Below are 253,469 nucleotides of genomic sequence, written 5' to 3' on the forward strand. Positions count from 1 at the left end.
AGGCAGTACACATGCTGGTCACTTGGAATCCCTCCCTAGTTCTTTCCTGCCATGGGTAATATGGATTTGTCTAACCACTCCAACATGAGTTGTTGCAAGCAACGCTGAGAGGAATATTCCTGTATGTAGCCTGCCTTTTGTGTAACTGGGAACAGTGTTTAAGGAAGTGGCCAAATTGCCCCCAAAGAGGCGATTTGTCCACCAACAGGATTTGCACACCTGGCCTTGTTTCCTGATTTTTTTTTTTTTTTTTTTTTTTTTTGGAGACAAGAGTTTTGCTGTCACCCAGGCTGGAGTGCAGTGGGAGATCTCAGCTCACTGCAACTTCTGCCTCCCAGGTTCAAGCGATTCTCCTGCCTCAACCTACTGAATAGCTGGGAGTATATGTGTGTGCCACCACACCTGGCTAATTTTTGTATTTTTAGTAGGGACAGGGTTTCACCATGTTGGCCAGGCTGGTCTTGAACTCCTGGCCTCAGGTGATCTGCCTGCCTCGGCCTCCGAAAGTGCTGGGATTATAGGCGTGAGCTATCGCGCCTGGCCTACTTTTTGTATTTTTAGTAGAGAAAGGGTTTCACAATGTCAGCCAGGCTGGTCTTGAACTCCTGACCTCAGGCGATCCACCCGCCTCGGCCTCCCCAAGTGCTGGGATTACAGGCGTAAGCCACTGCACCCAGGTATTTTTCTTTTTTAACAGTATCTTTTGTAGTTGTAAATATATCAGAAAAGGCTGAGCTGTCTGTGGTCGGCGTGCTGTAAAGGGGTAGAAAGTTCAGCATTGCCCCTGAGAGTGAGGCTCCCAGCCTTCCTCTCTAGGGAGGAGTTCTTTTTCTTCTGTCAGGCCTTTTGGCTCTGTAAAACTAAAGCACAAATTTTCATCCAGAAAGGGGGTGTTGCATTCTGCATAACAAGGTGAAAAAACTGTCTTTGTGTTGATGAAATGGAATCCCAAAGATACAACTCTCCTGGAGGAGGGAAGGTTGGGCAGCTGCAGCAGGAGGCAGACCCCAGGACTTTGGATCCCTGTCTCCACTGTATAACTCCAACTGGTATTGGGACTGGAGACCCTAGGATCCCTCAGCAAAAAGACTGCTGACTCAGGAGAAGACTGCTGGGAGCTCCTCCCCAGTTCCCTCCTGTGATAGGTACTATAGGTTCTGGGTCTATGAGAGGCTTTGTGTTTCTGTTATTTTTATTCATTTTTTTTATTTTTATTTTTTGAGATGGGGTCTCACTCTGTCGCCCAGGCTGGAGTGCAGTGGCACAATCTCAGTTTGCTGTGACCTCAGCTCTCTGCGACCTCTGCTTGCTGGACTCAAGCGATCCTCCCACCACCTCAGCCTCCTGAGTAGCTGGAACCACCATATGCACCAGCACGCCTGGCTAAGTATTTTGTGTTTTCTTTTTTTTTAATTTCTAGAGACAGGATCTTGTTATGTTGCCCAGGCTGGTCTCAAACTCTAGGACTCAAGTGATCTGCCCCCCTTGGCCTCCCAAAGTGCTGGGATTACAGGCATGAGCCACCGTGCCTGGCCTTTTTTTTTCCCCAGCCTCAGCAACATAGTGAGACCCGTTGTGGTGCATGCCTGTAGTACCACCTACTTGGGAGGAGTATTGCTTGAGTGTGGAAGGTTGAGGCTGCTATGAGCAGTGATCGTGCCACCACACTCCAACCTAGGCAACACAGAGAGCCCCTGTCTCAAAAAAAAAATTGTTTTAGGGACAGTGTCACACTCTTGCCCAGACTGGTCTCAAACTCCTGGGGTCCAGTGATCCTCCTGCCTCAGCCTCCCTTGTAGGTGGGACTACACAGCACCTGGCCCTTGTGTTGTTCTTGTAACAGTTGCTCAATGCAGAAAACTTGGAAACCACAGAACAGCACCAGGGGGTGGAGAATGAACATGGAATGATGGGGACCTCTGTCCCATTTAAGTCAAACAACATCCATACTTTGGTTCCATGGACTAATCATTTATTTGCACTCATAAAAACTGGCTTGCTTTGAAAAGCTTCCTCCAAAAGCTGTATTGTGGTACTTTTGACTCTGGGACAAGAGGAAGAAGTTGGGGGATTCGGGCAGTTGGTGGCTGGGCCCTCAGAGACTGTATGTGGTGACCACTGTTTAAGACACCATTCATCACTTGGGGACGGAGGGAGCACATAGATGGACCCCAGGCTCATGGATGTTCCTCCTTCCGCAGTCATTTACTAAAATACCTGTTCAAGGAATATAGTTCCAGTCTCAGCCTAGTTGAGACAACCACAGGCACTTAAATAAGTACCAAGGAAGCCTCTGCAGAGATAGTGCTATTGGAACTGAGTCCTGAGGGCCAGATCAGCCTTGACCAGGCCAAAAAATGTGGAAGAGTATTCCAAGCGGTAGGAATAACGCATGCAAACACCTGAAAGCAAAGAGGAGCTGGTCACATCCAGCAACTGGTGACTTGTTTACTAAGGCTGGAGATGAACCTTGGAAGGAAGAAGGGAAGTCAGGAGGCCAGATAATTTGGCAGAGGCTAGAGGCTCTGTTCTACTGAGTTGTTTTTTCATTTGTTTTGTTTTGTTTTTTGAGACAGAGTTTTGCTCTTGTCACCCAGGCTGGAATGCAATAGTGTGGTCTTGGCTCACTGCAACCTCCGCCTCCCGGGTTCAAGCAATTCTCCTGCCTCAGCCTCCTAAGTAGCTGGGACTACAGGTATGCGCCACCATGCCTGCTTGGCCTTTTTTTTTTTTTTTAAGACGGAGTCCCGCTCTGTTGCCCAGGCTGGAGTACAGCGGCGCGATCTTGGCTCATTGCAACCTCCACCTCCCGGGTTCAAGTGATTCTCCTGCCTCACCCTCCTGAGTAGCTGAGATTACAGGCATCCGCCACTATGCCCGGCTAATTTTTGTATTTTTAGTAGAGACAGGGTTTCACCATGTTGGCCAGGCTGGTCTAGAACTCCTGACCTCGTGATCCGCCCACCTCGGCCTCCCAAAGTGCTGGGATTACAGGCATGAACCACTGCGCCTGGCCTAATTTTTTGTATTTTTAGTAGAGACAGGGTTTTACCATGTTGGTCAGGTTGGTCTCGAACTCCTGACCTCAGGTGATCCTCCCGCCTCAGTCTCCCAAAGTGCTGGGATTACAGGTGTAAGCCACTGCACCCAGCTTGTTCTAAAGAGTTTTGATTTTAGTGTGAGAGGAGCCACTGGAGGGCATGATCAGAGTTGGACTCCCAAAGACCATTCCAGCACCAATTCAGGGCATGGGTCTCAAGACCTCCCTTGGAGTGACAAAGGCAGGGCAGGCAAGCCAGTGCACGCAGAGACAGAGTTTGTCCCTCTTTAGAAGGCTGAACAGGTATAAGGGTGGCAGGAGAGGGAGGTGGTGGGCCACTAGAATCACTGGTTCTTGGCATGGGACCTGGATGGATAGAGGGGCCATCCACTTAAACACAGGAGGAGAAGGGAGGTGAAGGCCGAGTCTGGGAACAGGCCGAGTCTGCAGCCCTTCCTGCTGGAGAGAGGGTCTGAAGCTCAGGTCCGGCTAGAGGTCAGCAGGTGTCTCAAGAAGCCCATGGAGGAGTGAGGTGGACCAGGACAGCACGTGGAGTACAGAAAAGAGGGGCAGGCAACCAGGCGCAGTGGCTCATGCCTGTAATCCCAACACTTTGGGAGGCCAAGGCGGGTGGATCACCTGAGGTCAGTGCGAGACCAGCCTGGCCAACATGGTGAGACCCTGTCTCTACTAAAAATACAAAATCAGCCAGGTGTGGTGACTCATGCCTGTAGTCCCAGCTACTCGGAAGTTTGGGGCACAAGAATCGCTTGAACCTAGGTGGTAGAAGTTGCAGTGAGCCGAGATAGCGCCACTGCACTCCAGCCTGGGCAACAGAGTGAGACTAGGTCTCAAAAAGAAAAGAAAAGAGGGCCAGGAACTGGTCCTCTGCAGTTGGAGGCGGGGACAGGTGGGAGGGGCAGAACACACCATGGGACAGCCTGACATGGGGTTCACTGGATGCACCCCTCCACACGCAGCAGCAGGTAGTCCCTGAGGAGCGGGGGCAGTGGCAGCCGGGTGGCACCCTGCCGGCAGCGGCTTCCCAACCGAGCGCGCACAGCTAGTCGGGCCAGGTGCTGCAGCTGCCTTGGCTGGTTCACCATGCACAGGGCCGAGCTGTAGAAGGCTTCGTGCTCCTAGGCCAGGAGTGAAAGAAGGTCAGATGACCCTTGCCCTACCATCTGGGGGCAACCCAGCGGTGGGGGTCCTGGGATTTTGCAGCATGCACCCACCTGGGTGTTTCATGTGTCTCAAAGGACTCAGATTCAGAACCATAGAGGCCCTGCAGTGATAATGCGGGCTGGGACTCCACTTCAGGGAAGGGTCTCCACTATGTCTGTACCACTCCCACCCCAGAGAGCCTAGCACAGTGCCCACCAAGTTAAGAGATGCCAGATAAATGTCTGTGCTGATGCAAGTGAGGGAGGCAGGAGAGGTGTGTGGAGTTAGGGGTCAGCCTGGGGTACCGGGGGAGGGGGTACCCTGAAACCCAGGGGTGCCACTCTACCCATCCTCTCTACCCAGGGGCCCTCCTGCTGCTCCCTCCATGAGGCTGGTCCTGAAGGAATAGGCCTGTGGCTCGTCCCTCCTCCCCATCTCGGCCCTGAGGCAGACATACCTTCCACAGCTCTGGGAGCACCGCCTCCACCCAGGTCTCACAGGATGGGACACAAGGATAGGCATTAAGCAGGACTTCCAGGGCCCGAGGGAAGTTGGCGCAGTGTTTCAGCATCTAGGGGTCAAAAGAGGGTCTTGGGCACATGCCTCCCCCACCCGAGGGCAGACCCAAGTCTTGCCTCACCCACATGGCCAATCCTAGCCTAATCTGGGGGGCTAAGGTCTGAGTCTCTCTTCCCTTTTTTGTGCCTCTGTCTACCCCACCCTCAAGTATGCTCCAACCTTTTGGCCCCAGTTTTCCTCTGGGGCTCTTCCCTCCCTTGGACTCTCTCTCCCAGAATCCTCTCTCCCCCTCCCAAGCTGGGGACAGCCCCCTGGCCGCTGAGGGCAGGCTTTCAGTCTCTTGGACCCTCTGTCTTCCCCAGAAGCGGAGCAGTTCCAGCCGCGGGCTCCCCCACACAGGAGCCTCCTATGTCAGGGCCTCCCAGCGCACCTCAGGGCGCACTGGCTGCGCCCCGTAGTCCAGCAGTGCGGCGAAAAGGACTTCAGGCTCCCAGTTGGGGGCGTCCTGGACGGCCTGCAGCGCACAATCCATGGGCGTGTGGCCAGCCCCATTGGGGACCTCAGCGCGGGCCCCGTAACGCAGCAGCAGCTCGGCCAGGCCCCCGCAGCCGTTGGCACAAGCGTTGTGCAGCGGCGTGTGGCGCTTGCGCCCGGCCGCCCGGGCATCAGCTCCAGCCTCCAGGAGCCGGCGCGCCGCAGCCTGGTGTCGCCTGCAGCTACCTGGGCCCTCGGCCCCAGCGCACGCCGCGTTCAGCGCAGTCTCGCCCTGGCTGGTGCGCAGGCCCACGTCGGCGCCATGCTCCAGGTACAGAGCCACATGTTGCTCCAGGCCGCGCGCCGCCGCCACGTGCAGGGGCGTCTCCTGGCTCTCGCCTGCTGCCAGGTTCACTGTCGCTCCTGCTTCCAGCAGCAACTTGGCGCACCTGGGGACAAGAGAGCAAGGTCCCGAGGAAAATCCTGAAGGCTTGGGACCCCTTCAGCTTGCTGTGACACTCCCTTGCCTTTCCACCCCTCTCACCTTGAGGTCCTACCTGGTGTCCTCCATGAGAATCACACAAGCCCCGCTACAGACAACAGAATTGGAAGGTCCTGAGAGCTACCAGAAGCATCTTCAGTTTTCATATGAAAAACTTAAGCCCAGGAGTGATTTGTGCAGCCAAGGACACACAGCAAGTTAGTGGCTGCACCAGAAATAGCACTCACTGCCTCAGACAGTCCCTCCCACAGTCTACTCTGTCTCCACCCCAAGGTCTGGTTCTGAATCATTCAGTTGTCAGTTGTCTCCTTTTTTTTTTTTTTTTTTGGAGACAGGGTCTCTCTCTGTGGCCCAGGCTGAAGTGCAGTGGTGTGATTACAGCTCATGTAGCCTGGACCTCCCAAGCTCAAGCAATCCTCCTGCCTCTGCCTCCCAAGTAGCTGGGACCACAGGTGGGCAGCACCACACCTGGCTAATTAAAAAAAATTTTTTTTTATAGAGACAGGGTCTTACCATTTGCCCCAGCTGGTCTCAAACCCCTGGGCTCAAGCAAGCCTCCTGCCTTGGCCTCCCAAAGTGCTGGGATTACAGGTGTGAGCCACCACACCCGGCCTTATCTCCTAACATTTTGATAGCACAAAATTTTGAAAACCCACTTCTGTGTACGTTATGAAGCATAGAAAATTAAACAGTATGCACCAAAAAAATAAATAAATACAAGTTATAATATTTTCTTTCTGCCCCCACACTTAAAAGACCACTCTTCTAAACCAGGCCACAATCATTCAAGCAAAGGCAGGCACTTGGGGCCATTCTCCTCCACTTTCCCCTAGGGAAAACAAACAAAACCAAAGGAAAAACAACAACAAAAACAAAAACAGGTTTTAAAGAGTGCATGTTTCCCAGTTCCAGGGAAAATTATAGGCCAGAACACTGTTGTGGCAAACATGCATCCTTACATACTGCAGGGTAAACCAAACATGCAACAAACTAAATTAATAATGATGAAACCAAACTAACAGTAACTTATAATTAAAAAGCCAGAACGGCAGCTGCTGGAAACAGGAGCAGATCCACCATCCTCGATGAAACTCTGATAACCAAATACCCTTTCCCAAAATGGCCAAAATTCTTGCTCACATATTCCAGGTAGGTTCTTTGCTCTGTAGCCAAGATGTGAGTAGCAGCCAGTCTTCCATAAGCTACTGAATTATCTCCTTGGTAAATTCTAATTATGGGGCTAATTTTTGTTTCCAAATACTAATTTTTTTTTTTTTTTTTTAGATGGAGTCTCATTCTGTTGCCCAGGCTGGAGTGCAGTGGTGCGATCTCTGCTCACTGCAAGTTCCGCCTCCCGGGTTCCTGCCATTCTCCTGCCTCAGCCTCCCAAGTAGCTGGGACTACAGGCGCCCATCACCATGCCCGGCTAATTTTTTTGTATTTTTTTAGTAGAGATGGGGTTTCACTGTGTTAGCCAGGATGGTCTCGATCTCCTGACCTCGTGATCCACCCACCTCGGCCTCCCAAAGTGCTGGGATTACAGGTGTGAGCCACCATGCCCAATCTTTTTTTTTTTTTTTTTTTTTTTTGAGGCAGAGTCTTGCTCTGTCGCCCAGGCTGGAGTGCAGTGGCTCCATCTTGGCTCACTGCAGTCTCTGCCTCCTGGGTTCAAGCAATTCTTCTGCCTCAGCCTCCTGAGTAGCTGGGACTGCAGGCGTGCGCTGCCATGCCTGGCTAATTTTTGTATTTTTAGTAGAGACAGGGTTTCACCATGTTGGCCAGGATGATCTTGATCTCCTGACCTCGTGATCTGCCTGCCTCAGCCTCCCAAAGTGCTGGGATTACAGGTGTTAGTCACCACGCCCGGCTTCCAAATACTAAATTTAACTAACACTCCAAAGCTCGCTCAGTAGGGTTCCAGTAAGTGGGGATTCTCATCTTACTTAGAAAGATGAAGTCTGTTGGAAGGCACACCACAGGCCTGTAAGAACCCAAGAAAGGGCTGGCAAATGTGGACCACTTCTTGGACTTCATCTAGATCTAGTGGGGAGAGGTCCTCAGCTTGTGGGCAGTGGAGAGTCTTCCAGGAGCCCTTGAATCCTTACCTGTCACCCTGTCTGTTGACCTGATTGTGAAAGTGCAAATACCCTCATGCAGGGACTCCAAGAAACTGCCAACCTTAAAAAAAGTGGGAGGGTTGGTGTATTGGTTCATGCCTATAATCCCAACACTTTGGGAGGCTGGGGCGGGAGGACTGCCTGAGCTCAGGAGTCGGAGACCAGCCTGGGCCACATAGAGAGTCTATGTCTCTACTAAAAATAATACTTTTTAAAAAATAGCCAGTTGGGCCGGGCGCGGTGGCTCACGCCTGTAATCCCAGCACTTTGGGAGGCCGAGGCAGGTGGATCACGAGGTCAGGAGATCAAGACCATCCTGGCTAACACGGTGAAACCCCATCTCTACTAAAAATACAGAAAAAAAAAAATTAGCCGGGCGTGTTGGCGGGAGCCTGTAGTCCCAGTTACTCGGGAGGCTCAGGCAGGAGAATGGCGGGAACCCGGGAGGCGGAGCTTGCAGTGAGCCGAGATCGGGCCACTACACTCCAGCCTGGGAGACAGAGCGAGACTCCGTCTCAAAAAAAAAAAAAATAGCCAGGTGTGGTAGCACTGGCCTGTGATTCCGGCTACCCTGGAAGCTGAGGCAGGAGGATCACTTGAGCCCAGGAGATCAAGGCTGCAAGTAAGTCATGATTGTGCCACTGCACTCCAGCCTGGGCAACAGAGTGAGACCCTGTCTCCAAAAAAAAAATCTAGCCCTGTGTTTCCTAACATCGGTGTGAGGCACCCCCATACCTCTCTTCCCACTTTTTTTTAAGACAGGGTCCCGCCCTGTTGTCCAGGTTGGAGTACAGTGGCAGCATGATCATAGCTCACTGAAGCCTAGACCTCTTGGGCTCAAGTGCTTTTCCTGAGTAGCTGGGACTACAATGCACACCACCATGACCGGCTAATTTTATTTTTTGTAGAGACAGGGTCTCACTATGTTTCCCAGTCTGGTCTTGAACTTCAGAGCTCAAAAGATCATCCTGCCTCAGCCTCCCGAGTAGCTAGGACTAGAGGCTCATGCCACCATACCCGGCTAGTTTTTATTTTTAGTAGAGACAAAAACCTCACTTACGTTGCCCAAACTATTCTCAAACTCCTGGACTCAAGCAATCCTGCCTCCGCCTCCAAAAGTGTTGGGATTACAGGTGTGAGCCACTGCATCTGGCCCATAGATCTTTTTTTTTTTTTTTGAGATGGAGTCTCAACTGTTGCAGGGGCTAGTGTGTAGTGGCACAATCTCGGCTCACTGCAACCTCTGCATCCCGGGTTCAAGCGATTCTCCTGCCTCAGCCTCCCGAGTAGCTAGGATTACAGGCGCCAGCCACCATGCCCAGCCTGGCTAATTTTTTGTATTTTTAATAGAGACGGGGTTTCACTATGTTGGCCAGGCTGGTCTTGAACTCCTGAACTCGTGATCCACCCGCCTCGGCCTCCCAAAGTGCTGGGATTACAAGTGTGAGCCATGGCGCCCGGCTGCTTTTTTTTTTTTTTTTTTTTAAGACAGTCTCGCTGGAGTGCAGTGGCAGAATCTCGGCTCACTGCAACCTCTGCCTCCCGGGTTCAAGCGATTCTTGTGCCTCGACCTACTAGTAGCTGGAATTACAGGTGTGAGCCACCACACCTGGCCAGATCTTTCTTAATACCTCAAAACAACTAGGAATTTGGGCTGGGCATGGTGGCTCACGCCTGTAATCCCAGCACTTTGGGAGGCCAAGGTGGGTGGATCACTTGAGGACAGGAGTTCAAGACCAGCCTGGCCAACATGGCAAAACCCCATCTCCACTAGAAATGCAAAACCTAGCCAGGTGTGGTGGCACACACCTGTAATTCCAGCTACTTGGGAGGCTGAGGCAGGAGAATCATTTGAACCCAGGAGGCGGAGGTTGCAGTGAGCTGAGACCACGCCACTGCACTACAGCCTGGGCAACAGAGCAAGACTTCGTCTCAAAAAACAAAAAAAAAAAACAGCTAGGTTTGGCTACAAAGGATTCACAGGGAATTGGAGACTGCAGTTGGAACAGAGTTTTCCCAAAAAGCAACAGGGCTTCTGCCTCCTGGGCTTAGCAGATGTGACCTTGGACAAGTTACTAAGCCTTTCTGAGCTTCATTTTTCTCATCTGTAGGATGAGGTGTCTCCAGGTTATTGTGAAGATGTGTATATGTGGTGCTTTATGAACCACAAAGCTGCATGTGGTTGTCAGGTTCCCTCTTCTGGCCTTGTGAGCTGGAGACACACACACACATTTCTCCCCAAACTGTCTCAGCCCCCAGGCACCTACTGCAAGGACTCGGGGATCGTGCAGAGGTGCAAAGGAGTCGTGCCCTCCTCAGTCAGCACATTAGCCTTGGCTCCGAAGGTCAGCAGCAGCCGCACACAGTCAAACTGGGCCCGGGCACAGGCCTCATGCAAGGCAGCGCGACCCCCGACACGGGCATCCAGCTCAGCTCCCTGCCGGATCAGGTGTCGAGCACAGTCTGTGTAGCCTCGGGCTGTAGCGATGGCGAGGGGTGCCGTCTGCTTGGTCTTGGGGGTCAGCACCCAGAACCCTAGGGAGAGCAAATAGTTTTGGGAGGTGGTGTATAAGACAGGGCAGGGCAAGGAGTGGGGATGCTGGTTCCAGCTGACAGCTGACACTGGCCTTCCCTCTGCATGGTTTGCTGAGCACAAACACTGCCAGGCTGTACCTGTGGAAAGGGGCTTATTCAAGTCCTGAAGTGGAAGAATAAATTGGAACAGCCTTTTAATACAGCTTATCAATCTGTAACAAAACATAGTATGTGTCATAAAAAAATTAATTGCTGTATAAAACCACAGGGGCCAACTAAGTAGAGTGACTCCCATTAAGGAAATCTCAGCGTCTTTGAATGGCCAGTAGTGTCAAAGGCTTGTTCACCTTGGGGCCTGGGGTGGTGGCTCACACCTGTAATCCTAGCACTTTGGGAGGCCAAGGCGGGATGATCACTTGACCTCAGGAGTTCGAGATGAGCCTGGGCAACATAGTGAGACCTTGTCTCTTTTTTTTTTTTTTTTTTTTTTTAGGCAGGGTCTCGCTCTGTCCCCCAGGCTGGAATGCAGTGGCGCTATCTTGGCTCACTGCAAGCTCCGCCTCCCGGGTTTAAGTGATTCTTCTGCCTCAGCTGCTGAGTAGCTGGGATTACAGGTGCGCACCACCATGCCCGGCTAATTTTTCTATTTTTAGTAGAGATGGGGTTTTACCATGTTGGTCAGGCTGGTCTCAAACTTATGACTTCGTGATCCGCCTGCCTTGGCCTCCCAAAGTGCTGGGATTACAGGCGTGAGCCACTGTGCCCGGTCAACTTTTAATTCTTAAAAGACATACAGACTGCTAACCCTGCCTCATCTCTGTTAGGAGGGAGCTAGGATAGGTGGTGGAAAGGGCTGCTATAGTCTGTGGTCTGCAGGGAAGGAGGGGCCTAGACTCTCCCCCTTCCCCACCCACTCCCCTTCTTTCTCCCTCCTCTTCTGCCCTCTTCTGGTGCCCCCTACCCTGTTCAGCCGACCAGGCCAGCTGGTTGCTCACAGTCTCCACAATCATGTTGGCGGCCTCTTCATCTTGGAACAGGGCTTGGACCTGCTGCAGGTTGCCGGAGAAGAGGGCATGGTGGACAGCTGGGTCTCGGCAGGAACGGTGAGGCCTAGTGAGTCGGGCCCGGGGACTTGACGGGCACCTGCGGCTCCGGCACTGCTGGGCAGCCGCCCGCCGCCGGTCCTCCCATTCCAGCCACTCCTGCTGCAGGCGGAGAGAGCGCAGCGTGGAGGAGGTGAAGGGGAAGGTCTCTCTTGCCATGGATGGGGCCCAGGGGTTTGGGCAGTGGCACCTGGGCAGAGCCAGGTTCCCTCGACCCGACTACCTCCCTTGCTCTGAGGAGCCACCCTGCCCCCGCCACCGTGAGCCAGAGAAAGCAGCAGCTGAGGCTATAAATAGGTCCTTTGCTGCTCTGGTAAACATGGTTTGCTCAGAGTCATGATCCTGGTGCTGAGAAGCTGCTGGCCCAACCCCCAGCCCAGGGTGAGGGCCAGCCCCTGCCCCTGCCGATACCCTTTGGTTGGTCAGCAGGCCCTCAGCTGAGGCCACCCCCGAACCCCAGCATCTGCATCCACCTTCATCTCTAGAGCGAGCATCTTGGGTTAGCAAGGTCCAGGGTGCGCGAAAAGGTCAGTCATGGAGATGGGCGGGGCTGGGAGGAAGACAGGGTGCCTCCAGCCTCTCTGATGTTGGCTGGAGGGCAGGAGCCACCACTGGCCCACGTGGAGGAGAGAGGGCTGACCTCAGCACAGGAGGTAAGGGGAGGTCAAGGCAGAGTTACTGAGAAGGTGAGCAGCTCTTCCCAGCATCTGCAGTAACAGCAATAACTCTGTACATATGCACAGAGTTTCACGGTGTTTAAATCACATTCATATCCACCTTCACCCAGGGGACCATACTTCCCAGCCCACCCAATAATTAGTAAACTTGGTTTGGACAATAAATGAAATTATCACAGTTGAATGCCCCTGAGATGGGTGGTCTTATCTCTGTTTTACAGATGAGGAATTTAAGGCTTAACAAAGTAATCTACTGGCTCAAGGTCACATTTTGTGAGAGGCAGAGCCAGGACCCCACATAGATGGTGTGCTTTGGGCCAAGAATGGTGGCTCATGCCTGTAATCCTAGCACTTTGGGAGGCCAAGACAGGAGGATTGCTTGAGCCTAGGAGTTTGAGACAATCCTGGGCAACACAGTGAGACCTATATCTTTTTTTTTTTTTTTTTTTTTGAGACAGAGTCTCACCCTGTCTCCCATGCTGGAGTGCAATGGCACGATCTTGGCTCACTGCAACCTCCGCCTCCCGGGCTCAAACGATTCTCTTGCCTCAGCCTCCTGAGTAGCTGGGATTATAGGCACCCGCCACCATGCCCAGCTAAATTTTGTATTTTTAGTAGAGATTTAATTTAGGGTTTCACCATGTTGGCCAGGCTGGTCTCGAACTCCTGACCTCGTGGTCTGCCCGCCTCGGCCTCCCAAAGTGCTAGGATTATAGGCGTAAGCCACCACCCCCTGCCTCTCCATCTCTTAAAAAAAGAAGAAAAAAAAAAAAGATGGTGCACTTTTTGGCTTCAGCTGCTGCAGCCACCTGGCAGCCTCCCCCATTCTCCAAGCAGGACAGACTAGTCTGTAGAAACTGCCTTCAATCATCCTTTTTTTTTTTTTTTTCTCATGGTGTCACCCAGTCTGGAGTGCAGTAGGGTGATCTTGGCTCACTGAAACCTCCGTTTCCTGGGGTTCAAGCGATTCTCCTGCCTTAGCCGCCTGAGTAGCTGGGATTATAGGTGCATGCCACCATGCCCAGCTGATTTTTGTATTTTTATTTTTATTTATTTATTTTTTTTTGAGATGGAGTCTCGCTCTGTCACCCAGGCTGGAGTGCAGTGGCGCGACCTCGGCTCACTGCAAGCTCCGCTTCCTGGGTTCACGCCATTCTCCTGCCTCAGCCTCCCGAGTAGCTGGGACCACAGGCGCCTGCCACCACGCCTGGCTAATCTTTTGTATTTTTAGTGAGACAAGGTTTCGCCGTATTAGCCAAGAATAGGATGGTTTCGATCTCCTGACCTCATGATCCGCCCGCCTCGGCCTCCCAAAGTGCTGGGATCACAGGAGTGAGCCACCGCGCCCGGCCGATTTTTGTATTTTTAGTAGTCGGTTTCGCCATGTTGGCCAGGCTGGTCTGAAACTCCTGACTTCAGGAGATCTGCCCGCCTCGGCCTCCCAAAGTGTTGGTATTACAGGCGTGAGCCACAGCTCCCGGCCCCTTCAATCATCCTTGATTTATTTTTTTAACCCAGCTGCTAAGGAGGCTCACATGGCCGGCCTGAGGAGAGCCTACGGGTTGAGCTGGAAACTCTGGGAATGGACCTAAGATGTTTAAGCCACAGACCTGTTCACTCTTAGGAGAAAGCAGCTGTGCTTCCAGGAGCCTCTAGGGGGAGGAATGAAGCCATGAAACCACACAAGCTGGTGTGCCTGCCAAGCTGGGGAAGGGGAGGGCTCAAAAGCTCTGCTCACCCTGAGCTCACTCAGTGCACAGCGGCCTGCAGGCAGGGCTGGTCTGTCCCCTCTGCATCTGGGGCTCCTCCTGGCCCTTCTCCCGCTGCCTGTCCTGCCTCCTGGCCCTGCAGCAGCACCTTGCCCAGTGATCTTTTATTTCTTCCTCTCCCTAGGCCCTTCCCACAAGCAAGTTCTAGCTCCTGTTCTTACATTTTCAGGGACTGTCTCAAGTTCAGCCCCTCGATGTAATGCCTTAAACCTGGATCAACTCAGCCTTTCACCTGGTGTTTCTTCCTCTGGCCATATCCCTTCTGCTCCGCTGCCGCAATGATCTGTCTAAAATGGTTAATTCCCTTGCTTAAAAACTTCTGCTGCCTTCCAATACCTGTCCTTTCATTTTTTTAAAATAGGGCTCCAAATCCTGGCCTCAAGCAGTCCTCCCAAGTCAGCCTCCTGAATTGCTGGGATTACAGGTGTGAGCCACTGCACCTGGCCTGCCCTTTTCAACTAAGCCCCCAATTCCTTGGTTTGGCCCCATGCCACTCACGTAGGGTAGGCATCCTCATCACGCACGGCTCCCCACAACCATTCCCTGTCAGGCCATTCCCTTAGCTCAGAATTCCCTCAACACCTTCCTGAGGATCTACCCCTAAGGTCACCTGCTCTGAGAGGTCTCTTCGGCAACCCATTGCCTGACTCTTATAGTTCCAGCCACTGCCCAATCTGCACTCCTGAAGGACTCAGGGGCACGCTGTAAAGCACCTATCTGTGCTGTTGATGTGGGTCTGCCATGCTGGATGTGGGCTCCAGAGCAGGCCCTGGCAGTCAGAGCACTTGGCTCATGGCAGGCGGGCCTCTTATGTGTAGTGCATTGAACGAAGGTCCCTATTCTCTGCCAGAGCAAACACTCATCCATCCACCCGCCCGCCCAAGTGGGTGGCAGCAGCCTGGGCTTTTTCCGGCATTGCCCCTACTCCACTGTTCACCTACTCTCTGCCTGGCTCCAGCCTCTTGGTGGCAGTCCAGGGTGGGGGATCCCAGAGGAGGAATTAGATCATACAAAGCAAAGCCTGGAGGTCCTCAGAGAAAGATGCCTCTATAAATGCAGCCGTGATGAACCCTGTTGGCACCCATTTGGTGTGTTAATTGCCACACCAACGGCCTGGCTGGGCACCCACAGCTGGGTTCCCAGGGTTGAGAATCTGGCAAGGCTGGGTGAGACCAAGAGGGGCCAAGGCAGGTGGGTGTCCCCTTCCTCCCTGAGGCACACAAGAGTCATAGCCTAGCCCCTCCCCTGCCTTCTTGCCGCACAGACCTGAAGGAGCTAGGTACCCTAACAGCTTAGTCCCAAGATACCACTGTATTCAGTCCCCTTGTCTGTAGAGTTAGCTTCCTGAGAGCAGAGAAAGGAGGCCTTGACTTCAACCTGGAGGGAACAGGGCCAGGTGATCAGATGCCCAGCCTGCCTTCTGGGAGCTCAGAGCCTGTGGGGTAGTGAAGCACACAAGAAGCCAGGATGTGAGCGTGGGATTGATCAGGACTGAGCAGGGGGACCGGGGCTCATGGGTGTCAAGAATGGAGAATAGGCCCAGGGCAGAGGGGGGCTTTTATTTTTTTAGAGACGAGATCTCCCTATGTTGCCCAGGCTGGTCTCAATCTTCTAGGCTCAAGTGATTCTCTCACCTCAGCCTCCCAAGTGGCTGGGACTACAGGTGCATGCTGCCACTCCCAGCTGTGGGGGTTTAGGTGCAGGAAGATCCCAGTGTAGATGGGGAGTTAGCAGGGAGTGGAAGGTGGGAGAGAAGGAAATGTATGGTAGGTTCAGGTAGAAAAACCCAATGGGAATGTGAAGGGACCAGGGTGCAGGGGAATTAGCCCCTTCTTGCCCTGGCCTTGTGGCACAAAAGCCTCTAGAACAGGGCCCTGCTGTAATCAGCAGGTAAGTGAACATGGAGTTCTCAAGGCACTTACTCACTTCAGCCTTAAGACTGGGATCCAGTGGGGCACTGTGGCTCACACCTGTAATCCCAGCGCTTTGGGAGGCTGAGGTGGGAAGGATCACTTGAGCCCGGGAGTTCAAGACTAGTCTGGAGAACACAGCAAGACTCCATCTCTACAGAAAAATGTTGTTAATTAGCTAGGCGTGGTGACACGCACCAGTAGTCTGTTACTTGGGAGGCTGAGATGGGAGGACTGCTTGAGCCTAGGAGATCGAGGCTGCAGTGAGCCATGATCACACCACTGCACTGCACTCGTTTGGTGACAGAGTGAGACCATGTCTCTAAAACGACGACAACAACAACAACAAAACTGGAATCCATGGGATCAGCCTCTTTGGGAAAAGGAAATTAACGCTTCCCCCCAGAGGAGTGCCAAGCCCATGCCCATGGAAGGCCTCTGTCTCCTAGCTGCTTAGTGCAGGCTGAGGCTAAGGCAGGAGGGGCTGGCAGTCAAACAGGGCTATTTATTATTTTATTTACTTATTCAAGAGACAGCATCTCACCACCTTGCTCAGGCTGGGCTTGAACTCCTGGGCCCAAGGGATCCTCCCACCTCAGCCTCCCAAAGTGCTGGGATTACAGGCATGAGCCTCCACACCTGGCCCAAACCGGGCTCTTTAACCTGCCTCCTCTTGCCCATGAGTTGGGAGAGTTTTCCCAACTCCTCCTTCCAGAAAGGAAAACAAGGTTGGCAACTTGGTATAATTAGACCTTTTACACCCCACCCATGCCTCTTGTCCACCTCTAGTCCGAAAATTGGTACAGAGAAGTCACAGCAATGAAGAGTTGCTTGGCAACAAAATTTTATTTTACTTTTTGAGATGGAGTCTCGCTCTGTCACCCAGGCTGGAGGCAGTGGCGCGATCTCGGCTCACTGCAAGCTCCGCCTCCGGGGTTCACACCATTCTCCTGCCTCAGCCTCCCAAGTAGCTGGGACTACAGGCGCCCACCACCATGCCTGGCTAATTTTTTGTATTTTTAATAGAGACAAGGTTTCACTGTGTTAGCCAGGATGGTCTTGATCTCCTGACCTCGTGATCTGCCTGCCTCGGCCTCCCAAAGTGCTGGGACTACAGGTGTGAGCCACCACGCCTGGCCACACTTGGCAACAAAATTAAGTAGTTTGAGATCATATCCCAAAGTATAAAATAAATACCTGTAAGTCCATGCTGATATAAATGGATGAATGAATAAATAAAGGAGAATAGGCATATCTCCCATGCAGAAGAATTCCAAATAAACTGCCGGGCGCGGTGGCTCACGCCTGTAATCCCAGCACTTTGAGAGGCCTAGGCGGGCGGATCACAAGGTCAGGAGTCTGAGACCATCCTGGCTAACAAGGTGAAACCCCGTCTCTACTAAAAATACAAAAATTAGCTGGACATGGTGGCGGGCGCCTGTAGTCCCAGCTACTCGGGAGGCTGAGGCAGGAGAATTGTGTGAACCTGGGAGGCAGAGCTTTCAGTGAGCCAAGATTGTGCCACTGCACTCCAGCCTGGGCAACAGAGCGAGACTCCATCTCAAAAAGAAAAAAAAAAAACAAAAACCTGTGTAGATATTCTGCCCTTAAGGAGGTAGAACATAATTCCCCAATTCTTAAATGTGGGCTGCACACAGTGACTTCCTTCCAAAGGGTCCAGTACAGAAAGAAGAAAAAAGAGTAACTTTACAATGGAGAAGTCTGGCAAAATTTACCTCAGTCAGGTGATCAAAGTCAGCATGAACCCTTCATAAGATGTGGCAAGAATGGCACCTGACCTCTGGTCTTCCTCTCCAAAACCCAGAACCTCAGTCTAATCATGAGGAAACATCAGACAAATCCTGATAGAGGGGGATCCTACCATATGCCTACCCGGTACTCCCCAAAACTGTAAGGTCATCAAAAACAGGGAAGGTCTGAGAAACTATCACATCCAAGAGTCAGGATGATTGTGAAATGGGATTCTGAGGGGAAAAGGACATTAGGGGGAAACTGAGTAAATCTGAATAAAGTATGGAGTTTAGTTAATAATGATTCATTGTGACAAATGTACCATACTAACAAGGTGTTAATAATAGGGGAGACCACACCTGTAATCCCAGCCCTTTGGGAGGCTAAAGTAGGAGGATCACGTAAGTTTGAGACCAGCCTGGGCAACAATAGTGAGACCTTGTCTCTGTGAAAAATTAAAAAATTAGGCCGGGCATAGTGGCTCACTCCTGTAATCCCAGCACTTTGGGAGGCCGAGGCGGGCGGATCACGAGGTCAGGAGATCGAGACCATCCTGGCTAACATGGTGAAACCCCGTCTCTACTAAAAATACAAAAAGTTAGCTAGGCGTGATGGTGGGCGCCTGTAGTCCCAGCTACTCGGGAGGCTGAGGCAGGAGAATGGCGTGAACCCGGGAGGTGGAGTTGGCAGTGAGCCAAGATCGCACCACTGTACTTCAGCCTGGGTGACAGAGTGAGACTCCGTCTCAAAAAAAAAAAAAAGAAAAGAAAAGAAAAATGTAAAAATTAGCCAGCCATAGTGGTGCTGCCTGTAGTCCCAGCTACTTGGGAGGTTGAGGCAGGAGGATTGCTTGAGCCCTGAAGGTCGAGGCTGCAGTGAGCTATGACTGGGCCACTGCACTCCAGCCTGAGTGACAGAGACCCTGTCTCAAAAAAATTGCTGGGCATGGTGGCTCATGCCTGTAATCCCAGCACTTTGGGAGGCTGAGGTGGGGGGATCACCTGAAGTCAGGAGTTTCAGACCAGCCTGGCCAACATGGTAAAACCTCGTCTCTACTAAAAATAAAAAAATTAGGCTGGGCACGGTAGCTCATGTCTGTAATCCCGGCATTTTGGGAGGCCGAGGCGGGTGGATCACCTGAGGTCAGGAGTTCAAGCCCCGCCTGGCCAACATGGTGAAACCCTGTCTCTACAAAAAATACAAAAATGAGCCGGGCGTGGTGGCAGGCGCCTGTAATTCCAACTACTTGGGAGGCTGAGGCAGGAGAATCACTTGAACCCAGGAAGCAGAGGTTGCAGTGAGCCGAGATCACACCATTGCACTCCAGCCTGGGCGACAAGAGTGAAACTCCATGTCAAAAAAAAAAAAAAAAAAAAAATGAGCTGGCGTGGTGGCGTGTGCCTGTAATCCCCAGCTTCCGGAGGCTGAGGCAGGAGAATCTTTTTTTTTTTGAGACGGAGTCTTGCTCTGTCGCCCAGCGCCCAGGCTGGAGTACAGTGGCGTGATCTCGGCTCACTGCAACCTCTGCCTCCTGGGTTCAAGCAATTATCCTGCCTCAGCCTCCTGAGTACCTGGGATTACAGGTGCGTGCCACTACGCCCCGCTAATTTTTGTATTTTTAATAGAGACGGGGTTTCACCATGTTGGCCAGGCTGGTCTCGAACTCCTGACCTCATGATCCGCCCACCTCGGCCTCCCAAAGTGCTGGGATTACAGGTGTGAGCCACCGCGCCCAGCCGGCAGGAAAATCTCTTGAACCTGGGAGGTGGAGGTTGCAGTGAGCGGAGATTGCGCCAGCCTGGGCGACAGCGAGACTCCAGCTCAAAAATAAATAAATAAAATAATATTAACTGGGAAACTGGGTGTGGGGTATGTGGGAACTCTCTGTACTATCTTTGCAATAAATAAATCTATAAATTTAGAAGTCTAAGGCCGGGCATGGTGGCTCACGCCTGTAATCCCAGCACTTTGGGAGGCCAAGGGGGGTGGATCATGAGGTCAGGAGATTGAGACTATCCTGGCTAACACGGTGAAACCCCATCTCTACTAAAAAAAAAAAAAAAAAAAAAAATTAGCCGGGCGTGGTGGCAGGAGCCTGTAGTCCCAGCTACTTGGGAGGCTGAGGCAGAAGAATGGCATGAACCCGGGAGACGGAGCTTGCAGTGAGCCGAGATAGCGCCACTGTACTCCAGCCTGGGTGACAGAGCGAGACTCCGTCTCAAAAAAAAAATTTTAGAAGTCTAAAAGTATATAAAAAAGAAAAAAAAAGCGAAAAAGAGTTGCCTGAGCCCTTTTGTGGCCACCCAGCACTGGCAGAGCAGTTAGGCAGGAGCAGCAGGGGGTGGAAAAGAAAGGGAGGCAGAAGAAGCAGGAGCTGCTTTATTTCAGAACAAGGTACAATAGGCCACACCTCTGTCCTGCACCTGGGAACCTTGGGCATGGATGAGCAGAGCAACCACAGGTCTGAAGAGACAAAGCAGAGGAAGCCTGAGCGTGCTTCTCCCCTGTGTGGAGGGGCAGGCCGCCATTGTTGTGGTGTGGCTCCTTTCATCTCCTCAGCTGTCCAGGGACTAGGGTATGAAGGGACAAGAAAACCAGGCCCAATATCCTCTAAAATTAAGCTGAGGCAGGAGAGGGACACCCAAGGCGAGGGTGACAGGCCTTTCTTGTTGGCTGGAGAGCCAGTCTCCGGCCGGATCCTGGTGCCAACGGCAAAGAAAGGCCCAAAGTGAGGGCAGCGCAGAGATGAGGGGGCTCTCAGGGAAAACACCCAGGGTGGGAGCAACCACAGAAGCCCCCCCGCTGTGTCCACTCTCCAATCATGCTGGCCTTCTTCTCCCCCTTGGATATGACCAGACACATGCCCAGAGCTGCCTGCTCATGGTGGGTTGTCCTGCGTTGGGGCAGTCTCAGCTACTGGTCCCACAGAAGAAGTCTTCAGGAAGCTCACTCAGGAGTCCATCCAGGTCATCTACAGAGAGGGGAATGATGGGTAGCCTTAGTGACAACATCAGCGTTCCATGTGACTCAGGTCCAAAGTTTCTGCCCTTCAGGAGGGCCTGGACCTGGCTGTATAGCTGGGCAGGCGGCTCCTCCAGGCAGTGGTACCCATGCCAATGGGCCTGAGGCTGGCCTGACTTCCATCTTCCCTCTGCTCCCCTTGTACCCGTACATGACAAAAGGCAGGGGCGTAATCCCTGGGCCATTCTGACGAGGAAGAGGATTCCCCTGAGCCTCACTGATTCCTCTCCTTCCATCCAGTCATAGTGCCAAACAAGAAGGCTTCAGAGGTCACCTAGTGCAACTCTCATTGGCTGAAGGAGAAAGAAGGCTGGGAAAAGCCATCAGATGTGTTCAGAGTTACACAGTTCCTTAATTGGCTTCTCATCTGACAGTGGAAAATATCACCCCCTTCCTCAAAGTGCCTGTGTAAGACTACAGTTCTCAGATGTGGTACTTATGTCCGAGAACTTGGACACAGCTGACCTCGATAATCCCTAGCAATATTATTTACTAGCAGCAGCTAATACTGACTGAGTGCTTGCTCTGTGCCTCAATAAACATTCATAGGTAGGGCATCTCCAGTTAGCTCCTGTTATCAACCCCACTTTACCTGAAACAAACTTTCTTTTTTTTTTTTTTTTTTTTTGAGACAGAGTCTCACTCTGTCGCCCAGGCTGGAGTGCAGTGGCGTGATCTCAGCTCACTGCAAGCTCCGCCTCCTGGGTTCACACCATTCTCCTGCCTCAGCCTCCTGAGTAGCTGGGACTACAGGCGCCCACCACCACGCCCGGCTAATTTTTTATATTTTTAGTAGAGATGGGGTTTCACCGTGTTAGCCAAGACGGTCTTGATCTCTTGACCTTGTGATCCACCCGCCTTGGCCTCCCAAAGTGCTGGGATTAGAGGCATGAGCCACCATGCCCGGCCCACCAGCCCTAACATTCTATAATCAACTCTCTGTCACTACCAGCAACCTTCTGGTGATGCCTTGGCTTGTCTCACAAAGAAAGAGTGCAGGCTTCCAGGCAATGCAAGATTCCAGGATAAGAGACATATGCTTTTTCACAAGATATAATGGCCTTTGTGGTTTATCCATTGGTATACTGTGAATTAGGTAGTGTGAGAACACCTATCCATAATTGTGGGTGGAAACCTACCCAGGTGCCGGGGCAAGAGACTGAAGGCACAAACTGTTCCAGTATAATAAAGAAAACAGAATAAGAAAAGTTATACTAGAAATAGGATATAGAGATGATTATATATGGATTTTTTTTTATTTTTGAGACGGAGTCTTACTCTGTCGCCCAGGCTGGAGTGCAGTGGCACGATCTCGGCTCACTGGAAGCTCCGCCTCCTGGGTTCATGCCATTCTTCTGCCTCAGCCTCCCAAGTAGCTGGACTACAGGCACCCGCCACCATGCCTGGCTAATTTTTTGTGTATTTTTAGTAGAGACGGGGTTTCACCATGTTAGTCAGGATGGTCTCGATCTCCTGACCTCGTGATCCGCCCACCTTGGCCTCCCAAAGTGCTGGGATTACAGGCGTGAGCCACCGCGCCCAGCTATATATGAATATTACCAATCATTAGTTTTTAGTACTAATCTCTGTATTATCATTATAACCGAGAAAAAAAACAGCCAGTACAGAGTCAGGAGCTGAAGGCACATTGTGAGAAGTGAGCAGAAGACAAGAGTGAAAGTCCTCTGTCATGCCCTGATAAGGGCTGCCTGAGGACACCTTGGTCTAGCAGTAGCGCCAGTACCTGGGAAGGCACCCGTTACTTAGCAGACCTCAGTCTTGTGGTAGCGCCAGTGCCTGGGAAGGCAACTGTTACTTAGCAGACTGGGAAAGGGAGTCTCCCTCTCCTTGGGGGAGTTCGAGAACACTGCTCCACCAGCTCTTGTGGGAGGCCTGACATTAGCCAGCCCTGCCCACAATCATCTGGAGGCTTCAACGTCTCCCTGTGATGCTGTGCTTCAGTGGTCACGCTCCTTGTCCACTTTCATGTTCCGCCTGTATACCTGGTTCTTCTTTTAAGTTCTTGGAAGATAGCAGTAGTGAATTAGTGAAAGTATTAAAGTCTTTGATTTCTCTGATAAGTGCATAGACAAAACGCTGACATATGCTGTCCTCCCTCTCTGCTTCAGCTACCACAAAGGGAAAGGCCCCCATCACGTGGACACGTGACTTGCTTGACTTACTCAATCTTTTGAGATGACTCACACTCCTTACCCTGCCCCCTTGCCTTGTATACAATAAATAGCAGTGCATCCAGGCATTTGGGGCCACTACCGGACTCCACGCATTGGTGGTAGTGGCCCCTTGGGCCCAGCTGTCTTTCCTACTTTCTCTTAGTCTTGTGTCTTATTTTTCTATAATCTCTCGTCTCTGCATACGAAGAGAAAACCCACAAGGTCCAGTAGGGCTGGACCCTACATCTGGCACCCAACTCTTGTCTTCTGGTCACTTCTCACAATGTCCCTTCAGCTCTTGACTCTATATTGGCTGGTTTTTTTCTCAGTTATAATAATAATACAGAAATTAGTACTAAAAACTAATGATTGGTAATATCCATATATAATCATCTCTATATCCTATTTCTAGTATAACTTTTCTTATTCTAACTATTTTCTGTATTATACTGGAACAGTTTGTGCCTTCAGTCTCTTGCCTCGGCACCTGGGTAGGTTTCCGCCCACATATAATCCTGTGAACTTTGGGGCCAGACAGGATTGAATTTTTGGAATTGAAAAGCTAAAGACCAGGCTGGGCACGGTAGGTCATGCCTCTAATCCCAGTACTTTGGGAGGCAGAGACAGAAGGATCACTTGAGCCCCAAGAGTTCAAGACCAGCCTGGGCAACATGGCAAAACTGTCTCTACAAAAAATTTAAAAATTGCTGGGCATGGCCGGGCGCGGTGGCTCACACCTGGTAATCCCAGCACTTTGGGAGGCTGAGGCGGGCAGATCGCGAGGTCAGGAGATCGAGACCATCCTGGCTAACACAGTGAAACCCTGTCTCTACTAAAAATACACAAAAAATTAGCCGGGCATGGTGGCAGGCGCCTGTAGTCCCAGCTAATCAGGAGGCTGAGGCAGGAGAATGGCATGAACCCAGGAGGCGGAGCTTGCAGTGAGCTGAGATCGCGCCACTGCACTTCAGCCTGGGTGACAGAGCGAGACTCCGTCTCAAAAAAAAAAAAATTGCTGGGCATAGTGGCACATACCTATAGTCCCAGCTACTCGGGAGGCTGAGGTGGGAGGACTGCTTGAGCCTGGAGGCCGAGGCTGCAGTGAGGCGTGTTCATAACACTGCACTCCAGCCTGGGCAACAGAATGAGACCCTGTCACAAAAATAAAAATTAAAGTAAAAAAAGCTAAAACTAGATCCTGAATGGTGTTAGTTTCACCTGGGTGATGCTGCCTTCTGAGGAAGCAGCTGGCCCAACCACAAGGGGTCTGCATTTGGGCCTCTCTGGTTTGTAGCCTGGTTTTCCCAAAAACCAGTGGACGTCTTGACTCCTCAGCACTCCTCTAAGCTTACTCAGGATGGGAAATCTGCCTCTGTGGTCTGGTCATCAGCCCACAGAGGACTCAGAGTGTGGCACAAAGATAGCGCCTGTCCATCTGGACAGGGGATGGTGATGTTTCCTCCTTGTGGCTGATGGCACATAACCTGAAAATGGGGGAAACCTGTGGATGACACTTTGTTTTACATGGCCCCATCACACTGTTAACGAGTTTGTGGCCTGCAGCCTTGCCAAACAAGACACTGTATCTGATTTCTGTAAGATTATATAAGAGCCAAAGATTCATGGAAAGAGGAACAAGATATAGCCAGGAAGATTCTGGTTCAGCTATTCAACAGGAAATAGAACCTCTCTTGCTCCCAGATGGGCTGACTGCCTTACCTGCTTCTGGGAGTTCTTCCTCAGGGGACGCCTCTGCCTCTAGGTTCTGTGCTGTTCTGAAGCCTTCCTCGGGCTTTGCAGCCACATCATGCTGGAAGCTCCCTGAATCCTGGCGACAGAGGATCTGGTTACCAATGCCTGTGTCCCTGAAATCCCTTCAGATGGCACCACCTCTACCCAGACAACCTCAAAGGAACAGTGTGGGGCTCAGGAAAGAAACATGATGGGGCCAGGTGTGGTGGCTCACACCTGTAATCCCAGCCCTTTGGGAGGCCGAGGCGGGTGAATCATTTGAGGTCAGGAGTTCGAGACCAGCCTGGCCAACACGGTGAAACCACATCTCTACTAAAAATACAAAAACAGAGCCGGGCATGGTGGCACGCGCCTGTAATCCTAGCTACTCGGGAGGCTGAGGCATGAGAATCGCTTGAACCCAGGAGGCAGAGGTTGCAGTGAGCCAATATCGTGCCACTGCACTCCAGCCTGGGTGACAGAGTGAGACCCTTGCTCCAAAAAAAAAAAAAAAAAAAAGAAACATGATGGAAGAGTATGGCAGGGGCCAGCCACCCAGGCCCATGCTGAAGGGAGGCAGCTGAAACACCAAACACCCAAAGCAGCGGATAATAAACAAAACAAAAAACAAACCTCTTTTGGCTGATTTGCTTTCCTAGTTCTGTTGGTATCTAATGTTTTAGAGATTCTCTATAACTAGAGCAGAGAGTGAAGAGGCCATTCAGAAATACATTGAAGAGTTAGCCTGAGGTTTAAAATTAGCTGTTAACAATCCCCAAAGGAATATATAGCTAATATAGGGGCAGGTAATTAAAACTGGTAATTAAGGCCAGGCACGGTGGCTGATACCTGTAATCCCAGCACTTTGGGAGGCCAAGGCAGGAGGATCACTTGAGGTCGGGAGTTTGAGACTAGCCTGGCCAATATGGTGAAACCCCATCTCTACTAAAAACACAAAAACTAGGCCGGGCACGCCTAGTTCATGCCTATAATCCCAATACTTTGGGAGGCTGAGGCAGGTGGATCACAAGGTCAGGAGTTCGAGACCAGCCTGACCAACATGGTGAAATCCCGTCTCTACTAAAAATACAAAAAGTAGCCGGGTGTGGTGGCACACACCTGTAATCCCAGCTACTCAGGAGGCTGAGGCAGGAGAATCACTTGAACCCGGGAGGTGAAGTTGCAGTGAGCTGAGAACATGCCACTGCACTACAGCCTGGGTGACAGAGTGAGACTCCATTTCAAAAAAAAATTAAAAATAAATACTGGTAATTAAATGGTTAACCATGGTTAGTCCTAGGAAATAGGAGTGGGGAAGGGTAGGACCCATTTTTTGCTTATTCTGTGCTATTTTGATTTATTTCAATAAGTATAGATAATTTGAAATTTAAAAGAAAAATAGGCCGAGCACGGTGGCTCATGCCTATAATCCCAGCACTTTGGGAGGCCAAGGCAGGCCGATCACCTGAGGTCAGGAGTTCGGGACCAGCCTGGCCAAAATGGCAAAACTCTGTCTCTACTAAAAAATACAAAAAGATTTAGTTGGGCATGGTCCCAGCTGTTCGGGAGGCTGAGGTGGGAGAATCGCTTGAATCTGGAAGGCAGAGGTTGCATTGAGCCAAGGTCACGCCACTGCACTCTGGCCTGGGTGACAGAGCAAAACTGTCTCAAAAAAAAAAGAAAAGAAAAGAAAGAAAAAGAAAGGGTTTACAAGTGGGGTGATTTTGAGAGAATGTGGAGGGGCTAAGGGGAAAGATGAGGAAAATGGAAGTGGAAAGTTGGAGCTTAGATGAAAACCTCTGTCTAAGATGACTAGAGGTCATCAAGTCAAACGTACTATAGATGAAGCTGTTGCAAGGGAGGCAACAGGACTTGCCCAAGGTCACAGTACACGTTTTCAGTACACAAGATCCCAGGAAGGTGGTGGGGGCAGGGCATGTCAAGCCCAGGCTCTACACTCTCAACCTGGAGTGGATCTGCCTGGAAGCCCATGCTTACCTCCCATAAATGCCAAATGCTCGTCTCGGTTCCTAAAGAGGATGTCCCCACCAGTGCTCTGTGCAGCTTCCCCCTAATTTAGCAGAGGCAGATGCCAAGAGGGAAGACACAGAGCAGGTGCTGGCTCACCTGACAGGCCATTTGTAGCTCACTGTTCTCCACACTGCCACCTGTAGCAGATCTGACCCTCGGTCATTTACTGCCACCACCCCCTGGTGGGCCCTCCACTTGTTTAGTTCTCAAGTGACTCCTATCCTCTCAGATGTTCAAGCCTGCCATCAGATGCTCAGGGATCACCAAGAAGCCAGCTGCTCCTCTAGGTACTGTTACTGAGCCATCTGCCAGGCGGCTGGATGAGGGATAGGAGATGGTCCTGTCCCCAAAGATACCTTTTCACCTCAGAGCACCTGCCCCCTTCAGACCTCTGCTCCCCAGGGTGGAAGAGAGGAAGAATTCAGAAGATCCAGGCAGAAGGAGGGCCTTACCAGTCCCCCGTTTCTTCCTGCTCCTCTTACCTTGGGGAAGGGCTGAGATGGCTTGAGGAAGCTCCCATCCCCAGAATCCGGGCTGTAAATATGGACCAGGTTGTTGGGTGTCACGTTGAGGTAGTGATTTCGAAGTGAAGGAGAAAACACTCCAATCTGGAGTCAAGGAAAGGGAAGGTCAGTGTCCTGATGGAGCACTGGGAGCTGCCAGATGGACACCTGGCTCCCACCTGCCTTTCACTTGGTGTCCTCTGCCTAGCCTTGGTGCCAGAAGAGAACCATTTGCCACAATCTCCCCTTAACACAACCCTCCATCCCTATCCACCCTGAAGAATGGGGGCCAGCTCAAGGGCCACAGGCCTTCCCTCAGCTCAAGCCAGGGCCTAGCAATGGTTCAGCCACTCCGTGCCTGGTGTTGTAGAGGAAGGCAGCCAAACAGGTAAGGAGACAGACACTGAGGGCTCTATCCGGGGGGCAGTGGTGTGGAGAGCTGCTCCCCATACCTGCTTCAGCAGCAGCACTGAGCCAGGCTTCAGCTCATTCTGGCGCGTCTCCAGCAGCAACCTGTGCACCGTCCCCTGCATCTCTCCTGCAAATACCACATGGCCCATCAGTCTCGGGGTCAAGGGCAGCACAGCGACTGGTATGGGCCCTGGCTGGGAAGTGGGCTGCTCACTGCCTCAGTTTTCCTGTCTGCAAAGGGAGAGGGTGATTCCACCTCATTTCCTGGCCTCAATGGAGCCCACTCACCAGACAACCTAGGACCTAATTCCTTACCCGTGGGGTCCTTGAAAACCACACTGGCGTCCATTGTGCTCCGAGTCAGGGACTTGATCATCACCGCCATGTTGGGGACCTTGTTCCTAGGAAGCTGCTTCAGGGCTGCCTGCTTACAAGGAGAGGCATATGCTGAGCCTTCCACGGCCCACTTGTGACTTCCCAGGTCTCCAAGTGTGCCAGGGCAACCGGGGTTAGGAGGGGTCAGAGTATAGTTATAGTGATGATCTTCTTTGTGGAGGACAAGGAGGTACCCCATCTCTCTCTGGCAGACCTAGAGCTGGGAGGTCCTTCATTTCTCTCCCCTGCCTCCGTTCTTTTTTATTTTTTGAGACGGAGTTTCGCTCCCAGGCTGGGTGCAATGGCACAATCTTGGCTCACTGCAACCTCCACCTTCTGGTTTCCAGCGATTCTCCTGCCTCAGGCTCCCGAGTAGCTGGGATTACAGGCGCCCACCACCACGCCTGGCTAATTTTTGTATTTTTAGTAGAGACAGGGTTTCACCATGTTGGCCAGGCTTGTCTTGAACTCCTGACCTCGTGATCCACCCACCTCGGCCTCCCAAAGTGCTGGGATTACAGGCATGAGCCACCGCACCCGGCCTATTTTTTCATTTTTGAGATGGAGTCTCGCTCTGTCGCCCAGGCTGGAGTACCATGGCACGACCTTGGCTCATTGCAACCTCTGCCTCTGGGTTCAAGCGATGCTCCAGCCTCAGCTTCCTGAGTAGCTGGACTTACAGGCGTGTGCCACCAAGCCTGGCTAATTTTTGTATTTTCAATAGAGGGGGTTTCACCATGTTGGCCAGGCTGGTCTCGAACTCCTGACCTCAAGTGATCTGCCCGCCTCAGCCTCCCAAAGTGCTGGGATTACAGGCGTGACCCACCCCGCCTGACCTGTTTGGTTTTTGTTTTTTTCTTGAGTCGGAGTGAAACTCTTATTGCCCAGGCTAGAGTGCAATGGCACATCTTGGCTCACCGCAACCTCTGCCTTCCAGGTTCAAGCAATTCTCCTGCCTCAGCCTCCTGAGTAGCTAGAATTACAGGCATGTGCCAACACGTCCGGCTAATTTTGTATTTTTAGTAGAGACAGGGTTTCTCCAGGTTGGTCAGGCTGGTCTTGAACTTGCGACCTCAGGTGATCCGCCCGCCTTGACCTCTCAAGATTATAGGTGTGAGCCACCATGCCCGGCCTTGGGTTTTTTTTAAAGGAGACAAGCTCTCGCTGTATTGCCCCGGCTGGAGGGCAGTGGCACAATCATAGTTCACTGTAGCCTCAACCTCCTAAGATCAAGTGATCCTCTGGCCTCAGCCTCCCTAGTAGCTGGGACTATAAGACATGTGCCACCACATCCAGCTAATTTTTTTGTGTGTGTATTTTTTTGTAGAGACAGGGTCTCGCTTTGTTGCCCAGGCTGGTCTCGAACTCCTGACCTTTGTGATCCTTCCACCTCAGCCTCCTAAAATGCTGGGAATACAGGTGTGAGCCACTGTGTCCAGCACTTTCTTTTGTTTATATGTGTTTACACAATGTTCCATCATAACAGTCACAGGCAGGGATATGTTGGCACATGTACTGGCATGTCTCTGCACACAACCCTTAACCACTAGGGAGATTTGAGGGTGGCAATGTGCTCACCCCACCCCATCCAGCGCCTGGAAGTGCAGAGGCATACCATAACCCACTCTCTCCTTCCACCTGGGCCCAATCCTATGGATGACAGTGAAAAGGTAGGTAAGTGGAAGATACAACCAAGGGGCTTCGTGCTGCTGCTTGTATAGGGTACGAGGGAGCAAACAGCCCCTTCCTAAGGTGGAGTAGGGCAGTAGGTCAAAGAGAGGGAGAAAAATGGTCTTTCCTTTGGGTCTCAGCACCCAGAATCCTTACCTTGCGCAGCACCATGACAATGCTGTAGGTACAGAGGAAGCAGCTAGGGTCTCTCTCATCCAGGCCTAGCGCGGATTTCATGGTCAGCCAGGGCCCTCGCCCAAAATCCTCCTCCACAGATGCCTGGGAACTAGCAACAATCTGGTACCACAGAGCAGAGGGGGAGCCTGTATGAATAGGTCTACCTTGCTACAGACTCTTGATTGAAACAGGGTGGAAGGGTGAGAGAGGAAAGGCAAATCCCCTCGGAAAAACTGTAGTACAATGGCCACAGTCTCTCCTCTCATTTATCTCCAAGGCCAGAAAATGGTATGTGACATCTTTTTTTTCTCTTTTTCTTTTTTTTTTTTCTGATTGCTTTGGCATTTGAAGCACGTGAAAATCTTGTCGCGTATCACAGGTTTCATTCAGCAGATACTCTTTTTTTTTTCTTTTTAAAATCAGGTCCTGTCTGCAGGACTAGGTATGAAAAACAAATTTTTAATAAAATCAGCTCCTGGGCCAGATGCGGTGGCTCACACCTGTTATCCCAGCACTTTGGAAGGCCGAGGCGGGTGGATCACCTGAAGACAAGAGTTCGAGACCAGCCTGGCCAACATGGTGAAACCTCGTCTCTACTAAAAATACAAAAATTGACCGGGCGCAGTGGCTCACACCTGTTACCCCAGCACTTTGGGAGGCCAAGGCGGGCAGATCATGAGGTCAGAAGATGGAGACCATCCTGGCTAACATGGTGAAACCCCGTCTCTACTAAAAATACAAAAATTAGCCAGGCATGGTGGCACACGCCTGCAGTCCCAGCTACTCAGGAGGCTGAGGCAGGAGAATAGCCTGAACCCAGGAGGCGGAGGTTGCAGTGAGCCGAGATCACGACACTGCACTCCAGCCTGGGCAACAGAGCGAGAATCCGTCTCAAAAATAAAATAAAATAAAATAACATAACATAAAATAACATAACATAAAATAACATAACATAAAATAACATAATAAAATAAAATAAAATAAAATAAAATCAGCTCCTGACTTTAACTGCATTGAAGCAGAAGGCTATCTACGCTTCTTTTTTGTAAGACTCAAAAAGTCTTAGGGGTAGGGACCCACCACTTATATTTATAGGCTTCCAGAGTGGCTTAGCCATTTTGAAACCAGTCATATTCTATTTGGCATGCTTCTAGCTTTAACAATTAACCTTCTTACATTAATACATGCTTTGAATCCAGAGAGTATCTGCTGCTTTGGATCTGAAATGGACTGGCAGATCTGCGGAGCTACAGCAGAGAAAAAATACTGGGGAGAATTAAAAGCAAAACTGGGTTTGAGGGCAGAGCAGGTCAACCAGAACCCCAAGGAGAAGGGAAGCAGGGTCTCACCCACCAAAGGGAACCCAGCAAAAGCAAGAGAAGGCAGATCCTTCCCAGCTCAGTTCTCAGAAACCTGAGAGGAAGGGCTCCTGAGACACAATCTCATAATACTTATCACAGTCTCCTCCCCCGGGGGAAGCTGGAGCTAGCTGGGCCTTTATTTCTTAGATGGGAAAGAAGGCTGGACCCATGGCATCAGATAATACCTACCTGGCACCAGGACAGGCCTCACTTAATGCCAGTAAAATTGCTGCCTCCCCCAACTACCTGCCTCAAATGCCTTTTAGTGTGTGACACCAGCAAACAGGCCTAGCAGCATCAGCTCTTGATTCTTAACTCCTGAAACACACAGGGATGCCCCTCACTCTCAAATCACACCCAGAAAGTTAACATTTGCATAAGTTACCTCTGTCTGGAATTTAGCCAGAGCACCATGGGTCGGAGTTTGGGGCGCGGAAACCATGATATCCTCCAGACTTCTCCCACTCTGCTAAGAGGGGAGGGAAGGAGAAGGTGAGAGCAAGCTTAGCAGCTGTTATTTACAAGTACAGCTTATTGTCTGGTTTACATAATGAGTTCAGGAAATGATCAGGGACTATTAACACATATTACATCTCTCCTAACAAAGTCTCAGGAGCCTCTTTGGCAGCTCAAAAAAGATACTTTGGGGATTGGTTTGAAAACGTGAGGAAGCCGGAGCTCGCCCAGGTGCAAAAACCAGGGCTGCCTGAAGGGGGCAGTGACCCAAATAGAGAGGCCCGGCTGGGTGTGGCGGCTCACACCTGTAATCCCAGCACTTTGGGAGGCTGAGGCGGGTGGATCACCTGAGGTCAGGAGTTCGAGACCAGCCTGGCCAACATGGAGAAACCCCCATCTCTACCAAAAATACAAAAATTAGCCAGGCGTGGTGGCCCATGCCTGTAATGCCAGCTACTTGGAAGGCTGAGGCAGGAGAATCACTTGAAGCTGGGAGGTGGAGGTTGCAGTGAGCCGAGATTGTGCCACTGCACTCCTGCCTGGACGAGAGAGCAAGACTCTGTCTTAAAAAAAAAAAAAAAAAGAAAGAAAGAAAGAAAGAAAGAAAGAAAGAAAGAAAAATTGAGAGGCCTGTGATGAGCAAAGGGGCAGCTTTCCCCAAGTCCTAACCCTTTCCTCCAGGGAGATCCAGCCCAGGAGGAACATAGACGGCCTCTTTGGATATCTGCTAACATGCTAGGGAAGAGCAAGTAACAGGCAGAAATTGTTTCAAACACCCTTAAAATGGGAGGAAGAGGGCACACCTATCACAACCAGTCCAGATCCTCAGAGTCCAATTATCTGGGATCTGATCCAAGACTAGTTTAATCCAAGTCTCACCAGGGCTGTCTCCTTTTCAGCCCCAGCTTCCCCACACCTGCCACAATGAACTGTTCTGTGGATCTGAGAGCACCTTGCTCTTCTGCCTCTGTGCCCTTACACATGCTCTTCCCTGCTTTCCCACTGCCAGAACATCCACAGAGCACAGCGCCCGCTCCGCCACACACCTGTTAACCTCCTACTCATCCATCCAAAGCCCACTCAGCAAGCCTAAGGCAGAGCCAGTGTCTTCCCAGCACCCAGGGAATGACCCCTGTTCACACTGTGTGCTTTGTGCATGTTTGTTTGTTTACATCTGTTTCTTCCATTTCACTGTAAGTTCTTTAGGACAGGAACTATTTCTTTTAATCTCTGTATTCTCAGTTCCAAGCAAATTGTCCAACACATAAGACCTTAACAAATGCACAAGAATGACTTCCTGCCCTAGTGCACACCTGTAGTCCCAGCTATATGGGAGGCTAAGGCGGGAGAATGGCTTGAGCCTAGTTCATGACCAGCCTGAGCAACATAGCCAATCTCTAATTCTTAAAAAAAGGAAAAGAGGGTCTTCTTAAAAAAAGGAAAAGAGGGTCAGGCGTGGTGGCTCAGGCCTGTAATCCCAGCACTTTGGGAGGCCGAGGCGGGCAGATCACTTGAGGTCAGGAGTTCGAGACCAGCCTGGCCAATATGGTGAAACTCTGTCTCTACCAAAAATACAAAAATTAGCCAGGCATGGTGGCGGGGGCCTGTAGTCCCAGCTACTCAAGAGGCTGAGGCAGGAGAATCGCTTAAACCCAGGAGGCAGAGGTTTCAGTGAGCTGAGATTGCACCACTGCACTCCAGCCTGGATGTTGCAGCAAGACTCCATCTCAAAAAAAAAAAAAAAGGAGAAGAAAAAAGAAAATTATGATGTCCTCAGAGCCTTAAGCACTCCTTCACAGTGGATTTTCTAGCATTCAGTTCTTCCATTTCTCCTGCAGCTTTGAAAAGCCTCTCTGCACTTCCTTCCTTCCTTCTCTGCAAGAGGGAAGATACGCTAGGGCTGGACAGTGCTGGAACCCTGCTTCTCTCCCTTGCCCACCAAATCCTAGAAAGCCAGCTCACTCACCTGGTGAGGCAGGATCCCAGCTGGGCCGGGGAAACGGCGAGTTTTGGCTCGGGTGGAGAGATGGGTGGGCTGCTGGGGTGTCCGGCTGGCAGCAGTGACTAGCTGCACCAGGTGGTTGGTGACTATGGGTGTCTGCAGAGCTCCCTGGGGACCCAGGGAGGAATGGGGACCTTTTGGGGTACCAACAGGAGACCCAATGGAAGACACTGGAGCTTGGGGTTGTAAGGGTATCCGAGGAAATAATCCAGAGCTAGTCCTTGAGGGAGTAGAACAGCTTGAGTTGGGAGTTCGAGGTCTGGGTAAATGAGCTTTGCCACTTAACCAGGAACTTGGAGACTGGAATGGCTGACAAGGGAAACGATTTTGAGGGCTGCTCTGAATGGTCCCTCTAGCAGCTTGGAGAGGCTGAAGTGCTTGAACAGGGGAGCGTTGTGGACAGACTTCCCAGTGGGGTTGCTGAGTGGGAACCGTTAAGGCAGTTGGAACAGGAAGGTGACCCACAGCACCAGGTCTCAAGGGGGGTCGTGGAGTCCTACATTGGATGACAGGATCTAGAGACTCATCCTGGGCGGACATGATACCCGCTTTGTGGGTGGCAGGCACAGGCCCCTTCTGGCAAGATCCACTCAGATCAACTACCCGGGCTTTTTTAGCCAATACTGAACCCTCCTGCTGCTGGGCAGGCAGGATTGGTATGGCCTCACTGCTGACTCCACATTCCAGCTCCATGCCAGGCTCCTCCAACTCCATGCTTGCCAGGACTTTATCAAATTCGTCTTGTTCAGGCCCCTCAAAGCCACCAACTTGCTGCTGTTGGCTCTCAAAGGTGAGTAGGGGGTGTAAGGCTGAGGACTGAGGTCTTGCTGGCTCTCTGAGCACTTCTGTCACTGTCACTCTTCTCTGATTGCCAATCCAGCTGCTGGAAGTAGAGACAGGCCTTAGGGGAGCTGCTCCTATGCATGATGGACGGCTGTCGGCACTGGGCGTGCTGGAGGCAGGGAGGCAGAGGTCCAAGTCTGGCAGGCCCAAAGCCTCTGAGGGAGCAGTGGGGTGTAACAGCAGCAGCCTGGAGGACTGTGCCTGCACAGTCTCCTGTGGCCTAGAAGAGACAGGTCTCAGGCGCCCAGCATTCACAGGCAGTGAGCCAGTAAACCGGTTCTCTGCATCCTCCACAGCAGACAAGAAATCCTACAAGGAAGCAGAGATGGTAGGTCTTGGCATCTGGAAATCAAGAACCCCTCTGCTTTTACTGTTCAGGCACATGGCGTGTATGTTTGTGTGTAGATACTTGAAAGAAACCAAAGCACGAGGGTCGGGCATGGTGGCTCATGCCTATAATCCCAGCACTTTGGGAGGCCAAGGTAGGAGGATCACTTGAGGTCAGGAGTTCGAGACCAGCCTGGCCAACGTGGCGAAACCGTCTCTACTAAAAATAAAAAAATTAGCTGGGCATGGGGGTGCACACCTGTAGTTCCAGCTACTCGGGAGGCTGAGGCAGGAGAATCACTTCAACCTGAGAGGCAGAGGTTGGCAGTGAGCTGAGATGGTGCCACTGTACTCCAGCCTGGGTGACAAAGTGAGACTCTGTCTCAAAAAAAAAAAAAAGAAAAGAAAAAGAAAAAGAAACCAAAGCATGAAAGCCAATAGTGGTGTCTCTTACCACCTCTGACCTCACCCATGGGCCTACACAAGGCTCTATCAAAAACACTCCAATCTAAGGCTAAGTCTTCAGGTAACCTCTTTCTTCAGTCTTCATGGGTGGGGAGAGGGGCAGTTAGAGGAGAACAGCAGGAGAAGCAAACGTTCCAGGGAACCAAGAAGTCAGACAAATCACCCTAGGTCACACAACAACCATCTCAAGGAGACCACTTTCTGGTGTCTGGCTTGTTATCTAAACAGGGATCTATCCAGCTGGTCATGCTGCCTGTCCTTAGCTCACTCCTCATCCCCAATACACACTCGTGTGCTCTCTTTCTCTCTCTCTTTCTCACACACACACACACACACACACACTACACAGAGATAGCTACCCTTCAGTAAGCCAGAGAGGACTTGGAGCCAGCAAAAAAGGCAGAAGTTAAATATAGCTTTTCAGGCAAGTTAAATAAAGTATGGATTCCAGTTGGGAAGCAAGGTGAGATTGACACCTTCAAGAGCAACAGACCTGTTCTGAGGGTGGTTTTGAGTCAGAACTGCTGATTTAACTGACAGGAGGGTCCCCACCACCCCCACCCTCTGCTACTGCACTGGATTGTCTGGGCTACAGAAAGGCTTTTTCCTGCTTTGTGTATTATTAACTGAGTCCCATACTCAGGCAGGACCACCACAGGACTCAACAATAATAATAATAACCAGAACTATAGCAGTAATAAAATCCTGATGACTCTGGAGGTTGATGATCTTTTTTCTCCCAAAGAGCTCACTCTCAGACTGACATCATCTGCTTTAGGAAGGGGGAAGGGACTGATCTGCCATTTTCAAGGAACAGAAACTTCAGCTGTCAGATTCCTTTACTCTAATTCCATTACTCACTTAGCAGTCCCATCATCACCTTGTAAGACCCAAGAGGGTCATTTTAACAGTCACTTTTTCAGCCTGTAATCACATATCTCCAAAGCTGAAAGACAAAGACAAGGACACATCTCCTTGACAAAACTGGCAGTTGTGAATTATTTGTAAAAGCAAAAATCAGGACGGGCCCCCTGGCTCACACCTGTAATCCCAGCACTTTGGGAGGCCGAGGCAGAAGGATCATTTGAGCCCAGGAATTTGAGACCAGCCTGGGCAACTTAGTAAGACCCTGTCTCTACAAAAAAACGAAAAATTAGCTGGGCATGGTGGCACACACCTGTAGGCCCAGCTACTGAGGAGGCTGAGGTGGGAGGATCACTTATGCCTGGGAGGTTGAGGTTGCAGTGAGCCGTGATTGTGCCATTGCACTCCAGCCTGGGTGACAGAAAGAGATCCTGTCTCCAAAAAAAGAAAGAAGTTCACACAGTGGGGGCTGCCGGGGGCAGGGAGGTGGAGAGCATCAGGAAGAATAGCTAATGCATGCTGGGCTTATTACCTAGGTGATGGGGTGATCTGTGCAGCAAACCACCATGGCACATGTTTACCTATGTAACAAACCTGCACGTGTACCCCTGAACTTAAAATAAATGTTGAAGAAAAGAAAAAAAAGAAATATCCCTGGCTGGGCCATTCCCAGAAATTCTGATTTAATTGGTGTGTGGTAGAGCCTAGACAAGGGTAATTCTAACGTGCGAGCTTTGGATCTAGTCTCACCCCTCATCTTGTGATTAGACAGAGGGAAGGGAAGAACATCTGAGGCAGAAGAGCGTCCCTCATATTGTAGAAGAGAAAACAGAAGACCAGAGAATAAAGTAACTTGCCCTGATTCACATAGCCAATTGCTGACCCCTGGCCTCCTGCCATCCAGTAACTATGCTATCTCTTACATGGTTCTGGCTCTACATACACAGCCCTTCCCACCGCAAGTATGTTATCACAGAGGTGAATTAAATCAGCTAGATGACACAGCTTCCAGGAAAGAGCCCTTATAATTTAAAGGTATGACAATTAGGCAATTCATTGCTCTGGTTTTTTGTTTCTAAGACAGTTAAGTAGGTTGTTTACACTTCTCATCACTTCTCAGCACCTCACAGGCAAAAACATACACATGTCAACTAAAAGGAGGCTGGTACAGGCTAATCCAAAATGTTCTGAACCTGAGTGTTTACATTTTAAGACCTCGTCTGCCACCTCTGATCATCAACACTTCCCTACCTCATCTTCAAACTCCTCTTCCACAGCAAACAACTTCTGCAAACTGCACGCCTGAAAAGAAAAAAAACCAACTGGGGTTGAGAAATACCATTTGCAAGCACATTCTGTCCTCACTCTGCTTCTTCCCAGCACTAACAATACCATCAGGTATATTGTTTTTTGTTTGTTTTTGCTACGGCTGGGAAAGGACTAAGGAATGAGAAGAAATGGGATTTCGTTAAAGACTTAAACAATCTAGGGCCGGGCATGGTGACTCATGCCTGTAATCCCAGCACTTTGGGAGGCCGAGGCAGGTGGATCTCCTGAGGTCAGGAGTTCGAGACCAACCTGGCCAACATGGAGAAACCTTGTCTCTACTAAAAATACAAAAGTTAGCTGGGCATGGTGGCTCATGCCTGTAATCCCAGCTACTCGGGAGGCTGAGGCAGGAGAATCGCTTGAACCCAGGAAGCAGAGAGGTTGCACTCCAGCCTGGGCGACAGAGTGAGAGTCTGTATCAAAAAAAAAAAAAAAAAAAAAAAGACCCAAGTATTCTAAAAAACTTACTTAGCTGTGTGCAGTGGCTCATTCCTGCAGTCCCAGCTACTTGGGAGGCTGAGGTGGGTGGATCCCTAGAGCCCAGGAGTTTGAGGCTAGGCTGGGCAACATAGTGAGACCTGCCTCTTAGAAAAAGATTAAAACACTTTCTGCCAGGCACGGTGGCTCATGCCTATAATCCCAACACTTTGGGAGGCCAAGGCTGGTGAATCAACTGAGGTCAGGAGTTCAAGACCAGCCTGACCAACACGGTGAAACCCCATCTCTACTTAAAATACAAAATTTGGTTGGACATGGTGGCTCACACCTATAATCTCAGAACTTTGGGAGGTTGAGGTGGGGGCGGATCACAAGGTCAGAAGTTCGAGACCAGCCTGGCCAACATATTGAAACCCTGTCTCTACTAAAAATACAAAAAATTAGCTGGGCGTGGTGGTGGGCACCTGTAATCCCAGCTACTCAGGAGGCTGAGGCAGGAGAATCACTTGAACTGGGAGGCAGAGGTTGCAGTGAGCCGAGATCGCACCACTGCACACCAGCCTGGGCGACAGGGCAAGACTCTGTCTTTAAAAAAAAAAAAATTAGCCGGGCCTAGTGGAGCATGCCTGTGATCTCAGCTACTTGGAAGGCTAAGGCAGGAGAATTGCTTGAACCCGGGAGGTAGAGGTTGCAGTGAGCCAAGATTGCGCCACTGAACTCCAGCCTGGGCGACAGAGCAAGACTCTGTCTTAAAAAAAAAAAAGGAAAGAAAGATTAAAAAACTTTCTTGTAACATAATCCACTCAGAACCATCTGCACTAATCCTGGAAGGGAAGAAAGGGGGCAAAGGGAAGGCTGCCTAGGGGAGCAAGGGCAGTTCTCCAGGACTGTGCACATGGGCATAAACATTTTGTTTTTGTCTTTTGTTTTGAGACAGGGTCTTGCCCTATTGCCCAGACTGGAGTGCAGTGGCAAGATCATAGCTCACTGCAGCCTCAATCTCCTAGGCTCAAGTGACCCTCCCACCTCAACCTCCTGAGTAACTGGGACTACAGGTGTGCACCACCGTGCTCAGCTAATTTTCTTTTTTTTTTTTTCTTCCTGAGACGGAGTCTTGCTCTGTTGCCCAGGCTGAAGTCCAGCGGCACGATTTTGGCTCACTGCAACCTCCACTTTCCGGGTTCAAGCAATTCTCCTGCCTTAGCCTCCCAAGTAGCTGGGATTACAGGCCAAGCCACAATGCCTGGCTATTTTTTTTGTATTTTTAGTTGAGACAGGGTTTCACCATGTTAGCCAGGCTGGTCTTGAACTCCTGACCTTGTGATCTGCCCGCCTCAGCCTCCCAAAGTGCTGGGATTACAGGCGTGAGCCACTGCGCCCAGGCTAATTTTTAAATTTTTGTAGATATGGGGCCTCACTACATTGCCCAGGCTAGTCTTGAACTCCTGGGCTCAAGTGATCCTCCCACTGTGGCCTCCAAAGTGCTGGGATTATAGGTGTCAGCCACAGGCTGGGCATGGTGGCTCACTCCTGTAATCCCAGCACTTTGCGACGCCAAGGCGGGTGGACCACCTGAGGCCAGGAGTTCAAGAACAACCTGGCCAACAAAGTGAAACTTCGTCTCTACTAAAAATAGAAATAAGTTAGCTGGGGTGGTGGTGCCCGCCTGTAATCCCAGCTTGTTGGGAATCTAAGGCAGGAGAATTGCTTGAACCTGGGAAGTGGAGGTTGCAGTGAGCGGAGATCGCACCACTGCACTTCAGCCTGGGCCACAGAGTGAGACTCTGTCTCAAGAAAACAAACAAACAAACAAAAACAGGTGTCAGCCACGGCCCCTGGCTTGGGCCTAAGGATTTTGCGATATCCCAAAGGTTTCGCCTGACCAATCTTATGTCAAACATAAGAGAAACTACCATAAATCCAAACGTCCGCACAGTGGCATTGTTTCTGCAAATGAAGCCAGTAGTTTCCCTACCTAATCCAAGGCCCAAAAACTAGGGTCCCAGGAGAGTAGGATGCCCCAGTCCACGGTTCCTTCTTTCTAGCCAGCAGGGCTGCTGTAGCCAGTTCCTGATGAGTGTCAAACCCAGATCAGAGGTGGTGCCTAACCCCAGATGCCAGAGCCGCAGGAGCTACAGCTGGCGATACAGTTCCCAAGACTCTAAGGGTCAGAGTGAAACGGGTGGGCGGGAGACGACGGTTGCAGTGAGCAGAGATCACGCCACTGCACTCCAGCCTGGGCGACAGAACGAGACTTCGTCCAAAAAAAAAAAAAAAAAAAGTGGAAAGTGTGGGGCGTGGAGGGGAAAGGGATGGACCCAAGCGGTAGTGACGTCTGAGCGCACTGGAAAGGGGGGGTTTCCCAGGAGGGTAGGAAGGCAACAGGAGGGAAACTGAGGCCCGGGGGAGGAGAATGCTCTCAGGGTCTCCGGCGCGTCCATGACAAGCCCTGACGACAGCCCAGGTCTCTCGACTCCGCCGAACCCCCACCCAGACCCCGGTCCTGCAACTTGGGCGGGCGAGGGGCTGGAACCCCACGAGCAGTTCCGGAGGCCAGGGGGCCCTGCGGCCCGCCAGCCCCCAAGCTGGGCGCGGCATTACCATAGCGACGGCGGGTGGGCCTCGGCGGGGAGGTTGGCCCGGCACCCCGAGTCCGGGGAGTCGCCGGGGCCTTGGACACGACCCAGGTGGAAGTCTCGGACTCCGAGGGACAGTGCTTCCGGGCTGGGGTCAGAGGGATGAGTCTCCGCGATATAGGGAAAGTCGCCGGGAGACTGGCGGCAGGCGCCTTAGGCCGCATTCGAAGACGCCGCCACTGGGGCGTCTCCGCCTTCTTAAAGGGGCAGGCATATTTCTTTCCCGCCGACACAAAGGGCCTTCTCACTGTAGTCTTCCGCCCTGGTCTTAAAGGGGAAACGGATGGGCTCTCGGTCGCCCCCAAGCGGCTCCTCTTCCCAGTTGGCTGGTTCAGCACTGGTTCAGGTGAGATCAAGCATCTTGGCCCCACGATGCCTAATCCTGCCCCCGCCCCTTTCTTTTCCGTTCTTTTTTTTTTTTTTTTTCTTTTTTAAACCGAATCTCGCTCTGTCGCCCAGGCTGGAGTGCAGTGGCGCGATCTCGGCTCACTGCAACCTCCGCCTCCCGGGTTCAAGCGATTCTCCTGCCTCAGCCTTCGAAGTAGCTGGGATTACAGGCGTAAGCCATGGCGCCCGGCCTCCCTGCTTGACTTAATACTGCTTCAGAGCAAGACTGTGGCTTTTCACCTTTGTGAACCAGCATGTGGCACATTGAAGACACTCAGAAAATGAGTTTGTTTTTGTTTTGAGACTTACTTTACTCCCTTACCCAGCCCGGAGTGCAGCGGCACAGTCATGGCTCACTGCATCCTCCACCTCTTGGGCCCAAGCAGTCCTCCCACCTCAGCCTCCTGAGTAGCTGGGATCACAGGCACACACCACCAAACCCAGTTAACTTTTTTTTTTTTTTTTGACACGGAGTCTCACACTGTTGCCCAGGCTGGAGTGCAGTGGCACGATCTTGGCTCACTGCAACCTCTGCCTCTCAGGTTCAAGTGATTCTCCTGCTTCAGCCTACCAAGTAGCTGGGATTACAGGTGCCCGCCACCACGCCCGGCTAATTTTTTTTTTTTTTTCTTTTTTTTGAGACAGTCTCGCTCTGCAGGACAGGCTGCAGTGCAGTGGCATGATCTCGGCTCACTGCAACCTCTGCCTCCTAGGCTCAAGCAATTCTCCTGCCTCAGCCTCCCGAGTAGCTGGGATAACAGGCGTGTGCCATCATGCCTGGCTAATTTTTGTATTTTTAGTAGAGACAGGGTTTCACCATGTTGGCCAGGATGGTCTCGAACTCCTGACCTCAGGTAATCTGCCCGCCTCTGCCTCCCAAAGTGCTGGGATTACAGACGTGAGCCACTGCGCCCAGCCACGCCCAGCTAATTTTTTGTATTTTTAGTAGAGACAGGGTTTCACTATGTTGCCCAGGCTGGTCTTGAACACCTGACCTCGTGATCCACCCGCCTTGGCCTCCCGAAGTGCTGGGATTATAAGCGTGAGCCACTGTGCCTGGCCTAAACCCAGCTAATTTTTTTATGTTTATTTGTTGTAGAGATGAAGGCTCCCTATGTTGCCCAGGCTGAACAAGTATTTGTTGAATGACTTGATGCCATTTGTCAGGAGGGAGTGAGAATGGCTGGGCAACTCAATGCTCACTTCCGCAGTGGCTCTTGCCTGTAATCCCAGCACTTTGGGAGGCAGAGGCGGGCGGATCACAAGGGCAGGAGATGGAGACCATCCTGGCTAACATGGTGAAACCCCGTCTCTACTAAAAATACAAAAAAATTAGCCGGGTGTGGTGGCGGGCGCCTGTTGTCCCAGCTACTTGGGAAGCTGAGGCAGGAGAATGGCATGAACCCGGAAGGCGGAGCTTGCAGTGAGCCGAGATCACGCCACTGCACTCCAGCCTGGGCAACAAAGCAAGACTCCGTCTAAAAAAAAAAAAAAAGAAATTAGCCAGGCATGGTGGCGGGCGCCTGTAATCCCAGCTACTCAGGGGACTGAGGCAGGAGAATGGCTTAAACCTGGGAGGCGGAGGTTGCAGTGAGCTGGGATCATGCCACTGCATTCCAGCCTGGGCAACAAAGTGAGATTCTGTCTCAAAAAAAAAATTAAAAAATAAAGAATAATACATCTTCCAGCCGGGCGCGGTGGCTCACGCCTGTAATCCCAGCACTTTGGGGGACCAACGCAGGCGGACCACGAGGTCAGGAGATCGAGACCATCCTGGCTAACACAGTGAAACCCTGTCTCTACTAAAAATACAAAAAATTAGCCAGGCGTGGTGGCAGGCGCCTGTAGTCCCAGCTACTTGGGAGGCTGAGGCAGGAGAATCGCTTGAACCCGGGAGACGGAGCTTGCAGTAAGCCGAGATCGCGCCACCGCACTCCAGCCTGGGAGACAGAGCAAGACTCCGTCTCAAAAAAAAAAAAAAAAAAAAAAAAAAAAGAATAATACATCTTCCTCACAAGGTTGTTGTGAGATTAAATGAATTAATGCATTGAAATGGCTAACGCCATGCCTGGCCTATTAACAGGACCTCAACAAATGTGGATTCCCTTCCCCCTTACTTGAATTTGCAAACACGTGCTGGGAATTGTTATGGGAACCACATGGCTTGGGTTGGTATCTATTTCAGTATACTTGCAAATGCATTTCACCCTAATTTGTTTTTTTTGTTGTTTTTTTTTGGAGACGGAGTCTCACTCTGTCGCCCAGGCTGGAGTGCAGTGGTGCGATCCCAGCTCACTGCAACCTCCACCTCCCGGATTCAAGTGATTCTCCTGCCTCAGCCTCCCAAGTAGCTGGGATTACAGGTGTGGGCCACCACACCCACCTAATTTTGTATATTTAGTAGAAACGGGGTTTCACCATTGTTGGCAAGGCTGATCTCAACCTCTCAACCTCAGGTGATCTGCCTGCCTTGGTCTCCTAAAATGCTGGGATTACAGGCATGAGCCACCGCGGCTGGCCCCTAATTTGTATTTTTATCGAACAAACAGTTGTATTCGAGTCAGTGTGATGACATACTTTTTTTTATGTGTTTATCTTTACATTTGCCTTGGTATGGACGGTGGCATATTTGGATAGGAAGTGTGTGTACACGCTGAGAATCTTGTGTAGGTGATTGGGTATTGCCCGTTGAATACGTGTATGGAATTAAATGTGTGTTGTTTGCTGCCTATGGGGGCGGGGAGGACTGATCTGTTTGTGTAGCTTTGTGTGCGAAGGTTGTGGATTCTGAGTTGGTGTGTAGGCAGCTATGTAAACCAGAGCTGTCCGATAGAACTTTCTGTGTTGATGGAAATGTTTTCTATTCACACTGCCCAACAGAGTAGCCACTAACCATGTGTGTCTATTAAGCACTTGAAATGTGGCTACTGCAGCTAAGAAACTGAAGTTTTAATTGTGTTTAATTTTAATTAATTTAAATGTGAATAAACACTGGTACACCACAGACTGAAACTTCAAGGTTATTCACACACTAGATGGTGTGCATGCCCCTGCCTCTTACCACAGAAATCCCATCCCTCGTGTCCGACCCCAGTGGAGCCCCACCTGGGCGTGTGCGTGCATGTGTATGTGCGCATGTGTGTGGGTGTGAGCCGTACCTAGGGGGCCGCCCCCCTACCCAAGTCCCCAGCCGAGCAGTGAATCAGCCTGACAATGAGGTGAGTCATTCATGAACTGCTCCAGGCTGGCCCAGCGGGCGGGAAGCAAACGTCAGCCAGCCTGGAAGCCCTACCCACCCCAGCCCCCCCAGTGGGATCGCTCAACCCCACGCACTGCAGATGTTGTTGAAGCAACTGACGCGGGCGAATCAAGGCACGGAAGCTCGGCCCCTCCCTCTGGTTTGCAATCCATTCATCCCTCAGCTTCTCTCTCCCCTCCAGTGGCATGTGAGTCATCTCAAGATCTCCCTGAGGACAGAGACATTCAGCTCCTCTATCCTCTACACCCTGATCCGACACCCACCTCCCCAAGCCTATCCCTATTGCTTCTCCCTCAAGGCTGGGGACTGGGGGAAGGGAAGCTGGACCCCCTGGGGAGGTGCCAGGGTCCTGCTTCATAAGCAAAGCTGACCCACTCAGGGCTGTGGGAGTTGGCTCAGGGTCAGTTGCAGCTGGCTGGATCCTGCGGAACTGGCACCTTGCTTGCTTGGGCAGCAGGAAAGGAGTTGCCCAGGGATGCTATGTGGAGCACTTTTGGCTTCCGGGGAGGACCAGGTAGGCAGGGGGCAAAAGTATTCCTCTGGTTTCCAGGAAAGACCCTCATAGTATCTCCCCAGTGGCTGACAATCTTCAGAGCCTGGTAACTTCTCTCCTCTGCATACCCCCTGGTGGAGAATGGGTTGTGTGGCCCATTCTTTCATTAATTAGCCTTATTCTCTTGGACTTAACATTACCTGATGCTTCTGACTTGGACAACTGGGTAGTGGTGTCCTTCACTGGATCAGAAAATACCCTCAAAAGCCTTGAAGTTATGTAGACCCTTTGACAAAGCAGCTCCACTTCTGAGAACTCATCCTGAGAAAATAATACAGTCATTGACGCGTGCCAAGATTTACCTATAAGAATGTGCATCACATGGGCCGGGCGCGGTGGCTCACGCCTGTAATCTCAGCACTTTGGGAGTTTAAGACCAGCCTGGCCAACATGGTGAAACCCCATCTCTACTAAAAATACAAAAATTAGCCAGGCGTGGTGGTGCACACCTGTAATCCCAGCTACTTGGGAGGCTGAGGCAGGAGAATTGCTTGAACCCAGGAGGCAGAGGTTGCAGTGAGCCAAGATGGAGTCACTGCACTCCAGCCTGGGCAACAGAGCAAGACACCATCCAAAAAAAAAAAAAAAGAGAATGTGCATCACAATTTGCTTGCCCGCCCGCCCTTCCTTCCTTCCTTCCTTCCTCCCTTCCTTCCTTCCTTCCTTCCTTTTCTTTCTTTCTTTCCAGAGTTTCGCTCTTGTTGCCCAGGCTGGAGTGCAATGGCATGATATCAGCTCACCACAACCTCTGCCTCCTGGATTCAAGCAATTCTCCTGCCTCAGCCTCCCGAGTAACTGGGATTACAGGTGTGTGCCACCATGCCTGGCTAATTTTTTTTTTTTTTGGAGAGACGGGGTTTCTCTCCATGTTGGTCAGGCTGGTCTCAAACTCCTGACCTCAGGAGATCTGCCTGCCTCGGCCTCCCGAAGTGCTGGGATTACAGGTGTGAGCCACTGCACCTAGCCCACAGCATTATTTAAGATGGAAAAATTGGGCCGGGCGCGGTGGCTCACACCTGTAATCCTAGCCCTTTGGGAGGCCGAGGCAGGCAGATCACAAGGTCAGGAGATCGAGACCATCCTGGCTAACACGGTGAAACCCCGTCTCTACTAAAAATATAAAAAATTAGCCGGGCGTGGTAGTGGGCGCCTGTAGTCCCAGCTACTCCAGAGGCTGAGGCAGGAGAATGGCGTGAACCCGGGAGTCGGAGCTTGCGGTGAGCCGAGATCACGCCACTGCACTCCAGCCTGGGAGACAGAGCAAGACTCCATCTCAAAAAAAAAAAAAAAAATTGGAAACAACTGACACATCCGTCAAAAGAGCATCAAGTAAAGAAACTACGGCTGGGCATGGTGGCGCACGCCTGTAATCACAGCACTTTGGGAGGCCAAGGCGGGTGGATCATGAGGTCAGGAGATTGAGACCATCCTGGCTAACACAGTGAAACCCGTCTCTACTAAAAATACAAAAAATTACCCGGGCGTGGTGGCGGGTGCCTGTAGTCCCAGCTACTTGGGAGGCTGGGGCGGGAGAATGGCGTGAACCCGGAAGGCAGAGCTTGCAGTGAGCCGAGATCACGCCACTGCACTCCAGCCTGGGTGACAGAGCGAGACTCTGTCTCAAAAAAAAAAAAAAAAAAGTAAAGAAACTACAATAAAACAATACAATGGAATACCATGCAGCCACATAAAATGATGTTGTGGAAGATTTAATGCCATGGGAGTATTTTCATGATATATTACATCAAAAATCAGACTGTGTGCTTGTATACTAAAATAGGACCCATATACAGAAGAATGCCATAGACCCTACACAAGAATGACACGAAAATTTGTGACGTGTTCTGTATTTTTCCATTTTAAAAAGTTTGTAAAAACAGCCGGGTATGGTGGCTCATGCTTGTAATCCCAGCACTCTGGGAGGCCAAGGCAGGTGGATCCCTTGAAGTTAGGAGTTCGAGACCAGCCTGGCCAACATGGTGAAACCCCATCTCCACTAAATATATAAAAATTAGCCGGGCATGGTGGTGTACACCTGTAATCCCAGCTATTCAGGAGGCTGAGGCAGGAGAATCACTTAAAAACGGGAGGCAGAGGTTGCAGTGAGCCGAGATTGTGCCATTGCACTCCAGCCTGGGCTGATAGAGCAAGACTCCAGCTCAAAAAAAAAAAAAGTGTGTAAAACAAAAAATAAGGAAATTGTAAAAATCAGGTATAACATCAGGCACAATGGCTCACGCCTGTAAACCCAGGACTTTGGGAGGCTAAGGTGGGCAGATCACATGAGGTCAGAGGTTTGAGACCAGCCTGGCCACCATGGTGAAACCTGGTCTCTATTGAAAATATAAAAATTAGCTGTGCGTGGTGGCGCACGCCTGTAATTCCAGCTTCTTGGGAGGCTGAGGCAGGAGAGTTGCTTGAACCCTTGAGGCGGAGGTTGCAGTGAGCCAAGATCGTGCCATTGCACTCTAGCCTGGGCAGCAGAGTAAGACTCCGTCGCAAAAAAAAAAAAAAAAAGTATAAAATGTAGCCAGGCAGGGAAGCATGTGCCTGTAGTTCCAGCTATTCAGGAGGCTGAGGCAGGGAGATCACTTGAGCCCAGAAGGTCAAGGCTACAGTGAGCTGTGATCACACCTCTGCACTCCAGCCTGGGCAATAGGAAACCCTGTCTTAACAACAACAAAACCAATAATAATAATAATAATAATAATGTCCACCCTGAGGAGGTTTGGGGAGGATTATATCTGCTTCTGTGTCTGCTGGGCAGAAGTGTGTCATCATGGATGGGCCAGAAATCCTGCTGTTGGAGGATGATGAAATGTGCCTTCCATACGCCATCAATGCAGGACTTCCTGCCAGGGTGTTCTGGGTCCTCAGGCTGTCTCTGCCTGTTTGGGGGAGACCCCATGTGGCTATGCACCCAGAGAGTCTGGGTCCTGTCACTTATTGACTGTAAGCTCCCTGAGCCTCCGTCTCCTTATCCATACAATGGAGTACATAATATCTACCTTGCAGAGTTGTCATGACAATGACAATATATGTGACAGTCTTTTGAAAGGAAGTCGTTCAATAAATGATTACAATAAAAGATGTGCAAAATGTACGTTAACCCAAAACTGCAGGCTGGAGGGAAGGCATTTGGGTGAGTTTTGGGGTGCCAGTAGTCCATACCTTTCCACATAGCCTGTAAGTTCACTGTGTATTGTTCACTGTCGTTTCATGACCTTATGGCTCAGAAGGTCTTCCAGAATCACAGGGTCCACCTGTCTAATCACAGAAGGGAAACTGAGGCTCAGAGAGGGCAAGTGATTTGCCTAAATTTCCAGGCCCCCTCTCTCCTACTCTGCTCCACCCTGCTTCATGTGGCCATGTTGCTTCCACAGGTTGGAAAGCTCCCCGAGGGCAGGTACATGGGCTCCCACTATCCCCTCCCAACATTCTCTGGGCACGCCCTGCCCAGAGAGGACACTCTGGAATGACCTGCAGACATGTGGGACATGATCGACCACCACTGCCACTTGCACTATTGTGGCCATGTGGCCTTGACTCTTGAGCAGGCAGGCAGGAACTCTGTAGAGTCCAGGAAATCCTGGGCCTCAGCTCCACATCCCAGCAAGGAGGTAGGGGAGAGGATAGGCTTCCTTCTCAGCCATCTCCTTGGACTTCTGCTATTTTTGCTGCTGGGAGGGGTAAGAAGGCTTGTGGGACACTCTAGGAACCTGGAGGGAGCTGGGCTGAGAAGCCTGTCCTGGAGTCCCAACTGTGTGCCAGGCCTCCTGGTCATCTGCTGTCCTCTAGCAGGTGGCTGGCTACTGATGGCAGCTCTTGGTGGATATGGGATCTACAGACCAGCAGACTGACAGCTTTGCTCTGCTCTCTCTACATATATAAAAAATCATTTATTTTTTTAGGCGCCATGACAAACGGTGGCAGCTGCACCCAGAATAGTCTTTATTTTTAAACAAATTCACAGCTTGTTCTAGGAGCCATGTTTCTGCTGGCTTTCCTCAGGGTTGGCCATTGCTGAGTGCAGAGACAGTGGCCTGCTCCTGATCTCTAGGCCAGGAAGGCAGGAGGTGGGAGGCCTGAAAAGGGACAGAAGGTGTCAAGGGTTAGGTAGGGCTCTCAGGTGAGGAATGACTGAGGCTCTCGCCTCTAGCCAGGTCCTCGTTTGTTTGTTTGTTTGTTTGTTTGTTTGTTTGTTTTGAGATCCAATTCTAGAGTTAGCTGCCAGAGCTGGAAAAATCCTCAGATGTCATCTATCCAACCATGCCCTTTTACAGACAGGGAAACTGAGGCTCAGATAGGTGGTGACTTAGCCAAGGTCCCTGCCTGTTGCTCTCCCCCTAAACATATCAAACAGTCAGGCAAGACTGCACAGTGGATGCTGGCCTGAAACTGGTTTCTTCTCCCTCAAGCCCAGAGGAGTCAGGGGAAGGAGGGAAAGAAGAAGTTGTTGTTCCACCCTTCCTTCTCAACTTCACCTTGTTGCACCACCCAGAAAAGTCTCCAGCTGGAAGGAAGGAAATTCAGTCCAACCCTCTAATCATAAAGAAACAGGGGCCCAGAAGCCGGGCGTGGTGGCTCATGCCTATAATCCCAGCACTTTGGGAGGCTGAGGTGGGTGGATCACCTGATGTCAGGAGTTCAAGATCAACCTGGCTGACATGGTGAAACCCCATCTCTACTAAAAATACAAAAACTTAGCCAGGTGTGGTGGCAGGTGCCTGTAATCCCAGCTACTCGGGAGGCTGAGGCAGGAGAATTGCTTAAACCCAGGAGGCAGAGGTTGCAGTGAGCTGAGGTCGCACCATTGCACTCCAGCCTGGACAACAAGAGCGAGACTCCATCTCAAAAAAAAAAAAAAAAAAGAAAGAAAAGAAAAGAAAAAGAAAAAGAAACATGGGCCCAGAGAGAAGGGACTTGCCCAGGGTCACACAGGGAGACCTGGGCCAAACCCAGGCATCCTAGAGGCAGTTTTCAGTTTTCATTGCACTCTGCATAAGTCATCCTCAATGACATTGCCTTTACTTTGTGCCTAGGGCACATGGATTATTTGTCAGGAAATTAACTCTCTTCTGTCTTCAGAGCTCATTGTAAACAGCCCAAGGGCAGGACTGGACCTTGACTATCTTGGAGGAATGAAGGTCCAGCTTAAACTTTGCCACCCAGTTCCATGCTGGACATTGTCATATCTGCCATCATATCTAATTTAGGACTCATGAAGTGTCAGAACTGAAAGGGACCTCAGAGAACAGAAGTTCAAGTCCTATTTTCCAGATAAGACCAAGGCCCTATGGGCAAATGACTCATCCAACAGCACTCCAGCCCAGAGTTGTCTCTATCCCTAAGACCCAGATTTTCTTACCTCCTGTCCTGTTGTTTTTGTTTGTTTTTATTTTTTGCCTTCCCCACAGTACCTAGCATTGTGCTGGCCTCATAACTTTTCTTTCTTTCTTTTTTTATTGAGACAAGGTCTCACTCTTTTGCCAAAGTTGGAGTGCAGTGTCCTGATCTTGGCCCACTGCAACCTCCACCTCTTGGGCTCAAGCAATCCTCCCACCTCAGATTCCCGAGTAGCTGAGACCACAGGCCTGAACCATCACTCCCAGCTAATTTTTGTATTTTATTTATTCATTTATCTATTTTTTTGAGACTGAGTCTTGCTCTGTTGCCCAGGCCGGAGTGCAGTGGTATGATCTTGGCTCACTGCAACCTCTGCCTCCCGGGTTCAAGCGATTCTCCTGCCTCAGCCTCCCAAGTAGCTGGGGTTACAGGTGCCCATCACCACACCCAGCTAATTATTATTATTTTTTTTTTTAGAGACGATGTTTCACCGTATTAGCCAGGATGGTCTCGATCTCCTGACCTCGTGATCAGCCTACCTTGGCCTCCCAAAGTGCTGGGACCACAGGCGTGAGCCACCGCGCCCGGCCCCACATCCAGCTAATTTTTATATTTTTAGTAGAGATGGGGTTTCACCCTGTTGGCCAGGCTCGTCTTGAACTCCTGACCTCAAGTAATCCACCCACCTCGGCCTCCCAAAGTGCTGGGATTACAGGCGTGAGCCACTGCGCCCGGCATAATTTTTGGGTTTTGTGTGTGTGTGTGTGTGTGTGTGTGTGTTTTGTTGTTGTTGTTGTTTTGGTTTTTTTTTTTTTTGACAGAGTTTCGCTCTTGTCACCCAGGCTGGAATGGAATGGCGCGATCTCGACTCACAGCAACCTCTGCCTCCTGGGTTCAAGCGATTCTCCTGCCTCAGCCTCCCGAGTGGCTGGGATTACAGGTGTGCACTGCCATACTCAGCCAATTTTTGTAATTTTATTAGAGATGGGGTTTCACCACATTGGACAGGCTGGTCTCGAACTCCTGACCTCAGGTGATCCGCCTGCCTCGGCCTCCCAAAGTGCTGGGATTACAGGTGTGAGCCACCGTGCTCAGCCAATTTTTGTATTTTTTAGTAGAGACGAGGTTTCACCATGTTGGCCAGGCTGGTCTCAAACTCCTGGCCTCTAGTGATCACCTCCCTTGGACTCCCAAAGTGCTGGGATTACAGGTGTGAGCCACTGCACTTGGCCTATGACTTTTTTCATGATTTCAGATAGGACTGGCAACTCCCGGATGGCCTAGCAGCATTGCTGAACACATTCATTCCTCTCCTTGCTGCCTTCCAAAGTGCAATCATGCTGCCATCTCTCAGGCTATCGGTTAAATATCTGGCTTTTCTCTGAGATTTATTTCCTTCTACCAAGAGGCCAAATTCACCACTGGTTCCCAGGGTCAGAAGCTCTCCAGCCAGCTTCTAGATCCCATCTGCAGGCTCACTCTACATTGAGAAACTGAGGTGGTGGTGAAGGAGACAGTCCCGTGACCCCTGTTTCCATGGTGAATGGTCCTGGCAAGGATATCTGTCTACCCTAGGAACTCACAACAAAAGACAATTATGTTTTCTGTAAGGAACTTGAGACTCCCTAAAGGCAGAATCATCTCTATATCCTCAGCATCTCTCACAGGTACTCAAGAAACATGACAAATGCATGCTGAATTATTTATCCCCCACTTACCTGAGAAGACGAAATCTGAAGACTTATCAGGGCCCCATATGGTACATTTTTGTAACTTCTGGGACATTCGGCCACTGGGATATGGACACGATAATCTCAGAGACCTCCAGAGAAGAAGGCTAAAGCTCTGGGGTTGGGAGTCTAGCTTCATCAGCCCCTGTTCCTTGTGTTAGGGAACACAGAAACCTGGGCTTTTTTTTTTTTTTTTTTTTTTTTTTGTGAGATGAGTCTCGCTCTGTCGCCCAAGCTGGAGAGCAGTGGCATGATCTCGGCTCACTGAAAGCTCTGCCTCCCGGGTTCACGCCATTCTCCTACCTCAGCCTCCCGAGTAGCTGGGACTACAGGCGCCTGCCACCACGCCCGGCTATTTTTTTTGTATTTTTAGTAGAGACGGGGTTTCACCATGTTAGCCAGGATGGTCTCCATCTCCTGACCTCGTGATCTGCCTGCCTCGGCCTCCCAAAGTGCTGGGATTACAGGTGTGAGCCACCGCGCCCTGCCACTGAAACCTGGGTTTGAACCCCAGTTCTTGCTTAAAGAAACTCTGTAACTTTGGACAATTATTTATTTATTTATTTATTTATTTATTTATTTATTTATTTATTATTTTTAGACAGAGTCTCCGTCTGTTGCCCAGGCTGGATGCAGTGGTGTGATCTCAGCTCACTGCAACCTCTGCCTTCCAGGTTCAAGCAATTCTCCTGCCTCAGCCTCCTCAAATAGCTGGGACTACAGGTGTGTGCCACCATGCCCGGCTAATTTTTTTTTTTTTTTTTTTTTTTTAGTAGAGATGGGGTTTTGCCATGTTGGCCAGGCTGGTCTCTAACTCCTGACCTCAGGTGATCCAGACTTTGGGCAAGCAATTATTAAGCTTCCCTGAGCCTCTGCTTCCTCATCTGTAAAATGGGAAGTGCCAAGCCAATGTGCTCCACGAGGCAGTTATTGACCATCATTTGTCATATTACAGGGGGAGATTCTTTTCCCATGTTCTGAGATCCCAAGAGAGAAGATTCTGGAATCTTCCAGTGTCCCCAAACTTTTACTGAGCACCTACTATGTGCAAGGTGATATGCTAGGTGCTAGAAAGGCAAAAAGACATATGATTTTATCTCTTTTCTCAAGTGGCTCATAATCCGTTTGGGGAGACAAAGCACAAGCCTTGTGAAAGCAAACTCCCAACCCAACTCATCCTAACTGCCAGAAGATGGCGAAAGACTGTGCAAGTGCAATAACAAATAGGTGATGCCGGCCAGGCGCGGTGGCTCACGCCTGTAATCCCAGCACTTTGGGAGGCTGAAGCGGGCAGATCATGAGGTCAGAAGTTCAAGACCAGCCTGGCCAAGATGGTGAAAACCTGTCTTTACTAAAAAAATACAAAAAAATTAGCCGGGCATGGTGGTGCACACCTGTAATCCCAGCTACTCAGGAGGCTGAGGCCAGAGAATTGCTTGAACTTGGGAGGTGGAGTTTGCAGTGATCCAAGATTGCACCACAGCACTCCAGCCTGGGCGACAGAGCAAGACTCCGTCTCAAACAAAACAAAACAAAACAAACAAATAGGTAATGCCATCATTACAGGAAGAAGGCAGGAGGACCCCTATCTTGGAGTGATGTGGGGTGACTCCATGGGGTGCCGTTTCTGCACAGAGTCCATTGTCCAGGTGGAAGGTGCACAGCTTGATTTAATCTTTTAATCTTTTAACACTCATTCATTTCATTCCACACATGCTCATTAATTCTTTTTTTTTGTTCCAGGCACTGTGCTGGGCGAAGATGTATAGTTTCTGTGTTCAGGAAGCTTATAGTTGGCTGGGTGCGGTGGCTCATGCCTGTAATCCCAGCACTTTGAGAGGCCGAGGCAGGTGGATCACCTGAGGTCAGGAGTTCGAGACCAGCCTGGCCAACATGGTGAAATCCCGTCTCTATTAAAAATACAAAAATTATCCAGGCATGGTGGTGGGTGCCTGTAATCCCAGCTACTCAGGAGGCTGAGGCAGGAGAATCACTTGAACCCGGGAGGCAGAGGTTGCAGTGAGCTGAGATTGCGTCATTGCACTCCAGCCTGGGTGACAAGTGCAAAGCTTCATTATGTTTTTTTTTTTTTTTTTTTTTTGAGACTGAGTTTCACTCTATTGCTCAGACTGGAGTGCAATGGCATGTTCTCGGCTCACTGCAACCTCCGCCTCCCAGGTTCAAGCAATTCTCCTTCCTCAGCCTCCTGAGTAGCTGGGATTACAGATGCGCACCACCATGCCCAGCTAATTTTTGTATTTTAGTACAGACGGGGTTTCACCATGTTGGCCAGGCTGGTCTCGAACTCCTGACCTCAGGTAATCCACCTGCCTTGGCCTCCCAAAATGCTGGGATTACAGGCATGAGCCACCTCACCCAGCCAATTTCATTATAGTTTAAAGCAGGGCGTGGTGGCTCACCCCTGTAATCCCAGCACTTTGGGAAGCTGAGGTGGGTGGATCACCTGAAGTCAGGAGTTCGAGACCAGCCTGGCCAACATGGTGAAACCCAGTCTTTACTAAAAATACAAAAATTAGCTGGGCGTGGTGGTACATGCCTGTAATCCCAGCTATTCTGGTGGTGGAGGCACAAGGATCACTTAAACCTGGTATGTAGAGGTTGCAGTGAGCCGAGATTGCACCACTGCACTCCAGCCTGGGTGACAGAGCAAGACTGTCTCAAAAAAAAAATAATAATAATAATAAAGAAGTTTGTAATTTAGAGGACAAGATGGACAATGAACCATAATGCCATAAATAGATATATATTTACACATTATTAGCAGGGTTGATGAAAGCATATATAACAAGGGGATCTATTCTAATTAAAGGACCAAGAAAGACCTCTTTCAGTGATATTTAAATGAGCTCTAATGGCCGGGCGCGGTGGCTCATGCCTGTAATACCAGCACTTTGGGAGGCTGAGGCAGGCGGATAACCTGAGGTTGGGAGTTTGAGACCAGCCTGAACAACATGGAAAAACCTCATCTCTACTAAAAACACAAAATTAGCTGGGCATGGTGGCAGATGCCTGTAATCCCAGCTACTTGGGAGGCTGAGGCAGGAGAATTGCTAAACCCGGGAGACGGAGGTTGCGGTGAGCCGAGATCACGGCATTGTACTCCATCCTGGGCAACAAGAGCAAAACCCTGGCTCAAAAAAAAAAAAAAAAAAAAAAAAAAGAGCTCTGATGAATGAGCAGGAGTTAGCCAGGCAAAGAGAAGAAGGGAGGGAGGCATTCTAGAAAGATAAAAACGGCCTGTGCAAAGGCCCTGAAGAGCAGAGAGCACATTGTTTGAGAGAAAGTCACATGGCGGGAGTACAGAAAGCTAAGCAAAGAGAGATGACATGGGCAGGGATCAGATCACGTAGAAACTTTGGGTGTTTCTTTTTTTTTTTTCCCCCAAATATGAGGAAAGGACCAGCTGCAGTAAAATCCCCTGAAGTGGCCAGGGGTGGTGGCTCACTCCTGTAATCCCAGCATTTTGAGAGGCTGAGATGGGCGGATCACTTGAGCCCAGGAGTATAAGACTAGCCTAGGTCGGGCACAGTGGCTCATGCCTGTAATCCCAGCACTTTGGGAGGCCGAGGCGGGTGGATCATGAGGTCAAGAGATCGAGACCATCCTGGCCAACATGGTGAAACCCCGTCTCTACCAAAGAAATACAAAAATTAGCTGGGTGTGGTGGCACGCTCCTGTAGTCCCAGCTACTCGGGAGGCTGAGGCAGGAGAATTGCTTGAACCTGGGAGGCAGAGGTTGCAATGAGCCGAGATCGCACCACTGCACTCCAGCCTGGGGAACAGAGCGAGACAAAAAAAAAAAAAAAAGGCTGGGTGCGGTGGCTCACGCCTGTAATCCCAGCACTTTGGGAGGCTGAGGTGGGCAGATCACGGGGTCAGGAGATCAAGACCATCCTGGCTAAGATGGTGAAACCCCGTCTCTACTAAAAATACAAAAAAAAATTAGCCGGGTGTGGGGGCGGGCGCCTGTAGTCCCAGCTACTCGGGAGACTGAGGCAGGAGAATGGCATGAACCCGGGAGGTGGAGCTTGCAGTGAGCTGCGATTACACCACTGCACTCCAGCCTAAGCGACAGAGCGACTCTGTCTCAAAAAAAAAAAAAAAAAAAAAGACTAGCCTTAGCGCCCGAGCACAGTGGCTCATGCCTGTAATCCCAGCACTTTGGGAGGCTGAGGCAGGCGGATCACGAGGTCAGGAGTTTGAGACCAGACTGACCAACATGGTGAAACCCTGTCTCTACTAAAAATACAGAAATTAGCCGGGCGTGTTGGCCTGCACCTGTAATCCCAGCTACTCTGGAGGCTGAGGCAGGAGAATCGCTTGAACCCTCGAGGCAGAAGTTGCAGTGAGCCGCAGTCGTGCCACTGCACTCCAGCCTGTGTGACAGAATGAGACTGCGTCTCAAAAAAACAAAAAAAAAAAGACTAGCCTGGGCAACACAGGGAAACCCCATCTCTACAAAAAATACAAAAATTAGCTGAGTGTGGTGACGTGCACCTATGGTCCCAGCTACTTGGAGGCTGAGGTAGGATGATCGCTGGAGCCTGGGAAATCGAGGCTGCAGTGAGCTGTGATGGCGCCACTGCACTCCAGCCTTGGTGACATGGCGAGACCCTGCCAAAAAAAAAAAAAAAAAAAAAAATTTAGCTGGATGTAGTGGCACACACCTGTAGTGCTAGCTACTTGGTAGGCTGAGTTGGGAGGATCACTTGAGCCCAGGAGTTCAAGGTTATAGTGAGCTATGACTGTGCCACTGCACTGTAGCCTGGGAGATACAATGACTCTGTCTCAAAAGAAATAAATAAGTAAGACAAAGTAAAGACAAACATTCTGGTATTTATTCTTCTAGGCTTTTTTTGTTTCAGTTTTCTTTTTTTTTTTTTAGACTGAGTCTCTCTCTGTCACCAGGCTGGAGTGCAGTGGTGTGATCTCAGCTCACTGCAACCTCCACCTCCTGGGTTCAAGCGATTCTCCTGCCTCAGCCTCCCGAGTAGCTGGGACTACAAGGCATGTGCCACCACGACCGGCTAATTTTTTGTATTTTTAGTACAGATGGGGTTTCACCCTATTAGCCAGGGTGGTCTCGATCTCCTGACCTTGTGATCTGCCCGCCTCGGCCTCCCAAAGTGTTGGGATTACAGGCGTGAGCCACCGCGCCCAGCCCTCCTTTTTTTTTTTTTTTTTTTTTTAGAGATGGGGTCTCTATATGTAGCCCAGGCTGGGCTTGAACTCCTGAGGTCAATGAATCCTCCCTTTTCAGCCTCCCAAGTAGGTAGGACTACAGGTGTGTGCCACCATTCCACCATGCCTGGTTAGGCTTTTTTTTTTTTGAGACAGGATCTCACTTTGTCACCCAGGCTGGGTGCAGTGGTGTGTTCTTAGTTAGCTCACCTCTCCAGCTCAAGCTATCCTCTCACCTCAGTCCCCCAGCGTGAGCACAGGTCTGGCCCTTGGTCAGGCTTTTTGATATACACATATACTCAGGCATATGAATCTAGTTTGTTGTTTTTATAATAATGGAACAATGCAGTAATACTTGTTTGAGTCCTGATTTTCAAGAAAATAATATATCACGGGCATCTTTTCAGGTCGGTATAGACCTATAAAATTTTTTTCTTCTTTTTTCTTTTTTATTTATTTATTTATTTTTTGAGACGGAGTCTGGCTCTGTCGCCCAGGCTGGAGTGCAGTGGTGCTATCGCAGCTCACTGCAACCTCTGCCTCCCAGGTTCACGCCATTCTCCTGCCTCAGCCTCCCGAGTAGCTGGGACTACAGGCGTCCGCCACCACGCCCGGCTAATTTTTTTGTATTTTTAGTAGAGACGGGGTTTCACCATGTTAGCCAGGATGGTCTCGATCTCCTGACCTTGTGATCCGCCCACCTCGACCTCCCAAAGTGCTGGGATTACAGGCGTGAGCCACCGCGCCCAGCCTATTTTTATTTTTTTTTTTGAGACGGAATCTCGCTCTGTCACCCGCCCAGGCTGGAGTGCAGTAGCCCGATCTCGGCTCGCTGCAACCTCCGCCTCTCGGTTTCAAGTGATTCTTTCGTCTCAGCCTCCTGAGAAGCTGGGATTACAGGAGTGCACCACCACGCCCGCCTAATTTTTGAATTTTTAGTAAAGACGGGGTTTCACCATTTTGGTCAGGCTCGTCTCGAACTCCAGACCTCGTGATCTGCCCGCCTCGGCCTCCCAAAATGCTGGGATTACAGGCATGAGCCACTGCGCCCGGCTATTTTTTTATTTTTTATTTGAGACGGAGTCTCATACTGTTGCCCAGGCTGGAGTGCAGTGGCGTGATCTCGGCTCACTGCAACCTCTGCCTCCCGGGTTCACGCCATTCTCCTGCCTCAGCCTCCCGAGTAGCTGGGACTACAGGCGCCCACTACCACGCCCGGCTAATTTTTTGTATTTTTAGTAGAGACGGGTTTCACTGTGTTAGCCAGGGTGGTCTCGACATCCTGACCTCGTGATCCACCCGCCTCGACCTCCCAAAGTGCTGGGATTACGGGCGTGAGCCACCATGCCTGGCCCACGCCCGGCCTCTTTTTTAAAATACAGACAGTGTCTCGCCATGTTACCCAGGCTGGTCTTGAACTGGGCTCAAGCAATCCTCCCGCCTCGGCCTCCAAAGTGCTAGGATTGATGACAGGCAAGAGCCAATGCACCTGGCCCCTTTAAAACTTTTTTTTTTGAGGCAGAGTTTCACTCTTGTTGCCCAGGCTGGAGTGCAATGGCACGATCTTGGCTCACTGCAACCTCCGCCTCTCAGGTTCAAGGGATTCTACTGCCTCAGCCTCCTGAGTAGGTGGGATTACAGGCGCCTGCCACCACGCCCGGCTAATGTTTTTGTATTTTTAGTAGAGACGGGGATTTACCATAATGGCCAGGCTGGTCTCAAACTCTTGACATCAGGTTATCCGCCTGCCTCCGCCTCCCAAAGTGCGGGGATTACAGGCGTGAGCCACCATGCCCGGTCCCCTATAAAACTTTTAATGTCTGGATAATATTTTACTGAATGAATGTCTCCTGCTTTGCTTGCCAATTCCCTATGGATGGATATTTAGGTTGTTTTCAACTTTTCACATCATTACAAACAATCTCATGTTCATTTTTTAACATAACAACGTTTATTTATTTGGAATACATTTTTGTTAGTGGAATTGCTGGGTCATTGACAAATTGTCTAGGTCTAATTAAACATGTTCATACTGTGTACCAAGAGGAGATGTAGCGTGGATGGCACCAAAGTCAGGGAAGTCTTTCCGGCTCCTGGTCTGCTGGTCTGCCCTTTTGAAGGCCTTGGAGTGTTACAGCCATACCCTGGCCTTTCCCAGGCTTTTCTTTCCCTGGCACGGATGCAGTGTGTGCGGTCAGAGCTGGCGAGTTCGAGACTTGTCCGAACCATCCACCCCCAGCCAGGCCCCGCTGCAGAGGCTGCGGTGGCCCTCCCAGCCCCTGGGAATCTATCCCCAGGTCCCCTCCCCGACCGCGGGAGGGCGTGTTAGGGGAGCAGCTTAGGCAAGCGACGATTGCACCATCCACGGTTTGAAAAGAAAGTCCGGGGAGCGCAAGGAGGAAACTTTTACAATCCAAAGGTTGAGCCCCAGCATCCATACTCGGCCCCTGCAGCGATCCTTCCACTCCTGCTCGCTGGGTTCCGATCCGTTCCCTTCCACCCCGTCTCGGCCGAACCCTATGCTGGGCACTGGCCCTTTAAGGAGCTGTCACGATGGCGTCGCTGGCCCCGCCCGGCGGGGAGGGCGGAGAGGCAGGGGAGGGGTTGGTGGTGGCTGCGGGCATGGGGAAGGCGGGGGGGGCTGGGGGGGGGGTCTGGGTCTATTTTTAGCTCCGGGTCGGGTCACGTGACGGGAGTGACGTCTCCGAATGTTGTTGTTGGTGGCGGCGGCGAGCGGAGCCGGAGGAGCCGCCGCAAAGATGGAGGAGCCGTCGAGGAGGTGCTGCCGCCGCCGCCGCCGCCGCTGCTGCCGCCGCCGCCCGCGAAGCCGGAGCTCGAGCCGCAGCGGGTGAGCGCGCCGCCCCGGCCCAGATCCCATCTTCCCCGGACCCCGGGACGCGAGGCGGCGCCCCCTCCTCCTGCTGTGTCTGTCCGCGGGCTCCCAGCGCGCGCGCCGCGCTCCGCGCCCCGCGCCCCCCTTCCTTCCTCCCGGCCCTGGGAGCCAGCCGGCGCCCCCCGGGAGCATCGGCAGCCCGTGAGCGGGACATCGGGGTTGCTGCGCGCGCCCCTCCCTGCCCCTCCCAGACAGGGGCGCCTTCCCTACAGGTAAGGGAGGGGCCCGCCTTCTCGCGCCCTGCGCCCCCAAATGGCTCGGAGACCGGCCGGGGTTGTCTGATTTGCCCCTTCCCTGGCGGCGCATGTTGCGTTGCAGAGCCATTTGAGCCCTGCACCCGGATTCTGTGCAGACCCCTCTTCGCTGGACACTCCTTTCTTGGTACTCTGAGGTGAGGGGTGCTGCCCACCCAGAGCGCTTCTCCCCGTAGCTACGAACGCATCCTTGATTTTATGTCCTTGACTTCCGTGAATGAGGAGGGGGACTGCGGAGTCCACCTTACTTCTCTCTCCCATTATTCTCACCCCGTCTCCTGTGAGGCGTTACTGCGTTTGTTGCCACCCTCTTCTCCTGTCTGACACCTTGGAGCCAGGATGCGAGAGCTAGGAGATGAAATGGAGCTCCCCCCCAACCCCTTCTTGTCTTGGGTGGATGCCCCCCATTTTTCATCCTGGATCTGTATCTCATGGAAGCGGGGGCACTACCAGTGCCTTATTAACTTGGGGGGAGTCAGCTTCTCCACCCCACCCTTCCCTGGGGCCCTGGGGAAGATGAGAACTGGCTGGGTGTAAGTAATTAATCTGGGAGCTCGGTGGGGGCTGTTAAAGTGGGGAGGTTGGGTGCTTCCTTTGGGAGAGGAGATGACCACTTGATACCCCTGGCTGATACCCCTTCTGAAATGAGGTGTGTCCCTAAAGAGGAAAGGTAACAGCTGCAGTTGCTTTTTGGAGGGTGCAAAAGGGACCCATCACTCAGTCAGTGACCACCATGCTTTTGGGATCTGGGATTAGATTTGGAGCTTGGGGAGGTGGTGGTGATTGGTTTCAGTGTCCAACTGGGAGGGGAGGATGGAGCCAGATTATGGGAACAAAAGGAGGTGGGGGGGAGGGTGAGATCCAGGAGTCTTGGTCAGAGGGACCCCTAGCCAGATTGCCTTGCAGGATTGCAGTCTGGGTCTGGGTCCTGCCTTTGGCTTCCTCTTAGTTTCAGAGGATGTAGGCAGGCAGGCATGGTATTCAGTCTCCCCAGTCCTAGGCACCCTGAGCCTATGCTGGCTGTTGAGATGCTGGGCTGGGCTGGGCTGGGCTAGGCTGGCTGGGCTGGATGGTGGATGAGCCATGTTGGGGGCTGCCTGCTTCTTCATTCCAGTCTTCCCTCCTTCCTCTCCCTCCCTAAACACAAAGCTTGGGGAGATCTTGGTTTGTCTCCTTCCTCTTTTCTTGACTCCTCTCTTTGCCCTCTCTTCACTTGAACTTGGATCTGGGCTTTCTTGACAAAGCAGTAGGGGTCTCTCTGAGTTAGAGAAATGGGCCCCCAGTATCTCCACTCTGTCCTGGGAATGTGGGCATGCCAGAGACCAGAGAGACAGATCTCAAGTGTGGGTTACTTGGGGGCAAGGATGGAGGAAATGTTAGTTCTGTGCCAGCCTCCCCTTCTTATCCAATATATTCTCCTACTTTGGCTGGATCGTGTAATTTGGAGGGGGGCAGCAGTTTCACATGCCCCACCCACCCCAAGTAGCTGCAGAGACAAAGGTTTGCTTTGCCTTCCGTAGGGGTGGCATCTTAATTGTGTGTTTAGAAATGGGGCCTGGGAATGTTGGGCGGGGGTCATTTGTGTTCCCGCATAGTGGGGGAGGGGGCATCAGCTATAGGAGCTGGGGGTAGTGCAGTCGGTGCTGAAGTACCAGCTGCTCTTTAATAATTAATTCTTCCTACTCACATCCCTTTGAGGAGGGATGTCTGGAACACAGCATTAGGCTCAGCCAGCCTGCTAGAGGACACACTCCTGTTGGTGGCAGTAGGGGGGGAAGGGGGAGACAGCAAGGGGGGGTGGTTCTTGGCATTTTTGGAGCACTGTAGCTTGCTCATGAATGAAAACCTGATGTAGCCCGTGAGGGGGCCTATTGTAGCCGACTTTAGCTAATTAAACTTTCTCTGCCTTTCTTCTTCCCCATCCCACCTCACCCCAGGCCCAGCCGCAGCCCTTTCTTGAATGGGGACCCTGTCTGGTAGTGCTGGGAAGAGGGTATCATTCTGCCTGAGGTTTTAGGGCAAACAGACCCCGTCTTCTGCCCTCTGCCTCCGCCTCCTCCCTTCCTCCCCTCTCACCACCCCCCCTCTTTTTTTTTTTTTTTTTTTTTTCTAGAAATAGCAGCCTCCTCCATCTGGCTTGTGCAGATGCCTGGAGCTGCGTCTGAGCAGACAAACAGAAATGGGCCGATTGCAAAAATGAATTTGTCAGCCTGGTGCCTTTTTTCCTTCCCTGTCACCCTCCCCCTTTCCCTGGTTTGGGGCCTGGACATCCAAGTCAGCCACCCTTCATGGCTCTGATCCTTCTGGGCTTCTGTTGGCCTAGCTTGGGGGAGGCACTAGGCAACAGAAGCTCTCAGAGGCTGAGGAAAGTGGTAGGCTGTGGCCATGGTCAGGAGGGGTCAAGATAAGTTCCTAGTGCCTTTGACCTTTGGGTGGGATGTCTTGGCTTGTAACTTTTTTTTTTTTTTTTGAGATGGAGATTCACTCTTATTGCCCAGGCGGGAGTGCGATGACACAATCTTGGCTCACCGCAACCTCTGTCTCCAGGGTTCGAGTGATTCTCCTGCCTCAGCCTCCCGAGTAGCTGTGATTACAGGCATGCGCCACCACACCTGGCCAATTTTGTATTTTTTTAGTAGAAAAAAGGGTTTCTCCATGTGGATCAGGCTGGTCTGGAACTCCTGACCTCAGGTGATCCGCCCGCCTTGGCCTCGCAAAGTCCTGGGATTACAGGCGTGAGCCGCCGCGCCTGGCCGGTTTGTAATTTTTGATGAAACTGTCGGGGTAGAGTGAAACAATCTCAGACTCCCAAGACTTGATTCACACTGCTTGACCCTGTCACCTATGACCTAGGGGGTACCCTGGCCTGGGGCCAGAGCAGGTGTGTTGGGAGGGGGTTGCATGGTGGTACTGGACTCCAGGATACAGAGAGGGTCTTCAAGGGACACCTGACTCCCCAGGAATTTTGAGGGAGTTGTTTGAGGAACAAGATCTCTACAGGGTAACATTGTGAACCTATGGCCTTTGGAGCATTGCTTTGTACCATGTGCCCCTCACTTGTCTGCCCTCCTCCACCCACCCTTTGCCAGAGTTTGGGGTTTCCACCCTACTTCCACAGGCTCAGCCCTGAGCTTGTAGGGTGAGATGCAGCCCGTTTCCTTCATCCTTGTCCGGCTGTCTTGGCTGGATGTGGGAGGTGGTTTTGGATCCCGGAGTGGGGTAGGGGTCTGTCTGGAAGAAAGAGTTGGTGTGAGGTAGTGGGGTGGGCAGGGGTCTGTCTGCTTATGATGTCCTGGAAGTTGGGCCACTCCCTGGTTTGGCATCCAAGTGTTAGGTCATCTGGGACACAGCTCCTGGTGTCCCTGACTGCCCACTGAGACCCAACAGATTTCTCTGGCAGATGTGGGAACAAACAGCTCAGGTTTTAAACATCAGGCTCCCCTTCTCCCCTTCATGCCCCACCCCAGACGGGAATCTGTGCTTGTCCCGATCAGACCATGAACACTGCTTTGTTTCTCAGGGAGGCTCAGCCTGTGGCTCTGGTTCACTTGGGAGACTTGATGGGGGTGTTGGCAGACACTCTTTACAGGTGGACAGGGCCCAGGGGCCCAGGGATCCTGCTGAATTTTATAGGACGGGGAGGAGCAGACGTAGATGAGTCCCGAGCCCACCATGAGTTCAAGGAGCTGCTCCCTTCCTCTTCTGCCTCAGGGGTGAGGATCAGCACCTTTAAGACCCACAGAGAGAGTAGGTGGGTTAGGATGATGGGGGCTAGGGGCTAACCTTAACCTGGTTTCTGTGCCACTGGGGCTGTGCCCCGTCTGAGCACCTTGCTGTGGAGGTGCCTCTCACTGTGGAGATGGACTGGGCTACTCAGGCTGCTGGGAATCGTGGGAATTTCTGAACCTGTGTTCCCCAGCCCACGGGAAAGGGTGTGAGCAGGACTGGGTGCCAGCCTTGGTGTGGGCACAGGCTGAACTGCCTGCCCACGTGGGCCCTGCCAGAGCACCAGCAGCCCTACCTGCCACATTCCTGAGCTTGGCCTCAGCCCTGCCTGCGCAGCCTTTTTTGTCTTAATCCCATACCTGTGCCTGTCAGGAGCAATTTAGCCCCTTCAACTCTGCCCCCCAATCTGAGTGCACCTTTCTCCAGCCATAGAGTCCAAGCCCTGTGGTCCCAGCAGCAAGCCTGGGACCTCAAGGTCTCGTGTGTGCATGTGTGCGTGCATGCGCATGTGTGTTCATGTTCTTGTGTTTCTGCCATAGCTGGCTTCTGGGCTTCTGGGCTCCAAATGGACCCCACCCTTGGGAATCTGATGAGAATGTAAGGCTTACTGAGAATTAATCCTGCCAGGAGGTGGGGCTGCCTAGGGGGGCAGAGCTGATTGCTGGTTCGAGGCTTGGGGAGCAGAGTTAGGGCTTAAACTCGCAGCAGCTCACAGCCTCCTCTGATGACTTCCTGCTACCTTGCTTTCATTGGGTATTGGAGGGCCTGCCTTCATTTGGAAGCAAATGAATGAGATCATGTCTGGGGTGGATCGTGGGCTGTTTAGGGATGGGCCAGGTGGCTGTATGCATAGTGTCTGAGGCTTGAGGACTAACTGTGGGGGAGAACTGGAGGAGTGGGCATGGGTTGGCAAAGCCGTGGTCCTGTAATACCTCCTCCTTTACTATACTGGCCTCAGCAGGGCTACTGCTGGGCCTTTTGTTGCTTTCGTACAAACTGGGAAAAAATCGTCCCTTGTTTTGGGTGGGCTCAGCATGTCAGGCCATGGCTTGGCAGGCAGGGCACAGGCTGGATTTCGTATCTCCCTGGGCCAGACCTCCTTACACAGAGCACAACCTGTACAATATACACAAAGTGCTGGGCTTGGGCCCTGCACCTGCCAGGCCAAGGGTACTAGATTTGGGATGGAGAGGTCTCTGACTTTCTCAATTCCTGGAAAGAGAAGCTCTTGTCCTGGTCTGTTGTTGAACTGTGGGAGACCAAAACAGAAGCACATCCATATTTCCAGAGCTGGGTGGCACAAGGATCAGAAAGTCGGGAGAAGACCCCTAGAAGTCCCAGCTTAGGCTGTGGAGGCTGGGATACCAGTTTCTCCCTTCACTTCTGCCAGGGACTCTAGATCAGCCCTGCATCTCCCCACTGCTATGGATACAGATCAGAAGCCCCCCTGCACTTTCTCCTTTGGTGCACACCTAGTCCCATGGCAGGCACTGTTGGGAGTCTATAGGGTCTCCCCAGCTGGCAGTAGACACTCACCTGAAAAGGGGTCTGTTGGGTTTGGCCACCATAGCCATTTCCTATCCCTTGGGCTCTGGGAGCCTCATCAGTTAGTAAGATAAGAAACCAGGGTCTATCCAGTTCTGCAGATTTCTACTGTGGCTGTGGGCAGGTATCCCTCCCTCTCATCCCTCATCCCCAGGTACAAACTGATGAGCTCCAAGGTCTCCTTCGACTCTCAGATTCCTGAGTTAGGGGCCTCTAACCCTGCTCCATCTCTCCCCAGGGATGCCGTTCTGAGTGCCTGACTGCCTCGCCCCGAAGGATGGCCTCGGATGGGCATTAGAGGCACGGCGGCCCCGGGCTCCCGTCCCGTCCGTCTGTCTGTTATCGTCTGTCTCTCTTGACATCACCGCAGCTCCACCCCCTCCCGTCCCAGCCCCCAACGCCAGCTTCCTGCAGGCCCAGAGCCGGCATGAACTCTCCCAACGAGTCGGGTAAGAGCTGGGAGGTTGGAGAAGAGCACCCTGGGGTAGCTTCGGATGCAATGGGCTGTGTGGGTTTCCCTTCCAGGCCAGCTGACCTTTACTGTCTGAGCTATAAGGGAATGAGGGGGTAAGGAGTGGAGAAGTGTTGCAAGAAAGGGCCCATGAGGTAGACCTGGGAATCGAGGGATTGATGGTCCGGTCTAGTCCTGGGAAGGCAATGGGTCCTACTCTGCCCCCCATGCTTGCCCTCTCAACTTAGGGGTGTTCAGCTCCAGCTTCGCCTTCCCCTGCTAGCCAAGACAGGTGGGCCTGAGGGGGCAGTGTGTATCCCTTAATCTCTCTGGGCAGTCTGGGATGATGTTGGAGGAATTTCTTTACTATAGCAGAATGCTCAGCTTCCTTTTCATGATGGTGGCTTCTTTACTTAGTGGAATGTTTGTGTTCCATACTTTTTTCTTAGTGGAGGTTTACAAGGGCACTGGGCCTTAGCCTCCGTGTGCAGGTGCGTGGCGTTGGGTGGGAGTGAGGTGACGTGTGTAGAGGAGTCTCGGCTCTCCTCTGAGTCCAGGTAGACTGCCTCTCTTCCTCTTGGGCCCTTCATATGGTAGATTGCTAATCTGGGGTCTTTTACTCTGAGATTTCCTGTTCCTCTTTGTTCCTAGGACCCTGTCCAGTGCTGCCGGAAATAGTCTATTTGGGGGACTCTAGGCAGCTTGATGTGCAGCTGGGTCTGGATGTATGCCTGTGAGGCTGTGTTCTAGTGGCCTGAGCTGGACCCTCAGCAGTTTCCCAGGAGGGTCCTGGGGCAGTGTGGTCAGAGTTAGTGGCTGTCGTCTCCTCCTCCTCGGGTGTCTCCTTCCACACAGTGTTAAAGGTCCATCTTGCTCAACTTTAGCTCTCCACGGCCCATCGTACTCCTCATCTTTTTTATGTAGGGGTAGGTGGATATTTCTCCTTTTAGAGATAGGGCAATTAGGGCCTAGGATGAATACCCATTTGCAGGATTGTACAGAAGCAGCATGAGGGAGGAATCCAGACCACCCCACATTTTCTTCCCCATCATCCTTTCTGTAGGGTTTGCTGTTCTCCTTCAGATATTCCTCCCTCTGCCTTTGCCCTCATTCAGCCCCTAGGGGCTGGGACAGGTGGGCTGCCCAGCTCTGCCCTCTTGCTTGCCCCTCTGAGGCTGGATGGCGAAGGGAAAGGAGAGGCCTGGGTCCTCATCTGTCCCTCGTGCATCTTGGCTGGACACTACCCCAGCAAGCTCAGCCATGTCGGGCAGTAGTGCCAGCTACTTCTTTCCTCTGAGTTGTGACGCTGACCTGTCCAGGAGCCATCTGCAGTCCCTGCTTCCCATGGGACTGGGGTCTAACTCTTGGCCAAGGGAATTGAAGCTGCCTAGCGGCATCTGTTGGTGGCTTGGAAAGGATTTTTCCCAGCTTTGGGGTTTCTTTCCCTTGCAGGGAAATGTGATAATCAACCCAGGATAGATGAAGTTATTGGGTTACCTTTCCAGATGCTGGCGGTCCAAGTTTCCCTTGCAGCTACCTCTGCGGGAGCTGACAAGAGTGTTGGAGGAGCTGGATGTGTCCACCAACGCAGGAGGCTGGCAGCTTGAGAGCCACTGCTGAGCCCTGGCCAGGAGGGGCATCCTGAGTGGGCCTGTGGAATGGGCCCCGCGTCCTGGCTGGCTTTCCAGCTCCCCCCAGCAGGGGGAGATGCTGTCTTCTCTGTGTTGGGGAAAGAAGGAAAAAAGGAGGGGGCCAGGGATTGGGAACCTCATTTTAGGATTGTTGAGAGGCTTTGGAACTGGGGCCACTGCTTGGGGATGTTTGCTTGAGGCCCTTCCTGCAGAGTGTTCCTGGGGTTCTGGACTGGCTTTCCCAGTTGTGGGGTTCCAGCTGCCCTGGGCCAGGGAGATAGTCAGCCTCCCCCCAGCTCTTCCTTTCTGAGGGGCCTAGCGTCTGCTATTCCCAGAGCTTGGGCTGGCATCTGGGCTAGGGCTGGGGTGCCCAGCGCCTGGCAGAAGCCTGGAAACCACATGCCTTGGAACTCGGCGGAAGTAAAATGAGACCACCGATTGGAGCCAGAGCACGCGGGTGTCCACTTCCCTGTAGAGAGCCCCAAGAAGGAAAGGTATGGGCCATGGGGCAGGAGCTAAGAGGTGGGAAGGAAGGAAATGGTTAGTCCCCAGGGTCTGCTGCAGCCCCTGAGCACCTCCCACCTTTTCCTCACTTCCCTGAACACTTGCTCCTCTTTCCCCAGAGTAAAGGACAGTAGGCTTTGTAAGGGGCAGAGCTTCTGGTTCCCCTCAAGTCCTCTCAGCGTAGGAGCTTTTCAGTTTGGCAAGTCCTCACTGAGTATCACCAACATGCTCAGCCTGTGGAATACAGAAGAAAATATGAGATGGGCCATCCCTGGTCCTCACGGTGAACATGTTAGCAAGAGAGACTGTTTTGGTGAGGGGCAGCAGGTGGAGACCGTGAGTGATTTCCTTCTGGGGCCCACTGCCCAGGGAGGTGGGAGCTGATGACTTCCCTCTGGCTTGGGCTGCCTACCAGCCTTTGACTTTATTTACCTCTTTTGCAGTCTTGGAATCACAGGCGGAGGCTATTGATGGGGTTGCCTGCTTCCCTGAGACCATTCCCTGATCTCTGCCTTTTCTTCCGGCAAAAGGGGGTTTGAGGATTAAGGCTTTCTTTATTTTTCTGGAACTGTTTGCTTCTGCATGTTCTCCTCAGTGGGGCTGAAAGGCTGACAGAACTTTCCCTCAGCTCAGACTCGGCCCAACCAGGTTGGAGGAGCTGCCCAGGGGCCTGGGACCCAAGCCAGCTCTGGTTGTACCCTCTTTGTGCCATTGCCCAGAAGAGCAGGCAAGAGTGAGGCCCACTGTGCAAGCCAGTCTGGGTGGCAGCGGGGCCATGGAGGAGGCGGCCAGGATCCTTCTCCCCAGTGTGGGAGGGAGACAAGCTTCATGACAACACCTGCCTGCCCAGCGCCTCCTAGAACCCTCACACTTTCTCTCTTTCCCTTTTCCAGGATGGAGGGCAGCAGCTCCCCCCCACCCCTACTCTCTGGGTGACCAGAGAAACTGGGGCATAGGCGTGGGGTGGAGCCAGGAACCTCGGTGTCCTGCCTTCCAGCCTTGGGCTCTGCCTCCTTCAGAGCCCCCAGGGAAGGCAGGCAATGAGAAAGTGGGTCAATCCTGGCATGGGGCTGGGGTCTGAGAAGTAGACTCCTGGCCTCCCTTCTCTACTGAGATGCCCCCTGGCACACCTCTGTGCTCACTGCAGAGCGGGACCTGCTTCTCCCCTCCTCTTCCCTGCTCTATCATTCCAAAGAGATTGAAGGCTTAGAATGGAATGGCCAGAGAAGGCAGGGTCAACCCTGAGGGGAAGTAGAAGATGCCAAAGTAGGTGTTCACATTTTTCCTGGACTTGGCTTCAAATGAGAGGGTTCAGCCAACACCTAGCATGGGGCCTGGCACATGGCAGCTCCCAGGCCATGCTGATGGGCTCCAGCATGACTGGGCTCGAAGGGCAGGAAAGAACAGGAGGGCGGGCAGGCCTGATGTCTGGGTCTCAGGGAAGCTGGCATCTCACACTTCATCCAGGGTGCTCCTGGGCCAGCCATTGGCTTTTTCACTGCACACTAAGCAGACCTTGCTTTCTTCCCTTTGGTCAAGGTCCCCCCATCCCCACAGCCTTTGGGCTCAGGAAATGGAACCTGGAGCCAGGGTTAGGCTCTTTTCCTCCTTCAGATTCAGAGGGCTAGGAGGTCAGAGTGCAGCCTTTGAGGGAGGGGCAAAGTGAGTCTGGGGAAGACAGTCCTGGCTCTGGGTGAAGCTCATGTACCCCATGCTTGGTGGGTGCTCCATAAGGTTTGTGGGATGATACATGGGTGTGCTGGATGGGAGAGAATGGAAAAGAGAAGTGAATTGCAAGGAGGGGGGCTAAAGCATGAGGGATTGAAGTTAGACATTAGGAGGACCTTGTATCACCTGAATCTCAGAAGAAAAAAAGACATTTGTCCCCATCCCAGATCTCCTCTCTTATTGCCTTGGAGGGTTCTGGGAATTGCACTGAGGATTTTCTGACTGTGTCTGATACTTTGCTTCCTACTTCTTGGAGGCTGTAATGGTGCTGGGAGCTGGCTCCCCAGCTCCCGGCTCCAGCCACCTCTGGGTGTCCCTGTCCTGGGTGCTACTATCTTCCCTAAGCAGGAAGTCCTCTTTCCTTCAATGTCTGGGTGCTCCAGGTTCTGGGGGCCCTGCTTTTGAGTCCTGGTAACTGACGACTTCCTCTTCTTTAGAATAAGGTTCTCCTGCCACACTCTCCTATGCCTGGGGCAGGCAGAGAGAGCTGGGACAGGGCTAGCCAGCCCTTCTGGTTACTCCTAGCGTGGGTGGGAGGAGTCCTGGGCTGGGAGGGGTTGCTGCTCTCGGCTTTCTGGGCTCCCTTGAATCTGCTGCCCATCACCCCACTGATGGAGACCTTCCCTTCCCTTCCTCTTGAGAGGGCCTGGTTGGCCAGGATGAGGTTGGGGCAAGGGGTGGTGAACAAGATCCCCAGCCGTACCCTGAATGTCCACCAGCACTAGGCCTCTGAGGGAGTACTGTTCCACTGCCCTTTTTCTAGAATCTGCCCTGGTTTAGAAGCTGCAGCTCCAGACCCCTGTTTCTTTGCTGGTCCACCACTGGGTACCCCCTGGCAACATATACATCTTGCTAGTCAAGGGCCTGGGAAAGCCTGCCTCTGCCTATAGGTGTGGTCCCCCTAATCCTCCCACTCCCAGCCTGAGGGCAGGAGACCCCTTTGCCATCCCTGACTGGCAGAAGCTGGCTGGGAAATTGGGCTCCAGGAGCCACAGCCACTGTGTCCTTGGTTGGCCAGCTTCTCCTGGGCTCCCAACAAGAGGGTGAGGTCATCCAGTCCAGAGAGAGGACAGGTGTCCCTGGCTCCATGCCTGGAGTGGGGGTCAAGGAGGGGGCTCCAAAATAGCAACTGTGACATCAGGAAGGGGGAGGGGGATATAGACACAGGAATAACCAGGCTATTAAAAGGCTCTAGTGAGGTCAGGGGGCCAAGTGGGATCTTTGTACCAGTGGGAGGCACAACCTGAGGAGCAGGGGCAGGCCAGCGGTGGGGAGGGCGGGGGAGTGCCACTGGTCCTCATGGTGCACCAGCTCCAGGACCCAGGGAGCAGGGGCTGTGCTGCCAGGCCTGAGGCTGGCTGGTGGGTAATGGCTGGATGCTGAAAAACTCTTGACTCTCCTTAGCGAGGTTCCAACCTCAAGTCTCTTCCTACTTGAGCACAGGGGTCATTGTACCTGTTAATAGAAACCCTGGGAAATGGGAGGCAGTGGAGTGTGGTGGTTAGAGCTCAGACTTGAGCCTCAGACATCCCAGCCCTGCCGTGTAAGCAGCTTTATGACCTAGGGTGAGTGACTTCATCTCCCTGTGCCTCAGTTTTCCCATCTGTGCCTCTCTCCCAAGGTCACCACGCAGAATAAATGAGATGATGTATATGATGTTCTTAGCACTGCACCTGGCACATTGCCATGGAGGAGCTACCTGTGCTCTGAGAATTAGCAGATGTTCCCTGGTCCCTTTTCCTGGATTGGGGTGAGGAAAGGGGACCAGGGGACACCTGTCTGCCCAGGAGGAGTATCCCTACACCCTAGAAAGAAGCTGAGGCTGAGCAGCCTTTGGAGGCGACACTCCAGAATGAGCGGGAGGGAGCTGCCATTTAGCAGGTGTTTAGGGGTCTCTCTGCTGGTTGAAGGGGTGGGGAGGCACCTCTCAACTCTGTGGGAGGGCAGAAGTTAAGCAAACCTCCATGGGGCTATTAGAACTCCAGGGAAGGTGCCTGTGTGCCAGCCTCTCCTAGACCCTTCCAATTCCTTTACCTGTTCCGGAAGGCAAGAAGAAAGACGGAGGCTTGAGTCTGGCTTCTTGGTCTCCATCCCCTGGCTTGCTTGCCAAGAGTAGCAGCCAGAGCCGCTCCCAGATGCATGGGTACCCTGGCCGGCGCCCTTCCCCAGCCCAGCCTCTGGCCACCCAGCGCTGTGGCCTTGGCCCTGAGTGCAGGCCCTCCCCTGTTCCCATCCCCCTCGCCTGGCGCTTCCTCCTGGGGTAGAACCGCCTCCCCCCCCATGGGGCCTCCTGGCAGCCCGCCCGCAGCTCCCTGAGCATGCTCCACCTATTTATAGACAGGGCCCTCCCCCAACTGCTATTTCAGTCTCCTGCCAGCTGCCGGCGGCGGCTCATTCGGGAAGGAGGAGCAGGGAGCCGGGCCCAGAGCTGTCACCCAGGGTTGGGAGGGAACTCAGAGCCCGCCTGCCTGCTGAGCTCCCCTTCCTGTCCCAAGTGCTCAGCCATACCCCAGCTCCCAGGAACCAGGGAGAGGCTGGTGGTCGGATGCCCCTCTAGAGCAGAGCTGGGCCTGCAGCTCTAGGGCCTCCCTGCCCCTCCTGCCGCCAGGAGTGCCCAGGCCGGATGAGGCACTTCCCTACAGTGTGGGTCCCATCGGCAGTGGCCTGAGGGAACCCGTGCTGTGCGGGCTGCCCGACCACCTTCCCTTCGGCCTGCTCCCCGCCTCTGGCGGCCCCCTCCCTGGCATGCTGTTGGTGCCCAAGGCTCAGGGGCTCGTGGAGATGCTGCAGACCATCTATGAGACAGAATCCTGTTTCTCAGCAGATGGGATGTCAGGCCGGGAACCATCCTTGGAAATCCTGCCGCGGACTTCTCTGCACAGCATCCCTGTGACAGGTAAGTGCCTTGATGTCCCTGCCTGCCCTCTGTCATCCGGCATCCTTGTCCCTGGGCTGAGCATCTGGCCCTGAGCCTTGCACAGATAGGGTCCTGCATAGATCTGTCTTGAGAGTTTTGTTGAGAATACACAGGGCTGGGGGATCCCTGCTCAGAGAGGCCCCTGCCCTCCCTGCCCAGAGCCTGCTGCTCCCCTGTGCCCCTCCGCTGTACTCTGCTGCATCTCTTCCAGTCCCTTCAGTCTCTGGCAGGGTCGGCATCCGCTGCTGGGGGCTGGGGGTTACTGGAGGATCCTGGCCTAGTTGGCACTGTGGTCAGAGGGGAGGAAGTGGGTCAGTGACCCGCCTCCATGCTGCCCGCTCCCCAAGTTTGGGCAAGGGAAGAAGGTGTAGCTGGGTGTCCACAAGAATAAAGGTTACTCCAGCTCCTCTGGCTTGGTTCTTGGGGCTACAGGATCGAGTACAGTGACTTCCGCAAGTCCCCAGCCAGGAGTCTCTTGAGAATCAGACACTTGGGGAGGCTTGGTGCAGTCATGATGGAGTTAGGCAGAGGCTGGCAGCTTGGATATTGAGGGGCTTGGCTGCCTTAGCCCCTAGCTGTCTCCCGATGGCGCTCCTCTCCCCAGGTCTGGGTTGATTCCCATCTCATGAGGATGAAGAGGTGTTACTCTGGCTCAGATGGGCTTCGGGACCCCCTAATCCTGCCACCTTCTCAGCAGGAACTTTTTTGGCTCTTGGCTAGGGGTGGGGTCCCCCAGAGCTGGGCCGCTCCTTCCCTCACTCCCAGGAACCTGTTGGCAGCATCAAGCCTTCCTGGCACAGCCTCCCCACCAGGCCGGCACCACAAGATGCTTCCTCCAGGGAGGGGCCTGTTGGACCCATGCCTGCTCAGCCCCTCCTGGCAGTGGCTTGGCACTCAAGTGTGGGTGTCTGTGTGTGTGCGTGTGAATGGGGAGTCCTTGCCTCTGGATATGTGAGTGTGCATCCCAAGCTTCAGATTGGAAAGTGGGAACTGTGTGCCTCTGCAGGTGCCTGTGATTTGGCTCTGAGCTGCCCAGGGATAAGGTTGCAGTGGGACTTGGATGTGTCAGAGCATGAATGTTTTGGGAAGATTCAAAAAATCTTTGGAACATGGCCTATCATCTGCCCAGGCAGGGATGCCCATGCAGTTTTCTCATGTAGGAGCATGACCCTGAAGACTAGCCCTGCAGGGTATCCATGCAGGCCCCGAGGATAGGGGCATTACCCTGGGGCCAGCCCTGTAGGCTGGGGTGGGGATGGGGGCCTAACCTTGGGGACCGGCTTTACAAGATACCCACGTAGTTCCCTGAGGTAGGGGCGTATGCCTGGGGGCCACCTACACAGGTCCCTGGGATGAGGAATAAACCCAGAGGGCTGGTTCTTATCCTGGTCTGGAGTCCACAGGTCCAGCTAAAGACCCTGCCTGCTGGCCCCTAGCCCACAGCCTCTGGGACTCAAGGTGGTCTCTTGGAAGGCAGAATAATCCCAGAGCATCTGCTTGGGACAGCTCCACGCTATCTGGCTTATCAGGTCCACCCATCCTGCCCTGTCGCCTCTGTTCCTTGCTACCAGCAGCAGCCAGCAGTTGGCCGGAAGTTTCCTCCTCAGCTTGTTCATTCACCTGCTTCCAGATTGTACCCCAGAAACCTTGCAGGCTGGGACCCTGCTCTCTCATCTCCTCCCTAAGCCTGGCTGCCCCTGCATGGACTCCCAGGCAGCCCCTCTGTCCAGATCCCTGTCTCCCCACTCCACCCCCAACGCTGGCTGGCCTTCAGAGTGGTGGCTTGGTCCATGCTGGCAGGAGGGAGGCGTGAGTCACCTCAGCGGCTCGGGGAGAGGGCTAAGAATGTTCCCCCTGCGCAGCTCTGATGCTGTGTCTGTGACGCGGCTGGGGACAGATATAGGCCTGGAGCTCGGCAGCCTTGTTTTTTTTTTTTTTTTTTTTTTTGGACTCTGGAATGTAAATAGATGTTTCAAATAGAAACACTTTAACCTTTGGGTTAAAAAAAATCCACCCCGGATAAACACGGCCATGAGGGCCCAGGCAGCCTGGTGTTTCCCTCCCCACCCCCTCTCCCCATCTCTTGATCGGTCTCCAGACAGGATGCAAGATCCTATGGCTGAAAAAGCAGGTGTCCAGGGAAGCTTCTTTGGACAGTGTGAGTTGCGCAGGTCTCCCAAGCCCAAGGGGTTGGGGCAAGGGTCTTTCGAGGGTGGTGCCTGCCTGCCACCTCCAGCAGCATCTTTAGAACCCTATTTTAGGGATAGCCTTTGCTCTCTGGGCTGTCTTGGTTGTTGCCATTGCCCAGCACCTAGCACAGTGCCTGGCACATGGATGAATGAATGTCGCATGGGGAGGGCTGGAGTCCAGAATTGCTGGCAGGATTCCTGGGCTCTATTCTGGGGCCTGGACCTCTGGGTGAATAGAGACAGCTTTAGTGAGTCACCCCAGCGGGTAAGACAGAGCCTTAGCCTACCGAAGGACAGGGGCAGTCTGCTGTTCTTGCTTAAAGAGTGGGGCGGATCTCAGCATCTGCTCTTAGCGATCAGAGGTCTTCCTTGATGGATGGGGTCTCTGCCTGGCCACCCTACCACAGCCCCCCAGTGCACAGTGGGCACCACCATCATCCCAGCTTGGTTCTGGCTTGGGGAGCCTTGAGAGTTTGAACTCTAGTATGGGATTCTCAAGGACACAGAGGTGGGGAATTCTCTGCCTCCCTTATGTGGGCCCTGGATTCCCCTGTGTCTTGTACTGGGTGGAGCTGATGCCCAGACAATACGCAGGACTTTATGAGATGGCATGGAGGAGGAGTCTGCTTTTCCCATGGAGGGAGGGTGTGAATCCTGCTTGTGCCAGGAAGGAATGCTATGGACACTGGGAAGTGCCATGGGGTCCAGGTTTGGTCTTAGGGCTTTCCCTGGATATTCGTGTTCGTGCTCTTCAGTCTTTCTGGGTTTGGCTGTGTGTATAGGTATGTAGTGCCGGGAGGGTAAGAAGTGCAAGACTCAGGGGTGAGAGTGGAACTATTATAATGCACTGAGTGACAAGGCTATCAGGTACTTTCCCTGCCCTTTTTTTTTTTTTTTTTTTTTTTTTTTTTTGATACGGAGTCTCCCTCTTTTGCCCAGGCTGGAGTACAGTGGCACGATCTCGGGTCACCACAGCCTCCACCTCCTGGGTTCAAGCGATTCTCCTGCCTCAGCCTCCCGAGTAGCTGGGACTACAGGCACACGCCACCGTGCCTGGCTAATTTTTGTATTTTTAGTAGAGATGGGTTTTCACTATGTTGGCCAGGCTGGTCTCGAACTCCTGTCCTCGTGATCCGCCTGCCTCAGCCTCCCCACAGTGTTGGGATTGCAGGCGTGAGCCACCACGCCCGGCCCTTGCCATATCTGTTTTAGGAAAGTGTTGATAGCTGTGGTGTACAATTGAGAAGGCTCAGAGAGGTTAAGGAACTTACTGGACATGGTAGCTCATACCTGTAATCCCAGCGCTTTGGAAGCCTGAGGGAGGAAGATCACTTCAGGCCAGGAGTTTGAGACCAGCCTGCGCAGCATAGCCAGACCCTGTCTCTACAAAAAAATGTAAAAAAAAAAATTAATCAGGCACAGTAGCATGCACCTGTAGTTCTAGCTACTCAGGAGGCTGAGGCAGGAGGATTGCTTGAGCCCAGGAGTTTGAGGCTGCAATGAGCCATGATCACTGCATTCCAGCCTGGGCGCTATAACAAGACCCTATCTCTTAAAAAAAGGGAACCTGCCCAAGGTCACAGAGTAAGTGAGAGCTGGAATTTGAACTCAGGTGTCTGGGTAGGACCATTGCTAATCCACATAAAAGCTACTTTTGGCCGGGCTCGGTGGCTCACACCTGGAATCCCAGCACTTTGGGAGGCCCAGGTGGGCGGATCACATGAGGTTGGGAGTTTGAGACCAGCCTGACCAACATGGAGAAACCCCGTCTCTACTAAAAATACAAAAAATTAAACGACGTGGTGGTGCATGCCTGTAATCCTAGCTACTTGGGAGGCTGAGGCAGGATAATCGCTTGAACCTGGGAGGCAGAGGTTGCGGTGAGCCGAGATTGCGCCATTGCACTCCAGCCTGGGCAACAAGAGCAAGACTTTGCCTCAAAAAAAAAAAAAAGCTTCTTTTGTGCAGATTTTTAAAAGGTGGCCCTCTTCTGGGTAGATACGTCCTCATGCCACTGTGCATGGCCTGGCGATTGGAGCTTGGGCTAGATGTCAGCCCCAACTCACCCCTTTAGACGAGAGCCCATGTGCAATATGCCACCTACACAGCCTTAAGTGCTGGGCCTGTCAGTGCGCGTCCACAGTTTGTGCTCCTAGAGCACAGGAACCATTCTAGCCTCGGGGGCCTCCTGGGGTTGTGAGAGGAGGCTTTGTTTTCTGTAAATACTGAGGACCACTTGGTCTGTGATCTTTCTCCCTGAGGGGATTTTAGCCCAAGGAGAGAAGGGGCTCAGGAATAAAGTTGAACACCAGCCCCCATACAACCTCCTGTGTCCCCCTCCCCCTGCCTCATCCCCTCTTCTTGTTTTTGAGACCCTCAGCTGTCCCTTCCCTGCCACACAGCTGCCAGACAGGAAATCAGATTAACTGTGTCCATGCACACAGCTGTAACAGCTGTCAGGTTGGCAGGAGGCAGCCTGGGGACGCTGTGAGGCAGTGGTTCTCAAACTTTTGGTCGCATCAGAATTAACCAAGGGAGCGTATTAAAATGCAGATTCTCAGGCCTTGACACCCTGCCCCCCAACAAAGGTTTGGATTCTGTAGGGCAGCCCAGGAACCAGTGATTTAAACTCATGTCTCAGGTGATTCTGATGTGAGTAGACTGAGCCCATCCTTGGAGTAAGAGCTGTGTGGACATGGGTCACAGGGCCCAGCAGTCAGCCAGTAGATGTCATCAGCATCCCTGGAAGGCCTTAGTGGGTCTTGGGACTCCTGGGAGAAGGGCCTATACAGGAGGAGGGAGGCTGTCGCCCTAGAAAGAGGTGAATCCAACTCCCAGCCGCCTGTCAGTCAGGAGAGAGGATGTTTCCAGCCGCCAGGGAGCAGGTGTCTAAACCCCAGTGGAATGGGGGATTATGGCAAGCAGCCAGGTGGGCAGGGTGTCCTGCTGGACACCCAGGGCTGTGCTGTGCTTAGGGAGTGGAGGCAGATCTGCTCTGGAGCCCCTGCCATTCCACCCCAGGTGTGGAGCAAACAGTCCTAGCAATAGCTGCAGACTTTGAATGGTTAGTGTGCCTTTTACTTTCCTGTAGCTTTGTACCCAGGTATATGCCAGAAATGGCTGGACTGGGAAATGTGAGTCTACTTCTCCTCCAGAGAGCATCCCAGGATCGACTACTAACTCTATTTGCACCAGTGAGAAATGTTTTATGCCTTCCATCAGGGCTCTGCATCCCGAGCTTAAGGTCCTTCAGAGTCACAGTCTGCCTCAAGGTTTCTGGGGGTTCCCTGCACTTGATCCCATTCTCCCCTGCACCCCTGGGCTCAGATGTTCTGGGGACCAACCAGGTGCCCTTGTCTAGACCTCTGGATCCTTAATACAGAGTTCGGCCCCTTGTTGCATCTCTCATTCAGTTTGAGACCGGGCCTTAATGTTTCCCCTTCTGTTTTTTAGTGGGGAGAAGACAGAGAGCCAGAAGAGCTGGGATTAAGCCCTGGGTCCTCCATCTCCTTTCCAGGTGACCTTGGACAAGTCTCTTCCTTCTCTGGCCTCACTTTCCTCCCTCTGAAAACAGGGGGAATTGAGTTGCTGGTCTTCAGGCCTTTCCTTCCCTGACACTCTAAGGGTCTCTGAGGTCAGTTTCACATTGCGTCTGCTTTGTGGGAAGAGGGGCTTAGGGCCTCCCATGTCCTCAGCCCAGGAGGATGTGGAATAGAACTGGGGAGAGAGGTGTCACCTGCAGTGGGGCTCAGTGAGGTTGGAGCCCAGGGAAGAATTTTGGACTGCTTGCAGCTGGGGGCCCCGAGAGCAAGGCCCAAAACTTGTGCTTATCTGTGCTAAGTAATGTTTTTGAGGGACAAAAGGGATCCCACAACTGTGGCCTGAGCCAAGAGCACAGAGTGGCCCTTCCTGGAGGTAGCGAGGCAGGTGAGATGGCCTGGAAGTGCGGGAGTGGGAAGGAAGCTGCTCTCAGAGATTCCTCCTCTGGCATCGACACCCAGCCGCTGGCTGCACGGGTTTGTGTTGTGTGGGACCCACAAGAAGGGCTTTGTTTGTGCCAGGACTGCAGAATGACATTCAGACAGTCTGAAATGAGTGCTAAGACTTCCCTCTGGTGGGAGTCTGAGGCTGGCACCCTTAGAATCCAGGTGGTCTGTGAAGTTGGCCCCACTTAAAAGATTTGGGAATTCTTAAGTATTTCATTTTATGCACTTTATTTTTTATTTATTTTTTAAATTTTTTTTTGAGACAGAGTCTCGCTCTGTTGCCCAGGCTGGAGTGCAGTAGTGCAATCTCAGCTCACTGCAACCTCCGCCTCTGGGCCAGGCTGGTCTTGAAATGCTGACCTCAAGTGATCTGCCCACCTCGGGGTCCCAAAGTGCTGGGATTACAGGTGTGAGCCACTGCACCCAGCCGATTTTATGCACTTCAGAAACATCCTGAGAAGGCCAGGCATAGTGGCTCACGCGTATAATTCCAGCACTTTGGGAGGCCGAGGCAGGCGGATCACCTGAGGTCAGGGCTTCGAAACCAGCCTGGCCAACGTGGTGAAACCCCGTCTCTACTAAAAATACAAAATTAGCCGGGCATGGTGGCGTATGCCTGTAATCCCAGCTACTTGGGAGGCTGAGGCAGGAGAATCGCTTGAACTTGGGAGGCAGGGATTGCAGTGAGCCGAGATCGTGCCATTGCACTCCAGCCTGGGCAACGAGCGAAACTACGTCTCAAAAAAAAAAAAAAGAAAAAACCATTCTGAGAAGTGGTCCACAGGCTTCACTAGATTGCCAAAAGAGTTCAGGACACAAAAAATATGAGGAGCCATTAAAAATAGCCCTGCCTCGCACCTCTTGATCTTCCCAGGCCCTGTGCCAAGCTCCTCCGCGTACATTCTCCCGAGCCTAACTACCCTGGGTGTTGGGTGCTGTTCTGCCTGCCAGTTTACAGATGCCTGCATGGAGCGCAGGGTGGTGCCCCGTGTCTTGCCCTAGGAAGGGGAGTGCCTGAATTGAACCCCAGCGTCCTCTCACTCCAGAGCCCTTGCTCTCAACCACTACGTGATGCGTGTTCACTTGTGTTACTTAAGGAATTGTGAAAATTGCTAGGTGAGAGTCAGACCCAGCTTGCCTATGTGGAAATAGTATCTGAATTGTGGTAGAACCTGTTGAGCCTAAATTGGCCTCACTAGTCACACAAGAGCACAGAAATAGATCATGGGAAACTGTCCTTGGTGGGGAGGGGTCATCGGTGTCGCAGCGTCATGGGCTCAGGGTGTGAAATGTTGTTCTCCGCCTCCTTCCAAACTCCCTCAGGCCAGGACAGGAACAAGAGCTTTTCCCCAATCTCCAAGAGACAGAACAAGGTAATTAGAAGCTGCTGACTCCCCCACCTGGTGAGGGAGGTCCTGAGGGCCTGGGTGCTGGTGGGAGATTCTGCCCTCTAGGGTAGGCCAGTTACCTAGGGCTGTCTCTTAAATAAAGGGAACCTGGGCCGGGGGGCGGTAGCTCAAGCCTGTAATCCCAGCACTTTGGGAGGCTGAGGCGGGTGGATCAGCTGAGGTCAGGGGATAGAGACCATCCTGGCTAACACGGTGAAACCCTGTCTCTACTAAGAATACAAATGATTAGCCAGGTGTGGTGGCATGTGCCTCTAGTCCCAGCTACTTGGGAGGCTGAGGCAGGAGAATCGCTTGAACCCAGGAGGCGGAGGTTGCAGTGACCCGAGATCACCCCACCCCACCGCACTCCAGCTGGGCAACAGAGAGACTGTCTCCAAAAAAAAAAAAAAAAAAAAAAGAACCTGGCCGGGCATATGGCTCATGCCTGTAATCCCAACACTTTGGGAGGCCGAGGCAGGCGGATCATGAGGTCAAGAGATGGAGACCAGCCTGGCCAACATGGTGAAACTCCGTCTCTACTAAAAATACAAAAATTAGCTGGGTGTGGTGGCACATGCCTGTAGTCCCAGCTACTCAGGAGGCTGAGGCAGGAGAATCACTTGAATCCGGGAGGTGGAGGTTGCAGTGAGCCAAGATTGCACCACTGCACTACGCCAGCCTAGCAACAGAGCGAGACTCTGTCAGAAAAAAAGAAAAAGGGAACCTGCCCAAGGTCACAGAGTAAGTGAGAGCTGGAATTTGAACTCAGGTCTCTGGGTAGGAACGTTGCTAATCCACATAAAAGCTTCTTTTGTGCAGATTTTAAAAAGGTGGCCCTTCTTCTGGGTAGATACGTCCTCATGCCAGTGTGCATGGCCTGGCGATTGGAGCTTGGGCTAGATGTCAGCCCCAACTCACCCCTTTAGACGAGAGCCCATGTGCCATATGCACCTACACAGCCTTATGTGCTGGGCCTGTCAGTGCGCGTCCACAGTTTGTGCTCCTAGAGCACAGGAACCATTCTAGCCTCGGGGGCCTCCTGGGGTTGTGAGAGGAGGCTTTGTTTTCTGTAAATACTGAGGACCACTTGGTCTGTGATCTTCCTCCCTGAGGGGATTTTAGCCCAAGGAGAGAAGGGGGCTCAGGAACAAAGTTGAACACCGGCCCCTGTACATCCTTCCCTGCCCCCCTCCCCCTACCTCATCTCCTCTTTATTGTTTTTGAGACCCTCACCTGTCCCAGGGCTGGCTTACACTGAGCACATAGGACACCCCACATGGGAGCCAGACTGCACACGTGTGTGTTCAGAGGGAACCTGCCTGTGCCAGGAGTCAGGACACCTGGGTTCAGATCCCTGTTTTGCTGCTACTTAGCTGGTAGGATCATCTGCAGAGCAGCCTCTCTAAGAGGCTTGGTTTCCTCACCTGTGTCTTGAGGGTATTGAAACAGATGACCTCCAAGGTCCCTTTCACTTTCTCCTCTGGTGAAGGCAGCTCCTCAGATCCAGGGAGTATCTGCACGGACCTCATTTATGTTATGTATAGACATTCCAAACAGCGTAATAATGCCCCATGCCTTGTACTCTACGCCCCTTGGGTCCCCTCCCCTCCTCCTAGCTTTCTGGGGCTGGTGGCTCCTGGAGCAGGGTCTTTTTTTTTTTTTTTTTTTTTGAGACGGAGTCTTGCTCTGTCGCCAAGGCTGGAGTGCAGTGGTGTGATCTTGGCTCACTGTAAGCTCCACCTCCCGGGTTCATGCCATTCTCCTGCCTCAGCCCCTCAGCCTCCCAAGTAGCTGAGAATACAGGCCTGCCACCACACCCAGCTAATTTTTTGTGTTTTTAGTAGAGACGGTGTTTCACCGTGTTAGCCAGGGTGGTCTTGATCTCCTGACCTCATGATCTGCCTGTCTCAGCCTCCCAAAGTGCTGGGATTACAGGCATGAGCCACTGTGCCCGGCTGGAGCAGGGTCTTTTTAAAAATTAATTTTATTTTAGGCCGGGCGCAGTGGCTCACGCCTGTAATCCCAGCACTTTGGGAGGCTGAGGCGGGCGGATCATGAGGTCAAGAGATTGAGATCATCCTGACCAACATGGTGAAACCCCGACTCTACCTAAAAATACAAAAAATTAGGTGGGTGTGGTGGCACATGCCTGTAGTCCCAGCTACTCAGGAGGCTGAGGCAGGAGAATCGCTTGAACCCAGAAGGCGGAGGTTGCAGTGAGCCGAGATCACGCCACTGCACTCCAGCCTGGCGACAGAGCGAGACTCCGTCTCCAAAAAAAAGAAAAAAAAATTATGTATGTATGTATGTATTTATTTATTTTGAGACGGAGTCTCTCCCTGTTGTTGCCTGTTGTTTTTTTGTATCTTTAGTAGAGACGGGGTTTCACCATGTTGGCCAGGCTGGTGTCAAACTCCTGACCTCGTGATCTGCCCACCTTGGCCTCTCAAAGTGCTGGGATTACAGGCAGGAACCACTGTGCCTGGCCTTATTTTTATATTTATTTTATGGAGCAGGGTCTTTTAGAGCTAGATGCTAAGCCTCTTGGGTCTGCCAGGCAGGTCCACACTGTGCCAGCTCCCTCCCCCCAGGGCTTCTCTAGGGGGAACTATAGTTCCCATTTCCTTGCTGGCCAGGGTTCTTGTCACAGGGATTCTTGAGTTGGAGATGTTGTCTCTGAGAGGGGGCTTGGACCTGGGGTGCAGCTCATGGTGTGTTCAGAGCAGGGGGAAGGCTTGGCCTTGCTCTTGGGAAGCTAGATCTGTTTTTTATTGTGAATTCTTGTTCCCAAGGCACTGCTAAAACCTGTGCCTCATGGCCCAGAGCCACTCGTCTATTTGGAGGCAGTGTCTCTTTGCCTGGACACCGTTTTTTTAGACTAAGGCTGTGCTGGCAGTAGTCTCAGGGGTTGCCCCACGAGCACCTACATCATCTCCCCCAGAGGACCAGGCTCTCCCTCATGCTGCCTGAAGAATCTACCACAGAAGTCCCCATTGGGCTGATGGGGTTCCTGAAGAGGAGGCAGACCCAGCGGGATGGGAAAGAAGTGTCACTCAGGTAGTGCACTGCCCATGGCCACTTGTGCTCGTGAGCTGGGCAGGGCAGCTCCTGAGCCAGAGCTTGCTATTTTTCCAGCCCCTCGCATGGCTAGAAACACACAGCCCCAAGGCCAGGCACGGTGGCTCACGCTGGTAATCCTGGCACTTTGGGAGGCTGAGGTGGGCAGATCACGAGGTCAGGAGATTGAGACCACCCTGGCTAACACGGTGAAACCCCGTCTCTACTAAAAATACAAAAAATTAGTTGGGCGTGGTGGCAGGTGCCTGTAGTCCCAGCTACTCAGGAGGCTGAGGCAGGAGAATGGCGTGAACCTGGAAGGCGGAGCTTGCAGTGAGCCGAGATCGCGCCACTGCACTCCAGCCTGGGCAACAGAGCGAGACTCCGTCTCAAAAAAAAAAAAAGAAAAAAAGAAACACACACAGCCCCACCCACTCAGCAACCCAGGCTGGGACTTCCCATGGAGGCAGGGTGGTCAGCCCTGCAGAAAACCAGAGGTCAGGATGGTGCTGCTGCTTGTTACTGAGGCCACCACTCCCAGGAGAAGGAAGGTTCTCAGTGCTGGGAAAGAGGAAAGTATAGAGCTGGGTGCGGGGGGCCCAAGGCTTTCCCCCAGAGCCTTGCCTCTGACCTCTGCAGGAGGTGGCTCTACTGGCCTCTCGATTCCCATCAGAGTGAAGTCCTGGCAGGTGAGGGAAGGACCCAGGTCCTTGTCCTCCCCTGTGACCCTTTCCCTGGCTTTCTTTTCTTTTCATTTTTTTCTTTTTGAGACAGAGTTTCACTCTTGTTGCCCAGGCTGGAGTGCAATGTCGCGATCTTGGCTCACTGCAACCTCTGCCTCCCGGGTTCAAGTGATTTTCCTGCCTCAGCCTCCCGAGTAGCTGGGATTACAGGCATGCATCACCACACCCGGCTAATTTTGTAATTTTAGTAAAGATGGGGTTTTTCCATGTTGGCCAGGCTGGTCTTGAACTCCTGACCTCAAGTGATCCACCCGCCTCGGACTCCCAAAGTGCTGGGATTATAGCCACCAACGCTTGGCTCTCCCTGGCCTTTCAGTGGGGCTCTTTGCTAGCCAGAGCTCTTGGCCTGTCCTCTTAGGGAACAGTGCCCCTTCGTCTACCCTCTTTTTTTTTTTTTAGATAGAGTCTTGCTCTATCACCCAGGCTAGAGTGCAGTGGCATGATCTGGGCTCATTGCAGCCTCTGCCTCCTGGGTTCAAACAACTCTCCCTGCCTCAGCCTCCTGAGTAGCTGGGATTACAAGTGCCCGCTACCGCACCCAACTAATCTTTGTATTTTTTAGTAGAGATGGGGTTTTGCCATGTTGGCCAGGCTGGTCTTGAACTCCTGACCTCAGGTGATCTGCCCGCCTCAGCCTCCCAAACTGCTGGGATTACAGGCATGAGCCACTGCGCCTGGCCCAGGTTCCTTTTTTTTAAGAGACAGCCCTGGGTAACTGGCCACCACGCCCCGGGCCTGTCTATCCTCTTCTTTTCCCAGAGGTTCCCCAGCCTTCCTAGTCCACCAGGAGGCGGCCAAGAGCCTCTTCCTATCATGACACAACCACTTCCCCTTCCAGGTGCTTGGTGCTGATGGCAGCTGCTGCCACCTGCTCTGCTCATGCCAGGCTGGCAGAGGGCACAGATCCTTGAGAGAGTGCAAGGCCCGCCAGGCTCCAGGGTCTGTGCCTGGGCAGACTCTATTCATGGGGCTCCATGCCCCTCCTTTCCCTGACTCAGGCAGAGTAGCCATGGCCCCTTCCACTTTGGGTGGAGCAGGTTGCTACCTGGCAAACCGCTGGGGTGCTGCATGTCACCCAGTCCCTGCAGGTCCTGCAAATTAATATTCTGGAGTCGCCTGTGCTTCCTGTTTGCATGGGAACGAGGCTGCATGGCAGAGCCCTCTGCCTGCCCTGCCACCTGCATACCAATAGGGCTGTGGTTCCCGCTGCAGCTCTGGGCCTAACATCTCTGCTGCTGCAGTGGCAGTGACAGGCTGGTGGGAGATTCCCCTTGCCTGAGCCCATGTGCTCTCTGCAGGGCTCCTGCAAGGGAAGCCAGTACTGCTGGCGACAGTTCCAGCCCTAGGCAGGGTTATCTGCTGGGAGCCAGGAGTGCTTGGACCCCTGCCCTTCCCTGGGCAGGCAGGCTGGAATCCGGCTCCTACAACCCCGGCATTGCCGGGAGCAGCAGGTTGACGGCTGTCCATTGCTTGGCTGAGTGATCAGAGTGCCACGGGCCAAGCCAGGCTTGACTAAGAACAGATAACCCTCTGGCCAGCTCAGGGCCTTGCTGAGCACTTCACGGGCTGGGGAGACCTGAGCTGGCTGCCATTTCCTTGCTACCATCTTGGGCTGTGGCTAGTTACCTCCAGGAAGGCCTTCTGCAGTTTCCAAGGACCCTTTCTCCTGGTGCTGGGGCAGGACATGGGTTGGGAATGAAGATGAGTATGTGTAACCCCACCCTCTGGCCACATCTGGCCACTTCTGCACATGTGGCTCTGGCCTTGTGGCCACAGAGTCGTCAGTACGGCTGGCGGGAAAACCACAGAGGAATGTTCCCAACCATGCCTGGGGGAGAAGAGGCTGGTGGGGACTGCTACATCATGCTCAGCTTTTACCTTCTCCCACCCCACCCTGCCTGCAGGGGGTTCCAGAGGCCATACTCCAGGCATGCGGGTGGCATGGCCTTGGCCTCGGCCTCCAGCAGGCCTTGCTCCTGCCTTGGTGACACCCATTCAGTGCTAGGTTCTCTGGAGAGATCCAGACCCATCTAAACAGGTGTGGGGGCCTCTCTTAGCCCACCCTTTGCCACCTCCTACCTCCCACCTCCCTGTCTTCTCTTTAAAAATTGTTCTGCTGGGTGTGGTCACTCATGCCTGTAATCCCAGCACTTTGGGAGGCCGAGGTGGGTGGATCACCTGAGGTCAGGAGTTCGAGACCAGCCTGACCTACATGGTGAAACCCCGTTTCTACTAAAAATACAAAAATTAGCTAGGCCTGGTGGTGGGCGCCTGTAATCCCAGCTGCTTGGGAGGCTGAGGCAGGAGAATTGCTTGAACCCAGGAGGCGGAGGTTGCAGTGAGACTCCATCTAAAAAAAAGGCCAGGGGCAGTGGCTCATGCCTGTAATCCCAGCCCTTTGAGAGGCCGAGGCGAGCGGATCACCTGAGATCAAGAGTTTGAGACCAGCCTGGCCAACATGGTGAAACCTCGTGTCTACTAAAAATACAAAAAAATTAGCTGAGCGTGGTGGCGGGTGCCTGTAATCCCAGCTACTTGCGGGGCTGAGGCAGGAAAACTGCTTGAACCCAGGAGGCAGAGGTTGCAGTGAGCCGAGATTGTGCCACTGCACTCCCGCCTGGATGACAAGAGCGAAACTCCATCTCCAAAAAAAAAAACCAAAAAAAAAACCAAAACTTGTTTTTTGTTTTTTTTTTCCCTCTCTCGCCTCTTAATGCTGGGGGGTGGTCTGGAGAGAGGCCAGCTCATGAGGGCAGAAGATACTGGTAGCCAGAAGGATTTCGGGGTCCTTTTTTCTCAGGCCTGGGCTGGAGTGGGCCACTTTGCCACAGGAGTCTTCCCAGCCCCTCGTGACCTCCCTGGGCTGTAGCGAGGAGAGTGAGGGCTTTCTTTGGAGAAAGAAGTAGAAGAGAAACAGGAATGGGTTGGCCCTGCCTCTCTCACTTCCGCCTTCCCAGGCAGTGGTATCCTGCCTTCCCCTTCCTGGCTGGAGACTTTGTGGGGCTTGGGCTGGGCTTGGGGCTCCCTGCTGGTGTGGTGTTTGCCCAGTTGTCCTGGCAACCACAGGGCAGTGGTGAGGAGTGACATGCAGTGACCTGAGAACCGTGTGTAGGTACAAAGAAGTGGAGACCTAGCCTTCCCATAAGCCCATTGGAACTTCGTGCACTCCCTGAGCCACTCGGCCCATTGTCCATGTGGGGACTGGACCCAAGGTCTTGGAACCCAGCAGGCCCTCCACTGCCTTCCCCTCCCCAGCAGCCTTCCTCTCCCCAGCCGGTTCTCCCTAAGACCAGAGTTCTGAGATCTCTGCCGAAGCTCCTGCCCTCCCCCTGCTGTTACCCTTCTTCCTGTCTGATTCCCTTTCCTTTCCTGTCTCCTCCTCCCACCTCCTCCCTGCTGCCTGCCCGCCCATCCTCTTATTCCCCCTCCCCCCAGGCACAGCTGCTGTTTGGCTCACTCTATATATAGCGGCATTTTCAGGGTAATTACAATAAAACTGTTGAAAGGAGATAATCCAGCAAAGGAAGCGAGTCTGACTCCCAGCCCCCTCCTGTCCCTGGCTTGGTGCAGCCCTGCACCCCCTTTCCCCGAGGCCTCCTGTTCCCACCCCACCCCCATTCCCACAGCCTCTCCCTCCTGCCCAGTCTGCCCCAGATAGGGATGAGGCCCCAGAAGGGGATAGAGGGTAGAGATATCCAGAAGGTCTCCACCAGCCTCTCCTGGGGTTACCAAGGGCACTGTCAGTCCTAGAACCAACCTCTGTGCCTCAGTTTCTCTTCTAGTATGAGGCTTTGCATGGGGCACGGTGTTGAGAAATGGGAGCGGGCACAGTGGTTAAAAGCTTAGGATTTGGACTCATATTCTAGTTATTGGATCACCTAGCTGTGTCTGGTTGCTACTTAAACTTCTCTAAACCTCAGTTTCCTCATCAGTAAAATGGGGTAATAATAGCATCTAAGTCATAGGGTAACCGTGACATTTAAATGAGTCATTGTAAAATGCCCAGAGATGTTGACTATCAATGATAATATTATGTGTTGAAGGCTGGGCAGTGGCTCACGCCTATAATCCCAGCACTTTGGGAGGCTGAGGTGGGAGGATCGCTTGAGCCTAGGAGTTTAATTCAGCCTGGGCAACATAGTGAGACCCTGTCTCTACTAAAAAATTAAAAATTAGCCTGGTGCATTGGCATGCTCCTGTAGTCCCTGCTACTTGGGAAGCTGAGGTGGGAGGGTTGCTTGAGGTCGAGGCTGTCATGAGCCATGATCATGCCATTGCATTCCAGCCTGGGCGACAGAGCAAGACCTTGTCTCTGATATATATATAGGTAGAGAGATAAATACACACACATATGTATGTGTGTGTGTATATATATACACATGTACACACATATATATACACACACACACAGATAGATAAAATGCGTCGAGTAGTCACAATCTGTTAGGTACAGCTTCATGCTTATGCACATTTTCTTTATTTTTTTGAGATGGAGGCTCACTCTGTCGCCCAGGCTGGAGTGCAGTGGTGCGATCTTGGCTCACTGCAACCTCCACCTCCAGGGTTCAAGCGATTCTCCTGCCTCAGCCTCCTGAGTAGCTGGGACTACAGGCATGTGCCACCACGCCCAGCTAATTTTTTTTGTTTTTAGTAGAGACAGGGTTTCACCATGTTAGTCAGGATGGTCTTGATCTCCTGACCTCGTGATCTGCCCGCCTCAGCCTCCCAAAGTGCTGGGATTACAGGCAAGAGCCACCGTGCCCGGCCTCCCCCTTTTTGTTTTTTTTTTTTTCTGGAGACAGTCTTGCTCTGTCACCCAGGCTAGAGTGCAGTTGCATGATCTTGGCTCACTGCAACCCCCGCCTCCCGGGGTTCAAGAGATTCCCATGCCTCAGCCATCTGAGTGGCTGGGATTACAGGTGTGCACCATCACGCCCAAATAATTTTTGTATTTTTAGTAGTGAGGGGGTTTCATCATGTTGACCAGGCTGGTCTCAAACTCCTGGCCTCAGGTGATCTGCCTGCCTCAGCTTCCCAAACTAACCTGAGATTACAGGTGTGAGCCACCGTGCTCAGCCTATATTTTCCTATTGAAGTTCATGGCTTCAGCCTCATTTAATTAAGGTAAAATGTTGCATCCATGGAGCAGAGGGATTTGACTTCCTCTCTGTCTCTGTTCTCTTTGGGTCTCCTAGAATCCTGCGTGGTAGCCTTTGGGCCTCAGGCATGACTGGAGTCTGGGGCTGGGCCCACTAACTCCTTCCTGTCTCTTCTGCCCGCAGTGGAGGTGAAGCCGGTGCTGCCAAGAGCCATGCCCAGTTCCATGGGGGGTGGGGGTGGAGGCAGCCCCAGCCCTGTGGAGCTACGGGGGGCTCTGGTGGGCTCTGTGGACCCCACACTGCGGGAGCAGCAACTGCAGCAGGAGCTCCTGGCGCTCAAGCAGCAGCAGCAGCTGCAGAAGCAGCTCCTGTTCGCTGAGTTCCAGAAACAGCATGACCACCTGACAAGGCAGCATGAAGTCCAGCTGCAGAAGCACCTCAAGGTGAGCGAGGGGGGTGCGGGGGGCCGCCCAGACCTCCGATCCCCGCCCGGGCCTGGCTCACTTGTGCCTCCGTTCCCATGCCCCTGCAGCAGCAGCAGGAGATGCTGGCAGCCAAGCAGCAGCAGGAGATGCTGGCAGCCAAGCGGCAGCAGGAGCTGGAGCAGCAGCGGCAGCGGGAGCAGCAGCGGCAGGAAGAGCTGGAGAAGCAGCGGCTGGAGCAGCAGCTGCTCATCCTGCGGAACAAGGAGAAGAGCAAAGAGAGTAAGGCAGGGCCTCCTGGGACCTCGTAGGGCCCCGCCCGTGATGCCTGCCCCTGCCATGGGGGGTCTGGCCCCAAGCAGCCAGGTCAGTTGTGCCCTGTCCTGCAGGTGCCATTGCCAGCACCGAGGTAAAGCTGAGGCTCCAGGAATTCCTCTTGTCGAAGTCAAAGGAGCCCACACCAGGCGGCCTCAACCATTCCCTCCCACAGCACCCCAAATGCTGGTAATGGCCCTGGGCAGGCATGGGTGGGCATAGGTGAGCCGCTCAGGGGCTGCCTGGCTATAGGATGGCAAGGGGCTTCTTCCCTGTGCCCATATACGGGCCCTGCAATCTCTCCTTAGAGACAGGACCCCCATCCCTGGTTTATTTCCTCATTCCTTCCCCAAGATCCATGTCCTCTTCCTATATACAAACGATTTTTCATAAATGTAGATTGCCAGGTGGCAGGTCCAGCAGACTGGGTGATAACCTAGATCTGCTTCCATCCCCACCCCCCCCCACCCCAGGGGAGCCCACCATGCTTCTTTGGACCAGAGTTCCCCTCCCCAGAGCGGCCCCCCTGGGACGCCTCCCTCCTACAAACTGCCTTTGCCTGGGCCCTACGACAGTCGAGACGACTTCCCCCTCCGCAAAACAGGTGAGTGAGTCCCCCACCTGGCCTCCCAGAATATGGCTCCTGGGAGGCAGAGGTGGGCTTGTGGCAGTGTCAGCCCTGACCCCAGTGGGCTCAGCTGCAGATGTGTGCTGCTGTGCGCGTATCTGAACCTCGGTTACCTTCTCTCCAGCCTCTGAACCCAACTTGAAAGTGCGTTCAAGGCTAAAACAGAAGGTGGCCGAGCGGAGAAGCAGTCCCCTCCTGCGTCGCAAGGATGGGACTGTTATTAGCACCTTTAAGAAGAGAGCTGTTGAGATCACAGGTGCCGGGCCTGGGGGTAAGGGCTGCTCTCATGTACCTGTTCTGAGGGTCTGGGAATCGGGGGTTGGGGGTAGTTCAGAGCAGGCCCAGGTGACAGCCACTTCTCCTATAGCGTCGTCCGTGTGTAACAGCGCACCCGGCTCCGGCCCCAGCTCTCCCAACAGCTCCCACAGCACCATCGCTGAGAATGGCTTTACTGGCTCAGTCCCCAACATCCCCACTGAGGTACAGGCCTGGCTGGGGGCTGGTGGGGCGGGGACAGAGTTGCTCCTTCCCATGGAAGAAAGAGTGCAGCTCCTTCCAGTCTGTCTGCCTGAGTGCCCAGCAGAGACCTCTCTGCCCACATGAATAGGCTGGAGGATCCTTGTTTGGACTTAATTGCATTGAAGGGGAATTTGTCCCACAGGACTATGAAGAGCCCTGATGGCTCAGTCTCCCTCAGTGGGAGCTCAGGGTAGAGGGAACTGGGCACCATTCAGAGACCTTGGCCTTGGCCCCAGGTTGCCCTCCCTTGTTGCCTCCCCTTTGTGCACTCTCATGCCTGTCTCTTCTGACTGCTCCCCAGATGCTCCCTCAGCACCGAGCCCTCCCTCTGGACAGCTCCCCCAACCAGTTCAGCCTCTACACGTCTCCTTCTCTGCCCAACATCTCCCTAGGGCTGCAGGCCACGGTCACTGTCACCAACTCACACCTCACTGTAAGTACAGGGCATATACCCCATCTTCCCTCTGGTGTTGAGGTCACAGGTCCTGCATGCCCCCAGCTGGTGTTTTCCCCTTCCAAGGCCCTAAGGGAGATCTGTTGGCCCTACCCAGAGCTTGGGGGGTAGATAGTGGGTAGATCGGGATGCTAGTCCAAAGTTGGCAGGACTGAGGCTGTATAAGCCCCTCCCTTCACCCCCCAGGCCTCCCCGAAGCTGTCGACACAGCAGGAGGCCGAGAGGCAGGCCCTCCAGTCCCTGCGGCAGGGTGGCACGCTGACAGGCAAGTTCATGAGCACATCCTCTATTCCTGGCTGCCTGCTGGGCGTGGCACTGGAGGGCGACGGGAGCCCCCACGGGCATGCCTCCCTGCTGCAGCATGTGCTGTTGCTGGAGCAGGCCCGGCAGCAGAGTACCCTCATTGCTGGTGAGTGGACAGGTAGCTGTGCAAGGGAGGGGGCTAAGGTCAGGACCAACTGTTAGGGATACTCTCCAACCCTGTCACAGTTCCCCTTAGCAGAATCAACAGCATCAGTGATTTCTTCCACATTCTGGAAACATGGGATACCTACAGGATGCCAGGCACTGTTCTTGACAAAATCTGCTGCCACCTTGGCGTTCACATCCCAGAGCAGTGTTGTTCAGTAGAAACATAACACAATCTACATACGTAATTTCTAGCATCCACATTAAAAAATGTAAAAAGAAGGCCGGGCATGGTGGATCACGCCTGAAATCCCAGCACTTTGGGAGGCTGAGGCGGGTGGATCACGAGGTCAGGAGATTGAGACCATTCTGGCTAACATGGTGAAACCCCGTCTCTACTAAAAATACAAAAAATTAGCCAGGCGTGGTGGTGAGCACCTGTAGTCCCAGCTACTCAGGAGGCTGAGGCAGGAGAACGGTGTGAACCTGGGAGGCGGAGCTTGCAGTGAGCCGAGATCGTGCCACTGCACTCCAGCCTGGGGCACAGAGCGCGAGACTCCGTCTCAAAAAAATAAAAAAATTAAAAGAAGCAAGTGGAGCCATACATGGTGGCTCAAGCCTGTGAGCCCGCACTTTGGAGGCCAAGGCAGGTGGATCACTTGAGGTCAGGAGCTTGAGACCAGCCTGGCCAACATGGTGAAATCCCATCTCTACTAAAAATACAAAAATTAGCTGGGCGTGGTGGCGGGCACCTGTAATCCCAGCTACTTGGGAGGCTGAGGCAGGAGAATTGCTTGAACCCGGGAGGCAGAGGTTGCAGTGAGCCAAGATCACGCCACTGCACTCTAGCTTGGGCGACAGAGCGAGACTCAGTCTCGAAAAAAAGACCAGCCTGGGTAACATAGCAAGATCCTGTCTCTACAAAAATTAAAAAATAGAAAGAATAACTGCATATGTATTACAGAAATTGTAATATTCTGGATATAATGAGTTAAATATATGTGGTGAAATTAATTCCACTTGCTTCTCTTTTTTTTATAGGCGCCTGCCACCGCGCCTGGCTAATTTTTGTATTTTTAATAGAGCTGGGGTTTCACCATCTTGGCCAGGCTGGTCTCGAACTCCTGACCTCAGGTGATCCGTTCGCCTCGGCCTCCCAAAGTGCTGGGATTACAGGTGTGAGCCGCCATGCCCATCCTTTTTTTTTTTTTTTTTTTTTGAGACAGAATCTCACTTTGTTGCCCAGGCTGGAGTGCAGTAGTAGGATCTCTGCTCACTGCACCCTCCACCTCCTGGGTTCAAGCTTCAAGTGGTTCTTTTGCTTCAGCCTCCTGAGTAGTTAAGACTACAGGCGTGTGCCACCACACCCAGCTAATTTTTTTTTTTTTTTTTTTTTTTGAGACGAAGTTTCACTCTTGTTGCCCAGGCTGGAGTGCAGTGGCAAGATCTTGGCTCACTGCAACCTCTGCCTCTCGAGTTCAAGTGATTCTCCTGCCTAAGCCTCCCAAGTAGCTGGGATTACAGGCATGTGCCACCATGCCTGGCTAATTTTTTGTATTTTTATTAGAGAAGAAGTTTCACCACGTTGGCCAGGCTGGTCTTGAACTCCTGACCTCAGATGGTCCACCCGCCTTGGCCTCCCAAAGTGTTGGAATTACAGGCGTGAGCCACTGCGCCTGGCCTAATTTTCGTATTTTTAGTAGAGACGGGGTTTCACCATGTTGGCCAAGTTGGTCTTGAACTCCTGACCTCAAGTGATCCACCTGCCTTGGCCTCCCAAAGCGCTGGGATTACGGGTGTGAGCCACCGCACCCAGCTGCCCAGGTTGGTCTTGAACTCCTGGGCTCAAGCCATCCCCCCGCCTTAGACTCCCAAAGTGCTGGGATTACAGGTGTGAGCCACTGTGCCTGGCCAATATGCAGTTACCAATGAGATATTTTGGTTTTTGTTTCATACTAAGTCTTTGAAATCTAGTGTATACTTCACACTTATATCACATTTCAATTTAGACAGGTTGTGTGCAAGGGCTCAGCAGTCACATGTAACTAGTAGCTATGGGACTAGACAGCACAACTTTAGACAGCCCTTAAGTACCAGGGCTGTCTAAAGAGCCCTGGCACCAGAAGAGGTTCTGCTTGAAAGATACATGATCCTGGCCCTAGGGCTTCCTAGCCTGGCAGGATCCACGGGGAGGATCCATGTTCAGGGAGGCCTTGTTGCACTTGGGGAGAACAAGTCATTGTTCGTTCAGAGGGCTCAAGACTACATGTATACTCAGTTTATTCAGTTAAGGAAATCGAAGGGAAAAGATGGTGAATCCAGGAAGGCTTGCTGGAGGTGGTACCTTAGAGCTGTGAAACTCTTCATTCATGGGGAAGAGGAAGAATGGAGCTCAGGTTTGGGTGGAGGGTGCTTCAGGTCCCCCAGGGTTTTTCCTGAGTATATAGGTGGTGATATTCCAGAGGGGGTTGTGGGGGCAAGATGCAGGGTCGGTGGGAGGGCAGTCAGGTGCCCTGACAATGGTGCTTAGTCATCACCCCCAACTCTGTAGTGCCACTCCACGGGCAGTCCCCACTAGTGACGGGTGAACGTGTGGCCACCAGCATGCGGACGGTAGGCAAGCTCCCGCGGCATCGGCCCCTGAGCCGCACTCAGTCCTCACCGCTGCCGCAGAGTCCCCAGGCCCTGCAGCAGCTGGTCATGCAACAACAGCACCAGCAGTTCCTGGAGAAGCAGAAGCAGCAGCAGCTACAGCTAGGCAAGGTGAGCCTGGAAAGGTGAATGGCCTGGGGCTGTGGTGGGGGCAGGACACAGGAGAGTACCAGGCTGGCAGAAAAGTCCTCCTTTCAGGCCAGACACGGTGGCTCGCGCCTGATTGGGAGGCCGAGGTGGGCAGATCGCCTGAGGTCAGGAGTTCGAGACCAGCCTGGCCAACATGGTGAAACCCCATCTCTACTAAAAATACAAAAATTAGCCAGGCGTGGTGGTAGGCACCTATAATCCCAGCTACTCGGGAGGCTGAGGCAGGAGAATTGCTTGAACCTGGGAGATGGAGGTTGCACTGAGCCCAGATCGCACCATTGCACTGCAGCCTGGGTGACAAGAGCGAGACCGTCTCAAAAAAACAAACAAAAATTAGCTGGGCGTGGTGGCGTGCGCCTGTAACCCGTCACTGGGGAGGCTGAGGCAGGAGAATCGCTTGAATTTGGAAGGCGGAGGTTGCAGTGAGCCGAGATCGCGCCACTGCATGCCAGGCTGGGCGACAGAGGGAGACTCTGTCTCAAAAAAAAAAAAAGTCCTCTCAGAGGAGCTACCTCACCTTTTTCTAACTCACATAGAAGCTCTACCTGGAAGAAGGGAGGGAGGGAAGGATAGACTGTTCTGGGTTATAGGCTGCACAGCTGCTCCCCAACTCCCAGCTGATGTGCCCCCATATTCTGTTATCAGATCCTCACCAAGACAGGGGAGCTGCCCAGGCAGCCCACCACCCACCCTGAGGAGACAGAGGAGGAGCTGACGGAGCAGCAGGAGGTCTTGCTGGGGGAGGGAGCCCTGACCATGCCCCGGGAGGGCTCCACAGAGAGTGAGAGCACACAGGAAGACCTGGAGGAGGAGGACGAGGAAGAGGATGGGGAGGAGGAGGAGGATTGCATCCAGGTTAAGGACGAGGAGGGCGAGAGTGGTGCTGAGGAGGGGCCCGACTTGGAGGAGCCTGGTGCTGGATACAAAAAAGTGAGCCCCGTCCCTGGTCCCAGTCCTTGGTTACCACCCCTCTGTCCTTCTCCACCCCTGCCTCTGCCCTTGTCTTTCCCTCTCCCCCATCTGCAGTTTCCAGGCTGTGCAGGAGCAGCTTTCTGTAGAGAGCAAAAGGGGAGTGGGAAGGAGGCCGGTGGGGAGAAGGGGGAGCTGTTTGTGTTGATCTCAGAGCTGTGTCTGTCCTAGGCTGCCAGTTCCCTCCCTGTGTCTGTGATACTGGCCTGCCTCTCTGCTTGTGTGTCTGTGTATGCATGTGCGGGTGTGCACGTGTGCACACGTGACCTGTGTGTATCTGCGTTTCTGCCCGCGTAGGGCCGGCTGTGCGTTGGTCCCTGTGCGTGCCTGTGCGTGTGTGTACACACACGCCCCCGCTGTTACTACTGTCTGCCTCGCGCCTAGCTGGCACTCCATTCATTGCGGACACAGCCGAGCCCTCCGGGCCTGACTCATCCCGCCCCCACCCCGCCCCCGCCCCCACCCCTCCCAGCCTCTTACCTCAATGCTACTCTTTGATGTGACTCATCACATCTCCCCCATCCCTCCCCATCTCAGAGGAGATGTGTCTCCTGTCCCTGGAGGGAGCAAGTGGGAGGAGGTGGGGGAAGGAGGAGACTTGGAAGAAAAGGGCTGGATTGGGGCCCCACTGGAGGCCCTGACAGGGCCTGCCCTCACCCCTGTCCTGGCTGAGTCTGACCCAGGCCCCCTCCCATTTTCCTCCCCTCCAGCTGTTCTCAGATGCCCAGCCGCTGCAGCCTTTGCAGGTGTACCAGGCGCCCCTCAGCCTGGCCACTGTGCCCCACCAGGCCCTGGGCCGTACCCAGTCCTCCCCTGCTGCCCCTGGGGGCATGAAGAGCCCCCCAGACCAGCCCGTCAAGCACCTCTTCACCACAGGTGAGCCCCCACCAACTGTTAGGTCCTTCTGCCAGGCACCAGAGGGCCTGTGTGTGGTGTCTGCCCCATGGCAGGGGGAAGAGGCTGCTGGGGCCCCTTAGGCACCCTGAAAGGAGGGGACACAGGCCTTCGTTCTCTCCCTGTACCCCAGAGCTGTTCATGGTAGTGGCAGGGCCTTCTGCCTCAGCCGGGAGAGTGGGTAGCATCTTTCTCACCCCGCTGAAGGAAGGACTGCCCCACAGCCTGAAGTGCTGGGTAGAGAGAGCCTGCTGTCCCTGTTGGGCCCTGACCTTCTACCTTCCCTTCCTTCTCCCTGTGAGGTCTGGGATGAGACCAGAGTCCTCTTTCCTATGAAGCTGCCACAGGCTGGGCTCTGGGGGGACACAGACGTGCCTGAGGGTGGCCCTGTATCACCAGTGGAGAGTAAGACACAGGGGTTTGGCAGGAGGGGGAAAGCAGGAGGTGCCGTGAGAAGGGTGCAGCTGAGGAGGCACAGCTGGCAGAGATCAGACTCATGCGAGTGTCCAGGGCAGCCTTGCTGGGGCTTGAGGAGCAGGGAAGCTTCTGATAGGCAATAATGGAGCAAAGGAATTTCAGGAGGAGTCAAGAGGGGGCAAAGGCTGGAGAGGAAAGGCCAGGTGCAGTGGCTCACACCTGTAATCCCAGCATTTTGGGAGGCCAAGGTGGGAGGATCACTCGAGCCCAGGAGTTTGAGACCAACGTGAGCAACATAGTGAGACCCCGTCTCTTTAAAATAAAAAATAAAAAATAGGTTGGGTGCAGTGGCTCACGCCTGTAATCCCAGCACTTTAGGAGGCTGAGGTGGGTGGATTACCTGAGGTCAGGAGTTCGAGACCAGCCTGGCCAACATAGTAAAACCCCGTCTCTACTAAAAATACAAAAATTAGCCAGGCGTGGTGGCACATGCCTGTAATCCCAGCTACTCGGGAGGCTGAGGCAGGAGAATTGCTTGAGCCCAGGAGGCAGAGGTTGCAGTGAGCCGAGATCGTGCCACTGGACCTGGCCGACAGAGCGAGACTCTGTCTCAAAAAAAAACACAAAAAAAGCTAGGTGTGGTAGTGCCTATAGTCCCACCTACTCAGAACGCTGAGGTGGGAGGATCGCTTGAGCCCAGGGTGGTGGGGGCAGTGGTTGAGGCTGCAGTGAGCCATGATAGCACCACTACACACTCCACTCCAGCCTGGGTGACAGAGTGAGACCCTGTTTCAAAGAAAAAAAAAAAGCTGGAGAGGAGGGGGGCAGGTTTGTGGCAGGGTGGCTGCGGTGGCCATGGGGAGGTGTTTGGACCTGGGGGTTGGAGACAGCTCCATGAGCCCTGCTGAGGATCATGGTAGCCAGGCTGGGATCCTGGGCCCAGAGCAGTGCTGGCTGACACATAGGTCTGTGGCCCAGGTGTGGTCTACGACACGTTCATGCTAAAGCACCAGTGCATGTGCGGGAACACACACGTGCACCCTGAGCATGCTGGCCGGATCCAGAGCATCTGGTCCCGGCTGCAGGAGACAGGCCTGCTTAGCAAGTGCGAGGTAAGGGAGCCCCTCCTTCTTCTGGCTCTCAACTTAAATCCAGCCTTTGTTTCCCTGTTAGATAAGCCTCTCTTCATACTTCTTCCTCATCCTCTTTTCAGCCCCAGACTTCGGGGCCAGTTCTCCCACCACCCCGTTCCATCCCTTGCAGCCTGTTTTCCCCCATGGTCCCCAGCTGAGTGGGGGGATCTGGGAGTAAGGTCATGACAGAGCCAGGATCTACTTTCTGAAAATATTTGGATCTCCTGAGGCCAGGAAGTGGCTCTGTGTGCCCTGGCTATGGGGCAGAGAGGCTCTGAGAGAGCTGTGCCTTTGTGTGACCCCTCTTACTGATCCTCCTGGCAGCGGATCCGAGGTCGCAAAGCCACGCTAGATGAGATCCAGACAGTGCACTCTGAATACCACACCCTGCTCTATGGGACCAGTCCCCTCAACCGGCAGAAGCTAGACAGCAAGAAGTTGCTCGGTGAGCTGGCACATGGGTGGGCGGGCAGGCATGTTCAGTGTCAGGGTGGGATGGGGGCTCTCAGGAAGACTGCCTGGCCAGGCTAGGAGGGTTGTCCCCATGGGCATAGGGCATTGCTGCGGCAGAGGTGGCACAATTATCACGTCACACACCTCCAGAGGGCGCCACTAAAATAGAGCATGCTGTGGGGCGCGGTGCAGGAGGATGGAAGTGCTCGGTTGGGGGAACTGCTTTGTTCCCCTCCTCCGCGGCTTATCATGCTCCTCTCTCCCTGCCACCTGCCCCCAGAGGTAGGACGTCCCCAAGGACAGAGGACTGACTGCTTCCAACTGGTGTGGGCTGCAGAGGCCTGTCTTGTACTTGGGTCTGAGCCCTCATTTTTGGTGGCTAAGCCTGTAGCCCTGTGGCAGTTGAGGTGCCTTTTTTTTTTTTTTTTTGAGACAGTCTTGCTCTGTTGGCCAGGCTGGAGTACAGTGGTGCAATCTCAGCTCACTGCGACCTCTGTCTCCCCAGGCTCAAGCGACTCTCTTGCCTGAGCCTATTGAGTAGCTGGGTTTACAGGTGTGTGCCACCACGCCCAGCTAAGTTTTGTATTTTTAGTAGAGATGGGGTTTCATCATGTTGTCCAGGCTGGTCTCGAACTCCTGACCTCAGGTGATCCGCCCGAGGCCACTTCTAGAGTAGCTCTATTCCTCTTCCATGCAGGCCCCATCAGCCAGAAGATGTATGCTGTGCTGCCTTGTGGGGGCATCGGGGTGAGTAGGGCGTACAGCAGTGGGGGTGGGCGGGCGGCTCTCCTAGGTCTGTCTCTTCCCTGCCTACCACAGCCGCTGGCCCACTGTCCAGGTGCCCTCCCCTGTTCTTGCCCTGCAGGGGGCACACTGAAACCTGCTCTCCTGCCCTGCAGGTGGACAGTGACACCGTGTGGAATGAGATGCACTCCTCCAGTGCTGTGCGCATGGCAGTGGGCTGCCTGCTGGAGCTGGCCTTCAAGGTGGCTGCAGGAGAGCTCAAGGTGAGCGTGTGCTTGTGACCTCGGTGCCCCTTGGCATGGCCCTGCTCCTCAGAGGCAGAGGACAGGGGCAGCCTTGGGATCCTTTCAGTGAGGCACTGTCCTTTGCAAGCTCAACTCTCAGGCACCAGGGTGGGAAGGAGTTGCCAGCTGGGAATTCAGGTTATGAGGGACCAACAAAAAGATACTAATGCCCAGTGCTCTCGTGGGTGTCTCGAGGCAGAAATAGTGTCTGCCTGCTCAAGCCTCATGGTTGGCATTCAAAATGGTCCGTTGAGGCTGGGCACAGTGGCTCATACCTGTAATCTCAACACTTTGGGAGGCCGAGGTGGGCAGATAGCTTGAGCCCAGGAGTTCGAGACCAGCCTGGGCAACATAGTAAAACGCTGTCTCTACAAAAAATTAACCAGGTGTGGTGGTGTGTGCTTGTAGTCCTAGCTATTCAGGAGACTGAGGTGGAAGGATTGTCTGAGCCTGGGAGGCCAAGGTTGTAGTGAACCATGATCGCGCCACTGCACTCCAGCCTGGGTGACAAAGCAAGACTCTGTCTCCAAAAAAACCCATAAAAAAACAAAGAAACCCCAACAAAATTGTGCGTTAAACATATGGATCTGCTTTTCTGGTTTGTGTTCACTTCCCTGCCTGGCTTGTGCTTCTGTCCTGTGCTACCCCCTCCACGGCCTTCCTGCCTGGATCTTGTCCCTCACCTCTGCCTGCACCTCTTCAGAATGGATTTGCCATCATCCGGCCCCCAGGACACCACGCCGAGGAATCCACAGCCATGTGAGTGCCCTAGATTCTCTGCCCTCGCCCCTTCCTGTCTCTTGCAAACGTCATGCTGAGGCTGACCTCCTGCCCTTTTCTCCCCTCCTCAGGGGATTCTGCTTCTTCAACTCTGTAGCCATCACCGCAAAACTCCTACAGCAGAAGTTGAACGTGGGCAAGGTCCTCATCGTGGACTGGGTAGGCAGTGAGCTGGTGGGGCTGGGCAGGGGCGGGTAGAGCTAGGACCAGGGTCAGCCTTCAGGAAGTCTCCTCCCCCAGCCCCACCTTCAAGCACCCCAGTCGTCCTCATCCTCGGGTGCTGGGTGTGGGTGCAGAAGGAAGGGCGCTGGGGCTCCTGCCGGATGACTAACGTCACATTCCAACAGGGCTCCCTCCTCAACTATGAAAGACATTTAGCTCCTGTTCCATCTTGGCCCTCACGTTGCAGTTTCAAGCAACGAAGGGGATTTCCTACCTTGAACGGTAGTGACGCTGCCGCCATTGCTAGTAGCCGATATTTCCTCCCACCCCCTACAATTAGGAGCAGACTGTATACCAGGAACCCAATGAGTACTTTATGGCCACCTCGAGTAGTAAGAACGAGGATGTCCATTTCTGTGAACAAAGGTGTTGTTGCGTGACTTACCCAAGGCCACTCAGCTGGGGATGTCGGCACTGGGTTTCAGACCAAGGCTTTTGGCCCCAGCACTCTGCTCTTTTTACCATGGATGCTTCCCAAACCCTGCTCCTAATGGTGGAGGCAGAGGCACACGCCACTCTCTGTGAGCTGGGGAAGTAGCCAGGAGCAAGCCTCAGGAAGGACAAAATCTCTTGGAAGCCCAATTCTGGCTTAAAAATTCATGTAAATGTTGGATCCTCCTTCAGAATCTTATGTGCTTGTGGTTGGGCACAATGGCTCAAAGCCTGTAATCCCAGCATTTTGGGAGGCCAAGGTGGGTGAATCACTTGGGGTCAGGAGTTCGAGACCAGGATGGCCAACATGGTGAAACCCTGTCTCCACTGAAAATTCAAAAAAATTAGTTAGGTGTGGTGGCGGGAGCCTGTAATCCCACCTATTGGGGAGGCTGAGGCAGGAGAATTCCTTGAACCTGGGAAGTGGAGGTTGCAGTGAGTCAAGATCATGCCACTGCACTCCAGCCTCGATGACAGAGTGAGATTCTGTCTCAAAAAAAAAAAAAAAAAAAAAAGAAAAGAAAAGAAAAAGGAAAACAAAAAAGGCCGGGTACAGTGACTCATGCCTGTAATCCCAGCACTTTGAGAGGCCGAGGTGGGTGGATCACCTGAGGTCAGGAGTTTGAGACCAGCCTGGCCAACATGGTGAAACCCCATCTCTACTAAAAATACAAAAAAAATTGGCCGGGCATAGTGGTGGGCGCCTGTAATCCCAGCTACTCGGGAGGCTGAGGCAGGAGAATCGCTTGAACCCGGGAGGTGGAGGTTGCAGTGAGCCCAGATCATGCCACTGCACTGTAGCCTGGGCAACAAGAGTGAAACTTGGTCTCAAAAAAAAAAAAGAAAGAATCTCATCTGCCTGTTTTAAATTCCCTACTAACCTTAATGTTTTCCCCAAAACTGTGAAGTGGAATGGGTTCTGTAGGGAGATATGCCACATTTATCCCATGGTTTTGAATATCACCTACACAGTGCCACCCCACAGAGGCTCAGACCTAGTTAGAGAAGTGTGGGGTGTGCAATACCATTGTGAACAGAATATGGATGCCCTGTGGCCAAGGGTGGAGTCCTGGGCTCAAGCGATCCTCCCAGCCCTCAGCCTCCCAAAATGCTAGGATTACAGGCATGAGCTACAGTGCTCAGCTGACAGGTGGAATTTGACCATTGGGTCAGAGCGCGGGCCATTTTCCCGATGCTTCTACCTCCCCTCATAGGACATTCACCATGGCAATGGCACCCAGCAGGCGTTCTACAATGACCCCTCTGTGCTCTACATCTCTCTGCATCGCTATGACAACGGGAACTTCTTTCCAGGCTCTGGGGCTCCTGAAGAGGTACAGCTCCTGGGCGTAAATGCAGACCCTCCTGGCCCCTCTGGGAGGTGGCACAATGGGACCTGGCAGGGAGCCACGGAGGCCCATGGTGGTGTTGGTACATGGGGAGTCTGGGCTCCTAGTGGGAGGACCACACTGATCTGACTGCCCCTCCAGGCAGAGCAGAGGTCAGTGGAGTGAGATCTGGAGGCAGGGGTGAGGGCAGGGGCAATGTTTGGGATTCCCAGGTGGTGAGAATAGCCCTCTCCCCAACTCTGGTGCCAGGTTGGTGGAGGACCAGGCGTGGGGTACAATGTGAACGTGGCATGGACAGGAGGTGTGGACCCCCCCATTGGAGACGTGGAGTACCTTACAGCCTTCAGGTAGGGACTGAAAAGGGCCATGGTAGTCAACGGGAGCCCCTCTGGGCCCTGCAGTGGGAGGGGCAGAAGGCACTCAGTTCAGTGTGGGTAGAGGGGGTTGTCTCTGGGAGGATAACAGTGGGGCGAGGCCTGGCCTGGTCATCTGCCGGGCTCAGCTTGGGCCATCCCTTTGCAGGACAGTGGTGATGCCCATTGCCCACGAGTTCTCACCTGATGTGGTCCTAGTCTCCGCCGGGTTTGATGCTGTTGAAGGACATCTGTCTCCTCTGGGTGGCTACTCTGTCACCGCCAGATGTAAGCCTGCTGGGGGATTGAGGGAGGAAGTGAAACAGTGAGGATATCGAGTCCAGTGGGGCATGGGGCAGGGAACAGACTGATATTGCAGTGGACGGGGAAAGCAGGGGGCAGGGCCTAGAGTTGGAATCATCTTGGTAACTCCCCCAACTTGTCCTCTGCCAACCCCGGCCTTGAGGGGATAGGAGGTGGCAGTGGGGTGGCAGAGGATAGAGGATGTATCCTGCCGGAGCTGTAGAGATGGGCTTGTTGGTCCCTGGTGTTTCAGTGATGCTCCTTGTCATTGGAGTCTTCAGCCAGTCTGTTAATGTTTTGACTGTGATAGGGCATTTAGTCCACTGATGCTGTATTTTATTATGGATATATTTGGGTTTATATCTCCCATCACATTTTGTGCTATTTGTCCCACCTCTCGTGTTTCTTTTTTTCTCCTTTTCTTTCTTTTTTTTTGAGGTGGAGTCTCACTCTGTCACCCAGGCTGGAGTGCAATGGCGTGATCTCGGCTCACTGCAACCTCCGCCTCCTGGGTTCATGCCATCCTCCTGCCTCAGCCTCCCAAGTAGCTGGGATTACAGGCGCGTGCCACCATGGCCGGCTAATTATTTTATTTTTAGTAGAGACGGGGTTTCACCATGTTGGTCAGGCTGGTCTCGAACTCCTGACCTTGTGATCTGCCCGCCTTGGCCTCCCAAAGTGCTGGGATTACAGGCATGAGCCACCGCGCCTGGCCTTTTTTCTCTCCTCTTACTGGCTCTTGAATTGATTACCTTTCGCCATTTCTTCTTCCTCCCTTCACCCATCCTCAAAGGTTTTGGCCACTTGACCAGGCAGCTGATGACCCTGGCAGGGGGCCGGGTGGTGCTGGCCCTGGAGGGAGGCCATGACTTGACCGCCATCTGTGATGCCTCTGAGGCTTGTGTCTCGGCTCTGCTCAGTGTAGAGGTAAGGGGTGGGAAGGAGCTGGGAGGTGGCAGGCCAGAGGGCTGAGGGGCCAGCAAGGGGTCAGCCAGCACTGGGAGCCCCTTAGGAAGCTTTTCCTTGGTCCTAAGGAACAGCTAATGGCCAGGCTTTCTGAGTATGGGTTTGTCCAAAAAGGCCATGTTTGCCCCTGTTGTGAGGGATATCTGGGGCTGAGTGGGGCAGTTAGAGGGGTATGCATGGCAACCCTACTCCCCACCCTAAGCCTTCTCTTCTTTCCCCTGCCAGCTGCAGCCCTTGGATGAGGCAGTCTTGCAGCAAAAGCCCAACATCAACGCAGTGGCCACGCTAGAGAAAGTCATCGAGATCCAGAGTGCGTGAGGACACGTAGAGGGGCTCAGGCTGCCAAGGGGGCACGGAGCTTGTGGGAGCACCAGGACTGGGACTGTTCATGTGGGTGTCCTCTGCCCTCCCTGACCCCTTGCCTGTCTCTCGTCCACAGGCAAACACTGGAGCTGTGTGCAGAAGTTCGCCGCTGGTCTGGGCCGGTCCCTGCGAGAGGCCCAAGCAGGTGAGACCGAGGAGGCCGAGACTGTGAGCGCCATGGCCTTGCTGTCGGTGGGGGCCGAGCAGGCCCAGGCTGCGGCAGCCCGGGAACACAGCCCCAGGTAAGCAGCAACCCGCACCACCTCTCTGCCCTCACCCCTGCTGGTGCGCCCCACTCAATACCCTCCCCTGTGCTTGCCCCACAGGCCGGCAGAGGAGCCCATGGAGCAGGAGCCTGCCCTGTGACGCCCCGGCCCCCATCCCTCTGGGCTTCACCATTGTGATTTTGTTTATTTTTTCTATTAAAAACAAAAAGTCACACATTCAACAAGGTGTGCCGTGTGGGTCTCTCAGCCTTGCCCCTCCTGTTCCTCTACGCTGCCTCAGGCCCCCAGCCCTGTGGCTTCCACCTCAGCTCTAGAAGCCTGCTCCCTCTGCAGGGGGTGGTGGTGTCTTCCCAGCCCTGTCCCATGTGTCCCTCCACCCATTTTCCTGCATTCTGTCCTTTTCCTCCTTGGAGCCTGGGCCAGCTCAAGGTGGGCACGGGGGCCCAGACAGTACTCTCCAGTTCTGGGGCCCCCCTGAGTGAGGAGGGAACGGGAAGTCGGTGCCTTGGTTTCAGCTGACTTGGGGGGAAATGCCTTAATTTCACTCTCCTCCCTTCTCCAGCCTCGGGAGGATCTGGAGGATCCACTACTGTCTTTAAGATGCAGAGTGGAGGGGAGGTGGGCACCCACCCTGCGATTCTCCACCCTTTCCCCTTCTTTCGTCCTCACCATCTCTGCACAGACCCCTCTCCTCCTCCTTCCTCTTGGTCTCAGCACTGATGGGAGGCTGGTGCCCAAGCTGTGGCCTGCAGTCTGTGAGGAGGGCTGTCTTGCCTCACACTCCTCACAGCCTACTTCCCCTTCCCCGGGGCTGAGAGGGTGAAAGTGTGTGGGGAAGGAGAGGACTGGTTTCCTGGGTTCTCAGGGGCCAGGAGGAGTAACAGAACCAGGTCTGCTCCCCACCTTACTCGGATGGCCTCCCTGCCCCTCTGCTGGCACAGCCTGGGCAAGGGGAGAAGGTGGTCCCTGCAGAGGGGCTCCAGGCTGGTGAGAGCCCCCCTGCTGTCAGGACCAGATTTTCCCAGCCATCCAGCATGCTGCGGGGAGAAGGGGCAGAGGCTCACCTCCCTCCTGGGGCCTTTTGCTTTGGATCCTGGGGATGGTGAGAATGGAGGTTCTAGAAGGGGTAAGGCCAGAACCCAGGGATCCAGGAGTCGGCTCTCAGCTGGAGCTTCCATACCTTCTGGGCTCCCTTTGCTGACCACCAGCCCAAGGGAGCTAAGACCAGGAGGGGGCTGGGCGCTGTCCCTTCTCTTTCCCAGGAGCCCTGCCAGGGGCTGTGGGCCTACAAGGCTTCCAGGGGATGCCATCCAGCCTGTAGGAAACCAAAGATGGGAAGTGGCTCCTAGGGGGCTGACTCTTCCTTCCTCCTCCTCCCCAGTACCACATATACTTTCTCTCCTCCTATCCCCAGGGCCCCACCAATCTGTTTACATATTTATTATCTTATGGGGGCCTGAGCAGGATTGAGGGAGCCAGGGGAGGGGCAGGAGTCCCAGCACCATCGGTTCATAGTGTGCTTGTGTGTTTGTTTTAGATCCTCCTGGGGGATGGGGATGGGGCTAGCTAGGCCCAGTGTACTAGGCCTCTCTGTGCTGAGCCCCAGGCTCCCGGCCCCTTACCCACTCTCTCCCTGTGGCTGGTCTGGTTCTCATGTAAACCCACTCCTTGCTTTGTCTCCCTGGATATGGATTTCAGTTAAGTATTTTGTAACCCGTTACACTGTGTGTCCTTGTGTAAATAAACTTGTTTCTGGCAGTGCCTTCTGGGGCCAATGTCTCTATTCTCTGGGCTCCCAAATGGAGTAGAGGTTCTCATCCTCCTTCCTAGCCAAAAACACTACTCTTTTCTCCAGCCCCTGGACTAGAAGCCAATTTAGGAAACTGGAGGTTGGGGCGCAAGATCTGTCCTGTAAGTGAAAAGACAGGGTTACACTGAATATAGTCACAGCATCTCATGGGACCTCTCATGTGGCCTAGGCAGTGATGAGGCAGGGGACCCAGGGCTGAGAGGTCTCACCTGAGTTTACAGCCCTCTCCTTTCCTGCCTCTCTGCCCCTGGAAACAGGGCTGGAGATGGCACAGAGACTACTGGAGCAGCCTGGCAAAGGTTCCACTTGTGCACACACAGGCAAGGCCCATGGAGATGTGCGCATAGGCAAGAAAGGAATCTCAAAGTATTCAAGGGCTTTATTGGGGCCGCCCTGGCTGCCCCTCACAGTGTTGCAAGAACCCGCTGGTCTTGCTGTTGCCTTTGCTCTTTGGGGGCTTGAGAGGAAAGGCAGAGGGAGGACCAACTTATCTGGGAGAGAGAAGGCCCATCTTTGGGGCTAAGACCAGGTGGTGCGGAAGCAGATTTAGGGAGGGGAGGGCCTACTTAGGGGCTGGAAGGGGATGGGGCTGCCTCCTGGAGTGTGGTGGTCACAGAGTGTTGGCTTTGTGGGAGGGAAAGGAAAGGGAGGCACACAAGAAGTCAGGAAGAGTGGATGGGCGGTGCTTCCTGGGCACTGAACATGTGCACTGCCCAGGGCACGAGGGCCAGGACTAGGCATGGCCAGAGGGTGTACTTGAGGAAATTGAAAATGTAGAAGAGGCTGATCTGAGGGGGGTGGCCCAGCCAGTCCAGGGGGCCCAGCAGCCCCATGGCCAGCACAAGGCAGGCTATCTTCTGGCCATTTCCCAGCTGTGCCCGACGCACCTGGGCATAGCAGGGAGAGTGCAAGGCAATGCCCAGGCCCAGGGCAGCCCCTGAGTCACGGCTCAGGGAGGCAAAGGGCCGGCTATCCATGTGTATCCACTCAGGCCGCTCACACCACTTGAAGGCTAGGCTGATGGACCTGTGGGGAAGAAGAGTTCTTGCCAGGAGAGGCTGGAACGTAGAAGGCCACTGGCTCTTGGCCATCTGCCCTTGGGGCCCACTCCCATGTTCTGTTTTGTGCCTGTGAGGGTCTATGTGAATAGGTAATGTGTCCTTTTTTAGCTATAATGAACCAGAGACACACGAGGCTAGGTGCAGGCGAGATAGGACAGGGCCCAGCCTGCCCAGGCTTCAAAGCGAGACTTACCAAGAAAGATCCAGGCCCATTGTAAAGAGGGTCCAATAGATGAGGCTGGTGCCTAGCATGAGGGCCAGTGCAGTCAACCCATAGAAGCTTAGCTCCCGCTCCATAGGCACTCGGGGAGTCATCAGCCAGCCCAGGACAGCGCCTAGGAGAGTGGAGTGACAACAGCTTCAAGGAGTTTGGGGATATGACCCTCCCCACCCCGACCCCCAGCTGCAGTGCAGCTTGGCAAGAGAATAAACTGAGACATAACGGGGGGCCTCTGGGGTGGGCTCTACAGAAGCTGGGAGCGATGGGAAGATCCTAGACTGATCCTCCCAATGCCAAAGGCATCCTCTCAGTCCACCCCGTTGCCCCAGTTGCTCACCAGTTATTAGGCCAGCCAGCACCTGGTGAGGGAAATGTGCTAAGATGAAGATTCGCGACAAGCCAACCGCCAAAAGGAAGGTGCAATAAGCCAGGCTAGGCATCACCCTTACCCAGCGGCTAGAAAGAAGAGAGGCAAGGAGCTCAGAGCGTGTCCATACACAGCTTGGCCTCCTGCAGCACCCAGGTACTCCATGGTTGAACCACACAACCTAGGGTCCCCAAAACTCCAGCTCCCAGGCTGCCATGCTGCTGGGTCTATTAGGTACAGGGTGCCATCACCCCTGCTCCCAATGGTGGGCAATGCCAAGGGTATACCTGCGGGCCCGAGTGGCCACCTGCGAAGACAGGGCCGTCATTATGGGCCAGAGGGCTGCTCCTGTGATCATGCAGTGTCCAGAAGGGCTGCCTGCCAGCAAATCCAGAAGCTCGTGGTGAGAAGATGGAGGCAGAACCCCGGGGCCCCTGGTGATGCCTCAATAATACAGCTGCCTCTCCTGGCTGAGAAGAGCTTTTCCCCAGCACTGATTCATAACTCGCTCTGCTCTGAGGCCTTTTTACTGCCACCTGAGGTCACTGTGCTCAGGTTTCTGTCCTGATCTGTGTCTCTTGGCTGTCCTCTATACAAGGTGGGCAGCTGGTACATAGCATGAGTGCCCTTCTCCCATAACTCAGCTTGGTCTCCCTGGGGTTCTTTTGTTCTCTGGGCCAGTAATTGAGAGGCTGGTCCTTTGGTTGGGCCACCCAGGCTGAAAAGTACTCTGAAATGTTCACCCGAACCCTAACCACATTGGGAAAGGGAGAATGTTTGAGGCTTCCCACCTGGACCAGTCTCACAAGAAGAGGGGAACTGGTGAACCTGGGCTGGAGCCTGGCTGTAGTAACCAGACTCATGGACCCACCAAAAGGGCCTGTCTCCAAAAAGAAACCTGGAAGAGAACAGATGCAAGATGACTTTCCACATGCACACACAGCCAGCGGGGGTACAAGGTGGGCAGGACACAGAGTACTCTGGAGGGCCTGAGGGGTGAAGTCAAAAAGGGACTACGATTCTGTCCACTGCTCTCAAGGTATCCATGGATACCTTGCCATGGTTTTCTACCTTAGAACAGGAGAAAGAAAGCACACTATTTCTTTTCTTTTTTTTTTCCTAACCCTCAGCCTGTGGAAACACTATTTTTAAAAACTAGTCTGGGGCCAGGTACAGTGGCTCATGACTGTAATCCCAGTACTTTGGGAGGCCTTAGCTGGAGGATCACTTGAAGCCAGGAGTTCATGACCAGCCTGGGCAACATAGCAAGACCCAGATTCAACAAAAACAAAAAATTAGCTGGGAGTGGTGGTGCACACCTATAGTCTCAGCTACTTGGGAGGCTGGGCGGGCAGATCACTTGAGCCCAGGAGTTCGAGAATAGCCTGGGCAACATGACAAAACCCCATCTCTACAAAAAATACAAAAATTAGCCAGGCATCTTGGGGTGCGCCTGTAGTCCCTGCTACTCCAGAGGCTGAAGTGGGAAGGAGCACTTGAGCCCAGGAGGTTGAGGCTGCAGTGAGCTGTGATTGTGCCATTGTACTCCAGCCTGGTGATGGAGTGAGATCCTGTCTCAAAAAAAGAAAAAGTGAATAAAATAAAAAAACTGATACAGAGGCAAGAGATTGTGGTAAGCCGTGTGTGTGCTCTGAGATACTCAGCCGTCCCACTCTACCCCCTCTCACTGCAAGGCCAGCTCTCATCATCCACAGAGAGTCTAGGACCCAGCTCTCTCCTCCAGGCCCTCACTAACCGTCCTGCTACCCCTGCCTCCATGTCCCCAGTTACAGCCTGAATTATCCACACCTAAATTATTTAGGTGAGCCTCTCAGGTCTGAAAATGGGGGTGGGAGATGGACAGAGAAGTCTGAGAAAGAATAAGGAGGACAAAAAAATGTCAAAATCCTCTGGTCTAGCAAGTGCTTGGCTAGGCCCTGGGAACCACACAATGAAGAGGCTGCTGTGGCCAGAAAGAGAAAAGATGGGATAGCAAAAGAGATGCTGGCAGGAAGCCACGTGCTGGGGAGGGAGATACAGAAGGCACTTGCCTCTCCCCTCTGAAAACTGAGCCTAGTATATATACAACAAGTGCTCACACAGAAAATGAACGGGGGTGCCAGGCGCGGTGGCTCACGCCTGTAATCCCAGCACTTTGGGAGGCAGAGGAGGGTGGATCACTTGAGGCCAGGAGTTTGAGACCAGCCTGACCAACAAGGTGAAACCCTGTCTCTACTAGAAATAAAAAATTAGCCGGGCGTAGTGGGGGTGCCGATAATCACAGCTACTGGGGAGGCTGAGGCAGAAGAATCTCTTGAACCTGAGAGACAGAGGTTGCAGTGAGCCAAGATCATGCCATTGCACGCCAGCCTGGGCAACAGAGCAAGACTCCATCTCAAAAAGAATTAAAAAAAAAAAAAAAAAAGAATGCCAGGTTGCTCACGCCTATAATCCCAGCACTTTGGGAGGCTGAAGCGGGCGGATCACCTGAGGTCAGGAGTTTGAGACCAGCCCGGCCAACAAGGCGAAACCCCTTCTCTACTAAAAATACAAAAATTAGCCGAGTGTCGTGGCACACGCCTGTGATCCCAGCTACTTGGGAGGCTGAGGCAGGAGAATGGCATGAAGCCGGGAGACGGAGTTTGCAGTGAGCCAAGATTGCGCCACTGCACTCCAGCCTGGGCGACTGAGTGAGACTCCGTCTCCAAAAAAAAAAAAAAAAAAAAAAGAAAATGAAAATGAATAGGGACTTTGCCACTTGGGGGACATTAATAGTGTCTGAAGGAGATTGTGATCTTTGGGGGACAAGGAATAGAGGGGGAGGCTTATACAGACTTTGAGAGAGGAGAGCACAAAGCAAAGGGCAATTAGGCAAGAAAGAAGTGAACAGATCACTGTGGTTCCCTTTACATAAGGATGAGGCCCTCGTGGAAAAGAGTGGAAGGGAGGGGAACTCTATGTTGTTTTTCAGCAAGTCATTCCAGTTCATTGAAATACCTCCTATGAGCCTCCCTTCCTTCCCTCAGGCTGAGGATCTGGCAACAGAGGCTGAGGTGAAGGGAGGTGTGGCTGCATGCCCAGCCCCAGGGGCCACAGGGCCTCCACCCATGTCCCTGGGATTCCTGGCTTCTAAGTCTCAGTGTGAAGAGTCTACTGGTGAATGAAAGAGAAAGAAGAGAAAGTGTTCCCTGGAAAGCAGTGCTTTAGCCCAAACTTTACTGCGTACGCACAGGGAATCACCTGGGAACCTTGTTAAAATGCAGATTTTGATTCAGTAGCTCTGGCCCGGGGCCTGAGAGTCTGCGTTTTTAGCCAGTTTTCAAGTGCTGCCTATGCCGTTGGGCATGGTCCAGGGACCACACCTTAATCTGCAAGGTGTCTCTGTCCTTAGCAGCTACCGTGATGCCCAGCACAAAGCATGCTTCTGAAAAATTATAGCAAATGAATGAATAGATGAATGAAAAAGTGAGTTGAGAGGTAGGACTCTCCACTACTTAAATCACCATATTTGTTAAAATATGAATTCCCATAAACCAAAAATAAAAAATAAAAAATAAATTCCCAACCCCTTGGAGTTTCTAAATTAGTAAGTGTGAGATGAGGATGGGATATTTACATTTTAGACACGCCCCTTAGGTGATTTTTCCATCAGACCAGTTTGAAGAACACTGGTCTAACGAGTAGGATGGTTGGACTCTGAGGTTTGAGTCCAAGCTGCACAAAGATGCTCAAGGGGAAAAAAAATCAGGGACTACAGAGTAGGGGTGGGAAGGCCCTTGAGACAGTTGCTGAAAGAGACCAGGGCTTACACATGACTCAGGGCCCTCGGGGGTGGGGACCAGGATGCCGGAGGGCTTCTCTGTCTCACCACTTGAAGATGAGGTTGAGCCACTCGGTGATGAGGCTGATCCAGAGCACCGCGATGCCCACACGGCGGGAGGCGTAGTAGGCCGCGGGGAAGTAGAACAGAAAGAGGATCTTGGGATCGCCCAGAAAGGTGATCCAGAGCCACACGTTCTCCAGCCAGGCTAGCTGGTTCTGTAGCGCCTCGGCTATCACGATGCCCGCGCCCAGCGTGGACTCCATGGCGGCCCAGCTGACGACCAGGCCCCGGCTTGCTCCAGGGCGGAAACCAAAGAGTCCAGGCAACGAAGCAGCGTCGACCCTCTGATCTCCAAAGCCCACCCCTCTGAGCCCAAGGCCCCGCCCCGCCAGCGGTCACCACCAAGCCCCGCCCCCGGCAGTCCCCCGCTCCTGCAAGACCGGCCTCCAGCCGGTACTGTTTCCTCCTGCGCTCTCCTCCGGTTTTCCTCCCTACTGGGCAGCGCAGGGGACAAACCTTTGTAAAGGCGTTTCCTCAGGGCCCCACGTGGCCACTGTTGCAGGCACGTGGGCAGCCGGCTAGCGGCGGCACCAGTGCGGTTCCGGGTCAGGGGACTGACTAGCCGGCGGGCCGCGCGCGCTCCCAGCGTCCCTGCTCCGCTGATGCGAAGGCGGATATATAATCTCCAGGGCCGGGATTCTTTCCCCACCGGACCTCTCTTCTCCAGCACCAATACCCACCAAAAAAAAAACCCAGCAAAAAAATAAATAAATCTGAGATCCTTTGGAGAAAAGGCTGCAGACAGCCCCTCCTCCTGGGAGCTGAAGCCGGATCCTAAATTTGCATACACCCCTAATCAGTTCACTCCTTCTTCCCCAGCCTCAAGACTCCCCCTTTCTAATTCGCCTGCTATTAATCTGGAGGCTGACAGATAAGTCTCTTGATTTTGAGGGGTCTTCCCTAAAAAGGCGAATTCTCACATATAGCGCAAAGTCACACTTCCTTCCAGTTCTTCCCTTGCTTCCCCCACCCCCATCCTCCTGCCATCCAAAACCCTTCTTAGGCAGATGAAACCAAGAGATAGTAACAGTGTTGGTATGGGAAGAGGATTGGCACACACCCGCGACAGAGTTTGAAACAGTCATCTGGGGGAACTCACATAGAAAATAGAAATCTCAGCTATTCTAGGCGAGGTCCTGCCTAGAATACTGTTGAACAGTGTCTCCTTAGTTTCTTCCTACCTCAATCAACTTTGTTCTTGAAAAGTTTTTTTTTTTTTTTTTTTTTTTTTTTTTTTGCCGGGCGCGGAGACTCACACCTGTAATCCCAGCACTTTGGGAGGCCGAGGCGGTCGGATCACAAGGTCAGGAGTTCCAGACCAGCCTGGCCAACATAGTTAAACCCCATCTCTACTAAAAATACAAAAATTAGCTGGGCGTGGGGGCACGCGCCTGTAGTCTCAGCTACTAGGGAGGCTGAAGCAGGAGAATCGCTTGAACCCGGGAGGCGGAGGTTGCGGTGAGCCGAGATGGGACCACTGCACTCCAGCCTGGGCGACAGGGCGAGACTCTTATCTCAAAAAAAAAAAAAAAAAAAAAAAAAAAAGGTGCTGGGCACAGTGGCTCACCCCTGTAATCCCAGCACTTTGGGAGGCCAGGGCAGGTGGAACACCTGAGGTCAGGAGTTGGAGACTAGTCTGACCAACGTGGAGAAATCAAACCGTGTCTCTACTAAAAACACAAAATTAGCTGGGTGTGGTGGCACATGCCTGTAATCCCAGCTACTCAGGAGGCTGAGAGAGGTGAATCGCTTGAGCCCAGGACGTGGAGGCTGTGGTGAGCCAAGATTGTGCCATTGCATTCCAGCTTGGGCAACAAGAGAGAAATTCCGTCTCAAAAAAAAAAAAAAAAGGTGTAAGGGAGGGAAGCTGGATATAAATCTTCGTTTATTGCCTTTGTAGTGAACAGAATTTTTATTCCTATTACAATGATTATACTAATACCTCCAACACCAGGAAGTTTTTTTTTTTTGAGACGGAGTCTCGCTCTGTCCCCCAGGATGGAGTGCAGTGGCGCGATCTCAGCTCACTGCAACCTCTACCTCCTGGGTTCACGCCATTCTCCTGCCTCAGCCTCCCAAGTAGCTGGGACTACAGGCACCCACCACCACACCTGGCTAATTTTTAGTATTTTTAGTAGAGACGGGGTTTCACCATGTTAGCCAGGATGGTCTTGATCTCATGACCTCGTGATCCGCCCGCCTCGGTCTCCCAAAGTGCTGGGATTACAGGCGTGAGCCACTGTGCCCGGACAATACCAGGAAGTTTTTTAATTGCCGAAGAGAAAGCCTACATTGTTTACTGAGTCTTTGAAAGTTTGCCCTCAACCTTAAGCAGCCTACTCCCACACTCCGCTTTATAATATTTCTGACCTATACATTCCTTGAAATCACCAAGTTCTCTCCTCTTAGGGGTCCTGGCCCGTGCAGTTCCCTCTGCCTGGAACATGGCCACTCTTTTTCCTCGCCAATCCTTCAGGTCTCAGTAGAGATTTTTCACTTCCTCCAAGAAGGCCTTTCCTAATGGCTCCTAGAAGTCTTATATGAAAACCTATAATCACGATTCCATATAAAAAGTGGAAAACTGGAATGGCAATTATGTATGATTTATTATGGGGGCCAGAACAAGGATGAGAGGCATGAAAGTTCTCTGAGGCCGGCCACATGGCTCACACTCGTAATCCCAGCACTTTGAGAGGCCAGCCGAGGCAGGAAGATTGCTGGAGCCCAGGAGTTTGAGACCAGCCTGGCCAACATGGTGAAACCCCATCTGTACTAAAAGTACAAAAATTAGCCGGGCATGGTGGCTCGTGCCTGTAATTCCAGCTACTCCGGAAGCTGAGGCAGGAGAATCGCTTGAACCTGGGAGGTGCGGGTTGCAGTGAGCCAAGATGGCGCCACTGCACTCCAGTCTGGGTGACAGAGCGAGGCTCTATCTCAAAAAAAAAAAAAAAAAAAAAAAAGTTCTCTGAAAAAGCACACTATGAAGGAGCAGAATTTTTATTCCTATTATAATGAGTGTATCAATACTTCCAACACCAGGAAGTTTATGTTTCTTGGAGGGCAAGGAAATACTTTTGAACTTTGTTCAGGTTAAGCCGCGCCAAGACTGGCCCTTTGCTTCCCTCTGGACTAGAGAAAGGTCAACCTGTTTCTTATACATGAAGCGAGGATCCAAAATTTCTATAGTGAGGGGTGGGTGGGTTAGCGACAGCCATTGGTGGTAGTAGGGCTTGAAAATGCACGCGCATAGTCCTTTGCATAAGATTAAGAAAACGACTGTTTTGTACATCAGACGGACATTAAAGGGCAGGGGCGCAAAACCCCTCCTCCAAGCCCCTTTTTGTCACTATCCGCTGCTCCTCATTCCTGCCTTTTGCCTGGCTTTCTGGGAGAGAGGGCAAAAAGGGAGAAGGGGAAGTGTCTTGACTTCTAAGAGTGATGGGTGACTAAGGGGGAACTACCATTTATTAAAGACCTAGTACATGCCATGCACTTATACCCGTTACCGCATTTAAACCTCCTAACTATGAGGTAGGTATTATTATGTAACAGAGTATAGCAGTAAATAGCACCGTCCTTGGAAATAGGCAGACTGTTTTTGCTAGTTGTGGAACCGTGGACAAGTTTAGTCTAAAACTTAGTTTATGTAAAAGGAGGACATTGATTCCTACCTCAAAGGGCTGTTAGATGCTCAAGAAGTGACAATACAAATGCCTATGAAGAAACAGGATCAGGCAATTTGCTTGCTCAAGGTCAGGTGATTTAGTAAGAGGCTGACCTCGGATTCTGGTTCCAGCTTATCTAACTCCACAGCCAATGTTCTTTCCACTATCACTCAGTAGTTATAATCATCTTTTTTTGTTTGTTTGTTTGTTTTGAGACAGAGTCTCGCTCTGTTGCCCAGGCTAGAGTGCAGTGGCACAATCTTGGCTCAGTGCAACCTCCGCCTTCCAGGTTCAAGAGATCCTCCAGCCTCAGTCCCCCTAGTAGCTGGGATTACAGGCACGCGCCACCATACCCGGCTAATTTTTGTATTTTTAGTAGAGACGGGGTTTCACCATGTTGGCCAGGCTGGTCTCGAACCCCTGACCTCAGGTGATCCACCCGCCTCGGCCTCCCAAAGTGCTGGGATTACAGGCGTGAGCCACCGCTCCCAAACTTATAATCATCTTGTCCAAGTATCGTTAAGTCCTCTGAGGCTCTGATTCCTCATATGCAAAATGGGGTTAACATTTTATAAAATTCATTCATTAAACTCTTGTGTGGAAGGTGTGCATATAATGGAGACTGCAGCTCCCTCCTCTTTCCCCTTTTCATTCCACGTAGGTCATTTATCCTTAACTTCTAAAATGGACTCTACAAGCACTTAACCGAGCGGACGCAGCTATACAAATACTTTTCAGATTCCCCTTTATTTCCTCTTCTTTCCCACTCCACCTAGGATCCCGCCCCAACCAGCGCCAGGCCACGCCCCGGCGTGTGACGCAAGCACGCTCCGTGCGCGCCGTCGCGTCGCGGCGCTCACTGGGGGCCCGGCTTTCGCCCGCTGCTGCCGCCGCCGCCGCCGGCCGCGGCTGCACTCCCAAGATGGCGGCTCCTCCGGGCGAGTACTTCAGCGTTGGGAGCCAGGTGTCGTGCCGGACGTGCCAGGAGCAGCGGCTGCAGGGCGAGGTGGTAGCCTTTGACTACCAATCCAAAATGCTGGCTTTAAGTATCCTTCCCTGCGTGAAGCCCGAGTCCGGGCCGGCGTGTAGGTGCGGTGGTCGGGGGGTGGGGGACGACGGCGGCGGCTGGGGCTCTCTCCGGGCCTAGGGGCGACCGGCTACCGCGGCGCCCGGGGCGCATGCGCACGGCCCTGAGCTCCCCTCCCCCTCCCGCGGGCCCTTCGGTCAGCTTTGGGGATCCTGTCTCTCTCTCTTTGCGGGAGCTGGGGCTTTACCGAGGATCAGTGGGTGGAGGAGGGCTTGACACGGGGATGGCTTTTCGGGGGGAACGTTATGAGAGGGGACACAGTAATTAGGAGAGGGGGTGGTGGTGGGAGGGGGCTGATGGATTGGAGCCCGGATGGAAAGGAGGGGCGGGTGAAATATTATGGGGAGGGGTGTTTAGGGTAAGGAACTGCTGGTAGAGCAAAGGTATGGAATTTAGGAGGGCATGTGCACTGATGGGATTTCGTCCAAGGAAGGGCGGTGGGATGGTGACCAAATTGGTCCTTGCCTGTTTTGGGGGAGAGTAAGTTCAGGGCAGAGTTTGTATCTGAACTAGGGATAGTGGCTTGTTTCGCTGATGCGTGTGTATGTGTGGTGGGGGGGCTGTGCTGATTTTTAGGCTTCTCGGTCATTTGGAAGTTGCTGTTTAGGGGATGTTTGCATTGGAAACCTGTTCCAGAGAGGGCTTGCCAGGGGCTTATGTGGTTTGGGGATGTGTGAGTTACAGGTGAAAGAGTGAAGTTCTCATGCTGCCTTGATCAGTCCAGCACATGGAGTCCTTTCACGTAGTAGCAGCCTCCCTTTTGAAAGTAGCAATGTTAAACTGATTGGAAAAGGTGGCCTGCTTCTTTGGGGTGGAAGTGACTTCTGAATTACTCCAGGAAACTCAGTCTTGGAAATGAAACACTTCCTTGTTGGGATAAATGTGCCACGGCTTCCCTTTTTATGTGAGCCACAGGTGGGTTTATTGGAATTTTTTTTTGGAGGAGTAATTTTTTATGGCATCTTTTTTTTTTTTTTTTTTTTTTTTTTTTAAGATGGAGTCTCGCTCTGTCGCTAGGATGGAGTGCGGTGGCGCAATCTCGGCTCACTGCAACCTCCGACTCCCTGGTTCGAGCGATTCTCCTGCCTCAGCCTCCGGAGTAGCTGGGATTACGGGCACGCGCCACCACGCCCAGCTAATTTTTGTATATGTTTTTTTTTAACAGAGATGGGGTATCACCATGTTGGCCAGGATGGTCTCGAACTTCTGACCTCGTGATCCGCTGGCCTCAGCCTCCTAAAGTGCTGGGATTACAGGCCTGAGCCACCGCCCGGCTTTTTGTTTTGTTTTGTTTTTTGAGACGGAGTTTCACTCTTATTACCCAGGCTGGAGTGCAATGGCGTGATTTCGGCTTACTGCAACTTCCGCCTCCCGGATTCAAGCGATTCTTCTGCCTCAGCCTCCCGAGTAGCTGGGATCGCAGGCATACGCCACCGTGCCCGGCTAATTTTTTGTATTTTTAGTAGAGACGGGGGGTTTCACCGTGTTAGCCAGGATGGTCTCGATCTCCTGACCTCGTGATCCACCCGCCTCGGCCTCCCAGAGTGCTGGGATTACCAGCATGAGCCACCGCGCGGCCTAAGAATAGTTGCTTTTTTTAAAAAAATAAGAGGTTACACCTGGAAGAAATAAGACCTTTTACATTAGTGGTTTAGTTGGAAGGGTCTTGTAACTAGGAATTACTTTTTTTTTTTTTTTTTTTTTTTTGAGACGGAGTCTCGCTCTGTCACCTAGGCTGGAGTGCAGTGGCACCATCTCGGCTGACTGCAACCTCCGCCTCCCGTGTTCAAGTGATTCTCCTGCCTCAGGCTCCAGAGTAGCTGGGATTACAGGCATGTGCCACCACACCCGGCTAATTTTTTTTTGTTTTTTTGGTAGTGACGGGGTTTTGCCACTTTGGCCAGGCTGGTCTTGAACTCCTGACCTCAAGTAATCTGCCCGCCTCAGCCTCCCAAAGTGTTGAGATTACAGGCGTGAGCCATCACGTGAGCCTGGCTGAATTACTCAACTTTTACTTGACATACAGTAGGCTCTTAAATGGTTGGAGAATGAGTTTGTGAATGAATGAATGGATTAACTGGCTGGGTCACCTTGGGTGAAATTCCTTTCCAGTGTGTAGTTTTCTCCTCTGCAAAATGGGAAAGCTCGCATCTGAAAGAGTAAAAAGAATACTGTGCAGACACAGAGAGTATTATACGAAGAACAGAAAGGTCTAGCTCTTTTGTCTGGCTCATAGGTTCAAGACAAACGCATTAAATCTGCATTATGCCTCTCCATAAAGCCAGTAGAGAGAAGGTGACAGAACTCCTTTGGAAGCTTCCAAGGATTTGGGCAGGAGGAAGGTGACAGGCAGAGATTTCCTGAGGAGAACCGTGATTCTTATAAGGCCCTCATGCTCCTGGCCTGCCTTTTACAAGCCTTGTGTGAATCGTGTTTTCTATGCCCCTTTTGGGATGTGTCAGTGCCTCTGCTTGTCCTATTTTTCCTTAACTTTTTTTTTTCTCACCAGAATGTCCCTCTTCCAGTGGAAAGCCCAACCATGCAGACATCTTGCTCATAAACTTACAGTATGTTTCAGAAGTGGAAATAATTAATGACCGAACAGAAACCCCTCCTCCCCTAGCTTCACTCAATGTTAGTAAGGTAAGGACTCAAGGGCAGATCTGGCTCTCTAAAATGATGGGAAAGATGAGTCTCATTGAGTCTTAGTGATACATTGTTGTCTATTTTTCATTTTTTAAAATTGACTTAAAATTGTTTGTTCTGATATCTTTTTAAAAAATGTAGGTTTAGTTTTTCTCTTTATTCCTGGATGTTATCGGTAGATCTTAAGAAGTAGCTTAACTCCCAAATAAGTTGAGAGCTTGCTTCTGCCTTTATGAAAGAGGACTTTTTAAATCTTGGAGTTCATGATGAACTAATGGTGCTGCTGGGGTTTGGGTGGTGGCGTTACCTATGAATGTCTTCAAATTGTGTATATGTGGATGTGTGCATACGTGAATATATGCATTTTCTGCTTGAAGATCTAAAGTGTTTTTCAGATTCTCGGAGGGTTTCATGACTTAGAAAAGTTTGAAAGCCACTGTCTTAAAGGTTCTTTTTTGTCTTTATGTTTGAATTTTGAGTTCTAACAGTTACATGCTTAGCATATTTTAATCTTGCACATACAAGTTGATCTCTGGGAACCCCCAAGTCACTTTTGTGTGTGTATGTGTGAGACAGGGTCTTGCTTTGTTGCCCAGGTTGAACTTGAACACCTGGGCTCAAGTGACCCTCCTGCCTCAGCCTTCTGAGTAGCTGGGATTACATGCATGCATCACCATGCCTGCCCAAGTCTTTCTTTTCATTTGAGCCACTGCGCCCGGCCTTTTTTTTGAGACAGAGTCTCTCTGTGTCACCCAGGCTGGAGTGCAGTGACGCGATCTCGGCTTACTGTAACCTCCGCCTCCCGGGTTAAGTGATTCTCGTGCCTCAGCCTCTGGAGTAGTTGGGACTACAGGTGTGTGCCACGACGCCTGGCCAAATTTTTTTTTTTTGGAGACAGGCACACACTGTCACACCCGGCTAATTTGTTTTATTTTAGTAGAGACGGGGTTTCACTGTGTTGCCCAGGCTGGTCTTGAACTCCTGAGCTCAGGCAGTCCGCTTGCCTCGGCCTCCCAAAGTGGTAAGATTATAGGTGTGAGCCACTGCTCCTGGCTCAATTTTTGTATTATTAGTGGAGATGGGGTTTCACCATGCTGGCCAGGCTGGTCTTGAACTTCTGACCTCAAGTGATCTGCCTGCCTCAGCCTCCCAAAGTGCTGGGATTACAGGTGTGAGCCACCATGCCCGGCCCTAAGTCACTTTTTTGACAATTCCGTTTATTTAGTCAAAATTGATGTTGATCATAATAATGCCTCAAGCCCTGTCATAACCTGTGCTGTCCCCTGTACTTGGAACATTTTTCCTTCCAGAATGACTGGAGCCTTACCACCCATCAGGACTCAGTTAAATGGCACGTCTTCCAAGAAGTCTTCTCTGATCACCCAGGCTGAAGTAATTTGCCTGCATTATTCTCTCTCGTAGTACCTTGTCCTTCACAGTTAAGGTGACCATATCATTTGTAGTCCAACCTGGGACATGTTTGAGAGTAAAGGGGAATGCTTTTATTTTACACAGGGACAACAGGTATAGATTAGGTTACCCTATTCATAGCTTTTTTTTTTTTTTTTTTTTTGAGACGGAGTCTCGCTTTGTCGCCCAGGCTGGAGTGCAGTGGCGCCATCTCGGCTCACTGCAAGCTCCGCCTCCCGGGTTCATGCCATTCTCCTGCCTCAGCCTCCCTAGTAGCTGGGACTACAGGCGCCCGACACCAAGCCCGGCTAACTTTTTTGTATTTTTAGTAGAGACGGGGTTTCACTGTGTTAGCCAGGACGGTCTCGATCTCCTGACCTTGTGATCCGCCCGCCTCGGCCTCCCAAAGTGCTGGGATTACAGGCGTGAGTCACCGCGCCTGGCCATAGTTGTTTACTTGTCTAGTGTCTGTCTCGCTAAACTTTATTCTGCAGGGATGGGGACCATACCTATTTTATTTACTATTGAATATACAGAGCCTTGCACAGAGTATTTAATAAATATTTGTTGGATGAATAAGATGCCTCCAATTTTAGTAGCAGGTGCCTTTCATTAAGTCTCTTGAATTAATGTGGTGGAAGTTTTTCCCTCTAGAGGAGTCTTGGAATAATGTGTATTACTTTGCCTCTCTTGGGAATGTGGTGTGTTCTGTACAGTTCAGCAAAGCAAGGAAACACTTAGGCAACTAAAATAATAGAGGGTAACTGAGGCTGAGGCTAGTGAATGTCGTTACCTCAGATCTGGAGTTCCTATCTTGTCAGATTCTAGGGAAATGCCACACATTTTTTAGTGATGGCCAGGGACAGATTTGGAAGGCTATTGAGTTCATATGGGTGTTGTCCTATATGGGATGTCCCATTCTTTGAAGCTTATAGGTTTTTGAAACCTTGGCTTAGTAATATACCTTCTACCAGAGTATAGGAGCTCTTTGAGTGTCTTCTATAAGCTCATGAAATTTTAAGACTTGTTAAATAATTTATTCCTTGGTTTTTTTTTTTTTTTTTGAGATGGAGTTTCGCTCTTGTTGCCCAGGCTGGAGTGCAATGGCGCAACCTCAGCTCACCGCAACCTCCGCCTCCCGGGTTCAAGTGATTCTCCTGCCTCAGCCTCCTGAGTAGCTGGGATTACAGGCATGCACAGCCACACCCAGCTAATTTTGTATTTTTAGTAGAGACGGGGTTTCTCCGTGTTGGTCAGGCTGGTCTCGAACTCCCGACCTCAGGTGATCCGCCCGCCTCAGCCTCCCAAAGTGCTGGAATTACAGGCGTGAGCCACTGTGCCCAGCATTATTCCTAGTATATTAAAGAACCAAATAGGCTCTGAGTTATTTTTTGGTGTTTATAGGGTATGATAAGTCTGTCACTAGATCTTTAGTGAGTAGTAAAGATCTGAAAGAGAGGTGATTTTCTGAAGTTAGAAAGTTGGCTCTTGTGACCAGTGAGTGCCACCATTTAGAGGGGGCGGGGTAGTGTGGATGGGACTGTTAAGCAGGAGCTGTTAAGAAGCAGTTCTCTTCTTATATTTGACCTCAGGTAGATATAGCTCTTGGTTAGTTTGTGGATTATCTTTGCCTTTAGGGTTTTCCTTGTTTACTAGCATTGTTGTAAACTAGCTGATTACCCAGTTTTTGAGGAAAGCAGCAGGAAGTAATAGCTTGGGGAACACCAGAAATCTTTACTTTTCTTACTCTGTGGCCTGCTTGCCAAATCTTGAAAAAGGTTTGCTGGGAAGAGGAGTCAGAAACTAAAAACTAAAATTAGGTTGGAGGGTTATCTTTGGATTTCGTTTATTCATTCTTCCGTTTGCAGAGATGTTTATGAGTAAGCTATATTGGCTTTCCCTTGAAATCAACCTTTTAGAATGTTTTGCGATTCCTTTTTGGAGATTGACTTAGAATTAGAGAGAGCCTTTTGGGCTATTGCTGAAAACAGCTATTTCGGGCAGCTATTAACATGTTGCATGAATGATGTGAAAAGTTAGTCTCATTTTTAAGATCACGGACTTGAGTTTTTCTTAAGATGGAGGATCATTTAAGCATGTGGAAGGGAACTAATGTACTCTGGGATGTCTGGAAGAAAACTGTTGAAGTTTCAGTTGCTTGCAGTCTGGAGAAGCACTAGCCTACTCTATTTTATTTTATTTATTTATTTTTTGAGACGGAGTCTTGCTCTGTCGCCCAGGCTGGAGTGCAGTGGCGCCATCTCGGCTCACTGCAAGCTCCACCTCCTGGGTTCACGCCATTCTCCTGCCTCAGCCTCCCGAGTAGCTGGGACTACAGGCGCCCACCACCACGCCCAGCTAATTTTTTTGTATTTTTAGTAGAGACAGGGTTTCACCATGTTGGCCAGGATGGTCTCGATCTCCTGACCTTGTGATCCGCCCGCCTCGGCCTCCCAAAGTGCTGGGATTACAGGCTTGAGCCACCGCACCCGGCCTACTCTAACTTTAGTCAAAGGTATCATCACATATTGGCCCATCTTGCTGACATAGTAAGTGATCTGCTTAATTAAACCTGTTGATAAAAACCGGGTATTTGTTGACTCTGACCTAGCAGGAAATGGAAGAGAAGGGCTTATACAGGAAATACTTAATAATAGCTCAACTAGGGAAGGTATAAACTAGCAACTTCTTGGAAATTGGCCTGTTTTGCTTTCGATTGATAGTTCACTTCAGGCTAAGAAGTCTTATTTCTGTCTCCAGCAGTAGCATGTAAGAGGAAGCTTGGGAGAGGACAGTAGGGTTGCAGTAGGGGGAATTCTTTTTTTTGAGACAGGGTCTCAGTCCATTGCGCGGTGTGATCTCGGCTCATTGCAACCTCCGCCTCCTGGGTTCAAGCGATTCTCTTGTCTCAGCCTCCTGAGTAGCTGGGATTACAGGCGCCTGCTGCCACCACGCCCGGCTAATTTTTCTATTTTTAGTAGAGATGGGGTTTTGCCGTGTTGACCAGGCTGGCCTTGAACTCCTGACCTCAAATAATCCACCTGCGCCGGCCTCCTAAAGTGTTAGGATTATAGGCGTGAGCCACTGCACCTGGCCAAGTCCCCTGTTTTTCTATTACTTTGTGTTTAGCCCAAGGAACTCATAGTTTGGCAACATGAAGTACCCTGAATAATGTACAATGCTAAGTTATGTTTCGTGTGTGTGTGTGTGTGTGTGTGTGTGTGTTCTGTTTTTTAGAGATATAGTCTCATTCTGTTGACCAGGCTAGAGTGCAGTGGCATGATCATAACTCACTGCAGCTTCGAACTCCTGGCTCATAGCCTCAAGTGATCCGCCCAAGCTTCCTGAGTAGCTGGGACTACAATCTCCCATCACCACACCTGGGTAGTTGTTTTGTTTCTTTTTAGTTAGTCTCGCACTGTGCCCAGGCTGGAGTGCAAATGATGTAGTCACAGCTCACCGCAGCCTTGACCTCCAGGGTTCGCTCAAGTGATCTTTCCACCTCGCCTCCCAAGTAGCTGGGACTACCGGCACAAACCACCACACCTGGCTAATTTTTCTTTCTTTTTTGAGATGGAGTCTTGCCCTGTTGCCCAGGCTGGAGTGCGGTGGTGCCGTGATCTCAGCTCACTGCAACCTCTGCCTCCTAGGTTCAAGCAATTCTCCTGCCTCAGCCTCCTAAGTAGCTGGGATTACAGGTGCGTGCCACCATGCCTGGCTAATTTTTTGTATCTTTAGTAGAGATGGGGTTTCACCATGTTGACCAGGCTGATCTCGAACTCCTGACCTCATGATCCACCCGCCTTGGCCTCCCAAAGTGCTGGGTTTACAGGCGTGAGCCACCGCGCCCAGCCTAGTTTTTTTTTGTAGAGACAGGGTCTTACTGTGTGGCCCAGGATGGTCTGTAACTCCTGGGCTCAAGCAATCCTCCTTCCTCGGCTTCCCAAAGTATTGGAATTACAGGTATGAGCCACTGGCCCAGCCCCTAGGTAACGTTTCTAAGTAAAGAAAAACATCTTTGTTCTGTGGTCAGGGGCAGGGTAGTCTAGTAGAAAAGACTTAGGAATGAACCAAGTAGATCAGTCTTTAAAGTCATTAGACTTGGCAGATGTTAGTTAATGTCTCCCAAATTATTATTATTATTATTATTATTATTATTTTTTGAGACGGAGTCTTGCTCAGTCGCCCAGGCTGGAGTGCAGTGGCGCGATCTCGGCTCACTGCAAGCTCCGCCTCCTGGGTTCACGCCATTCTCCTGCCTCAGCCTCCCGAGTAGCTGGGACTACAGGCGCCCACCACCACGCCCAGCTAATTTTTTTGTATTTTTAGTAGAGACAGGGTTTCCCCGTGTTAGCCAGGATGGTCTCAATCTCCTGACCTCATGATCCCCCCATCTCAGCCTCCCAAAGTGCTGGGATTACAGGCGTGAAGCCACCGTGCCCGGCCCAGATTTTTTTATTGTAGCTAACTAATGCTCATTGAATTATGGGATGAGATAAGGCAGGGGAAGGAGGGCATTGTGACAAAGGGCCCATAGAAGATTTATGCCATTACACTAGGCTCTCACTTAACGTCTTTGGTAGGTTCTTGGAAACTTTGACTTTATGTATTATTATTATTATTATTATTATTACTTTGTTTTTTTTTTTGAGACAGAGTCTCTGTCTGTCTCCCAGGCTGGAATGCAATAGTGCTGTCTCAGCTCACTGCAACCTCTGCCTCCCAGGTTCAAGCAGTTCTCTACCTCAGCCTCCGGAGTAGCTGGGATTCCAGGCATCTGCCACCACAGCTGGCTAATTTTTGTATTTTTGGTAGAGACAGGGTTTCACCATCTTGGCCAGGGTGGTCTTGAACTCCTGACCTCATGATCCGCCCACCTCAGCCTCCCAAAGTGCTGGGATTACAGGCGTGAGCCACTGCACCTGGCACATTATTATTTATTTTTTTAAGATGAAGTCTCACCCAGGCACGGTGGCTCATGCCTGTAGTCCCAGCACTTTGAGAGGCCGAGGCGGGCGGATCATGAGGTCAGGAGATCAGGACCATCCTGGCTAACATGGTGAAACCCTGTCTCTACTAAAAACGCAAAAATTAGCTGGGCGTGGTGGCAGGCGCCTGTAGTCCCAGCTACTTGGGAGGCTGAGGCAGGAGATTGGTGTGAACCCAGGAGGCGGAGCTTGCAGTGAGCTGAGATCGCGCCACTGCACTCCAGCCTGGGAGACAGAGCAAGACTCCGTCTCAAAAAAAAAAGAAAAAAAAAGTCTCACTCTGTTGCCCAGGCTGGAGTGCCATGGCTCTATCTCAGCTCACTGCAACCTCCGCCTCCTGTGCTAAAGCAGTTCTCCTGTCTCAGCCTCCCGAGTAGCTGGGAGTACAGGTGCGCCCCACCACGTCCGTCTTATTTTTTTATGTTTTTGAGACAGAGTTTCACTCTTGCTGCCCAAGCTGGAGTGCAATGGCACGATTACAGCTTACCACAACCTCTGCCTCCTGGGTTCAAGTGATTCTCCTGCCTCAGCCTCCCAAGTAGCTGGGATTACAGGCATGTGCCACCCCACCTGGCTAATTTTGTATTATTAGTAGAGACAGGGTTTCTCCATGTTGGTCAGACTGTTCTTGAACTCCCGACCTCAGGTGATTTGCCTCGGCCTCCCAAAGTGCTGGGATTACAGGTGTGAGCCACTGTACCAGGCTGTATTTTTTTTTTTTCTTTTTTTGGAGAGGAGTTTTCCTTTGTCACCAAGGCTGGAGTGCAGTGGTGCAATCTCAGCTCACTGCAACCTCCGCCTCCTGGGTTCAAGCAGTTCTTCTGCCTCACCCTCCTGAGTAGCTGGGACCACAGGCACACGCCATCATGCCTCCCAATTTCAAGCAGTCCTTCTGCCTTACCCTCCTGAGTAGCTGGGACTACAGGTGTGTGCCACCACGTCCAGCTAATTAAAAAAAAACAATTTTTTGTCGGTTGGGGAGTAGAGACATGGTCTTACTATACTGCCAACGCTGGTCTCAAACTCCTGGCCTCAAGTGATCCTCCCACCTCAGTCTCCCAAAGTGGTGGATTTACAGGAGTGAGCTACTGTGCCCAGCCAGAGTTCCCTTTTTTTTTTTTGAGACAGAGTTTTACTCTTGTTCCCCAGGCTGGAGTGCAATGGCGCGATCTCGGCTCACCACAACCTCCGCCTCCCAGTTTCAAGCAATTCTCCTACCTCAGCCTCCCAATTCTCCTACCTCAGCCTCCCAAGTAGCTGGGATTACAGGCATGCACCAGCATGCCCGGCTAATTTTTTTTTTTGTATTTTTAGCAGAGAAGGGTTTCTCTGTGTTGGTCAGGCTGGTCTTGAACTCCCGACCTCAGGTGATCCACCCACCTTGGCCTCCCAAAGTGCTGGGATTACAGGCATGAGCCACCACGCCCTACCCAGGGTACCTTTAGGTATCATGTCACATTGAGGGAAGAATTCGTTTTTATTTTGAATTCTACCAGTTTCACGGTTAAAATTCAGTATAACCCTATGGCTTTCTGGTGATTTGAGGGTTAAACCCAAGTATCAGTAAATTCCTGGGGTTGATATGATAATTATTGCATTGTGGCCTATGTTTGTGGACATAGCCTATTAGCAGGGCTCTTGGTTATATCTTTTTATTTATATATATACACATATATATATAATATATTTTATATATATATATATTTGAGACAGGGTCTCACTCTCACCCAGGCTAGAGTGCAGTGGTGTGATCTCTGCTCACTGCAACCTCTACCTCCTGTGCTAAAGTAATTCTCCTGCCTCAGCCTCCTGAGTAGCTGGGACTACAGGCATGCGCCACAATGCCCGGCTAATTTTTTTTTTTTTTTTTTTTTGTATTTTTGGTAGAGACGGGGCTTCACCATGTTGCCTAGGCTGGTCTTGAACTCCTGAGCTCAGATGATCCACCCGCCTCAGCCTCCGAAAGTGCTGGTATTACAGGTGTGAGCCACTGCGCCTGGCCCTTTGTCATATCTTGACCCTAATATGTTGAGGTATGGACGTGTCCAGTAAAGTCAGAGATGGCCTGGCCAGCCTATGTTTAGCTATGTATACTTTACTAGGACGTAAGAAGGTATGTGAATGTGGGAAGGAAGAACCACTTGTCTAAGGCAAGCAAGTTTTTACTACAGATAGTTTTTCTGGCTTCTAGAGGCTGTAACCTCATGATTAACTTAGTTAAAAAATGTTTCTGGCTGGGTGCAGTGGCTCACACCTGTAATCCCAGCACTTTGGGAGGCCGAGGCGGGCAGATCACAAAGTCAGGAGTTTGAGACCAGTCTGGCCAATATGGTGAAAATACTAAAAATAGAAAAATACTCTACTAAAAATGAAAAATTAGCCGGGCGTGGTGGCACACGCCTGTAGTCCCAGCTGCTTGGGAGGCTGAGACAGGAGAATCACTTGAACCCGGGAGGCAGAGGTTGCAGTGAGCCGAGATTGCACCACTGCACTCCAGCCTGGGCGACAGATTGAGACTCTGTCTCAAAATTAAAGAAAAAAAAGAAAAAGAAAACGTCGCCAAGGCCGCAGTCCCTGGTGAGAGTCCATGGGTAAAACTTGCACCTGGCTTTGAGCAGATAGCTGTTTCATCATAGAAGCATCAGGAAGATACAGGTGGGAGATGGAGAGGAAGATCCCATCACTGCTGAGTGGCAGGGGCATGTCAAGTAGTGAGTGGTGTCAAATGGGTCAGAAAGGTGGAATAATTTATTGCCATTTAAAAATCACCGACTTGGTGGGTGTGGTGACTCACACCTGTAGTCCCAGCACTTTGGGAGGTTGAGGTGGGTAGATTGCTTGAGGCCAGGAGGTCAAGACCAGCCTGGGCAACATAGACCCTGTCTGTACAAAAAATACAAAATTAGCCAGATGTGGTGGTGTGCCTGTGGTCCCAGCTACTTTGGAGACTGAGATGGGAGGATCACTTGAACCTGGGAAGGTCAAGGCTGCAGTGAGCTGCAGTCATGCCACTGTACTCCAGCCTGGGTGACAGAGTGAGACCTTGTCTAAAAACAACAACAACAAAACCCATTGGCTTTTTGAAGTGAGATTCAGTGGCATTCAATCTTTGGGGTCAACCTGACAGAATCATGATGGGGGTACAGTGCTGCAGGCTAGAACTCATGACTCAGTTCAGGTTATAGTGCATGGCAGTCTGCTGACAAAGTGGGGCTCTTTTTAAGCCAAGAGTTTAGTTCCCAAGGGGACCTTCTTGGCCTTATAGGACATGGAAGTGGGGAGTAGGAGAATTGTTGTCCTCCTGAAAAGATAAATTGCTGAGCCCAGGTGAGTCTGGCAGAGTTGTGCCATAGGTGTGTTGTTGCAGCCACCTCTGCACCCTCCCCTTGACGTGGAGACAGTTCAAAATAAGGACATTAGGGTGGGTCAGTGTTGGTAATTCCTCCAGTATTAAGAGAACAGTATTCTAACTAAAACTTTTTCTGGCAGAGAACAGGCTTGGGGTGGGATAGGGGAACCAAACAAGTGGTAGAGTCAAATTCTGGCAATGGAATTTTAAGACTAGCTCAGGTAGATATCAGAAACTACCCTGGAGATTGAAGCAAATTCTACCTAAGCTGGAAAATTAAAGGATCTACACATTATGCTAAAAGTACTGTGGAGTAAGATATAGGGAGTTTGAAGAACAGCAGTGTTTTTCCAACTGTGCTGTTAATGAATGTGTGACCTCTGGGAACTGTTTTGTGATTGGTCCTCTGAATCTCTGATAGTCATTGTTTCTCCTTTTTTCTGTCTTCCCTCTTGCACTCTTTCCCTTCAAGGTGCTGGGAAATGCCAGGATGATTAAAACACCCCTCTTGCCCTCCAGAATCTCACATTTTGTTGGGAGTGGTGAGGGACAGCAGCATTTAACTTAGTGATAACAATATGGTGAGACCCGCTCTGCACTAGTGGTCATATGTCCAAGGTACATGACAGCATAGAGCAGGGAGGAGCAAACTTTTTCTATAAAGGGCCAGATAGTAAATCTTTTAGGCTGTATTGGCCATATGGTCTTGGTCACATCTACTCGACCTTGCTCTTGTAGCACAGCAGTCCTAGACAGTGTGTAAACAAATGGGCATAGCTGTTTTCCAATGAAACTTATCTAAGACAAGTGGTTGGCTGAATTTGGCCCACAGGAGGCTGTTTGCCAACCCTTGGTATAGAGTAGTGAGCATTTTAGGGAAGACACTTCAGATGTGACAGTGGAGGAGGGGCTTGAAAAATAAATGGCAATTATTCAGAGAAAGGGAAGGAAGAGAAAAGGGATCAAGCTGATTTGGGAGTGCTCAGTTTGTCCACCTCTGCAATTTAGAACTTGATGCTTTTCTGTTGAGCTGAACTGGAGGTTGTTAGTTCTCAAAAAGGAGGGAAGATACTATTAAAGAACAGTATTTATTTTTCAGACAGCATGTAACACTTTATTTATTTATTTATTTATATTTTTAAGACAGAGTTTTGCTCTTGTCATCCAGGCCAGAGTGGTGATTTATTTATTAATTATGTAAATTTATATAAAATATATGTTTATATAAAATATAAATAGATTATTTATTTATATAAATATATATATTTTTTAAGACAGAGTTTCGCTCTTGTTGCCCAGCCTGGAGTTCAATGGCACGGTCTCAGCTCACTGCAACCTCCACCTCCCGGGTTCAAGCGATTCTCCTGCCTCAGCCTCCCAAGTAGCTGGGATTACAGGTACCCGCCACCATGCCCGGCTAATTTTTGTAATTTTAGTAGAGATGGGGTTTCACCATGTTGGGCAAGCTGGTTTCGAACTCCTGACCTCACATGATCCGCCCGCCTCAGCCTTCCAAAGTTCTGGGATTACAAGTGTGAGCCACCGCACCCAGCCTGTTTGTTTTTGTAAAGACAAGTTCTTGCTCTGTTGTCTTGCTCTGCTTGCAGCAGCCTTGACATCCTGGGCTCAAGCGATCCTCCCACTTCAGCCTTTCAGGTAGCTGAGACTACAGGTGCATGCCAACACACCTGGCTGATTTTTTTAAATTTTATTTTTTGTAGAAACAGGGTCTCACTGTGTTGCCCAGGCTGGGCTCAGTGTTTTTTTTTGTTTGTTTGTTTTTTTAATTTAGAGATAGGGACTTGCTTTGTTGCCCAGACTGGGATGCAGTGACATGATCATAACTCACTGCAGCCTCGACCTCCTTGGCTCAGGCGTGCACCACCGTGCCTGGCTAATTTAAACTTTTTAAATTTTTTCTAAGATGGAGTCTTGCTGTCACCCAGGCTGGAGTGCAGTAGCATGATCTTGGCTCATTGCTACCTCCGCCTCCCCGGTTCAAACAATTCTCCTGCCTCAGCCTCCCAAGTAGCTGGGATTACAGGCACATGCCACCACACCCAGCGGATGTTTGTATTTTTAGTAGAGATGGGGTTTCACCATGTTGGCCAGGCTGGTCTTGAACTCGTGACCTCAAGTGATCCACCCGCCTCGGCCTCTCAAAATGCTGGGATTATAAGCGTGAACCACTGTGCCTGCCCTAACATTTTTTTTGGTAGAGTCAGGGGCCTTGCTATGTTGCCCAGTCTGGTCTTGCACCCCTGGACTCAAGCCATCCTCCTGTCTTGGCCTCCTAAAGTGTTAGGGTTACAGGTATGAGCCACCAATCCTGGCCTGATTCAATATTTTGATTCATTGTTATTTATTTACTCTTAGGTATTCTAGAACAGAACTTCAAGTAGAGTACTGTATTTTTTTAGTTCCTAACTGTCCAATTTGTAGGGAACTATATATATATATATATATATATTTCCCCCTCCCCGAGACAGGGTCTTACTTTGTCACTTAGGTTGAAGTGCAGTGGTGCAATCTCACCTCACTGCCACCTCCTCCCCCCAGGCACAAGCTAGGCTCCCGAGAAGCTGGGACCACAGGAGTGCGCCACCACATCCAGCTAATTTTTTTTTTTTTTTTGAGACGGAGTCTTGCTCTGTCGCCAGGCTGAAGAGCAGTGGCACGATCTTGGTTCACTGCAACCTCTGCCTCCCAGGTTCAAGCGATTCTCCTGCCTCAGCAGTAGCTGGGACTACAGGTGCCCGCCATCACGCCTGGCTAATTTTTGTATTTTTAGTAGAGACGGGGTTTTACCATATTGGCCAGGCGGGTCTGGAACTCCTGATCTTGTGATCTGCCCTCCTCTGCCTCCCAAAGTGCTGGGATTACAGGTGTGAGCCACCGCTCCCAGCCAATTTTTGTATTTTTAGTAGAGAGGGGGTTTCACTATGTTGGCCAAGATGGTCTCAATCTCTTGACCTCATGATCCGCCCACCTCAGCCTCCCAAAGTGTTGGGATTACAGGCGTGAGCCACTACGTCCAGCCCCCCAGCTAATTTGTTAAAAAATTTTTTGTAGAGACAGGGTTTTGCCATGTTGCCCAGGCTGGTCTCAAACCCCTGAGCTCAAAGCATCCACCCACCTGTCTCCCAAAGTGCTGGAGTTACAGGTGTGAGCTACCATGCCTGTCCAGGAACAGTATTTTATTAGAAATGTTCAGGCACACTGGGCGTGGTGGCTCATGCCTGTAATTCCAGCACTTTGGGAGGCTGAAGCAGGCAGATCACTTGTGGTCAGGAGTTCGAGACCAGCTTGGCCAACAGGGTGAAACCCCATCTCTTCTCAAAATACAAAAATTAGCTGGGTGTGGTGGCACGTGCCTGTAATACCAGCTACTCTGGAGGCTGAGGCAGTGAGGCAGGAGAATCACTTGCACCCAGGAGGTGGAGGTTATAGTGAGCCTACATCATGCCACTGCACTCCAGCCTGGGCAACAGAGCGAGACTCCATCTCAAAACAAAAAAAATGTTCAGGCACAAGCTTTCAGCTAGGGAACAGTTGCCCTGGGGATGCTGATATTCAGAAGACATATTTTTGAGAGCCTATTTGTTGCTAGCTAAGAATAAAGGCTTTGTCTGGGTGCGGTGGCGCATGCCTGTAACCCCAACACTTTGGGAGGCTGAGGCAGGTAGATTACCTGAGGTCAGGAGTTCGAGACCAGCCTGGTCAACATGGCAAAACCCCGTCTCTACTAAAAAAAAAAAAAAATACAAAAATTAGCTGGGCATGGTGTCACATGTCTGTAACCCCAGCTACTTGGGAGGCTGAGGCAGGAGAATCACTTGAACCCAGGAGGTGGAGGTTGCATTGAGCTGAGATCGTGCCATTGCACTCCAGCCTGGGCAACAAGAGAGAAACTCCATCTCAAAAAAATAAAAATAAAAAGAATGAAGGCTTTCCAAGAGCCTACCCCAGATTCAAAACATAGGGAACATGCAAGGGCCCTTACGATGACAGTTCTTTGCCACTCTGGTCTGCCATCCCTTGACACCCACCAGGCTTGCAGGCGTCACAAGCAGTTCCGGGCAGCAGCTGCAGTGTTTCCTAAGCCCTCTGTGAGGGCAGCTGGTTGGAAGACCCAAATACACAGAGAAGGCAAACTGAGAGTGGCTCATTGGAGTCAGTAGGTCACACCCAGCAGGCTCCTCTCTGGCTTCTCTGTTTCCCTTGTTGTATCAGCTGTCTCAGCCTGTTAAATACTTGTAGTAGGAATCCCTCTGGATTCCCCACGGCACCTGTGCCTTCCTGGTCTGGGCATGTGGAAATAAGATGGCCCAGCTGGTGACTGAATAACAAGATGAAGTGCATATTGCTTGGATTTTGTTCTTTTGGCTCGTCCCTTTTCCTTCCATGTCACTGCGTGCAGACAAGATGTGTGTCCTTGGTGTTCATTAAATCACTCACTTGTGGGACGCAGTGGCTCATGCATTTAATCCCAGCACTTTGGGAGGCTGAGGCGGGAGGATTGCTGGAGGCCAGAAGTTCAAGACCAGCCTGGGCAATATAGCAAGACCCCATCTCTACAAAAATAAAAAAAAGTAGCTGGGTGTGGTGGCGCACACCTATAGTCTCAGCTACTCTGTAGGCTGAGGTGGGAAGATCGCTTGAGCCCAGGAGTTTGTGACTGCATTGTGTAGGATCATGGCACTGCACTGCAGCCTGGGCAGAAGAGTGAGACCCTGTCTCTTAAAAACAAAAACAAACAAACAGAAATAAGGGTTACCCAGCATCAGGCATGATTAGAAGCCGGTTTTTTTTTGTTCGTTTTGTTTTTGTTGTTGTTGTTTTTTTAAGACAGAGTCTCTGTCACACAGGCTGGAGTGCAGTGGCACAAGCTCAGCTCACTGCAGCCTCCGTCTCCCGGGTTCAAGTGATTGTCCTGCCTCAGCCTCCCAAGTAGCTGGGACTACAGGTGCACACCACCATGCCCGGTGCTAATTTTTGTATTTTCAGTAGAGACAGGGTTTCACAATGTTGGCCAGGCTAGTCTGAACTCCTGGCCTCAAGTGATCTTCCTGCCTTGGCCTCCCAAAGTGCTGGGATTATAGGAATGAGCCACTGTGCCTGGCCTAGAAGCCTTTTAATATTGATGTGCTTTGATATCGAATGCATATACTTTTCTCCTTTGCCCACATCAAGGTGCTATATATAAAACGGGCACAGGAGGAAACACTGGTTAGTATACAAGGACTGTGTTTTCACTGGGAATCATGCAGAATGAAAGGAGAGCCAGGTAAGCACAGATTGTCATGTGCAGTGATTTCAAGTAAGCCATATGCACATTAATAACAAATATTTGTAAGTTTATGCTTCTTGGTTTGCCTGAACCCAGTGTGTTCTTAAACTTGGTGCTTTTTATTCTTTGAGATGCTAACCAGTTAGTGCTTCTAACTGATTGGTAGTGAGGCCAGCAGCTAGCATGTTTGCATTGAAAATGGGTGTAGTATGGGTGATAGTCATTGAATTTTTATGGTTACTTTTTTTTTTTTTTTTTTTGAGATGGAGTCTCTCTCTGTCACCCAGGCTAGAGTGCAGTGGTGCAAGCTCGGCTAACTGAAACCTCCGCCTCCCGGGTTCAAGCAATTCCTCTGCCTCAGCCTCCCAAGTAGATGGGACTACAGGTGCATGTTACTGTGCCCGGCTAATTTTTGTAATTTTTGTAGAGATGGGGTTTTGCTATGTTGACCAGGCTGGTCTCGAACTCCTGGGCTCAAGTGATCTGCCTGCCTTGGCCTCCCAAAGTGCTGGATTACAAGCATGAGCCACTGCTCTTGGCCTGGAAAAAATTTTTCTATGTTTTGCTATATAAAGAAAATGAAAAGACAAGCCATAGACTGGGAGAAATAATTTGCAAAACATACATCTTATAGAGTACTTGTGTCCAGAATGTATAAAGAACTCTTTTTATTTTTGTGTGTGTGTGTGTGTGTGTGTGTGTGTGTGTGTGTGTGTGTGTGTGTTTAATACGGACACTATGTTGTCCACACTGGTCTTGAACCCCTGGCTCAAGTGATCGGCCTTCCTCAGCCTCCCAAAGTGCTAGGATTACAGGTGTGAGTGACCACGCCCAGCCAAGAACTCTTAATAAGGCAGCCCGGGCTTGGTGGTTTATGCTTGTAATTCCAGCACTTTGGGAGGCTGAGGTGGGAGGATGATTTGAGATCAGGAGTTTGAGACTAGCCTAGGGAACACAGGGAGACCCCATCACTACATAAAATTAAAAACAAACAAACAAACAAACCTGCCAGGCATAGTGGTCCTTGCTTGTGGTTCCAGATGCTTGGGAGGCTGAGGTGGGAGGATTGCTTTAGCCAAGGAGGTCAAGGCTGCAGTGAGCCATGATTATGCCAGTACACTCCAGCCTGGGCAACAGAGCAAGACCTATCTCAAAAAAGAAAATAATAATGATAATAAGACAATCCAGGCTGGGCATGGTGGCTCATGCCTGTAATCCCAGCACTTTGGGAGGCCGAGGCAGGTGAATCACCTGAGGTCAGGAGTTTGAGACCAGCCTGGCCAACGTGGTGAAACCCTGTCTTTACTAAAAATACAAAAATTAGCTGGGCGTGGTGGTGTGGGCCTGTAGTCCTAGCTACTCTGGAGGCTGAGGCAGGAGAATTGCTTGAACCTGGGAGGCAGAGGTTGTGGTGAGCTGAGATGGTGCCACTGCACTCCAGTCTGGGTGACAGAGCAAGACTCCATCTCAAAAAAAAGACAGTCCAATTAAAAATGGGCAAAAGCTTTGAATACTGTATCAGAGAAGATACAGTAATTACAAATAAGCACATAAGATGCTTGATATCATTAGACATAAAGGGAAGTACAAGTGAACACCACAGTGTGAAACTGCTATACTTCTGCTAAAATGGCTGAGATCAGAAAGGCTAACAGTACCCAGTGTTGGTGAGTAGGTGGCAGATTTAGAACTATCAAACATTAGGGCCGGGCGCTGTGGCTTACACCTGTAATCCCAGCACTTTGGGAGGTCGAGGCGGGTGGATCACGAGGTCAGGAGTTCGAGACCAGCCTGGCCAACATAGTGAAACCCCCATCTCTACTAAAAATACAAAAAATTAGCCAGGCGTGGTGGCGGGCGCCTGTAATCCCAGCTACTCGGGAGACTGAGGCAGGAGAATCACTTGAACCCCAGAGGCGGAGGTTGCAGTGAGCCAAGATCGTGCCATTGCACTCCAGCAAAAAAAAAAAGAAAAAAGAAAGAAAACGGTTTGACAGTTCCTTTTTTTTTTTTTTTTTGAGACGGAGTCTGGCTCTGTTGCCCAGGCTGGAGTGCAGTGGCGCATTAATCTCAGCTCACTGCAAGCTCCGCCTCCCGAGTTCACGCCTTTCTCCTGCCTCAGCCTCCCGAGTAGCTAGGACTACAGGCGCCCACCACCATCCCCTGCTGATTTTTTGCATTTTTAGTAGAGACGGGGTTTCACCGTGTTAGCCAGGATGGTCTCGATCTCCTGACCCCGTGATCCATCCGCCTCGGCCTCCCAAAGTGCTGGGATTGCAGGCGTGAGCCACTGCACCCGACCATTTTGTTTTGTTTTTAAGGAAACTTCACTAGCAGGAAAACAATTACTTTAAAAATTAAACATACACTTACCATATGACCCAGAAATTCTACTCTTAGTTATCTACCTAACAAAAGTAAAAACATGTCCACACACAGAGACTTTTTACTTTTAAAAAGCAAAATCTTTTTACTTTTAAAAAGTAAAACGTTGGCTGGGCATGGTGACTCACACCTGTAATCCCAGCACTTTGGGAGGCCGAGGCGGGCGGATCATGAGGTCAGGAGATCAAGACCATCCTGGCTAACAGGGTGAAACCCTGTCTCTACTAAAAATACAAAAATTATCCGGGCGTGGTGGCGGGCGCCTGTAGTCCCAGCTACTCGGGAGGCTGAGGCAGGAGAATGGCGTGAACCCAGGAGGCGGAGCTTGCAGTGAGCCAAGATCGCGCCACTGCACTCCAACCTGGGAGACAGAGCGAGACTCCGTCTCAAAAAAAAAAAAAAAAAAAAGTAAAATGTTTTTACTTTTACATACACAAAGACTTGTGTGTGACTGCTGCCAAAAACTGGAAACAGCCGGGTAGGGTGGCTCACGCCTGTAATCCCAGCACCTTAGGAGGCCAAGGTGGGTGGATCGTTTGAGCTCAGGAGTTCAAGACTATCCTGGGCAATACGGTGAAACCCTGTCTCTACAAAAAAATACAACACCTTAACTGGGCGTGGTGGTGTGCTTCTGTGGTCCCAGCTACTTGGGAAGCTGAGGTGGGAGGACTGCTTGAGCCCAGTGGGTGGAGGTTGCAGTGGGCTGAGATTGTGCCATTACATTCCAGCCTGGGTGATAGAGTGAGACTCTGTTTCAGAAAACACAAAAAACAAAACTGGAAACAATTCAGATTTTGATCAACTGTCCATCAACTAGTGAATGAATATATAAAAGGTAGAACTGTATCCTCATAGTGGAATGCTTCCTAGCAATTTAAAAAACTATTGGTACATGAAACAAAATGGATGAACCTTAGAAATGTGCTAAGTGGAAGAAGCCAGAGACGTAAGTCAACACATTGTATCATTCCATTTATATGAAATATCTAGTAAAGGAAAAACTATAGAAATAGATTTAAGGCCAGGCATGGTGGCTTACGCTTGTAATCCCAGCACTTTGGGAGGCTGAGGTGGGCAGATCACGAGGTCAGGAGTTCGAGACCAGCCTGACCAACATAGTGAAACCCTGTCTCTACTAAAAATACAAAAATTAGCCGGGCGTGGTGGTGGGCACCTGTAATCCCAGCTACTTGGGAGGCTGAGGCAGGAGAATCGCTTGAACCTGGGAGGCGGAGGTTGCAGTGAGCTGAGATTGCACCACTGCACTCCAGCCTGGGTGACAGAGCAAGACTTTGTCTCAAAAAAAAAGAAATAGATTTTAAAAAGTAATCTTGGTGGCCCTCCCAAGCCTAAAAGGCACATTCTACACTTTCTCTACTGAGGGCAGCTTTTATTGGTTCTCTCCAGTGGTTTGGCAAAAACCATAAACTTACTAACTTGGAATAATTGGGCCATTTATAGGTATATGGTCATTTGCAAAAATATGTGGGAAAATTTAGATTTGTACAGCAGCTAAATTGAGGGTAGAGTGATAATCGTTTGCTTTACAAAAGAAGGCATATTCATGTTCTGCATGAGTTTTCATGACAAAAAAGGGCAAGGTAATCTCCTTCTCCCCACCCTCAATTTTGAGAAAAGGAAACACTTCTAGTTTCTTTTATTGAGAGTGGTCTCCCCCATTGATGGGGACCCCTAATTGATGGGGTCCTCTCTAGGAGATTTTATCCCATTTGTACAGCTTCCTGGTAAAAGCAGATCTGTGTAGCTGAGTCCGGATCCCTAAAGTATTACTGTAGGTTGAGTATATTGGGGGCAAACTGAAAATACATACAGTCAGCTTACAGTCATTTCTGCTGACTTTTCTAAGTGCTCCCTTACATCATTTAGCATTTGGGATGTTTGCATTAGAATTGAAATAGAGAATTGTCTAGTCCATTCTCCTTTGCTTTTGGAGACTTTAGGGGAGATTGCACTTGCGCATCTGGTATTTTGGCGGGGGTGGGGGGTGTATTTTGAAATCATTGTTCTATAACCAGTGTGTCATTGTTACTCAGCCTGTCTAAAGAATCACTTCTGGCTGAGATTTATATCCATTTTATTTTCTCTCTGGCAAAAATTCAAGTGGCTCTTCTTCCAGCTTTTTTTTCTCCCCTTCTCTAGCTTAATTTGTCAGTTCCATTCTTAAACATTCTGCATAGATGCCTGGTTTCCTGAGCCAACTCTTGTCTCTTACTAAATGGGGTGATGTTATGTTTTTAAGCTGCTATGTAGGTGACAACGACATTTTACTCTTTGAACGTTCAGACTATCTAGTCAACACAAGCTTTATAGAAGCAGCTTTCTCTGACCCAGCATTCGGAGATGATTTGGATTTTCAGGAATAAACGTTTTTAAAGGGGATTGAGGTTTCAAAGTGAGATCTTCCAGCCTGCTTATAAGGTAAATGCCCGCCTGTCCACTAGATGCTTCCAGGAGCTCTGCCACCCTCCAGTTTTTCCTTCTTTCCTTAAAGACTTCAGGTTTTTTTTTTTTTTTTTTTTTTTTAATAGAGGCAGGGTCCCACTATGTTGCCCAGGCTGGTCTGTAACTACTGGGCTCAAGTGATCTTCCTCCCTCAGCCTCCCAAAATGCTGGGATTACAGGCGTGAGCCACAGCGCTGGCCGACTTCAGATTTTCTTAAGGCATTGTTTGGAAAGCAAGATTCAAGGAAACTCCTCCTTAGGTTGCAGTGAGCTGAGATTGCGCCACTGCACCAGCCTGGGCCACAGAGCAAGACTCCATCTCAAAAAAAAAAAAAAAAAGGAAACTCCTCCTTGTTACCGGGGTTTTTTTGGTGCTTGAGTAAGCGTTGCTTGTTGCTGCTTAAAATACATCATCATCAGCTCTTTCCATAGAAACTACAAGGCTTTCTTGTTACAGTTGGGATTGCCACTGCTTGGAATGCTGTCAGCCTGTGTGTTTATTTGTCTGTAAAGTTATAGCCTGGTAGGGCCAGAATGGCAGCCAGTCTTGAAAGATTATATATATTGCTGCTGTATTTGTCTCTCTCCATGTCCTAGAGATCCTGTGAAAAAGGAGCTCTGGCTTCAGATCACTGCAGGGTTTTGCCATTCTTCCCTCTCTTACCCGGGGAGGCTGAAATGACAGCGTGAGCTGGCCTTCTGTGCTCACGCCTGCTCCTCCTTCCTAAGACAGTCTTTCAAACTTGCAAGGACAAGAATACCCATGGCAATTGAAGGCCTCCTTTTTTTTCATAGTCAAACCTAAGCCTTGAGAAAGTGCTTAATTTTATAAACAAAGAATTAGACACTTGGTTTACTTCCTCTGCTATAAAACTATGCTTGGAGCCAGGCGTGGTGGCTCATGCCTGTAATACCAGCACTTTGGGAGGCTGAGGCGGGTGGATCACCTGAGCTCAGGAGTTCAAGACCGGCCTGGCCAACATGGTGAAATCCTGTCTCTACTAAAAATACAAAAAAATGGCCAGGTGTGGTAGCTCACGCCTGTAATCCTAGCACTTTGGGAGGCCCAGGTGGGTGGATCACGAGGTCAGGAGATCGAGACCATCCTGGCTAACACAGTGAAACCCCATCTCTACTAAAAAACTACAAAAAAATTAGCTGGGCGTGGTGGCAGGCGCCTGTAGTCCCAGCTACTCGGGAGGCTGAGGCAGGAGAATGACGTGAACCTGGGAGGCGGAGCTTGCAGTGAGCAGAGCTTGCGCCACTGCACTCCAGCCTGGGCGACAGAGCGAGACTCCGTCTCAAAAAAAAAAAAAAATTAGCTGGGGGTGGTGGCGGGCATCTGTAATCCCAGCTACTCTGGAGGCTGAGACAGGAGAATCGCTTGAACCCAGGGGGCGGAGGTTGCAGTGAGCTGAGATCGTGCCATTGTACTCCAGCCTGGGCAACAAGAGTGAAACTCAATCCCAAGAAAAAAAACTATGCTTAGTTTATGGTTTGATGGATCACTGTAAAAGCAGAATATAAATGTTTGAAGATTCCAAGCATTAAGGTACTTTTGGAACATGCTGTAGGTATGGCTCCCCCATTTTTTTTTTGAGACGGAGTCTTGCTCTGTCGCCCAGGCTGGAGTGTAGTGGTACAATCTCGGCTCACTGCAGTCTCTGCCTCCCGGGTTCAAGCGATTCTCCTGTCTCAGCCTCCTGAGTAGGCGGGATTACAGGTGCACACCACCACACCCATCTAATTTTTGTATTTTTAGTAGAGACGGGGTTTCACCGTGTTGGCCAGGTTGGTCTCAAACTCCTGACCTCAGGTGATCCGCCCACCTCGGCCTCACAAAGTGCTGGGATTATAGGCGTGAGCCACTGGGCCCAGCCAGTACCTCTTTTTATTTAAGGAACTGATGTTTGGGGACAAATTGTGTGTTCTTGCGCGTGTTTGCACATGTGCTGCAGCATTGTTAGACTCAGCTGTTCATGTTCATGGGTCTGAAGAGTCTCCAGATTATTTGTTGGACTTTTAAGATGCATTGTTTGCCTTTAATTTGTTTTAACTACCTTGTCTAGCACATTTGTTTTGTCTTACACTCAAACAAATTTGTACCTCTGGAATCTCTAGCAACCAATAGTGTGGGGTAGGGATCAGAAATGTGCTGGAGAGGTGATAGGGATTGACAGGGTAGAAGTTACGAGATTGTAGTAGACTACCAGATTTTACTAGATTTTCTTTTGATCAGTTTGTGGATGGTTCCACCAGAGGGCAGTGAAGGAACAGACATGACGTAGAATTCAGACTCTTCGTTTTTCTCAAAAGCAGGACAGGGTTGCCTTTAGCTGAAGTTAAAGGTGGACAGCGTTTATGGTTAGATTTACTTGAGTCCTGGCTCCCTATGTGAGCACAGATAATGTTCTGTAAGAGTTTTTAGAGTCTCAAATTGTGGTCTGTGAAGGTGTGGTATGTATTAATTTTTAAACTGGAGGCTCTAGCACAACAGCTGATAAATCTTAATTTTCGCCTTGAATGGAAATTCTGTGTGTGTGTGTGTGTGTGTGTGTGTGTGTGTGTGTGTGTGTGTGTGTGTATTTTTTTTTTTTTTTTAAAGAGACAGAGTCTCACTTCTTTGCCCAGGCTGGAGTACAGTAGCATGATCTCGGCACACTGCAACATCTGCCTGCTGTGTTCAAGTGATTCTGCTGCCTCAGCCTTCTGAGTAGCTGGGATTACAGGCACGCACCACCATGCCCGGCTAATTTTTGTAATTTTAGTAGAGACGGGGTTTCACAATGTTGGCCAGGCTGGTCTCGAACTCCCTACCTCAATGATGCACCCAGTTAGAAGTGTGTGTGTGTGTGTATGTGTATGTATTTTTTTTTGTTTGGTTTTGTTTTGTTTTGAGACGGAGTCTTGCTCTGTCACCCAGGCTAGAGTGCAGTGGCGTAATCTCAGCTCCCTGCAGCCTTCTCCTGGGTTCAAGCAATTCTCTGCCTCAGCCTCCCAAGTAGCTGGGATTACAGGAGCCCGCCACCACGCCTGGCTAATTTTTTTTTTTTTTAATTTTTAGTAGAAACAGGGTTTTAACCATCTTGGCCAGGCTGGTCTTGACCTCCTGACCTCGTGATCCACCTGCCTCGGCCTCCCAAAGTGCTGGGATTACAGGCATGAGCCACCTCCCCTGGCCGGAAATGTATATGTTTTTAAATCTCTGACCATCATTTGCCATCACATAGTCCCCCAGCCACACTCTATAATGTTAAAAAGTGCTTTATTTTCTTCCTAGTGCTTATCACTGTCTGAAATCATCTTGATTTCAGTTACTTGTTTATAGTCTGTCTCCCCACCCACTTCAGGCTATATTTAGCCTAGCATAGTGAATGTCTGGCACATGGTAGGTATGCAGTAAGTATTAGAAGGAAGGAAGGAACGTTTTCTTGGAATACCAGTAACTGTTCAGGTATGTCGTGGATTTTTAAAATTTGTTTCACTTTTCATTTCTGAGAAAACAGAATCTGTCCAAACAAGTCTTTCCTGGCCTCCTTTCTTCAGCTTAGGTCCTGACTGTTGGCAAGAATGAAGATGAATCCTATTCTGAGTCTCTTTCCTCTCTTCCACCCTAGCTTGCCAGCAAAGCACGGACAGAGAAGGAGGAGAAGCTGAGCCAGGCCTATGCAATCAGTGCTGGTGTCTCTCTAGAGGGCCAGCAGCTCTTCCAGACCATTCACAAGACGTGAGTTGGGATCGGAGAGGTCCTTTGTCCTGGGGTAATGCTACCTGGTTGTGCTGTCTGGTGGCAGGCTTTTGGGTGGTTGTCTTCCTAAAAGTCTACTGGGGAAGCTGGGTAGGGTATTGGCAATATGCCAGCATCCAGAGGTGCAGGTGCTGTAGCCCCCTTTCCACACAGAAGAATAGTGTAATCACGGACAAGTTGTCTTCTCTGGTCTTTAGTTGCTTGTCTGTAAAACTTAGTTTTGGATTAGATTATCCCTAAGGATCCCTTCTAGACCTAGTAGTCCATAACTTAGAACTAGTGATTTCTTCTCTTTGATTTTGTTGTTTTGTGCCTTTCTTTAAAAGCTGATGCAGTTTTTATTAAGGGAAAGTTATATCTATATCACTTTTCCCATTGTAGATTGGGATGAACACAGGGAGTTAGAGCAGGCCACCTTCTTACCACCTCTTTAAAGACATTTTGTTGGTCGGGCACGGTGGCTCACGCCTGTAATCCCAGCACTTTGGGAGGCCGAGGTGGGTGGTTCACCTGAGGTCGGAAGTTCCAGACCAGCCTGACCAACATGGTGAAACCCCCATCTCTACTAAAAATACAAAATTAGCCAGGCGTGGTGGTGCATACCTGTAATCCCAGCTACTTGGGAGGCTGAGGCAGGAGATTCGCTTGAACCCTGGAGGTGGAGGTTGTGGTGAGCCAAGATTGTGCATTGCATTCCAGCCTGGGCAACAAGAGCAAAACTCCGTCTCAAAAAAAAAAAAAAAAAAAAAACATTTTGTCACAGCAGAAGTCATTTGACTCTCCACTAGCTTCCCTAGCTGCTGAAAAACTGGAACATTTGACACCCCTCTCCACCCCGCCTCCCCCCGCCCCACACTGCCGTCTGTTACTCTGTTTAACCACCCTGGATCTGGTGCACAGATGGCAGCTGGCATCAGAGCTGTTTGAGGCTGTGGTGTGAGTATCTGAACATTTACAGGTATGTGAAGGAACTCCCAGTCGCATCAGCTGCCCTGGGGCTTCCCAAGTGTGAACTGGAATGGGTTTTCCCAGTCTGGCAAGTGCCCAACTGTCTGATAATTGAGAAGAGCCAGTCTGAAGAGCAGCTCCCATTATGGGTGATAAGGGTCAGAGTACAGATCATAGTAAGATGGGGAGTTTGTTCTCTCTCTCTTTTTTTTGAGTCGGAGTCTCACTCTGTCGCCAGGCTGGAGTCCAATGGTGCAATCTTGGCTCACTGCAATCTCTGCCTCCCAGGTTCAAGCGATTCTCCTGCTTCACCCTCCTGAGTAACTGGGACTACAGGCGCGCAGTCCCACGCCCAGCTAATTTTTGTATTTTTAGTAGAGACGGTTTCATCATGTTGACCAGGATGGTCTCGATCTCCTGAGCTCATGATCCGCCCGCTTCGGCCTCCAAAGTGCTGGGATTACAGGCGTGAGCCACTGTGCCTGGCCTTTCTTTTTTTTTTTTTTTTTGAGACAGGGTCTCACTTTTATTGCCTAGGTTGGAGTGCAGTGGTGCGATTTTAGCTTACTGTAGCCTCAATCTCCCCGGCTCTGGTGATTCTCCCACCTCAGCCCCCGGAGTAACTGGGACTACAGACGCATGCCACCACTACCGGCTAATTTTTTGTATGTATTTTTAGTAGAGACGAGTTTTTGCCCTGTTGCCCAGTCTGGTCTCGAACTCCTGGACTCAAGCAATCTACCCGCCTCGGCCTCCCAAAGCGCGGGGATTACAGGTGTGAGCCACCGCGCCCGACCCGTTCTCCTGTCTTTCTAAAGGTGGTATTTCTCCCTAGGCCAATGGTTGACAAACTATGCCAGCAGGCCACATCTGCTCCTCTGTTTTACCTATTGTCCATGCTACTTTTGTACAACTATGGCAGAACTCAGTGCTAGTTGTAACAGATGATATGGACTGCAAAGCCTAAGATGTTTGTTACAAGACCCTTAAGAGAAAAAGTTTGCCAGCCTCTGCCCTAGGCTGCTATCTTAGTTTGGATTCTTGAGGCCACCATCACATTTTTATGACTCTCCAGATCTCTGATGCTTCAGAGTAACAATTTCTGGGCTCTCCCAAGAATAAATGTGCATGAGTTTCATTGCTTTTCTAGCCAGTGGCACCCAAGGAATGTTTCTTGGCTACTATATGGGCTGCTGGCATCTAGTTGTTGGCTGAGTGGTGAGCTGGGAACTTGGGATCAGCCTTCTGGAGTTATTTATTCATCAGACAGGAGATGTGGGATGCCCCCAAGAGGTTACATTTCGCCTGCTGTCTTCTCCTTCCAGCATTAAAGACTGTAAATGGCAAGAAAAAAACATCGTAGTCATGGAAGAAGTTGTTATTACACCCCCATATCAAGTGGAAAACTGTAAAGGCAAAGAGGGGAGTGCACTGAGCCATGTACGCAAAATAGTAAGTAAAGGAGCCCTCAGACTTTAGGGGAGAGAGGATGGTTCCTCAGGCGTTCAGTCTTTAGCACCAGACCAGGACATTGTGCTACAGTCTCTGCCTCCTCTAGCAGCCCTGTCTGGCCTCCCTGCCTTCCCTGTACTGTGGGGTTCTGCAGTCCTGTGGGAATGGAACCACTGGGTGGTGTGGAATGAAGTGAGTGGGTGACCCTATGTCCTTTGCTGGTTTTTTGGAATTAGCAAGACTGTTCCATGATATTGGGCCTGAGCAGTTTCTCTCATCCCATATTGAGTTTTTCTTTTTTAGAGACAGAGTCTCGCTCTGTCGCCCACGCTGGAGTGCAGTGGCGCGATCTCAGCTCACTGCAACCTCCGCCTCCCGGGTTCAAGCGATTCTCCTGCCTCAGCCTCCCGAGTACCTGGGACTACAGGCGTATGCCACCACACCCGGCTAGAGATGGGGTTTCACCATGTTGGCCAGGCTGGTCTCGAACTCCTGACCTGAAGTGATCTGCCCACCTTGGCCTCCCAAAGGGCTGGGATTGCAGGTATGAGCCACCACGCCTGGCCCCATATTGGGTTTTTCTTAGCTGCAGGTACCATTCTAGAAAGATCTGGTTGGTATAAATCAGTTGCCGTCGGTGTCTCTGACCCTACATATGTCACTGGACTTAGCATTTGTTAAAACAAACTTAAAAAACACTCCTGCTTTTTTTTTTTTTTTTCCTCTGAGGAACATTGAGAGACCAACATTGTAGATGTAGGAGGTATGATAAGACTGTAATTCCCCCACCAGCTTTTCATTTTGTACTTGTGTATAGAAGAGAGGAGGAGTTTAGGTCATGATAATCTCCCCTTATTATATTTTATAGTTTAGTTTGTAGATTCACCTTCTTCTAGCCAATCTTAGTGGAAACTGCAAAAAAAAATGTGGCTGAAGCAGGAGGCCCTGGCCTACCTTGTGGTTGGGAAGGCCAATAGACAGCAAGGGCAAAAGTGCCTGGATATTACATGGGCTGGACAGCCAGGATGGGGCTGTGGAAACCTGGGTTGGATTGTTTGGGAGACCTTTCTTCCACATCTCCTTTGTTGACCTGGGTTGCCTGGTCTTTTTCAGGTTGAAAAACATTTTAGAGACGTGGAAAGCCAAAAGATACTGCAACGTTCACAAGCCCAGCAACCACAGAAGGAGGCTGCCCTATCATCCTGAGTCCGTACACATGGAGGACTCTTCCAGCATCCAGCCAAGGAGGCGCTGGTGGTGGCTTCAGCGGAGGCAGGCCGGGGGAGGGAAGGGATCCTATATGTCCTGTTGGCTCTTAACAAAGGGTCAGCATTTCCAAATCTTAGACTTGAACAAACAAAACACCCAACAAAAAAGAACAAGAGAATAATTTAAAAGTTGAATCATTACTTGACTAACAGACTTCGGTCCACCATGTCCTTTTCACAGCCCTCTTCTGGAACAGTCACCTTGTTAATTTTATTTTTGAAAATTCTTTTCCCACTCTGCCCTTTACTTCTGACTTTCCTTTCCTAGTCTGTTCCTGCCATTCTGTTTTTATAAGTGGCTACACTTGCCTTCTGAATGATTGAAAGAAACTTTTACATCTTTTCTTCCAAAATAAAAGTAACAAGCTGACTGTGATTCTTAAGTTGAGACCAGAGCAGCAAATGTCTCACTTTACATTTTTGTTTTCTTTTCCTTTTTTTCTTTTCTTTTCTTTTTTTTTTTTTTTTTGCACAGGGCATGGCTTGAATTAGTTTTATTTTTCTTAACTTTAAATATATATATGAAAATATATATTAAAATGTTCTCTAAATATTTTCTGCTTCTTGCAGGTCTCTTTTTACTAGATCATGGCTGTTCTTCCCACCTCATCCCTCTGAAAATAAAAATGTATTGCCCTCCCCACCATCCATCATAGCCAGGCCACTAACTTGACTTGGTGCAAGAGATTCTTGCTGCGAACTTTGTAGAGACAGTGTGCAGATAGAATTTGGCTTTGAGGGTTCCTGATGGCTTTTTAGTCTTTAACTGTGTGTGTACCAGTCTCACATTTGGCCCAAACCTCAGGATTCTCCCTCTGCCTGTCTTACTTCATGGTACTAGAAGACCTTCCTCGCCACTCTCTCCACATGAGAGAGTCAGCTGCCCTTTCTCCTGTGCCTCTGCAGGAAGAACTCTCTTGCATGGCACATCTCAGCTCCTCATTGAGGGGTAGTTTTCTTTGATAAGAAACCTGGAGTCCATTTACTCTGACCTCTCTTTAAATCTATATCCAGAGCCACTAGCCCAGGAAAAACTTGGGTGACCCGTAATTTCTCTTCTCCTGCTGTCCTTTTGCTCTTACGCCCCACCCCAACTCCCCTTAAATTTTACAAGCTTATGACAGTTTATATGTGCTCAGCCAATGAGCAGAAAACCTGGAAAGAATTTCTGGACTTTAGCCCACCAGTTTGTCTGGTTGACTAACCTGCTGAGAGCTAAAATTGGCACCCATTGCCCCGTGCCTTCAGGCAGTCTCCTGGGGCAGAGTATGCCACCATCCGAATATCAGGCACTGAGTGGGATGTGGGTGATGCTCACATGACTGGCTAGAGCTTTGGGGGTGGGGTGGGGGTTAACTACTATTTTTTTGGCCATGATCTCTTTCCCCTTCCTTTTTTTTTTAATTAAATAAATGGATCAAATTAAATAATTCAAGCCCTGCCTTCAAAATGAAATTTTTTTTTTTTAGTATTATTTAGCAAAAACAATAAAACCCAAATTTTTTTAACCATCACTCATGTCTCAGGTTTGTGCGTCCTTTAGAGGCCCCAGGGGAGAGGATCCAAGGTATGTCTGTCTGGTTTGACCTTTCTCTTTAGAGTCTCTTCTTCCTACTATTTACCCTCTCTTTTCACCCCCAAGGACTCATCCAGAAATATAATGCAGGGTATAATTTAAGATGGGGGTCCAGGGTTTGGAGTGGTGTGTAGGTGGAGTGTGGGGAAAAGGCTGTAGTCACATACATAGAACCATTTGTTACAGGACTGTTTGGAGGCACAAATGGTCGGCGAGCGGAGAAGTAAACTTTCAGATCCACCTGCCACTGGTCTGAACTTGATTTAAAGAACTGAGCCTTTGATTTAGCCTACATGGGAATGTAGACTTAGAGAAGGTGAGAGAGGGAGAAGGGAAGAGACCTTGTAAGATCTATAAAACCTAAGAGATACGATGAGTGGAGGTGATTAATTAATGGGAAACAGCAAGCCTGGGAGGAAGCTCTTCATCATGTGTCCCACATCTTCCTGTCCCCCCCCATTGGTCTTAATTCTGTAAATGGGAAGTGAGTACCAACTGGGTTTGGCAGGAAGCACTTTTGACTCCTTAGTTTTAGTTGTTAAATGATGTGGAACTTTAAGCAATTCAGGAGGTGGAGTTAGTGTGGTTGGAAAGGCAGGCAGTGAGGTGTGGAATAAAGAACAAGGGCTTTGATAACTTCATTCCTCATGTTGTTCCTGGATAAGTCATTTCATCTTTCTTAGCCTTAAATTTCCCAACTGTAAATGTGGAAATAATATCCATCTCCTAGGGTTGGTATGAAGGGTTAATAAGATATTTTAAAAGCCTAATACTTAGAAAGTGCTCTGTAAATGTTAGTATAAATGTTAGCTTGATCCTTGGACAGTTAAATCTGGAGGTGAGATTGGAGTAGATGATTTCTAGAAGTTCCATGTTTGCTTTAGAAGCCTTAGTTTAGACCAGGTGCAGTGGCTTATGCCTGTAGTCCCAGCACTTTGCGAGGCCAAGGCAGGAGCTCAAGACCATTCTGGGTGGCATAGTGAGACCCCCCATCTCTACAAAAAATAAGTTTAAAAAAAATTAGGCAGATGCGATGGTACATGCCTGTAGTCCCAACTACTTGGGAGACTGAGGTGGGAGGATCACTTGAGCCAGGGAGGTTGAGGCTGCAGTGAGTTGTGATCGTACCACTGCACTCCAGGATGCACTCCAACCTGGTGACAGCAAGATACTGTCTCTTTAAAAAAAAAAAAAAAAAAAAAAAAGCTTTGTTTAGATGGTATTTGAAGGGAGGCTAATATGTAAAGCACCTGGGCAGATCTGGTTCAGGCAGGGGTAGGGGTCTCAGAGCCCTGCCCTGGGTCTCACAGATCTCACCCCTTAACCCTTCCTTGGAGTGCCTAAGGAATGCTTTTGATTATAAATTTTTTTTGAGATGAAGTTTTACTCTTGTCGCCCAGGCTGGAGTGCGATGGCACGATCCCGGCTCACTGCAACCTCCGCCTCCCGGGTTCAACTGATTCTCCTGCCTCAGCCCCCCAAGTAGCTGGGATTACAGGCACGTGCCACCATGCCTGGCTAATTTTGTATTTTTAGTGGAGACTGGGTTTCTCCATGTTGATCAGGCTGGTCTCAAACTCCCAACCTCAGGTGATCCACCCATCTCAGCCTGCCATAATGCTGGGATTACAGGCGCGAGCCACGGCACCTGGCCTTGATTATAATTTTCAAAACTATTTTTCAGAGTAGAGAGTGAGTTCCACTGAGGCCAAGTGACTTGTCTAGAGTACCCCACCTGCCTGTGGTAGCAGAGCTGGAAGAAGGCCCGAGGCTTAACACTCATGGGTTCCTAATGCAGTGGGACTTTCCAAAGTGATGGCATGTGTACTGCTCACTTTTGTTTGCCAGAATGAGGCTGGAACACGGGAGACTAGTGAGAATGGCAGAAATTGCCACCTAGATTGAAAGCATATTGAACCATGGAAGAGCGTGGTGCAGAGAGCTTACATTTATGATGCAGTATGGGCAGTAGTTTTGCAGTGTCTCCTCGGCTTTGTTTTGGGGTGTTCTCCTTTCTCCCCAAATATACACACACACACACACCTCTATACCCAGCACCTGATTATCTCGCCACCACCACGCACACGCCTTTGGAGTTACTGCTATTTAGAGCATCCAATTATTGTATAAACAGCCTTACCACAGTGAGTTGATACTGAATCTGTGCCGTTCAAGTCTCAGCAGCTCATTACTGATTTCTGTTTGGTGTTTTGAAAATTTGAAAATTGCTCAAGCACTTCAATATGAGTTCAGTGGCTCCAGCCTGTGAACTACTGATTGAGGAGGGTAAAGGCTCCCTGACATATTTGAAGCTAAGAATGTGTGTCTCAAAATCTGTTCTGTTGAAACATACTGGTAAAGGAAATAGAGGCATTTCATTCATACACAGATCGAGTGTGCTATCCCGCGTGGTATGGCGGCTACAGCATGGAGGGTACTGTGGTGAGAATGTGTAGTGCTGGAAGCTGAAGTGTACAGGATGAGTGGTAAGGACAGTGGTAGAAGTGGGAGTGTGGGAGGGAGCTGGTTGCCTGGTTGGAAGATGTTAGATTTACATGGTAGGTTTGCTTTCCTATCACTGCTGGAGGCCATCAGTGCCAGAGAATTCCTCTTTAAGAAACTTGGAATTGGCCGGGCGTGGTGGCTCACGCCTGTAATCCCAACACTTTGGGAGGCTGAGGCGGGCCATCACAAGATCAGGAGATCGAGACCATCCTGGCCAACATGGTGAAACCCTGTCTCTACCGAAAATACAAAAATATTAGCTGGGCGTGGTGGCATATGCTTGTAGTCCCAGCTACTCGGGAGGCTGAGGCAGGAGAATCACTTGAACCCAGGAGGTGGAGCTTGCAGTGAGCCGAGATCGCGCCACTGCACTCCAGCCTGGGCGACAGAGTGCGACTCCGCCTCAAAAAAGAAAGAAAGAAAGAAAGAAAGAAACTTGGAATCATCTGCATATATTGCCTAAATTTTAGGGGTTTAACATAATCAGATAAACAGTATGAAGTATCTGAAAAAGATGCTCTTTGGCTGCCATCCACTGGTGATACATTGTGTGGCTGTAATAGTTTCAAAACAAATTTGTTTTTTTATGTTATAAAAACCTTACACAGCCAGGCACGGTGGCTCACGCCTGTAATCTCAACACTTTGGGAGGCGGAGGCAAGTGGATCACTTGAGGTCAGGAGTTCAAGACCAGCCTGGCCAATGTGGTGAAACTCCATCTGTACTAAAAATACAAAAATTAGCTGGGCGTGGCGGTGTGCACCTGTGGTCCCAGCTACTTGGGAGGCTGAGGCAGGAGAATTGCTTGAACCCGGGAGGTGGAGGTTGCAGTGAGCTGAGATCGCACCACTGCACTCCAGCCTCGCGACAGAGCGAGGCTCTGTCTCAAAAACAAACAAACGAAAAACAACCTTACGTGGCTCATTACAGAAAAACTAGAAAACAAGGCAGACGTTTTCATCTACCACCCCCTAAAACATTGTTAACTTCTTTTTTTATCCTTTCACATTCGTTCCTATACAAATGGTGTTTTCTAGATTTTGAGACACCTTTCCTTGCCCGTTGTGTTTCTGAAAGTGCAGTGCATGATGTCAAAAGAAACTTGCCAACTGGTTCCAGTCCACAAAGTTAAGTCAATGGTATACTCCAATTTATTAGCATCTTAGAATTGATATATATATAAGGTAAGGGGCTAGATGATCTCTAAGATTACTTCCAACCTCAGTAATCTCTATCTTGCTCTACAATGCCCTGCTTCAGGGCCACCCGTGAAGCCATTCTTGACAATTGGAATGGAAACTGATACCTTCAGTAATTTGTTTCTGTCACTCATGTCATTTGGCATGTATGAGTTGCCTTTTTGGTATTTGTTTAGATTTATCTTTAGTGGTCTATTGGGGTGTCTTGAGGCTCCAAGGCAGGGAAAGTTACTCACTCATTGTGTATTTGCTAGCACCCAGCTGTTGAGACAGAACGGAAAATAGAGTTTTTAAAGTCATCAGCATAATAACTGGATATGTTGCCTGAGTCAATATGAAAAGTGATCCAGGAGTAGGTTTTGAGGAAAGCTTAGAGTTCAAGTTTGGAAAGAGGACAACCAGTAAAGGATACAGGGGAAGAAAGAGAGATGCACCTGGTTCCAGACCGGAAAGCAGCAGGAATCTACCTCAGGTTTCTCTAGAGCAGACTCTGGCAGCTGGGACCAAGTCTGGTCAGATTGTAGTCCCCCTTCCTATCTGGCCTCTCCCATTTTTCTATAATTTCCAGTTTTGTTGAAAAGTCTAAATTGGAGCTAAGTTTCTTAATTGGCTGGGTAAGGTGAGGCTAAGGCATATTTCCAGTGACTAATCAACTAACCTCTCCTTTTTCTTTGGTCCTCTGGTGCAGACTTCTGCAGTGTTAGACAAGAACTTCTTATAGGTCTTTCGTGGAGGGACCAGCAAGTGGTGGATTCTTTTACTAATCTGGCCCCTTTTATTCTGGTCTGTCTCCTAGCTTAAAGTTGTTGCTTATGCTTACTGAAGGGAGGGGCGTGTATGTCTCTAGAGAGAATATTTATAGATGGCCACTGAGATGTGATTTCAGCTGAAATCTAAAGAACAAAGTGCTAGCCAAGAGTGTTCGGATAGAGGGAACAGCAGGTGCTAAAGTCAGGTTGACAAGAGCTTGGGATGTTCAGGAACTGACAGAAGACAGGCAGCTGAAGCCTGCTGAGCAGCACGATAGAGAAGTAGGTGGAGCCAGGTGGTGCAGGACCTTACAGTTATCCTAGAGACTGGGTTCTTTGGCACCATGGGCAGCCATGGGACTTGGTCCAGTATCAGACAGTGGCAGCGGAAGCAAGGAGGCTGCTGGGTTAGGGGTCGGTGCAGCAGTCTGGGTGGGAGACAGTGGTGGCAGAGAATTGGTTTCAGAGCTGACAGGACTTGATGCACTGAATGTGAGGGCAAGGTGGTGAGGGACAGAGAGGAACGATGGATGCCTTCTAGGTAGGTGGCAAACAATAGGAGAGGAAGAAGTTTGTGGAAGAATCTGGAATTTTTGAATTGCCATTTTATCTTGCCCAGGAAACACTGAAGAGCAGATGGCAAATGGGCAGCTGGATAACAAGCCTGGGCTTAGAGAAGCGTGGGATGGAGTTAGACATCCAGTGACTGTCACGTCCTGTGAACTCTGAGAAGACGAGGTTGGGATCTCTGGCCACAGTGGGTAGATTTGCCTCAGATAGGAGGGGCCCTTCTTCCCTGACAGGGCAGTGCCAGGAGCTGAGTCTAGATTTGTCAGGGAGGTGAGGGTAAGTGACTTCCTATCTGGTGGCCCAGTTAACCTGAAAGGGGAATAGGGTAAGACTATTGAGTGCCCTTTTAGAGATGCATGCTCATGAATTTTGGGGGTAAACAGGCACCCATTGTGTGCCTCTGCCAATCATATCGAGTGTCCTTAGTGCAGACACAGAGAAGGTGAATAGTTGGGTACAGCCAGGTTGAGAGACGTGTCCAGTCTGTACTGTGGAGGGAGAGGGGTTGAGCTGAGGATATTTATGAAAGGGAGTGGGTATAATATGGGATCCTTCACTCTTGTAAATGTGTGCTGTCATCATGTACGCTTCAGTTATGTTCAGATGAGACTTTTCTGAAAGTGTCCTGCTGTTGCCCTTATGTACTGGCTGCCCTTATGTACTGGCTCCAGGCAGGACATGTAGCCATGTAACTCAGCAGTCAGTGTCGACGGTGCAAACAGGATGTGTCCCATGCTGGAGCTGGTATCAGAAGTTTAGAACAGATTTTCTAGCACTTAATGATGCCAGGCTCTTAGAGTTTATACAGTATAGTCCCGCCTCCCACTTTACATATCCCCTCTATAGCATCCTCAGCAGACTGCCTCTACTTGAACTTTCATTGATGGGGCACCCATTACTCAAGGAGGCAACATGTGGCAGCTGTCCGTGCCCTTCTTGACCTCCAGTGGCGGCTCACCATTAGAACTAAGGTTAATGCTCAGGTGTCCTGCATGGTAGTCCCTCTTTCAGGGGTTTTTCTTTTGCTGACAGCCCCTGGGTGAGGGGCATGGGCATTGCTAAATCGGCAAATGTGACTCAGAGCTATCTTCTCCAGTCAGATGGCTTTTGAAGGATGCTTTCCTAGTTCTTGAGTGTGGTCCCAGCACTGGACATGGTCTGTTAGCACACTGGGACCTTTCCTGCAACCATTTACTGCAATGTTGGACACTATAGCAACTAGCTTCTTTTGGCAGATACATCACACTGTTGATTCAGTTTGATGTGATCAGCAAAATCTGCCCAGACTTCTTTACAGAAGTAGCTATTATGCCAAGTCTTCTCCAGCTTGTGTAAGTAGATTTTAGATTCCTAAATACTGAATTTTATATTTATCGCTGCTAAAAAAATTTTTTTTTTTTTTTTGAGATGGAGTATCACTCTGTCACCCAAGCTGGAGTGTACTGGTGCGATCTTGGCTCACTACAACCTCCGCCTCCTGGGTTCAAGCGATTCTCCTACCTCAGCCTCCCGAGTAGCTGGGATTACAGGCATGCGCCACCACACCTGGCTAATTTTTGTATTTTTCAGTAAAGACAGGGCTTTGCCATGTTGGCCAGGCTGGTTTCAAACCCCTGACCTCAAGTGATCCGCCCACCTCGGCCTCCCAAAGTGCTGGGATTGCAGGTGTGAGCCACCGCGCCCAGCCCGTTATTAAATATTTTTAACCAACAATTTTAACCTATTAAGAGCTTTAAAAAAAATCTTGATTCTATATCGCAGTCTACTAGTTGTCCATCCCAATGTTGTGTTATTCTTAATTTTGATAAACTGTCTTCTGTGTTTTCATCTTATCCAAAGGGATATCCTGAGAGATTTTAATAACATCCAGATGTTTACGATAGACATCTGGTAGCCCTATCAAAAAAGGAAATAAAGTCATTTGAGTTAAATTTATCTATTTATTTATTTTGAGACGGAGTCTCACTCTGTCACCAGGCTGGAGTGCAGTGGCACGATTATGGCTCACTGCAACCTCTGCCTCCCGGGTTCAAGCAATTCTCCTGCCTCAGCCTCCCGAGTAGCTGGGACTACAGGTGCACGCCGCCATGCCTGGCTAATTTTTTTTTTGTATTTTAGTAGAGACAGGGTTTCACCATGTTGCCCAGGCTGGTCTTGAAGTCCTGAGCTCAGGCAATCCACCCACCTTGACCTCCCAAAGTGCTAGGATTACAGGTGTGAGCCACTGCGCCCGGTTGCAAAACTTATTTTTAGTGAACTCGTGGGCACTAGTGGTCCTCATGTTTTAGGAAATTGCTCAGACATAATATGTTAAATGAGCCCGTTTTGAGTTTTGTGAACTGTTATGTGACTTGAAAATTGGAAATTTTGTGGAGCTCAAGGCTCTAGCAACCTTCTATTGGTAATGTTTTCTAAAGATTATTGACAATGATTCCTGAAGTTTTTTCCAGTATAATCTGCTTGTACCAGATCACTTGAACTAATTCCGAGGGGCTTGAGATTAACCAGAGGCTCAGATTCATGCCCTAGGTTGATAATAGTTCTGCTTCTCTTCCCATTCTAGAGATAATCTATGTTATTCACCCCTTCGCTCTTGTCTAGTAGACCTTGACTTTTTTTTTTTTTTTTTTTTTTTTTTAAGACAAGGTCTCCCTCTGTCACCCAGGCTGGAGTGCTGTGGTGTGATCACAGCTTACTACAGCCTCAACCTCCTGGGCTCAAGCAATCTTTCCACCCCAGCTTCCCGAGTAGCCAGGACTACAGGCATGTGCCACTATGCCCAGCTAATTTTTTTTTTTTTTTTTAAGACAGAGTCTTGCTCTGTCGCCCAGCCTAGAGTGCAGTGGCACAATCTCAGCTCACTGCAGCCTCCACCTCCTGGGTTGAAGTGATTCTTCTGCCTCAGCCTCCCCAGTAGCTGGGACTACAGGCGCACACCACCACGCCTAGCTAATTTTTTTGCGTTTTTGGAGACAGCATTTCACCATGTTAGCCAGGCTAGTCTTGAACTCCTGACCTCAGGTGGTCTGCCCACCTTGGCTTCCCAAGGTGCTTAGATTGCAGGCATGAGCCACCATGCTCTGCCAAGCATGACTAGATTCTGTCAGGCCTGAGTTATGTCAGATTTTACTTTTGCCCCTAACTAGCAGTATGACTTGGAAACTTAACTAGCTTTGTCAAACGTTGGTTTCCTCATCTGTAAAATCAGAGTCCCTGGCTGGGCACAGTGGCTTACGCCTGTAAATCCCAGCACTTTGGGAGGTTGAGGTGGGAGGATCGCTTGAGTCCAGGAGTTGGAGACCAGCCTGGGCAACACAGCGAAACCCCATCTCTACAAAAAAATACAAAAATTAGCTGGGCTTGGTGGCACATACCTGTAGTCCCAGCTACTCAGGAGGCTGAGGTGGGAGGATCACCTGAGCCTGGGAGGTCAAGGCTGTGGTGGCCCATGATCACACCACTGCACTTCAGTCTAGGTGACAGAGTGAGATCTTGTCTCAAAAAAAAAAAAAAAAAAAGAGTTCTTTTCCTCAGTTGAGGATTAAATGAAGCCTTTAACGAGATGCCTGGCCCTTCTGTGTGGCCGTTACTATTCTCTTAAGAGTTCACTGGGCAGGGCTAGTGAGCACTCTGGGAAACCTGGACAGGACGTTTGGGCTCCTAGAGCAAGGCAGAGGTACTAGATACAAATACTGTGTTCCAGGAGATGCTGGGCACCCCTCAAGTGCCAGGATGAAGTGTTTTGACTTTTGGCCTAGTGAGAAGAAAAAGCATTCCCTTCCTTTGTGCCTAAGACAAGACCTGGGTGAATTATAGATGATGGCAGATTTCTCAGGCAGGCAGTATAGAATGAAGGAGGAGACACCTGACTCCTATCCGAACTGAGGGAGGGCCCCAAGGGGCCTCAAGCTGCCATTCTGATGATACAGAGCAGGTTGTGGGTCTCCAGAAGGAAGTGAGGAAAGAGGCTGGGGGTGAGCTCTGCTCCCCTGGATGCAAGGCCATAAGGCTGGGGATTTCCTAAGCCTGTCCCACATGCTCACCCTTGGGGCTGCGGCTTCCCTGAGAGCTGGGCTCTGGGAGGAGGCCAGATAGGCAGGAAACTAGAGCCCAGATTCTTTCCACTGCCATTCCTGGGCTGGGGCTGCACTCAGGTGCAGGTGTTGCCAGGAACACAGGTGAGTGCATTGGACTTTCACAGCCTGAGGCCCTATCCTCAGTGGCCAGACAGGGCCAGGATCTAGTTGATGCTCTGACCTCTGGCAGAACAGGAGCTCCACAAATGTTGGCTGCATGAGAGCAATTGAGTGCATGTTTGGGGGCCGGGGAAGGCAGAGTTTCTCCTGGGTCCCTCTAGAAAGTCAGTGAGAAGCTTGTACTCTCAGGGATCATTGCTGTAGTTACGAGATAAGCTTCTCTGAACATGCAGAGCAGTGGTAACTATGAGGAGGCACAGTCTCTCCTGAGCGTGACTCTGGCTGTTGGTGTGGCTTTGCTGCAGCTGCCATGTGCCATTGATGATCCTGCTCCTCTTCCTTCGGGAAAGTAAGAGGGAGAGAACAGTCTGAGTGGGGGTGAAAGTCAGTGAGCTGCAGTGTGGGGTGGGAGGAAGGAGGTGCAGAGGATTACAGGCCATCTTCCCTGATTGCTCCTCATCCAGCAGGAAGAAGCAATGAGAGGTGGTTAAGGGAGGGGGATCCGAATGCTGGGGTCTCAGGCCAAGAGGGTTCTTGCCAGAAGCTTAGGTAACATTTAAAATCATGGGAGGTGGAGACAGGGTGTCTTTGAGATGATGTTTGGGCACCCAGCAAATGGTGAGACCCCAAATGGCATCTACTTGTGTTTTTCTCCCCTAGCATCACTGTGCTTGCCAGGGTCCCAGGCGGAGGAGTGAGGCCTGAAGGTCTCAGCAGCCATGAGTGCTTGATGCCATCCTCACCCCAGCCCTTCATGCAGCAAGGACGGGGTGGGTGTGGCCACACCTCCCTCACAATGGCTATAGTCATGGTGGCATCAGTCTTTCTCAGGAGTCTGGTGGCAGCATGCCCAATACCATGCACCTGCCCTACCTCAGGCAGCGTGGTGGACTGTGGGGGCCTCCACCTGCTCCGTCTCCCTTCCAGGCTGCCTGATGGAGTCTGGCTCCTGGAGCTGAGCCACAATAATCTCAGCCATCTGCCGGCTGGCGCCTTCCAGGGCTTTTGGGGACTGCGGGTGTTGCTGCTTTCTCTCAATATCCTGCGGGATCTGTCTGATGGGGCCCTAGGGGCCTCAGTTTCCTGGAGCAGCTGAACCTCAGCCATAACCAGCTGGCCCATCTGCCCGCAGACTTCTCGGCTACCCTGGGCTCTCTGCTCTGCCTGGACCTCTCTCACAACCTACTCACTTCCCTGGACCCCACCAGCCTGTGGCGCCTGGGGGGCTTGGAGCAGCTCAACCTGAGCCACAACCAGCTGGCTGAACTGGCCGCAGGGGTCTTTGGGGGCCTCTTCCACCTACACTGGCTCTCGCTGGCTGGGAACCAGCTGCAGCGGGTGGAGGGTGCTGCCCTGACCACTATGCCGGGCTTGGAAGTCCTCTCTCTAGCTGGGAATGACATCAGTGAGCTGGAGGCCGAGGCGTTTGCAACCTTAGGAGCACTGGGCCTTCTCTCTCGTGGGTAACCGACTGCAGCACCTGGAGGTCAAGGCAGTGGCAGGCATCCGGACAGCAGGCATGCGGCTGCTGTTCGATAACCCCTGGACACGTGACTGTGACCTGCAGTGAGCCTTCGGAAAGTTGGGTCACCTGCGGCACTTGAGTGTCATAGACCTGGGCAACCTGACTTGCGCTGGGCCCGAAAGGCTGTCAGGGGTAGTGCTGAGTGGTGTGGAGGCCCAGCTTTGCCTGGCTGAGACTGCCACTGTGCTGGGCATCACAGGCACCGTGCTGCTCACAGTGGCTGTGGCTGTGCTGATAGCTGAGCGCAAGCGAAGACAGGGCCCGCAAGAAGCCGGGGAGCTGGGGAGCTTTCTGGAGAGGTAAGGGGTGCTGCAGAGCAAGGTCAAGGCAGCTGGAGGAGGGAGAGCAGAGGAAGGTGTGAGAGAGGAAAAGGGAAGTTCCTCAGAAGTCTGTGGAGCTCAGTTGTCTGCGGAAAAGTTGAGGAAACACTTTTCCTCAGTTGTCTGCGGAAAAGTTGAGGAAACACTTTTCCTCAGTTGTCTGAGGAAAAGTTAAATATTAAATTTGAACTCAGTTGAACATGGACACAAACAATGGTCACCAAGTCCTGGAACAGGTTGTGTGAGCCCTTGAGGCATTCATCCAGCACTGTTTCGGAGAAATCTCTATTTCAATCTATTCCTTATACGTTAGTTATTGAAAAACAATAGACACTCGCAAAAACAAGTTGACCTTTTTGTGTTCCTTGAGCCCAGTCACGAAGGGCCCTTGTGACTGGAGCTCATGCCAAACAACTCATTACAAAAGAGCTAGGGTCCCAGACTGCGCCGAAGCTTCATGAGACCTCTCCTCGTCTGTGCACGGACGAGTGGCCGACTCTGGAGCCCAGGCTGTTGCTTCCCAGACTGGTGGTGAATCCTCCATAGTCTGGTGAGTGTAAATATATATATCTCTTTTCCCTTCTCCCCTTCCTATTGCAATTTGCTTATTGTATCATTTGCTTATTATATTAATTTGCTTATATCATTCACTTATTATATCTGCATTGCCATTTACATGGGATAAAGCTAGTTTACCCTTAAAGGTATTTTGTGTGTGCACCTTTTCTTCTCCCCTCATGCGTCTCTCACACAGAACATTTTTGGTGTCACAAACAGAATCCGAAAGAAAAAGCATGCCATTTTTCGGCTGCAAGGACCAGGCTGGGAGCTTGGAGACTTCCCATATCCAAGGATGGGAACTCCCCCAGTTCTTCCCCGTGGCCATTGAGTGGTCCAAGGGAATTGGCCTTTGTGAAAATTGGGAATCTAAATTAGTGCAATTTGAACCTTTGTGCGTGAAGTGCTGCAGGGAATCCCAGTTGGTAAAGGGGATGCTGAGGGAATTTCCCTGCGTGGATGGTGCTTGCTTACTGCTTATAAGTTAATGTGTCAAGATAGGGACTGGTTGCTACAGGAGAAATGTAAGCTGGAAAAGGAAAATGCTAATCTGACTTCCAGACTGGTCCTGGCCCAATGCCAGGTCTATGTCTTGACTGATCAGGCTCAAAGCTATCAGCCTATTGATGAAAAAAGCATCTGTTTGAGTGGCCCAGTCAGTGTACTGGAAGTAGAAGTACTGAAGAAGTAGTCAGCCAGGGTTTGGAGCAGGTACAAACCCAGCTCCTATCTCAAAGATGGGAAATTAACCCTAGTAAAATTCAAGGACCTGCACAAACTGTAAAATTCCTTGGCATCCTATGGAATAAGGGAATAATCCGTTTTACCAAAGGCTAAGGCTAAAATACTAGAATTTGCAACCCCTACCAATAAAAAGGAAGCCCAGAAATTGGCTTGTTTGGATTCTGGAAACGTCATATTCCCCATTTGGGTAACATTTTACAACCTCTGCATGCAGTCATTAGAAAACGCTATGACTTTCACTGGGGAGAGAAAGAGACCATGGCTTTTGAACAAGCTAAACAAGCAGTGCAACTGGCCCTAGATCTATGGTCCATATGGTGATGGCCCAGTAGAACTGCAAGTAACTGTCCTAAATCAACATGCTAATTGGAGCCTTAGGCAGAAACAAGATGGGAAGAGGGTATCTTTGGAGTTTTGGACCTGGAAGCTGCCAGAGGCCGGCAAAGCTTATACCCCTTTCAAGAAATTGTTAGCTTGCTGTTGGGCTTTGCTGGAAATGGAGCACCTCTGCTTCAACCATGATGTCTTTATGATTATGACTTGGGTCATGAGTTCTCCCAAAACTCACCGGTTCTGATGAAGGAAGTGGTGGGAGCAGCCAGCTGGCTGAATTGGTAGCCATCCTCGAAGCTCTTCAGGAGGAGGCCAGAGGGGTTTGTCACTTGTAGAAAAACTTTTGGTCAGTAGCAAACGGTCTCACTACTAGGATGCCCCAATGGCAACGAAACAAATGGTTAATTGGGAATAAAGAGGTTTGGGGAAAACAATACTGGGAAGATATCTGAATCCTTGCGCACACTACCATTATCTCTGTTTGCCATGTTGGTGCTCATGCGTCTGCTTTTTCTTGACAGACTATTTAATCAGCAGGCAGATCAACAGGCCAGAATTTCCACCATAACTGCAAACTTGAATGCGGATGAATGGATTACAACATGGTCAAACCTTGCAATGAGAGGCATTATAATATATGGTGCTATAATTGATAGTGATTACCGGGGAGAGTTAAAGGTCATTTTATACAATACCACTCCAGATTCTTTTGCTATAAAACTGCAGATGCAGGTTGCTCAATTGTTAGTGGTATCTTGTCAACAACCCCCGAGGAAATTTCCACCCCAATAGAAACAACATATAGAACGGAACATTCAGGTCCACCAGAGTGGGCAACTTAAATCCTGGAGCTAAAATATGGGTACAGTGTCCATCAGATCCTGCCCCTAAGACTGCTGACCTTGTAGCTATTGGAGCAGAATATGAAGGCACAGTACAATTTCCTAAAGATGAAAAACAGTATCATGTTCCCCTCCATTTTTGTTATTACAGAGAATAACCTGTCTGCTAGTAATCAGCACCTGGATCACCATGTCTGAGGCTGAGAATGAGTTCATCAACTGGGTAGCCACTGCTGCAATAGAAGCCAACTGCAGTCAGTGCTGGCTCTGTGTTGAGTTGCCAGAGGCCGCTGGGAATGGGCTACCTTGGAGAATTGTCCCTGCTAACATTTCTGAATGGATATGCCAATACCAATGGGAGTGGGATAACACTTGGTTTTGTTTTGATTTTTTGAGCCAGAGTGTCTCTCTGTCACCCAGGCTGGAGTGCAGTGGCACGATCTTGGCTCAGTGCAACCTCTGCCTCCTGGGTTCAAGCGATTCTCCTGCCTCAGCCTCCCAAGTAGCTGGGATTATAGGTGCATGTCGCCACGCCTGGCTAATTTTTTGTATTTTTAGTAGAGACGGGGTTTCACCGTATTGCCCAGGCTGATGTCAAACTCCTGAGTTCAGGTGATCTGCCCTCCTCGGCCTCCCAAAGTGCTGGGATTGCAGGTGTGAGCCACCGCGCCTGGCCCGGGATAACACTTGTAATCCAACCTGGACTTCTTTTAACCAAACAGTCTATTTTTGCCCAAGCCCAAACAAAACACAGCACCTTTGTTACTTCAATTACACATTACAGCGATACAATTATAGTAGAACTCTTCCTGTTCCCTGGGGGGCCCTCTAGGTATGCGAATCCTACGGGTGGCAATACCTGGTTGGACGGGGAGACACACTTGGGGGTGGCCATTAATTCCATTCACCATCTGGGATAATATTTCTCTCCCCAGTAATCTAGATGCTTACAAACATTGCTGGTTATGAATGCGCCGGACTCCCTGGTGACGGTACCCTATCACAGTATTCTCCCCTGCCACCGGTACAATCCTGCTTCAGCAACAAATTCAAACATTCAGCTTACATGTAGAAAAAGCTCTTAATGATAGTAGCATGGAACTTATGTTGTAATCAGATAAATTTGCTCAGCTGTGTACTGTCATGTTGCAAAGTCAAATGGCATTAGGTTTGCTTACCGCAGCCCAAGGAAAGGTTTGCCCCTTACTGCATCCTGAATGTTATGTGTATATCCCTGACAATTCTCACAATATGAATCTCCTTGCAAAGCCATGAGGGGTGTGGTTTTTATTAATTATGCTTTTAGTTCTCCTGTGCTTACCCTGTATCTGTAATCTATATCAATTGTGGCTTCCCTGTGTATCCGTAAGAGTATTTTCCTACAATTGAGTATCAGATTGAGGCCAAATGTGGAGGAAAAGTTAAATATTAAATTTGAACTCAATTGAACATGGACACAAACAATGGTCACCAAGTCCCGGAACGGGTTGTGTGAGCCCCTTGAGGCATTCATCCAGCGCTGTTTCAGATAAATCTCTATTTCAATCTATTCCTATATGTTAGTTATTGAAAAACAACAGACAATCGCAAAAACAAGTTGACCTTTTTGTGTTCCTTGAGCCTGGTCACGAAGGGCCCTCGTGCCTGGAGCTCATGCCAAACAACTCATTACAAAAGAGCTAGGGTCCTAGATTGTGCCGAAGCTTCATGAGACCTCTCCTCGTCTGTGCACGGACGAGTGGCCGACTCTGGAGCCCAGGCTGTTGTTTCCTAGTCTGGTGGCGAATCCGCCATCGTCTGGTGAGTGCAGTGTCCGACTCTCGAGCCCAGGCTGTTGTTGTTGCTTCCCAGTCTGGTGGTGAATCCTCCATAGTCTGGTGAGTGTAAATACATATATCTCTTTTCCTTTCTCCCCTTCCCATTGCAACTTGCTTATTATATCATTTGCTTATTATATCTGCATTGCCATTTATGTGGGATAAAGCTTGTTTACCCTTAAAGGTATTGTATGTGTGCCTTTTCTTCTCCCCTCACTCGTCTCTCGCACAGAACACTAGGCAGGGGTAGGAGGAACTGGGAGTGGGGGGACCACAGGGACAAATGGCTGTGTTCATTTCTCAGGGGCCAGGCCACCCACCCATCCCCCTCTTCTGGCCTGATAGCATGCCAGCATCTGTCCCAACCCTAGAAATGAGGATTTGGCCCCAGGTCCTTCCCTTCTCAGTATCCCTCTGGGAAAGAGGAAAGAGCAGGAAAAGGTAGAGAGGGACTTCAGCCCTGAGAAGGGGCGCAGTGGGTACCAAGGCAAGCCTCCTCAATCCAATCTTCCCCTCCCCCTGACACAAATCCCTGGCCACTGCTGCTGGAGACTTGATTGGAAAGTGCTTGCTAAGGTTATGATGGGAGGGTGGGGCATTGTGCCTATAGGGACAACCCAGGCAGACTCCTAGGACTATTTTATGGACATGCTGTACACAATCCTGGTTCTGGTCCTCGTCAACACTTTAGGGCTGTACACCTCAGCCACTTGAAACGGAGAGGTGAGGAGACTGGAAAAATAAAACCAACTGGAAAGTTGATTCTGTACTATGTGCCTGTATTGTGGTAAAGGACGTTGTCTCACCTTGTCACCCAGGCTGGAGTGCAGTGGCGCGATCTCGGCTCACTGTAAGCTCTGCCTCCTGCGTTCACGCTATTCACCTGCCTCAGCCTCCCGAGTAGCTGGGACTGCAGGCGCCTGCCACCACTCCTGGCTAATTTTTTTGTATTTTTAGTAGAGACGGGGTTTCACTGTGTTAGTCAGGATGGTCTCGATCTCCTGACCTCGTGATCCTCGGCCTCCCAAAGTGCTGGGATTACAGGCATGAGCCACCGTGCCCAGCCTAATTTTTTGTATCTTTAGTAGAGATGGGTTTTCACCATGTTGGCCACGCTGGTCTCCAACCCCTGACCTCAGGTGATCCAACCCCCCACTTGGCCTCCCAAACTGCTGGGATAATAGGCGTGAGCCACCACAGCCGGCCTGGTGGGAATTTTTTTTTTTTTTTTTTTGAGACAGAGTCTCAATCTGTCGCCCAGGCTGGAGTGCAGTGGCGTGATCTCGGCTCACTGCAAGGTCCGCCACCCAGGTTCAAGCGATTCTCCTGCCTCAGCCTCCCAAGTAGCTGGGACTACAGGTGCCCGGAGTAGCTGGGATTACAGCCATCACGTCTGGCTAATTTTTGTATTTTTAGTAGAGACGGGGTTTCACCATCTTGGCCAGGCTGGTCTTGAACTCCTGACCTCGTGATCCACCCGACTCGGCCTCCTAAAGTGCTGGGATCACAGGCGTTAGCCACCGCGCCCAGCCCAACACCTTTTCATTTATCTGTACAGCACATATTTCCTGAGGGCATCCTGTATACTAGGTCCTGAGGGCATCCTGTATACTACAGATGGTTCCCAGCATTGGAGTTTTCAACTTTACATTGGTGCGAAAGCAGATCTGCATTCAGTGGAAACTGTATTTCTCTTACAATGCTGGGCAGTGTCAGCAAGCCACAGCTTCCAGTCAGCCACACATTTTCAACTTACAGTATTTTCAACCTATGATGGGTTTATCAGGATATAACTCCATCACAAGTCAAGGAGCATCTGTAAACAGTAAACAGAAACCCAGGCACCGTGTTTGTGCTTAGGGAGCTTGCGATCTAGTAGGGGAAGATTGTCAATAAAATAATCACAAATATATTGGCTGGGTGCGGTGTCTCACGCCTGTAATCCTAGCGCTTTGGGAGGCCAAGGCGGGTGGATCGCTTGAGGTTAGGAGTTCGAGAGCAGCCTGGCCAACATGGTGAAACCCTGTCTCCACTAAAAATAAAAATTAGCCGGGTGTGGTGGCAAGCGCCAGTAATCCCAGCTACTTGGGAAGCTGAGGCAGGAGAATCACTTGAACCTGGGAGGTGTAGGCTGTAGTGAGCCAAGATCGCACCACTGCACTCCAGCCTGGGTGACACAGTGAGACCCTGTCTCAAAAATAAAAAAAAGCATATATATGTAAAGCAGATATATATATATATATGTGTGTGTGTGTGTGTGTGTGTGCGTGTGTATCTATATCTATCTATCTATCTAATTGCCACCGTGCCAAGTGATTCAAAGGAAGGTAGCTGATGTTATGAGAACATATAAACGGGTGGGGCGTGGGAGAAGGGGCTGAGAACACACTGGAGGGGAATGCAGAGACCACCTGGATGTCTGCTGCAATTAAACTGACAAAGTATGACAATTTGGGTTACAGCGGGAGCATGGCAGCTGGAGAAATGGACTGACTTGAGATGTCCCAGATGTTCAGATCTCCCTTTTCTCTCAGGGGACAGGCAAAAGGCAAACCCAAAGAGGTGACTTTGAGCCAGGAGGACCCCTTACTTTGAACTTAACAGAAATGGGGGTTTCCTCTGGTGCATATGTGTATCATTTATTGAGCCACTACTATGTACTAGGACCGACCTTGTCACATTTAAAGTTCACAACTCTGGCCTGGCGCGGTGGCTCATGCCTGTAATCCCAGCACTTTGGGAGGCCGAGGCGGGCGGATCACGAAGTCAGGAGATCGAGACCATCCTGGCTAACACGGTGAAACTCCGTCTCTACTAAAAATACAAAAAATTAGCCAGGCGTGGTGGCGAGAGCCTGTAGTCTCAGCTACTCAGGAGGCTGAGGCAGGAGAATCGCTTAAACCCAGGTTGTGGAGGTTACAGTGAGCCAAGATCGTGCCATTGCACTCCAGCCTAGGCGACAGAGTGAGACTCCGTCTCAAAAACAAAACAAAACAAAAAAAAAAAGAAAAAAAAAGTTCACAACTCTGAGGTAGGTGTAATTATCCCCATTTCATGATGAGTCTCATAAAGTTTAGGTGATGTGCCCAGAATCACACAGGGTTGGAATCAGGATTAGGGCCCTGATCGGGCTGCATTCAAAGACCAGTTTGCTTCAATACATCATACTACGGTCCAAGACTTCTGCTATCCTGAACCCACTGTTCCTTCCTCTAGTCTAGTTTTCAAATTCGCAGGGACAAATATGGCCCTGAAGGCTCCATGAGCAGACGAGAAGGCTGGACTTCGCAACTGGGTCACCTTAGATCCGGAACTAGAGAGTGACACCGTTGTTTCCGGGAGGAAAAAGAAGAAAAAGCGCTTGACCCGGAAGCTGCGTGTCCCATCCCCGCGCCTGCTTCTCTGACTGGGGTGAGGCCGCAGCGGACTGCCCTTTCCCAAGATGGCGTCGAAGATAGGTTCGAGACGGTGGATGTTGCAGCTGATCATGCAGTTGGGTTCGGTGCTGCTCACACGCTGCCCCTTTTGGGGCTGCTTCAGCCAGCTCATGCTGTACGCTGAGAGGGCTGAGGCACGCCGGTGAGCAGGCCTACGCAGCCGCTAAACGCGGCAGGGGGCGGTGATGTGGGCAAGAAATTGGGGGCTAGAAGTCGGGACCCTTGGACTGGGAGGAATTGGGACCTCCCTGGGAGGGGTTCTGGTCTGGGTGTCGGACCAAATCTGGTAGGGCGGTCCTGCCCATGGGAGGGGAGTCTGGTTTGGGGGAGCAGTGGAGCCTGTGGGAACTCAAGGGGTCTCAAGCTTCTTCCCCCACCGCTTCATTCTGTCCTCGTTGCTTCCCCACTCCCGGCTCGCAGGAAGCCCGACATCCCAGTGCCTTACCTGTATTTCGACATGGGGGCAGCCGTGCTGTGCGCTAGTTTCATGTCCTTTGGCGTGAAGCGGCGCTGGTTCGCGCTGGGGGCCGCACTCCAATTGGCCATTAGCACCTACGCCGCCTACATCGGGGGCTACGTCCACTACGGGGACTGGCTGAAGGTGAGCGCCTCGGCCCCAAAAGGGTCTTCCCTCTGGGTGACGGGGAATCAGAGGCCAATGCCCAGGGCTGTTGGTGGGCGATGAATGGTGCTGGCCACGTGCACAGTGTGAAGCCTGGGAGGTTCGAACCCCTAGGCTTATGGAGATTACAGAGCGCAGAAATGGATCTTAGAGACCACACAGACTTCCTCTTCAAAGTGTGGAAACTGAGGTCTAGAGATGGGAAACAGACTTTCCCAAAGCCACAATACAGGATACTGGTGGGACCAGAACCCCGGTCACCTGGTTCCCAGAATCTTTTAAACTGTTAGTTTAGTAATCTCAGACTCATGGGGTACAAAGGACCTTGGAGAGTACCTAGTTTTCATAAAATAATTTTATGAAAATGTAATTACTCTTAGTATAGCATTTAAGCCAGAACCTGTGCCAGGCCCTGCAGGCTGGAGATAAGGTTGGACAAAGGCACTGTCCTTGAGGAAGAGACTGTCAGACCCTTAGGGGAGGAAGATGTGTGAATAGCTACAGGGCAGCAAGATCAATGTTTTTGTGGCATAGATCACATGCCACGTAGCATAAAGAACACCAAGATTAGAGTCTACAGATCTGAGAGTGGGGAAGGGAGAAACACATTGTGTCTGGGTTCTGCCACTTACTGGCAGGTAGGACCTGCCAGTTTTCTTTTTTGTTGTTGTTTTTTGAAACAGAGTCTCTCTGCGTCGCCCAGGCTGGAATGCAGTGACGCTGTCTCAACTCACTGCAACCTCCGCCTTCCAGGTTCAAACGATTCTCCTGCCTCAGTCTCCCAAGTAGTTGGGATTACAGGCGCCCTTCCCCACGCCCGACTAATTTCTGTATTTTTAGTAGACAGGGTTTCCTCATGTTGGCCAGGCTAGTCTCAAACTCCTGACCTCAGGGTGGTCCACCTGCCTCGGCCTCCCAAAGTGCTGGGATTACAGGCGTGAGCCACTGCGCCTGGCCAGACCTGACAGTTTTCTTAACCCTCTGGGCCTCAGTTTCTACTTCTATATATATATAAAAAGAATGATCTGTCTCTGTTGCACCTGCCCACCAAGCTTGGAAATGTAAGAGGGTTCATCAGATGGAATGGGATGTGTAGAGAGGGGTGGTTCTACACTCTGGGAAGCCAGGAGAGATGTGGCGGCTGCAGTTCTTGACTGGGGTCCCCTTACCCCGGCCTAGGTCCGTATGTACTCGCGCACAGTTGCCATCATCGGCGGCTTTCTTGTGTTGGCCAGCGGTGCTGGGGAGCTGTACCGCCGGAAACCTCGCAGCCGCTCCCTGCAGTCCACCGGCCAGGTGTTCCTGGGTATCTACCTCATCTGTGTGGTATGTTGGGGGACTGTTGGTTGGAGGTGCCTGACTGGGAGTGAACTGTGAGTCTAGGCGTGGCAGAACCCCAGGAAGGTAGACACAGAACGAGGCCCTGAGTGCAGTTCCTGATGGCCCAGTTCCCTGGGAATTGCCCCGGCCAGCTTCCAGGCCTCAGGGGCCCTCCAAATGCCTGTTGAGAGGCTCTTCCTCCAACAGTGTTGCCACGAGGTAGACTGGCCATTAAATTTCAACCCTGAGAGCTAGGAGAACAAGATGGGGTGATTCTCTCATGGCTCCAGCCCCCAAAGGACTAGAAGGGGATAAAGGAGAGGTTTGGTGGGGGTCAGGCCCCAGCTGGGACTCTGCCCCCTAGAGCTGATGAGAGCTCTAGGGTAGCCACTTATGGTTCTCCCTGGTGCTAGGGGAGGCCAGGGTGACTGGAGACATGGACAGGCCCCAGGCCATTAGGTCTCATCTTAATTACCGAGTATATCTCTGTACAGCTCTCTGTGTGGGCTCCCATATTCAGAGGTGGGAGCTCTAGTCTGACTGTGGAAATACACTTCCTTCATAGCCCCTAGGGTGAGGGGAGACATGGGCCCTAATCTCCTGGGGCTCCATAGTCTGAGGGGGAGACAAAGGCCCTACTTTCAGAGGTTCCCCAGTCCAAGAGGGGAGTCAGAAGCCCATCTGCAGGGACTCATTTGCAGGTGCCATCTCAGGGGTGGTTTACCCCAGACAGGCTTCTGAGCCTGTCGGAGAGTCTTAGAGGATGGTATGTCTCCAGGCCTACTCACTGCAGCACAGCAAGGAGGACCGGCTGGCGTATCTGAACCATCTCCCAGGAGGGGAGCTGATGATCCAGCTGTTCTTCGTGCTGTATGGCATCCTGGCCCTGGCCTTTCTGTCAGGCTACTACGTGACCCTCGCTGCCCAGATCCTGGCTGTACTGCTACCCCCTGTCATGCTGCTCATTGATGGCAATGTTGCTTACTGGCACAACACGCGGCGTGTTGAGTTCTGGAACCAGATGAAGCTCCTTGGAGAGAGTGTGGGCATCTTCGGAACTGCTGTCATCCTGGCCACTGATGGCTGAGTTTTATGGCAAGAGGCTGAGATGGGCACAGGGAGCCACTGAGGGTCACCCTGCCTTCCTCCTTGCTGGCCCAGCTGCTGTTTATTTATGCTTTTTGGTCTGTTTGTTTGATCTTCTGCTTTTTTAAAATTGTTTTTTGCAGTTAAGAGGCAGCTCATTTGTCCAAATTTCTGGGCTCAGCGCTTGGGAGGGCAGGAGCCCTGGCACTAATGCTGTACAGGTTTTTTTCCTGTTAGGAGAGCTGAGGCCAGCTGCCCACTGAGTCTCCTGTCCCTGAGAAGGGAGTATGGCAGGGCTGGGATGCGGCTACTGAGAGTGGGAGAGTGGGAGACAGAGGAAGGAAGATGGAGACTGGAAGTGAGCCAATGTGAAAAATTCCTCTTTGAACCTGGCAGATGCAGTGAGGCTCTGCAGTGCTGTTTGGAGACTGTGAGAGGGAGTGTGTGTGTTGACACATGTGGATCAGGCCCAGGAAGGGCACAGGGGCTGAGCACTACAGAAGTCACATGGGTTCTCAGGGTATGCCAGGGGCAGAAACAGTACCGGCTCTCTGTCACTCACCTTGAGAGTAGAGCAGACCCTGTTCTGCTCTGGGCTGTGAAGGGGTGGAGCAGGCAGTGGCCAGCTTTGCCCTTCCTGCTGTCTCTGTTTCTAGCTCCATGGTTGGCCTGGTGGGGGTGGAGTTCCCTCTCAAACACCAGACCACACAGTCCTCCAAAAATAAACATTTTATATAGACATTTGGTTTTGCTTTTCTGTTCTCCCCAACAGGGCACTCTGCCATTGGCTGGGATTGATCTTGGGTTTCTTGAAACACTAGATCTGGTCAAGCCCCACCTTGGGCCTCCCGTGATCTTTCCCCTGTTCCAAGATTTCCCACAGTTCTTTGGCTCTCTCTCTTTCTTTTTTTTTTTAATTTTTCACTTCTTTATTTTTTAGAGACAAGGTCTCACTTTGTTGTCCAGGCTGGTTTCAGACTCCTTGGCTCAAGTGATTCTCCAGCCTCAGCCTCAGCCTCCCAAAGTGCTGGGACTACAGGCATGAGCCACTGTGCCCAGTGGCTCTCTTTTTCAAGAATCTCAAAATCCTCATTGTACTATATGCTTTCAATCCCTCACCTCAGTCCCTCTTGTTGTAGGTTGTCTTTTTCTCCCCATTTGGAGCTGGTTCTTATGAAGACATCTTTGGTGAGAGCAGCTAGAGGGAGAGAACTGTGAAGTGTCCACTGTGAAGTGGAATATTTTACACTTTATACATGAAGGAAATGGAGGCTCAGAGAGGATAAGCAGTTTCGGTCAAGCCACAGAGCAAATCCAGCCCACAGAGCTGGATTCCAGGTCAGGTCTGTCTAATGGTGAAGTCCAGAGATATGTACTCACTGTGACCCATCTCCTGAGGGGAGACAGAGGCTGCTCTATTCCAGCCCCTACTGTGCCATGATGGTCTCCCTGTTGACCTTCTCCCTTTTTTTTTGAGACAGAGTCTTGCTCTGTCACCTAGGCTGGAGTGCTGGCGTGATCTCTGCTCACTGCAAGCTCCGCTTCCCGGGTTCATGCCATTCTCCTGCCTCAGCCTCCCGAGTAGCTGGGACTACAGTTTTTTTGTTTTTGTTTGTTTTTTGTTTTTTTTTGAGACAGAGTCTCGCTGTCACCCAGGCTGGAGTGCTGTGGTGTGATCTCGGCTCACTGCAACCTCTGCCTCCCGGGTTCAAGTGATTCTCCTGCCTCAGCCTCCTGAGTAGCTGGGATTACAGGTGCCCGCCACCATACCTGGCTAATTTTTTTTTTTTTTTTGAGACGGAGTCTCGCTCTGTCGCCCAGGCTGGAGTGCAGTGGTGCGGTCTCGGCTCACTGCAAGCTCCGCCTCCCAGGTTCACGCCATTCTCCTGCCTCAGCCTCCTGAGTAGCTGGGACTACAGACGCCCGCCACCACGCCCAGCTAATTTTTTGTATTTTTAGTAGAGATGGGGTTTCACTGTGTTAGCCAAGATGGTCTCGATCTCCTCACCTCGTGATCCACCCGCCTCGGCCTCCTAAAGTGCTGGGATTACAGGCGTGAGTCATCGCATCCGGCGACCTTCTCCCTTCTTGTCTATGTGTCTGCCAGAAAGTCACCCCAGCAGCAGCCGGTATGGTGCCTGCTACATTATGGAGCTTCAAAAAATGTCAAATGAAACCCCTGGGCTTTGGATTTCTGCCCATCGAGTCCTGTAGAGACTGGACACAACCACTAGTAGGGCCTAGGGGAAAACGTCCAAGTTTGAGCTTTTAAGCCAAAGCCATCTTTTAACTTCTCTGGGCTCTTGCAGGTAAACGGTCCGCCACTGATGCCTGGGTCTGGCTGTGAGCCCAGCCTAGAAAGGGAGCTGTGGGTGGAGGCACTCACAGGCAAGGGGAGCTGGGGCTGCCGTGGCCTGGTCTGTGGAAGGGAGGATGCTTCCTAATCTCTGGGAGGGAGATAGTGGCAGCATTCATCATAGAAGTCTTCTACTCCCTCCAGGAGTCCCCTGATTCCCCAGCCCTCAAGATCTTGCTCCCAGCCTGTAATGCTAGCATTTTGGGAGGCCAAGCAGGGAGGACTGCTTGAGCCCAGGAGTTTGAGAGCAGCCGTGGCAACATAGTGAGACCTCGTCTCTACCAAAAAAAAAAACATCCAGGTGTGGCGGTGCATGCCTGTGGTACCAGCTTATTTAGGAGGCTGACATGGGAGGATTGCTTGAGCCTGGGAGGTCAAGGCTGCAGTGAGCTGTGATTGCACCACTGTACTCTAGCCTTGGTAACAGAGCAAGATCCTGTCTTTAAAAAAAAAAAAAAAAAATCTTGCTCCCACGGGGTCACTTCTAATTTTCTTTCAAGTGTAAGCTGACTCTCAGACAAGTATTTGCATTTTAATCAAGGCCTCCTGAAAAACTGCAAGACCCAAAGGAATTAAAATGAATGGTAGAATATCACGCAGGCAGGGGTATTATTTTGGGTAAGGGAGCCTCAAAACATAGCACAGAGGCACAGAAACTAGCCCACCCTTAGGGTTAGTCCTGAGTAGAGCCCTGGAAGGCACCCTCCCCTCCCCTAATCCCCAGGTTGAAAATCGAAGGCCATTTGGTTGTAGCTTTAGAGTGAGTCGAGTTGGGGTCCTAGACTGGTCCCCTTCTTTCCTGTGCTTGTCCCACTTCAGCGCCTCCTCTGGGCAGAGCTGGGGCTGCTTTCTCCTCTGCAGATCACTCAGCCAACAAGCCCCCTTCAGCCTGTGGCTGGCTGCCTGGGGTCATGCCCAGCTGGCATGGCTTTTGGTCCACCCTGGCCATTCCAGGGCCTGTAGTGTCCATGGTGAGGGTCAGCTGCCTGGGTCAGAAGCTGGCTTGTGAAAGGAGTCTGGCAGTCCCTTGGCGTGGTTGACCAACTCATAGGAGTCCCGGATATCAGCCAGGCCAAACCAGAAGAAGATCCACTGCTTGTTGGAGAAGCTGCCATCACTGTGTTTGAAGTACCTGGGTGTGGGGAGGTGATGTAGGAAACAGTTTTTAGGGCAAGGCCAGTGTTCATTACTCACTGGTTCTGTCTTTAAAGAACATTGATTGAGGACCTACTGCATGCTGGGCACCCAGCTTGGTCCTGCTGTGTGTTATCTCATTTTATCCTCACAGCAGAGGCCTGAGCCTGGCATTGTGATGCTCAGCTCACAGAGAAGCGGCTAAGGCTCAGAGAAGTTAGGTACCTTGCCAGGCGGACACAGGAAAGGAGCGGGTGCTTTGCTCTCCACACTGCCTTGGCTGTGCAGCAAAGAGGAGGGTTCTTGCTCACTTCCTAGTGCTCACAGAGCAGGGTGTAGGGGTGAGGGGGTAGTTACTGAAGGAGAGAGGAGGGATGTTCCACTGGAGGTGCCGCAGGCCTCCAATAGACCCTGAAGGGTTAGGATTCCTCAGGCCCCTGTGAGAGGTGGGCTGCGTGGGGGTTAGGAGGTGTCACTTGCTTCCAGGAAAGGAGTGTTAAGCATGCTTTAACTCGGGAAATCTCAGGCTTTCTGTGTGGTCTGCCCCTGGGAGGTAGTGAAAGGGAGACCAGTGGAAGAAGAGGAAGCCCAGCCTTCTTGGCATGGTTGGCAAGGGTGGGAGAGGGGAGGGGAGTCAGGGCCCAGCCCAGAGCTGGGAGTGGCGGGACCTACCAGGGATTGATGGGGTTGGTGACCCGGGAGCGCCAGAAAAGTGTCTGAAGGTCCCGCCGCAGGCACTCCCACAGCATCTGGCCGGAGCCTTGGCCCTGGCGGCTGGAGCTCACCACAAATTTGTCCAGGTACGGGGTGCCCCCCAGGACGGGCTCCATGGTCAGAATGGCGGCGGCGTTGTACCTGGCGCAGCGGGAGAGCGGCAGGCTGGGACCTCTCCTTGGTCCGAAGCTGCCCGACTGCCCCCCAGACCCCGCCCTCTGGGGTCCGCAGGCTTACCCCTCGGAGACGTAGATGGAGTGCAGCCGCGGGCGCAGCGAGGCCAGGTAGTCGTCCCTGAGCTTCTTGCCGAAGCTGGCGTTGACCAGGTCCACTAGACGGCCCTGGTCCAGCTTGTCCAGGCTGCGCACCCGTAGCATTCGCTCGGCGTTCTTGAACAGGGTCCCGGACCCTGGAGGAGGATGGGGAGGGGCTAGTCTGGCTGGAGGGCCGTTTGCGCAGCCTGGTGGGGACTGCAGGTAAGACAGGCGCTGGTGGGACAATTTCCGTCTTTGGGAGACCTCCACAGTGAAATGATTTCAGTGGTCTGCATAGATTTGTCTGTGATTTTCATTCAAGGAGATGCTTTCCCCAGGCAGAGATTGTGCCCCAAGCTCCTCCTGTCGCCTGGAGCCCCACCCACTTCCGTTAGTCTTGCCTCGCTCCTTGAAGTCTGTCTCCCGCCGCTGACCCGGCCCACCCACCTAAGCCCCGCCCATCTCTCCTGGTCGAACACCTCCCTTATGGTCCCGCCCCTGGCCCCGCCCACCGGGGGGCCCCTCCTTCTCCCCCCTAGTCCCGCCCATTCCTTTAATTCCTTCGGAGTTCCCTTCCAGTACACTGGGTCTCCTCCTCTCTCACCTCCCCCGGGTTTCGGCAGCAGCAGGAGCCATTGCTGTGACATCCCCCGCCTCCCCCTACGGCTCCTGGACAGGAGGAGAAGCCGCTCCTCCTGACCGCAGACACCCAGCCCCGGCCAGTGCTCACTCCCGGGACCCAGTCCCCGGCCCGCCCACCGCCCTCACCCTTGTTGCTAAAGAGCTCAGTGAGCAGCGTGCTAGCGGCGGTGATGACGGCCGAGGAGTGGTGGGGCAGGCGGCTGAGCACGTCCACGATGAGCCGCATCTGCTGCCGTTCTTTTGTGCTCACCCACTCGGCGTTGCACACCAGGTCCAGGTCGGCGGGCAGGTTCACGTTACTCAGGACCTGTGTCCGGAGTCAGCGGGTGAGCCTGGCCCACAGCCGGCACGGACTGCCCCCCTGCCCCCACGGACCTCTCTTTTCTCTGACCCCTTTATCCTTACTTCCGCCCGGAGCCCTTAGCCAGGGAGGGCGCAGATCTGGGCACCCAGGGCTGAACTCCTCCCCTATACTCCCTTAGGCTTTTCTACCCACCCGGCTTGCTAGTGAGTCTGCGGCCCGTCGGGGAGAAGTGCGAGGGGCGCAAGAGAAGGCCCGGATCGCCGGCGTGGGGGAAGGGGAAAGAAAGGGCCGCACCTTATGACTGCTGTCGCGCAGGCCGCCTGTGTTATTGAGGAAGATGATTTTGGTGGGCCGCAGCGCCTTGGCCAGCGACGCGGTCACCTCCAGGGAGTCGAGAAGCACGGAGCGGCGCGCGGCCGTCTCCCCAATGGGGCACAGGATGGGGATGCTGCCCGACTCCAGGCACCACTGCAGCAGGTCTGTCTCCACCGAGACGATGCCGCCGTAGCTGTGGGCCAGACGTGGTGCTCGAGAGGGCCCCCTCCAGGCCTGCCGGACGGGGCAGGGCGGGCAGAGTAGCACGATCTGATGACGCCTGGGCGGGCAGGGCGGGCACTCACCTGGCATGGGGAGCCGGCTCGGCAGCGCGTAGCACAGACCCGCCGCCAAAAAATGGCACAGCAGCGGCGGCGTTGTGTCGAAGCGCGTCTACCAGCACCTTGCAGCTCTTGGCCAGCTGCGCCTTGGCCTCCCAGAAGGAAAGACAGCCCGAGGGAGCCGTAGGGGCCGGCAGCCCCAGGACCACCAGCGGCTTCATGTCCATGCGCTGCAAGAAGGCCAGGGCAAAGGCCAGACTGGATACGCCCTGCTGGCACTTGAGCACCTCCTCGTCCACCTGCGGAGGAGTGGGCTTTCAAGGAGCGTGACACGGACCTGAGCCGCTGGCTCCCACAGCCCGCTGCAGGGCCGTCTCGGTGACCCTACCCTTCCAGAAGCTGTCAGGACCCAGTTCTGGCCACCAGTGCCCACCTGCTCCGCCCTTTGCCCCGTTGGGTCTTGCCACTCCCTTGTCTCACGCTGGGGTACCTCCCGCCCTCCTCCCTGCGACCTTGGACTCCGGGACACCTTTGGGGGAGGGGCAGCGCAAGCGGCTCCTGTCCAGGTCCTTCTGAACCCCTAACTGCGCCCATGTTGGGGGCCTTCTTCAGAGCATCACACCTGGCGGGTGGGGTCCCCCAGGATCCTCACTCGGGCTGGGCGGGAGGCTTCCGGAGGAGCTTACGGACTCTCCCATTCCCGGCGGCGCTGGTCTGGGCCCTGCCGGGCTCCTTCCCGCTTCCGCTGCGCAGAGCCCGCAGCGTATCCTGCCATGCCTGAGGACAGGTGGCCGCACAACCCCATCCCCTCGCTGTGTCACGGCCCACGCCGGGCTCCGCTCACCTCGATGACGGCGAAGGGCTTGTCCGCGGAGTGGTGGCAGGTCTGGAACTGCGTGAGCCAGTGGCGCGCCTCCCCAGGGCTGGCCCCGCACTGGTTCAGGAAGGCCTGGATGTCCCGCTGCACCAGCGAGCGGCCCGAAGGAGGCTCTGGGGACTCATGGGGCACCGGGGGCGTGGGACTCGGCACCCACGACGGCTCCTCGGCGACAGGCGACTGGGAGACGTCGTCCGCGCCCGCGTACTCCTCGGGCGGGGGCTGGGGCTGCGACCAGGCGGTGCTGAGCCGGCGCCCCGGGCTGGTGCCCCTCGCCGCCCGCCGCCGCGCGCCACAGCTCAGCCTTCGGGCGCCCCCAGTGCCTCCCCGGCCTCTCAGCCTCGGGGCTACAGCAGCTGCCCGCAGAACCACAGCCATCAGCGCCGTCGCCATGACGACAACCAACTCTTGCCCCCCAAGAGTGGCAGTCTGTCTGGAGCGTCTGGCACTGGGGGGCTCTTAACTTGCCGTTGGGCGGGGCTGGACCTGGTCGGGGCGGGGTCCGGACAGGGGACAAGGAGTCTCCTCTGGGTGCGTTTGAGGAGGGTCAGGCCATGAGTCAGGGGGCGGGGCCACTAGGCTCCCCCGCCCCTGGAGGAACTGAACCCACTATCGGTCATGGGGCCGAGACTAAATGTGGCGGGTTGTCTTTAATCTGCTGCCAAGGTAGGTTCCAGGGGCGGCTTTGGGAGTCTGCAGGGCCTTGGATGATTGGCATTCTGACCAGAGAAGAAGGGACTGTAGGTGGCTTTGAGCACAGGGCTGGGCAGGGGGCTGGAAGGAGGGCGCTGGAAAGAGTAGAAGAAGGGGGGCAGTGGGAGGGCGGGGGCGGGTGGTGCTGGCCTTGTCTGTCCTGTTGCCTGAGCTCAAAAAAGATCCTAATGAATGACCATGAGGTTACCAGGGTTTGCGAAACTCCAGTCACTGGGTACCAGCTTGAGGAATTCTGTGATATCCTCAAAACACCCCTCAAAACTTATAATACTTTAGTGTTAAAGCTTTTCTTTATCGAATATCACATCTGGTAAAAATAAAATAAAATAGTTTTTAATTTTGTTTTTTGAGATAGGGTCTCACTCTGTTGTTGCCCAGGCTGCAGTACAGTGGTGCAATCATAGCTCACTGCAGCCTCCACCTCCCAGGTTCAAATGATCCTCCTGCCTCAGTCTCCCTAGTAGCTGGGACCACAAATGCACACCACCATGCCCAGCTGATTAAAAAAAAAATTTTTTTTTTTTGAAGACGGGTTTTCACCATGTTGCCTAGACTGTTCTTGAACTCCTGAGCTCAAGCAGTCCTCCCACTTCTGCCTCCCAAGGTGCTGGGATTACAGGTGTGAGCTACTTCACTCGACCTCTGTAACCCTTTTTGTTGTTGTTGTTTGTTTGTTTGTTTGAGATGGAGTCCCACCCTATTGCCCAGGCTGGAGTGCAGTGTTGCGATCTCGGCTCACTGTAATCCCCGCCTTCTGGGTTCAAGCGATTCTCCTGCCTCAGCCTCCTGAGTAGCAGGGATTATAGGCAGACACCATCACACCCGGCTAATCTTTGTATTTTTAGTAGAGACAGGGTTTCACCATGTTGGCCAGGATTGTCTCAAACTCCTGACCTCGTGATCCACCTGCCTCAGCCTCCCAAAGTGCTGGGATTACAGGCGTGAGCCACCACGCCCGGCCCTCTTTAACCTTTTTAAACTTAAAGTTTATCCATGTTAGGTCTGTAACTAGGCCAGTATCACTTGCCATAAGCCTTAAGAATCAAGTGAGGAGGCGGGTGGGTCATTTGAGGTCAGAAGTTCAAGACCAGCCTGGCCAACATGGTGAAACCCCATCTCTACTAAAAATACAAAAATTAGCCAGGCAGTAGTGGCATGTTCCTGTAATCCCAGCTACTCAGGAGGCCAGAGAATCACTTGAGCCTGGGAGGAGGAGATTGCGGTGAACTGAGACTGTGCCACTGCACTCCCGTCTGGGCGACAGAATGAGACCCTGTCTCAAAAAAATTAAAATTAAAATTAAAAAAGAATCAAGTGAGAGGAAAACAATGTTATTACTTTCCATTATATTCCAGCTGCATAGCTTGCCTGCTTTCTTGGTAACATGGAAGGTTAGCAGGTGCCATGTGTTAAAGATACCCGAGCACCAAGCAAAGCCTTCTGTGTGGTAGAGGAATAGCTAACACATGTCGAATGCTAGGCACTATGCAAAGGACTTCACAAATAGTCATTCATTTAATCCTCTCAGTGACTCCAGGATAGCTATTATCATTATTCCCATTTTACAGATGAGAAAATGGAGGTACAGAAATATGTGAGGGTCAGGGTCACTCAGCTCACAAGCCGTGGAGCTGGTCTAGGAAGCAGTTCTGCTCCAGATCCATGCTCTTAAGCAAGTTTTGGAAAGGAGTTGAAAGGCTTGAAAACATTCACAGGATATGATTCAATGTTACTTCATACTGTGTCCATGTGCTGGGCACTGTCAGCTGCACACATCCTGCCCTTGGGTACACTCTGATCCAGTCAGACCCTCTGTTGTTGTAGAGGGGGAAAGAGGACCCTCTGTTGTTGTAGAGGGGAGGTAACCTGGCCAAGGTCACACAGCTCGTCAGTGGCATGGCCAGACCCTAAGCACCCTCAGTTCCTACCCCTGCTCCTCCCTGCTTCCTTGCATGTGGTTTTGTCTCCCCATGCTGGAGTCCTGACACCTGGGGCTCTGCCTTTTTGGGGAGCAGGGCTTGGGCTACTTCCCTCCTGAGGATTCTCCAGGGGAGGCCGAGTGAGTGCGCTTACCCGTTTCTGGGATCTTCCCCGCAGTCCCCCACCCCTCGGACACACTGTCCCGGGGGGAGACTCTGTAGTGGAAGGAGGGGCTGACATAGGACCTCCTCATTGAGTTTTTTTGTTTTCCCACTTAGAAATCTTGGGTTCCAAGGTAAAGCATGAAGCAATGGCGTGGAGGGGCTGCACCCCCTACCTGGTGGGGCCACCTCCAGGGCCTTCTTTCTCTTCCCTCTTTACTCTCAGGCCCGGCCACACACACACTTCTCAGAATCCACTGGAGGAGGAGGTCTTAGCCTCCAGGGGCATAATAGTTTTCCTCTCCAAACTCCTCCAACCCAAATGTGCTTCTCTTTCCCTAGGCTGCAAGGCCAGCTCTTCATCACAGCAGGCCACCCCTGCTGACCCCTCTCCACTCAGAATTCCTTCTTGTCTCTGTCCTCTTTGACTCAGACTGGGGCTCCCTGAGGGCAGGACTGGTATCTCCCTCAGACTGGGGGCTTCCTAGGGATCCACCCAATTCAGTCCCTGCTGACTGAATCAGCTCCATTGCCCCTGAGCCTATGAGGTGGAAATGGGCTGGGAAGCGGCTTCTGACTCCTTTGGGTTTCATCCCAGAGGGCCGTGTCCCCAGGCAGCCAATGGGGCCCAGAGATACCAGAGTAGATGATTAACTCCAGGCCCATTGACCCTGGGGCCACTGTGTCCCCTCCACCTCTCCTCTGGTTGGGGACTGGCCCTGCTTTCTGGAGGAGAAGAGTGTGAGTGTCTGGGGTCAGCACTCCTACCCAGCCCCACCCCTCTGAGTTGAAGGCCTACAGGATCATTGTTGATGTATGGGTCCAGCTCACATTTTTCTTCCTTTAAAGGTGGGTGTTATTTTGTTAGAGCAGAGCCTGTTGTCATTGTGCCCAGGTTCAGGGGCCCAGCTTCTCACCAGGCTTGGGTCTTGGAGATCCTGGGAGCAGAGACACAACTTCCACCCAGAAGGGTCCTGGGCCCCGAGCACAGTAGCCAGGTTTAAGCCCAAGGCTTTCCCTCCCAATACAGCTCTTCTTGGCCGCATCTCAGCCCAGCAGGGCATGAATGTGACAGGAATTGGCCAGGGTGAGGGGCTGGGGTTGACATTTGACAGTACCACATCATAGCTCCTGAGGGGAGACACACACACAAGCATGCACAGTACACAAATACAGAGCCCCATAGCATTGAGATGCAAACAGATAAACGATGTGTAGACACATGGGTGTACAAAGAGACACAGTAGACAAACTTGGAGACCCACACCAGCCACAGTCACACAGACACTCATCTGTACGTAGAGGAATGCCCCTGTACACCATACAGGTGTACAGAGGTACACAGATCCACTCACACACGTTTGGATACAGAATTGTGCACTCACATAGGCCAGGTGTGGTGGCTCATGCCTATAATCCCAGCACTTTGGGAGGCTGAGGCGGGCGGATCACTTGAGGTCAGGAGTTTGAGACCAGCCTGGCCAACGTAGCGAAGCCCTGTCCCTGCTAAAAAAAAAAAATACAAAAATTAGCCAGGTTTGGTGGCTGACACCTGTAATCCCAGCTACTCGGGAGGCTGAACCTGGGAGGTGGAGGTTGCGGTGAGCCAAGATCACACCACTGTACTCCAGCCTGTGTGACAGAGCAAGACTCAGTCTCAAAAAAAAAAAAAAAAAAAGTGCACACTTAGGCATTCTCAGGCATTCTCAGCGACTGTGTCATATAGGAACACATGGACATAGACGTGAAAAGACACCAAGAACACAAAAACACACCCAGCTGTGGCCATTGACAGCTACAGGACACTTTGACACACCCAGAGTAGCACAGACCTCTTGACAGTGCCATCTGCCCTTATCTACAAAGGCACACAGATACACCCAGGCCCAACCAAAGGCAGACACAGGGCAGTCCTCCGGCTTTGTCATGCTCATGTGACAGAAACCCTGATCAAATCCACCTTCCATCTATCCTGTGCCTGCACTACACAGCTGAACATGCATGATGGCTAGAGAAAGACATACAACCTCGACGCCTGGTCTCACTTTAAATTTACAACTACAAGCTGGGCATAATGGTGTGCATGTGTAGTTCCAGCTACTCAGGACGCGGAGGTGGGAGGATTGCTTGAGCCTGGGAGGTTGAAGCTGCATGCAATAAACTATGACCACGCCACTGCACTCCAACGTGGGCAACAGAGTGAGGCTTTTCTCAAAAATAAAAAAAGAAAAGAAAAAGGAAGCTCTTGGAAAACATAGGCACCCATGTCTCTGCTCTCCACCTGTTAGTGTAGATGGACAGCACAGGTGTCATCTAAAGCCAGTTCCTGTCCTGGTGCACAGGCCCCATCCCTTCCTTCCTCCTGAGCATTGCTCCAGGAAGTCTTCCCTCTGCTGCTCCATCATCAAAATTCCCACCAGCATATAAACACAGTCATTTTCCATCTTAACAAAACTTCTTTTCTTTTTTTTTTTTTTTGAGACGGAGTTTCACTCTTGTTGCCCAAGCTGGAGTGCAATGGCATGATCTCAGCTCACTGCAACCTCTGCCTCCTGGGTTCAAGCAATTCTTCTGCCTCATCCTCCTGAGTAGCTGGGATTACAGGTGCGCGCCACCAGCCTGGCTGATTTTTTGTATTTTTAGTAGAAACAGGGTTTCACCATTTTAGCCAGACTGGTCTTGAACTCCTGAACTTAGGTGATCTGCCCTCCTCACCTTAGGTGATCTGCCCTCCTCAGCCTCCCAAAGTGCTGGGATTACAGGCGTGAGCGACCGTGCCCGGCCTCTAACAAAACTTCTGACTTCACCTCCCCCGCCACCCCTCAACCCCACTCTGGGATCAACTAGATGTTGCCCCAATTCTTTGCTCCTTTTACCTTCAAAATTCCTGGAAAAAGCGAACAAAGTTGCCGCCTCCAGGTCCTCCCTCTCGTTCTCCCTTAGGCGCAATCCACTTAGGCCATCTCCCCCACGCCTACCAGAGTCACTGTCAAGGTCACCAGTGACCACTGCATTGCTAAATCTAAGGGTCAATTCTCAGCCCTCCTCCCCCTAAGCCTATTGGCCACCTTTGCCTCCCTCCCTCCTCCTCGACACCCCCTTCACCTGGCCTCAGGCTGCTCTTCCTCACACTCCCTTCCTGGTCCTCCTCTTTCTCCTGCTGTCTTCCTGATGGAGAACCACAGGGCTCAGGCCTTGGTCCTTTTCTCTACTTTCTCTCTCTCGGGATCCTGTGTAGTTTTATGACTTAAATACCATCTCTAAGCTGATGACTGTCATGTTTTTAATTTCAGCCCAGACCATTCTTCTGAACTGCAGATCTGTGTCTCTAACTACCTACTCGACCCCTTGGACCTAATATAATAGACATGTAGTAGGCATCTCACATTCCAGGCATCTAAATCAGAGTGCCATTCCCCCATGCTGTGGCCAAATCTACTTTACTCACATCTTCCCATCTCAGTTGATGGCAGCTCAGTTTCCTCTTTTCTCAGAGCCAAAAATCTATGATCAGTTGGGCGTAGTGACTCATGCCTATAATCCTGGCTACTTGGGAGGCTGAGGCAGGAGGATCTCTTGAGCCAGGGAGGTTGAGGCTGCAGTGAGCTATGAATGCACCACTGTACTGCAGCCTGGACAACACAGTGAAACCCTGTTTCTTTTTTTTTCTTTTCTTTTCTTTTCTTTTTGAGACAGAGTCTCACTCTGTCACCCAGATTGAAGTGCAGTGGCTTGATCTCAGCTCACTGCAACCTCCACCTCCCAGGTTCAGGCAATTTTCCTGCCTCAACCTCCCAAGTAGCTGGGACTACAGGTGCATGCTGCCATGCCCGGCTAATTTTTTGCATTTTAGTAGAGACACGGTTTCATCGTATTGCCCAGGCTGGTCTCGAACTCTTGAGCTCATGAAATCCGCCTGTCTTGGCCTCCCAAAGTGCTAGGATTACAAGTGTGAGCCACTGTGTCTGGCTGAAAAGCTGTTTCTTTAAAAAAAAAAAAAAATCTGTGGGTTCAGGCATGGTGCCTCATGCCTGTAATCCCGATACTTTGGGAGGCCAAAGTGGGCAGATGACCTGAAGTCAGGAGTTCGAGACCAGCTTGGCCAACATGGTGAAACTCCGTCTCTACTAAAAATACAAAAATTAGCCAGATGTGGTGGTGGGCACCTGTAATCCCAGCTTCTCAGGAGGCTAAGGCAGGAGAATGACTTGAACCTGGGAGGTGGAGGTTCCAGTGAGACGAGATCTTGCCACTGCACTCCAGCCTGGGCGACAGAGTGAGACTCTGTCTCAAAAAACAAAAACAAAAAAACCAATCTATGGTCATTCTTGATTTTTTTTTCATACCCTATGTCCAATTAGTCAGTATATATTCTACCCATAAAATATATCCAATATCCAATGTTTTCCCACCTCCTCCAGGATACCACCCTGAGTTGAAGAAATAGCTTCCTAAATGGCCTTCTTGCTTCCATTTTTGCCCACTAGAGTCTATTCTCAACACAGCTGCCTCAGTGATTTTTGAAAGGTGAGTCCCATGGTGTCATTCCTCTGTTCTGAACTCTCATGGCTTCCATCTCACTGAGAGTAAAAGTCGAAGTCCTTGTGATTGCCAGGCACTTGTTTGACCTTATTTCCTACTGCCCCTGCCCCTCCAGCCAGCTCACTCCTCACCAGCCATGAGGACCTCTTCACATAGCTTAAGCATGTCAGGTACAATTACTTTTGCCTTGGCACTGGCTGTGTCCTCTACTTGGGACATTTTCTGCAGGTATCCCCATGGTAACCTCCATCAGGGTTTGCTCAAGTGTTACCACCCTGTTTAAAATGGGAACACCCGGCCAGGCGCAGTGGCTCATGCCTGTAATCTCAGCACTTTGGGAGGCCAAGGCGGGTGGATCACAAGGTCAGGAGTTCTAGACTAGCCTGGCCAGTATGGTGAAATCCTGTCTCTACTAAAAATACAAAAAAGTTAGCCAGGTGTGGTGGTGCATGCCTGTAATCCCAGCTACTCAGGAGGCTGAGGCCGGGGAATCACTTGAACCTGGGAGACAGAGGTTGCAGTGAGTCGAGATCATGCCACTGCACTCCAGCCTGGTGACAGAGACAGACTCTGTCTCAAAACAAAACAAAACAAAACAACCAAACAACAACAACAATACCCCAAAAAAAGAAACCGTAAAAAATTAGGCCACGTGCAGTGGCTCATACCTGTAATCCCAGCACTTTGGGAGGCTGAGGCAGGTACATTGCTTGAGCTCAGGAATTTGAGACCAGCCTGGGCAACATGGCAAAACCTTGTCTCTATAAAAAAATACAAAAATTAGCTGGGCGTGGTGGTGTGCGCCTGTAGTTCCAGCTACTCGGGTGGCTGAGGTGGGAGGATGGCCTAAGCCCAGGAGGTGGGGGTTGCAGTGAGCTGAGATTGCGCCACTGCACTCCAGCTTGGGCAACAGAGCAAGACCCTGTCTCAAAACAAATGAACAAATAAACAAACCAACAAAAACAAAAAAAACCCAGCATAAAGTAAAAATAAAAAACAAGAAATTAGCCAGGTCTGGTGGTGGACATATGTGGTCCTAGCTGCTTGGGAGGCTGAGGTAGGAGGATCACCTGAACCCAGGAGGTGGAGGTTGCAGTGGGCTGAGATTACACCACTGCACTCCAGCCTGGGTGACAGAGTGAGACACTGTCTCAAAAAATGAAAATTACCCCAAAACCCCATGGCTTGAAAGAACCATTTTATTTGCTCATGGATGCTATCCATGAGGAATTCAGGAAGGGCTTACCTGGTGGTTCTAGTTCAGAGTTTCTCATGTGGTTGCAGTCAGATGATGGCTGGAGCTGGGACAGCAAGGGTGGGGCCTGGGTCCAGCTGGGGGCTGGACAAGCATCTCTCTCTCTCTCCACGTAGTCTCAGAGTGGTCTCTCTGGGCAGGCTGATTTGGAGCAGCCTCAGGGCAGTTGGTCTGCTTACAGGGCAGCTGGAGGCTTCAAGCCCACCTGGTCCAGCAGAAAAGGTGGCTGCTGCACTGTCTTTTAAAGTTCAACCTTAGCAGTCCTGTAGCATTACTTCTGCCTCATCCTATTGGTTATAAGTGTGTCACAAGCCCACCAGACTCAAGGGAAGGGGTCATAGGCTGCATTTCTTTCATCTATATATATATATAATTTTTTTCTTTCTTTTTTTGTAGAGACAGAGTTTTGCTATGTTGCCCAGCTAGTCTTAAACTCCTGAGCTCAAGCGATCCAACTGCCTTGGCCTCCCAAAGTGTTGGGATTACAGGTGTGAGCCACTGTCGCAGCCTGCATGCCTGCATTTCTCTTCTTTTCGTTTTTTTTTTTCATTGAGATGGAGTGTCACCCAGGCTGGAGTGCAGTGGCTGGATCTCAGCTCACCGCAACCTCTGCCTCCTGGGTTCAAGCGATCCTCTTGCCTCAGCCTCCCAAGTAGCTGGGACTACAGGCGCCTGCCACCACACCCGGCTAATTTTTGTATTTTTAGTAGAGACGGGGTTTCACCATGTTGGTCAGGCTGGTCTTGAACTCCTGACCTCAAGTGATCCACCCACCTGGGCCTCCCAAAGCACTGGGATTACAGGCGTGAGCCGCCGTGCCCGGCCCGTCTGCATTTCTTGATGGGAGATGTCAGGGCCTCCTTGTGGAAGGGCATGTGGGATGGGAGGTATTGTTATAACCATCTGTGGTCCCAGCTACTCGGGAGGCTGAGGCAGGAGAATCACTTGAACCCGGGAGGCGGAGGTTGCAGTGAGCTGAGATCGCCTCCAGCGTGGGTGACAGAGCGAGACTCTGTCTCAAACATAACCAAACCAAACCAAACCAAACCAAACAAAAACGGTTAACTAATGTAAATTTCATAGGGTTCTACTTAATATCTGCATATCCCAAGGTAAAGTTAATGTGTGGATAGGAGATTGTGGGGTATCGGGGTTCAGGAAAATATCCTAAGGGTGAATATCGAGCCTCCTGGACTCAGGGCGCAGGTCCAGCCGCCAAAATACCCCAGGGGTCCTCGGTGGATAGAGGACAGGGATTCCACTTTGCGCCCCAGGTTGTAATGACAAACAATTGCCACCAAGGGGCGATGCCGGCCCGGCCACGCGATGCAAAGTCTCGGGTAGTCCCGGACTGGCCGCGTGGGGTCCGCCTGCCCTGCGGGGACCGGCGGAGCGAAGGGATCCTCCCGAGGTGCTAGTGGGAACCGCCCCGGGGCGGCGAGGCTGGGGCGACTCCTGATACCCTCTTGCTCATGCTTACCGCCTTTCCCCCGGGGCCCTGGCCACCCCCGGCCCCAGCCAGCGCCCTCCCGTTCGTTGGGCCCAGGCAGGGCTCTGTCTCGGATCCCGAGACCCCAACCCTTCCGGGAAAACGCAGCTCGTGGGTGGGGGAGTGAGGGTGCAGCCTAACGGGGGAATCAGGGGCAAAGGCGTTGAGAGGAGCAGGAGGTTTTATTTGGGACGAAGGTGGGGAGTTCTCCCCTCAGGCTGAGCCACGGAGGAGGGGGCTCAGGCATCCCCGGGCGGGACACGTTAATGGGGCGCCCTTGCCGCACCCTGGATCAAAACGCGAGGTTCGAGTCCTAGCCTCAATCACTGGATTCGGGCTGACTGTGTGCAGGACTTTTGCTCCCACTCTGGGGATCCTTCCATCTTCTCAGTAGGGAGAAAGCTTCTCTCCCTACCTTACACGGTGGCTGCGGCTCAAACAGAGAAACCAAGAAAGTGGCAATGTTCGCTGACTTGACTGTTACTGTGAGTGGGGCAGGGGAAGGGTAAAGCCGACGGTAGCTTGAGGCCAGGGGTGGGGTGTAGGTTAAGGAGACCTGGGGAGCCGCTGCAGGGTTTTGAGGAAGGGAGTGCCTTGATTTGTGTTGAGCACTTGGGAGATAAGAACAGCTCCCAGGCAGAGAGAGGGGGGCCTGGCAGTGGGAACAGACAGAGGGGGCTGATGGTTACAGCACAGTATACTTATAATTTTTTTAAATTTTTTTTCAGGCTGGGTGTAGTGGCCCATGCCTGTAATCCCAGCACTTTGGGAGGCTGAGGCAGGAGGATCACTTGAGCCCAGGAGTCTGAGACAAGCCCGGGTAATGTAGAGAGACCTCATCTCTACAAATAATTTGAAAATTAGCCAGGCCTGGTAACGCATGCCTGTAGTCCCAGCTACTGGGCAGGCTGAGGTGGGAGGATCACTTGAATCCAGGTGGTGGAGGCTGCAGTGACCAGAGATTGTGCCACTGCACCCCAGCCTGGGCAACAGAGCAGGACCCTGTCTCAAAATAATAATAATAATAATTAATAAATAATTTCAAAAAATAAAAGTAACTTAGAGAAGTTACCAAAAATGTTGAAAATTGGATAAACAAAACCTACCTGGCCCACAAATACAGCTGCAGTTTGCTTTTGGTCTATTTCTTTTCAAGCTCTTTTTACACTTAAAAACATGGCTGTATTATTGTGTATATAGAATTAATTTTTCTGATTTTTCACTTATCAGTATGTCACAGCATTTTTTTTTTTTTAAGACAGAGTCTCACTCTGTTGCCCAGGCTGGAGTGCAGTGGCACGATATCAGCTCATTGCAGCCTCTGCCTCCCAGGCTCAAATGATCCTTCTGCCTCAGCCACCTGAGTAGCTGGGATGACAGATGTGCCCCACCATGCCTGGCTAATTTTTTTTTTTTTTTTTTGGAGATGGAGTTGCGCTCTGTCTCCCAGGCTGGAGTGCAGTGGTGCAATCTCGGCTCACTGCAAGCTCTGCCTCGCGGGTTCACGCCATTCTTCTGCCTCAGCCTCCCGAGTACCTGGGACTACAGACACCGCCACCACGCCCGGCTAATTTTTTGTATTTTTAGTAGAGATGGGGTTTCACCGTGTTAGCCGGGTTGGTCTTGATCTCCTGACCTCGTGATCCACCCGCCTTGGCCTCCCAAAGTGCTGGGATTACAGGCGTGAGCCACAGCACCCAGCCCATGCCTGGCTAATTTTTGTATTATTTTTTTGTAGAGATAGGGTTTTGCCATGTTGACCAGGCTGGTCTCAAATTCCTGGGCTCAAGCATTCCACCCTCCTTGGCCTCCTGAAATGCTGGGATTACAGGTGTGCGTCGCAGCGCCCAGCGCAGCATTTTTCATATTACTTTCTGTATTCATTTCCTAAGGCTACCATAACAAAGCACCACAAATTGGTGGCTTAAACAACAGAAGTGTGTCCTCTCACTGTCTGGAGGCCGGAAGGCAGACATGCTTCCTCTGAAACCTGCAGGCGACAATCCTCCCCCTGTTCTAGCCTGTGTGGTTGCGGGCAGCCCTTGACTTGTGGCTACATCACTCCAATCTGCTTCTGTGGTCACATGGCCATCAAGTGATTCGCGTGCCTCAGCCTCCTGAATAGATGGGATTACAGGCGCCTGCCACCATACCCGGCTAATTTTGTATTTTTAATTTTTTTTTTTTTTTGAGATGGCGTTTTGCTCTTGTTGCCCAGGCTGGAGTGCAATGGCGTGATCTCAGCTCACCGCAACCTCCGCCTCCCAGGTTCAAGCAGTTCTCCTGCCTCAGCCTCCCGAGTAGCTGGAATTACAGGCATGCACCACCATGCCCGGCTAATTTTGTATTTTTAGTAGAGACGGGGTTTCACCGTGTTGGCCAAGCTGGTCTCGAGCTCCTGACCTCAAGTGATCCATCTGCCTCGGCCTCCCAAAGTTCTGAGATTACAGGCATGATCCACCGTGCCTGGCCTCAGTTTCCTATTATTAAGCACTTGATTATCATCCAATTTATATATGGTTATAAATGATGCTGTAATGAGCACTTTTGTGCATAAAGCGTTCCCTTATATTGTTGAAATATTTTTTTGAAGGATAAATATTCAGAAGAGGGAATATCTGGTAAAGGTTTACCTTTTTTTTTTTTTTTTTTTTTTTTGAGACAGAGTCTTGCACTGTTGCCCAGGCTGGAGTGCAATGCACAGTCTTGGCTCACTGCAAGCTCCGCCTCCCAGGTTCACGCCATTCTCCTGCCTCAGCCTCCCGAGTAGCTGGGCTACAGGCGCCCGCCACCACGCCCAGCTAATTTTTTGTACTTTTTTAGTACAGACGGGGTTTCACCGTGTTAGTCAGGGTGGTCTCGATCTCCTGACCTCGTGATCCGTCTGCCTCGGCCTCCCAGAGTGCTGGGATTACAGGCGTGAGCCACCGCGCCCGGCCTTTTTTTTTTTTCTTTTGAGACAAGGCCTCACTGTGTTGCCCAGGCTAGAGTGCAGTAGCACAATCACAGCTCGCTGCAGCCTCGACCACCAGGCTTAGTGATCCTCCAGCCTCAGCCTCCCAGGTAGCTGGGACTATGGGCATGGGCCACCACGCCCAGCCAATTTTTTGTAGAGATGGAGTTTCACCATGTTGCCCAGGCTACACAAAATATTTTAATGACATTACTGGTTCAGGAAGACGTATGTTGTGGGGAGAGGAAGCATGGAGAAGCAAAAGGAAGAAAAAAAGCATTTGCTACAGCCCGTCTGCCGGAGGCAGCATCCACCAGCCTGACCATATAGTTTTACATAGACTTACTACCCTTATTTCTTTTCCCAGTTGAGATCTTATTTATTTATTTATTTGAGATGGAATTTCACTCTTTTTGCCCAGGCTGGAGTGCAATGACAAGATCTCAGCTCACTGCAACCTCTCCCTCCTGGGTTCAAGTGTTTCTCCTGCCTCAGCTTCCCAAATAGCTGGGATTACAGGTGCCTGCCACAATGCCTGGCTAATTTTTTGTATTATTAGCAGAGACAGGGTTTCACCATGTTGGCCAGGGTAGTCTCGAACTCCTGACCTCAGGTGATCTACCTGCCTCAGCCTCCCAAAGTGCTGGGATTACAGGCATGAGCCACTGTGCCTGGCCCCAGTTGAGATCTTATTGCAGGTGACATTTTGTATCCTGTCTTTCCCGCATAACATTAAATCCTAGGCCGGGCGCGGTGGCTCACGCTTGTAATCCCAGCACTTTGGGAGGCTGAGGCGGGCGGATCATGAGGTGAGGAGTTCGAGACCATGGTGAAACCCCGTCTCTACTAAAAAATACAAAAAATTAGCCGGGCATGGTGGCGGGCGCCTGTAGTCCCAGCTACTCGGAGAGACTGAGGCAGGAGAATGGCGTGAACCCGGGAGGCGGAGCTTGCAGTGAGCCGAGATCGAGTCATTGCACTCCAGCCTGGGTGACAGAGCGAGACTCCGTCTCAAAAAAAAAAAAAAAACAACAACATTAAATCCTAGTTTCTCATATCATAAATTTCGTAATCATCTTTTAGGTGACTGCATAATGTTACATTGTAGGAATGTTTCATAATTTTATATCAAATATGCTGTTATTAGAGATTTATGATGCTTCCAAGTTTTTGCTATTATAAATGAACTGTGGTGTACATTTTGTGCCTTGTATCTCCCGATTGCATGTATTAGGTTGGTGCAAAAGTAATTGCGGTTTTTGCCATTAGAAGTAATATTTCAGCAAGTGCCCAGAAGCTGAATTTCTGGGTTAGAGTGCATGAATATTTTTAATGCTCTTGAGTCTTGAGAAGTTGCTTTTCTTTCTTTCTTTTTTTTGAGATGGAGTCTCGCTCTGTCACCCAGGCTGGAGTGCAATGGTGCGATCTCGGCTCACTACAACCTCCACCTCCTGGCTTCAAGCAATTCTCATGCCTTAGCCTCCCGAGTAGCTGGGATTACAGGTGTGTGCCACTGTGCCTGGCTAATTTTTTGTATTTTTAGTAGAGACAGGGTTTCACCATGTTGGCCAGGCTGGTCTCGAACTCCTGACCTCAAGTGATCTGCCCGCCTCAGCCTCCCAAAGTGCTGGGATTACAGGTGTGAGCCACCTCGCCCCGTCGAGAAGCTGCTTTTCAAAGAGTTGTGCCAGTGTACACTCTCAGCAGCCACGAGCCAGCCAGTGTGCCCGTTTTCCTGTATTCTTGCCATCTGTGAGCTTGATTAATTTATTTTGGAAATCTTACCAGGTAAAACATGGCATCCCATTTTGCCTTTTTTGGTTGCCAATGTTGGTATGGTTCCTTGCTAGTGGACTTGTCTGTTCATGTCCATTTACCTTTGGGGGATCCTAATGTCTTACTTATAGATTTGTGTATATATATATATGTATATTTTTTTTTTTTTTTTTTTTTAAGAGACAGCCTCTTGGTCTGTCTCCCAGGCTGGAGTGCGGTGGTGTGATCATAGCTCACTGCAGCCTCAAACTCCTGAGCTCAAAGGATCCTCTCACCTCAGCCTCCCAAAGTGCTGGGATTATAGGTGTGGAGCCACCGTGCTGGCCTTGTATTAACCCTTTGTCATATTTGCCATCTGAATTTTTCTTAGTCTATTGATTCCTTCATTTAAAAAACAGTTATTGAGAAATGCAAATCAAAACTGCTTCACACACATCAGGATGGCTAACAACAAGTGTTGTGAGGATGTGGAGAAACTGGAATCCTACTGTACTCTGGGTGGGAATGTGAAATGGTGTGGCTGCTATGGAAGCAGTATGGCAGTTCCTCCAAAAATTAAGATGGCAAATTTTATGTTATGTGTGTGTGTGTGTTTTTTTTTTTTTTTTTTTTTGAGACGGAGTCTTGCTCTGTCACCCAGGCTGGAGTGCAGTGGCATGATCTCAGCTCACTGCAAACTCTGCCTCCTGGGTTCACGGCATTCTCCTGCCTCAGCCTCCCGAGTAGCTGGGACTACAGGCGCCCGCCACCACGCCCGGCTAATGTTTTGTATTTTTAGCAGAGATGGGGTTTCACCGTGTTAGCCAGGATGGTCTTGATCTCCTGACCTCGTGATCCGCCCGCCTTGGCCTCCCGAAGTCTTGGGATTACAGGCGTGAGCCACCGCGCCCAGCCTGTTATGTGTTTTTTACAATTAAAAAAATGCTAGGGCCGGGTGCGGTGGCTCACACTTGTAATCTCAGCACTTTGGGAGGCTGAGGCGGGCAGATCACTTGAGGTCAGGAGTTCAAGACCAGCCTGGCCAACATGGCGAAACCCTGTCTCTACTGAAAATACAAACATTAGCCGGTGTGTTGGTGCATGCCTGTAATCCCAGCTATTCTGGAGGCTGAGGTGGGAGAATCACTTGAACCCAGGAGGTGGAGGTTGCAATGAGCCGAGATTGTGCCATTGCACTCCAGCCTGGGTGACAGAGTGATACTCCGTCTCAAAAAAAAAAAAAAAAAGACAGAAAGAAAGAAGAAAAAAAAAAAAAAAAGCTAGAGAACCAGAAAATATCCACTAAAAAGAAAAAAGATGTTATTGAGTTCTACTTTGTGTTAAATATCTCTGTGTGCTGGCCATGGAGATTATCAAAACAATAAAATGTCAAGGTGCCCATGGTCCATGGGGATGGAAATATACAGAAATCATCACAACATGGTTTCAACTCCGCTCTGAGAGAGGATTGAGTGCCCTGGAGTGCTCAGGGTGGCAGTCAACCCAGGGCAGGTGAAGTGGTCAGGGAAGCTTCCCCGGGGAGCTGAATTGAGGATAAATTAAAGTTAGCCTGGCAAAGCGAGGTGGTCTGATCTGTGATTTCAGTTACGCTTTTATGACATGCACACCGTTTAACGCTTGTGCGGGCAAGGCTGTTGACCTTTCTTTTTGTGATTTCTTCCAGAGCTTTTACGCTCGTAAAGCTCCCTTTCCGCAAGAGGTCTGATGATTCCATTTCATCCTGTTTTCCATAGTTCAATTTATTTTTATATTTAACTCTTTAATCTACCTGGAAATTATTTTGATGATTGGCAGTGGGATGAGACCCTGGTGGAAGGATGAAGAGGCAGAAACAGGAGGAAATGTCTTCATTCTGCTGCCCTTCCTCCTGACTTGGTGGCTCTGGGGCTCCCACCGGTCACCTTCTCCTCTCCCTGTGGTCATTTCAGTGATGGATGAGTGGGATGGCGTGTGGCTGTGGCCCTGGGTGATTGGAGGTGATGGTCCAGTAGACCATGTTGGTCTGAAGTAGGAGGGATGCAGAGCAGACTGCTGTGAGGACTTCCGGCGTGGGGACTGGACAGGACAGATGGAGGCATATGTCCCACCGCTCTCTGCCCCTCCCTGCTACCGAAGCGCTCGTTCTCCATCCTTGCCCCCTTCCTCCCTCCCTATTGCTAATTTTAGTTCTCTGTTCATCTGTTTGTTTTTGGCTGTGTTCCCTGCTGGACTGTAAGCTCTTAGAGGGCACATGCCATGTCTGTTTTGCTCAGAACAACAGGCACTGGCCTCCTCTCAGTGCCTGGAGCAAGGACTGGCACAGACGAGGGGCCCAGTGAATGTTGGTTGGATGAACAAAGGGAAGAAATGGCCTCTTCATGCCAGCCCCACAGGGGTGTGGCATGTGGGAAGCTGGGAAGAGTGGTCAGTCTGAGCTGTCTGCTCCAAGACCTGGAGACAGATTGCTGGATGGGGGACTGAGGATTCAGAACCCCCAGTATGGGTCGACCTCTCAAGGTCTGATCTTCGAGCTGAATTCCATCAGTAGCAGGGAGGCTGAGAGGCTGGGAGTCTCCCCTGCCCAGATGCCTTTTGTAGCTGAAGTCCCAGGGTAGAGGCGATGGGCTGGGCCCAGAGGAATAGGGCTGGGGAGACAGGGCTAGAGTCCTGGAGGCAGCTGCTTCTGATGAAGCTCAGTCTCAGGGGCTCAGAAACATTCATTACAGCCAGGAGGAGAAGTAATTAAGTCAGAGAGCAGCGGCGGGGAGGGAGGGAAGCCCCATTTTCTCAGGAGTCTCCAGGTGCAATTAATAAGGGCAAGGGAGGGGAGAGCTCTGCCCAGTCTGATGATACTGGTAATAGAGACATGGTTTCAGGGCCACGGTCACCATGTCTGTGCTGACCACCAGAGGAGGGGTGGACACAGGGGCCCGAGGAATGTGTTAGCATCTGGCTTCATGAGGCCAGGGCCAGACCGGCCTGAGCTGAGCCCTGGTGTTTCCGTTGACTTGCTGTAGGAACTTGGGCAGGTCGCATAACCTCTCTGAGCCTCAGTTTCCCTATGAGTAATGTGGAGCTAATAATGTGAACCTCATAGGATTGCTGTGGGATTAAATGTAGAATGCTTAGCAGTGTGCTTATCATGCAACAAAACTGGGATGATAGATAGAGTTGGGATCCCAAAAATAGTTTGTGACAGCTGGTGTTGAGAATCCACGTGTCAGCAGGTATGTGGGCAGAGGGCAGGAACACGCAGGCTGCACTGACGGTGGCTCCTGGTTTCTGAGTCCTGAGGCAGACAGCAGCCCTGGGAAGGGTATAATGAACCCCTGCTCTGTGTTTTTTTCCCCAATATCTGTGGTCCTTACATGACCTTGCAAGGCTATTATTGTTCTTTCCAGATGAGGAAACCAGGGCTTGGGAAGGCAAAGTGGCTTGCTGAAAATCAGTGGGCTGTAGAGCTGGAATTTCAGTTCAGGCTTGTCTGGTGCCACAATATTCAAACTCCTTTCCTTTAAGCTGCAAGGCTACAGAACCTTGGGGTGCACAGGAAGCCACATGACCCAGTCTTGGGGTGCACAGGAAGCCACATGACCCAGTCTTGGGGTGAACCGTGGAGAGCAACAGGCATTGACCTCTCAGGCACACTCCATGCCATCTGTCTTGAACACGCATATGGGCACGACGTGTTCAGGAAAGAAAGACCTAGACGCTCACCCTCTCTCTCTTTTCTTTTCTTTTTTTTTTTTTTTTGAGACAGAGTTTTGCTCTTGTTGCCCAGGCTGGAGTGCAATGAATGGCATGATCTCGGCTCACTGCAACCCCCGCCTCCCGGGTTTAAGCAATTCTCCTGCCTCAGCCTCCCAGGTAGCTGGGATTACAGGCATGCACCACTACATCCGACTAATTTGGTATTTATAGTAGAGACGGGGTTTCACCATGTTGGTCAGGCTAGTAGTCTTAAAATCCTGACCTCAGGTGATCCGCCCACTTCGGCCTCCCAAAGTGCTGGGATTACAGGCGTGAGCCACCGCGCCTGGCCAACATTTTCATATATAGAATACCTCTACAGACTTTTCTTCCTGTGTGTAGACATATATTTTACAAAATTGGAATTATTATATATAGGTATTTTTTTGTATTCTGCTTTCCCCCATAAAATCATATTTCATAAATATTTCCATGTCATTTAACATTTTTCCAAAACATGATTTTTAATGATTCCATTGGAATATTACACCTCATTTATACTATAATTTGTTCATGGAACAAATTTGGAAATTTGTGCTGTTTCCTATTTTGTGTGTGTGCTACTGTTAATCACATTGATGAATAGCCTTGTGCTATCTCTGGATATATCCATTGGTTACATTCACAAACATGGAAGCCTTGGATTGAAGGATAGGTACATTTACCCTAACCCAGCCTCCTGTGAGGCCTGTTACAGTCTCACCAGTGAGGGTGTTACTGTGTTGTGAGGGAACTTGCCATGGCCCAGGCAGCCTTGGACATTGTCATTTAAAAACATCTCTGTGGCTACACTTTGGGAGGCTGAGGCCGAGGATCTCTTGAGGACAAGAGTTCCAGACCAGCCTGGTCTATGAGTATAGTGAGACCCCGTATCTACAAAAATTAAAAAATAGCTGGGTGGGGTGGTATGCACCTGTAGTCCCAGCTACTCAGGAGGCTGAGGTGGGAGGATTGCTTGAGCCTAGGAAATTGAGGTTGCAATGAGCTATGATCACGCCACTGCACTTCAGCTTGGGTGACAGAGCAAGATCTTGTTTCATGTATTTATAAATAAAAAAAAAAAAATGAAAATAAGTGGGAGTCTCTGTCATTTTCTTATTATTTGTAGGTACTCTTCATGTATTCCAGATCTTAGTGCTTCTTTGGTTGTATACGTTGTGAATGTTTTCTTAATTTTGAGAGTTGCCTTTTAATTTAGTTTTTTATTATACAGAGAACTATTACATTTTAATGTCGTCAAATTTATAAACCTTTCCTTTATATTTCTTTTGTTTGTTTGTATATTTAGAAGAGCCTTTCCTTTTTCATTATAAAAGTCATATAACAACTTTTCTACAACTTTAGAAGAGAAACAGACAAAGTCATGCCCAGTTCCACCATCTCATACAACCAGGCAGGATTTAATTAAGAGCAAAATCGAGATTTAATCAGCCGCTCAAGCCCTGGTGTAGATTTAGATGATCAATTTCAATAACCTCAGAGCTGACTGGTGCCTGACAACCAGATGCATTGGGCAGGGCATAGATGTGGCAATGCAGAGGACTGCCTGGTATGGGCCTTCCAGGCTGCGCCCCTTTATTCGCCTGTAAAGGAGGAGGTGGGACTAACACGCTGGTGTCTTAGGAGGCAAGTGCAGAGTCTGGGTTCAGACAGACCCAGTTTCAAATCCCTACCCGGCCACTGGCCAGCTGCAAGCCCTAAGGTTTCCAGCCTCTCTAAGTAAGCGGTTTCCACCTCTGCGAAATGGGGGAAACAGTGCGTCCCTCACGGAATAGTTGGGAAAATTAAAGCAGATGGCAGTCATGCTTCTCAGGCAGGCCTGCGCCCCAGTTCAGTTAGATATTATTATAATTATTGGTTATTATGGGTGGTGTTGATGGTAGCTGTGTTTAGGAATTCCCGAGGAGCCTCCTGCTCCCACCTGCTGTGAATCCAGGTCAAGAGGTGGGGCCCTGGCTGTGTAGAGGGCCACAAGGAAAAGAAGGCCAGGACCGACAGGGCACCGGGGTCGGCCAGGCCGAGGCCACATCCCGGCCGCGCAGAGGGGAAAGGAGCAGGGCTGACCCGGAGGCTGCGAAGGCTCCCCGCATCCCCGGGGCTGGCGCCCCCCTAACAGCGACCCCATCGCTTCTTGGATCCAAGGAGAGGGGCCGCCCCGCCGCTCCCTCGGTTTCTTATCAGCGATGGCCCGATAAACGCGGGCGATAAGGGCCTCCGGCGGCCGGGGCGTGCAAATGGGGCGGCGCGGCCGTGGTTCCGGCGGATCCGGGCGCGGTGTTTGCGGGAGATAAGCGCGCGGCCGCTGCGCCCCGCTGGGTACACAGACGCCACTTAGCTGCGCAAACAGCAGCCGCTCGCCTCAGAACACTCAGCCCGGCCGGCACCGGACACGCGGCCCCTGCGCGCGCCTGGGGAGGACCCCGGGAGGCCGGTGGGGTGCGACAGCGACGTCATCGAGCAGACTCGCGCGGGGTCGGGGTGGGGGCATGGGACTGTGACAGCCCCGGATATGTCAAGGGCACGAGCCTACAGGAGAGTGGACGTGCACCGCGAGCCGATGTGCGCCTAAGACCCGGCCCCGGGGAGCGTTGGGTGTCTGAGCTTGTTGAATGAGGGCAGTGGGTGAGCTAGTGGTATCTGAGGGGCTATGCCTATGACACGTGTGCTTGGGGGGCCTTGAGGGAGCCCCCAGGGCATGGTCCTCATCCCTGCAGTGCCCCCTGTAGCCGGGCTGCTGCCTAACAGTTCTCATTCTCCCCTTGGGAACAGGCACCCAGATCCCTGAGTTCCCAGAAGAGGCTCCAGCTTCCCGTTCTCAGCAGGACTGGGTCTTTGGGGCACTGAGCAGGCCCCAGAGCTGGGGCTCCATCAGGTAGGGCCCGCGGTAGGAGAGCCACTGGAGGGCCACCCAGCACCCCTTTACTGCTTCCCTTATCTCAGGGCATCAGCTCCACCCCCAAAACCCTCCTTGTCCCTGTCTCCTACTCCAGCTGCGTTGTTGTTGTTGTTGTTGTTGTTGTTTGTTTGTTTGTTTGTTTTAAGACAGCATCTCGCTGTCACCCAGGCTGGAGTGCAATGGCGTGACCTTGGCCCACTGCAACCTCTGCCTCCTGGGTTCAAGCAATTCTCCTGCCTCAGCCACCCAAGTAGCTGGGATTACAAGCGTGCACCACCACACCCGGCTCATTTTTATATTTTTAGTAGAGACGGGGTTTCACCATGTTGGCCAGGCTGGTCTTGAACTCCCAATCTCAGGTGATTCGCCCACCTTGGCCTCCCAAAGTGTTGGGATTACAAGCATGAACCACCACGCCTGGCCTCCAGCTGCCTTTGGCACCCCAATTGGCTGCTGGAGGCTACAGACTTGGGGCCACCACTTTCCTCCTTCTCCTTAGAACACCCCTTACCAAAGGTCATCTGAAGAAGAAACCCTCTTATCCAGGACAAAATGAGCAGCTGTCCCCAGCCTGGAGCAGCCCGTTGAACATAGACTGAACACAGGCATCAGGCTCAGGCAGCCAGTTGAGCACAGAATCCAGCCTGACCCATCTTCAGGCACAAGTCTTGATGACATTTCATGAGCTTGAAAGATTTTGTCCAGTCCTGTTGGGTTCTGTCCAGTCACGACTGTTCCTTCCACGTGCCTTAACCTGCTTTCCCCCCAGCCCCTGCTAGTCCCCCTGCTTCTACCACAACCTTAGCTAAACCCTTCTCTGGCTTTTGCCTGACTCTGCCTGTAAGCAAGCCTACCAAGTACAAGTGTTCAGTTTGTGCACTGCACAAGAGCATCACATCTAGGGGCATGGTTCACACTGTAGCTAAGTGGCGTACATGAGTGTGTACTGTCCTTCCTCAATCAGTAGAGGAGACTCCTCTTACAAAAATGCACACAGGCATTCAGGGCCATGCATGAGGAAGCACACTCACTGACTCACACATATACAAGTGTTTTTGCCCCATCCTAGCCTCACTCCAGACTTCTGAGGTGGCTTCTCCTGCCGGCCTGACACTCTCAGAGATGGGATTCCCAATCCATCCACTCTGAAATGGGGGTGCTTACTAGCTGGTACTGACCTGTCATTCAGAGTTGGGGGGTGATGTGTATGGGTGAGAGTGTGGGTCTAATATGCAGGTAGGCAGGGCTCTGGAGAGCTCCCCTGGGCAGAGTTGGGCAGAGCTAAGAAGTTGTCCATGAAGAGGCAATTTGATCTAATTGCTAGGAGGATGCATATATTCTGGCTACTGATTTAAAATGTTTATGGAAAGTGATAATTGGACTATATTGATCATACCATTAAGATAATGGAAAGGCACGCTACAGGATGGGAGAAGATATTTGTAAGGGACTTATTTCCAAAAAATAAATAGAATGTTTACAAATCAAAAAGAAAAGGTGGACAATTCAAAAGAAAAATAGGCAAAAGGCTTGATCAGACAATTCACAACAGAGGATAACCAAATGGTTAATAAACATGAAAAGGGCCCAGCGTGGTGGCTCATGCCTGTAATGCCAGCACTTTCGGAGGCCGAGGTGGGCGGATCACGAGGTCAGGAGTTCGAGACCAACCTGGCCAACATGGTGAAACCCCGTCTCTACTAAAAATACAAAAATTAGCTGGGCATGGTGGCGTGCACCTGTAATCCCAGCTACTTGGAAGGCTGAGGTAGGAGAATTGCTTGAACCTGGGAGGCAGAGGTTGCAGTGAGCTGAGATCACGCCATTACACTCCAGCCTGGGCGACAGAGTGAGACTGTCAAAAAAAAAAAAAAAAAAAAAACAAAACCATGAAAAGATGCTCTTTTAATCAATCATCAGGAAAATGCAAATTAAAGCCACAGTGAAATACCACCACCCATCCACCAGAATGACTAAAATGAAAAGACAAACATGATGCCAAGTATTGGTGAGGATGTGGTATAACCAGGTCTCATACTGTGTTGATGGGAGTGTACATTGGTACAGCCACTTCAGGAAATTGGCCATATCTGCTAAAGTGCAACACATACACACCCTATAACCCAGCAATTCAACTCCTAGGTGTATATACTCAAAAGACGTGTGTATATATGTTCACCAAAAGACACTTCCAAGAATGTTCTGCTCGGCCAGGCGTGGTCTCATGCTTGTAATCTCAGCACTTTTGGAGGCTGAGGCAGGAGGATTGCTTGAGGCAAGGAGTCTGAGACCAGCCTGGGCAACATAGCAATAGCAAGACCTTATCTGTACTAAAAAAAAAAAAAAAAAAAAAAGTTCTGCTGTCTCAGATGGGCACGCTTAAAAAAGAAATGCTCGTAGCCACAGTAATCATAATATTTCCAAACCTGAAACTATCCAAATGCCTGTAAATACTACAACAAATAAATAAATAATGATATGTTCACACCACAGAATATTACATAGAGATAAGAATGAACAAACTGTACACACAACAACACGGATGAATTTATTTCACAAACATAATATTGAGCAGAAGAAACTGAACCTAAAAGAATACTATGTGGCCAGGTGCGGTGGCTCACAACTGTAATCCCAGCACTTTGGGAGGCAGAGGAGGGTGGATCAAGAGGTCAGGAGTTCAAGAACAGCCTGGCCAACATGGTGAAACCCTGTTTCTATTAAAAATACAAAAATTAGCTGAGTGTGGTGGTGGGCACCTGTAATCCCAGCTACTCCGGAGGCTAAGGCAGAGAATTGCTTGAACCCGGGAGGCAGAGGTTGCAGTGAGCCGAGATCGCGCTACTACGCTCCAGCCTGGGTGACAGAGTGAGACCCTGTCTCAAAAAAAAAAAAAAAAAAAAAAAGTCCAGGCATGGTGGCTCACTTCTGTAATCCCAGCACTTTGGGAGGCCGAGGCGGGCGTATCACCTGAGGTCAGGAGTTTGAGACCAGCCTGGCCAACATGGTGAAACCCCATCTCTACTAAAAATACAAAAATTAGCCGGGCATGGTGGCGCATGCCTGTAATCCCAGCTACTCGGGAGGCAGAGGCAAGAGAATTGCTTAAACTCGGGAGGTGGAGATTGCAGTGAGCTGAGATTGTGCCATTGCACTCCAGCCTGGGCAACAGAGTGAGACTCTGTCTCAGAAAAAAAAAAAAAAAAAAAAAAAAGGTGGAGGGGAAAGAAAGAAAAAAGAATACTATCTGATTCCACATAACTTATGTGTTAGAAATCAGGAAAAATGGTTATCCTCAGCAGGGAAGGGATAGAAAGGTAGGGGACACTGGGAGGACTTCCTAGGGGCTTGTAATGTTCTGTTTCTTAAGCTGGGTGCTGGTTGCATTGATGCGCTTTGTTTGTGAAAATCCATTGAGCTGAACATTTACAATCTGTGCACTTTAGGTGTGCTAGTCTTCAATAAAAAGTTGAAAATGTGTTTTGACATTTATGGAGCTAGCGTTTGGGTAAATTGAAGCTGTGTGTCACTGATTAAACTCTCTTGGCCCTGTTGTTCCCTCCCCTACTCTTCCCCCTCTTCTATTCCTGGGCCTCACCTAGCTACCCCCACACCCATTTCTCCCCCCACCGCTGGTCTGCTTCTGATTGTGCAGGATATGCAATTATATATATAAATTTTTTTTTCTGTTGTTTGAGACAGAGTCTTGCTGTCACCCAGGCTGGAGTGCGGCGGTGCCATCATAGCTCACCGTAGCCTTCATCTCCCAGCATTAAGTGACCCTCCTGTCTCAGTCTCCTGAGTAGCTGGGACTACAGCTTTTTTTTTTCTCATCTTTATTAGAGAAGAGGTCTCACTATGTCCTCCATAAGCATGTTTTTGTTAGAGAAAGAAGTCCTTTAAATTTTTTTCCCACAAAACTGCTGTATAGGCAGGTGCAGCCATTGTCTAGAAGCCCTGCCTTCCCTGATGTTTTATCGGTTTGAGATTAGGCTCAGCTGTGAGTGAAGAGAAATTTCAAAATAACAAGGACTTAAATCAGGGATTCTCAAATTTAAGTGTGCAGCAGAATCACTTGGCGGGCTTGATAAGACTCCAACTGCTGGGGCCCATGCCCAGGGCTTCTGACTCAGTAGGTTCGGGATGGGGCCTGAAAATGCGTGTTTCTAATTAGCCGCCAAGTGATGCTGCTGCTGCTGCTGCCAATCTGGAAATCACCCTTTGAGAACAACTGCTGGAAACACATCAAGTTTTTTTCCCTCATGTAAAAAGCCTAGAGGCCTTTTGGTGGTTCAGAGATCCTTCAAGCTTTTCACTTTGGCTCCCTAAGGTGCGACACTCATCGCGTGGCCCAAAATGACTGCTTCAGCTCCAGCCATTAGAGATTTATTCCAGCAGACAGGAAAGAGGAAGGGGCAGAAGAAAAACAGACCTTTATGGATAAGGGCACTTTACAGGGGGTGCCCACAGTTTAAGGGTTAGACCGACCAATGCCTTGGCCCTTCTGATGCAGAGTATGGAGGGCTATGCTGCTGGGAGCACAGGGAGGGGCCCCAACGCAGCCAAGGGGTGGGAGTGGGAGGTGACCTCTACAAATAGCAATTCCTGTCTACCTTTAGTGTTGTTGCAAAGATTACATTTTAAAAATGGATGTGACTGTGATTTACAAGTGGCAAGTCCTATAGAGAAGTTCCTTGCTTTTCTTTCTGAGGTACAGACCCAAACTGGGGTGGGGGTGTAATAGCCTGTTTTGGGAATTACACTGAGCCTTGCCTGCAGGAGATATGATCTGGGAGAGAGGCTGGCAAGGGGGGTCTTTAAATATTGATGGAAGCCATGAAAGATGCTTTTCCCCGGAAAGATGCACTTTCTTTTCTTTTCTTAGAGAACAGAGTCTCGCTACGTTGTCCAGACTGGTCTTTAACTCCTGGGTTCAAACGATCCTCCTGTCTTAGCCTCCCAAAGTGCTGGGGTTACAGGTGTGAGCTATCATACCCAGCCAAAATACAGTTCACTTCTCTCTCTTTTCCTTCCTTTCCTTTCCTTTCCTTTTCCTTCCTTCTCTCTCTCTCTCTTTCTTTCTCTCTCTTTCTTTCCTTCTTTCCTTTCTTCCTTCTTTCTTTCTCTCTCTTTCTTTCCTTCTTTCCTTTCTTCTTTCTTTCAGGGTCTTGCTCTGTCACCCTTATGTCTGGTGGCATAATCATGGCTCACTGCAGCCTTGACCTCCTGGGCTCAAGTGATCCTCCCACCTCAGCCTCCCAAGTAGTGTAGATTATAGGTGCGTGCCACCATGCCTGGCTAATTTGTTTTTTTGTAGAAACGGGCCTCCCCCTGTTGCCCAGGCTGGTCTTGAACTCCTGGGCTCAAGCAATCCGCCTGCCTCAGCCTCCCAAGATGCTGGGATTACAGGTGTGAGCCACCGTGCCCGGCCAAGATTCACTTTGATACATGTTTTACTATGCAACCTCAAGGGGTTCACAGGCCCCTGAGGCTCACTGAGGAACCCCGTTTAAGAATCCTTGTTCTAGAGGAAATCTCCATCTCAGCGGTGGTTTTAGGAGCCCCAGGCTCTGGGACAGCAGTTTCAGGAGGTTTTCCTGAATGGCCCCAACTCCAAAGTGGAGACTCTAAGTGGGAAGACCCCTGTGGCAGTGGCATAGGTGGCTCTGAGATGGTGCTGCAGTTTCAAGGGACCCCAGAACTGGGCTGAGGACACAGAGTAGGGTGAAGGTAAGCAGGAGAAAGTGGACAGAGGGACAAAGGGGCATGGAGCAGGGAGAGTCGGGAGTGCACCTGCCAAGGAACTGCAGGTCAGCAGTGCCAGTGTTGGGTGGGCAGGTGCCGGAACACCTGCAGCGTGTTCCCAGCTGGGGCAGGACTCCTTGCATGAGTCCTGGTGCAAGGGGCGTCCAGGAGTGGCCCCTGGAACTCTAGTTTTCAGGTCACTGACTTGGGCCTTGTTCTCCCTGGGAGGTGGCGGAAAGGTGGGAGTGGGTCAATTCTTGTTTTCTTCTCTCTCTGCTGTCACCTTCCACCCTCCTCTCTGATAGATGGCACAGACTGAGTCGCAGCTAATGGCTTTCTGCAGAGCCCTTGGAACTAATGAAGCTGCTAACAAGTGCCTGGGTAAATGAATTGCCATCCCTGCCTCCCTCTCCCCCTCCCTCTCCCTGCCCCGCTGAAGGCCATGGGCTGCACAGCAGCTCAAGGCCACTGGAGACACAGAATGGGGGATGAAGGATGGGGCCTGTCACTCTAGGCCAGGAAGGCAGGGTCGGGGGACATGAGAGGGTGGAGGTAAACACTGGGGAGAAGCATATATGGAGAGGGAGTTGGTGAGAATTGTGGAGAAATGTGGGTAGAGGCCGGTGGCAGAGACGTGAGCAAGAAGGAGAAGAGATGTGTATCGGGTAGGGTGGGGTGAGGTGGAGTGATGGTCCCCTTCTGTGCCAGGCACTGGTGCACAAAGATCAGAAGCCCCTGCCTTGTCCTTGAGGAAACCACATTTTGGTAGGGGGTAGAGAAGCATGCAGAGATAGTCACTGGTTGGTTTTTGTTTTTGTTTTTATGTTTTTGGTTTGAGACAGAGTCTCGCTGTGTCACTGAGGCTGGAGTGCAGTGGCGTGATCTTGGCTCACTGCAAACTTGACCTCCCGGGTTCAAGTGATTCTCCTGCCTCAGCCTCCTGAGTAGCTGGGACTACAGGCATGCACCACCACGCCCAGCTAATTTTTGTATTTTTAGTAGAGATGGGGTTTCACCATGTTGGCCAGGCTGGTCTTGAACTCCTGACCTCAGGTGATCCACCCGCCTCAGCCTCCCAAAGTGCTGGGATTACAGACGTGAGCCACCACACATGGCTGGCATATATATATGTGTGTGTGTGTATATATATGTGTATATATACATGTATATGTGTATATATGTATATGTATACACGTATATGTGTATATACGTATATGTATACATGTATACATATACGTATATATACATATATGCATGCATGTATACATATATGTATATATACATATATGCATGCATATATATGTATACATGTATACGTGTATATGTACGTATACGTATACATGTATACATGTACATATACGTATACATGTATACATATTATACATATACATGTATACATGTATACGCGTGTATACATGTATACGTATACGCGTGTATACATGTATACATGTATACATATATGTACACATACACGTATACATGTATATACACATATATGTATATATGTATACATTATATACATGTATATACATATATGTATATATGTATACGTATATACATGTATGTATATATGTGTATACATGCATATACACATATATGTATATATGTATATATGTATGCATGTATATATACATATATGTATATGTGTATACGTATACATGTATATATACATATATGTATACGTGTATACGTATACATGTATATATACATATGTATATACGTATATATGTGTATATATGTATATATAGACGTATATATGTATAGACGTATATATGTATATATGTATAGACGTATATATGTACGTATATATAGACGTATATATGTACGTATATACGTATAGACATATATGCACGTATATACGTATATACAGGTACGTATATACGTATATACACGTACGTATATACGTATATATACACGTACGTATATACGTATATATGTACATATACATATGTATATATGTGTATATATATGTGTGTGTGTGTGTGTATATATATATATATATTTTTTTTTTTCAGGGTCTTACTCCTGTCACCCAGGCTGGAGTGCAGTGGTATGATCTCGGCTCACTGCAGCCTTGACTTTCTGGGCTCAGGTGATCGTCCCGCCTCAGCCTCCTAAGTAGCTGGGACAACAGGCACGTGCTACAATACTCAGCTATTTTATTTTATTTTATTTTTATTTTTAGTAGGACAAGATTTCGCTATGTTGCCCAGGCTGGTCTTGAACTCCTGGGCTCAAGCAATCCGCCCACCTTGGCCTCTCAAAGTGCTAGGATTACAGGTATGAGCCACTGTGCCCAGCCTACCCACTGTTTAATTGGCAAAAGAAGCCTGTGACACGAGCTTTACTATTCTCTTTTTACAGTGAGGCTCAGAGAGGCCAAGCAAACTCTCCCAAAGTCACACAGCTAAGAAATGTGAGTGGGATTCAAACCCAGAACATCTGACTCTGGAATCCATACCCTTTCCACCACCCCTAGGTTTGTAAGTATGTGGAAAGGAAAGACATGTTCAGAAACCATTAAGAACAGATGGTTCTGGGTTGATCTGATTTTCCCCGTTGATGGAATTATTTGGTCGGGGATAGGAGTGCCGCAACTCCTCATGTCTGGACTTCAGCAAGGCACACAGCACAATCTCTCCTGACATCCTGCAGACATGGGGTGATGTGTGGGCGAAATGGCTCAGCGGCTGGAAGAATTTCTAATTAAATGAGAGGCTGCTTCTAAAGGCAATCCATGACTGAAAGTGGGAGATGGCGGCTTTGCACCACAGGGCTCTGTCCTTGGTCCTACTCTGTTGAACTTTTTTTTCCCTATCCTCCCCCCCGTATTTATTTCTAATTATCGAAATAATATATGTCTGCTGTAGAAAAATATAAACTATAGCTAAGCCAAAAGAAAGAAAAAGCATCCTAATCCTCACCAGCACCACTTGCTGAACAGCCTTTTTCAATTTGCTGTAACTCTGAACATTTTTAAAATACAATGTTAGGACCCGAATTCCCACAACAAAAGATAACTCCACTGTTCACACTGAGGGCGCATCCTGCCAGTCTCTTTATTGCAAACAATAGCAAGAAAATGTAGCACGTTATGGGGTGCTTACAGTGAGCTGGCAACAGTCCTGAGCTTCTGACAGCCATTATTTCATTCAATCCTCCTAACCCTTTACGGGCACTTTTATGACCTATTTTTCACAGATGACAAAACCAAAGCTCAGAGATGAAATGATTTGCTCACACCACAGAGACTGGGTGAACAATTGACACAGGGTTTGAAGCAGGTTTTGTCGGATTCTAGAGTGGGGCTTTGAGCAACCATGGGACCCCTCCCTCCAAAGGTGCCCGCGTGTTCACCTAGAACCATCCCCCACTGCTTGCCTTTCCACCCCACCCTCTACTAGTAAAGGGGGCAGTTTGTGCAGGACGGTCTGAATCTGCCTGTTGCTTCTCTTCTGCTTGCACAGTAGCATCCGGGGACACAAATGTTATGTGCGGGAAATGCGCGAGGGAAGAAAAGACACACCCACGATACCTTTAAGGGTAAACAACCTTTATCCCATGTAAATGGCAATGTAGATATAATAAGAAAATGATATAATAATAAGCAGATTGATATAATAAGCAAATTGCAATGGGAAGGAGAGAAGGGAAAAGATATTCATACTCACCAGACTATGGAGGATTCACCACCAGACTGGGAAGCAACAGCCTGGGTCGGCTCCAGAGTCAGCCACTTGTCCGTGCACAGACAAGGAGAGGTCTCATGAAGCTTTGGCACAATCTAGGACCCTAGCTCTTTTGTAACGAGTTGTTTGGCATGAGGTCCAGGCACGAAGGCCCTTCGTGACCAGGCTCAAGGAACACAAAAAGGTCAACTTGTTTTTGCGATTGTCTGTTGTTTTTCTTATATACTTATTTATTTATTTTTTGAGACGGAGTCGTGCTTTGTCACCCAGGCTGGAGTGCAGAGGCACGATCTTGGCTCACTGCAATTTCTGCCTTCCCAGTTCAAGTGATTCTCCTGCCTCAGCCTCCCAAACAGCTGGGATTACAGGTGGCCGCCACCATGGCTGGCTAATTTTTGTATTTTTAGTAGAGACGGGGTTTCACCAAGTTGGCCAGGCTGATCTCGAACTCCTGGACTTCAGGTGATCCACCCACCTTGGCCTCCCAAAGTGCTGGGATTACAGACGTGAGCAACCACGCCCAGCTTTGTTTTTCAGTAACGTATAGGAATAGACTGAAATAGAGATTTCTCCAAAACAGCGCTGGATGAATGCCTCAAGGGGCTCACACAGCCCCTTCTGGTACTTGGTGACCATTGTTTGTGTCCATGTTCAATTGAGTTCAGATTTAATATTTAACTTTTCCTCCACAACAACCTAGGATGTGATCCCACACCAGGCACAAACCCCAGAGACTCTCCTGATCTGTCAGTAGCCACCCATGGGTGCTTACAGTAGGAGGGTGGCTTGCCTAGGAAGCCAGGAATTTATCTTTAAGTGACAAACACTTTTTAAAAACTTACTTTCAGGTTCTGTTCTAAGCACTTTAGAAATAACTTTTTTTTTTTTAATGACTTTTTTGGCAGAGTGCTGTGGCCCACATCTGTAATCCAGCACTTTGGGAGGCTGAAGCAGGAGGATCACTTGAGGCCAGGAGTTTGAGACCAGCCTGGGCAACATAGTGAGATCGTGTCTCAACAAAAATAGGCTGGGTGCGGTGGCTCACGCCTGTAATCCCGGCACTTTGGGAGGCTGAGGCGGGCGGATCACGAGGTCAAGATGTCAAGACCATCCTGGCCAACATGGTGAAACACCGTCTCTACTAAAAATACAAAAATTAGGTGGGCTTGGTGGCACGCCTGTAATCCCAGCTACTCGGGAGGCTGAGGCAGGAGAATTGCTTGAACTCAGGAGGCGGAGGTTGCAGTGAACCGAGATCACGCCACTGCACCCCAGCCTAGCGACAGAGTGAGACTCTGTCTCAAAAAAACAAAACAAAACCAAAAATAAATACTAATACAAATTAGCCGGGTATAGTGGTGCATGCCTGTTTTCCTAGCAACTAGGAAGGCTGAGGTGGGATGATCGTTTGGGCTCAGGAGTTCAAGGTTACAGTGAGCTATGACTGTGCCACTGCATTCCAGCCTCGGTGATTGAGATCCTGTCTCAAAAAAAAAAATGTTTTTTAAAGTAACATAAAGTTGGCTGGGTGTGGCGGCTCACGCCTGTAATCCCAGTGCTTTGGGAGGCTGAGGCAGGCAGATCACCTGAGGTCAGGAGTTTGAGACCAGCCTGGCCCATCATGGTGAAATCCCATCTCTACTAAAAAAAATACAAAATTAGCCCGGCGTGGTGACACACAGCTGTAGTCCTAGCTATTCAGGAGGCTAAGACAGGAGATTACTTGAACCTGGGAGGTGGAGGTTGCAGCAGGCCAAGGTCACGCCACTGCACTCCAGCCTGGGTGACAAAATGAGACTCCCTCTCTCAATAAATAAATAAATAAATAAATAAATAAATAAATAAATAAATAAATAAAATAAATAAATAACTAAAGTAACATAAAATAAAATTGACCATTTTGTTGGTGTACAGCTTTATGAGCTTTAACACATGTATAGATTCGTAGACCCAATAATGGTGTCTGAACAATGAACATTCATACACAAAAAAGAGAATTTCAACCGAAACCTCATACCTTATACAAAAATTAGCTCAAAAGGGAAAGCAATGTAAAATAATAAAACTTTAGAGAAAAGTAGGGGAAAATCTTCATGACCTCAGTTTAGGCAAATAGTTCTTAGACTGGACACCCAAAAGAATGAGTCACAAAAGAGAACAATTGATAAATTGGACTTCATCATAAATAAAAACTTTTGTTCTATGAAAGACAGGGTTAAGAAAATGAAAAAACCAGCTACGGACTGAAAGAAAATAGTTGCAAATCACATATTCAGCAAAAGACATGTATCCAGAATATATAAAGAACCCTTCAAACTCAACAATAAGAAAACCAACAACCCACTTAAAAAAAAAACAAACCACATGAACAGACACTGCACCAAGGAGGATATAAAGATGGCAGATAAGCACATGAATAGATGTTTGACATCATTAGACAATAGAAAGATGCAATTTTTTTTTTTTTTTGAGACAGAGCCTTGCTCTGTCACCGAGGCTGGAGTGTGGTGGCGTGATCTTGGCTCACTGCCTCAGCCTACTGAGTAGCTGGGATTACAGACTTGTGTCACCATGCCTGGCCAATTTTTATATTTTTAGTAGAGATGGGGTTTCACCATACTGGCCGGGCTGGTCTCGAACTCCGGATCTCACGTGATCTGCCCACCTTGGCCTCCCAAAGTGCTGGGATTACAGGTGTGAGCCACCACGCTTGGCCGGAAAATGCAAGTTAAAACCATGATGAGGTGCCACTATCCACACATTAGAATGGGTAATATAAAAAATATTGACAATCCAAAGTGCCGAGAGGGTGCAGAGCAATTAGAACTCTTGTCCATTGATGGTGGGAATGCAAAATGGTACAGCCATCCTGGAAAACATTTTGCACTTTTTCTAAAATTAAGCACACAATTACATATGACCCAGAAAACTCTCTTCAGGGTATTTATCCTAGAGAGATGAATATGCCCAGATGAATGTTTATAGCCGCTTTTTTCATAGTTGATCCAAAATGGAAACAGCCCTAATGTCTTTCAATGGGTAACTGAGTAAACAAACCACATTAATATATTGGCATATTTACTATTCAGCAAGAAAAAGGAATGGACTATTGATACACAGAACAAATTGGAGTAATCTCAAGGGCATTAGGAGTGGACAAAGCCTGTCTCAATAAGTTACATACTGTATTATTCCAGTTGTGTGATATTCCCTAAAAGATAGAACTATAGTGATGGTAGTGGGTGCAAACATTAGGGCTGAGAGGCCTGACCACACAGGGATGGTACTAGGGGGTCCTTCGGAGTGATACAGTCCTTCTGTGTCCTGACTATGCTGACGGTTCTAGGAGTCCTTTCTCCATTCAGTTGTCTTTGCACTTTGGTCAAAAATCAATTTGCCATATTTGCATGGGTCTATTTCTGTACTGTCTATTCTGTTCCATTGACCTAGCTATCTGTCATTTCACCTGTACCACACTCACTGTCTTTTTTTTTTTTTTAGACAGGGTCTCCTTCTGTCGCTTAGGCTGGAGTGCAATGGTGCAATCTCAGCTCACTGCAACCTCTGCCTCCTGGATTCAAGCAATTCCCATGCCTCAGCCTCTTGAGTAGCTGGGATTACAGGCATGTGCCACCACGCCCAGGAATTTTTGTATTTTTAGTAGAGGTGGGGTTTTTTCATGTTGCCCAGGCTGATCTTGAACTCCTGGCCTCAAGTGATCCTCCAGCCTCAGCCACTCAAAGTGCTGGGATTACAGGCATGAGCCACCTTCCCCAGCTTTTTTTTTTTTTTTAAGAGGCAGGGTCTTGTTTTTTTATCCAGGCAGAGTACAGTGGGGTGATCATGGCTCACGGTAACCTCACACTCCTGGGTTTAAGCAATTCCCCCACCTCAGCCTCCCCAGTAGCTGAGACTACAGGCACCACCATGCCCAACAAATTAAAAAAACTTTTGGCTGGGCATGGTGGCTCATGTCTGTATTCCCAGCACTTTGGGAGGCCGTGGCAGATGTATCATGAGGTCAGGAGTTCAAGACCATCCTGGACAATATGGTGAAACCCCATCTCTACTAAAAATACAAAAAATTAGCCGGGTGCGGTGGCGGGCACCTATAATCCCAGCTACTCGGGAGGCTGAGGCAGAGAATTGCTTGAACCCAGGAGGCAGAAGTTGCAGTGAGCTGAGATCGCGCCACTGCACTCCAGTCTGGGTGACAGAGCGAGACTCCATCTCAAAAAAAAAAAAGTTTTTTTTGTAGAGACAGGGTCTTACTATGTTGCCCAGGCTGGTCTTGAACTCCTGGCTTCAAGCAATACCTACCTCTTGACTTAGCCTCCCAAGGCATTGGAATTATAGGTGTGAGATACCCAGCCTGGCCTAAGAGTATTGTTTTTTAATTGTGAGTGGATTTTGAATTTTTGTCAAATGGTTTTTCTTTATCAATCAATATGAGCATTTGCTTTTTTTTTTTTTTTTTTTTTTTTGAGACAGAGTCTTGCTCTATCACCCAGGCTGGAGTGCAGTAGTGAGATCTTGGCTTACTGCAACCTCTGCTCCTGGGTTCAAGCGATTCTTCTGCCTCAGCCTCTGGAGTAGCTGGGATTACAGGTGCCCGCCACCACGGCCCAGCTAATTTTTGTATTTTTAGTAGAGACAGGGTTTCACCATGTTGATTAGGCTGGTCTAGAACTCCTGACCTCAAGTGATCCACCCGCCTCAGCCTCCCAAAGTGCTGGGATTACACGTGTGAGCCACTGCACCTGGCCAAGTGATTGATTTTTGAATATTGAACCAGCCCTGCATTGTCAGGATAAATCCCACCTGATTGTAACATATACATTTTTTTTTGTTATATATTTCTGAGTTCAGTTGGCTAATATTTTTTTCTTTTTGAGATGCAGTCACACCCTATCGCCCAGACTGGAGTGCAGTGGCACGATCTTGGCTCACTGCAGCCTCTGCCTCCCAGGTTCAAGGCATTTTCCTGTCTCAGCCACCTGAGTAGCTGGGACTACAGGTGCATGCCCCCATGCCTGGCTAATTTTTATATTTTTAGTAGAGACAGGGTTTCACCATATTGGTCAAGCTGATCTCAAACTCCTGACCTCAGGCGATCCACCTGCCTTGGCCTCCCAAAGTGCTGGGATTACAGGCTTGAGCCACTGAGCTCGGCTTATTTATTTATTTAGAGATGGAGTCACACTCTGCTGCCCAGGCTGGAGTGCAGTGGCACAATCTTGGCTCACTGCAACGTCTGCCTCCTGGGTTCAAGCAATTCTCCTGCCTCAGCCTCCCGAGTAGCTGGGACCACAGGTGCACACTACCACACCTGGCTAATTTTTGTATTTTTAGTAGAGACAGAGTTTCACCACATTGGCCAGGCTGCTCTCGAACTCCTGACCTCAAGTGATCCATCTGCCTCAGTCTCCCAAAATGCTGGGATTGTAGGCGTGAGCCACCGTGCCTGGCCAGCTAATATTTTGTTGAAGATTTTTACATATATGTTCGTGAGAGATATTGATCTGTAGTTTTTTTTTCTTACAATATCTTTGTTTCATTTTGGTCTCAGGGTAATGTTGCCCTCATAAAATGAACGAAGGAGTATTTTCTCTTGTTCTATTTTCTGGAAGAGATTGCGTAAAATCAGTGTTATTTCTTCTTTAGTTATCCCGCTCTACTGCACACTTCCTATGATTGTGTCCGTGTTCAGGGCCGGGTGGCAGGAGGACACAGAGAGAAGAAAGCTATAGGGGTTCTCCTTCTTGGGACTACAACTGTTTTTAAAAATAAACACACAGACATACATGCCCAGGCTGGTGTCTTACTCCTGCCCGCAAGTGATCCACCTCGGCCTCCCATAGTGCTGGGATTACAGACATGATCCACAGCCCCTGACCCACAACTCTTGATCCGAGAGGGAAAGATTTGGTTGTCTGTGGACCCTGCAGCCACTGATACTACTGTCACCACTGCTACTCCCATGGAATTGTCTCGGGGCTGGGGCACGGGAGAATGAAGAAGAGAAAAATGGAGTTCCTTTTCTCTCTCTCAGTGCTAGACCTTCCCTTTCCACTCCTCGAGGCAGAACGAGCATTTCTCCTGTTGATCCCTCTCGTAGCCCCAGTGCCCATTCTGGATTTGGCGCTGTCTTGTATCGAGGCTGGGGAATATCAGAGGAAAAATGAGAAACTCATTTCAGCTCAGTGGAACGTTGAATTCTGGCTTTCGTCCCCCGTTTCCCGGCTGTGTTTACTTTCACACTCTTCAGAGAGCTGCCCCGTGCGTGTCTGTCCATGTTTCACAGCAGCATTCAGCAGGAGAGACAGGGTGGAGGCTGCTTACTCCATCTCATCTGGAACCGAATAGCTTTTTAAACCATCACAACCATATGAAGTAGATGCTATTGTTATATACATGTGGCCGATGACAAAACTGAGGCCCTTAGAGGTTAAGTAACTTTCGTAAGATCACACAGCTAGTCAGTGGCCAACCCAGTCATCCTAGCCCCAGAGTTTGTGGTCTGAGCTGCAAGTTCCACAGCTTCAGAGGGAGCTGAATGTGACAGCTCTGTGGGGTGAGGTATGGGGCTCGCCTGCTGTGGACAGGCCCTGATATCTCACTCCCTCTAACCTGCACGGTGTGTGAAGGGAGAGTGCATAGTGTTTAGGGAATTGCTTTCTTCTTCTTCTTCTTTTTTTAGACAGAGTCTCACTCTGTCATCCAGGCTGGAGTGCAGTGGTGTGATCTCAGCTCATTGCGGCCTCCGCCTCCCAGGTTCCGGTGATTCTCCTGCCTCAGCCTCCCGAGTAGCTGGGATTATAGGCACGTGCCACCACGCCCAGCTAATTTTTGTATTTTTAGTAGAGACAGATTTTCACCATGTTGGCCAGGCTGGTCTCGAACTCGGGACCTCAGGTGATCCACCCACCTTGGCCTCCCAAAGTGCTAGGATTAGAGGTGTGAGCCACCGCGTCTGGCCTTTTGCTTTCTTCTTTGATGAAGATCTGGACTGTGGTGGGATAGGAATAGCCTTCTGTCTTCAAGACATATGCATGTATGTGCATGTGTGTGTGTGTGTGTGTATACATGCTTATGTATGTGCCTGTGTGTAAACCATGCAGCCATGGACAGTGAGGATGTGGATCCATTCATTCAGCAAGTATACTTGAGCCACCACCATGTATCACACATTATTCTAGTCACTGGGGATATATCAGTGAAGAAACAGACAAAAACCTCTGCTCTCATGGAGCCTCCATTCTAGTAGTCAGACAACAAGCATACAAATAAGTCAATTACACAGAATGCTAGAAAGTGCTAAGTGCTGGGGAATAAACAGGGCAGGTAAGGAGGATTGGGAGTGTTGGGGTAAAGGGCAGGATATAGTTATTAACACGAAACGATGTCTGCCATGTACTCTTGAATGCACTGCCTAAACTGAGATTTCATATGACTTCCTTGTATTCCAGGGGAAACTCATTCAGGCAAGTTCAGCCCTTTATGAGGAATTCCCCTGTGGTCACATTCCAATTCCTGGACCTGCTGCCACCCTCAGAACTGCATGCTCCTTCTTCAGACTTTCTAAGAATGACTCAGGTCATTGGTGGAGTGAAGTCAAGATTTCCAACTCAGTCACCTGAAGAGATGGAGATACCATTCATGGAGCTGGAGGTCCCTGGAGATTTGGGAATTCAGATAACAAGCTAAGATAAGGGTAAGCTACTGACTTGACCTCTCTCTGTGTCAGTTTCATATTCTGTAAAACCAGGCTAATGATGGTACATTATGTGTTGTGAAGACTAAAATAATATGTGAGACGTACCTGGCATAGTACTTGGCACAGTGTAGGCACTTAAGAAAGATTGATTTATTATTTTTGCTATTTAGGCTACATTGACTTTAAGCTGACTGAGAGATATCCATGGGGATATGTCTAGAAACAGTGGACTATGTGGATAGGGAACTCAGCAGAGGAGCAAATGACAGAGATTTTGGGGGTGATTAAAATCTTGGGGGTAGATGACAACCCCACAGTGAAGAAGAAAAAAGAAAACAGAGCCAAGGATCTCATCTTGGGGAGCACCAATGTAAATAGGCAGAAACAGGAAATGCCAGGAAAAAAATCATTTTTTGTTTTGTACTTACAATGGCTAGAAAAAAATATAATTTTACTTGTTTCTCTCTCTTTTTTTTTTTTTTTGTGAGATGGAGTCTTGCTCTGTTGCCCAGGCTGGAGTGTGGTGGCATGATCTCGGCTCACTGAAACCTCCGCCTCCCGGGTTCAAGGAATTCTCCTGTCTCAACCTTCCAAGTAGCTGGGATTACAGGCGCACACCACCATGCCTGGCTACTTTTTGTATTTTGGATACAGACGGGGTTTCACCATGTTGGCCAGGCTGGTCTCGAACTCCTGACCTCAAGTGATCCGCCTGCCTTGGCCTCCCAAAGTGCTGAGATTACAGGCGTGAGTCACCATGCCTGGCCAAATATATACAATTTTTTTTTTTTTTTTTTTTGATACGGAGTCTCACTCTGTCGCCCAGGCTGGAGTGCAATGGCATGATCTCGGCTCACTGCAACCTCTGCTTCCTGGGTTCAAATGATTCTGCTGTCTCGGCCTCCTGAGTAGCTGGGATTATAGGCACCTGCCACCATGCTCAGCTAATTTTTGTATTTTTAGTAGAGATGGGGTTTCACCATGTTGGCCATGCTGGTCTTGAACTCCTGACTTCAAGTGATCCACCCTCCTCGGCTTCCCAAAGTGCTGGGATTACAGATGTGAGCCACTATGCCTGGCCATATATACAATTTTTATTTGTCCATTATTCCAGAATAAAGCTGGAAGAAAAAAAAAAGAAAAGAAAAGGAAAGAAAAAAAAAGACTAGTCTGGATGCTAGGGATGTTCATTGCTATTGGTTTCAACATTGTTTCTAGCCCTTTTCTGTAAACAGAGATTTCCAAATCAAAGTCAGGACTGACGGGTGTTTATTTAAACTCTTCTATATGACATCTGTGTCCTCTTTCTTCCACATTATAAATTCTTGTTCTCAAGGACACAGGAGATGATAGCATTAAAAATCCCATTTATTTTAGAATAGCATTTGTTTGATCTATATTACACAGACGTCTCAGAATAAATATGGACTGGCACCACCAGTTATTACGGAAAACAGTTGATTTTTTTTTTTCTTTTGAGACGGACTTTCACTCTTGTTGCCCAGACTGGAGTGCAATGGCACAATCTCGGCCCGCCGTAAACTCCGCCTCCCGGGTTCAAGCGATTCTCCTGCCTCAGCCTCCTGAGTACCTGGGATTACAGCTAATTTTCAAGCGATTCTTCTGCCTCATCCTCTCGAGTAGCTGGGATTACAGGCATGCGCCACCACGCCTGGCTAATTTTGTATTTTTAGTAGAGACGGGGTTTCTCCATGTTGGTCAGGCTGGTCTCAAACTCCCGACCTCAGGTGATCCACCTGCCTTGGCCTCCCAAAGTGCTGGGATTACAGGCGTCAGCCACCGCATCCAGCCAGCATTAGTTCTACATAACTGAACTTAATGCTCATCACCAGGCCTTATGTCAATGTTTTTCTAGTCATTTTGGTTGTCTGAAGTTTATTCTCTAGTAGATTCCTCAGGAAAAGCTTATGGGCATAATATTCCCTGAGATCTTGCATGCTGATAATAGTTTGATTATGCATTTGAAGGTCAGAATAACTGGGAGGTAGAGGTGAGAGGATTGCTTTAGCACAAGAACTTTAGACCAGCCTGGGCAACATATTGAGACTCTATTTCTACAAAAATAAAAGAATAAAACACTATTAAAATTAGCTAGATGTGGTGGTATGCACCTGTAGTCCCAGCTGCTCAGGAGGCTGATTGCACCATTGCACTCCTGCCCGGATGGCAGAGCAAGACCCTGTCCCCTCACACCGCCCCAAAAAAAGAAAGAAAGAAAAGTGATGGTAATATAACATAACTTTCTTTATAGAGACAGGGTCTCTCTCTGTCACCCGGCTGGAGTGCAGTGGCACGTTCACAGCTCACTGCAGCCTTGATCTCGGCTCAAGCAATCCTCCCACCACAGCCTTCTGAGTAGTGGGACTAAAAGTGCATGCCATCATATTCAGCTATTTTTTGTATTTTTTTCCTATTTTGACCATCCATGTCAGAATTTTTTTTTTGTATTTTTGGTAGAAATAGGGTCTCTTTATGTTGCCCAGTCTAGTCTCGAACTCCTGGGCTCAAGCGATCCACCCACCTCGGCTTCCCAAAGTGTTGGGGGATTACAGGCGTGAGCCACTGCACCTGGTCAGGGCTATTTTTCTCTTTTTCTTTCTTTTCTCTCTGTTCTCTCTTTTCTTTTTCTTTCTTCCTTCCTTCCTTCCTTCCTTCCTTTCTTTCTTTCTTTCTTTCTTTCTTTCTTTCTTTCTTTCTTTCTTTCTTTTCCTTTCTTCCTTCCTTCCCTTCCTTCTTTTTTTTTTTTTTTTTGAGATGGAGTCTCAGTCTGCTGCCCAGGCTGGAGTGCAATGGCATGATCTCAGCTCGCTGTAACCTCCGCCTCCTGGGTTCAAGTGATTCTCCTGTCTCAGCCTCCCAAGTAGCTGGGATTACAGGTGTGTGCTACCACGCCTGGATAATTTTTGTATTTTTAGTAGAGACGAGGTTTCACCATGTTGGCCAGAGTAGTCTAGAACTCCTGACTTCAAGTGATCCGCCTGCCTCAGCCTCCCAAAGTGCTGGGATTACAGGGATGAGCCACCGTGCCCAGCTCAGGGCTATTTTTCTCATAATAGTTTTGTATGGGATTTGAGCTTAATACTTTTACATTGCTAATTTTTATGTGAAACTAATTTTCCTGAATTTTCAGAAGGAGGCTTCACCAGAGAGTTTTTCTAACTTCACAAATCTCTTCCTTTTATTGTTTTCACGTAATGTGAAAATGACGGTGGCTTTGGTCTGAGCTTTTTCTGGCTCTGTTCCTCTCTCCCCTTTTTATCTGGATCTCTTTCTCCCCCTTTTCTTATCTCTGTGCTGCTTAATTTTGATCCTGCTCTTAGTGGCTTATCTGTGGGTTCAGTACCATAAGGGAGCCCTGGTGGGTCAGTGCTGAGAGCTCAGGGGACAAGAACTTCTCCAGGCCCTTTAGACTTGAACGAGGGCATTGGTGCCCTTGCCCTCGCCTGCTACTGTGATGGCTGTTTCAGCAGCTGTGTGCCGCCCCCCAAAAAATGCCCATTGCACTTTCCAGGTAACACCTGTTGACTACATCTCAAGTCATACAAATCAGAGGCAAACTGAAGTGTTTATGCCCCTAAATTCATCAGTCATTGGTTAAACCCACCCCTGGGGAATGGGGAAGCCCCAGGCACTTCCAATGTGATGCAGGCAAATTGGTCCCGGCAGTCTGAGGGCACCCCTGTGACTAAAAGATTCCTTCATTCGCGTGGTCAAGAATGGCTCATTTTTTGTACAGCATGGTGACTATAGTTAATAGTTAATAATACTGTACTATAGAGTGTAGATCTTAAGCATTCTCACATAAGAAAAAGTAACAATGTGAGGTGATGGATGTGTTAATTTGGTTGCAGTAATCATTTTACAATGTATACATATATCAAATTATCAAATCATCACATTGTACACTTTAAGTATATAAAATTTTATTGGTTAATGATACCTCAATAAAGCTGGAAAATGGCTCATTTTTACATTTCCATTTGGCATTGCATTAAGGGTCATGGAAGGGGGGAAATAGAGGAGTGAGAGAGTACCCCCCCATTCCTTCTAATAGCACATTTTGAGAGTGGCACACATCACTCTTGCTCACATCCATTGGCCGGAACTTAGTCACAAGAAGTCACTTGGCTGCAAGGGAGCCTGGGAAATGTAGTGATTAGCTGGGAAGCCATATACTCAGCTAAACTCTATTGTAAGGGAAGAAGGGGAAAATAGGTACTGGGGAACAATTTATGGTCTCTTTCCTAAGACTGATGGGAAAGAGTGAAAGGAAAAGATGGGTGAGGTAGGGTGACAGGCTCCCACTTCCAGGCAGGGGATTGAGGGAGGAGGAGGATGCATGCTGAGGTGAAGGCCACTTTCATTGTGGTAAGAGATAGCTGAGTTTGGAGGCAGAGAAGACAGAAATTGGGCTGACATGAGGGTTGGGGAAAATGGAATAAAACAGGCCGGGCACGGTGGCTCACGCCTATAATCTCAGCACTTTGGGAGGCTGAGGTCAGGAGTTCAAGACCAGCCTGGCCAACATGGGGGAAACCCTGTCTCTACTAAAAATACAAAACTTAGCCGGGTGTGGTGGCAAGAGCCTGTAATCCCAGCTACTCGGGAGGCTGAGGCACAAGAATCACTTGAACCCAGGAGGCGGAGGTTGCAGTGAGCTGAGATTGCGCCACTGCACTCCAGCTTGGGTGACAGAGCGAGACTCCATCTCAAAAAAAGTAAAAAGAAAAAGAAAATGGAGCAAAACAGAGGCCAAGGGCCTTCTAGCTAGGCATGGCCACGTGACTAAGTTCTGGCCAATGGGACAGAAGCACAAGAAGCAATGCAGCTTCCTCATCATACTCTTTATTTCCAACTTTTAAATTGAGGGGTACATGTACAGGATGTGCAGGTTTGTTACATAGGTAAATATGTGCCATGGTGGTTTGCTGCACAAATCATCCCATCACCTAGGTATTAAGCCCAGCAGCCATTAGCTATTCTTCCTGATACTTTCCCTCCTCCCCGACTTTGCTTTTTTGGTTTGCTTGTTTGTTTGTTTTTTTGAGATGGGGTTTTGCTCTGTTGCCCAGGCTGGAGTGCAGTGGAGCAATCACAACTCACTGCAGCTCTGACTCCTCAGGCTCAAGCGATCCTCCCACCTCAGCCTCCCAAGTAGCTGTGACTACAGGCATGCACCACCATACCAGGCTTATTTATTTTTTATTGTTTGGGTAGAGACAGGATCCTGTTATGTTGCCCAGGCTGGTCTCAAATTCCTGGGCTCAAGTGTCCTCCTGCCTCAGCCTCCCAAAGTGCTGAGATTACAGGTGTGGGCCAGGAACCTGACCTCTACCATACCAAACTCTTAAAGGGCAAAATGCTTGCCCTCTACTTCCTTGTTTCTCATCCCTGTGGCCTGGAATGTGAATGTGGGGTAATGAACACCGTTTTTTTTTTTTTTTTTTGCGACGGAGTCTTGCTCTATCACCCAGGTTGGAGTGCAGTGGCATGATCTCAGCTCACTGCAATCCCCGCCTCCTGGGTTCAAGCAATTCTGCTGCCTCAGTCTCCTGAGTAGCTGGGATTACAGGCACCCGCCACCATGCCTGACTAATTTTTTTGTATTTTTAGTAGAGACAGGGTTTCACCATGTTGGCCAGGCTGGTCTCCAACTCCTGACCTCAGGTGATCCACCACCTTGGCCTCCCAAAGTGCTGGGATTACAGGCATGAGCCACTGCGTCTGGCCTAATGAATATTTTTTTTTTTTTTTTTTTTTGAGACAAAGTCTCACTCTTGTGCCTCGGGCTGGAGTGCCTCAGTTCATTGCAACCTCCGCCTCCCAGTTCAAGTGATTCTCCTGCCTCGGCCCACCTGAGTAGCTGGGATTACAGGCACCTGCCACCAGGCCTGGCTAATTTTTGCATTTTTAGTAGAGATGGGGTTTCACCATGTTGGCCAGGCTGGTCTAGAACTCCTGATCTCAGGTGACCCACCCGCCTTGGCCTCCCAAAGTGCTGGGATTACAGGTGTGAGCTACCGCGCCCAGCCAAACATTCTTAAACCACGTAGATGGGCGCATAATCTTGGAGTAACAAGATAGATGGTGTTTGGGCTCCTTGTAGATCAGAGGCACCCTATCCCCTGGCTACCACCTTGGTCTCTTATACGAGAGAGAAATAAACATCTATGATATTTAAGCTACCGCTATTTGGTATCTATTAAGGGGGGGTGCATGAATATCTTAGCTAATATGTTCACATGTTGACTGACTGATTCAATAACCTAGGAGCACACACGTGCCAGTATCACATCAGATGCCAGGAGCCACAAAGACACAAGTCCATAAGGGCCTGGTGAATCAGGGAGCTGACTGTGTCTGACATAGGTCAGAACTGTTTCTCCCTGAATCCATACCTCTTTCAGGACTTGAGTTTCTGCACCTGCAGCACAGGCCTCTTGAGACTGTTGGGCCCTTGAAAAAGTTTTGGATTCAAACAGGAGCTCATCCGAGAACAGGAGCATTCATGTGGAGGGGATGTGCGCAGAACTCACAGGGGCTGGCGCCCAGGGACCCTCACAGTATCTAATTTCAGGCTTCGCAACACACACCAGCATTTTATTTTTATTTTTATTTTTTTTCCTTTTCGAGATGTAGTCTCGCTCTGTCACCCAGGCTGGAGCGCTGTGGAGCGATCTTGGCTCATTACAATCTCCGCCTCCCAGGTTCAAGTGATTCTCCTGCCTCAGTCTCGCAAGTAGCTGGGATTATAGGCATGCACCACCATACCCGGCTAATTTTTGTATTTTTAGTACAGACAGGGTTTCGACATGGCCAGGCTGGTCTCAAACTCCTGGCTTCAGGTGATCTGCCCGCCTTGGTCTCCCAAAGTGTGTGGATTACAGGCATGAGCCACTGCACCCAGCCTATTTTTATTGGTTTTTAAAAATTCTTTGGTTGTTATTTAAGCCATTAAATAGAAATACCCTTTAAACATTCAAACTATATTGGAAATATATAAGTACTAGAGAAGCCCTTGTTTTGATATAAACAGGTCTGAGTCATTGACCAGTGTTTTGAAAAAGTCAGCTTAAATGGGCAATCATAAAGACACATACAGGTCTTAGTCACTTTGTTTTGATTTCAAACACAAAATTCACATTGAGGCACAAATTTTTCTTTGGGTGTCTTGACTCAAATTACCCTTTGACTTTCTTGCATAAATCACACCCACAATCCTATAATTTGTCACCTGTTATTTCCAGTTTCTTTAAACTTAAAGACACTTGTGAAGCAATCTGATGTAGCACACTTCTAGATTTTTAGGATTTTCCCTTAATGGTTTATCTTTCACATCTAATTCAACATGTCAGCAAATCTCTTTGTGTATTACTTCCAAAGCATTTAACGTAGTTTGCAAAGAAACAATTCTTTATGCACTCATATTTCATCAGTTTATATAATATTTAATTCAATTATATGATTACAATGACACATACACCTGGCATAAACAGGCTAGGGACACATCCAACCAAAAGGCAACTCAACCCAGAGGTAGCTGAATTCTTGCTTTTCTAGACCAGGGGTCAGCAAACTACGGCCCCGTGGGCCTGTTTTTGTACATTCTATGGGTTAAAATGCCTTTTAGGGGCCGGGTGTGGTGGCTCACACTCGTAATCCCAGCACTTTGGGAGGCCAAGGCAGGCGGATCACTTGAGGCTGGGAGTTCGAGACCAGCCTGGCCAACATGGTGAAACCCCATCTCTACTAAAAATACAAAAATTAGCCAGGTGTGGTGGCATGTGCCTGTAATTCCAGCTACTTGGGAGGTTGAGGCAGGAGAATCTCTTGAAGGAAGGCAGAGGTTGCAGTGAGCTGAGATCATGCTGCTGCACTCCAGCCTGGGTGACACAGCAAGACTCCGTCTCAAAAAAAAAAAAAATGCCTTTTAGGTCAGGCACAGTGACTCACACCTATAATCTCAGCATTTTGGGTGGCTGAGGCCGAAGGATCCCTTGAGCTCAATAATAATAAAAAGAATGGCTTTTAAAGTGGTTGAATCTGTAAACAGTTGAAATAAACTAAAAAAATTTTATGACATGAAAATTATATAAAATTCAAACTTTAATGTGTGTAAGTAAAGATTTGCTGAAGCACTACCATGCCCTTTTTTTTTTTTTTTTTTTTTTTTTTTGGTGTATTCAGTGGCTGCTTTCCAGCTACAGTGGATGAACCTAACGGTGTCAACAGAAACTCTATGGACCACAAAGCCTAAAATATTTACTATCTGCTCCTTTACAGAGTTGGCCTACCTCTGTTCTAGAGCGAAGCCTGAGCCTTGGGCGCGCAGCACACCACAAGTATCTGTTACTGTGTTTTGCAGAAGCTTCAGGTAAGAGGGAGAGCTCCTACCATAAAAAGTGAAAATCCCTTACTTCTTGGCATCGCTGTTTCCTAAACCCACCCCCTGCTCTTCTCAAGGTAGCTTCATGGTTTGCTTCCTCACTTCCTTCCTGGGCTCAAGTGAGCGATCCTCCAACGTGGTCTCCCAGCGCACTGGGAAAGACATGAGCCACTACACCCGGCTCTGATTTTTCTCTATAGCACTTATCAGACATATTCCATGCTTATTTATTTATTTATGTATTTATTCATTTATTTGAGACAGATTCTCACTCTGTCACCAAGGCTGGAGTGCAGTGGCACCATCTCGGCTCACTGCAACCTCTGCCTCCTGGATTCAAGTGATTCTCATGCCATAGCCTCCAAAGTGGCTGGATTACAGGCGCCCGCCACTGCGCTTGGCTAATTTTTGTAGTTTTAGTAGAGACGGGGTTTCACCATGTTGACCAGGCTGGTCTTGAACTCCTGGCCTCAGATGATCCACCTGCCTTGGCCTCCCAAAGTGCTGGGATTACAGGCGTGAGCCACTGCACCCAGCCTCCATGCTTATTTATTTATTTTCTATTTCCTGTCACTAGAATGTGAGCTCTATAAGGGCAAGGATTTTGCCTGTTTGTTCACTACTCTATCCCAGTGCCTAGATCAGTGCCTGGCACACAGCAGGGACTTAATAAGTGCTTGTTGAATGAGGATTGAATTACTTTTTTTTTTTTTTTTGAGACAGTTTCACTCTGTCGCTCAGGCTGGAGTACAGTGGCGCGATCTTGGCTCACTGCAACCTCTGCCTCCTGGATTCAAGCAATTCTCCTGCTTCAGCCTCCAGAGTAGCTGGGACTACAGGCACGCGCCACGACGCCTGACTAATTTTTGTATTTGTAGTACAGATGGGGTTTCATCATGTTGGCCAGGCTGGTCTTGAACTCCTGACCTCGTGATCCACTCACCTTGGCCTCCCAAAGTGCTGGGATTACAGGTGTGAGCCACCACGCCTGGCCTGAATTACACTTGCTGTATGACAACCTGCTGTCTGTAGGACCCTGGGCATGAGGAAATGCCTGAGGGTGGAAAGCAGTGGAGCAGTGCCGCACAGTGCATGGTGATCAAAGAGAGGCCTTGTGTGTGGGGAGTGGGTACAGGCAGGTGGGTGATGGGGTACAGAATTCTAAGCCTCTGGGGATGAATGGTAGAGGCCACACCATCTTGATGAGTGGCCCTTGAGCCCACTGGACAAGGAGAATTGTTGGCTGGGGTCCAGGTCCATGGTCTCCCTGACTTGGGGTGGCCTTGCCAGGTGCTCTCAGAATGGGGACCAAAGGAGCCCTTTGATTCTGTCCCCTCCCCTTTGATTCTGTCCCCTACCCTTCAAGGACAAACTGGAGGCAAGTCCTGGTCTCACTTCTACAAAAACAATTGTTTCTGAAGTTTCCCCCCTCACACCCTAGACATGTCTCATGGCCACTGAGTCATGCAGCAATGATGGGTGTGGGTGTGTGGATGAGGGGGTGGCTGAGCCCATTGGTCGAGGGCTGAGACCTCTTCCCCGCTAATCAACAAGTTAATAAGCTCTTCGATGAGGAGGCGGTGATTAATGAACCCATCAGCTTGCCCTGTAATTGGGGAGTGAGATTGGAGGGTGGGGGTATGATGGATAGAGAGGGTTTGCGGGGATGTGCGGCTGGCTCCTGGTCCACACTGAGACCACCTAGGGGCCCATTTACTTGGCTATAAATGAGGAAGTGACTTCTTCAGAGGTTGCAGCCCGAATTCAGGCCACCCCATGCCCTCTAGCTTCTACAGTGTCTCTCCTCTCTTCCCATCTGTCCTTGGACCCCACATTCCCCAAGACATGACAGGGTTCCAGGGATGTCAGATTCCCCATGGCCATCTCACAGTTTCCTTCGTCTCTGTCCAGAATCGGTGCACTAGAAATCCCCTACCAGCACCACGGTTAGTGCCGCCGCAGGGTCAGAAGAGCAAATAGCCCCCTACTCTCTGGTATCCTTGCCCCTGTTAGCCTGCAGGGTCCTTCTCTAGGCCCTGATCCCTGGGATCACAGATGTCCTAACCAGCCCCCACTGCCCCCTCCATCCTAGGGTGAGCACCTGTCTTTTGTCTTTCCATGGAGGAATGGAATTATTTGATTTCTGCTGTCTCCCCTCCAAACAGGACAAAGGCTGTCTCTGTCTCTCTGTATCTGTTCTGGGAACTGCTCATACTGGGGCTCCCCTATGACATGGCCATATCTCTCCTTTGAGACTGGGGTTCTTGAAGGGCAGGGGTGTGTCTTGCCCCCTGGATGAGGGCTCCCTAAGAAGAATGATTTTTCTCCTCCCTCCAAGGGCAGGATCTACGTCCCCTAGTCCTGGTGTCCTCTTCCACCCCCATGCTCAGCAGGGCACCCTGGTGTTTCCTGGGATGTGGAGTCCCATGGGGCCTGACTGGCTGATAAGGAGCCATTTCCGGAGAATGCAGGTGATTGAACCCATAAAATGGTGACAGAGAGCCCTGAACTCCCCATCTCAGGAGAGCTCTAAAAATAGCGCCCACAGCCATCTGTCCTGGGGCTGGAGGGGCTGGCTCAGAACCAAGGGCCTGGACAAGTTGGCCCCATCAGTCCCTATGGGCCGATGGGACATCTGGAAGTACTGGAGGTCTGGCGAGGCCAGGGAGAGGAAGCTGGAAGGGCTTTATGGGCAGACCTTCCCACAGCCCTTTCTCCTCCGGGGCAGGTGGGTTTGAGGGGGTTGGCAGTCTGAAGGTCCTTCCCCTACTCCGCCTCTCAGAGTGGGTGTGGGCCCTAGACTTAGTCTTCGGGTCCCTGCTCCCAGGCCTGCCTCTGGCGCCCCAATGGCTACTCCAGGTGCTGAGCCTTTCTGCCCCTCACAATTGAGAGGTCCTCTTCCTGGGTTCTGCCTCACCCTGCTTTTCCTGTTTGAATCGTGGGTGAGCTTGGCTGCTCCATCACCTCCCAGGGCTTCAGTTTCCTCAGCTGGAAAATGGAGATAAACTCAGCTCATCGTCTTGTGATGCCCGAAATTATGCACTACCCGGTGCATAGTAGGTGCTTAATAAACACGAGTCCTTTCCTTCAAAGGATCTGGGCTTAGAGCCCAGTGGAGACTGCCATGGGCTGGGGACAGTGGCATGTGCCTGGGAAGCCTTGGCATCACTCAGGCCCAGAAGACACCAGTGCTCTGAATGACACCTGCATAGGGGTGGAGACACTCTGCCTTGGGAGGGGGCTCTATACCACACATGGCTGGACTAGGGTCTGTGTGTGCCAGTCTGGATACACAGGTGGCCGACTCAGCTGCTTCTGGCGGGGGGATTGGTTTCTGCCTCCTCCTGCCTCTTTTCCAACTCTTTAATAGAGAGAGGACATAATGGAGTGTTCAGAGAGGCCTCTCCCCAAGACACCATAAACTGCAGGTCAGGAGCCAAGGTCAGGTGCTCCCACCCTGCCTCCAGGAGAAAGACTTTCCCCAAAAGGTCCTGTCATTCCTCAGCCCTTCTCCAAGGTATTACTGAACAGAGGCTGAAAAGGGTTGTCTTTTGGAAAGAGTGGTCACACATCCCACGGACTGGAGGGAATGTGTCCACCCTCCCACCCCCAACTCCCATCCACGGACAGGCTAGGGAAGATAGAATCTCAACCCTGGTCCTAGGGGCTGCCCCAGGAGTCTAGATCCAACCGCTTCACTTCCTCAGGAGGCTAGACCTGCCACTGGGGGGCTGTGGGGTGAACATGGGGTTCAGGCTGGGTACCCCATCCAGTGAGACCACGAATCTGAGCATGGCAACTGCCCCCTCAGCTCCTGCGAGGTGGAGACATCACGCACTGGCTGGGTATAAGCTCAGCGATCTGGCGAGGGTGGAAGGAGGGAGGAAGAAGGGCCCACCCCCTGCTGGCTCCCCCTCCCCCTGGGACTCCCCCTCCCTTTCCAGGCGGGGATATAAGCCCCACAAGGAAAGCGCTGAGCACAGGAGGTCTCAGCTTGACCTGCGGCAGTGCAGCCCTTGGGACTTCCCTCGCCTTCCACCTTCTGCTCGTCTGCTTCACAAGCTATCGCTGTGAGTGGCTGGGGGCTCAAGCCTGGGGAAACCCAGGCTGTTTTGTGGGGAAACTGAGGCTGGGATGGTGGAAGCTGGAGGTGAGTGGTAGGAAACTGGATTGGAGGGGGCCATCGGAGGTGGGAAGGAGGCCAGCAGCGGGGGTAGGGGTGGGGAGGCAGGCAGGGCTTATGCTCCTCTGACATGAGGAAACTGAGTCAGGAGACGGTGCAGTGCCCAAGAACACACAGCAGGCCCGGTGGCTGAGCCTTGGTCCGGTACCAGCCCCAGGGAGAGCGTCGGAGCGCGGCCCCGACGGCAGCCGCAGCCTCCCGCCGTGTAGGGTCGAGGCTTGGAATGACCCACGTCCCAATGTCGCCTTCCCAGATGGTGTTCGTGCGCAGGCCGTGGCCCGCCTTGACCACAGTGCTTCTGGCCCTGCTCGTCTGCCTGGGGGCGCTGGTCGACGCCTATCCCATCAAACCCGAGGCTCCTGGCGAAGACGCCTCCCCGGAGGAGCTGAACCGCTACTACGCCTCCCTGCGCCACTACCTCAACCTGGTCACCCGGCAGCGGTGAGCGCAGGCGCGGAGCGGGACCCCTGGGGCTCTCACCCTGCGGTCCCGCTCCACCTGGGGGCGTGGCCAGACCTGACCACGCTCTTCCCTTCCCCGCCCCCAGGTATGGGAAAAGAGACGGCCCGGACACGCTTCTTTCCAAAACGTTCTTCCCCGACGGCGAGGACCGCCCTGTCAGGTCGCGGTAAAAACGCCCCCGTTACCACACATCCTGCCTCCGAGAGCGCGGCCTGGCCCTACCCTGGCAACATCACTTAACGACGTCTCCCAGGCTCGCCTCCCTAGATCCAATTCCTTCCCCTTCGCTTCCACAGGTCGGAGGGCCCAGACCTGTGGTGAGGACCCCTGAGGCCTCCTGGGAGATCTGCTAACCACGCCCACGTCATTTGCATACGCGCTCCCGACCCCAGAAACCCGGATTCCGCCTCCCGACTGCGGCGTCTGGGCAGGGTTCGGGTGCGGCCCTCCGCCCGCGTCTCGGTGCCCCCGCCCCCTGGGCTGGAGGGCTGTGTGTGGTCCTTCCGTGGTCCCAAAATAAAGAGCAAATTCCACAGAAACGGAATGTATGCCTTTGTATTTCCTTTCCTTTCTCCTTCGTGGAGGTGGCATCCCGTAGAAGTGGAGGGTGGAGGCGTGGGGGCCAGGGAAGAGAAAACCGACTTGGACAGAGGCGCCCCAGGACAAGGCTGGGGCGGGCTGCGGAGTTCCCTCTGCTCAGAGCCCAGGGAAGATTCGACCACCCAGCCTGGAGCTGGACAGCGCCCAGGCCAGGAACTGCTGTGGAAGGAACTCTGGTCGAGTGGGGGCAGGAGTGGATGGAGCTCTGGAAGAAGGGGCGGGGAGCGGCGACAGGAGCCTGCTAGGCAGCCTAGGAGAGCAGATGGGGTCAGGGCTGTCCCTCCCCCCCCCCCACCCCGGTGAAGCCGAAGACGGCTGGGGGACGAGTCGGGCACCAACACCCCGGGGCGTTTCCCCAGGAGCTGTATTACTAGGGCCCAGGGCTGGAGTGGCTGGAGGTGAAGTGTAATCCAAAATGGGGCTGTGGAGGAAGAGCCGTGTGGGGGTGAGATGGCTGTACGTGTGCTGGCCGGAGAGGCAGGCCATTTCTACCGTCCCCCTTTCCCTGAGTAGAGGAGCAATGGGAGTGTGGAGGCTGCCCTATCCCTAAGAAACCTCCCTCCCTCATCTCGCTGAATTCACACGCAGTGGATAAGTCACAAACTGTTCTTTCTTAGTGACAAGGCCATAGGGACACCCTCCATGTACCCCCCTCCCCCGGACTAGCTACTGAAGCCTAAAGGCTCTGTGGATGTTTAAACTGGAATCCAACTCGAATCCTTAACCACTCTGTACCTATTCCAGAGCCTGCCTGCAGACTGATCTCCCCTGACATCCACCCTTCCCTGCCCCTTTCCTCCAAGAAGCTTGCCTTGATTGCCCAATTGCACTCTTCCTGCCCTCTCTAACTGCCCAGCTCTCAGGGCCTCTGCTCTGTTCACTGAGAGTTCTATGTCTCTGTGTCCTGTCTCCCTCCTGGGGCCTCAAGAAGGAAGGGCCTATGTCTCCTTCCTGGGACACAGCCTCCTGCATCTGTGGGCTCTCTTCTGGGACTCCAGTTCAGCAAGACCTGCCCAAATCTGAAGCAGGGCACTAGGAGATGAGGGGGGAAATCAGGTTGAGGTCAAAGCCTGTGACCCAGAGAGGGGAAAAACGACAAGAAGGCTGGGGGCATCCTTGCAGCGGATCAGGGTTTTTTTGTTTTGTTTTGTTTTTGTTTTTTGTTTTAGAGATGGAGTTTTTGCTTTTGTCGCCCAGGCTGGAGTGCAGTGGTGCGATCTTGACTCACTGCAACCTCCACCTCCTGGGTCCAAGTGATTCTCCTGCCTCAGCCTCCCGAGTAGCTGGGACTACAGGTTCTCACCACCACACCTAGCTAATTTTTGTATTTTTGGTAGAGACAGGGTTTCACCATGTTGGCCAGGATGGTCTCAATCTCCTGACCTCGTGATCTGCCTGCCTCGGCCTCCCAAAGTGCTGGGATTACAGGCGTGAGCCACCGCGCCTGGGCTGGATCAGGGTTTTTAAGGAGTATTTGCAGTGCAACGGTTCTGGAAGGAGAGAAGATTCTAAAGCCGACTCTGCCATAGCTGCAGAGAAGTTCCCTGCTTGGACACAGGTCCCTGGGGGCCACAGGGCTCTGACACCCACCCTCCCCTGTGCTGCCCTCCAGCCTCCCTGGAGGTAGAGCTGAAAGGATGAGGCAGAGGAGGCAGGTGGAGCTCACTGGCTATGTGGATTCTGATGCTCTGCGCCTTTGCCCAGGCCACTTTACCTCCTTGCAGAGCCCTCTCCCTCTCTTAAGCCTGGAAGATACTCTCAGGATAGTGGTCACCTCCTCCTGGAAGCCTTGCCTGATTTCTTGGGGATGGAGTTAGTTTCTTTGACTCCCTCTCCCCACTCATTATCTTAGACCCACTTTCCATCCTATTTTGCTTCCTGTCTTCTCTCCTGCAACAGGACAGGTGGGACGAGAGCACACAGTGGCTGCCCTGAGCTTTGGTTCATTGTGTGGGTGGGAAGTGGGAGGACGTGTCTGTGTGTTGGTGTCCATGATCCCCTGTCTATTGGTCTGCCTGGGAGAGCTATAGTCAGTTTAAGGCAGATGGAAGAGAGACCTGGTATGAATTAGGCATGACCACAGACAATTTCTGCCCAGCTTGACATGTCTCATTGACCATCAGTGACATGGGTCCACCTCATGTTCATTTTGAGGAGTGTTGAGCAGTTTAGGGTAATAACATTATTAATAATTATTATTAGTATAATAATAATGACAATAGCAATAATTATTTTTTCCAAAAAGCACTTATTTATGTGCGAGACACTGAGCTGTTTGTTTTACATATATCATATTACTAGGATATTGATTTGGCTTAAAAAAAAACAGGTGGAATTAACAGTGGCTTAAACAAGATGGAAATTTATTTCTCTTGCATGAAATGTGAGTGGCACCTGGGGAGTTGGCAGTTGTGCTCCATGAGGGCATCCAAGAGCCCAGGCTCCTCGTTTGTGGCTTCCCCATGCCCTCATCTATGTCATTTACAGGACTGAAGACAGCCCACCATGGCCTCATCTGTGTTCCGGCCAGTGGCAAGGAGGGGAAGGGGAAGGTAAGCACTCTGGTTACTATGTTGTATAATAAGTTACCCTAAAACTTGGCAGCTTCAAGCAACCATTGTACATCACTCAGGATTTTGTGGGTCAGGATCAGGAAGTGCTCCCCCTGGCAGTTCTTGCTTTGAGTCTCACATGCGGATACTATCAGAGGTTGGCAGGGTTGCGGTTAAGGATCCACTGGGCTGATGCCTGAGAAGGCTCATTCGCATGCTAGTGCTGGCTGTTGAGTTCAGCCGGGGCTGTTGACCATTGTACCTACATGTGGCCTCTCCAGCCTGATATTCTTGGGGAAGTTGGACTTAAATGGTAACTGGTCTCCTGCTTGGAGTATTTAAAGAGAATCAGATGAAGATGGCATTGCTGGTTAGTTTGCTAGGGCTGCCATAACAAAGAATCACAGACTGGGTGGTTTAAACAACGGTTCCTGTGGCTAGCAGTCTGAAATGAAGGAGTTGGCAGGTTGATTCCTTCTGATCTGTTCCAGGCCTCTCTCCTTGCCTTGAAGATGGGTGTCTGAGCTGTGCCTCTTCACATCATCTTCCCTCTTTGCATGGCTGTTTCTGTGTCTGAATTTCCCCTTTTCAAAGGAGAACAGTCCTATAGGATTAGGGGTTCACACACTGTAGTATGACCTCATCATTTTTTTTTTTTTTTGAGATGGAGTCTCGCTCTGTCGCCCAGGCTGGAGTGCAGTGGCATGATCTAGGCTCATGACAACCTCCGCCTCGCGGGTTCAAGCGATTCTCCTGCCTCAGGCTCTGGAGTAGCTGAGACTACGGGCACGCGCCACCACACCCGGCTAATTTTTGTATTTTTAGTACAGATGGGGTTTCACTATGTTGGCCAGGTTGATCTCAAACTCCTGACCTTGTGATCCGCCCGCCTTGGCCTCCCAAAGTGCTGGGATTTCAGGCGTGAGCCACCGCGCCTGGCAACCTCATTTTAACTAATTACATCTGCAAAGACCCCATTTCTAAATAAGGTCACATTCTGAAGTACTGGGAGTTAGGACTTATGAATTAGAACATATGAATTTCAGGGGGGGCACAATTTAACTCATGACAATCATTTTTGTGACCCAGCCTCAGGAGATAAGGCATCATATCCCATATTCTGTTGGTCAAAGCAGTCACAAGTGCATTCACATTCAAGAAGAGGGGACACAGACCCCACTGTAGAATTACACGAGATAGGAGATTTTTTTTTGTCATCTTTGAAAAATATAATCTGCCATAGGCAGGCACATCCATTCCTAAAAACAGAATGGCAAAAATCACTTTAACTCTCAGCCCATTGGCTAAAGCCTGGTCTCATGGCCCCACTTAGCTGCAAAGACAACCTATGAGATGTGTTTAGCTGAGTGGCTGTGTGCTCATCTTAAGCTCTTTGTTTTTAAAATTTTTTTAAATTTATAAATGGATTTTTTTTTTTTTTTGAGACAGAGTTTTGCTCTTGTTGCCCAGGCTGGAGTGTAATGGCACAATCTCGGCTTACTGCAACCTCCCCCTCCTGGGTTCAAGTGATTCTCCTGCCTCAGCCTCCCGAGGAGGCTGGATTACAGGCGCACACCACCACGGCCCAGCTAATTTTGTATTTTTAGTAGAGACAGGATTTCACCGTGTTGGGCAGGCTGGTCTTGAACTCCTGACCTCAGGTGATCCACCCGCTTCGGCCTCCCAAAGTGCTGGAATTGGAGGTGTGAGCCACCGCTCCCAGCCAGATTATCTTTTTATTATATAACAAACCGACATATGTACCATCTCAAAGTCTTTGATGATGAAAGGAGAATGTGGATATTTGGGCACCTAACGTTATCTGCTAGGAACGTGATGTCCTTTGAATATCATCTAGAAATCATCTGGGCCTATCTCTTCATTGAAGCAATGAGAATCCCAAGGCGGACAGGGAGAGAGGCTTGCAGGAGGCCATAGAGTGAGGGGCAGAGGTAAGATATCTCACCCTGAAGCAGTTCTGTTTCTACTAAACGTGAAATCTAAACTCTCTGCCAGAAACTCAGGCTTTTCATAACACCCCTTCCTCCTTTGGTGGCATTTCCCGCAGTTTCTCAGTGTGCGCCCCTAAAGTGCTCAGTCCCACTGCCACAGAGCCCTGCTTCTGTGAAACAGCATTTCCCCTGCCCTCAGCCTTCAGTGCCACTTCAGGCCTCATTTCCTCCAGGAATCTTCCTGCCCTGCCCTCTCTGTTTACCTCCCCAACACTGCTTTTTTTTTTTTTTTTGACACGGAGTCTTGCTCTTGTCACCCAGGCTGGAGTGCAATGGTGCCATCTCGGCTCACTGCAACATCTGCCTCCCAGGTTCAAGCAATTCTCCTGCCTCAGTCTCCCAAGTAGCTGGGATTACAGGCACCTACCACCATGCCTGGCTAATTTTTTGTATTTTCAGTACAGATGGGGTTTCATCACGTTGGCCAGGCTGTTCTCAAACTGTATTATGTAGCTTGGTTTAGTTTCTATTTCAGCAAGAAAGAAGCCTTCCTCTTTGAGAAAAATTTGGAGCGGCAATGATAGGATTTGCTGTTGCAGACACTGGAGACAGGAAGGGAGAAATACTGAACTCTCCCTGCGTGTCTTCAGGAGGCCCTGGAGGCAGATGGAGTTCCCAGGGCAGAGAGAAGTGGAGGCAGAGCCCAGGCTCCAAATTAGTGGAGTGAGCCCCCACTGGGTCCTGAGTTGGCTCAGAGTGGGTGAGACAAGGGGCCCAAGGTATGTGTGTGCATGTCACAGCTATCCCCAGCCCAAGGGTCTCTCCAGGGCATAGGTCCTGGCATCTGGGGGCAGCTACCTCCCAATCTATCCCTTCCTCTGCTGCTGCCATTTAATTTTGGAATAAGACATTGGCCTAAGAGCTGGGCCAGGCTCTGGCCAGTGGCAGGTTGGGACTGGGGGGTCTGCAAACAGGGATGAAGCCAGGCGGGAACCATGTGGACCTGGGTTTAGTCTTGACCCTTCCTGACTCCCATGTAACCTTAGACAGCCTCAGCTACCTCACTGGGCCTTGGTTTTCTCATCTGATAAGGGTGAAGAGTAATTCCTGCCTCCCTCACAAAGTAGCAAAGAGGCATTTGTAAGATGATCTGTGAGTAAGGTTCTGAAGCGCAGGGCTAGGTGAGGGACGGCTGCCAGCTTGCTGCAGGACCACAGCCAGTTTCTTCCCCTTTCTGAACTTTCGTGTCCTCACTTTCAAAAAAAAGCCATCCTGGCCAGGTGCAACGGCTCACAGCTATAATCCCAGCACTTTAGGAGGCTGAGGTGTGTAGATGCTTGAGCCCATCTCTCCAAGAAATTAAAAAAAAAAAAAATAGCAGGCCATGGTGGCACACACTTTTGGTCCCAGCTACTTGGGAAGCTGAGATGGGAGGATCCCTTGAGCCCATGAGACATCGCTGTAGTGAGCAATGATCATGCCACTGCACTCCAGCCTGGGTGACAGAGTGAGAGCCCGTCTTAAAAAAAAAAAAAAAAAAAAAAAAGCAAGCCATTCCCCGGCTCCTCACGCAGCTTTGACCTCTTTGTAGAACCCTTGCTTCTTCATCACCTCCCGCTGCCCCCATGAGGCCCAGAACAGATGTGCAATGAATGACCACTCACTGGTTGATTAACTGAAGGCAGCAGGGATTGTGGTTAGACAGCCAGGATGCGGGGGTGGGGCGGGGGAGTGTGTGTGATGGAGGACTCGGTGCAGGCCAAGCTGCTGCCCTGGGGTCACGTATGTGGGGGCCACCATTCCCTTTGCTCCTTTATCTGCCTTCATTCACTCTGTGACCTCAGGTGTTCCTGGGGTGTTCCTCTCCTAGTCTCATAGCACTTACTCCATCCCCATCACTGCCAGTGGCCATCCACCTTGTGCCAGAGGGCGTGGTGTTGGGCAGGGGAAGAGGTACCACTATCATCTTCATTTAGTGGGTCTGCAGGCCAGGAACTGGTGCTTTCTTTAAGCAGGGCTCTGTGGCAAGCACTGTGGGAATGTTACTGAAAACAGGTCCTGACCCAGACCCCAAAAGAGGGTTCTTGGGGCTCATGCAAGAAAGAATTCAGGGTGATTCCGCAGAGTAGAGTGAAAGTAAGTTTATTAGATAAGTAAGGAAACAAGGGCCAGGTGCGGTAGCTCATGCCTGTAATCTCAGCATTTTGGGAGGCCAAGGCAGGAGGATTGTTTGAGCTTGGGCAAAAAAGTGAGCCTCCATCTCTACAAAATCAATCAATAAATAAAAGCCTATGGCTACTCCATAGGCAGAGCAGCCCCCAGGGCTGCCGTTTGGCTATTTTTATGGTTATGTCTTGACCATATACTAATAAACAAGGGGTGGATTATTCATGAGTTTTCCAGAAAAGGGGTGGGGATTTCCCAGAACTGAGGGTTCCGCCTCCTTTTAGACCATGGAGGGTAACTTCCAGATGTTGCCGTGGCATTTGTAAACTGTCTGATGCTGGTGGGAGCATCTCTTAGCATGCTAATGCATTATAATTAGTGTATAATGATCAGCGAGGCCAGGCCTCTCATGCCTATAATCCCAGCACTTTGGGAGGCCGATGGGGGCAGATCATTTGAGGTCAGGAGTTTGAGACCAGCCTTGCCAACATGGTGAAACCCCATCTCTGCTGAAAAAGAAAAAAAGAAAAATCAGTGAGGGCAATCAGCGGTCATGCTCATCACCCTCTTGGTTTTTGCGTGTTCTTACCAGCTTCTTTATCTCATTCTATCAGCAGGGTCTTGTGACCTGTATCTTGTACCGGTCTCCTATCTTGTCCTGTGACTAAAAATGTCTAACCTCCTGGGAATGCAGCCCAGCAGGTTGCAGCCTCATTTTACCCAGCCCTTGTTCAAGATGGAGTCGCTCTGGTTCAAACGCCTCTGACAGGAACACATCAAGATGCGTGAGAACCATTGCTGTGTTCTAGACATAGTGATGTAGTTAGGCTTTGCGTCCCCACCAAATCTCATCTTGAATTGTAATCCCCGTAGTCCTCATGCGAAGGGAGAGACCAGGTGGAGGTCATTGAATCATGGGGGCAGTTTTCCCCATGCTGTTCTCGTGATAGTGAGTGAGTCATCACGAGAGCTGATGATTTTATAAGTTGCTCTTCTCCCCTTTGATCAGCACTTCTCCTTCCTGCCGCCTTGTGAGAAAGGTGCCTTGCTTCCCCTACGCCTTCCACCATGATTTTAAGTTTCCTGAGGCCTCCCCAGCCATGCTGAACTGTGAGTCAATTAAACCTCTTTCCTTTATAAATGACCCAATTTCAGGTAGTTCTTTTTGTTTTTTGTGTGTTTTTTGAGATGGTGTCTCACTCTGTTACAGCCCAGGCTGGAGTGTAGCGGCACGATCTCGGTTCACTGCAACCTCTGCCTCCCCGGTTCAAGTGATTCTCCTGCCTCAGCCTCCCAAGTAGCTGGGATTACAGGCATGCGCCACCACGCCCGGCTAATTTTTGTATTTTTAGTAGTGATGGGTTTTCACCATGTTGGCCAGGCTGGTCTTGAACTCCTGACCTCAGGTGATCCGCCTGCCTCAGCCTCCCAAAGTGCTGGGATTACAGGTGTGAGCCACTGCGCCTGGCCTCGGGCAGTTCTTTTCAAAGCAGTATGAGAAGGAACTAATACACATGGCCATGCAGTGTAGAAAGCACATCTACTACCACTTCCTCCTGGATTGTCACCACATCCCTGAGAGGACCCAGAAGAGGAATCTGTTGTTTGCAAAGGAGAAAAATGAAAGCTACAGTTTGGTTGACATTTGTGGAGTGCCTGTTATTTCTTAGGCACTTAGGTTTACCTCTGCAACAGGATAGAACTATAAGTGGCCCTGGCATCTGAGTCAATCCCTAGATCCATTGTCTGTTGGGTGGGGCTGGGTCCCCACATGAGTAGCAGCCAGAACAGGTCCCTCCAAGGCCATGGTCCTGTGGGAGCTCAGATCCTTTTAACTAGGGTTGGAGCCTGGCGCCCTCTGGCGGCGAGCTGCAACCTCTACCCGCCAAACCCAAGGCCAGGCTGAGACCAGCCACCAATTCACACCCTTGTTTTGCAAGTGGAAAACCTCAGTCCAGAGAAAGGCCCGGGCTTGCTGAGACAGAATGACTTTCATATTTACTTTGTGGAATGTAAGTTGTCTGGTGAAGCATTATTGCTCTTCTTGTTAACCAAAATCAAAATTGAGAGGGTCAAGGCAGAACACTGATGTTTGCTGAGCCTTCCTTTATTCTCCCTATCTTCAGATGGGTGTGATGAGCCTATTTTACTGAGAGGAAAAGTGAAGCTCAGAGAGGCTAAATAAATTACTTTCCCAGGCTCACAGAGCCAGCCAATGGCAGAGCCAGGATTTGGACCCAGGTCTGTCTGACTCTAAGCCCACCCTGCCAGATCCCTGGAGTTTCACCTCCAGTCCCCTCTTCCCCAACAGTCCCCCCCATCTCCCAACTTCTTGGTATACTGATCTGGGAGAGCAGAACGTCAGCAGTCATAAGTCCTTAGCTCCGTACTTGGTGTCACCATGTCATTCAGACACAGCCAGTTACCACTCCTTGGCCTAAGCAGGGGAGGGAGACTGGGGGTTGGGAAGAGACGCTGGGCAGGGGAGACTCAGGGGCTTCTGGTGGGGATGGATTAGTGGGGTTGAGAATCTAAGCCAGAATTCAGAACCTTGGTAGCTATGAGATCTTGAGCAAGCGTCTTTACCTCTGTGAGCCTCAGGTTTCTCAGCCAAAAAGTGGGAAATTATAACAATACTTTGACGGCCCCACTTAGGAAAAAAAAACAGTCCAGGTTTGGAGTTAAATTTTGGGGTTAGATTTTGTTTCAAACCCTGGATCGCCCACTGACTGGCTGTGTGGTTTGGGGCCAGTGATTTGACATCTCTGAGCAGATTTCAGATCCTGAATCTGTAAAATGGGTTGTTGTGGGGATTTAGTGAGGTGACTGAGCTGGCAGCACTTTGGAAAATGTGAGGCTTTACAAATGAAGCTGGTTTTTAGCACTTCCCTGGAATGGGGGCTCTGAGATGGGGAGGGAAATGGATACTGGAAACCGGCACCCCCTCAACATTTCCCCTGAACCCAGGCACATGAGTTCTCATTCTGCATCCTATGCACCCACCAAATGGGTTTCTCCAAGCCTGGCACCCCACTCCCTTCCACCTTGCCTGAGGACCTGAGGCCCCTTCCCTCTTCCCACCTTGTTCTAGTTGCAAGCTGCTGAGGATGGCCTGAGTTTCCATTCTTCAGCCTGGAGGCTCTGGCTGTGGCCTCAATCTTCCAGCTGCAGCCTCAATCTTCTGCCCCAAGAGAATCCGTTGGATGATTTGGGTTGATCTTTGGGAGGCAGGAGAGCTAGTTCCAAGGCCTGTGACCAAAACCTTTCAGTCACTCTCAAGTCCCAGAACCCCATCTTTCTTGAACCAAGCCTGCTCTGGTGCCCAAAGGGAAGGGGTGTCAGTGATGGGGGCCCACAGGAGACTTTTGCTGTGGTCCAGTTTTATCTGTTATGCTGCTGGTCTGGCACCCACAGAACTGCCCTGTCCCCCTCCTGTCTCTGGCCTCAGTACTGGCGTTGCCAGTATCAGGAGACAGTGAGAGGAGGGGTGAGGGCTTCGGAGCGAGAGAGGCTGACAGGAGGCGGGGACTCTGGGGGGCTGAGGACTATAAAGCGGCCCAGCTGAGGGCAGGGGCCCATCCGGCCTGAGGCAGGTGCTCGCTTGGTCTAGTGCCCATTTACTCTGGACTCTGGGTAAGTGGGCTCAGCCTGCCTGGGGCTCTGGGGGCCTCCCCCAGGCTGGGGCCTAGGATGGAGAGGAGGTGGTGCTTTGCAGGGCCAGGGGCCTTGGGAGGCCTAAGGTCCTGCTTGGGTCTTGCTTTCTGCATCTGGACAGACCTGTCATGCTAGAAGAGCCGTCTGCTGACTGCACGTGTGTGTGCACACTCGTGTGCATGGCTATGAACTGGAATGTGTGACTGTGACCTTGTGAGTGACTGGGGTCCCTGTGTGAGTGCCTTTGCTGGTCTGTGCAGGACGACATGGACAATAGCGTCTTCTCCAGGACCCATATCTGTGTCTCTGTCGCAGGGTGGAGGGCCAGACCCACAAGGCCATGGATTTCTGTCCTTGGCTTCCCGAGTTCATTCTGTGTCCCCCACCCTGTGGGTTACCTGGCATGCCCTTATTCCCACTAGCTGCTGCCTCCTGGGAGCCATGAGGCCCTGGATGTCATGAGTCCCGTGTCTCCAGGACTCACATCCCCATTTTCTCTGCTATACTTTTCTAACTTGCGAGGCCCTGGCTTGCTGGGCTGCTCACAGGACAGGCTGTACGTGCCTTCAGAGCAGTGTCTAGGAGGTGGAGTGGTCAGCTTAGAGTGGCCCTTTGCTCTGCCCCCTTGTCCCCAGGCTTGGAGAAATGGATGATGGGCTAAGGGGCTGGATAGTTGGGCCCTGCTTCCTGGGCACGGGAAAATCTGCAGCCCGGGCTCTCCACCTCCCCTCTGCTTGCTCCTCAGATGGCTGCCGCACGCCTCTGCCTCTCCCTGCTGCTCCTGTCCACCTGTGTGGCTCTGTTACTACAGCCACTGCTGGGTGCCCAGGGAGCCCCGCTGGAGCCAGTGTACCCAGGGGACAATGCCACACCAGAGCAGATGGCCCAGTATGCAGCTGATCTCCGTAGATACATCAACATGCTGACCAGGCCTAGGTGTGTGCCACAGTTGGGGAGAGAGATCCCAGCCCCTGGGACCCTGGGCCCACTCCACATTCCTGGCCACACCCTATCCCCAGCCCCAGCCCCAGCCCCTTCCAGGCCTGCTCTTGGGAAAACAGGGCATCTGTGCTGAACAGGCCTAGACCAATGTGCCCTGGGCAAGATGGTGCCTACAGGCAGATATGAAACAGGTGGGCTGGCACCTGGGCACAGTGCTTGCCCCTGCTGCCTCTTCCCTCCCAGGTATGGGAAAAGACACAAAGAGGATACGCTGGCCTTCTCGGAGTGGGGGTCCCCACATGCTGCTGTCCCCAGGTGAGTTTGACTCCCTGCCCTGTCTGTCCAGCTCCCTGGGGCTGAAATGGGGGTGGTGGGACTGAATCAGGGCTTGGAAAGGTGTAGTGGGGGGTGGAAGAGGGAGAACAGGAGCCCAGGGCCAGCCTGAGGCCTCCTGAGGGCACGAGGCCTACCCCCTACACTGCCATGTTCTGCCCTGTCCTCACAGGGAGCTCAGCCCGCTGGACTTGTAATGCCACCTTCTGTCTCCTACGACTCCATGAGCAGCGCCAGCCCAGCTCTCCCCTCCGCACCCTTGGCTCTGGCCAAAGCTTGCTCCCTGCTCCCACACAGGCTCAATAAAGCAAGTCAAAGCCACAGCCTGTCCTGTGTCTCTGTGGACCCCTGGTGGGAGCAGCAGGAAGTGCCAAATGCATGGGAGAGAAAGGGGAGGGCAGGGCAGGGCAGAGGAAAAGGGGATCATCCAGAACGTTGGCGGGGGTCATCAGAGTCACTCAACTCATCCTCTCCCCTTCGCAGAGGGAAAAGTGGTGGCCAGAGGAAGGCAGGGACTCCTCTGAGCAGATGGTCCTTCATGGTCCTTCAGCAAGTCTGTGAAGTGGCAGTCTTGAATCTTCCCAGTTCAGCACCCATAGACCTTCCCGACACAGCCTGATGACAACCTTTCCCCAAGTGCACCCCTCACCAGTGCCTTACTGCAGCCTAGGCAGCAGAAGCACCAAAATTTATACGAAAGCATCCTTGGCATGGGGGCAGGGGCACAGCCCAGCCTGGAAGAACGATTCTGGTGCTATGGCAGTCATGGCTGCATCCAGGGGCCTGAGCTGCCGTCCAGAAATTTGGAGAGAATGGGCTGCCCTGAGAGGTAGTGAAGTCCTGGGCACAGGAGGTATTCAAGCTGCTGTGGAAGGGGAGGAGGCTAGATTAGCTGAGAGTTCCAGCCACCATGAGTTGAATCTGTAGATTGTACACTGCAGCCCTGGGAGGACAAGGACCTGGATCCTGCCCCAGGGAGGACTTCCCAGATTCCCAGAGAACCCATCTTTTCCTGGCCCTTCTCAGGCACCCTGAATAGGTGGGGACAGTGCGCGTGTGCATGTGTGTGTACGCGCATGTGTAAAGGGGAGAAGTGAGGGAACTAGAATGTTTCTGGTTCCTAGAAAGGCTTCTCCTGCCTCCCCCACATGCTTGGTCTCAAGGGATGGGGTTATGGGTTTGGAGGATGAGGGGTCCACTTTCCTGGGCTCAGCACCTTGCACAGAAATGGAAATGACACACAATTGTGTTTCCCCTCAAGTCCTACTCCATCTGGTGTGTGCAAATGACCTGGAAGTAGAAACAGGTCCTAAAGGGCAAAGAGCTTCTAGAGGATGCAGCTGCTTGGCTCAGATTGATTTTTTGTTTGTTTTTGGAGACAGGATCTTGCTCTGTCACCCAGGCTGGAGTACAGTGGCATGATCACAGCTCACCATAGCTTTGACCTCCTGGGCTCAAGCGATCCTCCTGCCTCAGCCTCCCAAACAGCTGGAACTACAGGCACATGCCACCACACCCAGCAAATTTTTTTATTTTTTAGAGACAGGGTCTTGCTATGTTGCCCAGCGTGGTCTTAAACTCCTGGGCTCCAGCGATCTGCTCACCTCGGCCTCCCAAAATGCTGGGATTACAGGTGTGAGCCACTGTGCCCAGCCTCAGGTTGATTCTTAAATCCAAAGACGTCTGGATAGAGAGATGCTTTCGCAAAAGAACGGTTTGAGTCTGGGAGAGGGAGCCTGAAGTCCCAGCATTTTCTCTGGCAGCTTAAGGGGATGTGCGGTGAATGGGGAGAGGAGTCTGGGCTGTTTGGTAGAAACTTGAGCCAGGTGGGAGTTGGGGTGTGTCTAGCTGAAGCCCCTTCTTTGAGGTTTCTTCTCTCACCTCTGCTCTCCCTCTGGGTTAGAGCCCCCCACACTGGTGCTGTCTGTGCAGGACTACAGGGGCAATAAGTGTCTTCTCCAGGACCCGTATCTGTGTCTCTACCATGGGGTGGAGGGCCAGACCCACAAGGCCATGTGTGGGTGGCGTGGGGGAAGGTGGATGGGTTGCCAGGGGAGGCAGGGGAGGACCCCCAACAGCTGAGGTCTTTTTCTCTCACAGCAGAAACTCCAGGGTCCCACTTCCCGTTCCATGGACTGGTCCCTCCCTGCCCGCAGGCCCACAGAAGTCACTGAAGCAACAAAAATTTGTCTTTATTGTTTTCACTGAGGGGATGAGGAGGGGTCGAGGCCCCTCTCAATACAAAGGGGTTGGTGGGCAGAGAGGCGTCTGGAGGCCAAGGCCCAGCCTGGAGAAAGAAGCCCCCCCCCCACAGGGGTGCTGTGTCTCCCCGCATGCCCGCCCCCAGGAACTTCCTCTCGCTACCACCCAAGCTGCCCCCAGCCCCGAGGCCCCTGGCTCGGTGCCCAGCATCCAGGCTGTCCTACCTGGGGCCCCGGGAGGAGGTCGGTGGTCGGGGTTCCGAGGTGTTCAGCCACTGGGGGTTCGTGGTGGTCCATGGTGGGGGTTTCGTGGCTTTCGATGGGGAGGTGTCCGTGGCGTTCGCAGTTTTCTTGTGGTTTTTAGATTTCTTCGGGCTGGGAACAAGTCTTTGCAGTCATGAGGCCGCTCCCAGAGCCCAGCTTAGGCCGCGATGTGCGTGGGGGTGCCTGGTGGCGTCCGTGTCCCCCCCCTGCGCCCCCCCCCCGCTTTCCTCCCTCCCTCCCTCCCTTCCTCACACTCTCCGCCGGCCCACCTGCTGTTGAAGAGCTTCCCCAAGTACTTCTTGATGGAGCCTAAGTTCAGCCAACTGGCGGCCCTGGGCTGCGGCACTTGCAGCTCCTCGCCGAGGGCGCCCTCGGGCTGCATCAGCAGCGACACGAGGCCCGCTATGGCCAGAGCGAATTCGCAGCGCAGAGCAGGCATCTGGAGGGGGCGGGGCAGACAGAGCCGCGGGAGGTAACGTGATGCCGGGGCTGTGGTCAGCGCGGGACCCGGACCGGAGTTTGCAGGTGTTCCGCGCGGTGGGCAGGCTGGGGTGCAGGGGCGCTCAGACCGAAGGTCGTGTCTATTTCTGGGACACACACCAGAGCACGGACGCCTTAAGGGACATCCTGGTGCTCGGAGGAATGGTACACACCTGGACATGCCCGGTGATGCAGGCAGAGCATCGAGGCGCGGTGGCTCACGCCTGTAATCCCAGCACTTTGGGAAGCCGAGGCGGGCGGATAACCTGAGGTCAGGCGTTCAAGATCAGCCTGGCCAACATGGCGAAACCCCGTCTCTACTAAAAATACAAAAATTAGCCGGGCGTGGTGGTGGGCGCCTGTAATCCCAGCTACTCTGGGGGCTGAGGCAGGATAATTGCTGGAACCCGGGAGGTGGAGGTTTTAGTGAGCCGAGATTGCGCCACTGTACTCCACCCTGCCCAACAGAGCCAGACTTCGTCTCAAAAAAAGAAAAAAAAAAGAAAAAGAAAAAGAAAAAAAAAACGAACGAGGAGACACACCCTAAGGTGGACGCATGAGGACGGCATAAAGCCATTGGTCAGCTCCCTAACCTCACTGCCCTCTCTCTCGCAAACTCCTTGCTTATCCCCCTCCTTTCTCCCTGCTGTTCCCGCAAAATGACGGTCACTCTGTTCTCTGCCTGGAAGACTCTTCCTCCAGACATCCTCATGGCCAGCTCTGTCTCCCCTTGTAAGCATTAGCTCAAAATCCACCTTTTGAATGGATCCTACCCTGACACCCCTATTTATAATTGCAACCTGGCCGGGCGCGGTGGCTCACGCCTGTAATCCCAGCACTTTGGGAGGCCGAGGTGGGAGGACTGCTTGAGCCCATGAGTTCAAGACTAGCTTGGGCAAAAGACAGAGAGCCCCGTCTCTACGATTTAAATAAATAAATAAATAAAATAATATTGCAACCAAACCCCTCATCTTGCTCTTTTTCTTGCTCTATTTTTGCCCTATTTTTTCTTTTCTTTCTTTTTATTTTATTTTATTGTTTTAAGGCAAGGCCTTCTTTTGCCTTCCAGGCTGGAATGTAGTGTCGGGATCATAGCTCACTACAGCCTCAAACTCCTGGGCTCAGGCCATCCTTTTGCTTCAGCCTCCCAAGTAGCTAGGTCTACAGGTGCATACAATCATGCCCAGCTAAATTTTAATTTTTTGTAGAGATGGAGTCTTGCTATGTAGCCCAGGCTGGTCTCAAACTCCTGGCCTCATGAGATCCTCCCGCCTCACCTCCCAAAGTTCTGAGATTACAGGTATGAGCCGCCACACCTGGCCTGCACTTTCTAACTTACTATATTCTATACTTATATTTGTTGTCTGAGTCCCTTCCCAGCGGCATATCCTCCCTCAATGTAAGCATCATTAATTACAGCTGGGCTCTTCGCCTATTTTGTCTATTGATGGATCACAAGCACCTAGAATGGTGCCTGGCACTTAGTAGATACTCAGTAATACATATTAAATGAATGACTGACAGTTACACACAGGAAAGCCAGCCTGAGGATTCACACACCCAATGCACAGAGAATTTTGTGCCTGCAACACACAATGATTCACAGACTATGATGCCCATAAACATGATGCTCACTCCCAGAGCTCCTAGGCCCCTCAACCCTCTTTCAACCAGGAACTCTCCTCATCCCCACCACCCCAAGCAGGAATAAGAAGCCCTAGTAGCTATCCTGGCCATCAGAATGGCAGACGAGGCTGCCCTGGCCTAACTCCTTCATGCCCTTAGTGGGCCTGAGGAGGGGCCCTTGGTGCCAGCCCCCATCCCCAAGCTCTTAGAGAATACAGCTGATGGGGGCCCAGACTTGGCCACCAGACATTACCATGGTGCTGGGCAGGTGCAGAGGAGCTCAGCAGAGTGTCTCTGGCCAGGACCTGAGGCCCTTTATATTCCTAAGCATCCCTGCCCCCTTTCCCTCTGAGGCTCCACTCCCAGCATAGCCTTCTTTTCCTCCCCGTGTCGTGACCTGAAAGTCCGGAACAGAGAGAAGGTGGGGGTGGAAGCACATGGGCTACCAGCTGTTCTGACCAGGTCACAGTCCCTGCCGGGGGCCCAGAAGTGTGGGTAGCAGAGGCAGGGAGGCCTGGGGTGTCGGGTAACTTTTTGCTCCAAGTACACAGATCCTAGGGAGAAACTGGCTCTGGGCTTGAGAGGGGGCTGTGCTTTTCCCAGGGGTTACTGTCAGGGTTTGGAAGGGGGTTATGCTGAGACCAGATGCCCCTCCCCATCTGGCTAGATCTAAGGTGCCTCTGCCTCCTTCTCCTGCAGGGTTACTTTGGGATCCCAGCACCCCTATTCCCTCCCCCTAGGCCCGCTGCCATGGGGAGGGGGTGGAGTTGCAGTTTCTGGTTTCAGGATTGCAGGCCCCACTGCACAACCTGGAGATTTTCTCAGCCTGCCTGGCCATTTTGGAGCCCCTGAGGCATGAACTGCTGAGCCTTCTGGAGGGTGGTGGGTCTTGGCTGCTTGGATGATGGACTTAGGCCTTGGCTGCCTCAGGCCACAGAGCCTCAGCTGTGTGGCCTGTCAGGTCCCCTCTACCTCCTCAATATTGCTGCTTTTATGGGGCAAGGTTGTAAAATGTGCACCAATTCTTCGTGCCCACACCAACCCCAGAAGGGGCACAGTAGGAAGAGCAGGGGCTTCTGGGTAGGAATCCTGACTTCACTCCCTCCTGGCTGTGTGACCTTGATTAGGGGACATTATCTCCCCTGAGCCTCCACATCCTCATCTGTGAAATGGAGCTGGTTAAATCCTGGCATAGGACTGTCGTGAAGATGGAGTTGGGTGATGTAACTCAGCCTCTGGGCAGCTCCTGGCACATGCTAGGTGATTAACAGGCGTGAGAGCCCCTCCACTCATAGAAGAACCCCCCCCCAACCTTTTTTTTTTTGAGATGGAGTCTCACCCTATCGCTCATACTGGAGTGCAGTGGCATGATCTCGGCTCACTGCAGCCTCTGCCACCCAGGTTCAAGCGATTCTCCTGCCTCGGCCTCCTGAGTAGCTGGGATTACAAGTGCTTGCCACCGTGCCGTACTAATTTTTGTATTTTTAGTAGAGATGGGGTTTCACCATCTTGGCCAGGCTGGTCTTGAACTCCTGACCTCGTGATCCACCCACCTCGGCCTCCCAAAGTGCTGGGATTACAGGCATGAGCCACCACACCCGGCCTTAAAAGAACCCCTTTCTCCCATCTCCACTTCTCCCGAAAGTGTCTCATCTTCTGGCCTCTTCTCCTTATTAAAACTTGCCCTCGGCCAGGCATGGTGGCTCATGCCTGTAATCCCAGCACTCTGGGAGGCTGAGGTGAGAGGATCACTTGAACCCAAGAGTTTGAGAGTAGCCTGGGCAACATACTGAGACCTTGTCTCTACAAAAAAAATTTTAAAAGCCAGGTGTGGTGGCATGTGCCTGTGGTCCCAGGTACTGGGGAGGCTGAGGTGGGAGGATTGCTTGAGCCTGGGAAATTGAGGCTGCAGTGAGCCAGGATCGCGCCACTGCACTCCAGCCTGGGTGACAGAGCAAGACCCTGTCTCAAAACAACAACAAACAAACATACAAACCAACCCTGCTCTCAGTGGGGGTGAGAAATTCAATGTCAATGTCAATATCACTGAAGTTTATGGGATGGCTCAGTAGCCAAGTGAGACCAGGACCGCATTTCTATGCAGCCAAGAATCTCTAGAAAAAGAAATGAAATTCCCATGATAAATTTCCATAGTACAGGTGGGAGGAGATATCTGGGGACCAGCGTACCCTAAATACCAGCAAACAGGCTATTCCTTATCCCCATTCGTCACAGCCCAGTGTTGAAGAGCTCAAGAGCTCAAACCATGTGTCCCTTTGCAGCCTTGGCTGCCCTTACAAACCCAGGCTTTTCTGCAGGCACTGAAGGCTCTCAGCCCCTTGCTCTTCCAGACTCTCTTACTCATTCCAGGAACTGTAGAAGGGTATGGGGAGGGAGGAAAGGGGGAAGAGAGGAAAGGAAGAAGCTCAGATGCTGCCTGCTGCTCTCTGAGGGCAGGAGGCGGTAGTGGTAGCCCTGCAATGGGCAGGACGAGGGAATGTGGCTTGAGGACACAACTTCGGGTGGGTCTCCCTGTCAACTGCCCCTTAAACTCTGACTGCGAGTTCCCACTTAAATGGAACTTCCAAATTCACTGTGGAGGACATGCCCAAATTCCCAGAGGGCAGCAGGCCAGGGGCTATGGCCTCCACTTCTCAGAGAAGAGCACTGAGATGCAAAGAGAAGCTACACAGATACCTGGTGCCACCACAGCTGGGGCTAAACCCGCCATTTTGACTCCAAGTCAGTGTGTGACCATTTGGATCGGCCTATTTCTGAGGCCGCTGAGATAAGCGCCGGGGGCTTCCTGTGATGCATGATGGTTCTCAGATATCATTCTCTGCTACCCACTGTGGAATAGACCCAATGATAGAGTGACCTTGAGTCTCCTGGCTGACTTGCCCCAGACTGACCATCCCACCCACTCCGGGACCACCGCTACTCCTTTCTGCTGGGTGTGGCCCAAAGCTGTCCTCCCACCGGCTCACTACTTCCTACCTGCCCTCAGTGCATCTGGGTGCTAGTGATGTCCTGAGAGAGGCCATCAGCTTGACTGCTGACCGTGGAGAGCAGCTGGCCTAGGAGAGGCCTGGCTGCCCTGTACAGCATCACTGCATTTTTTTAAAAAATGTCCCATCAAAGCCCTTTCCCCTTGGTGAGGGAGTCACATGGTGACCTGTGTTCTCCCTTCTAGACTGCATGCTTCCCAAGGGCAGCTGGGGTCTTGTTCAGCTCTGAACCTCCAGCATCTAGCACAGTGCCTGGCTCACTGTGGGCCTCCATGGATGCTTAGTGGGTGGGTGGAGGTGGGAGGGAGGCAGGAAGAAGGGAGGGAGGTAGAATGAGAGTGGAAGGGAGGGAGGGACTGATGGATCAATGGATGTGATGAACAAAGGGACAGCTAAAGGAGAGAACAAATGCATGGCCTGGCTCATGTCATGGGTCCTGGAACCCGCTGCCGCCCGTCCTCATGTCTTCATGTGCCTTGTTTCGCGTGTGTGTGTGAAGAGGCAGAGGAAGGTAACTAGGGGACCCCCCTCTCATCTGTGGGCTCCTCCAGGACCGGACTTGTGTCTCCTCTTCTCTTGGATCTTCCTTGCTCCTCTGCTCCCCGAAACCTGAGGCTGGGCCACACCTGGTCTTCAACTGCCCCTCATTAATCCCGGGACTCTTCTCATTTGCTAGGGTAGCAAGGGCAGTGTGTTCTGGGCACAGGGTCCGGGGGAGAGGAAAAGGCAGCCTCTCCCAGCCTCCTCCTCCTCCCAGAAGCCTTCTTCCCCCACGCCCCCAGCCCTCCTCCTCCCATAGCCCTCCTCCCCACCTCACTTGAGCAGGCCCCTCCTGCCCTCCAAGCTGTAGTTCCAGCGCTCATGCCGGAACTGGAACTGGCACTCCAGGCCGAGGTGCATGGCGTCCCACAGGGTCTCAGCCAGGCTGGGCTCCCTCCCGCAGAGCTGCCTCTGCTGCCGGGACAACTTCAGCAGGTCACACTGCTTCAGGTGGGCCCTGCCCTGTGCCGGGGCCACCGCAGTGCCCAGTCCTGGGAAGGGCACCAGGACCTCCCACCTGGTCAGGCTGCAGAGGGCGAGAGGACAGAGATGGGTGAGCCTTGGGGATGGTGGTGAGGGGCAGGTGAAGAGAAGGTAGCCTCCTTGGGTGCCCCCAGTGTGGGTGGAATATACATCATTTCAGGGCTCACCCCAAAAGAAGTAACCCCGTTCTGGGACATCCTGGGCTCCTAGCCAGGGTAAAAGAGCAAAGGTGGGCTAGGTGCGGTGGCTCACACCTGTAATCCCACCACTTTGGGAGGCCAAGGCAGGCGGATTGCTTGAGTCCAGGAGTTTGAGACCAGCCTAGATGACATAGCGAAACCCCATCTCTACTAAAAGTATGAAAATTAGCCAGGCATGGTGGCACAAGCCTGTAGTCCCAGCTACTTGGGAGGCTGAGGCAGGAGGATAGTTTGAGCCCAGGAGGTGGAGGCTGCAGTGAGAAGAGATCACGTCACTGAACTCCAGCCTAAGCAACCGAGTGAGACCCTGTCTCAAAAAAGAAGAAAAAAAAAAAAAGAAAAAAAGAAAAGAAAAGCAAAAGTAGAACCAGGCAATGACTCCTTTTTTGTTTGTTTGCTTGTTTATTTGTTTGTTTGAAACGTAGTCTTGCTCTGTCGCCAGGCTGCAACCTCCGCCTCCCGGGTTCAAGCGATTCTCCTCCCTCAGCCTCCCAAGTAGCTGGGACTACAGGCATGCACCACCACCACGCCTGGCTAATTTTTGTATTTTTAGTAGAGATGGGGTTTCACCATGTTGGCCAGGATGGTCTCAATCTCCTGACCTTGTGATCTGCCTGCCTTGGCCTCCCAAATTGCTGGGATTACAGGTGTGAGCTACCGCGCCCGGCTGCAGTAGCTCTTAAAGTGCCACATCCTGCTTAGATGTGGCACTTATCATGTTGCTCATGTGCCACTGGCCAGGGTAAGTCCTGTGGTCAAGCCAGGAGTAGTCAGAGAAGCCCACATTCCTCTGAGCCAAGGGCACAGCTCTCCTGTTTGGAGCCACTTGCCTTAACCAGGACTTCTGACTGGATGCCACATCCTCTCTGTATGCCCCAGAAGTTGGAAGCCTCGCCAGAGGGTATGCGGCCTGGCCAGGCCCCAGGTGGCCTCAGAAATCACCCATAGATTCCACACCCATCAGGTGCAGTCAAACCATCATGGAGCATATCTCTGAAACCTCTGAGCAGAGACAGATGCTATCAGGCTCCCCTTGGCCTAGCCTGACCCTGGGCTCCTCTCCCAGACAGGGTGAGGGCAGGGACCCGTTAATCATTAATCTGGGGCAAATGGGTAATTTTACAGTCCACCAGGTCTACACCCAAACCCCTCCCTGCAGCCTGGCAGGAAGCCCTCAGAGACTTTGCAGGTCCAGAGCAGAACTGGATGTCAACTCCAGCTGAGGAGGCCACGCCTTGACTGGCTTCCAGTGTGGAGGGCAGCTTGGGGGCTGCAGCTACCTTGCCCTCAAATGTCCTCCTCCTCACACCAAGGGCTGGTGTGAGTGGCGACTTCTGCTCACACGATTCCAGTGTTTCAGAAACTGGACCTCCCTGGTAGCAGCTGATTGACAGAGGAGACAGCAAGCAGGGAGTGATGGAAATTTTGGCCAATGAAGCTGCATATCCTTCAAGACCTGCCTCATATGCCATTTTAAGAATAACGGCTATTATTATTGTATCATCATAGCTACATTATATTTCATATGATATGATATATAACACATTATTATTTTTACTACTTTTTTTTGAGACAGAGCCTCACTGTGTTGCCCAGGCTAGAGTGCAGTGGCATGATCTCTGCTCACTGTAACCTCCGCCTCTCAGGTTCAAGCAATTCTCCTGCCTCAGCCTCCTGAGTAGCTGGGACTACAGGCGCGGGCCACCACGCCTGGCTAATATTTGTATTTTTAGTAGACACGGGGTTTCACCATGTTGGCCAGACTGGTCTCGAACTCCTGACCTCAACTGTCCACCCACCTCAGCTTCCCAGAGTGTTGGGATTACAGGAGTGAGCCACCACGCCCAGCCCAAGCTGTGTTCTTGTCTGGGACTCCCCTATAGTATGGAGTGGAGGCTCTAAGTTGGTTTGCCTAACTAAAGGCGTCATCCTTGATTATGACCTCTGACATCTGGAGAGTGCCAGAATTCCCTAGGCTGCACTTGGGCCCAGGGAACCTCGCCTCTACAAAAAAATATAAAAATTAGCTGGGCGTGGTGGCATGCACCTGTGATCTTCTTCCTTTGTGGTGCAAAATCTTATTTCTGCCTACTGGCCAATTGATCAGGAATATGCACCCTGGTGTTTCAATCTCCAAACAATAACATTTTGCCTAACAAACTATTCAGGTTCAGGTTCCTTTAGTAATGCCTGTTTCCTCCCCCCACCCCACACACCAAGCGGGCTGTAAACTTCATTCCCGTTAGCAGGACTAAATATCTCTGCTACACTCGGCACCGGGATAGCCAGTTGGAGGACCCCTAATTTTCTGCCTCCTAATACTAACAATTGGCCCATGTGTACTCACCTTCATATCCTGCTTTATCTCCCAAAGGCTGAACTCCCTTGTTCAGGCAACCACCCAGAAACACATGAATACCGTCATTCTCCTCCGCCAAGTCCAGTATCAGCGCCTCAAGGAAAACAACTCTGAAGTCGAACGCCCACTGCTTCAAAACCCACACGCCGAGTACAGCACCCCTATTCAGAAGGAAGTAGCCAGACAATCAACAACACAACACCCCTCTTCCTTTTATATTAAAGTAAAAGGCAAGAATGTTAGCCAAACTGCACCATGTTACAAGTTCCTTGCTATTTTGCAGACCTTGGTCAAAGCGAAACATTTCACAGGGGTTCAGGCCATGAGAAACATCCTACCTAACCACCTGACCACAGGGTGGACAAAGGCCCAACGAAAGAAACATCCCTGGCCTGGTGCAATGGCTCACACCTGTAATCCCAGCATTGTGGGAAGCTGAGGCGGGCAGATCACTTGAGGTCAGGAGTTCGAGATCAGCAGCCTGGCTAACATGGTGAAAACCTGTCTCTACTGAAAACACAAAAATTAGCTGGGTATGGTGGTGCACACCTGTAATCCCAGCTACTCAGGAGGCTGAGGTAGGAGAATTGCTTGAACCCAGGAGGCAGAGGTTGCAGTGAGCTGAGATCACGCCACTGCACTCCAGCCTGGGCAAGAGAGTGAGACTCCATCTAAAAAAAAAAAAAGAAAGAAAAAAAGAAAAAGAAAACAAAAAAGAAAGAAAAGAAAAAGAAACATCCTTGTCATATCTTGCTGGACAAAGGTCCAAGGAACACCATGATGACATCCCGCTGGAACAAGGGCCAGAACCACCTCATCATGGGAACATCTCATCAATATCCTGCCAGGCAGCAAGCCCTACTGCCCAGACCCCTCCCCACCATACCTATAAATTGCCCTAGCCTGTAAGCAGTGGTGGGCTCTGGCATGAGGCTGGTCTCCCACTTCTGTAGGGTTTATGCTGGACATAAAACCTGCATTTGCTGTTGAGCTGCCCTCTTTCTGTGTGTCTTTCTTTAACCCTCGCTTTTTCTTCAAAACCTAACAACAGTAACATGCAGTACAGGTTTATAGCCTAGGAGTCATAGGCCATACCATAGCCTAGGTGTGCTATAGGCTATACCACCTAGGTTTGTGTAAATATATGCTATGATGTTAGCACAATGGTGAAATCACCTAATGACACCTTTCTCAGACTCCTCACGTGGCAAGCAATGCATGACTGTATATGAAAGCCTTAAATAGGGATTAACTTTTTAAATTAATCTCTAAAAGAAAACAGTCATTATTTACTACATATGAATTTTTTTTTTTAAAAAAGGAGCAGAAGTGTTTCATTTCAGTGGGAACTTAATTTGGAGCTAGAGTGTTTTATGTAACTTTCACCACAAAGTTGCAAAGTGTTTTGTTTTGAAGTTTTTCCCCGTAAAATAAATATTTTAATTCAATTTAAATAAAACCCACCAAGGAAACCTTAAGCTTTAAGAAGTCTAGCTTCCTGTGAAATGTGAGAGGAAGTCAGCAATGATTTCAGAAAACTGATTATAACAATAGCTCCATCCCTAAATGAGGCGAACCTTGGAATCCCTTCCACTTTAAAGCCATCACTATGCACCCTATGCCTATGCTAGGCACTGGAAGAAGATGAAGCACCTTCTTGGAGTTTACATGCTGGTAATTATGCCAGACAGTAATAAAATAGGTAAGAATGGCTGTGGGGGAAGTCAGCTGGGTTCTAGTTACAGTCACATTT

General features: G+C 50.9%; 10 protein-coding genes, 1 non-coding gene and 1 pseudogene across 54 annotated transcripts; 7 read left to right on the forward strand and 5 right to left on the reverse strand.

Annotated features, from left to right (window-relative positions):
- Positions 1-3,993: 3,993 nt before the first annotated feature.
- Positions 3,994-14,731, reverse strand: ASB16 (ankyrin repeat and SOCS box containing 16). The gene is made up of 5 exons (XM_003805862.5): positions 11,313-14,731; positions 10,084-10,351; positions 5,154-5,646; positions 4,662-4,775; positions 3,994-4,179 (listed from the first exon to the last, which is right to left on the reverse strand). Exons 1-5 carry the CDS (start codon positions 11,611-11,613, stop codon positions 3,994-3,996), a joined length of 1,362 nt encoding a protein of 453 aa, XP_003805910.3. The 5' UTR covers positions 11,614-14,731.
- Positions 14,732-19,926: 5,195 nt separating this feature from the next.
- On the reverse strand, positions 19,927-43,252 carry HROB (homologous recombination factor with OB-fold). Of its 10 annotated transcripts, none has more exons than XM_008976016.4 (10): positions 40,343-43,248; positions 37,226-37,276; positions 33,440-34,627; positions 31,403-31,483; positions 29,636-29,776; positions 27,749-27,860; positions 27,475-27,560; positions 27,002-27,127; positions 24,477-24,585; positions 19,927-20,533 (listed from the first exon to the last, which is right to left on the reverse strand). In XM_008976016.4, exons 1-10 carry the CDS (start codon positions 40,343-40,345, stop codon positions 20,472-20,474), a joined length of 1,959 nt encoding a protein of 652 aa, XP_008974264.1. In that variant the 5' UTR covers positions 40,346-43,248; the 3' UTR covers positions 19,927-20,471. The 10 variants fall into 10 exon arrangements, with proteins under 10 accessions (XP_008974264.1, XP_024782051.1, XP_008974247.1 ...); XM_024926283.4 differs by having other exon boundaries at positions 27,749-27,857; positions 40,343-43,247; XM_008975999.4 differs by having other exon boundaries at positions 31,403-31,486; positions 40,343-43,247.
- A 3,073-nt stretch (positions 43,253-46,325) lies between these two features.
- Positions 46,326-46,430, forward strand: LOC117976724 (U6 spliceosomal RNA). The gene has a single exon (XR_004667461.2). It is a non-coding gene; the product is annotated as a U6 spliceosomal RNA (small nuclear RNA).
- Positions 46,431-58,876: 12,446 nt separating this feature from the next.
- On the forward strand, positions 58,877-104,623 carry HDAC5 (histone deacetylase 5). 25 transcript variants are annotated; one of them, XM_034941746.3, is made up of 27 exons: positions 58,877-59,702; positions 65,511-65,721; positions 72,408-72,482; positions 89,149-89,408; positions 89,498-89,669; positions 89,777-89,891; positions 90,176-90,306; positions 90,455-90,601; positions 90,698-90,810; positions 91,151-91,282; positions 91,490-91,712; positions 94,263-94,474; positions 95,159-95,443; positions 96,193-96,358; positions 97,772-97,905; positions 98,251-98,371; positions 99,077-99,126; positions 99,279-99,386; positions 100,111-100,166; positions 100,259-100,346; positions 102,056-102,175; positions 102,440-102,537; positions 102,713-102,831; positions 103,640-103,773; positions 104,038-104,122; positions 104,252-104,417; positions 104,502-104,623. In XM_034941746.3, exons 2-27 carry the CDS (start codon positions 65,700-65,702, stop codon positions 104,539-104,541), a joined length of 3,372 nt encoding a protein of 1,123 aa, XP_034797637.1. In that variant the 5' UTR covers positions 58,877-59,702; positions 65,511-65,699; the 3' UTR covers positions 104,542-104,623. The 25 variants fall into 25 exon arrangements, with proteins under 25 accessions (XP_034797637.1, XP_034797642.1, XP_034797639.1 ...); XM_034941751.3 differs by having other exon boundaries at positions 59,466-59,702; positions 90,455-90,586; XM_034941748.3 differs by having other exon boundaries at positions 59,484-59,702; positions 72,411-72,482.
- Positions 104,624-106,573: 1,950 nt separating this feature from the next.
- G6PC3 (glucose-6-phosphatase catalytic subunit 3) lies at positions 106,574-112,586 on the reverse strand. Of its 4 annotated transcripts, XM_057300310.2 has the most exons (7): positions 111,670-112,130; positions 111,101-111,284; positions 108,652-108,758; positions 108,148-108,238; positions 107,831-107,949; positions 107,467-107,608; positions 106,574-107,238 (listed from the first exon to the last, which is right to left on the reverse strand). In XM_057300310.2, the coding sequence occupies exons 4-7, from the start codon at positions 108,216-108,218 to the stop codon at positions 106,875-106,877; spliced, it is 696 nt and encodes a 231-aa protein (XP_057156293.1). In that variant the 5' UTR covers positions 108,219-108,238; positions 108,652-108,758; positions 111,101-111,284; positions 111,670-112,130; the 3' UTR covers positions 106,574-106,874. The 4 variants fall into 4 exon arrangements, with proteins under 4 accessions (XP_057156293.1, XP_003805932.3, XP_054957743.1 ...); XM_003805884.7 differs by lacking the exon at positions 111,101-111,284 and having other exon boundaries at positions 111,729-112,569; XM_055101768.3 differs by lacking the exon at positions 111,101-111,284 and having other exon boundaries at positions 111,670-112,180.
- A 2,746-nt stretch (positions 112,587-115,332) lies between these two features.
- Positions 115,333-147,956, forward strand: LSM12 (LSM12 homolog). 3 transcript variants are annotated; one of them, XM_034941762.3, is made up of 6 exons: positions 115,333-115,495; positions 116,185-116,454; positions 119,005-119,138; positions 142,644-142,753; positions 145,048-145,174; positions 146,288-147,956. In XM_034941762.3, exons 2-6 carry the CDS (start codon positions 116,331-116,333, stop codon positions 146,378-146,380), a joined length of 588 nt encoding a protein of 195 aa, XP_034797653.1. In that variant the 5' UTR covers positions 115,333-115,495; positions 116,185-116,330; the 3' UTR covers positions 146,381-147,956. The 3 variants fall into 3 exon arrangements, with proteins under 3 accessions (XP_034797653.1, XP_063455090.1, XP_054957746.1); XM_063599020.1 differs by lacking the exon at positions 115,333-115,495 and adding an exon at positions 144,402-144,497 and having other exon boundaries at positions 116,235-116,454; XM_055101771.2 differs by lacking the exons at positions 115,333-115,495; positions 146,288-147,956 and adding an exon at positions 145,478-146,051 and having other exon boundaries at positions 116,235-116,454.
- Positions 147,957-157,410: 9,454 nt separating this feature from the next.
- LOC112437702 (small nucleolar RNA U3) lies at positions 157,411-157,614 on the forward strand (annotated as a pseudogene).
- Positions 157,615-166,735: 9,121 nt separating this feature from the next.
- Positions 166,736-170,582, forward strand: TMEM101 (transmembrane protein 101). The gene is made up of 4 exons (XM_063599019.1): positions 166,736-166,955; positions 167,234-167,414; positions 168,615-168,761; positions 169,534-170,582. Exons 1-4 carry the CDS (start codon positions 166,819-166,821, stop codon positions 169,840-169,842), a joined length of 774 nt encoding a protein of 257 aa, XP_063455089.1. The 5' UTR covers positions 166,736-166,818; the 3' UTR covers positions 169,843-170,582.
- A 2,131-nt stretch (positions 170,583-172,713) lies between these two features.
- Positions 172,714-177,402, reverse strand: NAGS (N-acetylglutamate synthase). Its single transcript, XM_003828185.6, has 7 exons — positions 176,686-177,402; positions 175,866-176,140; positions 175,540-175,753; positions 175,068-175,248; positions 174,283-174,454; positions 174,004-174,186; positions 172,714-173,329 (listed from the first exon to the last, which is right to left on the reverse strand). Exons 1-7 carry the CDS (start codon positions 177,109-177,111, stop codon positions 173,176-173,178), a joined length of 1,605 nt encoding a protein of 534 aa, XP_003828233.1. The 5' UTR covers positions 177,112-177,402; the 3' UTR covers positions 172,714-173,175.
- Positions 177,403-215,005: 37,603 nt separating this feature from the next.
- PYY (peptide YY) lies at positions 215,006-228,900 on the forward strand. 5 transcript variants are annotated; one of them, XM_034941766.3, is made up of 6 exons: positions 215,006-215,301; positions 223,609-223,699; positions 227,656-227,781; positions 228,148-228,335; positions 228,442-228,522; positions 228,653-228,900. In XM_034941766.3, exons 4-6 carry the CDS (start codon positions 228,148-228,150, stop codon positions 228,675-228,677), a joined length of 294 nt encoding a protein of 97 aa, XP_034797657.1. In that variant the 5' UTR covers positions 215,006-215,301; positions 223,609-223,699; positions 227,656-227,781; the 3' UTR covers positions 228,678-228,900. The 5 variants fall into 5 exon arrangements, with proteins under 5 accessions (XP_034797657.1, XP_054957747.1, XP_054957748.1 ...); XM_055101773.2 differs by having other exon boundaries at positions 215,009-215,301; positions 228,442-228,516; positions 228,653-228,898; XM_055101772.1 differs by lacking the exon at positions 227,656-227,781 and having other exon boundaries at positions 228,653-228,882.
- Positions 228,901-239,203: 10,303 nt separating this feature from the next.
- PPY (pancreatic polypeptide) lies at positions 239,204-240,878 on the forward strand. Of its 2 annotated transcripts, none has more exons than XM_057300311.2 (4): positions 239,204-239,259; positions 240,026-240,216; positions 240,466-240,537; positions 240,728-240,878. In XM_057300311.2, exons 2-4 carry the CDS (start codon positions 240,026-240,028, stop codon positions 240,750-240,752), a joined length of 288 nt encoding a protein of 95 aa, XP_057156294.1. In that variant the 5' UTR covers positions 239,204-239,259; the 3' UTR covers positions 240,753-240,878. The 2 variants fall into 2 exon arrangements, with proteins under 2 accessions (XP_057156294.1, XP_003828231.1); XM_003828183.4 differs by lacking the exon at positions 239,204-239,259 and adding an exon at positions 239,406-239,493.
- Positions 240,879-242,649: 1,771 nt separating this feature from the next.
- LOC130540942 (uncharacterized) lies at positions 242,650-244,927 on the reverse strand. The gene is made up of 2 exons (XM_057300312.2): positions 243,290-244,927; positions 242,650-243,131 (listed from the first exon to the last, which is right to left on the reverse strand). The coding sequence occupies exons 1-2, from the start codon at positions 243,679-243,681 to the stop codon at positions 242,978-242,980; spliced, it is 546 nt and encodes a 181-aa protein (XP_057156295.1). The 5' UTR covers positions 243,682-244,927; the 3' UTR covers positions 242,650-242,977.
- Between the last annotated feature and the right edge of the window lie 8,542 nt (positions 244,928-253,469).

Source organism: Pan paniscus, chromosome 19 (genome assembly GCF_029289425.2).
Source record: "Pan paniscus chromosome 19, NHGRI_mPanPan1-v2.0_pri, whole genome shotgun sequence".
Taxonomy (NCBI): Eukaryota; Metazoa; Chordata; class Mammalia; order Primates; family Hominidae; genus Pan; species Pan paniscus.

What these genes read in the sequence shown, in the direction of transcription:
- ASB16 (XM_003805862.5), bottom strand. Translation starts at nt 11,613, where the DNA reads ATGGCAAGAGAGACCTTCCCCTTCACCTCCTCCACGCTGCGCTCTCTC. An exon ending in ACGATCCCCGAGTCCTTGCA is followed by an intron (nt 5,647 to 10,083) that starts GTAGGTGCCTGG and finishes TCTTGTCCCCAG; the next exon opens with GTGCGCCAAGTTGCTGCTGG. An exon ending in CGCAGCCAGTGCGCCCTGAG is followed by an intron (nt 4,776 to 5,153) that starts GTGCGCTGGGAG and finishes TTTGACCCCTAG; the next exon opens with ATGCTGAAACACTGCGCCAA.
- HROB (XM_008975999.4), bottom strand. An exon ending in CAGTGCTGCTGCTGAAGCAG is followed by an intron (nt 27,128 to 27,474) that starts GTATGGGGAGCA and finishes CCTTGACTCCAG; the next exon opens with ATTGGAGTGTTTTCTCCTTC. An exon ending in CATCTCAGCCCTTCCCCAAG is followed by an intron (nt 24,586 to 27,001) that starts GTAAGAGGAGCA and finishes CTCTGTCGCCAG; the next exon opens with GATTCAGGGAGCTTCCAGCA.
- HDAC5 (XM_055101762.2), top strand. Translation starts at nt 72,332, where the DNA reads ATGCTGTTGGTGCCCAAGGCTCAGGGGCTCGTGGAGATGCTGCAGACC. An exon ending in CCACAGCACCCCAAATGCTG is followed by an intron (nt 89,892 to 90,175) that starts GTAATGGCCCTG and finishes CCCCCACCCCAG; the next exon opens with GGGAGCCCACCATGCTTCTT. An exon ending in AGCAGCTACAGCTAGGCAAG is followed by an intron (nt 94,475 to 95,158) that starts GTGAGCCTGGAA and finishes TTCTGTTATCAG; the next exon opens with ATCCTCACCAAGACAGGGGA.
- G6PC3 (XM_003805884.7), bottom strand. Translation starts at nt 111,946, where the DNA reads ATGGAGTCCACGCTGGGCGCGGGCATCGTGATAGCCGAGGCGCTACAG. An exon ending in GTGGCCACTCGGGCCCGCAG is followed by an intron (nt 107,950 to 108,147) that starts GTATACCCTTGG and finishes TCTTCTTTCTAG; the next exon opens with CCGCTGGGTAAGGGTGATGC. An exon ending in ATGGGCCTGGATCTTTCTTG is followed by an intron (nt 107,239 to 107,466) that starts GTAAGTCTCGCT and finishes TCTTCCCCACAG; the next exon opens with GTCCATCAGCCTAGCCTTCA.
- LSM12 (XM_055101771.2), top strand. Translation starts at nt 116,331, where the DNA reads ATGGCGGCTCCTCCGGGCGAGTACTTCAGCGTTGGGAGCCAGGTGTCG. An exon ending in CTTCACTCAATGTTAGTAAG is followed by an intron (nt 119,139 to 142,643) that starts GTAAGGACTCAA and finishes CTTCCACCCTAG; the next exon opens with CTTGCCAGCAAAGCACGGAC. An exon ending in TTCCAGACCATTCACAAGAC is followed by an intron (nt 142,754 to 145,047) that starts GTGAGTTGGGAT and finishes TTCTCCTTCCAG; the next exon opens with CATTAAAGACTGTAAATGGC.
- TMEM101 (XM_063599019.1), top strand. Translation starts at nt 166,819, where the DNA reads ATGGCGTCGAAGATAGGTTCGAGACGGTGGATGTTGCAGCTGATCATG. An exon ending in GAGAGGGCTGAGGCACGCCG is followed by an intron (nt 166,956 to 167,233) that starts GTGAGCAGGCCT and finishes CCCGGCTCGCAG; the next exon opens with GAAGCCCGACATCCCAGTGC. An exon ending in GTATCTACCTCATCTGTGTG is followed by an intron (nt 168,762 to 169,533) that starts GTATGTTGGGGG and finishes GTATGTCTCCAG; the next exon opens with GCCTACTCACTGCAGCACAG.
- NAGS (XM_003828185.6), bottom strand. Translation starts at nt 177,111, where the DNA reads ATGGCGACGGCGCTGATGGCTGTGGTTCTGCGGGCAGCTGCTGTAGCC. An exon ending in TGAGCTCTTTAGCAACAAGG is followed by an intron (nt 174,455 to 175,067) that starts GTGAGGGCGGTG and finishes ATCCTCCTCCAG; the next exon opens with GGTCCGGGACCCTGTTCAAG. An exon ending in ACCAACCCCATCAATCCCTG is followed by an intron (nt 173,330 to 174,003) that starts GTAGGTCCCGCC and finishes CCCCACACCCAG; the next exon opens with GTACTTCAAACACAGTGATG.
- PYY (XM_034941764.3), top strand. Translation starts at nt 228,118, where the DNA reads ATGACCCACGTCCCAATGTCGCCTTCCCAGATGGTGTTCGTGCGCAGG. An exon ending in AACCTGGTCACCCGGCAGCG is followed by an intron (nt 228,336 to 228,441) that starts GTGAGCGCAGGC and finishes CCCCGCCCCCAG; the next exon opens with GTATGGGAAAAGAGACGGCC. An exon ending in GACCGCCCTGTCAGGTCGCG is followed by an intron (nt 228,523 to 228,652) that starts GTAAAAACGCCC and finishes TCGCTTCCACAG; the next exon opens with GTCGGAGGGCCCAGACCTGT.
- PPY (XM_003828183.4), top strand. An exon ending in AACATGCTGACCAGGCCTAG is followed by an intron (nt 240,217 to 240,465) that starts GTGTGTGCCACA and finishes CTTCCCTCCCAG; the next exon opens with GTATGGGAAAAGACACAAAG. An exon ending in CCACATGCTGCTGTCCCCAG is followed by an intron (nt 240,538 to 240,727) that starts GTGAGTTTGACT and finishes CTGTCCTCACAG; the next exon opens with GGAGCTCAGCCCGCTGGACT.
- LOC130540942 (XM_057300312.2), bottom strand. Translation starts at nt 243,681, where the DNA reads ATGTCCAGGTGTGTACCATTCCTCCGAGCACCAGGATGTCCCTTAAGG. An exon ending in GGGAAGCTCTTCAACAGCAG is followed by an intron (nt 243,132 to 243,289) that starts GTGGGCCGGCGG and finishes ACTTGTTCCCAG; the next exon opens with CCCGAAGAAATCTAAAAACC.